We start from the raw sequence: 288,358 nt of genomic DNA on the forward strand, positions 1-288,358 counted from the left end.
AACTTCGAAATGAATAGAAGATAATGTGCTTGAGTGCACGGAGAGGAGAGATACCTACAGCTTGGGATTCTGTGTCAAGAAAATTTCACAGCATCTACTTGTGCATAACTCGGTGCTATTTTTAATTCCTGAAGTGGTCGATTCTTGTTTCAGAAATATTTTTCACGTTCACTGCTTCCCATCTGAAATGCAAGTGCTTCCTCTGACCCAAAGTGCAAGAACCTAAATTACAGAAACGGCTGGAAACTAATTAGGGATCAGAGGTGCACAGCGCTGGGAGCTTTGCAATTGCACGCTGCTTTCTTTTCAAGCGCTCTGCAATGGGCAGAGACAGCACAGAGATTGCAGCTCATTGCAGGGGAGTTTTGATGAAGCAAGGGCTGATGAAGGGGCTGGAGGAAGGAGGGATGGGAGCTCTGCATTGCGAACAGCACCAGCTCCTTCCTATATTCAGCCAACCAAAGTGTCTGCTCCTGGAACATGCTGTAGGGTAAAGCACACTGGCTTCACATTGACATGCTATCAGTTTCTGTATCCACCTCTGCTTTTCTCCAAGATGCTGTTTTAAATGGAAAGATGGTGTATTTTTCTTCATAAAACATTCCTGTCCTTTTAAAAATGAGATTCAACCAAAATCTACTGGGGAAACAAATAGGCATGAGCAGTTGCTTGCAAATGAATCAGTCTTAAGGACTGGGGAGAAGAACATTATTTTGGTTATTAATAAGTGAAGGGTTTGACTTTCAGCTCCTTAAGCTCATATTTCCTGTAGGTAGATGAGCACAGAATCATGAAAGTTGAGAAAGATTTCTAACATCACCAAGTCCTACCATCCACCTCCCACCAACACTGGCCACCAAACCACATCCCATCCCGTGATGCTGCAGAAGCGTTTGGGGATGCTGCATCCCAGGAGATTCTTGGTTCTTCCTTATTTCCTTGGTGACCAGAAGGTAATCGCTTCAGCAGTGGGTCCTCGTCCCTTTCCTTCACCTCTTGGCTCATGGGATGTGATTTGTAGACCTCTTATACAGGGTGATCAGAGGGATGTGGATGATAAGAGTTAATGTAGGCTTTTTGTGTTGTGATAAATGTTTAATAATGGGTTGAATCCCAGTTTGATAAGGTGTTTAGTGAATTTAAATTACACGTTTGAAATTAATCCTCAGAGGAGGATTTAACTGCAGTGAGCAGAAGATGCTTCAGTTTTGAATGAGAGTGTTCACATGGGTGTTTCTTTGGTATTCATTAACTTAACTTGCAGTTAGTGCATCTGAAGTGTCCTGAGCGTCCATCTGCAGATGGTTGCAAGATGCAAGCAAAGGGGTGTCTAGGTATTCTTTAAATTAGGCCTTTGCTATTGGGTGCCATTCTTAAGTGAATGCAGAGATACTTCACAACAGGAACGCAGGCTCTTGTAAGTACAAAATGAACATGAAAAAGATGCTTCTGATTCTCGTTCCCTAAGTTTGATCCAGGAAATGAATAGATTATTAAGACTCAATATCCTTATATCATCTCCTGCCATCGGTGAGGACAGGAAATAAGTATACAAATCACTAAATTGCTTCAAAGCTGCTTGGTTACTGCAAATTACAAAATTGATCATCCAACTCATGTATATTTCTCTCAAAGAAGAGAAGAAGTAAGAAAACCAGTTTGGGATTATCTCAGGGAATAAATCCTGTTTCAGGCTGTATTGTAATAGCATCAGGGCTTAGTCAGAAAAAAAGGACAAAATTCAAAGCATACAATGGGAGTATTAATAATAAGAAAAAAGCAGCTCTTCTTCCCTTCTGCTTTGTCCTTTTTACTTCTTTATCCCCAGAGAAGACCTAAATGTGAATATAACTTCAGCTTGGTTACTTTTAACCATAAGTATTTCATATCCAAACAGAACAGATAGGTTGTAGTTATTATTATTTCCTCCCTTTTTTCTTCCAAGTGGTTTTAGTAACCTGGAACAGCTCTAGAGGAAAATGTCACATGTATGGAGAGTCTGTGGGTCATGCATATAAAGTGCCATTTCTAAAGGACTGCAGGGAGAGAACTTTATGTGGATAATTAAAAGCAGCTAAAAAACCCTAAAAATCTCTTGTTTCTGTATCTATTAGCAAACTCATTGTGGGCAGAGATAATCTGCTAAATGCCAACAACTTTGTCTTTTTTTCCCCTGACTGTTTGCTGAGTTGTATTAAGTTAACAAGCAGCTGAGGCTGCTGTTGTGCAGCTTTGCTTTGCCTGCACACCTCATTGCTGCTCTGAGCATGAATAAGTTCTCCCAGGAAGGACTGACGTCGGTGACTACAGCATGCAATATCCTTGACCTGCATGCCAGGAATTGGATTAAAAGCAGGTAGACAATGCAATTTCTGCTCTTTCACAATCATTTGTTTCTTAGAAATCATGGCAGTGCTGTGGCACTCTGCAGCTCCTTGAAGAAGAATCCCTCTCTATGGGTCTTTGCTAAATCATACTTTATTTACACAAAAGCTTTTTTCTTTTTTATTTATTCTATTTTTTTATTATTATTATTTTTCCTCTGGATTCTTACAGAACAAGAAAAGGGAACTTCTCTCACTCTGCAGTGTTTGGATTTGGAGGCTCTGGGCAGCTGCCCATGCTGGTTTATGATGTCCCCAGGCCGGCAAGGCTCCCTGGCTGCATTTACCTTTCAAGGTGCAGCCTTCTTCACCATGGAAAAGACAGGTCTGAGGTCTGAATGTGTCCTGTGTTTGGAGCTGAGCCTGGGACTACAGCCTGCATAGAAAACAGTAGGAGCAGCAATCTTTTGGCTACAGCTGCCAGCAGGCTGCATGCCACCGTTCCAAAGAGAGTAATATATTTGCCTTTCTTCCCCTCAGAAAACAAAACAGTTTTCTATTTTCTGACCAACTTCTGTTGCTGTTCGGCTGGGTTTTGTTTTGAATTCTGTCACCACATATTATTTCTGAATGTATTTGGATTGCTGATCACTTTTATATGTACCACAGCTGCCTCAGTTCAGCTACCTTCCCATCTTGGTATCTTTCACTTCTTGGGATGTGAAAATGTTTGATGGGACTGGATGAAGTTGGTGTTTTTTTCCATTCTATGCCTTTCATTACATATTGTTTTCATCTTAGTATTAGCTCTACTTTCTTTTTACTTTGGTTTCTATCCACCTTCTGCTCTACTCTTAAAATGAAGGCAGTGATCCCGTGGGTTGCCCATTGCTGAAGGTCCATGTGCTGCAGAAGCAGAAGGGTTTTTAGGTCCCATGAGGATGGATTTAAGGCTCTTGGAAATACAGTTGTATTTTGCATGCCAGCCTGTGTCTGTGAGGGGGTCAGGAGATGTGTGAATGGCACTCCTGGTTTTCCACTGGGAGTGAAGCGAGATGGATGTGCCATAGATGGGAGAGGAACTTCTGTTCCAACGAAGCAATGAAGTCAAAGTTAAATAGTTTATGGTTATAGAAATATCTTCTGATGCAGCAGGTAGGCACCATCTACAGGCTATTACTGGTTTTTCATACTATTTATCCAGCCCTCTCTTAGATCTTGTTTCTGTTTGTTTGCTTGTTTTCCCTTGTTTCTTTCCCACTTTTTTCTCTTTTACTGGAAAACTTTATTTTCTTGCTTAGCCATGAACAAGGAATAATGGAACAACCCGTATTTTCTGCAATCAGTAAATAATGCAGAGCTCGGAGGGGGTAAATAGGAAAGATATTGAGAGAAGCAAATGGAAATGAAAATGGAATTACGTTGCTTTACAAGATGCAGATATACCAGGAACAGTCTTAGACATATGAGGCAATAGTTTCTGTCATTTATACTTAGGTTCTAGGACGGGTTGATGCTTCTTGCTTTGCTCCAGTATTAACTCCTTATTAAGATTTCTGTCTGTCATGGATTTCACAGTTCTGTATGTTTGCTAAACAAATCCGTGCAGTGCAAAAAGCTTTTTATTAGAGTTTTTAAAACAAACCGTCCTTCACAGGCAAAAATATGGAGCGGTTGAGAAACACAATTAAAATGCACAGATTGTGCATCCTTGAAGCTGCATTAAGCTGATGTATCACACCCATGCAATCTGCTTTAGGTGAGGAGTAAAGTGCAAAGATTTTCCGCAGCTGTTCTTTGGCTGGTTATCCTGAATCCATCACTGACAGTGAATGATGCCTCCTTATGGGCTTTGTTGTCGACAAACCACTTAGGGAAAGTTGTATTATCTTCCATTTTGAGGAGGTGTTAAACCAAAGCACAAGGTAACCATGTGGCTTGCCTGGAAATGAATGACAGGGATGGTGTCCTGAGCTGTCAAATAATGATGTCTGTGCAGCACACAGGTTAAATGATTGCTTGACACGTAGCGTGAAAGTGTGAACAGCCACTTGAGGGACCTGTTCCTTTATCTCACACTTGCATGTTCTTGCTAAAGACCCAAAGTTCATCTTGCATCCTGGGGAAGAGATTTGGCTTTCGGAGATGTGTCAGCTAAGGAAAGCTGCTGTAACCTTGGCTGTGCTTATGCTCTACTATTGCTTCCGTAAGGAGCACAACGAAGGGTCAGAATTTGCCACTTATTGAGAAGGGTTTAAATAGTCAACTCCCATTTATGTTCTTTCAGAAATAGCTCAGAACAGAAACACTACCAGCGAAATGGAATTTGCTCTGGGCTTATCTTTTTATTGTGAGTTATAGGGATTCTGCCAGGTAAATGTTTGTGGACTCACACAGATCTGAAGATTGCTGCTATCATCTTGATGACAAAAATACGGGACTTTTATTCCTGCCTTCTGGGAGCCACGAGGTTAGAAAAATGGCTTAAATTTTTTCTCCATTTCCCAGACTGTCTTTTAAAGTGAGAAATACACACATCAGTCCTAGGAACGCTGATCAGAACGTGGCCCTATCTCACCTCTTCAAGTGGAACAACTGGAAGAATGGACTGCAGAGAAGAGAGGGGAGGGTTGAATATCTGATGGAGTGAGCTGAAAACATTTCTAGCTCTTCAGAATTGAACCTGTGCTACAGGAATGAGGGACTCATTAAACTTGTGCTTTTACCCAGTTGTGTTCCTAAACCTCTTGGATGTTTTTGACAATCATTTCCATTAATCTTCAGTTCAGAGCTGTTGTATGTGAATCTCAGATTGGGTCTAGCTTGGGAAATTAAAGGCTGTATAATAACTTTAGAGTAACTATGAATTAGTTGCAGTCTAGCAACATTTCAGAAAATCATAACATCTTATATTTCTGTTGGCTGGGTTTTCATCTCTTAATCTTGCTCGAGAATTACTGACAAAATCAGTCAGCATAATTCTCCACATACTATTCATATCTGTCACTAGTTGGCAGTGGCAATTCACTGTGAGCACCCAGGGAGCAAGTGTAAGGATGGAAAGACACCGTTCTGATGCAAAACAGTCATTTTGGGGGGAAAAAAACACTCAACCAACCAAAAAACACCAAACCTGCCTTTCATTCAACTCCACATTTAAAACTAGATCAACTGTCAACAACAGGAACTAAGGGCCAGAGAGTGGAGGTACATTGGTGCTGGGGGAATAGGGGTTTTGTTTAGCAGGCAGTTGCTGAAGCTAATCAGAAGAAAGGAGGCAGGCTGAAAGTGAACCAATAGAACCTATCCCATGTGGATCAACGTGTGCAGAACCTGGATCCTATGAGCTGTGAATGTGACATGGGGTCAGAAACAGAATTCTCAGGCTAAAGAGGCAGCAGTGCTCTGTTTTCCAGGGGAAGGTTTTCTGTTGAATCCTGGAGAAACAGTTCCATGGGTTTTTGTTGCTGTTATTGTTTTCAGTGTTACTTCCAATACGTACAGTTCGCTGCTGCAGCTTTCCCAAATCTCATTTAATTACCTGGCCCACGTGATCTCTCACATTCTACACACCAGGGATTTTTCCTGGAATAAGGAAATGTTAAAAAATTATTTGTAGTCATTCAGTGTTTCCTCCCCTAATGGATTCTGTGGCACTTAGCATGCACTTACTCAGTTGTTATCTCGCTGCCCATCTCCATAGTATCTCAGTTCTTCCCATCAGACATAAAATCTCTTTCCCTGAAATACTGATGATGAGAATGGACAGGTTGTTTGCTTTAGAAAAGCAATAAAAAGAAATCCAACGAGGCAAAGCTAAATGAGGAGAAGGCGGTTGCATTTAGGGGAATTATTGCTCACAAACCAAGTGGAAGAGATGGGATTTCTGTCTTAGTTTTGAAAGAGATGAGGGTAATGGAGGAACACTAGCACCAGAAGCATCCATGTGCAGACCTTGATTGTGAGCCTTCAAGGACCTCAATGCCCATTGCCTTTGGATCGCATTCTCTTATACCTGAGAGACTCCCATGGAATTTATGGACTACTTCAAGTGCACAGTCGAGAAAAGAATTTCCAGGTTTTGTATTTGAAGAGAACTATCAATCTTTCTGTTTTCGAGCCTGATGCTTTCAGTATCTTTTTTATTTCTCCTGATAATTTGTCATCTCGTCCTTCCTACAGATCCCATAAGCAAGACCTGTCCCATAATCCATCCTGTTCAATTGGAAGACTGAGGCATGGAGTCATTTCTCAGAGGAGAGTGTCAGTGATAAAAGGGACTCTTGAACTCTTGTTACTCAGTTGGTTGAATTTAACCAAGGCTTCTACTTTCAGCCAAGCCCTCTCTGACCTTTTCAAGAGATCTCAAAAGTGTACTTACCCCTATGGGTGTTATGAAGCTTAATTAATGTTTGTAAAGTGCCTCAAGTTCTTTGCTTGAAAGTGCTTCGGTCTATTAATATTAATAATAACAGATGAGCCCCTGAAACATTCTAGTACAGTAGAATGAATTAACATGAAGCAAGCAATCAACAACAACAAATCAAACCAGTAATGCCGTCGTAGCCTCGGGCCATGCATACAGCTGGTGGTCTGATAGATGTGACAGATGAATCCTCTGATATTCTCTTCAGTCATTTCCATTGTGTATTAAACTGTCTCCCATGTCCTCCTAACAGCAGCATTTTTAGCCAAAAGACACCTACAACATTAACTTGATTTTTTCTGTTGAGACTTCTTTTTTTGTCATTGTCTACAGGCCATGTTTAGACAGGATCTAAGTTGATGCATGACTTTTTGGGTACTTTTCAGGGACATACATAGGCCGTGGCCAATCAGGCTCCATTCTTACAGGCACATTAGCTCACATACCCCTCCTTTCACCACTGTTACCTGGTGCATTGATTCATGAGGGGAATTTGTTCCTTCTCCAGAAATCTCAACAAGGAGAACGGACAAGAGCAATAACAAAGGAAATGAAGGTGCAGGCACTGGATGACTGAGCCAATGCCTTTCAGTATATCAGAAGCACAGGGGAATTGAGAGGCCGTGATCCATGTCCTAGGGTACTAAATGATGGCATTTCAGCACTTGTGACCTTCTTCCATTGCACAGGAGCGTAAAGGAGCCCAAATGTAACTGGGAGTGAAATCCACACCGCCCTTTTCACAGGAGTGGCTCTCATATTGGTAGGAAACATCTAAGAACTATTTTATTATTTCATCTTAGCAACTTTTGCTTCCTTACATGCAGATCATTTTCAGTTTAGCATGCCTGGCATTTTGCAGGGGCTGACCCTGAATTGTGCTGCTTAATTAAAATAACATGTATATATCTGAAGCGATAAAGTGAAGATCTAACAGTGGATGAAGAGTTATTTTTAATATTCATGCCTCGTTCCCAGCCTTGTTTATAATGATTCTGAATATGAACATTACTTGTTCTCTTCTAAAGAGTTGTTACAAGCTAGTGATATTCTTTATGCCTTTTAATGCCTAAAAATAATTAGCTGAATAAGGAAATTAAAAATCAATGATGATTGATTTGGATAATCAGCAACTCATATTACTCAGTATCATATTATCAGTAACTCATATTACAGGCTCCTTTGCTACTTAGTTGACTTTGGCATGCGTGAATTATAATTTAGTCAAACATCTGCCTGTCAATTACATTGCAGATGTGTTGCACCTCTTATTTGAAGATAGCTGTGTCCCTTTTTGCTTGGTTTTGCAACATACTTTTATGTCTGTGTTGCTTTAAGTGTAAAGAGTGCAGCATGGGAGAGGCCAACTGGAAGGCCCTAAGCCAGGTATGTCTACAGAGGAAAAGGATGTGATTGAAGAAGCTTTCTTCCAAAGGAATCTTACTTCACATATATCAGTGGTTAACTTCTGTCTCTTCTGCTGCAACAGTTGCTGGATTAAAGTGACTGAGATTCCCTGTATTTTGATTTTATTCTTCCACGTTATGCAAAGTGGTTCTTTTTCCCTTGAGATCCTGGCAATCTGTCCTTTCTGGATGGGTTTTTTTTCTTCTTTTTTAATATAAAGCAGTAAACAAATTGAACACATGCTAACACAAATGTTGGAAGCCACTTCAGTTATAGTGGTCTTATAAACAAACTATAGCAACTTGCTCTACCCAAAGATGCTTAATACACAGGTTTATTTTCTACTGATTTGTGAGATTCATTTCATATGTATTCAATAAGATTCCAGCTGGGGAGTTAAAAAGAAAAGCTGGTTCCTGAAGCATGAGTTCAGCATCCTCTAAATATCAAGTTCAGCCATTTTCTGGTAGTTGAAATGGTTCCTTCTGCCCCTTAAAATGAGACAAATTTTAAATCCCCTTCTGGCAGCAATTCTGACTTCAGGTATTCAAATGATTACTAATGTAAAAAATATATTTATGCGTTTGAAAGACGTTATTTTAAATGATTCTGGACAGCACAGATTAGCTTTTAGTAGTGTCATATTCACGATAATCAGACTGATTACATGAATATCCAATGTTTTCTACTTGAATACTAATAGCCTCAAACTCAGCAAAGGATCTTTCAATATATTATTGGTAAATGGTTTTCTTTATTTCTTACTATTTGAAGTTCAGAATTAAAAACAAAGTGGGCTGGGAAGTGTCTAAAGCCAGAAATGCATCCCAGCCCTTCGGTTTTGTGGCAAATAATTGGGCCCTGAAGGAATTGGCTGTTCAGTTGTTCTCCCAGCTGTAGTGTGTGTGTGTTGGCTCTGTTTCTCATGGATGCCTCTGAGCAATACGTTTTGGCAGGAGCCCTAAGGACTTACACCTCAAAGGAGGGGAAGAAGAATGCTCTACATTGAGGGCTTAAGCTAATATGAACCAGAGCCCCATTCGATGAAGATATTCACAAGGGGAGAAGCTCCAAACATTTTACTGAATGCCATTTTCCTCTTAGGAAGGTAAATTCACTGGCAAATTTTGATCATTTTTTTTAAGCCTTTAAACCTTTCAGACAAACTGCTCTTTCACCTTAGTGTGGGTATGACCCCATATCCACAAAAGCAGTACATATTTGTTGGTGTTCTGGGTTTTTTTAAGACTTGTTTGTTTCCACTGGCGTGTTTGTACATTCATTCCAGTGTCTCAGCTTTAAAGGACATGAAGAAGAATTTTGTCTAAAACTCTGTCCTGCAGCACCAGTGGAAATGTGAGCTTTGCTAAGGCTTTGCTGATTAAAATCTAGCTGGAGTGCAGGGAAATCTTTCACTTGTACTTTACTAATTTAGGAGTATATGTCTCATTTATAGAAGTGACATTGATGCTCGGGAAGCTGGAGGGGCTGGATAGTCTGTATGATAGTCCCAGTGATAGTGAACAACTGAGGAGACAACTCATTGCTTTTGGGGGCTGTGTGGAATACTTGAGTACATTGAGCTAATTGATTTGGGCATGGTAATATTTGTATCCTTTTCCTTGTGCTTAACCTCTGCTAACTCTGGGGCTCAATTCCCCCATTTGGGAGATGGCCAGAATCACGTTCCCCATTGGCATAGTAGGTTTTGACCCAGATGGAGAGGTGTGTAGATGCTTATAAAAATGGGCTGCAGTTCCTTGGACACTCAAGAGATTACAGTTTTCATACTGCTCAAACTGTGATGGAAATTGGGGAAGTCACTCAAGGTAAACAACCATATGTTGTCAAAAGCACAAGCATCCTCACTCCTGTCCTGTCATCCATTTTCTTCAGTCTTTGCACAGCATAGGATCCAGTAGATAAACTCAAAATGTCGGCCTTTTTTAGTTGCAGAGCATTATAATATGTGGTGGTGAATGCTGTAATGTGTTCAGGTACTTTTACAAAGCCCTTTTCATGCAATCCTTCCATACTTTCAAATAACACCCAATTAAGCACTTGAATCAGTGCTGCCCTCAGCAGAGATGTAATTAAGCAAGTGTTTAAATCCCTTGTTAAATTAGTCTCTTCTTTCCTAATCTACCATTACTATTCCTGTCCAGAAAAATAATGGGAAAACAAATGAATCCTGAAGCCCAAGCTTTATGCTTATAAGGGTCAAATTATATCAGCTGTGCAAAGCAGATCTATGGAATCCAACTGAATCGACGTGAAACAAACAGAATTAAGCAGAGGCAAAGCACCACCTCTCCAGGAAGGAAAAAAAAAGTTGAATGGAATAAAGATCCACTTCCAAAAGTGCTTCATGTGGCACTTTTCCCCACTAATGACTTGAGCACCATAATTTGGAATGTGCACAAAATGCATACAGGGCCCAGTCATAAAAAGAATAGGGAAACAAAGAGGTTGCTAATTCAATTACAGATGTTATAGATGTTATAGATCAAGCTCTTTGCCATTCATCCAAATGGAAATTTACACTAAATAACTTTATCATGAATTGGCTCAGGAACTTAATGGACTATAGCCTCAAGAAGGGAAAGCATGGGCTGTATTATCAACATGGTTCCTGATGGGATGGAGTAAAAATGATGGAGACAGACTCTTCTGAGTGGTGTCCATTCATAGGATGGGAGTCATCGGGCAAATGTTGAAATACTGGCAATTCTGTTTAAACATAAGAAAGAGCTTTTTATTGTGAAAGATCTCCTAGAGAGGCCGTGGAGCCTTCATTGCTGGAGATATTTAAATCCTGGACATGACCGTGGGCAGCCAGCTTTAACTCATCCTGCTTTGAGGAGGACTTTGGACTGGATGACTTCCAGAGGTCACTTCCAAACCACATCTGTTCTGTGGTTCTGTGATTTAAGAATCTAATCCATATTGAAAGGCAATGAAGGTAACTGTCCTAGGCTTTGAAATGGCTTTGGAAAGTGAGACTCAGGCTCTTCCATCACTTACAGTGATGAGGAAGAGTGGAGGAATAATGTAATCCCTTGAAAAAAGCTCTCCAAGTTGAGAACACCTTTCTCAAGCTTGCACATAAATGTTTAGTTCCAGTGCTTGATATGAAGCCCTTCAGAACTTTTTAGCATGTTTTTAAACCCTTTCAGTGCTTCCACCCACACAAGTAATTATGTAACGCTTAAAAATAGCCTTCATTTGTTTTAAACTTTGGAATTTTGCAATAGCAAAGATGTAAGTCACAAGGTAACGTCCGTGGTCATTAAATCCAGAACCGGTGAAGAGTTTATTGCTTAAAAGGTTAGTTTCCTAAAAACAAAAAGGAACCAAGTCATGTTTGCTGTGCCAAGGCTCATTTCTTCTGCCTACAAGGGACGATAAGCGCCATTTGAAAGGTCATTGGTTCTTTTGTATGCTAATAAACAATTAGTGTGGCTGGGGGGGGGACAGGACGTGTGGCATTCCACTTCTTAAAACCTAATTCTGAGCAAATTAACAACTTGTGACAAGTTAAGAATGCTGCAGCTAATATCTCCTGGATGAGTTCTCAGCCGTCATTTCGGTCTGTGTGAAAATAGTGCTATTTAATCAGCTCTGCCTAACAATTATTTTTCTCCTCCACGAGCACCTTCTGTGACTTCAGTTCACCCCTGGGATTATTATTATTTTTTTTGTATTGTAACATTTTATGGGCGATAAGGAAAAAGAAGATTTAGGAAAAGAAAATAAGTGACTTTTCCTCCCAGGCAGTTATGATGGTGTTTGCATATGAGAAACATGTGCATAGAATCTCAATTTGATGCTATTCCAGTTATTCCATTGCAGAGGTAGCAGTGAGATTTCACGCATTCTGATGATTACCATCCCTCCCTTCTTCCCTCCCCTTCTTTCCTTGCTCCTCTACTCCCCACACTCTGGTCAACTGTCAGCAAAGGGCAATAACTGTGATTGTGGATGGAAGCACCCAATCTGCTGAATGCCAAGTACTGCAGATTAAACAGTAAACACAAAAGACTTGCTCTTCCTCTTTCAGAATTGCTCAGGAACATCTGCAGGCTTGTAATCAATTTTTTATTATTATTATTATTTTTAACAAATCATTGAAAAACACAATTTAGTTTTCTTGGAATGACTTTCACTTGTCCTCTTTTTTTTTCTGACTTTGCTTTCCTATTAGCTTTCCTTGCCATTTTTTTTGCATGCCAAAGGCTTTTCTCTTGCAAAGTTTCCAGAATGCAGTAACACTGAGACAGGATTTTTTTTCATACAGCATAAAAGCTGCTGCTGCATGAAAACGTGTTGTGAAGTTGGGTGGTTGGGAACAGGGAGGGGTAGAAGCAGGTAGGGTCCAAGCATGCTCTGCCTGGTGTATATTGGTGTTGGAGGCAGACTGGAAACTCATGTTGATCTGCAGTTGTTGATATGGTCCTTGCTGTGTCCCCAGGCTGTCTCCAGCGTGCTGCAGAGCCCATTCTTTTCAGTTTGCAAGTCTCAAGAGCATTATCCAGTGCAGCCTTTCCCTCAGCCTTAGGAAACATGCGGCTCTGAATGTGGGGGAAAATGATATGTATGCCCTGCATACTGGATGTGGAGTCAGCTTTGTGTATTCTAATGCTAAATGGAGGAACAAGCTGTGCATATAACAGAGCTGGACAGAGTGGAAGGAATTCTGCTGTAATTGAGAAAGCTGAGACAAATGATGAAATGTTAGTGAGCCCACCTGGTGAAGTGATGGAGCAGAAAACTTGTAGATACTCAGATGAACGTGTTCATTTTATCAGAGCAGAAACAGAACGCCAGGACCGAGTGCTCAACAGTAGCTTTGTTGGGAGTGCAGCGGTTAACTGAGGTCAAGGAGATGACTATTGCCAGTCAAGCATGTTATCTCCTGCAATTACTACCACTGCAAATAATGCTTGAGATGAACATTGGAAATAATGGTCATTATCTTTTCAATAGTCTCGTATCTCCTTCCTTGTGGGGCTCCTTCAGTATACAGAAATATCCAGGTATGTGAGTTATTAAATAACCTGTGCCTCCTTTTTTATAAGAAGTCTATTCATAGTGCCAAAACAGCAGCTAAAATGTTTTCATCTGCTTCTGTTATATCGAAGCCTTCAGTTTGCAGGTTCATGTCAGTAGTGCCGGGTATAACTTCTCTTGCTTTTCTTTGTTTATTTTAAATTACCTTTTTCAGCACACAAAGCAATTCAGGTTATTCTAGAGCACATTAGTGAGCAGAGATACATTCCTCCATAAACAGTAAACAGTGGCATATTTCTTTGGCAAAGTTTGCAACACTTACACTTGCATATGATGTGAAAGCGTTACATTGTACTTTGGACATGATTGATGCCTTATGAGCCACCAAGAGTTAACTGGTTAGGAGAAGAGTGGAAGAGTCTGTTATTAAATTGTGTTGTGTAGATCAATTAAGTTGATAGATATGATAGGCAAGTAGTGCAAGGACATTATTCCAAGTGCTGCAATAACTTTCCTAAACCTTTGTGATGAAATTTGAATTTAAGTTTCATTCATAAATAGTCTGTAAAGGATTAATATTAGGTTGGACTTAATTTAATTTATGGTCTTTTCCAACCTGAGCAATTCAATGAATATAAAAGTGAAATGACAATTGATTTTCCTTACTTTGAACTTCTTAGAGGCTCGCTAAAAGTTTTCACACAAAGATACAGAGCTTTCAAACTATTAAAGCTGGGGGGGATTTGGGGCTGAGAGGTGAACATACAGATGTCCACTTTCCATCCCTTGAGCATCGTGTTGATTCAGGGGCTGCAAATCTTTGTTCGACTCGACTCAGATGGCTTGGCTTCTGTGCTCAATCTAGTTAATACATGCTTATTAGCTATCTTAATACATTGTTATTTATAGGTTTGAAGAGTAGAAGAGACCATTCAATCATTTTGTCTGACCTCTTTACAAAAGTAGGTCATGGAATTGCCGTATTAGTGTCAATTGATTGCTGTAACGAAGGGATCGAATCAGTGAAGGCAGCGCTTAGAGCAGCGGGTTATACTCACATCTAATAACTTTTCTAGATGGACTGCTACTGATGCTGCCCGTGTGCTAACATAATCTGTTTATCATTGATAAGTTCATCCTAAAGCCTCTTTCTTATGAATAATCATTCTTAAAGTGAATTTGGGCATGGTCAGAGGCGGCCTTTAATTTTGAACACTGTAGATGCATTCTAGATAGACTAGGACTTATTTCTTTTGTTATCCTGAAATCCACCTGAAACAAGCAAATCCATTACCTACAGAGTCTCCATGGACTGGCAAGAGATACTTAGTGCTGTAAAACCACTGCAAAGTGAACTGAAAATCTAGAAATAGAGCTGGAAAATGGAGGGAATTTTCATCCTGAGATGATGAAGTTTAATTTCTCCCTCAAATAAAGATGACCAAGGAACATTTTAGGTTGTTTTTTTATGTCAAAAGCATTTTACTGTGTGTTGTAATTGGTAATTTTCTGTTTTAGGTCTTAAAACATTGGTTGGATGCGACTTTGGAATTAACTGGAAACAAATGGATTAATTCTTACTAGGTAGGTTCAAAATCTTTCCTTTGGCTACAGTCAGCACATGAAAGTGTGTCCATGCTGCTCTCTTATGTTTTCTTAGCATTTTTAGCAGCAGTGAAGTCAAGAGAACATGTGAAGGTGGTGCAGGATAGCGTATCTCAGCTTGACATCCAAGGGAGCGAGCGCTTTCAGTATTGAGAAGTCAGTTCCAAGTCAGTGCTTGCTTTAATTCTGTGGTTCTTTGCTGAGAAGGACAAGAGTTTCCTAAATTGGTGAGATATTTAGACAGTTTTCTATATATATCAGTATGTCAGGTGGGAAATTGTCCAGAACTGTGGCATCTGACGTAGGATATCCAAAGAGCTCTTCCAGACATCCTGTCTGACCCACATCTGAACTGATGAGCTGGTCTGTGATGTGCTCTGTAGTAATGACCAACATCCACATTATCCAGAAATTAAAAGTGAAATCAGAGAACTACTCTGGGTGCTTCCTCAAAAGTCTTTTTGTAATGGGGTTTTGCCTCCTGTACAATGCAGTTGGAAACAAAATGCTGTGAAAAATATACAGTACCCCCCTGAGCTCCATTGACCAGAGAATGCTTCTCAATTCCAGAGTGAGCTGCAAAGCTGAAACCGGGCAAAGAATTCATTACTTTAATGATAATAATTTACACTTGCATGGGAGCTTTCATCCAAGAAAATACCATGTTAGAATTTTCCCTTCATGGTCTCTTGAAGACAGGGTAATTTCACCTTGATAAGTATTGATATTATATTTACCTTTGCTGTTTTGGAAGGAAAAAAAAATAAATGAGGATGATTGTAGTTCATACAGCTCAATGTTTATTTTAACAATATTTTGCATTTATATCATATTTTTCATCTTAAAATCTGAATGTGGTTTTGAAATGGTAGTTTGAATACCTGTCAATACCCTTGTTATGTAAAATGACTCCAATGCTGCATACACAAGGAAACTAAGACTGAGGTAGTAATGTCCTGGGTGCATTGCATTGGATCTAACACACCTTAAAATTAGCAGAGATTCCGCCCCCCACTCCAATTTCAGTCTAATTCTTAATATCTTCTGCCATATGCAAGCTGTGGTATCTTGCTTTTCTTCCCATACGTGGTAAATATAGCTGATGTTGCTTCATTTGATGTGCAATATATTCCGCATACAAAAGCCCTGTTTTCTTTCAGCTATTGTCTTTTTTGGAGGCTCTGCATAAATATACAAAAGCCTATGTCTAATTTTATCCTTTTATTTTTCCCTTTTCTTCTGCAATTCTCTATGCACTATTTGCTTTTTTAAGAGATGAAATTGCATTTTTTCTCCCCCAGAAGCTGTAGGGAACCTTTCGTTTAAGCATGTGCAAGCAGCATAAGGCAGACCAATAACACAAAGTCAAAGCCATTTCATAGAAAGTGTTTCATAAATGCTAATTGAGCTAAATGAGCTTAGAAAGCGTTTTACAGAGAAAATACCCCAAATATAGGATGGATTGCAAGATACGTTCCTTTTATAATATATTACTGCAGTGTTATGCTGCTGGATTTATATATCAGTTTTAACTACTAGTTTTGATTATGTCATAAAGATTTCATAGATTATTCTTGGGTTTTTTTCTTGTGTTTTTTCTCTCTGCCAGTAATCCGCCTTATTAATATTAACTGCTGGTGGAAAGTGACACGTTTTGATCAAGCTTAAACTTCTAATGAGTTCCAATTAATGGATGCAGACATTACGACGTCTCAGTCATTCTCACAAGTATTTTACTGCTTTACAAAGACACTTTGGCTCTGCAATTATTAGAAAACACCCAAAGTCATTTCTAAAGATAAAGCTGTGAGAATGGTCATTTCAATGGTCATTTCAGTGGTCATTTTTGTGGTCATTTCAGTGGTCATTTCATCAGCTAGCAAAGGAAGGAATAATATTTTTTGTTACCATTCTTGTCAATGCCTGTATAGTTACCACCAATGCATAGTTCAAGCATTGTGTTGTGTATCTTTGTCAGCAAGCAGCATCTGTCAGAGAAGGCAGTCTGTTGAATTCTATCAAGTATCCCTAGTAATCTTAATCCAGAGACTGAGGTTCAAGAGGGGCTTAAAATAAATATGTGGACATAATGTTAACTAAAGCTTTTTGTTACTTTTAAGATAAGTTTATTTCTCCCAATCCTCACTTCTTTCCTTGCTTCCTTTCCACCAGTGCCCTTATTAATGGACTGTGAAAGCTGACATTTCCAATAAGGAACAATTAAATCTGAAACTAAATTAAATGAAGTCATTCATTTACAAAATAATAGCTAACTAGCATGAGGATGGTGAAAAATGATTGCAAGTCATGGGGAAGAAAAAAAGGAGTAAATTAAGTCTGACTACATTAATGTTCTTTAAATACTTCTGCTGTTCAGAAAATTAAATGGAAAACATCTTATTAGCTATCTTACATGTAAGGTAATAATGTGTGTATTCAGCATGACAAGTGCTACAGGATAGAAGTTCTGTGGGAAGTCACTGTAAGTAAAGTACTCGAATTCTTAACTTTTGGCACTCTTATTTATTGCAAAGGTGCAACAGCAGGTCTGGAGCAAGGAGCTTGCTTTGTAAGTGCTGTTGCATTGAGCTTTATCACACAGGTGAAAAGCAGCATCCATGGCCTCTATACTTCAGTAAGGCCCACTGAGTTTTCAATCTGGGTAATAGGCACAGTCTTGAATATAGCAGCATGGCTGCATTTCTTGGTCCCTGTCTAAGGAATTGGCTGAATACTCCATCTCCATAGGATGGAAAATGCTTGTAGGACAGGGATGGTATCAAGAACTAAGAGGCTGATTGAAGAAATAGGTCAACAATACTCCAATCACTGTGCATTTTCAGCTTCTCTTATATTACATACGTGCTCCAAAACTCACATGGATGGTTATGGTTGATTTTGGTTGGCTAAGCCTGAGGATTATTTAAACAGGAGCTTTGGACCCAGGTTTAAAAAAATATGGATTTATACTTGAAGCTCTTTCGTTTTGTAGAACAAACAACCTGAATAAACATGTCAGAGAAGATTAAAACCTCATTAAAAAGTGTAAACAGAGTGCAAAGGGAAAAAAAAAAAAAGGGAAAGCAAAAAAAAAAAAGCGTGGCTGAATTGAATAATGGTAATAATAAAATCATGAAACAATATTGCTAGTTAAAAGTCCTGTTAAAGCGAATGTACCGTTGAGATGGGAAGCAGAGCTGCTGTTATCTAACGCTCAGGTTGGAGATTTCTTTTCAATAATTTGATAACATTTTAATGAATAAATTAATAACATTATCCAGGAAATGGAGTCTATAGATAAAGTCAATTCCTCACCAGTTCCCAAATCTAATCAGAGAAGTTCTGTTTGGGGATGGTCAGCAGTGATGCATGTGTTCAGCAATATTTTTCCCTTCCCACCAAGTAGGAGACACAACTGCTGAGGCTACCACTATGGCACTGCATGCATAAGAGGTTTACTCTACAATATTAATGCAAATTACAGCTTTAAGGCTGGCAATTACGCATTTTTATTTTACTGAGGTGAGCAAAATTGTTGCGTATTTACCTTTAAAACGGTAAAGAAAACACTCTGTCTTCTTTTTAAGTGACGAGCTTTTAAAGACAAATGCTCAGAGAAGGAGAAATATTACTCTTAGTAGAAGCAACACATGGATTTCGAGGAAGAGGATGGAGTTGTGTTAATGTATTGCACGTGCATGAGATCTGTTTTCAGTGCATACAGTTAGCATTGATTACATTATTCTAGCTAGTCTAAGCATGAACATTGGTGTTAATTTGCTTTCCTTTGTCTACATAGCAAGCTGTAAATCTTGATTTCTCTGAGGATTTTTAAAGAACTATTCTCTGAAAGCAACCTATGGGGGCTTAATGAAGGTTAAGATTTAATAGCATTTGCAGTGACTTATTTGATTTGGACTGAAGCGTGGTCAGCCTTGGGCTGGCAGAGAGGAGCAGTTCTGTATGATCAGTCATGTGGATGAGAAAGGGATTTTTTTCTTCTTTCCCAGCCGTACCTGATGAAAGCTCAAGGGTTTTAATGCTGATTCTAAACAGCTCTTCCCTTATATAAATATAGAGGGAAGGAAGCTGTTGCTGTTATACGAAGAGTAACTTTAGTTTTGAGGTAAATAAGTAACATTGGCATAGCATGCAGCTCAGTGACTCAGTTCTTCAACAAATAAATGTCTACTCTTAATTGTATGCCTGTAAGCTATGAGGCATTCTGGCTGCAAAAACATCTACTTGCATCTTACACTCAACAGGTCATGGCACTAAACCAACCTTTCAGAAGCAATTAGAGATCTCTTCCTTTCAATGCGTGTGATAACATGGAGCTGTTTCACTCCATTTGTCCCTGCCTGCTTTCAAAGCAGTGGACTGCTTTAAGTCCTATTGCGTGTTTTGTAAACACAAATAACCATTGTGTAACATTTAGCTTTTATTCTTATATTGGATTATATTGAATACTCAATGGTGGGGACTCCCCTTGTTTGGTGGTGGTTGTTTGGGAGAACAGAATCAGGAAGGAGTTTCACATCAGCAGTATATCATATCTTGAATATCTTGAAGATTTGGGTTCCCTCTTCCTGCTGTGTTCATTTTGGAGTTCTATGTATGAACTTTATTCTTGTGTCTACAAGCCTGAAGTAGAATTGTGGTCCTGTTCAAGTTGATGAGAATTTTGTCATTGGCTGAATAAAAACTAGGATGTAATGCCTTGTGATTATCAGAGCACCATTCCTATTGGGAAGAGTGTGTATTTATCCCTCCTGGCTCCAGTATCAGTGAACTTCCTTCCTGCCCTCACAGTCCCATCATCCACCAAAAATAAGTACATAAATACATTAGTTGAGGGAAGTTGGGAAATAAGTGCATCCTCTAGTGGATCTCAAAGTGTTTGTCTTTCCTTATCAGACCTGTAATGATAGTGCAGCAATGGCAGCTTAATGATAGCAGCCCCAGTGATGCCATTCAATACCAAAGAGGTGAAGATTGCACATTTTATTTTGGAAAATAATTATGCAGCTAATTACAGCACTTGACTTTCGTCCTTCCCTTCCCCGTGTTCTTGGGGAAGCTGGTTTGCTCAGCTTGCAAAAGACTGCATCAGTTATTCTAAAGGTCAAAAGACTCTTGTATTATGATTTGCGATTGCTGATAGTAGTGAATAAAGTAAATGCAGCATAATTTTGGATAATTTAATACATTGCTTAACTTCTGTTTTACTGTTTCTTTTCCATTGTGTGACTGTTAGTACACACTTAACTGAGTAGTTGAACGAGGAGGAATAAGCCAGGAATTGAGATCTGAGTTCTTGTGGAAATTCTTATGAGAAATCTCGAATGCAGTTTCTGAATGTAGTGATCAGACCTAATAGTACAGAACAGTCTGTTTTAGGAGACTTTCAGAAAAGTATCCAACTGTCTGCTGAAGGCAGAAGTGTATTTATTTCAGCTGAGAGCAACTGCAGTGCCATTTCAGAAGTACTGTAGTGGAAAAATCTCAGTAGATTTTGACCCCGTATGGCTTTGAGACCTCAGCTGGCTTGCAGTGAGTGTATGCTTGTATTTACATATGCAAGCCCTAATACATGTTTTATAAAGCTTTCTTCTTGTTCTCACCCTCCTCTATTATTTGCCTCCAAAGACAGCGATAGAGCTGGATCTCCCCACCCCCTTCCACCATTATTCTTGGAGAACTCTGGGTACCACATACAATTTCCATCCTTTATCCTTTGGTCAACTATTCAGTCCCAGGTTGTATAATTGCTCTGCCTTCAGACTGCAGCATGTTCCCTCACAGTTTAGGTCAGCTGTAAGTCTTGATTCAGCCTGATTCATTTCAATTTGCATAATCTCTTCAGCTCTCTGTATTTCATTTAGACACCAAAGATTTAGTTTAGTTACAGCCGTGTGTCATTTATCATTTACTTGTCTTCTTTCAGAGTTTGATTTAATCCCCTTGGTTTACTTTAAGAGACAGATCTCTTATCCGCATGGTGCTCTATTCCACTGTGATTTTGAAGCTCTTGTATATTCTATCTGGATCTTCCTTATTGTGATATTTATTCTATACTGAGAGATAAAGCACCTCATCTACAATTTAAAAGAAAAAGAAAGAAATTGAACAAGTGGCCAGAAATACACGTGGGGACATTTGTGTTCTGAGGACATTTCTTTTTCCAGTGCTATTTCTTACAATTGCCAAGCCACCATTTCCTTATAGGCAGTCAATATGAACTTGTTGATTGGAACCCAGGATTACATCGAACCTTGTTACTGCATAACTGTGTGAGTGGAGGTTTGTCAGTTTGTCAGTTTCCTCTTCTCTCTTCTTATATTTCTCATTTTTTCACTTGTTGAAGATCCCTTCGAGTCTGGCATCAGCAGTTGTGTGCTTAATCACAGCGTACAGCAGAGTTGTACCCAGCTATGTGATAATGCCAAAGTCCTTCAACAGAAGGTAAATTTTAACATTCACACACAGTATTTTTCTCTAAGCAAATCCTTCTGATTATTCTTGTTTTCTCTGTTCTGACCTGGCAAACAAATCCTTACTCTGAATTCTCCCATTTGTGTTACTGCCTGATGCTCAACGTGAAGGAAAAGCAAAGAGAGGGGAGAGCATTTACAGAACAGTGTAAGATCTGACTGCATCTTTTGATACAGTGGTTCAAAGACTTCAGCAGGCAGAGGTGGCATCTCAGCAACTGGGGGGTTATTTTATCACACAGTCAGTGCAGTGAATTAATCTGCCCTTTAGGAGTTTCTCCTATTGGAAGTGGACCGTGCTCCTTGTCTGTAAGACATTATACCAAGCAGTATTGTGTCTAAACTGCTCCAAGGGAGTGTTGGTTCAGAGTCTGGGAGCAGCTCTAATGCTGGCTGGAGCATACGGTGATTGCACACAGTCACGATGGACATAACAATAATCATTATTTTCTGCAATGTTTTTAAGCAGAAGAGAATCAGCAGCCTATAAAGGGAATCTCTTTAAGATCAGTAGTCAAGGAGACAAGTTTATAACACTTTGTTGCTAATAATTTAGCATTTCCTAGTCTACAGCCAACCTGGATTTTGAGCTGCCAAAGCAACTTGTTCTTGCAGGGTGTCATAGGCTGGTGAGCATTTAGAGGTGTGAACGTCTCTAAAGCAGACTCTTGCTTTGTCACTGTCAGAGTACACATGTCCTCTGTACAAAGCTGACTGTGTAGTTACAATTTCTTCAGGGTAATTGGTACAGCGTGCTTAGTCTGCCAGGTACTAGCCTGATTTATCTTTGACAGTATTTTTCTGTTTCTGCTGCAAACTGATGAGTTTTACTCCTTGATATGGGTGGCTGGAGCAATTTTGTAGACAAGGGAGTGCTGCTATCTCTAGTGTTGTTTGATAGGTGGTTTTTTTTTCAAGCTATCTCATGTCATTGGGTTGGGATACAGGTGGAAGGCTGTTGGTAACAGTTCACCCATCTCATAGTGCCATAATGGCAATTGTGTGAGTGTTACTGGATGTAGCTGGGTGGGGAATGGTTCTGTTCAGGTACTGACACCTGAAGGTGGTTTATTTCTGTATGAAGAGTCACAGCATAGGCAAGGTGCTACTTGTAGGCCTGAAGCTGGTGATGTGTGGTACAGCCAAGGTAAAACTCCCATATAGTGCAGTGGGGGGATGCTGGTGGCATTGCGGTGCTTACTGTGAGCATGTGCACCTGACCCACATAACGAGGTAAACGCTGCTGACAATGACAAAGCTCAAGTCCTTCCCTTTGCAGAGAAATAGCATGAAGTCCATTTGTTTCTTAATACTATTTGACTTTTCAGAATCTGGTTCTGTTATGACCAGAGTGGTGTGTAGCTGCTGTGCTGGTCCTTTGCTGAGGCTGAATTTCAGAACAAGTGACTACAAAGAAAATGTGTGTGTCAGAATGCTCTGAAAACCTTTTTCCTGATTGTTTTGTGCAGCCACATTGGGAGATTTTTTGAAGCTTTTTTTAAGTTTTATCTGGTTCCAGCAGGAGGAAGATGAATACAGGGTAGTGTTGAAAAGATCATTTCATTCTTCCGTATGAACTTATGTTAAAGCATCTCGCTTAGGAGAATAAATGATGTGTCATAACCTGAACCCATACAGAATGTGGACAGAATGCTAACGATCTTCTTGACTTGTTTTTACGTTGCGTTGTATGAACCCAAAGCACTGATGAGCTCTCTGACTCTGTGATAAAAATGAAATGTAATGCTGCAGAGCCTCGCTCTCAGAGATAACCTTCTTAACTGGCCCACTGCTCTGCCTGTCACTGAGCCATAGATGTGGATGAAGTGGTTAAACTCATCCATTTCATGTTTGTCACCGAGTGTCTGTGCTCACAACTGCCCTGGAAGCAATGCATTTCTTCAAGCTGTGCCTGTAGGAATTGACCTTGGAAATAATTTGTGACATGTGATCATGTTTTTTGGCAGTTCCCTGTGCTTCTCAAGGCAATCAGAAACACATCTTGGTAATAAAAAGAGTTAAAGCGACAGAAATCCTGAAATACGCGTATAAAACAAAAGCTTCCCATTTCAATCTCAAGCGCAGCACTTCATGTGTTAAAACAACTACTGACAACTTCATTCAAACTCTTGGGCCTGGCAGTTTGTCCAGGTCAAACTATATTTTTTTAATTCAACTCCCCATCATCTGCTGGTAGTCTGCTCTGGTATTCTATCTCGACTCTGTTTAATATGCACCAGAATTATTGTATTTGATATATATCAATTTTAAATCTGTTTCAACACAACCTTGAATGCCTTTCTGGCTGTATATCACTTCATCAGTCTAGCTTAACTAGAGCTGCTTTTTCATATTTTATTACCCCCATAAAATCTAGGAATGGAACACTTCGATTTTTCTAGCAGTAATTTTTATTACTTTTAGCCTTTTTTTAAAGTACTTGTCAGTGAGATACAGTGCTTTGTACAGAGTATATTTTTCAGCTATGCATTATATTTTTATTTCAATTTACTTTAGACGGAATGTATAGCATACATCTAAATAACACCTACAGTAGTTCAAACAAGTGCATTATGAACGTAATTAGAATGGATATAAACTTGGTTCATCCACCAAGATTCAGATGCCTGCCTCTGCTCGTAGCCCCTCACAAGTAAGGCTTGAAAAGATAACTCATGTTGTAGTTTTAATGTTGTGCATAAAATCATATTGCAAAACAGGAGGGGGAAAATTAATTTATGGCTATTTTATGTTTTTATTTTAATTGTTAAGTTTTGCTGGATTGTTCCCCAGAGTGTTAGTGCTCTACTTTCTATTTTTTCCTCTAAGACCATAGAAATTGCCATGTTAGATCAGACAAGTGATCCATCTAGCCAGACCGTCTTCCTTAACGCAAGTGTGTGCCAAGCTCTTGAAGGGGAAACCAACAGTAGGCCTCGTAGAAACAACTTCCATCAAAAGATCTTGGGGATGGAAAGGTCAGTTTTAATTCCCATTAAATGCCTTTAGTCTGTTGAAATATGTTCAGAAGTCAGTGCTCGCTTTGCAACGTCCGCCTTTGTGCCTCGCTTGTGAATAACACTAAGCAAGAACCTGTGAAGCAAGAGGTGAAAGTGTCTGTAAGGAAACAAAGCCATGATCAGATATGTCTAAACAGCCAATACCCTCCAGGTATTTTGTTCTTAATGGACGTGAATGCTACGTTTTAAATACTACCTGTAATAATACAAAGTGATGGGAGAACGGGAATGTTTCTCTAATTAGAGCTTTTGAATGACATTGGAAAAGGGCTCTGGGTTAAATAATTTTTTCTTTCTTTGGGCTGAATTAGCATAGATTTAATGGCAGTGATTTTATGCAGCTGTGAGATCAGTAGCTTAATGCATCTGGCAGTGAGAGAGGGATTTTCTTTCACTGACAGCACCGAATAACCCCCTGTAATCCCTTTCTTTAGCTTTCATGCCCATCCAGACTTCAACTTAATAAAAGACCAAAGAAATCAGGTGTCTGTGGAGCACCTGTGACTTGAGCACAGGCAGGAAGAGATGCTGTCCTAGCATATGTGTGATTCAGAATCATTAAAAAGACTAATATCTGGACTGGAAGGCTATGTTTACATTTCCACTGATAGGGATAATTATGAAGGTCCGCATGCAAATTGAGTTATTTATTTTCTGCGTACTCCATGGAAAATGTGCCGTGGTGCATGTCAGGAATAAACAGCTGTTCCTGAAACTTCACATAGCCGAAGTGGAATGCCCAGCAGCTGTTAAGACAGGTGAAGATCAGACAGCATATAACTGAATTCATCAGATCAGAGTATCAAAATCCTAATTGGCAGATGATGAAGGCTCAGTTTCTTGGTGACACGTAGTGAAGAGAAAGTCAACCTCAGCGGACTGATCCAAGCACTTCTAATCTGAGTGAACAGTGAGCGGGGCAAGTGGAGGTCTCCAAAACTCACAGGGATGTTGTGAATGTGTTATTGTAGGAGTGGAGGTTGGCAGAGATTTCAGATATACACAATAAAGCTCCAACTCCCCGGAAGTTTAAATAAAATGCGGTGTTTTATTACAGCACTGGAGAAGAAAGGCTGCTCAGGAGGTGCAATGAAGCTGTTGTTAGCTGCCAGCTCAGAGGACGCACAGAAGACATGCTTTGATTATCACATCAGACTTCAGATGTTTCTCGCTGCTTGTTTAGCCTTATTCTTAAGGATCAAAAGAGCCTGTTCACACAAGGGTTTGTTTATTTACAAGGATTATACTTGTTAAGTGACAGTTTAAAAGGCATTAAGTAGGCCTCCAACATTGATAGTCTTGCATTAAAGGGAGTATTAAATGCTGACCTTGGATTCAGTTAAAGGCCTTCTTTTCCATTCCCTCCTATCCACTTAGCCTGGAAAAGGGATAGAACTTTAAATGTGCCAGAGCTGATGCTCATTATGCAATTACAGGGATGACTGAAACAGAGTCCTCAGTGAAAATGAGTATGGATGTTTTAAGGGATGATTGTAGACTACTGTGATCCCTGGGAGACGTGCTCATGGCAGCAGGATGAAAGCTCTTGTGCATGAGGGATTTGCATGAATCTCTTCTGGACTTTGCATTCAGCTCCTGAAAACATTGACAGCTCTTCCATCCACCTGAAAAGAAGTGAAATGGGGAATGACTTTATCAGGAAGCACCTTTAAAATAGTTCCGATGGGGGGGAAAAAGTCTCCTGTGGAAACAAGGAAAAAAAAGAGTATAATGAGGCAAATGATTGAGGTTGCAGTATGACATAAAATACCACACTGAGCAGGAAGAGCTGGGGGAGGAACGTTGAACCAGGGGCTTGCTAAGGGGAATAAAGACAGCTGCTGTCAGCTGAGCATCTCTGAAAATGTCCTTTTGACAAGGGCAGCGCAGGTCATTGACAAGCAGCTAAGATGGAAAGCAACTTGTTTAACATAAGCTAAGACTTAATGTACTGTGGGTATGTTGGCTAATCTTATTCTGGTGTGGCTTTTTTGTGGTGAGAGCAGTTTGGCAGGGCAGAAGGTTTTGATGAAATTGGAGCATCTCAGGATGTGGTAGTGTTGTTATTTTTGAATGGAGAAGTTACATAAACTCCAAATCTGTCTGAATTCAATTACATTATGTTACACCGTGCCCTATCTTTATACAGTAGTATGTATCAGTATAAACAAACCAAAAGGATTCCACAGGATTTTTTGATGTCAGTTGAAATACTTCATTTCTCTCTTCATCCAGAATTCCTTTTTTCCATTTTCAACATTTCATCCTGATTAGGATGAAAATACACTTTGACATGACTGTAAAAGAAAATCTTATTTGGCCATTACTTCTGACTGGCTTGGTGTAGTACCTGCTTACTGCAATAGAGCTGTGTGAAAAGGTCACATTGGAAACGTCTCGTGTGATGAAACAGTATGTGAAGGAGAACTCCTCAGGGGAGCAGATGACATTAATGGGAAATGTAGAATGTTGCATTAATACGTTGGGTTTCTTGTGTTTGGGGGTGGGCTGGAGTGATGTTATTTATTTTTTAGGTATGCATGACTGCAAAATACCCCTTAAAGCAAATTCTTGATTGTTTGTGGTTTCAGCCTATGAAATAAAGGGGAGATGAAATGTTAGCTGGAGGTTAATAGGAAATAAGAGATGTGGTTTACTGAGGAAATACTGGTGGTAGGTTGATGGTTGGACAGGATGATCTTGGAGGCTTTTTCCAGCATTGGTGATTCTTTGATTCTATATCATGCAGAGCAGCCATGAGAGTCTGTCTGCAGCGTATGTACTTTCTGAAGCCCTCAGATCTTTGTTCTGGGTAACATTGCTAATAATCTCATGGAAGGTTCTCAGGTCTCAGGCTATTCTTCTTCCAACAGGAGAAGTGACTCTCCTATCTCTGCACTCAAAAAGCTGTAGGTCAGCATCTTGATTTGCAGAGCAAAATTTAATCTGAAAATACCACTTGTGTGAATAAAACAAGGTGAAGTGCTCAGGGCCACGTACTAACAAAACCAGCTATTTTCATTTCTAGTCTAAACTGTCAAGGACTTCAGCCTTTCTATTGAACAGAGGCGAACAACCTTTCATGTGATGTTGGTCTCTGAGAAATGTCCCAATTTCTCTTTGGGACTTCAGCAGCCATAGTGCTGTCTCAATCAATTGCTTTATCTCAGCACTTCTGATGATGCAGGTGCAGCATTGTGGGATTAGAAGTGGCAGAACTGAGTCTGTAACTCAGACAATTTCTACTTTTCTTTATGACATGGGGAGTGTTGGTGAGTTTTGTCAGTGTCAGGTGTGCTGCTCTTTCTCAGCTTTCTGGTTGCACATTATTTAACCTCTGTTTATCAGCATGTTCCTTTTAGCTGTAATGAAGGATGTTGTTTGAGACGATAATACCTCTGTATGTCAGAAACTTGAATTTATGTTGAATTTGATGAAGAGCTGCATCTTCAGTTTGTCTGCCACTCTATTTTTCATGTGCTGAATTCATATTCCCACTTTCACCTTATTGGCCTATTGCCTTCATTTGTATTTTTGACAGTTTCTTGCAGTTTCAGGTTAAGCTCTTTTGCTTGGGGACTGTCCTTTGTGTGTGTGTGTGTCCTAATAGTTCCATAAGCAGACAAAGCTTACCTTCAGTTCTGTTGTTTTTAAGTTGGCCATAGGGATACAGGTAACAAGTTTATATGTTATACTCTTGTTGTCCTTACCTCTGATCATTCAAGATACATTAAACTCAAGTTATACTGTGGTTATTTTTCAGGTGTATCATGCATCCATTCCTGATAAGCTGGTATTGGCCCTGGCTCAAAACGTTCCTAATGAACTTCTCTGGGACTCTGTCATTCTTGCCTAATGTTAGGCTAAGCAGAGATGTTATTTTCTAAGCCTTGCTATTATACCAAGGGTCGATCACTTCTGCAGTGCTGTTTCTGTATGAAAATCTCATTACGTATTTCAAAAAGAATGTGAGCAGGATGATTTCCAGGAAGTGTAATTAGGTTTGGAGCTGAATGGTAGCTGTCTTACAACATTTGACCTTTATAACAGGCTGGGCAGGACACGTAATGGATACTTAGGCTTTAATGGTCTTGGAGGACCAAGGAAAGGTGAGCTTTAAATAGGGATCTTGCTCAATGATTGCACAAGGGCTGTTTTTACAGAGGCAAGTTTATAATGGGGAATCACCATCTTCTCACCCATCCCTGCAGTCATAAAGATTTGTAATAAAGACTATTGGGATCTGCAGTGTGACAGAGGCTGGGTTTTGACTGAATGGCTGTATAGGGAAATCCAGGTCCTTGAGAACAAGCTGATGAGTTTTCTGGTTAAAATCTCTGTTGACATAGAAGAGTTTCTGACCACTCAAGATCTTGGTAGGGAGTAATTACCAGCCCAAACCTATGTCACTTTGTCCATATCTGCACAGAACTGTCAGGTGAAGAATCTGTTGTTGTTCAGAGCACATTTATGTATTTAGTTGTTCAGTCTTGTCCTTTCTGATACCGGTGACTGATACTTTAATGACTGTGTGACTGGTCTTGGCTCCCTCCATAGGCAGTGAGGATGCATTTAACTGCACTGAGCACTCTGATTGTAAAGGGAAACTGAGAAGATGAGCTTGACAAGGCTAATGTTAGTGTTTGCAATTACCCACCCATATCAGCATGGGTTTCATGTGCAGAAAGGTGATTATAGGGCTATTCTGCTTTGTACAGAGCTATTACGTGTAGCTTCTCTGTAGTATGAAACTGAATGCCAAGGGTATGGCATGCAAAAGCTGTTTGCCAAGTAGTACTCCGTAGGTACTTGTAAACTAAATGGGTTGGTATTCCTTTCTGTTGCCTTCCCTGCTGGAGCAAGTGTCCAATATCACTTATTGAAAACCTCTCTGGAATATTAATAGGCAGCAGCAATGGGAGGCTTTCAGCGCACCTCTTGCACAGGGGAAGCACACACGCTTGGAGGCGTATCGTATTCCGTGTGACAGAGAGACTACCTGACATGTATTTTATTCTAAAAATGTCACCAGCTGAAAATTAATCAGACCTGTAATGCGTGTTTGAATTCATTTATAGTGCTGTTGGAAGTAATATCTCAAGAGCCATAGACAGATGTGTGAGTGCTGTAAGCAGGCAGTGCTCTCAGTGGATTAGAAAATGCTTCCAACCCCCTCCTCCCCTTCCCCCCAGAGTCCCTTCTGCCTTTGCCTGCCTGACATTTTAGTACAAACTGAAGGTTTTAATATAGGGGAAGGAAAAAACAACATGGCCAAACTCATGCCTTCTGTTACCCTTGGGACCTTCTCTAGCTTAGCTGCCGTTGGAGTTTTCTAGTACATTCTGCTCATGACCTCTGCCTATTTGTGTAGCCTGTGCGACCTCCTGTTGCAGCTCTCCCTTAAGTAGATACAGAGTGTAATTGAGTTTTCCGCCTAGTGAAATTGTGAGACGATTCCATCTGTTAATGGTGCATAATACTAGAAATTACCATTTGTTGAAGCCCTAGAGTTCATACGTGTCTGAACTGTAAGTACAGCAGCTGAATTGGGCATGATCACGTATAGTGCAGAATTGAAGCAAGCTGCTCATTTGGATACCGGCCAGTGTCATGGGTCAGTCTGTGCATGAATTCCCCTATGCTTCTGGAAAGTGAGGGTGGGGAAACAGCTCCCCTCTTGGGACCGTGTTTCTAAACCATTGAGAAGTCTGGTGTGTGTGTGTGCTTTAATTTGTAGCCTTGCTTAAATTATCTGGAGTCCTTCAAAAGGGGAAAAAAAAAAATCAATTTGACTTTGGCAGTTGTCTCTACAATGCCTGCCAATCACCATAGTATCTTGGCTATTTTTAAGTCTCCTGAAATCAGTTTGCATTAAGGCAATAGCTGTGCTTGGATTTAAGCCCGGGATTCTATCAATATAAAATGATTTGTTGCAAGTTTGAAGATGCTTCATCCCTATTCTCTCTCTTTTCATTTACATTTTAAGCTTTCATCAAAACGTGGATCAACAATACTAATAGAGACTTTTTTTCTCTATCCTACTTCATGCTTTCTACAAAGAATACCTAAGGCTCTATGTTCTTAACCTCTCTCATGTAAAGGCCTTTTTCCTTCTGTTCAAAGGAGAAGGATTGGGTTATTCACTTAAAGGATCTCGCCAGCCGTGAGCCACTGGAATCTGCCTTCAGGTCCAGTTGTGAGGGATGTGAAATAAGCCTGTAGGAGAGTGATCAGTGAGATTCCCCCCAGGGGAAAAGTGCACCCACTCTCACTGTCCATGTTGTGGAGGATTTCAGTCCATTAAGTGCTCTAAATCACTTCATTGTGAGCATAACAATGTTGTTAGTCAGGCTTGTTTTAATTTAAAAGCAAACAATCAAAAGAACAACAAGAGAATGTTCATTTCTTCAGCTTCTCTTTAGAAGCATAATTTGCCTGGATGTTTTTCTTCCTTGATTTCAAGGGGTTTCTGTGGCACAGACCATCATATGGAAGAAAAAAGGCAGTTGTGTTCTGTGACAGAAAGCCAATGGTTCTGTCAATCTCGCTGGTGTAATCTTTCTGTGCTATTAGAAAGCATTAGCTCTTGCTCATCCTTCTTGCTTGCCTGGGCTGCACTGAGTGAAGAGGAATTGTCTTGGAACTCCTACATGTAGGCTGCACCAAAAGTAATGCCTTCTATTTATTTCCATGTAAACTACATCTGATACAAAGGACACAACACTATTTGCTGTTCCCTATTGCTATTTTTGAGTAATACTGTTCTTCAACATAATCACCATTAGCTGCATGTTTTTGCCAGCCACGAACAAGGCAACCTTCTCCAATTAAAGCCTGTGTTATCTTTTCCCCCTCATATTTTTCAAGGCACGCTCATCAGATGCCTTATGAACAAAATGGAAGCTGAACTTTAAAACAAATAAAGCCTGTTACTTTGTTAGTGACAAAAAAAGCTTCAGCTTAAGCTTCAGCTTTGCACATCACTCCGTCGTCGCCAAGTTTGATTTCTTTTAAGTATACGCAATTTACAGAGCTGTTTGATGTGCTCTGTGGGTGGAGGAGATGTTTTTTAAATGCCTTAAAAAACAGTGTTGGGGGAAAAAAAAGCGGTGTTCTGGTCTGTCCTGATGAAATAATATGTGCTAGGCATTACGTATGTTGAAATTGTTGTTTATTTTCAAGCTTTATTTATGTAGTGTTCTCTTTTTTTTGCCTTCAAGCATGCTGCTGTAGAGTTAATACCTCTGGGGAGGAAAAGGTAGCTATTATTCATTATTGATGGTTCATTTGCATCATATCATTATGTGTTGGGTGCAGATTGGCCCTGCCAGGCAGGGGGGTTGGAGCTTCATGATCCTTGAGGTCCCTTCCAACCCAGGTCATTCTGTGATTCATTCTGTAATAAGGGGAGGAAAAGCAGGTACCCACCAATTGTTGCTGTAAAAATAACCATAAGAATCAGCGCGATCATAAAAACGTCCAATTAAAGTGTTGTAGAACTAATAAAGAAAGATATAAACAGAATATAACCTTGAAATGAAATAAATACACCCAAATGTCAGGCCTTTGCATAAGAGTCGCTTGGGCTTTGCTCCAGACAATTAACTGGTGGGTTCTAATTGCTGGGAGTGTATGCAAAGACCACATCTCCAAATCCAGCTGTTCCTCTTGCTGTGCAGTGCTGCTGCTGACAAGCAGTGGGTGTACCTTCACTTATCATTAGCTTATTTACTAACAGTACAGGTTTATATAAGTCTTGGGCTATCTTTGATGTCAGGTGGTCCCTGTTTAGGCATGACGGCCATGACAAGTTGTTTCCACAAAAGAATTTAGCAAGTGTTTGGTAGCTTCATGCCAAAGTTTTAAGTCCATTGGGAAGCTAAATGTGATCTCTTCTATTTGATATGTGGCTAATATCCTCCATTTTGTAAGGAGGATAAGAGATCCTCCAGCCACTCATAGCATCCTCACAGCACTTTCCATTAGCACTGGTGAGGTGACAGCCTTGAGAATTCACCGAAGCAAGAAAATTAGAGTGGAACAAGTTAAAAATTACAGGTCTTGATTTTTATCTGCCTAAAAGATCTCATTTAATTCGCATCCAATTACATGTCATTTCCAGAGCATGAGTCTATATTTGTGCAAGGAGCAAGCTGAAAGCTTCAGGTATGGACGTGTGGAGGTCTGGTGTTTGTCTCTTTCTTAGAGGTGTTGGTAGTCAAACAGTAGTAAAGATTTGGTTCTCTTGTAGTGTTCTCTTGCAGCAAATTCACTGCTATTTTCTGCTCTCATTCTGCCGCTGAGTAACTGTCAGCCTTATTAGTATTTAAATCAGTTTGTAACTATTTTGGCTTAAATAAGCTTTATTTCTGATCAATGTAATGCCACAATTTTATGGTTTCTTTATAGTCATTAGCTTAAAGTAAACGAGCTTATGACAAATACTGCAGATGTGCTAGAAGTTGATTAAATTAGTAATAGAAATGGACGGTGGGCAAACAGGAGGAAAAATGCACAGATGAGCAAATCTGGGATTTCTCAGCCGTGTTCTCAATCTTTGTTAATGGATTCAGTCTGCTGTCAAAAAGATAGAAATATTAAAAAGATTTTTTCAAACAGGATTAGCAGAGGGGAAAAGAAGTGATTTTCCCCTCTACTGTAAGAAGTGAGTGAGTGCTCAGTGAGCAATTTCCCGTGTCTTCAGATATAAAATGTTTTTCACATTGATTAGGAGAAAAATGGAACTCAGAACTCCTTCCCACAACACAAAACCTCACCCTGAACAAAAACAGCTTAAAAAGACCCTTTTGTAACAGGAGTGCTTACAAATTCACGTGGCCTATCTTATCTATCAGTGAGATTAAATGATGATTTAGAAACGTATTAATTAGTTTGCATCGCATACTCCATGTCTCTAAGTGTCCCACTTACTGCAATGGGATGGGTTATAGAGTTATGTGTTCACTAAAAGAGTAAAGATGTCGGAATCTCTTCTGAAATGATTTACGTGCACCTTCTCTTAATGAAAACGAGTTACTCGTGTTTTGTGTAGACGTGCAGAAAACTCTTCATACATCAAACACCACATTGGAGAGCTTTATAAAGTAAGAAAACGTAAGTTATTACCTAAACAATAGGCTATATATTACAGATTCTGGAACAGTAATAGAAGAGCATCAATCATTGGGCAGGCTCAGCCCTAAGACTTTCTTTTCTTTTTTGATATATGCCAAACAAAGCAGTCCCAGGAAAGTGTCTCTAAGTCAAATAGTTGCTTAGCTAAATCTTTACCTTTGTCAGCAGTAGTTGGTTGTAAATGGATTTATTCCACTGTGATTTTAAGATTCATATATACTGAAGGTCCCTGCATGTAATCTGGTTCCAGTTGTTACTCAAGACTGCACGCTGTGATCATAATTTGAGTTTCATTAACAGTGAAGCTCTGTCACAGACAGCTTTTAGACCCAGGAACTTCATAGAAATATCCACCCAGAGGCTCTTGGAGTTGGCTGAAATCATGTTGAAGGACAAGCTGCTATATCATTGTGCTTGCACTTAATCAATACTAATGATGTGCTTGGAGTCACTGAGTAAAATAGAATTTCAGCAACAGAATTAGTTTAGAACCAATTCTTTAAGTACTCCCCTGACCCCACCAGTGGGAATCCCAAGGCCAGTTGGAGTTCTCAGCCCCATGGATTATTTACTGTTGCTGTCAGTACAGCTTTAGGAAGATGAGACCATTTCTAAACAGACAGTTTTGAAAGTCTCTTGAGTCCAGGGACTCCCATACCAATAACACTTGGTTGAAAATGGACTATAAACAGGTATAAACAACCCAAATTTATAACAGGGAAGCATAAAAGTCTGTTCTTTTGTAGTCTTTGTTATGGTGGAAGAACAATGGGGAAGAAGAGCTTCAACCTGAGATATTTCTTCATCATTTAGTGGTGGTTGATGGTTTTTGCTTCAGTACCTGTTTATAATAAAATTGCAATAGGAGAAATAGGCTCTTAAATATATGTTGCTATGGAATTTTTGTTAAGAATAAAGCAGGTTGAAATGACGAAGAGTGCAGAAAATACATGCTAGACATAGGGCCAAACATAAAACAAAGTGATTGCAGTGTGTTCCTGCATTGAAAATAAAAATATAGACAGGAATAAAGATAGCACGTTTTGTGTATGGAGCAGATAAAGCGAAGTACTAAATTCTGATAACTTTGTTTGGTTTTGTGGCTTTGTTCGAGCAAAGCTGAATGCAAAATATTGCTCATTATTCACCTGTTAATTATTTTGAGTGCCTCCATAGGATTTTTTATCGTGCAGTATGTAAACATTACCCAAAAAGATAACCAGAAAGACTGGATTGTAACTGTGAAGAAAGAAACAGCGGGTTAGACTTAAGGGAGGTAGAGCAGAGGGAAAGACAGCAGTTCTTGTCATCTTTTGCAACTCAGTTTCAGTTGGATTAGAAACAGTAGAAAAATTGGTGTGTGTGTACAGTAATAGAGGAAGGAAAGTAATAAAGGTGTATCAATGAGTCCAAGCTTTCTTTATTCAAAAAATCAAATAATAACCAAGGGAGGTGTTTGCAGAGCTGTTTACACGTGGGTTGTTCTGTGTCAGACAGAAAGTAATTTTGGCCTAATTCTGAAACATGTTCCTACTGAATAAGTTTTTTATCTGTTGGAATAACTCAGCTGGTTGATACGGGACTCTTCAGCCATAAGCAGTGCTTATGAGATTGTTACACTTAATTAGTTTATAAATCTGTCTCCAGTAGCTGCATATGAAAATTTAATATGCAGCCTTAGGATGGCGCGGGGCTTTTTTATTTCACCAGGAGACAGCCTACCAGAATCAACCAAAGATGGGAGCAGTAAAGATTAAAAACCTTTAAAAATAGTACGGGTGTGTGGATGAGCACCACGTGGCCCTTAGTTTGATGGAGGTAGTTGTTGCTCTGTGTCTTTGTATGTGTGAGAATTAGATCTATTTTCACAAGATAGAAGCTTGGACTACCTATGGACGGATCTGAAGCTCAGTACTGTTGGGTTTTTTTTGGGTTTGGGTTTATTTTAATTATTATTTATTGAACTGAATGCACAAGTAACACGCCTGGTGCTATTCCTGGGAAGGAAAGCTCACTGAGTGCAAGGGAGGCCATCACCAGAATATAAATAGAATAATATCCTGTTCATGCAGCTCTGAGTAATACATGCTCCACATCTCACAGGTGATAACAGCTTAAATATTAATTCACCTGAGAGCATTATGCCTTAGAAAAGGTACACAGTTAATTAAGCCTTAGAGGCATGCAGGATTGATCCTTAGTTGCCATAAATTGTCTTAGCTTCATTGACTTCAAAGGAATTATCCTTATTTACACCATGGGAGGATTAAGCCTTTCTATTTTGAGATGGTTTAGATTTGAATATCCTAAGTTAATATGTACAAATTCTTTATTAAAGGAATGATATTAATCAGCCAGTGCATAATACAGTGTGTTTCAAAGAATAGAGATCAAATAGTTCTAAAGTGATAGAAGAGCGACTCAGTTACAAATCACAAAGATTTGTGATGCTTAATTTTTTTTGTCTTCATCTCCATCCATTCTTCATACCCAGTCCAAGTCCGTAGTCCAACACAAAACGTAAAATCCTAGGTTGCATTTCTCTTCTACATCCCTAAAACATATCTTTTTGTGGAGGTGCTTTGTGTGAAACAAGTTTCTCATGTCCAAACAATTCCTTTTTGTTTCAAGAAAATGTTATTTTTTATGAGCAGGATGCACGGAGGGATTCGGACTATTGATTCCTCCCAAATAACCTGAGATGCTCGCAGCTTCATCCTTTTTGTGTTCATTTCTTTTTATGGGTAATGAAAAACAGCTTAATATCGTTACGCTCATCAGATAAGGCTTAAAAACCTCACTAAGATTCAAAAGAAAGTCCTAAATAGATTGTGAGGATTAGCGGTATGGATAACTGTCTCAGGAGAGCTCTGTGTTTTCCAGACCTCTAAATCCAAGCATCCCTCCCACCCCTCATTGCTCATTTAATACTCTTAGTAAATACTTCTAGGCCACGTTTCACTGTGTCAAAGGAAGGGATGGGTTGGTGGAAGTAGGTTTAGGTGTGTTGTGTTGTTTTTCACTCCTGTGGATGCTCCCCATGCACCCTCCTGAATAATGGAGGAGTAATTTAGTTCCTCTTGTTTGCCTTGCTTGCTTCCAGAGCATTTGTTACACCATGCAGCAGAAAACATAAACAGCTTTTTAAGTGCACATGCAGCAAGCTGGCTGCTAGAATATGGTGGAGAACTCATTGTTTGAACTGAGATCTGAGCCAAACATGGTGATGGGCTGGGAGGAAAAACACATCCTCTATGTATGTCCATGTATGTAGGATTTAAAATTCATTGATGCCATGCCCAGGTCCAAAGCAGGTTCCAAAGCAGTAGGAGTCACCTGTGCTATACATGTGCAAATGTCAGCACTTTAATTGCCCAACATTTAGGGAATGAAAACTCACCGAGACACCTCAAACTTTTTTCTATTGTCATTTGGTAGTTGTTTCTTTAAATGTCACATATGTCATTGTATGTAGTAGCATCATTACACAGCCAATGGGGTATGTACTATGATAAAGGAACGTGGAGAGTAGGCACTTAAAGAGTTAATGTGCCGCTTTTTGGGGCATTTTGGGTTCTGGGAGGGGAGGGGCGGCATCCCCTGCGGACTTGGCACGAGGAGGAACCGGGCCGGGATTCGGACCGGACTCCGGACCGGACTCCAGCCGCTCTCTGCTTCTGGCCGTCTCAGCTGCGGAGCAAAGCACGTGCTGCCCTCGTGGCTCGTCTCGTGCTTCGGTTCGGTTCCATTGGGTCCATTCCAGTTCCTCCTCATGTCTCTGCCGTTGCATTTGCTCTTTGTTCTAACGATCCGCTCGCGCTCTGCCCTTCCCCCTGTCCCGGGTCTCGAACCGAACCGTTGGTACCGCCTCAGTTTTCCCCCTTATTCCATCGCTCCTTTGTCTCCTTCTTTCCTTTTCCCGGGGCTGTGCCGGACTGATCTCCAGGGCTGAGCCCGGGACATGCTCTTTGCATTGGTTTTATTTATTATTATTATAAATAGGAGGCATTTCTTTTAGAGGGACTTAGATGAAAGCACAGAGGTGTGATCTGCATAGAAACACTGAGGAGCAAAGCAAGATGAATTCAAGGCAGGCAGAGAGCAACGAGCATCCAGCTTATCCCAAACTCCAGCAGGTTGAGGAGCTCAGCTGAAGACTTCTCACTTCTAAGACTGAGGTAGGAAATAATACTTATTTATTTAAAGTATTTACGTGTTAAAATAACACTTGTGCCTCTGACCGGTGGGTCTGTGTGATGCACAGCTCTTGTGCTGTATGTTCCCAGGTTGTAGAGTCAGAACAGATCACCTGGATCCTCTGGTTTATGGAATCGTGGTAAGCTGGTGATGGGATTCTCTGGTTTTCTGTATGTTTCCTTCATTTCTGATGAGTTTGAAAGGCCTCAGACCTGAACCTCAGCTCCATGGTCATAATGAACGGTCAGCTCGACTTCATCAGTAGCAGCAAACAGGCTGTAAGTGAAGTTAGTTCTCTTTGGAGGCTGTTTTAGATGGATGTAGGGCTTTAGAAGCAACACGCAGCCAACAAAAATGATCTGAAAGAAGCATTAAATAGAGGAAAAAAAGAATCCAGAACAGCTATTATTGTCACGGAATGCCGTGAATCATCCAACAGTACTAATTAAAACAAAGAGAGCTTTAATACTGCAGATAAATCTAAGAAGCAAAGGAGCTCTGTGATGATAAAGCGAGAAGCAGTTTTTCTGTTCCTGATGGTGCTGTGTAGCTGAAGATTTATCAACTTCTGTTCAGTAGTTTGGTAGGAATCAGGATAGGAAATATCTAGAAGCAAAGCACGCCAAAACAAGGTCCAGCTCACGGCAAGTTAAAGGAGCTGTGTTATTTCCCCTTAGTTCAGTATAGGTTCCAAGGTTGTGGATGTTCACAGTATTTGGACCATTTTTGGACAATGTTTGAGCTGTTTCTGTAAGCTTCCTATGGGATGTGCTTGGTTTCTGAGGTTTTATTCTATTTTATTATTTCATTTATCTATTTATTTTGACTTTGAGCTTAAAGATCTTTCCCTTGAAGATCTTTTTGCCTCAAGAATGAATAAGAGATTTTAGTGACTCACTATGAGGAGGGAGGAGCTTTGCACTGGGTGCTCATTGCACATATACAGGTATATATGGAATCAGTGAATCCTTAGTATTGGAAGGGATCTTTAAAGGTCATCTGAATATTCAAATTAATTAATAATTATCTAAAAGATGGGATATTCTCAGATTCCCTTTCGCAGTGCATTCAGGGTATGGTGCTGGTGCTAAAAAACCTCTTTTACAGTGGTTAACACTCAGGGAGGCGGAATTTCTGCTTCTGTATTATCCTTTTTGGCAATCAACGTTGCTCTCGGGAGGAACATTTGTGTGTGTGTGTGCATCTGTGTGTACTTGATAGTCCTTCAGCCAGTCCTAATATGAAAATCAATGGATCCCAAAGCAGGTTTGTCTTTAACAATAGAAACATTCCATCTGTAACCTCTGCACAAAAATGTCTTGACATGTGAGCAATCTTGCGGCATATGGAGCAGCAGTTACTTGTTATACAGCATTTATAGCAGCACTGTAATCTTCTCTTTTTTTTTCTTCACTCTGGTTGTTTTTACCTTTATGTTTTTAGTCTATTCGACGCAAATTGAAATTCTCAGCAGCAAATTTAAAGCAAAATATGAACAAAGGGACCTTTCTTGTGGTTCATCGGTGCGTTCTGGAGGCATTGAGGGGACAGCAAATGATCCGAGATGTTTTCACATCACAAATAGGAGGCTGGAAATGTGTGTATTTCATAGGAGAAAACCCCAGGATAACTGAGGGGCTTCTTGGTAGATTTTAATAGACAGATAGAGCTCTCCCATGTGTGAAGAAGAAACGCAGTGTGAGATGCTTTATTCTGTGCTCAGTTGTTGTTTGTTGCACTGTGACTTACCCTGGATCTTGATTATGCTGGTATTTTCAGAAGTTCAGTGGTATCTTAGATAACGAAGTGAAATTGAAGCATAATGGAAGCCGAGTGCCCAGGTCCCCTGGGCGCCATTACAACTGCCAGTTTGTGTTGCTAATGATTTGTAATGATTGAACCCTACGGACTTGGAGAACAAATGCACTCAAGGACTCCACTGAGCTTTGGAAAGGGCCTTGTATATACAATATCTTAAATTTTTATAGCAACATGCATTTCTTAGTTATATCTGAGACCGAAATTTGATAGTTGTATTGAGTACACATAGGGCGATATGAAAGCTATTACAGAATACTAACACTAAATGTAATTTAGCATAGTCCATAACACAGAAATGGATGAGGTACGTGCAGGGCTTCCTACTTTGGGAGGGGAGCTGTGGAGGAGCCCTTCTGCTAAGTAGCACAGCTAAAACCCAGTGCTTGAATCTGGAGGGATGAGGCTTTGCTTTTGGTGTTCCTTAGGGGCAGAGGAAAGTTGCAGAAGAGATATATCAGTATCTATAAAGTTAGTCTCATGAGCGAATGCATGTGGGAGCTGAGGCAGTATTTTCTATCACGGCGATGCCAAGATAAATCTTAGGAGCCATCTGGGGATTTTTTTGTATTAAACATTACTTAAGCAGAAAAGGTTGATTGATGAAAATCAAGAGGGGTGTGAATCGAAATCCATTCTCCATTTTTTTTTTTTTACATGGAGATTGAAATTCATTTTGTATAGTTCAATGGAGATTAATATGCAAGTTAAATAGGCCAAAAAAAATTAACTTTTCCAGAAACGAGCACACATTTGTACAGGGAAATGAAAAGAGTTGCCTAAAGCTCAACAGACAGATCCAGGTCTTTGCTATCCTTTGCTACTGAAGTGCTGCATTGGTGGAGGTATGACAGGGATGTGATGGGGAACATATGCAAACTTGAGCAAGCAAACAAAAACCTCAGGAACATTTTGTAGTTAAGAGAAATGACGTGGAATGGGGTGTAGGTGCTGTAGCTTTGCTTTGGCTGTTTCAGCTTCTTGAGGTTTGTTTCCTTTATGAAATTGATATTTGCTCTCTTTGGGGGTATGGATCTTTCCTTCTCTGTCATCAACATTTATTCTGATCCTTCACCCTCTGATGCCTGCAAATCCCTGACATGATCTGAAAGCGACCAAAAATAAATCAAACTAGAAAGATGGAAAAGGTCACATGCAATATGGGTTTAGATTGAGCTAATTTTACCTGAGGTGTACTCGCATGGCTAATGCTTTTCATAGCAGTTCCAACACAGAAGGGCTTTGTTGAGTAAAATGACATTGAGGTGGATCTTTGAATAGTTAAAAATGAGGCAAAAGTAGAGGAATCTATGCATGCATTCAATGTGATATGAAACAGCTCATGGTTTGTTAGGGAAATAATAAAACCTCTTCAATATAGCCTCAAAAAAGAAAGATATTTGTTATTGTTCACAGGAACACTTGAATTATGTAACTGCATCATGGTTATTTGAACAGGAGTTGAAGGAAGTTTTTACTAAAACTTGTCAAGTCCAATTTATCATGTTCATGTACAGAGACATGCAGCGTCTTCCCTGTATTTCAGTCAAGTGCGTTTTTACACTGGCTGAAACCTGTGCTTAATCTGCTGGGTGTCCAGTGGAGCATGTAGCATATGGATGTGTCAAAGTGTGACTTTCAGTGTATTTATAACACAGTACTAAAATCTGAGTCTTCCATTTAGGTGAGAAAACAGTAAATTCTGGGTTTTGAATTGGAGAATAAATAGAAAATTCTTTTATTTTCTTTCTGTAATATTTAAGCACTAAAACAATAATCTAAAAGCAGTATATAGTTGTAATGAAGTTCATACAAGTTATGATGAGAGGGCTTTAGTTACAGCACCTTGATGAGGTGAGAGAGAGTTTGAGGGGATTAACTTGGTGACAGGAAACCACATACCTAATTTCTAGCACTTGAGATCACTGATGCTGGAATGCTTTACTGTTCTGATGTGGTTTTGGTTACGTAGCATAGTTGTTCTCTGCATGGGATCTCTAGTCTGTGTTGAGAGCCCTGTGAAAGGTAATGAAGAAAAACAAGCTTATTAGCAGCAAGCAGAACTTTGCAGCTAGCAGTCCCCAGCAAGAGGCTGAAAATCAGTGCTTCAAAATCAAAGGCTCGGTGCAGGCAGTTTCATCTTCCTGCCAGAGACAAAGGGGAAGAACTTGTTTGCAACAGAGGGTTTATGAGACACAGTGAAAAAAATACAGACTTAAGGTTCAGGCACAGCAGCCAATTCCTTTCTGTACTTTTGGGAGGGAAGGTTTATTTCTTGTTCATTCTCATGGCAGAGGAAGAAGAAATCTTATTTTTAGCATTACTGTTTCTGGCTTAAGATTTTTGAGGTTTCATTAATGTGTCCTGATATCATTTGAATACAACGTGGAGTGCAGGAGCCTTAGCATGGAGCTCAGACAGTTGCACCGCTGCTCTTTGAGTCTTAGATTTGCAAGACAGCAGATGAATAACTGATGAATGCAGATCAATTCGCATTCCTGAAAAGAGGAAGAAAAAAATGCCTAGGACTGGTCACATCTGAAGCAGGAGGTATGTAAAAATCAAGTTAGAGTCAAGTATCTTTTTATTGCAGTCTCCTCCCTATCAATTTCATTCGTTCCTACAGCAGGGATTGTCAGTAACCTTGGCAACTCTGCATTTGTTTTCTCTTCTCCTTTGCTCTGCTTACAACTGAAAGTGCCTTTGGTGGCAACATAGAGCTAAGGTCCCATCCATAGTGCATTAGAAGGAGGATGGAGAGGGGAAGGATGCATTTCTAACTTAGATTTTATACACCTATAAAAGGAAGCTTAGGAGTATCTGAGACATCTTAGGTTGAAGGCTCTGATAAAAGGTTAAGTTTGTTGATGAGGAAAAAGCCGTCGAAATTTGTTTGTGGAAGGAAAGGAAAATGATTTCTATGTGTCTGATAATGGAAAACACTCCGGTCATTCATTTTAGCTTCTGTAATTGAATTTCAAAGCATTCGAGTTTGTGTGTGTACATACATCCAATTCAGAATCTTTCTGTAATTCTCTCATCCACTCGTGATCAATGTTAGTGATTACATAGATTTGTCTTTACAAAAGTTGATTCCTAGACTGTAGTTGAAGGGTTATCTCTGAGCTAGTTACAGTATTGATAAAAAACTAAGATAGATCATGCTGCTAATTGCTGCCAATGGCGCCTGCTGGACAGAACTGTTCTGGAATACATGAATACTGTTTCCGAATACATGTTATACATGTTCTGAATACATGGAATTCTGGCTTTGGCAATTTGGCAGTCCCATAGCTGACAAACAGGTGATTGCAGTGTTTGCATGGAAACTGGGAGCCTGCTGGAAACATCCTTTAGTTTGGTGGAATGCTTTTTCATTGATGATCTTAAAGTCGTCAGCCAGACGTTGCCAGTCTCAACATTTCTAGGTGTTTTTTTTTCTCTCTCTTAAAACAAACCAATTATCCATCCATGACAAGAATAGAAACAGAAGGTGGTAATTTCTTGCACTCTTTAATTGCCTCCCAAAGAGGATAAAAACAGTTAGTTAAAAAGACTGTGTCTTCATCTGCAGTCTTGAAATAGCCTTTTGAGGATAACTTGAAAGGACAGATGAAGATTCTTGGTTTGCTAAGAAGAGCCAGGTCTAAATTAGCTACTGGCTTCAGCAAACTTGCCTGTCATTAGGTATTCTCTCTGTCATCTGATATAGTGTAAATGGCATGGGAATTAACGAATGAGTTCCAAAAAATGTAGGTAGCTAGTATCTATAAGTGTTTGCCGTGTAAAGGGATGGTTCAATGGCTAGGCAGCAAGCCTGGGAAGTTAACTATTACATAGGTGCCCTCTAACCTTACAGTGTGATCTCAGGCCATGAATTTAGGATGTCCAGGAATTCAGACCTCAGTGTTCCATTGGCAGTGATTTGATCTGGGAATTGAGTTCTTTCGGTTAGTGCTGTGGTCATGAATTATCTCTATGTGTTTTTCCCATGGGAAGTATAACACAGGGTGTGCAATTGGGATAAACCTTTGCCATGGTTGTTGTCTTGAAGGAACTGTCTGACAGCAGAAAGTAGTTGCTGGGTGTTGTTTCCCACTGGATGCTTAATAATGCCTCCTTTCTAATATTCTCTTGCATACAATGAGAAACAATAGTGTTGTAAACCCTCTCCTGCAGATGGAATGTGCACTGGCCAGGGAGTTCAGGGAAACAGCACAGAGTAGACCAGTGAAAACATATTTTGCTGGAATAATTGCATTTCTGCAAGGAAATATTCCAGTATAGAAATATCTTTAAAGAAGAACCTACTCATCCAGCCAACATTGTTAAGGCAACGTCCTGCAGCTGCCAGTCACACTGATTGGATTTTGAACATGAATAGGATGTCCACTTAAGAACTGCGTTGTAGGCCCTGCAGCCGCGCTCACGTGTGTCAGTCAGCAGAGGTAATTTGCTCTCCTCATTAAGAAAAGTCCTGTGCCGTTTCATTACTGTTATTTATCACGTTTATCACCTGCTGTGGTTGGATTTATTCCATTTTCCATCTTTTTTCTGTGCAAGGTGCATGCAGTTTCCTTAAGAAAAAGGACCAGCAGAGACCATACAATCAGGATCTGCTGACTGGCAAACTGGGCTGTTGGGTGAATTTATTGCACTAAATGCTGCGTTTCCTAAGGAACCCGGTTATATTTTCTTGCTGCTAAGGAGCATTCAGTAGAACCTTTGTGCTTTCATTTTTTTCTCCCCTGATGTACCTGACTGACACACGAATGGCAAAGCAGCCAAATTTGGAGAGTTAGACTGAAATGCAAAAATGCAGTGAACGTTTCCTGCTCTCAGCCTTCACACAGCAACGTTTTGGTGTAATTACTGTGTCAAATTGTACGGATAAGTAGTATTTAGGCAGTGTACAAAATGGAGCATATGCCTTCTTGTGAATATTTGGGTGTTTCTCTTTTCTTGATTTAGTGCTTTTTTGGTTAACCTATATGTTATAGAAAACACTACTGAATGTTTTGAAGCATGGCAAGCTTGACTCAAGACTTGTCAAAACAAAGCGATTTCCATTTTATTATGCGTGCTGTAACAACGAGCAGAAAGCACGTTTTGAGAATGAAATTGGATAAAATGTGAGTTATTTGTTCCTTGTCAAGCAAGGCATTGAAGAACAACCTGTGCTTTGCTGGGTGCCCTGCTAATGGCTCCTGAGGGGGAAGCTCAGTGCAGCTGCACAGAAATCACAGCCCCTTCAAATACACAGTGATGGCGTTCTGAGGATCAGCTGGATGCGTTCCCTTGTATATGAATTCTTTATGGGTGACCTCGTGGCTGTTTTCTCCCTGCAGAAGGTGCTTTCTGTTGAATTCAGATCATTGCGAGGTTGGGTTATTCCTTTTCCTCCAAAAGTGGCTTCAGTGAATTTCCTTTTCTAAGGAAGATCCAGAAAACCTGTGTGTATGAGTTCTCTTTTCATCAACCTTGAAATTCAACTTAATTTTGCTCATCTACCATAGTCTGTACTTGCATTTCTGCTGATAAAATAGACTGTGTAAATGTCAGCTTTAGGATGGCTTAATTTCCAGAGCTACAACTGAAAAGGCTATCGTGGCATCTCAATTTTACTTCAAATATGCCTGATTTTGGGAAGATTGCAGATTAAATCTGCAGTTCATCAAATCATGTAAGGCTTGTACATTACTTTCCAAGCTGAATGCATGCCAGGCTGCTCACAAGCTGGCAGCAAGAAACTCAAGTGGAGCATGGCAATCAAGGCACTGTGCTGATTTCTCTTATTTCATATGGTTGCCATTGGGCTAGTAGGGCTTCTATAGAAGTAATAGAAGCAGGAAGATGCTTGTGCTCAGTGAGCAGTGCCAGTGTGTACTGCCTGCAAGCCCTGGTTTCCTGTGCTGTGTCCCTGGTGGTGAGAGCAGGACAGAAGAGGGAGCTCGCAGTGCGCAGGCAGTGGGGCTTGCACTGCAGCTGGCTGCAGCAGAACTCTGCTTCGCTTTTAGATTAGGACAGAAAATCTGTTTCCAGTCTGTCCCTGTTATTGCTTAAAGCCACTCGTGACCTGGGTTTGAACTGGTGTCCTAGAGGGTAAAAGGCTCTGTATCTCGTTGCCAATCCCCAGACGCATGCAGTTACTCCCGACACAGATTTGAAACAGATCCTGACCTGAAGTCATCAGCCTTAGGTTTTGGTTACTCTGATGAGAGACGGCTATTGAAAGATTTTGCTTTCCTCCCTGCTCTTCCAGTGCCCAATGTGCACCCTCTTCTTCCTTCAGCCATCCAAATCCAGCTAAATCTTCTGAAAGGAGATTATGAACCGGTAGATTTTAAGCAGTGTAGAGCCACAGGAGAAGAAAACAAGGTGGATTTTTGCATTCTGAACCTTTCTTTCTCACCTTGCACAACAGACAGAAACATCCTGAACTTGCTCTGCCTCCTCCAAGGGAGATTCAAAGTGCAGTTGATCACAAGCATTAGAGAAGATGCTCAAATTCACACAGTCTCTGTATTCCTAGGGTGAACAGCTGTAGGGTAAGTGAGCAGCAAGCCCTGGTCTCGCTTGGAAATTGCTGCTGGAGTTGTTGGATTTTGTAGCAGACTTTTTCTGTTTGTTTGGTGTTACTGGTGTTACTGTTAAGTTTGGCTCCTTGTGCCTGTGGACTGGTTGCCAGTAGCATGGGACACCTTCAACCACCCAAATCTCAAATGGATGCATGGAAGGTCTGCTGTGTTAGGTTAATTGCTCTGGTAAGACCAGAGGGGAATCACTGCAGTACCCGACATGAATTTAGTATGGGGAAAATTACTGGGCACAACAAAATCTTTTCCTGTAGGTTAAAAAATAAAAGAGAAAAATCCTCTCTTGGTACCAACAGAATTCAGCACTGTGTTGCTCATGGGCTTTTTCTTTCCTTTCCCCTCAAATCCTTGGCTAGGCACTTAGACTGCCTCAGGAATCAGAGGATGGGGAAGCTCTGCTTGTATTCTCACCTGTTTCAAATCAATATAATGACCTTCACTGAAGCTATAATTACATTGCTATAAGTCGGGGATGCATCAAGCCTCGGAATATTTGATTTGTCCTCAAGCAGAGGTGAGGAGTCTGAATGTATATATATTTTTTCTCTTACTGACCCTTTGCAGCTCTAATTCAGTTTAAATCTACAGGGATCACTTTAAGATTACACTAATAAAGGAGGTAGGTTAATATCCCTTCTGTCCTTGGCTTTACTGCAGACAGTAGCAACAAGGGGCCTAATTAGTGTTTGGCTTTGCAGGTTATGGAGGTTGCTCCAAGAGAAACTGGACTGATACCACCAAACTCATTAGACTTAGGTCCTTGAACACCGTTTTTGTATTAAAGAGAAAAGAAACCGAGCAAGGGGGAAGTCCAGGGAGTGCAGAGTACAATCCTCATTAGAGTAATTAGTGCAAGTCATTATTTCCTAGAAACCTCAGATGGCCACACTTATTCTAAAGAGATGCCAGGGCTACAACTGAACGAGCTGCAACATCTGCCCGTGGGAGGGAGGCAGGGAGGGTGGTATTTGCTGCCCATGTTTGCTTATATTTTCTGGCTTAGGTGATATGTGATCCCATTAAGCTCAGTATAGCTAATCCTCTTTCATGGTACTAATTTCTTACCATTATCTTTATTTGGCTGCTAATTTCCCTTATGGTATTCCTCTGCTGTCCTGATGTTAGCGAGTAGCTTCAAGCATCTCTGGAGTATCCTGCAGGAAAACTCCTGGCTGGTCTGTGTCAGTGTCCTTGGAAGGAAAAGGAATCACTGGTAGAGCGGAGGAAGTGTCTCCTAATAAAGCCTTTTGCTGTTAAAGGCTTCTCTTATGAGCTACAGTATCTTCTGTGTTTGCTTATGAAATTCATTTTGTACTTTTGTGCCGAAGCAGAGTTCTGTACCCTCAGTGAATGTTAACGAGCAGCTTTACTGGCAAACCTCTTACCTTGAATGGCTAAAGGAGAAAAGGAGGTGCTGGAATAGAGAAGGAAGGAGATCTGCCAGCATGGATGGGATGTGTTCCTAATCTTCAGACTGTGATTCAGGGTGTGTTTCAGGTCACCCTTTGCAGCACCTCTGCTCTGCAGCACTATGGGCTGCTGTGTAACCTTGTCTGAGGGCAACCCTCCACATGGACAGACCCTCCTTGTGTCCTCAGCACCATCAATAAGTACTAATTGACTTATTTATTATAAAGGATCCTTACTGTATTTTCACTAGAGATACAGCAGCCCCTTTTTGGCCAGCAGTTGCCATTCTGTCAATCTAAAGATGATTTATGGCCAAGGAGCTTGGCCAGGCACAGCTGCTATGCTATGAGCTGCTCCATAAAGCCTTGCAGATTGTATTTCTTTCCTCAAGACTTTGAAGCATCCCTTGGGAAGGGTATGAGATGGATTAAATTTCTGTAGTATAAATGTAGGAGTAAGTAGTGCTTCCTTATGGTAGAAAGTTGGCACATCCTTCACATCCTGGTCTACGCATAGAGCTCCTCAATGCAAAAACCTTATAAAATTTCTTCCTTAAAATATTAATATTTAATTAAAGACAAATGTTATTTTTTTCCCCCTTAAATTAATAGAAAAGGGTAGTTTTTCTTATGGAATTCTTTTAATCTTGTTACAGTTGTTCCATATTGTTACTCTTTATCAATGCAAAAGATTTCTTGTTTTGTTTATTTGGAGACTATGTAGCACCCAGCACGAAGGTAACGATACTCACTGCAAGTAATGGATGATGCCATCAGCAGAGGGAGAAACAAACGACCGAAGCAATGTTTGGGATAATTACTGTTTTTAAACCTAATTTGTCAAACAGGACTTTCCTATGTGATACCCTCTTAAAATCTTCCTTTGTTACGGATTAAAAACAGATGCTGTAGATGTGATATGATTGCATTCGGAAAAGATCTAAGTGCTCTATTTTGACCTGGAGATAAAATGTGTCAAATGAGGCCTTTCAACATCGAGATGCCATGTGGTTTTAATGAAATCTGACAGGTACATGTGAACAGTTAACCTGCTTTTCATTTTTCAGAGCCTATTAAAATCATTAAAATACGGTGATAATTATGATCCTTTCTGACTGATGTATTTATATCAAGCCCGAGGATGTCAGTATACCTAAAGAAGGATTGTGTTGTGCTGCTGTTACAGAAGGTTAGTGGTGCTTATTTATAAGACCTAAATTGGGAATTGGAGGTTTGTGATTTTGGTTGGCTCCTTGTTGTGTAGGGTCTGACTTGCAGCTTTCAGCAAGTTTAGCCTTTTGTCAAATGGTTTTTTCTTTCTTTCCAATTTGAATTAGAAATATGAGGTGGTCTCTTTGTATTCAGAACTGTGGGGAGCTGTAGAATGGGTTGGGTTGGAAGGGACCTCAAAGATCACCTCATTCCTCTGTCGTGTGTGCCTAACTGAAGAGTGTAGATGTCCCTCAATCTTCAGAGCTCTGAAAGAAAGGTGATGGGCTCAAATAGATCCCTAGCAAAGAGCTGGTCTTTAAGACTGATGCCTATGCTCCTCGAGGTGATATTGGTGTTCTTATTCAGCCAGCAAGGAACTTGGAGTTGTTTTCTTTGCAGAGCTCTTAACAAAAGAAGTGAGATTCCCAATGAGGAGAGCTCCAGCTTCAAATTCAGTTTGTTTGTATTTGTGTTGGTTCAGAAATGCGGCTATCAGCTTTGGTGGTGAATTGGGGTGTGCTGCAGGTAGTTGGTGCTGGCTGAAACCAATCCAGAATGAAGCAACATTTCTACAGTAATAAAATGACCTCAGGCTTAGTCCTTAAGGCTTTTGTCTACTCAGCTCATATAGATCATAGAAATGAGCAGTACTGAGCTAATTTCTGTAGGCTGAAAATACACAGATTTCTGTGCAAAATTGGTAGAAAGATTTTAGATATCTTCATATTCAACCCCAAAAGAAGGCTTTTGTACCTGAATTCTATTTGATCCTGTGCTTGTCAGTCAGGGAGTCTGGTGTCAGGGAATTTAACTTGCGAATCCATGTCTTAAAGGCATTCCTTTACATGAAGAGCCCTGAAGGGCTGTATTTCATGATTTTTAGACATTGGCAAAATAATCAGTATAATTCTTCCTCAGCACTGATTATGCTGTAAAAGCAAGAAAACAAGCATCATTGATTTGCCTTTGTAAAAAGATGACAACTTTGTAATGATCACTATTTTTAGAGGTGAAAGAAATGCACTTCTCCCTTCTTTGACATTATGTCAATATCTTTCTCTGGCTGTTCCGAACACCTTGATAGCTTTGTTTCATAAAATCTCTTCTGGAGAAAGATAAGGGAAAAGCGAGTCCTGCTGTTAAAGCAATGCCACATCCCTGGTCTAAATTTTTCTGTTTGATTGAGGGGGAGGAAAAAAAAATAGCAGTATAATGTAATCCTCTGAAACCCAACCAGGTCAAGAGTGTGCTTCACTGTGGATAGCCTGGCTGCTCCTTTGTGGTAAATATATTAGCTTCTCTGAGGTTGGGCAGTAGGCAATGTAATTTGTTTGAGGTTGCGAGGTGGGTCACTTGAGTATCATTGCCTCACCAGAATTGTTGTAATCTTCTTGGAAAGTAGAAATGACTTTCTTTTTTAATAAGCACTGAGATAGAAGGGGTTGGTGTGACTTGGCTGCAGCCAAGTCCATGCCATATAAGTGAACTAGAAACAGTCTGAGAAGAAATAACAGGTTCATGAAAGACACGGACTGATTTCCATACTGGTGGTGCTTAACAGTAATGAGAACTGTGTCTGAGAAATAGATGGCTTGCAGGATATGACAAAGACCTGTAACTCATGAGTGTTGTAGGGAAACTGAATGGAGAACTGGTGTATAGTCCCCTTTATCATATAAGAAATAGGAGTGTCCAAATGAGAGTTGTTTGGAACAATTGAAAGGGCATTTTTTTCCACTTTGCATGATGTAACTGTGGATTTCTCTGCTGCAGGATATTGGGAATACCAGACTTCTATGTATTTTGATGTCTAAGGTCATCACATACCTCAGTTTTTAGGTATGGGAAAAGCTTTTATATATTGGAGATAGGATTGAATTTTCATAGAAATCTTAGAGTTGGAAGGGACCTTTAAAGGTCATCTGGTTCAACTCCCCTGCAATGAACAGGGGCCATGTGCAGTTAAATCATGTTGCCCAAGGCCTGGTCCAGCTTCACCTTAAAAGTCCCCAGGGATGGCTCATCATTTCCTTTTATCCAACTTAAATCGACCTTCTTTAAGCTTGAAACCACGCTGGTTCTCCCATATCCCCTCCTTGTCTTCCATGTGCCTTATGGATCTGCTCTATGATCTTTATTGGCACGGAGGTGAGACTTAACAGGTTTCATTTTGCATGCTGGAAAACGGCCATGCTAAAAAATGATTTCCAGCAAGTACACAGGACAGTAAGAATGGGAGAGACTTAATAGGCGCCTCACATAAAGGAGCCAAACACAATGTCCTGCTGAATCCAGTACTGAAACTTCTTTCATTAACAGTGCACGCACTGAAATGGTTATTTATCTTCTGAAGAATTTAACAGTAAGAAACGTGAAACTGTCGAAGAGCATTTTATTTTTACCAGAATGAAATCAGGTCCCACTGAGCACTTGTTTACCCTCAGGCTTAATGGACAGGAGTGTGAAAAAGCAGCTCTTCAGAAATAACCACTCAGATGCATTAAGAACAGTATAAAGCCAAAACGATGTTTCATACATCAGCTGTTCTACAAGATTTTGTTTGCTGCAGGGATGCTGAGATGAAAACGGTTAGGGACTAATGCAAACGGAACAAGAAAAGCACTACAAGGAGAATAACCTCGTTACACTGAAGGTGTTCAAACTATTAAGGAATTTGTAGCAGTGTGATAGAGTGCATAAATTAGAAATCTGCTGTAAGCTTCATTCCTGACTCAGTCACTGAGTCACTGGGTGATCATGAGACTGCTCATACCTTCTATTTTGATGTCTGTTTCTGCAAATTGAGGTCATTCCTTCCATTAGGAGAGTAACAGGTGTTGCCTAACCCTCGTTAGCAGTTGGTTAGAACCGACCATGGACAGGAACAGCCATGGTTAAAAGTGTTGGCTGCTTGGAAATAACTGTCCTTTCTAGGCATACAGAGTTAGAATTATCAGCAAGCATTGTTAGCTGTCCTGTCTCAGGAATGCAAGGTACTAGGCTCAAATAGTATAACCACAAATGAATGAAAGAGCAGTGGATTGGTGGATGGAGTTGTGGCCAATGAATCCATCACCCAGAACCAGCCAAGAGTGCTCCATCCTTACCCAAGCCCAAGCAAATAAGATGATGACCTTCATTAGAAAGACCAGCAAGAGATACATGTGCATAAAAGAGCTGAGACTTGGGGTGGGTGGGGAATAGCAGTCATCTTTGGACTTGTAATAACCCAGCCTTTTATTGGTCATCTCATGCATATGGAAGCAGCTTGCTCTTTTTTTGGTAATAAGATAACAGTCTGTGCCAAAACAATTTGTGCGAGGCTGGTTGGAATTTTCCTATGTATCAGGCACATAAATGCTGGTGCCAGTGTTAGGATTAGATTACCCATAGCCTTTTATATTAGGTACAGCAATGGTTCCCATGATGTGCTCCTGTTTCTCAGTGTTATGTGCTGGCTCACCAATGCAGACTTGCCTGTTTGTTTCAGTAGGTCTGTTTCTGGTCTGCCACTCACAATTGCCCTGTCAGTGGATTTACTCTGCATACACATTTGTGGAAGCAAATTCTGGACTGGATTCACTGCAGTAATTGCTGCTGAGGATGCTGGAGGTGATCTATTGGTTCCTTTTATCCCAACTGCAGAGGACACAAACCCTTCTTTGCTTGTTTTCTTTCTGCATTCTGCAGAGAAGTTGTGTGAATTTGGGGAATGGAGTTGAAATTCAGGCATTTGTTTTGTGTTCATGTCACACGTTGTTTCTGCCACAGTCGCTCTCCTCCCCCCCCACCCCCTCCTCAGTGAGTAGCCAACTAAATAAAAGGGGTTTGTGTGAGATTTGGCTCAGCAGCCCCTGCTCTGTCCGAGTGCCAAACATCTTAAAGCTGCAGAAACTTGCGGGTGAGCCAGGAGCGATAGCTGCTCCACTTCTGCAACTTCATCATCTCTTTTTGCTTCCTTGCATTTAATTCCTAGTGAATCCACTGCTGGGAGTGAAGGGGATCCTACCAGCACGGGGCTCTGTGCATCCAGCAGTGGATTAGGCGGTGTCGCCCTGGTTGGCTGTGGTGCTGCAGTGCGTAGGCAGGATGGTGGAAAAGCAGCTGTTCACTGGGATTCAGCTGCAAACCGAAGGCTGTTCTGATTAAGTTTAAATGCGGGAGTAATTTGTGTGCTTGCACCTTCCACCAACCTCTGTTCCTCTTATATACATTGACAACACCTATAACAGACGGGTTTTGTTTTGCACGGTACAAGAAAGTGTTGTTAGAATGTAATGATAATCATGATGTTGTCTGAGTCGGGACCTTCAAAGGCCATTAAGTCCAGCTCCCCTGCAATGAACAGGGACACCTACAGCTCGATCAGATTGCTTAGAGCCTGGTCCAGCCTGGCCTTGAATGTCTCCAAGGATGGGGTATCCACCATCTCTCTGTGCAGCCAGTGCCACTAGCCATGTGAAGGAGAACCTAAACTGACATTCAGATCTCTTGCTGCTGAAAGGAACTGCCCTTTGCTGTTCAGGAATGTCAATAGAAATGGCCTCAAACTGAAGTTTTTCAAGGTGCCAAAAATGCACTGCTGTCTCCTTATGGGAAGCCAACCCGCTTCAGCAAGCGGTCGTGAGGAGTTCTTTCCGTAAAACATAATTCATCCTGCAGTTCTTTTTAAAGGACAGACTCCTCTCTTCTTCTGTTCTTTAATAACTACATTTGGCTTTGCAAGGAGAGGGGCCTTGTGGCAATGGAAAAAGATACAGGGAAGCTGGCAGCGGTTTCTGGCTTCCCTACAGAGATTGTTGCCTTGGGTAAGTCAGTTGGTGCTTGTGTTGTTTTGTATATACGTATATATCTAAAGCACAAACACTGCCTTCATGATGCCCAGTACTGGCTCAGGATTTTTCATAACTGCTTGATGAGTTACGTGCCAGAACCCTCCTCCACCAAAAGGGAGGGGAGGAAAACTTGTAAACTCTGTTGGAACGTGAACCTGTGATATTCAGAGCACTTTGCCTTATCTCGAGCTTAGTGTAAGTAATGACTGTGATGTTATCATCTGGGGTTGGAGATTAAATGTTTTCATTATGTCTGGATTCTTTTCCACTCCTAAGAGCATTTCTGTAGTACTGTTTACTAAGCATAATCATTTGGTTGTTGATGTTTATAAACAACAAAATCTTCCTTTTTTAATGTTAACTCCCATTACCGTTTCCCTCCTGTAATGTCAAAAGAGAGAATTGTATTTAATTGCAGTAATACAAAGCAGGGGAAAAAAAACCACCTGGTTTTTGCTCAGTGAAGAAAGAGATGGGGAAGAGAATAGATGGTTGCAGAGCAGAAGGATAAATAGTAGGAGAAGAAAAAGGCCCACCTTCTTGCATTTGCTCTTATACTCTGTAATGAAATATTTGGTAATAGGTATGTTGACAGCAGCCCTACTCCTTAGTAAGGCTATAAGGGGAACAACACTTCAGATTGATCCTCCTTGTATATGAGCTGCATTAGTATTCTATAGCCACACCAACCCGGTCATCGTCAGCTTGGCATGCTAATTATCCTGTCCCTCTTTTTCTCCCTGCCCCCATCTCCTTCCAATCCGGCCATCCACTTCTATCAGTGATATATGGTTTATATCTTCCTAGCCATTATGCTGATGACCCAGGGCAGTGCCTGCCACTTTTGATAAACTGTCAGATTATTTTTGGAACGTCCACATATGCTTTTCTGGAGGTACAATTTAGCGCTATGATAATCTACTAAATTGCTTTCTGTGCTATGCCAACTCTCACTTCTGCTGCTCTTTTTAAGGTTTACGTTGCCAGAAGAAAAACGTGCCTGGGAAATTTTAGGTAGTGCTGCACCCCAAAGATGGGACCGTTGTATTCTCTACTGGTCTGTTATGAAGTACAGGGTTAGATAGGATTTGTCTTAAATGTTCTTTTCCATAATGTGTGCAGAGAGTAAAATTAGTGGGAAAATGCCTGCCTGATTTTGCCTTAAAGGGATGTAATATAGAAACCCCCCTTTCATTTTATGACATAATAATTTGACAGTATAACAGTGTTAGAAAGGCACAACACTTAGGTGATGAATTAGTTTATTTACTGCTCCCCCCAAAATAAAGAAAACCATGGTTAAAAGTAGAGGATGCTCCATCCCTGGAGGTGTTCAAGACCAGGTTGGATGGAGCCCTGGGCAGCCTGGGCTGGTAGCAGATCTGGAGGTTGGTGGTCCTGCTTGTGGCAGGGGGTTGGAACTTGATGTTCCTTGAGGTCCTTTCTAACCCAATTGATTCTATGATTTTTTTTGTGTGAAGTAGTTGGAATTAAGGCAAACCCCAATCCCCGCATTTATAGACAAACCAGTTCTAGAGGGCTGGCTTTGCTGTTTTTGTTGTGAAGTCAGGACAGCTCTCACTGCTGGATAATGTTGTTGGTATTAAATAAAATTGGAGCTGTGATATTGCCTGAGACATTCATTGTGCAGTGTAATTTTGGGGACTTTTGGGGAAGAATATTCAGGAAGTTCTATGAGTAAAGGTGTGAAGCTGACCTTAGGCAGGGATTATCACATGGTGTTCGCTTCTTGATAAGAAGACGAGTCGAGGCTGACGTTAGATTGTATGAGCAGAGCATAAGAGATTCAAGATAAAACCTGTGAACCTGTGTACATTTAGCTTTTGGGTTTTCCTTATTTGGATGAGTCTTACTGGAACAAATGTATGAATGTTATAATACAGATCTTTCAACTCGTTTTTCTTGCTGTGCATGCAAATGTATTGAAAGGCTTTTTTTCTTTAATATCACTGTGCATAAACTTTCATTTGGTTCATTTTGGGAAGAAAATATGGCTGACCTAAATAGAAAAGCTATCTTTGATCTCACAGAGATTGAACTGTTAGCAAAAATTAATAACTGAAAAATGAACACGTGTGGCATCCCTCCAGAGAATAAAATAGATCTCTGAATCAAAGAATCTCAGTGCAGAATAAGCCAACTTCTCCCAAAGCTTATGGTTTTAAGCGGAATGCTCAGAATTTTAAGAAGGGGTATATGCCAAGAATATGTCATAAAAATGGAGCTGAACGGCCAGGTATCACTAATAGTTTTATTAATGCCAACTCTCTGTAGTGCGTTGCTCTGTTCCTCGTGGTAAGTGAAGTTGAAGTGGGTCATTCCTTCTTTGCAGGTGCTACCTGCGAACAGTTTCACACTACTGAAAGGCCTGAAACTAAGAGACATTTGTCTCTGAATCTGGTCTGGAATGGAAAGTGATGTTGATAAGTCATTATCTATCACTGTTGGTTCTGTCCTGGCTTCTGGCATAGCACGTTGGGTACAGGAGATGGAAAAACAGCAGCTTACCCACAAAGCCTGAAATACGTGGTGTGATTGTGCAGAACTGGTGGTGGTTATGACATCTTTTCCCACATCTTGCCCTCTATCTCTGCAGATCCATCCTTCAGCTGAAAATAGGGACAGTGTATTATTTTATTTCCTCTTCTCTCTACTTTTTGCATTTAAATTTCAGGTCCTTCCAACTTCGGGTCCTTTACTACCTTATATACTGTCCTTACAGGCACGGACTTGGACTTCAGATAGGTTCTCTCTGAGGTTCTCTAATGTAATTAGCAATGGTCAATCTGTTTTAAGTCATAAAGTATTTGTAATTCTCTGCCTATGGAAGGCTTAATTAATTAAAATGCATTTAATGTGTCACAGAGCTTGTTCAGTGTATGCTGGAAATACAAAGTGTTATTTATTAGTTCTTTGGCAAAAAATGTTGATAATAACTTGATATTGTAATTCCAGTCTATGGGATTTGTATATGAACTCAGATTCCCTAAAGAGATCACTTGACCTCATTTTCCATTTATTGATGGTCTGCCTGGCTGGCTCACCCTACTAAGGCATCGTGGTGTGAAATGAGAGATTAAATTAAAGAACCAAAGTGATGGGTTTTTTTCTGTACATCATACCTAGTTTACAACAAAACTGAAAGGATGTTTTATATTACTCTGTGGCTTATCCTCAACCAAAACCTCTTCCAGCTCAAGCTCTCTCCTTTTATTGTTTTTGCTGGTGAACATGTTGCATGTTAAAATCAAATGTTAATGTTCTGAAATTTAATACCTTGATTTTCCTTTGAAATAACGTGATTTAAGTCTTCTGGTCAACAGTTTCTCAAAGAACAGTACAGGAGGAATTTCAGAGAGCAGATTGCAAGCGAGTCTGATGTATAGGTATTATAGTTGTATGTCCCCATACAGGCATTCAGTCTCGTGTGCTCATGTACTGAGCCTAGAATGCACCCTGGAAGGATGCATGATTTCCTTTTCCTTGAGATAACAGTAGGCATTAATTTGTCTTTTGGGTTGCTGTTAAAGTAACTGTTGTGCACAGTTTTGTATCTGGATAAAGCGCACGATGAATTACTCTGCATCTGTTCTTGATGCTAATCCTATTACTAGCAACAGGATTAGTTCATAAAGAAAAGGGCTGTACTGGTCTACTGTGCAGGCAGTGCTATGAAAATTTCACAGGGCTTGTATGCAACAAACCACTTCTTCACTCTTAAATGTTGCACCACACAGGGAAAGTAGCAGGGATAATATCTGTGAGCTGCAACGTTCAGGGTTTGAAGGGAGCAGGGAGACATCAATGCTTATGCAATTATTTCTGCAAACCTGTATCTGCAGATTCTCGCTGTAGAACAACAGCAAATACCAACAAAACTCCTTCCATTGGCTTTGTTGCGTGCATTCCCCAGATGATGGGAACTAAGTTGACAAAGCAGCATTTTGTCAGTGGTGCTACATCTCTTGGATTCAATATGTCAGGAGCAGACAGTGTATATTTTTCTCTCTCTCCCTTCCTTCCTTCCTCTTCTCTTTGTTTTCACCCAGCGTCCTTCCCCATCTTTTTCTTATCCAAATAGAGTGAATACACAAAGCCAAGCCAAACCGTTCCTATTGCAGCAGTGCTGGCAGCATGCTTATTGCAGATATTTAATCCCATCTATGAATAAAGGGACCTCTTATCATTTCATGCAGCCCATAATGTTTCCACATCTGATCCAGATTTTTTAAGAGTGGTGATCTTTGCTTTCCAAACAGGAACGAGATGCACCTCACCAAAAGAGAGCAAATGCTGCCAGTTGACCTTTTCAGCCTTTGGATTCTCAGTGCATCTGACTCAACCAGACAGGTCTGGGGAAGAGAAAAATTAACAGCAGATGGATTTATGAAAAGAGCTCGGTGGCAGATGGTGCCTACAGATATTTACTGACATGTCCTCGGTCTTACAGGGTGGGTTTTTTCAGTTAGTACACGAGTATTTGTGTGTGTTACAACATGATGCTGGCAGGCAGGGGCTGCAGTGTTTGCAAGAGAAGAAACTTGAGGACTTCTTGTATTGAGTTTGAGTAGTTCAGAGTTCATCTTTGCTCATGGTTTGGTCCAGCAGCAAACAGCAGCAGGGCAGAGGGAATCCTGGTCTTTGGCTCCTTCATCTGCTTGACATTGGTGGGAAGTGACCGTCTTTCTGAACTGGATTCATCTTTGATATACAGGGTTTTCTTATAATCACTGTCCACTTACACACATAAGAAGCTCTGAACTGCCTTTCCACTGATGCTTCAGCTCTGTACTTCAGTAATGAAGATAATGATGCTGGACTTGATTATCAAATGAGCTGAGCTTCACAGCTTAGAATGCTTTCTATATATGGACTAGGGGGGTATAATTAATTTCTTTCTGTTATTACATGCAAAATCCTGTAAACAGATGGACTAGTATAATTTTGGCAGATAATTTTATCTGACGTTTCCCTCATCAATCATAAACAAATGTATTATATTCTCATTTGGTCAGTTTAGGCTTTAAAATTCCTGTTTTAGATGATTCACAGCATACTGATAGGATTGGTCTAGATCCATCGAAATCAATGAGGAGATTGACTTGAACGGGCTGTGAATCAGACCTCATTTCTATACCAGTTGATCTCAAGGCGGCATAATTAGCGAGTGAGGAAAATCCAATTCATTTTCAGTTGGGTGTCTTGCTTTGTGACGGGTTGTGGGTTTTTTTTTTGGAGATGGTTCATATAACACAGAATACAATGAAGCAAATGTATTTCATCTCCATCTGCAGACCTTTGTTGGTGGGATGTCACTGTGGCAGTGATATCAGTAGGTGATTTGTGAAGGAGTGCAGAGTCATGGTCTTACTACTGAAGTCCACTGAAGCATCCCATTCCCTTTACTTCTTCAGTAGCAAACACCTCCTCATGTCGTGGAACAGAGCCACGATTCGTGGTATCTTTCTTAGTGTGCAAACTACTTGATTGTTGTTAAAACTTCCTCCTCCCAAGACAGTGATTTTTTTCCTATGTAATTTTAGGAGAATGCTTGAAAAAGGTGACCTAAATGAACCCTCCAGGCTCATTAAACAGTAGCAACAGAAATCTTTTCTTTGATATTCTCTTGAATTTTTAAGTCTTGGAGTCGGTAATGCCCATGATATGGATGTATGGAAATGAATATTTTAGAAGTGGGCCATACCTTTTAAGTGGGGTGATTTGAATAAATGATTTCACTTTTCTTCTGCCTTTTAATTAAAACTGCTGTGGCACAGACCGTGTACTTCAACAGATTTTAGTTTTAATGAATTGCATTAGGTGCTGTTAGCTTTCAGAGTATGACTTCAGATTAACTCTCTCCTTTCAAGGATTTCCTCCACGCGTTGCTCTATCTTACAAAACCATTTGTAATGAAAATAGCCAGATCTCTTTTCCTCCTTCCCCTCTCTATTACATCAGTATGCTCTGCAAAACCGATGGCTTGTACATCCTAAGCTAAGATAATGAGACCAATATTAATTCCACTACAGCTGCTACAGGCATGTAAATGAAGCTTTCATCTGTCCAGCAAAGCAGCACTGAGATCTGCAAAGAACACCCAGGCTAAGCAACACAAACAGGGAGATAGCAGAGGTGAGGGTGAGAGAAGAGGGTGTGCTAAAAATGGCCGAAATTCGAATGGCCTGAATTAATATTTCCTGCCAGAATCAATGCTGTTATTATCTTCTGTATTCCTCAACGCAAAGACATTTTGTTCCTGTTAGTCCTTACAGATTGGGATGTAGTAAGATCGTTGTCCTGTTAGCACTGCAAAGGTCGCTACGTGAACCCCTCATACAGTCTTCTTAACATGCCAGCTTCTAACTCTGCTGGGTGAGCACATATTCTGGTTGTGCCTGCAGGGTGGAGAGCAGGTTTGGAGCAGCCTGGTTCATCTAAAAGGAGCGTGTAGCAGGGCAGTGCACAGGCTCGTTAGCTCAGCCTCTGAGAAAAGCTAATTAATCCAGACAGTGTGTGGCTGAGCATGACTCCGTTGCCTTAAGTTCTGTAAGGAATTGGTTTGTGGCTGATGGGGCTCAAATCTCTCTGCTCTGTTTTTCTTCATGTGGGGCAACTGTGCACTGAGGAAACTTATACCTGGATAAAACAGGAGGGTAATGTGGCCACATGTGGTGTCTTATAATGCATTTATATTTTACCAATGAGCAGAGGCTTCCCAGAGCTCTAGAAAATAGTTGTGTGGTTGTTGGACTGTTTGGGGTTGGTTGTTTTCTTTCTTCCTTTCTTTCTTTTTCTTGAAAATCAAATTTCTTCTATGTAACAGTGCAGTTATAACAGCAGACTGAATAATTCTGCTTTGTAAAGCTGGCCCGTTCAACACGTAACTCATATTTCTGCTTTTGAATGTGCTTACTTCCAGTCCTCTTCAGTAAAGCACTTAAGCATATATGAATGGCTTCAATGGGGTTTAACCATATGTTAAAGGTAAGCTTGCTTTCAGTGCTTTGCTGAATTGAGGTCTAAATGAAAGCAGTATGCAGAACCTTTTGACAAACATCCCATTTCTCTGCACACAAGTGGTCCATTATTATAGGTTTGAAACCTACAGGGAGGCAGGCGATGTGTGTCGAGTAAATTACAGCACAATCTGATTATTATAACGTGCTCAGTGCCCTGAGAGGTGGCTCAAAGTTGCCCATGCAGGATGTCCCTTTTCACAAAGTTTTGTGTCAGTGGCAGCAATTTGGAGATGAACTCAGGTATGTTTTTACAGGATCTTTTCAACTAAAAAAGCATATTTCAAATGCATACATCTCTCTTTAATACGACTAAGCCAGGAATAAGCAGGGACTCTGTTTGGCAAGTACCCCTCATCTTTGATGAAGTTGGAATCCTGATATCCTTTTTCTCAGGTTTTCGCTGTCCTGGTATACATTAGGATGATATAGCTGTTAGATGAGCTCTATGTGTTATTAATCCTTTAGGTAACTGCATTTTAATGGGGTTGTATCTGAAGGGATGCAAGTCATAGCCTTGGTGTTCTGAGGGATTGATCTGAGATTGGGAAGTTGAAAGTCTGGAAGGAACTTTTCATCATTGCTGTCAGGAAAATGAAAGAGCAGAAGCAAATTCCACAGAAACACGTGATTTGGAGGTGACAGAGAACAGTACAGAGGATATTTCAGTTCCCCAAAGCTCTGTTGCTGTTTTTTAATGGGATACTTGGAGCAAGGAAAGCCTGGAAATGCCTGTTCCTTTGATGCTCACCCTTGTCATCACACTTGCCTTTTGCAAACCGGGCAGAGGAGGGATTCCAATGGACTCCATTTGAGGTCCTATGTTTGGAATCAGCTTTTTATTAGTCTAGAAAGGGGAGGAGAAAAAGCCTTGCTGTTTCTTATACACTTTCACCCTGTTTTGTTTGTCTTTGATACAGTATCTGATTTTGACAACTGGCTTGTTTTGGTTGCCATGCTGGCATGTATTTTGGCCACCTGTGTGAATAGCCCAGAGCTCTCACAGTCACTAAAATGGGAGAATAAAAGGGAATTCCTGGAGCAGTTTCTGCTGAGTGTACAGTATGATGCATAAAACAGACCTGGCAGTCCCCAAGGAGCTATTTAAGTGCTTTGACTAGATGATGAGCATGAAAACAAGGTTTTACATCCATAGGATTTTAATACAAGCCTATAAGATCCAACACAGTCTTGAGGGAACTTTTCCAATCTCTCACATAAATAAACTCATTAACAAAAGATGTTTCCTTAACAGAGGCCAGAAAACATCGCAGGTGACTTGTGCCGTTCTTCTCAATAGGGACTTTCTCTTGAGGTGTACTTTGGACGCAGATTGTGCCTTATTTTAGATGCACAGCATATGTAACTAGTTGCAAGAGCAAAGCTTTGCCCCAGTGGAAAGACAGGTGAGAACAGGTAGGGGAGGTAACTTGTCAGAGCGCAGACAGAAATAGAGGCTGCATTTCTGGGTTCATCCCACTCTACCTGCTCAATGATGTTTTTGCTATCTATTTAGCCATGCTTTATTTGCTGCTTTTGGCTGGTAATGGTGCTTTGTTTTGTTGGTGTTCTTTTTCCCATTCATATTAGGGTCGGCATCTTTAAGGCATTCATAATCACAATTGAGTGTTGACTCAGAGAGTTATGGATCACAGTTTCTTGTAGCAGAGTCTTGCTTTTTTTCCCCCTCAAGGCATTTCTTGCTGAGTGTAATCTTGAGTTACGTGAGAATTTAACTCTAATTGATGGGCTTCTTTAGATTGACAAGCAATTGCAAGAATGGGCACTAGCACTGAAAGCAATGAGTGAGGTTTTCATGGGTACCAGTGGTGGGTGAAGCATTCCAACTAAATACACGCACCTCCTCCTTGTATTGGAGCTTTGGACAGAGATGGGAAGAATTGGACTAATTTTTTTCCCTTGACTTAGAAGAGTTGCCTTAAAAATGGGTACTTCTAACAATGCCTTTACAACAGATTGACAGTTTTGTCTACGTGTTAAAATACTCTGTGCAAAGGAACTTGATAGAGATAACCCCTCACAGCTTATATAAAACAGAGACTAAGATTAAAAAAAATGAATTAAGAAAGAATAATTGGCCTCTTGAGCATGAAGATACTGTCTGTTTTTAAAGGACATTTGTGTGTGCCAAAATTGACCTTTTCCTGAGCAAAAAGTACATATCTCTCTGTCTCTAAAGAAGAAATAATTGCCAAAGTTATTTGTGTCACAATAACTTATTAATCTGAAAGGATGAAGACACTGCCCAGAGGTCATGGATGACCCAGTAATGAGACCATCAAGCATCACTGTAAATAATTAAACCAAGACACATTACTTGGGAACCCTTTTTTTTTTTTCCCCCTCAGGCACATTGAAGTTCCTTCATTTTATAAATAATTTCTATTGAGTGTAGATCACCTTCAGTGTGTCTGATCCTTCTGGAGTCACAGTCTTTGCAGTGTGCACCCAGTCAATGGAGGATGTTAGGAATGCATATAAAGAATTTCGGCTTTTTGGATTGCAAACAAGAGTTTGTCTTGTCTGACTGTGAAGTGTTTGATTGAAAACCTCATGGTTCAGTTCCTGAAGATGACAGTTGCCCTGTTTACCTGGGAGGCACGTTATGACTCTGAAGTTACTCCTTGTGTTACCGATGTGGACAGAGTACACACAGTATTTCTGAAGCATTTCCTGAGGGTTTTTGTCAGTCTATCCCTTATCACTGCTGGGATTTAAAAAAACAACATGTTGAAAGAGTCCAGCAAATATCTTTTCACAACCATTTAATGTGCTTGGTTCCTAAACAATTGCAATTGATTTTGTTTGGTCTTGCAAACACGAATTATCCTATAATCATCTTAGCCTTCCAGCCATGCTTACATTGACTTGTTTGTGCTTTAGAGAGAGAAAATGCAGACATTGTCATGAAAATAAGAAAGAGGTGAGAAGCAAGTAAAAGGTGGTGGAATCGTTTCCATTTCCCTAATTGGCAGGATGGGTGCTCACTTCAATTAATTTTCATCCTTATAGAATATTTAGTACAACGTGAGGAGCGAGGTAAAATTCGGAATTAAATACATGACCTTTATTTTTGCTTTTGCTTGTAGTTTCTGCTAAATGGTTATTTCAGGGTTCATCAGTGACAATCTCAGACTGTGTGATTGCTGCTTCTACTCCAAACAAGTACACACAGCAGAATACTAAAGGGACAGTAGTTTTCAACCACAATATGTTTCTCTACAAGCAAAGCTTTGTGATTCAGTGCAATCAGAGTCCTGTGGGATGGAAACGTACAGACAATTACCCCCCATTTTTGAATACCAGCATTTCCTTTGACAGACATCTAGATAAAGGGGGGATGTGCGTTACTGGTACTTTTAAGACTCTTTTTTTGCTAATACGCTTTACTTTTCAAATGGCCTCATCTCAATTTCTCTGTGCTCGTTAGCTTTGTAAATGATTTGGATTTCTTCTAACAGAATAGCAAATGTAGTAAAACCTATCACATAGTGAAAGCCTGCCGGCAGACACTGATGTTTTAAATGGACCTGTATCCAAGCAGCTGTCCAAAGCCCAGAACATGGCCTGAGCTGTCTCCAAATGCATTCTGTGTGTGATAGGGACATTCAGAACTTCAAAATAGTGGTTATGTGAATCAGCCATCAATTTTATGTTAAGTTCTGTTCTGTAAACATCAAACAGACAACTGTAGGACTTCCAACTGTATATGAGTTCAAGACCAAGGTGGACTTTTACCTTTGGTCAGATTCCAAGGGCTTAGAAGAAGCAGGTTTCATACTATGGCTGGTACTCAGGAGCGCAGCTGTGGGAGGAAGTTAATGGATGCCTTCACTGGGGTGGAAATTGGTCTTTTGCAAATCTGCCTTAGTAACGTGCCTCTTTCTTGTGTTCTAAGGACCTTTCCATAAACTGTCTGCAGTGTGGACTGTACAGAATTTCAGGGTACATTTCGGTGGAGGCCAGTCTTTCTCTTCATCCTGTTGAGAAAACAACCTGGTGCTAACACCAATGGGGCTTATAATCGGTCCGAGTTCCTATAGTGGGCATCTAAGTCATGAATCTGCTCACTAGGTTGAAATCTCCCCATGTAGAACATAAAAAGAGTGGTGAGGGAGGGAGTTTGAGAAAGCTTTCTGAATTTGAATGTATACTTTTCCATCAATAATTCACAGGACATTAGAGTCTCAATGTCAGAAGTTGAACCTCTGCACAGGATGGCAGTATATTAATGAACTTGCTCCAGCCATTACACTCTAATTGCTAATTTATTCATAGTTTACTAGCAGTGGGGAGAGAAGGGGAAAGGAAAACCCAAGGTCTGAATTCAGTAGCCCTTGAAACGGAGATAGATGCTAGCTTTAATTGCAGAATTTGATTTTTGATCATATTGATATATCTATTTCAGCTATTGTAAAATGAGACCAGATTAAAAGAAGTGAAGTGAATACAGCAAAGATAAATTGACTTGAAGTAAAGCTTATCACCAATTAGTTCCTCTAGAACCGAATGCTAACAAAAGTAAGGAGACTGTGTCCAAGATGATGCGGTGAAACATGCTCTTGTTTCCTTAAAAACCTGCCCTGAGTTCATAGCATTTAATCCCGTGATTTGATGGGTATAATTGGCTGGTTCACACATCTCTCTGTACAGAAGATTGACTCTCAAAAACTCCCACTATGAGTTGAAATGCATTAATGAGGCAATGATATGATGCTGGCCCATTATACTAACTGCTGTATAAGCAGGGAAACAAAGTGTGGTGGTTTCCTATGTGCCTTTATTGGTCTGTTGTGAGATGGTTTAACTAGTTATAAAGCTGTGACAAAGGACAAATGGTTTTTTTTTGCTTGTTTAGATCAGTTTAACTGTGCTAGCATAGCTCTGTCCTCAGAGAGACCAGGTGTTACCCTACTGCATAGTGCCAACTCTTCATAGCATCAAGAAGATTCAGGTCTTTGTGGGTCAGAAACTGCAGCAATATGGGTTGGACTTAATGTATCATGTAACTCAAGTATCAAAGAGTGGATTACTTAAAAGAACTGAACTGCATGCATATCTCCTCTCCTTCTCTGTCCTCCTGCACTGGGGACTCTTTCCTAACGTAATTAAGGAAGGCATGGTCCAGGTTCCATAGTGTCCTTAAATAGCACTTATTTTCAGATACATTTCAAAACTCAATATCAGTGTCTTAGAAATAATTAAACCGTGCCCCCATAATTACTGTTTTTGCTTGGAAAGCATCTTAAAAGAAGTCATGTTTTGAAAGACTTGCTAATTAACTTTATACAGACGTCTGCAGTCATCCTTATTTCAGTGGCATTGTACAAAGCATGTTAAACAAAATCTGATGCACGGTCTAGTTTGTGAAATACATACACCCATTTACATCCACAGACTGCTTTTCATCTATGCACCTAGTGCACTTCAAATGTGAACACATCTGTCTCATTCAAAATGTGCCAGAACAATTTAGAGAATTTGTACACATTTTTAGCCTCTAGAATCTGCAAACTCATTTTAAGAGAAGATATTTGAAGGTATTTACATGAAATCCAGACAGGCAAACTAAAAGTGTCACTAATTTCCATTGGGGATAATGTGAAGTAGTTTGAATGAGTGTCTGGTGGGGTAGTGGTGTAGTTGGGACAGAAGAGGGTAAAGCTTGTGGCACTACAGGAAGACAACAAGATCCTAAATGTCTGTTCAAGGTCTTGTATAATCAGGCTTTGTGCAGTGATATTCCATACTGAAAGCATGAACAGGACTTTCCATTCATCCTCTGTGCTGGGAAATGTAAATGTTTTATAGCATCTTAAATGCTCTGGAAGCATGTGATGCATCCATGACAAGATCCTCCATCCAGTTATTTTCTTGGATTCAAAATGTGGGATGGGGTTCCTTTCATCCAGTAAATAGTTCCAGAAGTGTCTGATGGATAAAGGCACTTCTTCATTTAGAAGCAGCAAATAGCTGGGAAGAAATTTGCTTAAAGGTGCAATTCCCAATAACGTGGACCTGACTTGTCCTGATAACAATCTCTTAATGAAGTGCACAGTCATTCCTGTGTCAAATAACTGTCCAGCTGGAATAGTCTCTTTTTCGTGTTATTTTAATTAAATTTCTCTCTGCCTCAGTAGCGCTTGGGAATTGCATTGACACAGCCTTTCATAGGAGGTCACTGGTTTGAGTCCAGGCTGCTCCAATTCCAGCTGGGGTTGGCTAGTGGCAGTGTGATACTCAGTATAGAAATTAGTTGGCCATCTTCCTTTAGAGTCTGTGGGACAAATGCATGTATTGCACAAGTGCCATCACAAACTGGAACTACTACAAGTGGTTTCATTGACCTCCTCACTGGCTCTTGGAGATGAAATAGTCTTCCAAGCTCTCATTTTCTGAAATAAAGGCAATATGGAAGTTTATTTTGTGGCTAGCTAATTGTGATGCTGCTGGGTCGAGAATAATAGATAGATAGATAGATAGATAGATAGATAGATAGATAGATAGATAGATAGACAGACAGACAGATAGATAGATACTCTGCTAATTTAGCACCTTTTAGGTATGAAAAGAGGACAAAAAATAAGCAAGTGGTATTTCCTTGGTTTCTTCTTAGCATTAGGAAAACCACAAAGAGATTACCAAGAAGCCTCTTCCTTTATCTCCAGCTTTCCCAACCCCCTCTGTTCTCATCTTTGAGTTGTTTCTTGGAATTTGCACTTCTTCAGATTGATAGTGTTGTAAGTTTTCTCCTTGCTACACAAAAGCACTTTGCAGTGCTTAAGCACTTTCCATGTGCTGTGTATAGAAGAGGAATGTAGAGTGAAAATTACACCTTTAGAGGCAAACTGATCGTATTTCATATTAAGACTATAGTTGAATGTAATTTATGCAGGGCTAACAAATGCTTAATAGCAATTGCATGCATGGTTTGTAGGTGTTAGAGATGGTTAAAGCATCATTATAAATCATATGTAAGACTGCAGCTGCCAATTATGAGAGTATTAACACATGTAGCAATATTGTATTAACCCTTCATAAACTTCAAAGAAGTGTTCCTGTAAAGGAAACTCATTTTTAGACTGAGCTTGGAAGTAAAACATGTAGAACTTGACAAAGAAAGGAAGGTTATTGAGATTGCAATCTGTTTTTTCTCTGGTGGGCTGTGTTAATCAAGTTCTTGTATTGATAAAGTTCTTGCCATCCTCTCCAGTTCTCCTATTCTACTCCATTGAAACAAAGAAGAAGGAAGACCCCTCTCGAAAAGTCCATTGGAATATGAAAGCAAACACTCTGGGACCTAAAATGGGTTCTGTTAGAATGGTATGGGCATGTTTAGTAAATCTTGTCTTCGTTTAAAAATTGTCACTGCTTCTGTTCCCAAATGCCAGCCCTGAAATGTTTTCCCACTTTTGGAACATGAAAATGACCATACATTCATGCAGCAACCTAATATCGCAAAGCTTAGGTGTGTCAATCTTTAATAACATCAGAGATAAAGGCAAGTGACTTCTTAGCCTCTTGATGATTCCAAAGATTAACCAAATTGTAGGACTTCAAATTTATTAACAATTGCCGGATCTGAATTACTTCTATTCAATTAACTGACTCGAGGATCATTTTCAATGGAAGTGATGACCTTAAACGCAGTCAGTGTGGGAAGGAGGAATGAGATGTGGGTAAATGAGGTATTATTACATGCTTTAGCCTCATCTTGAATTTAATAAGTGGCATCTAATGGGGGAAATGCTTTACTAACAAAGATTATGAGGTTTTAGATACTTCCAGACAGTTCTTTGATATACATTACGTGTGTGTGTGTATGTTTATAGTATTATATAACATGATTTGATGCTTCCCTGGCCAGTAAATCAGGCTGGGAGAAGTGGATGGCTTCTGCAGTAGGTGTTTCAACCTCAATCCGAGTCACCTCTCAGGGATTTGGTCACATTTAAAAAACTTTGGGATTTTCTGACACTTTTAGGGGCTTTAGAAGGTTAGATGCCTCCAGGGATTTGGGCCATTGCTCTCTTTCACAGTCTTGTCTGTGTAGATAGTCAGGGTTCTTTCCGGAACATATAGACAAGATTGGCAGGTGCCAAATGAAGGGGAAATGGGAACGGTGAGTGAATATAAATGCTGAAGATTATCCATCTGATAGATAAAGCCTCAGGATTTAGCTAAACAGAAATTTACTTTGGTACTAACAGATGTCCAGATGTCCTTTGGGATGAATTCATTTATTTAAATCCTATCTCTTTTAATGAAACCCTTTTTAAAAGCTGGAATGAAACTCCAACTTCAGTGCCCGCTCATATGTCTGCTAAACCCCAGCAGCTTGACAAAGGTGGTCCAACAAACGTGCTTCAGAGGGTTACCCAGTCATTGACCAACGCTCTGGTGTTGTCTTTAGTAGACAAGATCTTCGCAACTGCGTGTTCCTCCCTTCCACTGACGCTGCTGTTTTCTTTACCCACTGAATATCTTATCTGGATAATCCTCAGAGCAGTTTAATTTTGCTCAATTGGCTGCACTTATGAGAAACTGTAGGGGAAATCTTAGTGTGCCTAACAGTGTTGCAATATATTATGAGGAAATAGAGAAATGTGATTAAAAGTTAATTTTTGCAGGTAGGATTATTCTTGGCTTCTTATACCTAAATTATAGTGGTATCGCAATTATAACAGTGGTACTTTTGCTGTCAATCACAGGTAGTTAATGGGAAATACTGTTTAAAAAAAGTCTTTTATTTTTTTCCTCTTTTAGTCATTAAAACTTAAAATGAAGACTGTTTTCTATTGATCGTTTGCAAGAAATATTATGGCTGAAAAATCAAAACCTGGCTGGTTTTAACAGCAGTGTACAACAAAGTGTTTAAATGGAAGAGAGCTTTGGATCTGGTGGGACATGGACAGGCCAAAACACCTCTTGGGTCTGTTTATTCTTCTTGTCTCTTTGTATTGTGCAGGAATGGGGCAAACCTTCCAGGTCTTTGTATACAAAGAAGAAGAAACTGCTCAAAGAGCATTAGCTCCCTTCCTTCTTATAGTCATTGTACAACTCATACTACCAGGAGAACTTATTCAGGGCTGTAAAGTCCCATAAACTGGACAGTTGGTTCTATAGGACAGTGTAGCTGGGAGCTCCGCTTCCTTATAGGCAGATGCTTATAAGGTTGTTGGTGTTGGTGCACTTGGGAATGTTGGTTCACCATGTAGAGATAATAGATTATTAATTATTAAGTGTTCGTGTATGGCAACAAAATGGAAAGCTGAACGGCTCAAAGCCAACATTCTAAGCATACCTGACAAATATGTGTATAAAATCACAGCTGTTAGAATCGATCAGAAACGTAACCAGACAAATGGAGGTTCATTATCATGGAAGGGATGGTATAGATCCCGTAGCACACAAATGTATTAGTATGGGTAATTTATCTAGGTGAGTGGTGGTCAGGTGGCAGAAAACCGTGCCAGCTGGATGAGGATCAACCAAGCACTTAAAACATTTCAGGTTTCTCTGAGCTGTGTGTATCTCATCCCACTCAATGCTCTAAAGAAATGGAACGAAACCACAAACAGGCCGTATTCATCCACCCAGCATCCCTTGCTGGGTTATATACAAAAGGTTTCTGTGTTAGAATGCATGATATTTTTCATTTATGGCCTCAGAAGGTTGTCATGAAAGTAAAATCTGTTCAAACTTCTTGTAGGAATGGGGTTTTTTGGAGTCTCGATGAGTGCGTAGCAGCAGGACAGCTTATGGCAATGCTGGTTCAGCTCATGTAGGATCAAAGGATCCCGGAATCCAGGAAAAGACATCCCCTGCAAATCTGTGTGGTGTCTGCAGACATCACTGCGAGCAGTTCACTCTGAGATCTGGCATGGTTTCAAATGGACTCTTCCTGGAGAACCATCAGCACAAGGTATAACAGCACACTTCAGCTTTTACCTTTATTAGGAAATTGTATCATGAATAAATATGAATGCTGGCGAAAACGGTACCGGCTGTAATGCAGACGTAGCTAATACAGGCATGGAAGAAGTACTTTCAACATCATTTATGATAATTAAGCACTGAATCTTGTTTGAGGAAGGTGTGAGTATTGCTAGCCAATTCAGAGTAAAAATAGTGATTAATTCTATTTTCCTTATGCAAATCTGTCTCAGGTTGCAGTCTGGATAGAGGTATAGGAGAGGGGGAAGTTGGCTTCTAGGGGTGTTTTTATGCATTTATTTGTCTTTAAATGGAATTGAAGCAGCCTGGAGTTTTCTGCAGTTTCCATGTTGGTCATATTGGTGTTGAGCCACTGCTGGATGCAGGCAGAAAACTCAAAAGAAATGGGCTGTTAAATCATAAGGGGGTGGTACTTAAAATAAACTTAAGTGATCTTACGTTACTCCTTTTTTTCTTAATGAAAATCAACAGCAAACACTTTGAACGTATTTATCATCTAAATAAAAGATTTGAGGTGGGAATGGCTTTTAAAATACCTGATGTCTGCACAGCAAAGGGAGAGGAGAGCAGCTGGGCAGGCAACACAAATAAATGTGCTTTAGGAATCCGTGGATCCATTCTATGATAAATTACAGTTTTCTTTCTTTATTACCCAGGTTAAAAGCATTAGGGGACGGTACAGTGCTGCCCTCTGAGATGGCTTTGAAACCCCAGAAGTCATGTCTGTGTTTGCATAGGCATCCATTGGCAGGTCTGTTTGCAGCTTGTTGTTAATGGGGCCAAGCAGCAGCAGGTGAAAGTGCTCTGCGTGGTTTTGCACTGCCTCCAGATCCCTTTGGCTGAGGGAGAATTGATTCCAGCCTAGGTGAACCTGCCAGACAAATAGCAGAAGGTGAAGTGCAGCAAAAGCATCACGTCCTGGATCCCAGCACAGGGCTGGAGCCTGCTGACATCCTGAGCAGTGTGAGAAGTCACTCCCTGGGAGCTGGGGGAGGCCAAGGGGGATGAATTCAGGAGAGAAAATAGGTGAATTCTGCACCGTCAGCTTTGTGTTCTCAAAGTTGTTGCTTTGTTCATCATTGCTGGTGGAAAAGAATTGACAAGTCAGTGCTTGAAAAAAGGGACACCGTGCTGTTATCAGCGTGTTTACACTTGGGTTCGGTGCGTGTAATTGAATTCTTTATATGTGGATGATGAGTTTGTGCTTTCCCTGTTTTCCCCCTGCCCTTAACATGACTTCCACTTGGAACCTGCAGGCGTCCCTTTCCCTGTGCTCACCCAGGGGATGCAGGAGAATAAAATGAGTGTGGAGTGCGCTGAAGAAAAATATCCAGGTCAGGTGGATTAGAAAGAGATCCGGTACCAAACACACGGGGACCGGGTGGTGCTTTTGCAGTGCTATGCTCTCACTGTGAGAAAATCCACCCCATAAACACTGAACAATTGAGGGAAGGCAGAGGGGTCCAGGGAGGGATGGTGGTAAGCAAGGCAATGCTGTGTCTTTAATTTTCTTTTCCGAAGGAAGAAAGTCTGCATAGCAATGACAGGAGCACTTGTTCGTGCCTTTAATGTGTGATCTGTTTTCTCCAGTGGAGGGCACTCAGTGTATCACAAACTAGAACATTAGCACCAACAAGCTCCAAAGCATCATCACTCTCTGGAAAGCCTTCTGAATTAGACAGGAGCTGCCTCTCAGCACAGCTACAAAACACTTTAAACCTGACCAGCTAAATGGATAAAGCTATCCTGCACAGCCTTTAACTGGGGGGTTACACGGCACAGGAGGCCTGCCTGCTTTGGGAGCTGGGAGCTGGAGATGGATTGCTGTGTCTGGGAATGGCAAAAAGCAGCAGAATGAGAGATGCTAGGTACCGGCAAAGCTCTTTTTTTTTTTCCTCTTTGCTTTTTTCCTCCTTTCTCCCAGAGAAGTTGCTTTACCTTGGCTGTGTGCTGTAGCTTTCCCTTGCAGATTGCCACTTAATGCTGATGGCTCTCTGATGACTTACACAATGGCTCTCAGAGCTTAGAGTCCCTCCCTACCCCCCTCACAGACTCCCCCCCATCCTTCGTCCTGTCTTCCCCACCCCCAGCCCCTTCCCTCTCCTTTCCCTTCCTCATCCCCAAAATTCTTGCTTGTCCTCTCTAGGGAACTTTGTGTGGGGCTCTGGATTGCACGCTGGATGGCGGTGATGCGAGCGGCAGCCGCGCTGTGACATGAAGATTCTGATGGTTTTAAGGAAAAGAGAAGCAGTTTGAGAAAGAAGAGAGAGGCAAAGGGGGAAAAAGCAGAAAGAAAGGGGCAGAGAAAACAGCTGGTGAGAGGAAGAAGAGGACGTTTGTTGGTGACAAAAGGATGGGTAAGTGAACTTTTCATGCTTGTTTGTTAGCACAGCTGCGGCTCTATGGCAGATTTTTATTCAGTTGGATTATTTGCTGTTCGGGAGGGGAAAACAGCTTAACCGGCAGCGCGTTCCCCTGCCAGGTGACTCATTGTACTTGCTATTGTATTTTTAGCTCATGCATTCACCCCCACCCCCCCCTCCATCCCCCCAAACACACACACCTTTCCTCCTGCAGTGGTTTCCTATGTAATTAATATGTGCGTGCATGCACGGGTTGAAGGGCTGTACGTTCCTGTCTGTCCAACCACCCACACACCTGCACACATGATGCACAGAGGTACATGCATGCGTGAGGCAGCCCGCACCACATCTCTTCTGGGTTTCTATTCCTATTCCGAGAGCCTGTAGTGGCATTATTCGGGCTGTCAGAACAGGCTGTTAACACTTTGCGGTTAGGTGGGAAGCCAAAGGGAAGGGGGTAATTTGGTTCTATGGGTGGTTCTGAAAAGATGCCCCCCTAATACTGCTGCTGGATTTCCAGCAGTCATTTGCCAGTCTTATTTTTTCAAGTGTGACAGGTTTATTTCCCTCCCTCCTTTTCCCCCCCCCATCCCAGCCCCCAAGTCTGTAACAGCAAGAACATATTTCTAGCTGGCTGCTGCTGACACATAGGCAGTAGCAAAAAAATTGAGGATTTAAATTAGAAATCTAACCTTAAAGTGAAAGGCAGAGATGCATTCTCAGGGGTATTTGAGATGAGGAATTGTTTTGTAGATTGCCCCCCTTGGTTGGAATAACTGCAGCACAAGGGTGGTTTTGTGTATGTGACAAATAATGAGGTGATTATTTATCAAGGAGATACCGGCCCTTAGAATGTTTCCTATTGAATGACTGCATCTGAATTCCTAGCAAGATTGCAACTCTGGACACAGAGGCATCACTCCTAAAATGGGCTGAGGGGAACGTGTGTGTGTGCTGGGGGTTCTGACAGCCCCCTGCAGCCCCTTCCATAATTATTGAGAGAGGAAATAGCACTGTGGCCATGCAGTGATATTGGTTGTATACGAGAATACTGACATCTGAAATGCAGAATCTTAAAATCAGTAGGGCTGAGGAAAAGGGGGGGTAGCTACAGTGTAGAAAATCCCCTTTAAACTTTGGGTGTATTGCTGCTCTAAAGGCAGTGTTTATATGTAAGTATTTCTGTGTATGTTTTCATGGAGGATATGCAATAAATGTCTACCAAAAATAGCAAGTGCTTAGGTATTCACCCCTCCATGTAGAGAACTTCAAGGCAATAAGTGTTAAGGCTGTGACTCATTTTAAGTAAACGTCTCCTAACATTAGCTTGTTACTCAGTTCCCATGCTTGCATTTTATAGTATACCTCCCCATATGGTTGAACTTTGTTTCTGTGCATCTCTGTGTGTTTAAGGTACATGGAAAATAATAAGCAATTGAAACCTACTCTCCAATATAATTGGTGCAAAAAGTAAAGCCTGTAATTTTTAGTTTTACAACAAATTTGTGCATTAAAGATGGATCAAACTTCATAATAAATAAATCCCTCACTTTTTACAGTAATTTTGGGAGGAACTGAACTTGCAATTGCTTTTATCAGGGAACGTATTTAGCACCATGTAAATACCAGAAGCTTTGCCTCATTTCCTTCTCAGCACTGTGAAGCATTCAGCACAGTGACTTGACAAATATGTTTATTGTTAAAACCCCAGCATCTAGCGATAAGGATATACCAGCAGCCCTCAGAGATGATGTGCAGGAGAACAGTGAATAGAGAACGGGCTCCTGGTCCTTCTAAAGGCTCATAAATCACACACAAGTAACTGAATAAGGAGAGCAGTGCCGGTGATGGTGCAGGTAGGAGAGATGTCAAGCCAGCAACTCAAAGAGCAGGCATTTATACAACCAAAAGTGCAAGCCAGGACACAAACAGGTTGTCTTCAAAACCCACCGCTTCACTGAGGGCTTTATCACAAACCCCATTGCTGTTAGTAACCTGTTGGTGAATTATTTTGGTAGCTTTACAATGCACGTTTGTTTTCTTTTTAATATTGTAGGTTTCCATTTAATTAAGCAGCTGAGGGGCATGAGTGTGGTGTTAGTGCTACTTCCTGTGGTGCTGTTTGTTGTGCTTGCGGGGGCTCAGCGAGCTTGCCCCAAGAACTGCAGATGCGATGGCAAGATTGTGTACTGTGAATCTCACGCGTTCAGAGACATCCCTCAGAATATTTCTGGAGGGTCTCAAGGCTTATCGTTGCGGTACAACAGCATTCAGAAGCTTAAATCGAATCAGTTTGCGGGCCTGAATCAGCTCATATGGCTTTATCTTGACCATAATTACATCAACTCTGTGGACGAGGACGCGTTTCAGGGGATCCGGAGGCTGAAGGAATTAATTCTGAGCTCCAACAAAATTACCCATCTGCACAACAAAACGTTTCACCCGGTCCCCAACCTCCGCAACCTGGACCTCTCATACAACAAGTTGCAGGTGCTGCAGTCTGAACAGTTCAAGGGCCTCCGTAAACTCCTCATCTTGCATTTGAGGTCCAACTCGCTGAAGACGGTTCCCATCCGAGTTTTCCAAGACTGCCGCAACCTCGACTTTCTGGATTTGGGCTACAACCGGCTGCGGAGCTTATCCCGTAATGCTTTCGCTGGCCTTTTGAAGTTGACGGAGCTCCATTTGGAGCACAACCAGTTTTCTAAGATCAATTTTGCCCACTTCCCACGCCTCTTCAACCTTCGCTCAATTTACTTGCAGTGGAATAGGATCCGGTCTATCAGCCAAGGGTTAACGTGGACTTGGAGTTCCTTGCACAACTTGGATTTATCAGGAAATGACATAACGGGGGTAGAGCCCGGGACGTTTCAGTGCCTCCCCAACCTGCAAAAGCTGAACCTGGATTCCAACAAACTCACCAACATCTCTCAGGAGACCATCAATACGTGGATCTCGCTCATCTCCATCACTCTATCTGGAAATATGTGGGAATGTACTCGAAGCATTTGTCCTCTGTTTACTTGGCTTAAGAATTTCAAGGGAAATAAAGAAAGCACTATGATATGTGCAGGCCCTAAGCAAATCCAGGGTGAAAAAGTGAGCGATGCTGTGGAGACATACAATATCTGTGCTGAAATCCAGGTGGTGGTTACTGAAAGGTCTTATCAGGCTCCCAAAACCCCCCAGAGACCCGTCTTTATTCCTAAGCCTACTGTTTCCAAACTTGAAAGCAATCAGCCAACATCAGTTGTGCCAAGCCCTCCCACTGACCTCCCAACACCTGCAGTGGAACCCGAATACGAGCACGTTTCCTTTCACAAAATCATTGCTGGGAGCGTGGCCCTCTTTCTTTCCGTGGCCATGATTTTGTTGGTTATCTACGTGTCGTGGAAGCGCTACCCAGCCAGCATGAAGCAGCTCCAGCAGCACTCGCTCATGAAGAGGCGCAGGAAAAAGGCCAGGGAGTCTGAAAGGCAAATGAACTCCCCTTTACAGGAGTATTACGTGGACTACAAGCCAACAAACTCTGAGACCATGGATGTATCCGTTAATGGAGCAGGACCCTGCACGTATAACAAATCAGGCTCCAGGGAATGCGAGGTATGAACCATGATCCTCCTAAAACCATTTCAGCTGCTGGGAAGGAGAGGTAAATGTTTGAAGCTCTTGAGGTGTCTCTAAATGCTAGAAAGATTAATGAGGTTTCTTTTGCTTTGGGGTTTGCTCAGCATACGAGGTTATCTCATTAAATGGCAGCAATCAGGGAAGTGACGGTGATTATTTTTGAGCAGTTCAGTCTTAAGAAAGAATTAGTTTAAGGTGAAGTAAACACCTGTGATAAAGGTGCATTATCCCCCTGTCCTCTGCACCTATTTAATTACTGGTGGTAGCATGAGGCCCATCCTTCCCATATTGCTAGAGGCAGAGAAGTTTAAGAACCTTTTCTGCTTCAAAAAGAAGCATGGAGTCCTCTCTGCTGCAGACCCCATGTCACATCTTGGGGCTTTTCTGATGTGTTTAGTGATAACACCAGAGCTTTTCTGCATTTCCTATCTGATTCAGGGGGTAAACCTGGGAGCAGCAAGACTGCAGCACAGCTTTGGGTTGGGCATTTACTTGTTTTATTGGATAAGCAGAAACCTCCATGCTTCTTTACTAGCTTATTCTAGATTTTAACCTTACAAAGGCCCCAAATGAAACATCTGTAAATATCTGGGCTTGAGAGAGGGATTTTCTCTTGGTTTTTTCCATTGTAGTGAAAACTTTCAGCTGATTGTGAAGGCTTAGCTTGAGACACAGCTCTACTGGAGGCAGCAGTTGCATGCATTTAAGGATGCAGTATTATTTTGGTTTAGTAAGTACGTGAGAAGTAAAACCAAGAAAAGCTCTGGGTGTTTCTTTTCTCTGTTGTTAAGCTTTGGCAAGAAAATACCGTATTTTTTCATTGCTGCGTTGTCATTGACACTGTTTAATATGTATGTAAGAAACGTTTTTACTTGTGAATATAATTGCTTATTTATTCCTGATGAGGAGGATTTCCATGGTTACATTCTGGTACTGGTTGCTTAACTCTGCACGTGATCAGGGGGTCATGGTGGATTTTGGTTCCCTGATTGTGGGTGTCCTACCTGAATTCACTGTCAGTCTGCCTGCTGATATTTCTTCATATCTTTTTATGCACGTTGAATAGGCTGCGGTAGGTTCTGAGCAGCGAGGTGGTCTGAAAGGTGTGTTAAAGTTGTGCGGTTCTCAGCAGGCCGCGGTTTTTGGATCCCCATTTTGGAAAATTGGATGTTTTGCACTTTCAGAAAATAGGGCTGCTGTAAGATGTCTGGTATTTGGCGCCTGAAATCACCATCTGAGGTTGGACCGCAGAACTAAAGGGGAAGCAAAAATAGAGATGATTTGGGGTTACTGTATCTGGAGCAGCGTTGTCTTCAGAAAGGGAAAAGCACCTGTCGTGCCCTTGTCATTTCTACCAGCATTATGTGAATGAATTGTGTGCTTTGGCTTTTTCTTTCCTGTTAGCAGCACAAAAGGAATAAAAAGATGCTAACAAAGTTACTGTGAATTTGCACCAGCTGTCACAAGGGGCATTAATTTCACCTGAAAGGCTGTCGTGTCTTCCTGCTCAAGTTTAACACCACTAAAACGTCATTAGCTTCAGTACGGAGCTGTTTGATCTAAAGATGGTTTGGAGGACAGAAGTGCATGTAATGAAACAACCATAAGGAAATTTGGATCAGAATTATAATGAGCAAAAGTTAAGGGGACATCTGCTGCTGTTTGGGAGGCTGAAATCCAAATAATTTGGATTATAGGAGATAAATAAATTGGTAACGAGACCTACCGGGTCTGATAACTGGAGGTCAGCATGGCATAATTTCTTCCTGCTGCTGCTGAGTGTTAGACACAGCTTTAAACACAAGGGGACCCCAGCTCACCTGGTTTCCAGGTGCTCTCGCAGTGCCATAGCAGCTCAGTTCATCTGCTGCTCAGGTTAAGTTGCACTGGCTCACAATTTTGCAGAGGTCGGGCTGTTTATCCCCATTATCTTTGGGATTGCTCGTTGTGGTGTGAATTCAGGAAGCCTGTACTGAATGCAGCAGTGCTGGAACTGGGAGAACATATGCTCTGTATCTGTGTGGTATTAATTATGCGTTGGCTATTAGCACAGAGGGCTGGAGGAGACAGAAAGCAGCAGATCACTGAAGACACATGTAGCAGCCATAAGCCCCCACTGAAATACTATCTTCAGCTTGAATTTAACATCCTTCGTCTCCATAGCTACAAGGTTCCACTTGTGAAAGGACAGATATGCACTGTGCAGTACTTAGGAATGGTAAGGGAAAAATCCCTGTAGTATCTTCAGCAGTGGAGAGGCTTAACATTGGGGTGAGGGGAGAAAGAAAATGGAATGTTTCGTTATCAATAGTTAATTCACCCAGATGCACCTGCTTGTGGGAAAACAATTAACTAAAACTATTGCTTTGGACAAGTGAGACAGTTCAGGCTCATCCTCCCATGGGTCTTATTTGCTAATTCATTGGGATCAGGCCAAGGTTTCCCCCAAAACAGGAATGTGTCGAGGGAGAAGAGAACCTGGTTATCAAAGTGAAAGCAGAGCAGTTGTCAGCATCAATTGCTCAAGGTTCTATCGATTTTACTTTGTTAATATTTTTCATACCAACGTCTGCTCTCACACATCAACCTTCACACACCTTTAAGCACTGTGGGTGTCCAAAACCCGTGTGTCTTTGTGTGAAGTGTTAATGAGTTAATTAGTTATGGGTTAATTTCCGTGGGAAAGAATATGCCTGAGTGTATTGCTGTGTTTGAAGCTGGTGATAATGGATGTTCCTATGCATGGCCTAGGCTTGTGCTGGTCACAGCCTTCACTGTCACAGCTCTCAGTTTGTTTTTGAAGTGTCCAGCTATTCTCATGTGTAACCACCATCTTTCTATGGCAGAACTGGCCTTGGAGCATCATGTTTAGTCAGTCACACAAGTTTATTTTTTAATAGCAGCTGCACATCTGACCTGGTGGTGGTGGTGGTTGTTCTGAGTTCAATGAGATGCCTTGGCTGCACCAAAGCAATGTGGGTGTATGGGAGCTGCCCCGTGTTGGGTTGTTATCTGCAAGCATTCAGTGCCGGGGGCACTTTGTAAGGCTGCTTTTAACTCTGTGCTTTATGAATTATTTCTTGTACTACAGAGGCACAGCCAAAGTCAGGCTTGCTGTAAACGGGAGCGACTCTCTTGGCATCAGTGGGATTATAATCACTGACACCTGGCCCATGGTATTCTATTTAGTCTATTGGCAAAGCTTTCTAAAATAACTGGATGCTTATGATTTTGGCTCTCACCATCCAGTTAGCAGACTGCTGCTATCTCATTTTGCTATTTGCTTTGTGCTTGTGCATCTTATTCCCTCTCTCTGTCATGTTTATTTGTACATTTGCTGAAGATCATGGAGCATGAAAAGCAGTTTTATAAACCAAGCTGTAATGATGTATTCCTTAAATAGCAAACACAATATCCACATATAGCACATATATCCCCACTGTGTGGGGAGGAGGAACATGGCTCCAGAAAAGCTTCCTCCTTTCTGTTAGGTTCTTCCTTTCCTGTTTCTCAGCCTGGCTGCTACTGAACAACCAACCACCAACGAACCAACCAAGTGAACATCTTTTCCACGTTAGCTGAGCACAGTTGATGTGAAACCCTTTGAGAGACAATTGACACAGACCCTGCAGTGTTGCTCTTTACACTTTCTTGCCTCCATGTCTAACCATACCCCAGAGTTTGACAAACAAGCCCACCTGTTCGCATACAAGAATGTCTCTGCTGTGATGCTTCTATGCTTTTCATCAGAGTGAAAACCAGGGCAGTTGTCACTTGTATTCATACTTGCTAAATCAGTCGCAGAAGATTATGTTTGCTTTGAATTCTGCTTGCTCCCCTCTTGCCGGTGGGAAGAAATAGATTGGTAGAGGAATATAACATATGCAAACATATCGGGCTTGTGTTGGCCTCTTCTTTTTGAGCCTAATTTAAAAGGAAATGTTGACATGCCACTGTTGATTATCATGTATTTATTAAGCACCATACTGTGCTGTTTGCAGCAAGATGTAAAAAAGGGAAAAAGCAAAATAGCCTTCTCTTTCCAGATGCTGGTTAGCCCAATATTCCAGCTCTGGAAAGGCTTTCGTGGCTCTTGTTTTGGGAAGGATGTCCAGGATCTAAGCAAGATCTTATGGGACGTGGCCTCAGGAGGGAGAAGTCACTCAGTGATTGTTGGTTCCATTGCCTACTGCCCTCATTTGAAGGGCAAAGAGGTTGTAGTTGTTTTTCTCTCTCGTATCCTTTGGTGCTTTGGCTTCTTCTCCACTTCTCTGTGATTGTAAATGGACCTTAAGTTCCTGCTTGAGATGCAATGAAACTTTGTCACAAGCTCTGTTGTAGAAATGAGGCAAAGACTGAGGTAATAGTGGATTTCCTCCATGCAATGTCTGAAATATGTCAGAAGTGGATCAGAGGAGAAACCTCTCATGCATGTGGTCAATGAGTGGTTTGAGCAGGAGGTGAATTTTGGTAGTACCTTCAGGATTAGGGCCAAAGGTAGAAATGTATGTTTGTTAACATCAGTCTTTGTTAACTCCCACAGCTTTCCATACGCTGCTGTTATTTATGGTTGCAAGCGTAGTGTCAGTATGCAGGAGGATGTACTACAGAAGCATTAAGTAATGTAGTCATAAATGCATAGGGGCAAATTTTCCAGGGCTCAGCACTTGCAATGCACGAGACTTCCAAAGATATTACCAAAATGCCTGGCTGTATTTCCGGGAGAGCTCAGCCAGCTGCACATCAGTAGCAATTGAGATGCTGGTTGTGAATTTGAAAAGGGAGCTGCAGGAGGATGCTGAGCACTTCTGAAAGTCTTACTCAATCCTTATTCAGGTGTCTGGTTGGGAGATGAGCTGATCTGAGATCAGGTCTTACAATGTGTGGTTCTGCTGAGAGCTTGCTCTGAGATAAAGCAAGAAATTAGTGGCAGAGGAAGAAGCTGAGCCCGTATCTCCCAGTTTTCACTTAGGCCTGGAACTCTCCTGTGTTCCAGCATTACGTTTGTTCTGCTGCCTCTCATCCAGAGGCTGGCAGCTAATTGGCAGAACTCTGAAGTTGCACCAAGGATGTGCGCTCTTCAAACACGTATCCAACAGAATGGCATCCTCCCCGCCCCCCATCACCTCTTCTTCTTCCCTTTATTTTGCCATATGCTGAAAACCAGTTTGTGTTGTGTTATGCACAGTGAGGAATGACAGGACTGCACTGTAAAAGCTTTGTACGAGGGAAGAAAATAATTGTATTTCTTTTATAATTATTACTCAGGCCTTGTGAAGGATTCCTGCATGGCTGGAATTGTGACAGATGCAATTTACCCTCTCCATCTCTCCTTTTCTCTCACCCCTTCTTTTGCTTCTGCTTGAGCTCTGTGATGTGCTGCCAGTATTTTAAGGAGGGGGAAAAAAAATCAATTTTAGTCCATTATGTAGCTCATGCCAGGAGGGAGAATGCTAACAGAGACAGGGAGAAATCTGCCGAACCCATTCATTTGTTGCTTCTTTTAAATACAAACGGATGCACACAAAAATCTCACTTGAAAGGAGGCGAATGGTCTTGTTAGTATCTTGCTGCTGGAAATGTTCCTTGAACTCCCCTCCAGAATAACAGTGCTGACTTGGTTCTTGACATTGCAACCTTATGCCATCCAACACAGAGCCAATGGGGCAAGGCTGGGTGCCGGATGAGAGCTGTGCTCTTGGCTCTGCCTCTTGTTCCTGGACGCATCCACATTTGGAGGCAGTCTGATGCTGCTAGAAGCAACCCACTGTGCAGGTGTGTTATTGCCACTGAGACAGATCTACAGGTTATTTTCAGGAGATTATATGTGTTTCAAGCAAGAGCTGCTTGGCATAGAGAAGAGGACAGCTCTCTATCATGTTCTCCTTGTTGTAAACATTTTGACGTGTAAAATTCCTGTGTGATTTGTGTTCATAGCACTAACATCCTGGTATTTGGCCATTGCAAGCCAAGTATACAGGGCTGAATGCAGATGGGCTGCAGCAGTAAACATTTTTGACACTAATCAGATTTTATCACATCTGCCTGTTGCAGAGCCAAATAAGCTTGAATTGCTTATACATCTCTGTCTTACATAAAAGAAGATGGCTGAGTCAACTGTTAGGACTACTACAACCTACTTTGTTAGAAGCCAGGAGATGCTGTCGTTTGAGGCACTGGTGTCTCTGGAGACACTCAGGGTCAGACTGGACCAGGCTTTGAGCATCCTGAGAGCTGCAGGTGTTTCTGTTCATTGCAGATGAGTTGGACCAGATGGCCTTTAAGGGTTCCTTCCAGCTCAAAAAGTTCTATGATTCTATATCACTGTGTATGGAATGGTGCAGGAGGATGTGACTTTGGGAATATTGGCTTCTGAGCCTATAAATCTGTTTTCTCATTGCCTTTTCAAGCCATGCAGGAGTACACAAGAAGTAGAAGGTTGTTGCCTGTAGATGTAGCAGCCATCCAGCTGCCATGGGTGGTTGGGTGGGAGTCTTTCTACCTGCAAGAGCAGGAAACCCCATAAAGGGGAGGAAATGCTGAAATCTTTCACCTTCACGGTGTATTGCTACAGCAACATCTCCATCCTTATATCATAGTTCAAGCATTTCAATTCAAGCTTGTTATTTTAGTGGTTCATTAGATACATTTAAATGCTCTTGGTGAGGACACGAGAAGTTTATGGATATAAGGAAGCCAGAAAGGCTTTCCTTGAATTAGAAGCAAAAACAGGCTTTCTGCTATTAGCCTATGGGGAAAAGTAGCCTGATCTGTTTGTTGATGATCAGAGGTGGAGTGTTGCTTGTTGTGCTCTTGCACGGCTATGAGTTCTGTGTAGGCCTAAATAGGAAAAGCCTGACTTTAGTAAATGAGTCTTGATTTTGATACTGAAATTTCTAAATTCTTTTGTTGTGTAACAGTATTTGCTATTTTGTGTCTGCAGCTGCACTGCAAAAGTGTTATATCAGGAGAAAAATTATAAGTTGCTTTTAAAACTCAGTGCCTGTTAAATCTATTGTGGGAATGAGGCATGTCCTTCATTGCAACAGGCAGAGCTTAGAAATGATGTTGTGTGCAAAGATCTTTTGGTGCATTCAGCATCGGGTCTGTGTACAGTGCTTCCTATTGCATACAGATATAAATACATGTTGCAGTAAAAGAAATATGTATGTCCCATTCTTAGCAGTCAATGAAAGAACCAGCTTTAAAGCAGGAGGTTCATTATTGTTGTTCTTAGCAAACAAAATACATTGGCATATTTCCTTTCTTGTATGGAAGAAGTCGGCTTTTCCTGTATGTTTCTCGTATTTTAATCCAATTTAGAAGCAATCAATATCAGAAAGTGAAAGAAGGTAAACTCACTGTAATGGTAGTACTATTACTGCAGCTATTTGTGTTTGAGCAGCAGCTGTGACAACTCCCAGGTTCAATCAGCATATGGAAACATTGAAGGAAGTAGAATAGGACCCAGTGTGTCATCCATAGTAGCATAGAAAGAGTTAACAGAGACCTGAGTAGCAATTTATTTTCAGTTGAGTTTATAGGATAATAGAATGACTTGGGTTGGAGGGGACATTAAAGCTTGTCCAGTTCCATCCCGTGCCATGAGCTGGTTCCTCCCTACCAGCTTAGGCTGCCCAGGTGCCTCATCACCCACAGAGGACTGAAATCCAGGTTGTAAGAAACCTCTGGCTATATCCTGTCTATTGAATGACTCCAGATGCCAGTCTCGTGTAGGGAAAAGCTGTAAAAGCTGTCCTGTGATTGTGCTGTGCCCAGAATAAAGCTCCCTCCTGTGCATTGGGCCAGTGTAGTACCCATTTATCTCTGAGAACAAGCTCCCTATGAGGAGGTCAGGCTCACTCTTGGTGACTTGCATTTCTATGCATCCCAGCTCTACTTTTTGTCAAACTTTTCTAATGCGTACCGTGGCTTTGATGAATAGACTCAACTTGTGTGTTTTTGCTCATTTTCAAACTCCGTTCTCATTAAAAACCAGCTTCTCCTTCTGCATGATGGCCTCTGAAACCCCAGATGATTCTTCACTGCTCTCATCTTTCACTAACACATCCATTTGGATTATCTTTCTGCCGTGATGGATGCTTTAAAGGGACCCAACAAGGCCATCAAATTCTTGCCCTGGTTCAACTAGCATTTGTTAATGTTCTAAATCATCTTGGGCCTGAAATGTGCTACTCCTTCAATTTAGAGCGATGTGATTGCCTGAAACTTCTCTGTGTGTTAATTAAATCATCGTAATTGTGGTTTCTTGAGACTGACAGGTTATAAATAGTTTTTCTTCTCCCCCCCCAACTTCTTGCAGTAATTTGGTATGAATGACAGGCAAAACCCACTATTGTTCAGACTGTACCTCTGACTCTCTCTTTCCCATTCAGACTCCATTTCTCTACTATTATTTGATTGTCCTGAAATAATCGACAGCGTCATTCTTAAAGGTTAGTTAATTACCTTGTACTTTTCACATTATAAGAAGATTTTTCTGGGTCATCATTATCCATTTAATTTAACAGAATTTATCAAGGAGGACTGATGGTCAGGACCATCTGTATGTAGACACAAGCATATGTGTAAAGAGAGGTCCTAAGAGTAGTGTGTTTTAATCCTAGTTCTTTTTGCATGTATAATGTCCCACAGATTTAGGGGTCTTTGTGTTCATAACATACAGTCTTCTATTGCTCCCACATGGAGGGTCTTTACTTGAGAAGGAGCTGTGCTGGATAAGTGGCAAAAAACAGAACAATGCAATGAAATCAACAGTTATTTGGTGACAACTTCAACTTAAAGTCCTTCTCATACTTAGTAGAAAAAAAAGGAAGGAAAGCTACAAATGCTGTAGTTGACCAAGAATTTGTGCAAAGCTATCTGGTTGGCTTTTGATCTTCCTCTGCTTGAGAGCAGCTCTCTCCCTGTGTGCAAGAATGAGGTAGGAGCAATGTAAGTGGGAACATCCTGAATTCTGCATAATGCATAACCCCATTATGCAATTATGCATTGCTCCCTTTTAATGCAGCTCTGCGTGCTGAAATTTTCTCTGTTTATAGCTCTAATTCATGGAAGAACCTCAGGCTAGATCTTTGTCTACCACTCTGGATCCTTCCCATGCTTCCAATCAGACAAATAAACCTTACCACTTCATTACTGTTGAGTTTAGACATGTGTTACGCTGACTGATGTGATTCACAGCTAAATAAGATTCAAGAATATTTAAGGGAGAGCATCCGTGCTCAGCTTTGCTTTGCGAGACTGGATGGTGTCCATGCTCATGGATTTGGCATTTGATGTCTGACCAACCAGCAAAGGCTGGAGGCCACGAGAACTGGGGACAACTCTAAACTCTGCCCTTAATCTGTAGTGTGAGCATTACAAACTGTCAGACTGTCAGAAGAAAATAAAATCAAGCAAGGTCGCAATGGCTTTCATTAGAATCTGAGCAACTAAATCAGTCTGCATGTCTTTGAAGATTTCTCCCATCCTCCTGTAGGCTTTGCCCTCCCAGCTACTTAGACAGAGGTCAGCTGGAGAGGATTGCCTTTCACTCTCTCCACGCAAGATGCTAACAACAGGGCTGGGGCTTGAGCTACTGCTTTAACAGGAAAGGAAAAAAAGCATTGTCGGGAGCCTTGAGGGACTCCCACTGCGTCTGTTTTGTTCCTGCTATAAAAGGCCGTCTGAAGTGGTCTGCTTTGTGTTGGTGTGGTATTAGCACATGCCTATTTAGTTCTTTTAAAAGGTCTATACTATATTCAGATGCAATGGAGATTTACTCCTAGGTACTCAGGTTCTCCCTGGTCCCGGTAGTTTTCTGCAGCGTAGTGCAATTGCATGATTTTAATGTAAATTTTTGATCCATTTCTTTTCCCTTTCTAAATCATAGGTTAGGCTTCTGGCTTCAAAAGCCACATCCGTGTCATGCGCAGAGGAATGAAGGCAGTTTGTGTGGCTTTGCATACGGTACATGCACAAATCAGAAAGGAAGGAACCTACTGGCAATTTGGAACTTCTGTTTAAAAACAAAGTCAATGGGTGTTCTCTTTGCCTCCCTTTATTTGTTGAATATGTTAAGAGTCCCAGTGTGCAAAAAGCTTTGTCAGTCTGAGGCACTGATTACGCTTTTGCTGTTCATGATTAGGTTCCATACAGGTGGGCCACCTGCTTTACCTTCTTGTGTATCAAGGACCAATATAACCATATAGGAAATTACAGTGCTTATAAAACCCTTGTTTTGACTAAAAAGCAGCTCCACAAAAGTCACTTGAAAACTTAAGGAAAGCTCTGCTTCTCTAGTACTTTGTTCCAAAGGTTAATAACCTTCACAGTGAAAAATAGCTGCTCAGCTGTTAAAATGGTTCTTTTCTCCACAAAGAGATTAAACTCATCTGAGAGGAAGAAGTATCTGATATTTAAAATGTCACTCAGGATGGCCAAATACGATACCTGGGTACAAAAAACCCCGCATGAAAATCCCTCCTTAGTGTTGTTATTGAGGATCTTTCCATGTGATGTGCACAAGTGTTTTATTTGTATTGGGGAACAGAATGGATAAGAGAACTGAAGACTGGTTGTAAAGCGTAATACATATAAGAAACTGATGGAGTTCATGCCTGGTTTTCCAGCCTTCAACCCATCTTTCTTACTAGCATAATAGCAATCATGTTTAAGTTTTATTGTGTGCTTAGTTTCCAGGATGTGAAATTAAATCAGCCCATGAATATGCTCTTTCACCGACATGCCTTAAATTACCCTGCTAAATTCTTGCTCAGTTACATCAAGGATTCTTTGCCAGCAAAGGCTCCAAGCCCTGCAGACAACGTGATGCAGCATGTAACATGGAGGGCTTGGTTCTCAGCAATCTGCCAAGATCCTTGAAAGGTCGGCGATAACAAAGGAGAATTTGATTGTGACTTCTCTGAAGTAATTAATTTAAGGGTTCTCTTCTTCCTCCATTGAGTTCTGCAGGAGTGGGGTTATTTTTACTCCTATCCAATTAAATGTTCAAGCCTTTGCTTTACCATATGCTGCTGTCTGATAAGCTTTGTCAGGACTACAGCTCTGCTACTGGCTTTAATTCTTTTGTTTACATGGAGAGTATCACTTAGGTAAGGCCTTGTTGCTTCCCATTACCATCACCTGAAGGGAGTTTCCAGCAGCTCAGGCCAGAATTATGAAGTTTACATTAAATAAATGTAAATGTTTGAGACATGCGTGCAAAACACTGACATACGGGAGAGTAATAAGAACAAAGGAAATACGTTTCAGTGGAAAATACCTTTTCCCTTTAGTTTAATTCTGGTTTTCTTATTGTTTTTACCATTCAGCTCAGTCTGTTGGTTGGCTGGTTGGATCTCTGCTGGGTGGGCAGGGAGGCACGGTGTGGTTTAGCTGTATTTCAAGCATAATGGAGTAATTAATTAGTCACAGTGTGGATTAAAGATACATTTTGTAAGAGGTTTTAAAAAGAAAGTGCCAGTTTAACCATGGATGAATTTTAAAACAGGATAAGCACATAAATAAGAGGTCACATGCGATTTCTGATCAGTTCTTAAAGCGTGTGTTAATTATTTATTAACTCCTGATAAACTATTTCAAATGCTTGCCGGATCTGAAACACAGCAGATGATTTGCAGTCAGAAGGCAAATGAGAGACTCTTAGAGTTAGCATCTACCTCATGTGAACAGTAGAGAAACTGTATCGAACCATTGATTGAACAACACATAAACACTCATTGCTAACATGTGTTTCTGTGGTGTGAAGTGGAGCCTTTGGGACCAGTCATGAAGCCAGTTCCCAGTGTGGAAGAGGGCATTTTGGAATGGCAGTGCCATGCTAGGGGTCTCGTTTTGGTTAGGCTTCATCATTCAGGTCTTTTTATGAGCCAGAGTTGTATTGCAGTCAAGAGACTCGCTACGTTACCCCTTAGCATGGAAAAGACTGAACATTTATTTTCAAGTGTTGGCTTGATGATTGGTTGAGTTTGTGTCTAAGTGTTTGATTTAATTAGTAGGAGATGAGCTTAGGGTCAGATTTTCAAGAACACTTTGCTGCTTGGATTTCTCACTGGAGGATTCATGCTCTGAATACCCCTATGGCAGCTGTAGTCTTCCCTTCTGGAAGAGACAGAACACAAAACCAGTGCAAGACGTATAAACTCTGGTGTTTTCACTGTTGACAGGATTGATTCAGCCGAGGCAGTTACTGCCAAAATTGCCCCACTTGTGTGTGTTGACAGAAGAGTGAAGTACCCAGCAATGTGTGCATGGATTCCCTGGTCCTTACAGATATCACATCTAATTTCTTCTTCCAACTCCAGAGCCTTTTCAAAAAGGGGAAAGGAAAATCAGCTTTTCTCTCTGTTTGTGTTTACTGAATCAATATTTATACTATGCAAGCTCACTGAAAGCCAGTGTTTATGGCTACTTGTCCCTGCACATCAGGCTGTGCCTTTGTTTCAGAGCCCTGCAATATTTGTTTCCCTTCAGGTAGGCACTCGAGTGTTTTCCTCCTCTCCCTGTGTTGATTGCTAATTACGAGGATGCAAGGTTTGCTTTGTTTCCTTTTGAGGGCATTTGCTTAGGACTATTTCATCACCATCTTTGAATCAGACAACAGCATGAATATCAAACAGAGCTGTTAAAGGCTTTGCTTGCCACCTGTCTCTTTTCCAGTGAGTCAGTTCTGATTTATTTCTTTTATTTCCACTTCTTTTATCCATTTGATGTCTTATCATCTGATGCATTTCTTTCCTCCCTTCCCTTCCCTTTTATTTGGCGTGTCTTTTTACCTATCTATGAGCCTCGGCTGATTTCTTCAAGGAAGATCCTTGAACTTGCCAGTTTTCTTTACAGTAAGGATGCTTAGAAAAAAACTACTGCTGTATTGCTGTCCATTTTTCTCTTTTTTAAAGGCAGTTTGAGGCGATATTTCTCTCCTCATTTTTTACAAGGCTACATTAAATTTTCCAGCACAGAACTCGCTTTATTCTTGAAAAGTTTGATCATGATTTTCCTCTCATTTTTGCTTTTCATGGCAATAATTTATATTTATTTTAGCGGAGCATTTTAGAGGCTATATTGACAGTGACCTCCCCCTCATTCCGGATGCTGTATATACTTCTTGACTGTCTCCTGTGCAGTGAATAGACTAAAAAACACCCTGTAAACATGCTGATAAATGGTAATCAGGTTGTCCCTCCATTTTATTAAGTGGCAGGTCTATACAGACAAGCAGAGACAAAGCGCTGCTCGTTTTGTATGCTACAAGCCAGCATGACATGGGGCTATTCTAGAACAATAACAGATATTGCTGTGTTAGGGTGACCTTGCATCTGTGCTCAGGAACAGCATGCTCTGGACTTGAGTGCTTTCCTACATTGCCATGATACAATGGGAGGAATTGCTCATTCCTACTGCTATTTTCTCTCTCCTCCTTTCACTTACAGATCCTTTCTCGCTTTTTATGTGCTTCTATGGTGCATGGCCCTGGCGTAGCAGTGTGGTGGCTCCATCCCCCTGTTCTCAACTAGAGACCTGCTGAGCAATGAGATGCTGTGTTTGTCTCAACCTCAGCCAAAGTCCAGTCCCTGCCTGCAGTCTGTTTCTCTGCCTTCACATCATGGTCTGGTGGCTTGGCTACAAGCTTTCTCTTTCTTTCCACAACATATTCCTCTCTTGTGCTATTAACCAGACCTCCGGCCTATAAATTGGTTTTCCTAATCTCCTTACACATGCTCAGAATCCTATGGAAGCCAAAATGTAGTTTAATGGTTTTAAGCATGTGCATAATCGGCAGGATCAGAATGTGCTGAGTCTAAGCCTCCTATATCAGTCATCCGGGTTCCCATTATCTCTTGTCTGATTTCCATTCTAGAACCCACACCATACCAAACTGACCAGAAAGTACCATCACTCAGTGGACTTAGTGTACAATTCTGGATACAATCCCTTCCCAGAGTATTGCAGGGACACACAGAGAAGTGCTGCTCTCCTCCTCCTGAAGCATTTGAGAAATTCACATGCACTGCCACTCTGTTTAGCACACCATGTGTGGTCATTATCTAAGCAGTGCTGGTCCTGCCTTTGCTGTGAGGGATGCACGCAGGGGACAGCTGAGATAACATCAGGAGTGTTTGGAGCACCCAGGGTAGGTGTGAAGTGCCTATCCAGCCTTCTCTGGATATTCCATGAACCACAGGGATGAATGAAGGCTTCCAAATGTTCCTGATTTCCCTTTAATTAACAGACATGATGTGCCTGAGGCTTTGCTGACCGCTGCCTTTGGTGTGAAGCCAGGTCCCCTGGCACTGCCTGCACAGCCGGTCCTTCAGGTGCCCCATGCAGCAGGGTGAGCAGGAGGATCCTCTTAATGAGCACACTGTGGTAGTGAGAGAAATGTGCCAATTAAGAGATTATCTGCATACCCACAAGATCTGAGGCATGAGCTATTCAAAAGAGGGATGCTCTTCCCCTTCATTTGAACTGCTTTAGAACGGGCTTATTAGGAAATGGAATTTTACGTATGTGTGCAATAGAAGAAATAGAATGCGAGGAGTGATTACGGAAACAAAGCTTAGAAATGAAATCTGAGGTGTTCCACCCCTCTGCTTTATAACTACAGAAGGACCTTACAAACCTCTTTATTATGCTGGTAGGGAATCCTGGTGTGTGCTGACTCATTCTGCCCGCACTGTGGTGAGCACTGTATGATCAACTGATGGAACAGTCATTGCAGAACAGAAAAATAGCTTAATGGGAGTGAAGTGTGAGGTAGAGAGAAAGGTTGCACCTTTTAATTAACAATGACCTTCGCAGTACATTGAGTCATCGATGGCGAACATTGTAGGATTGAGAGAACTCAGGGCTTTGCTTCTTTCATATTTGGGGTGTGTGTCAGAGGAATCCACTCCCTGAGAAGGTTGGTTTGCAGGTACAATTGAATGTGCCCATCCAGTGCAATGCACAAGATCTGGTGTGCTTTGAGAAAACCATTTGTCATCAGAACTATGTAGACCAGCTGGAAATGCAGCTGGGAGGAATAGGTGCTGATTGCATCTCTGTGAGTGTAATCCTGAAAGACAGGAGACTCTGCCACTAGGGCAGTCAGTATCAGATCATACCTCTGATTTGTCAGCTTAAATCCAGCTACATTAACTACAGATGAAAAAGACTCAGTGCTCTGTAGTGTTCTGGTGTCCCTATAAAGCACCTGCTGATTCTCAGACAGATGAACAGACGTCCTGTGTTTGTGTTGCACCCAATGTTCTGGGTGCCCTTTTCACGTCTTTCTTCAGCTTTGGTTGCCATTTGGAAAAGCAGGAAGCACATAACTGCATGAAAACGTCATTTGCAAGCATTTACCTCTCCAGTGCTCACTGTGGTTTTATGTGACACTGTTTAGAAGCACAGCTAAGGAATAGGAGTCATTCAGCTCTGTGTGCTGGGACTGGCTGAACAGCACTAGGAAAAGGCACAAGGGAAACTGAACAAACATTCACCAGCTCTTGTACGAGGAGCCTATCAAAGGTGTTTGAAGGAAAATTAAGGAGATGACACTTCACAAGATTGATATTCTCCTCTTTATTCTGTTCTCCTATGACTTGTATGTGCCTCTGGTCTCGTGCCTCGCAGTGCATAGCACAGTGATGCTGTGAAGTCTCTAATTTGCCACTACCTTGTTGGGCCTTTGTTGCTATTGGTTTTCTTTCTGCTGTGGGTAGGTAGTACAAGAGGAATTAAGGAAAGGGTAGTTTTTATCTCTCTGAAGCATTCATTCTGTTTATTCTTCTTATTATTTTTGTAAAACAGTAAACTCAATTGCAGATAAAATAAGCCATCTGGTTCCTGTCACAGCTACTGTATATTACATACATATGGGGAAATTGCTTATTGATTTAACCAAGTGTGAACAAGTGCTACTAGGAAACCACAGTAGTATTCATACTACTAATAGATACCATCAGTAGTGACATGCTGCACTTGATTCTTGGCTAGAGGGCATCAACTTTTAACCAAGGATTTAAAAAAAAAATAGAATAAAAATCAGTTATCCCTATATGGGAGGCCATGCTATTAAAGTCTTCAATGAAAAATGCATTGTAGAAGGAAAGGTGATATACTTGGAGACAACTATGAGTGTGCTTTATTAACCTTACGGTATGTTGTGTGCTGGAGATAGGCCTGGCTCCTGCAAAGTCTCTTAAGCCTTTTACATCAGCGCTGGCCCCAAGAGGATATCAGTGCTGACTGTATACTGCTGTGACAGCGTCTGCGTGCAGATGTTTAGCCAGCTATTGGCATGACCCGCGCCTTAACTTTGAAGCAGTCTGACAGATGAAACCACTGCCAGAAAGTGTTTCAGTGCTGTCTCTGACTGCAGCATCTCAATTTCCAAATGAACCGGTCCTGTAGGGCTGAAAGTCAAAGAATTACTTGTAAGGGGGAGGAAGGCTGGAACAGAGAGTAAATGCAAAGAGGCCGTGGTTTGCTGTGAGTCCATTTCAATCAGAGAATGAAAGGAAAGTGCAGAGTCAGCAAAAAATGGACACTGAGGAAAAGTCCCTTGGTTTTGTTGCATGGAATCCTTTTGAAACTCACAGTTGTGACTGTAACATTGTGAAGGAGTCATTTCTTTGGGCTTACACGGTTGGGATGTGTTACCTCACTTTTATGTATAGCTGTGCTCATCTCACAGATGTCCTTATGCATTTGTATTTTACAACTAGCTGTGGTGCTGTGCAGTTACTAGGAGCTGCACCTATGGCTTAACAAATGGATGAAAAACTGGGGGGGAAGAGTGAATGCATTTGCCACAAACAAATGCAGACACGGATCTTGAAAGCCTTCATTTGTCCTTGTAAAGGTGCCAGCTCATCCCTTTCCTAAAGCAAAAGCTCCCAGGCCATTACTCATTCCTTGCATAGCTTGAGCGGAACTGTTCCGTACTGTCACTTAGACCACATGGACACGTGCTGGCACATCAGTAACTATAATTGGGTGCACAAAGGGAGATGTGAAAGAGCTGAATTTGCCACCCAGTTGTGTTAGTTTCACATGCAATTAAAACAAACATAGGGATGAGACCGTGGTGTCAGCCTCCCGGAAGGATCCAGAGCCAGGACATTAAGAGCAGTGACTCAGCTAAAGAGAAAGTATTTGATTTTCATTTTCACACTGCACTTGGTTTAGGAGACATTCAGTTTAGCATCTGTCAAGAGCAATGTGTGTATGTACACAAATAGACTGTCAGAAACTGAATGTGATTGCACGTTGTGGAATGAATCTCTCTGAGTTCATAAACAGAGGCCAAAACCCTTTGTGAATCAGCTCTAGGTGGCTTTAATGAGCTCGGTGTGCAGTTGCCTTCGTTATCTGTTTATTTGAGCCACCAGTGGTCGCTCACCTGTGAGATCCTGGCTCTTCAAGGCTGGGGATTTTTTATGTGTGCTCTACTGGAGAAGTTCCAGAGGCAGAAACCAAGTGCTTGGCCTTTGTCAGTGCCAAGTGATGTGCATTTCCAGTGGATCCTGCACAAAATGGATGTGTGCTATATTGCCTTTCATGGATCATTTACCCAGGGTCCAGAACTATTAAAAAATGCAAATGTTTAAAGTTTTGGAAGAGAGTTGGATGGTTCTCGATGAAACAGCTCATGAAAAACAACCCTCCTTGCTTTCAGCATAAAAATGCAAGCACGTTGCCTTGCATTAGTGTCCTTTGCTCTGAGTCTGACAGCTATAAATACCGATACACTCCTTTCCCAGTGACAGTGGGCTACTCTGACATTGAAAAGTTCCACTAGCTTTACTTCTTGTCTGTGTAGCTGGGAGAAGAAGAAAAGCAATGCTCTATCTGGCAGGATTTTGCTTTGGAACACGTTAAGCTGTGATGTTTATGGGCAGGTTACATTGGTCCCACGTACAGTGGATATTTTATTAAGTTAGAAACCTTTCTTAATGGTAATGCTGCCCTTCCTCAGAGTTCTTTCTGCCTGAGAAGCAGATGTTAAAGCTTTTAATATCAAATAGGGTGAGTTTTTTTCTTTGTCCTCCATTGGCTTTTGACTGTTCTAATCTCACAGCGGTGTGAGGCACCTACACGGCTTCATTGCTTTGGAGGAATGGTTATCAGAGATACGGAGCAACACAGCCCCACACTGAGGCACGTGGAAGCTTCTGGTATTCCATCAAATCAAGGCTCCATCTGATCTCACCTGATAAGCTTCAGCTGGTGTGATCCGGTGTGTGTCAGATAAAGCATAAAGCTTCTATTTCAAGGAAGGGTCTTTTGAAAAGGCAGTAAATTATCTCACTTTTAATCTGCTCAGCAACAGGAGAGCTGTTAATACTTCTTCCTGGTTACCTAATTTGTGCTGTGAATTTTACTTCCTGACAGAGGATGAGCAGATACCGCGTTCAACTGATCACCGCTCTTGGAAAGAGTGTAGGTGATATTGCTCTGAGTTAAGGTAAAAATAGGTTAGGATTGAATGCTCCAGTTGGTTAATAATAATGCTTAAGCACATTACATCTTCAAAAAGCTGTACAAACATTAACTAATTAATACCCCAACTAACACATAATACCCCATCGTGGTGTGTAATTATGTATTACTATCAGAGCTGGAGGAATTATTCGTTGTGAATAAATTATCCAGCAAAGATTGCTTTTTTTTCCCCCCCTTCTTGTTGTTTGTTTGCAAAATGCGCCTTAGGTGTTGTGGATGTATTTGATTGCACATTTGCCATCATGATGGTAACCTCTGTATTCTTCAGAGTCGATTCCTTTAATCATTCGATGCTGTTCTGTTATTGTTACTTACATTACAATGTAAACAGCATCTCCAGGCCCAGCAGTATGCGAGACTCCCTGTGCTCCCATGTTCCTGTTAACTGTATCACATAGTGGTATTCCCATCCTGTTTTCAAGTGCAGAACTGCTACCCAAGGTGTGTGTGATGACACAGAGTCTGTTGGGACTTGTGGGGCTCAGTGGGGTGAGCATAGTTAGGAATCCTGTTGTCCACCTCTGGAACAGGACCATCAGAAATACTGCAGAGCTTCTGCAACAGCTTTGCAGACAGCCATAATTACAGTAGATTTTCATTTTAACTGGTTCTTCAGGGAGTACAGTTTCAAGTTTTCCTTATATAAGCTGAATTCTCTGATGGGGAGAGACAAGAGGCAAAGCAGGAACATCACCCTATTTAAGACCGTAGTGGATTAACACTTATACCCAGTGAGCTGAATGCCCCTTGAATTTCAGAACCTGAAACCTGTATTTTACATGAAGTCTTTCCCTTCTATAAATGTCATTAGAGGACATTGAGTTATGATGGAAATAAGTGCTCCTTTTCATTACTAAAAAGCAATTTCCTTGGATAGGAGAGTTTGACGCAGGTAAATTCAGCTTGGTGGAGACATGACTGTTCTCTATAAGGATTTGACCAGGAAGTTCTGTCTGTGTACTCATTCCTTTATCACCTCTGTTCTTCTCCCTGCAGCTCTGTTCCCCAGTATTTCACTTGGTGAAGACAACACGTAGACCTGCCACTTGTGTGACATATGATAATGGTGCCATACAGCATTAGTATTCTATGATCAGAAATGGTTGCTTTATTTGCAGTTAAACTTCAGGTGTTGGTTTTGACCTCTAAAGTCTTGACAGACTTGAAATCTTCCTCTCTCCCACAGTTGCAATCAATAGAGGAACTCGAGCTTGAACCCTCTTGATGCAAATAGGTGGAAGCTACTGGCAAGAGCCTCTTTTTTATCCAGAGGGACAATTATTGTTAGAATCCATTCTGTCTTGATCTAAGGCAGGCAGAGTTTATTAAGTATCAGAATATACTATAAGATCTGTTTATTTTACTTGTGGAAGCAGAGGTGGGCACGAGCCTAAATGCTTTTATGTATGTGTATGGATGTGTATGTGAAATGATAGTTTGTATTTTATTAGCATTTCTGGGTTCTACCTCAGTTTGAATCAAAGGACATAAAAACAACCCATGTTCCAGTACTGCTTACAAACAGTAAAAATGGGGGGAACTGAGCATCCAGAGAGAGCACTGGCAAGACTCTTAAAAGCTGTTTTTGCAAGGATTAGGGGAACTGGTAATTGGTCCTTAAAAGAGTGTAATGCTTTGCTTCTGGGCACCAGTTATAGCCTGGTAGTCAATGAGGGATGAGAGTTCCTCCTTCACAGTTGATCCATTATTTATGTCCCTGTTTCCTTTTAATTATAATTAAGACAAGCTCTTGACTCAAATTTCGCTTTAATCCTCATTGGAAACTGATCACAGTTCCAAACTTGAAGTGATTTATTTATGTTTAACAAGGAGATGGGGTTACATACACAAAACATTGAGAATTCCTGCCTTTTCCCTTCGGTTGTCTTTTATTTTCCTTGTTGCTTTTCAATTTGTCAGCCCTCCTACAACTCTTTGAGGTGCAGGATTTGACTCAAGAGCTACATGGGCTCTGTCCATAATGGCCACTTCTTAGTCAAAGCCACCTGATGTAGAGAAGGACCTGCTTCAGTTTCCCCTTTCTTTGTGTGGAGTTCTTTATGCAAGACACACAAAAAAAAACGAAGAAAAAGTGTGAAATCTGTGCTCTGCCAGAAAGATAATGATTAACATCTTGTCTTCACAGCTTTAAAACAGAGCTGGAAGTCCAGGGGCAATGAATAACATGAATGAAATAAATAAATAAGATATTATCTCTGCTGATGTTGTTCCATGGCAGAAGTAACTACAGCCAACACATTACCTTGCAGTGAATTGCAGAGACTGAAATCCTCGGGTGTTTGGTGAGAGACTGTGGGATTTAGGTAGAATTTCAGAGATATCTTAATTCTTTTAGGTGCTCATTAAAAGTAAGTCTTGAGCACATATTTGGTGGTGATTGAAAGCTCGTATGTGTGAATTCAGACTCTGGATTTAGTTACTTTCCCCAGGATGGGAAGGTAGCTGGTAAAGGCATATGAGTTATAAATTCCCTTAAAGAACATGTAGAACTATTTAGGAACAGAAAGGAACTCTGTACAAATCTGATACATATCTCAAGATTCAATCCAGCAAATGCAGATGTGCTGGTTCATGCCTCGGGATGGCATTGGAAACGCTATTATCATTACCAGCGTCTTATTTGTTTTTTTCTATTTACCCTTCTGTTGCAGTAGTGACAGGAAAAGTGACAGCCCTCAGACAGGTTTTGGGGAGGATCTGTTCCATTCAGTTCCGTTCAGTTAGCTAAGATAGGAGTTCCATATGTTTCTGACTCAGGCATGCTTTGGAGATGGGAAGAGAACGATAGAATTTATCACAGCTAAGGAGGAATATCAAGCAAAACACTGGAAATGCTGAATATTGCTCCTGGATCTCCTTTGGGTTCAGTATAACTTGTTTTCTTTTTTAAATAGACAGCTTCCTTTGTTTCAGTGAACACTCTGAAGGGAAATCATCACTGTTTCAAGAATGATCTATATAATGATACTTAACCCTGCTGGGATTGCATAGAAATTATTTCTTTGCTATGAAGTCTTTAGGTACTTTTGAAATATTACGTGTATTAAGTGAGATTTTAGAAATACCTTTTCCTCTTCATTCTCAGTGAAACTCATCTGAATAGCAGAAAAGCAGTTTCCTATTCCAACACGTATCTGACTTCTGTCTCGTAGGAAGGAGAAGGAGTCTGATGTTCAGACTTGTTCACTAGTAAGGTCTGTAAAATTGGTATCGCACAGTGCTGGAGTAATGGAGGATCAAAGAAATTACCAACATGTCTCTAAGTGGAAGGAAGTTTTGACTGTACAGGATAGATTTAGATTTTAAGCCATCCTTAATTAATGATTGAAATAAAACATGGGATGGGAGATCCAGTTAAGCAAGAACTAGTAATTATGTCAAAGCTACAGACAGGAACGTGTTCCCACAGCTAAAGTTCTGGTTTACAGAGGCTCTTCCAAAGCAGCTGAAAAACAAACTAGTAAAGAGGGTTTGGAATTTTTGATGAAGTTTTACTCCACCTGTATTTCATCCTTGAAAGTAATTGTTCAGAATGTGTGTATGGCAGTCACCAGATTCCTTCCCATATGATGTTAATAGTTGAGAAATAAGAGCAGATAGTGCAGAAGGTAAAGCTGCCACTTTGTGTAGCTTTGGTTCTGCAACATATGCGATGTCTTACGAAAGACAAGTAATCGCAACTGTTCGGTTTAATTTGTTCTGTTTCATAACTGCATTCAAGTTCCCCATTTCAATACAAACTCTTTGGTAGCAGCACAGAGAACTGAGAGGAGAAGAGAGGAAGCAAAGTGACTTCATAGAGTTAGAATTAGCATAATCAGGCAAAGCATAATAAAATGCTTTGCAGCGACAGCTCTTTTGCATAATGCTATCTCATTGAGGTGTTTCTGAAGATGTATTGTGGGGGAAGAAAAGGAGGGGACCCACTGAAATGGGGGAAATTGATGCTGTAAGTAGATGAGCTTAGTGTAAGCTGCAGTAAGCCTATTGGTGTTCTGTTCTCAACACTGTTTTCAAGAATATAAGGTGGCAGGAAACCATCAGTGAGATGAATTTTGGTGTAAAATACCCTGGTATTATATCCCTGATATGATGCTGTCAGGTGTGCTGCCGTTTTTCTATAGGAATGTCTTGATCTTAAAACTCTGCCTGGCTCTCATTAGATTTTTACGTCATTACATTTCACAGTTGGTATTCCAATATTGGAATAGTAGCAAATAATGATGAAAAATCAAATCCCATAATGAAGAAAATGATTCCCAAGGTAATTCTACTTTGAATTGAGGAATTTAGGCTCAATTTTGTATCTAGACTCGTTTGCTTGTGGTTTGTTTTCTTTAATCCTAATAACCAACTGCATGTTCATCACAATATCCAGTGTTTTCTGTGATTTGTTTGCTAGTTAATGGTGTTTGGAGCTATTAAAGGCCCTATTTAAAAAATGGGCCATTATCTCAGTACCTTGTTCTAATGACTGCTTCTAAAGATGTTGAGAGGAAAAAATACTCCAATGCATCTAAACAGTCTTTGGGGAATAACAGCATCTCTTAGCATAGAATTAACAGGTAAAATTTCCATTTCTTAGACATGGGAGGGTGACAGGTGTCCAGTTTCCATAGGAATTCAGTATTTGTTCGATTCTTTGCTACCACTGCATATAGGGTTGCGTTGCATTCTACATCCCATGTGACCAAAAGCAAACACGCATTAAGCCAACACTGTTGGAACGTTTATGAGTGATCAGAGGCGAGGTCAAATGTTTTGATTAAAGACCCATAAGTGAGTGGTGATGTGTGGTAGGAGCACAGATATTTCATTTCTACCAGGTGGCCCAGAGCCAGAACATGTTCATCTCTTTATTCACACTACTGTACATGATTAACAGTGCCATGGTTTGTGGCGCTTGAATCAAATCTATTCCATGCACATTACCGTAATTAGGTCAGATACAATGCATGGGCAGAACACAGCTGTTTTACAAATTAATCATGGTTGAAAAGAGTCTTTCTTGTGTGAAACAATATATACTGCGTTTTTAATAGCGGAGATTAATATATATAATCTCAGAGGTTCTCCAGTATTCTTTCATGTTCTATCATGCGTAGCCCGTGTCTGCTTCCAGATCCATCCCAACAAATCCAGCTTGGTGGAGTGGAGTTCAGGGAATTCATTCCAGATTAGAAATGTTGTTTAATAAAATCATGGTACTCAGGTATTACATAAGTTATCCATTAATTTACTACAGGGAGTATTTTAACTTGTGGTTTTACAAACACTGATGTCATCTCCAGAGGACATCATGTTTTAGATGAATGTTTAAAGTTACAGCTGATACATCAGAATGAAATTAATGGGAAATGTAAGAGCAGACCTGCAATTGTCCCTAATCAGGAGACTTTGAACATGGAATTGAAGTATGACAGCCAGTCTGGGCTGCATGCCTGATCATGGCGTGGTAGTCATGGAAAAGGGTGAAGGTAAACATCCAACCCCCAGTCCACCAGTTCAGAATCAATGGGTTTAAATGAGTTTAAACTACCCCAAAGGTAGTTTGAATCTACAGAACTTGGAAGCATGCAAGGAGAGCCCCCCAGCTCTGATGGTGGGTTTGCAAGTTGTTCTGTATTTAACTTCTTCCACTGCATAAGTTTGCTGCCTAATGTTTCCATACATTGAACATGCCATTTCCAGACTGAGCAGGAAAGAAGTCTGCGTTTTTCTTTGAATGTAATATTGCTGCCATTAAATTGGTTAGGCGTAAATGAGATGAGTTTCAGTACGTAGCAGGTGTAAACTTGATTTATGTTATTCTCATAATGAATTTAAAAGCTCTGTTACAAACACTGTGGTTCCACAGATGTTGGAGCTGAAAGCTTAGATTTATCAATCTCATACTAATTAAAACCAAATTAATACAATTTACTTTTTATACGGAAAAGGAAAAGAGAATTAAAATAAAAGATGGGGCTGATGTAGGTGGAACAGGACAGTTCCTATAGCATCAGACCGTATCCAGAAGCAAAATGGATCCCAAGCTGCTGCGTGCTCACAAGTCAGGCACTGGCACTGTGTTAAGGCATCTTCTGTTGACTTCAGCAGTCAAACAGACCATTTTTATGAGTCTCTGCATTGTTTTCATTATGAATTGGTTCAGATTAATAAATTCCAAGATACAGCAAAGCTGAATGCACTGCCAGAGTTACTGCAGGGTAAGTGCCAGCATCACATTGGTCAGGACTCTGGGTAAAAGCATGAAACCTTAAAATGTTCAGCTGCAGCAATGCTGTGAGGATTGAACTCGAGTTAATGAAGTAGGCTGTGTGCAGGGAAAAAAAAGGAAAGAAAAATCTCCTGTCTTCCTCCTATTTAAATGTGATTTTACCCATGTGTGAAATACAGTTTCTACAAATAGAATTGTAGAATTATAGGATCATGAAGGTTGGAATGAGCTCTGAGATCTCCAAGTCCAACCATAACCCATCCTATCATGCTCACTGACCACAACCCTCAGTGCCACATCCCCACGGCTCCTGAACACCTCCAGGGATGGTGACTCCTCCACCTCCTTGGGTAGATATTGTGTAATTTGCATTTTTGGAACTACATTCTTATTCAAATGAGGATGCTGCTGTTTGGGCCATACTTGAATATGGAGCGATCTGGCTGGTAACTGATTTATCTGGGTGACACAGTGAGGGAGCTTGTTGCATAGGCAGTGTTTGGGCTAGTGGTTTGCAGTGTCAGCTCTTACATCTATTTAAGGGCAAAGAAGTTGCTTTTGTTTTAAAGGAAAGTAATTTTTAGAAACAATGATTTCATTCCACTTTCGGAGATTCGAGATGAGCCCATGATTTCCTATTGGATCACAATGGCGGTTATTTCTGAAAAATAAGGAGAAAATTGTTGAGCTGGACCAGTTCCCTGATTCGGTTCACTGTGCAGCTGCAGCACCATCTGTGCCAGCAGCAGCAGGGGCAGCACAGAGGTGGGAATGGTGGCTGGGATGCTGATTGTGAAGAATCATGGGGGTTGGAAGGGACCTTTGGAGATCCCTCCAGTCCAACCTACTGATAAAGCAGGTTTCCTACAGTATGTTGAGCAGGAAGGTGTCCAGATGGGTCTTGAATATCTCCAGAGGAGGAGACATTCATATCAGCATTGCAAGGGTTTGTGAATTCCTTTATCTGACACGCTCCGTTACCTTGACTTTAAAAAGCTAGTAGTCCCACAGTGCATTATTTCTGTCTTTACTTGCTTCAGTTCTCCTTCCCAAGTGCAGCATGACTGGCTATGAAATAGCTTCCAGATGCAGGAATGCAGATGTGACTCTCAAGGCAGCTCTTGCTAGTCTTTTTCCATCAGGTTCATGCAAGACATTGGGAGCTGAACTTCAGAACTTTGGAATTTAGCAGCTGTTCAACTCAAGGCTGAAAAACTTCAGAGTAAGTTTTCTGGCAGGATTTCTGCTCTCCCTTGCTTTTGAGAACAAACAGAAATATCCTAAGAGCCCTTCATGAGATATTTTCATCTTTTTAGTTCCAAATTCCAGCTGGAAAGATGTAACGTTTGCTAAAACCATATTTTTATTTCTTAAAGGAAACTCCGTATAAACATTTCAGTGTTTGAAGGGAGGGACAGGGAACAAAACCCAACCAAGACAGTTCTTACATTTGATAATGGTTATGTGGGCTGTGTGTGACAGAAGGGTGAAATCTGAAGGGTCTCTGCTCATTCTGGGGGTGCACAAGGAAACTGAGCTCTCAAGGAACTGCTTGCAATGGCACTGTTATTTTTTTCAGAGCCTGCTTAAGAAGGGAAGGATGTAATTTCCCTTGAATGAGAGTAGAATAGGAGCATGTAAATCATCTTGGCTTCTTAAAATTCCTTCATCAAAGGCATAATTTTTCTTTCATTAAATGACAAACCACCTGTGTCCTTCTGCTCATTGTCTTGGATGCATTGTGGACAAGGCTCAGTAGGGTTGAAGAGGGAGGTAGGCTCTCTGTTATGCCTGGGGTCAAATAATCTGATTATAGAACTCCATTCTTTCTACTCCATTGATCCAGTTTATTTTCAGTTCTCTCTGTGCTGAATGGCTTGAATCCATTAGTCACTTCAGGGAAGGCTGCAAATGATCCGTTATCATCTGCGTGGAACTGCTGCCTTGCATATTGTACACAAAAATCAGAAAGCGAGGAGCAGGAAATGTCTGTAGGTGAAGATCAGCCATTGCTTCTGAAAGACTGGGAGCAAATGGAGTCCAGAGGTGTGTTTGAAATTACCTCGTTGGATCATTTACAGTTCAGTGCACAAATTGTCTCATTCAAGGCAAACTATGAGGTTGTCCCTTGCTTGGGCTTCCTGCTCATGAAAAGATCCTGCATGATATTAACCAATACCAGGGTCTAATTATGATAACTTGTTTATAAAGTAGCACCAAGAGTAGGTAAAGTGCAGATAGCCGCTGTGTTGCGTGATTCCAGATCTTTCTGACAAGAGCAAGCATCAGCTCATGATATGGCACATAATTCCTGATGCTCTGAATTAAGGGTAAGTCTCTGCTCATCAAGGAGGGTTGTTAAAGCATTGTGTAGTACTTGAATTTCAGCTAAAAGCCTGAAGAATAATGGAACATTTTGAGAAGCTGACAAGAAGCATTTAAAACAAAAGCTTTTCAGTGTATTTTTTTCATGTTATGTAACATGAAGTCATTTCTTTGGAACTCATGACTGTGAGATGGCTTTGAAATCAAGGAAGCAACAAGGTGTAGAAATAATGTATTTTCAGCAGATATGTATGTGATTAGTCAGAGCACTCAGAACTGCAGTTATTACTTAAAGAAGTCATGATTGTTGGAAGGGATGTTGAATTTAATGTAAAATAAATAGTAAGGGATGAAGTCTGAAAGGTCACCCACATTTTTTAATTGGTGTTGGATGAAAAAATGATGGTCGGTCAGTTTGAACCTGGTTTCCAATATAGTTCACAGAAGACAACACTACATACATACATACATACATATATATGCTAGATACTATACCAGAAAATTGCCAACACCATCAACAACCACAAAGTATTTTGGCTGGAACTGAGCACAGTCCTCCTCACGTCTGCCACTAAATCAAATAGCTTTTGACAGTAATTGCGCAGTATTGTGTGCAAAGTAAAGTAAGTACATTTTTGCAGTTGTATTTGCTTATGACAGTCTTGTCATAAAGAAAAGGACTAACTTGGATATCACAGTGGATAAAAATGTTAGTGAAGAGAGGACATTGTCTTTGCTTTGGGTTGCAGAACAAGGCTGAGCAGTAACATGCATGTATTAGCTAATGCACGTATTAAAAGAGCATCCAACTGAGAATGTGTGCATAGGATTCAGGGGTAAAAGATAGATCCACTTCCACAGAGCTAAAAGCCAATAGGAGCAAGACAGGCAAAGTCCAACATTACCCCTATCTTACAGATTGAAAAGCGAGATGCAGAAATGCAGAGGGTCGCTCCATCCTTTTCCTTTCCTGCGTGTAACAGCATTGTCTGTACACACAAGCACAGGATATGGCATGTAAGAGAGCAGAGAATGAGTTTACAAGTGTTCTGTCAATACCAGTGCCAAGAAACTCCCTTTGCTAGATATTCCGGTCTCTGTCACAGTACAAAAAACCACCTTGGCATGGACGTGGAGCTGCATCCAGACTCAGGTTCTGTTTATCATATTTGTTAGCTTTCATGGGTTCTGGGTCAACTGTTTTGTGTATGCCTAGTAATGCAATACCAATTTGTACTTATCATAATTCCGGTAATAAGAAATGTAGCAATTAAGATACGTGAAACACAACCGAATAGTCAGCGTTAGCTTGTCAGCTGCAGTGCTGGTTGCATAAAATCCACTAAGAAAAATAACAACCAAATATATGATGGAACTAACTGAAAGCTGCTCACTTATTATAGAACCATTAGTCATTTCATCACACCTCCAACCTTTCTTTTTTGTTCTTTTAATTTCTTCTGCACAGGCTTATTTTTAGAGGAACTTGCTGCACTTGGATTCATGCACAGCAACGCAGCCTAAAATACCATCCTTTGAATTAATTCTATTTTTTCCCTTCTACATCAAAACAACTGAAATCGTATTGCATGGCATATCCCAAACATTGCTTCTACCCACCCTCTGCTTTTTATGTATGCGAAATATATGCAGTCAATGTGCAATGGCTTGACTGGGCTAATTCTAGTTAATGGTGTTGAAAAATGCTTTGTAGCTCGCAGTTATACCATGTTTTCATGTTTTGGAAGAATTCCTCTGGATGAGCTGTTGGAAGACATGAGGAGGATGTGAAGAGGCTTAGTTCTCTTGTAGGACAGAACCACAAGTTGGTGATGGACATGGATGTCCTGATGCTACTGCAGTCAGGCAGGTGGACTCTGCATGGACTAACCTTCCCATACCCACATCTTTGGGGTTTGGGAGACTTGAGAGCGTTCTTTGCTTGTGCAGTTCTTTGGAAACTATCTCAAGTCCCTTAAACTTCAGGTGTGATGCTAAAGCAGTTCTTAATCACGCCAATTAGGGTTAAATTTTAACCTCTGAAACTAAGAACGCAAGAAGGCAGCTAAGATGAACAACATACGGTTTTCAGCAGCTGAAATGCTGTTACAGCTCTTAATTTATTTTGCAGTAGTGTTCAGCTTCCAGCTGATACGACTGCAGTCTCTTGAGCACTGTGTAAATATGAAAGGACAGTCTCATTTTTTTTATTTGCTGAATTGATTTGTATGCTGGAAAACACTCTGTGCTCCCAACCTGGCAACAGCAAAACAAAGTACTTAACCTCAGAACGTTTCCGAAGGAACATCTTTAGGAGAGACACCGCGTGTCCTGGGAGCATTTTTCTTAGCTATATCATCTCACTTGTTCACTTACATATAAAACTATATCACATCTTTTGTCCGGTGCTTTTCAAGCAGTGGCTGCAACATAAACCATACTGTGTTCCTTGGCTATTCAGTTTGCAATTCTGATGAGCCTGCTCCTGTCTCCCCTTCTCTTTATGTACTGTCTCCATGTATTTAAATTGAGCATTTGTATCCCTGTATGTATCCACTTTCAAGTAATTAATTCTTACAGAAGAAGTTACTTAGATATCCATTTAGCTGCTAATGGCTGCTCTTTTCAAGAGCACATCCTTGACGAGTGTGTTGGGTATTCTTTATGGGTTTCTCCCTGTAGATCACTCTGAATGGCTGGTCACTGAGAACTTTGTGAATACTGGGATGGTTCAGGCTGGAGAAGAGGAGGCACAGGGAGACCTTATGGCTCTCCATAACTCCCTGAAAGGAGGTGTTGGCCAGGGGGGGGTTTGGCCTCTGCTCCCTTTGCTTCTGCAGGCACTGGGGTGAGGCTCTGAAAGGTGCATCTGAAGCAAGATGCGACAAAGTGATAAAACCTGAGACTTCAAGTAAAACCTGTTTGCTGGTGTTTGGTATCAAAATAAGTCAAGCCCAATTTGCTGCAGGTGGTAGCTGAATCTCGCAAACAGGACTTACTTAGTGATTTACATGACTGCTAGTTAGTAGAGCATGACCAGGCTTTTCTCACTGATCAGTTCTCCAAAGACAAACCCTGCTATCAGAAACAGAGAGGAAAGACCCATTAATCACAAAGTGTTCTAACAACCTCTTTGTGCCCACTGCTAAATGGAGGCAGGAGCCCTCCGTTCCACTACATGCTTTACTTGTCAACAGGAAATGCACACAGCAAATCACAGCTCTCTCTTCTAGTCTGCAGGGAGAGACAGCCGTGCTAAACTACATTATTTTTTCTCAGGCTCATCTCTAGGTTTCGCTCACGGATGGACTTTTCATTCCTCCAATGTCCTATATGTTTCCTGTGCGCTTATTACTCCAGTAAGGAAGTATCTTTGAACCGCTCTTAAATGGAGTGCAATTTTGTGGAACCTTTAAAAAGCTGTTTTTTTGTTGTTTTTTTTTTCCCCAATAGGAATCTGTGGGTTGGAAAGTAGAATTGCACCCAGCACAGACTGCTGGTTGTTGCTGAACTACCTCAGGTTGTTTAGCTCACACCAGGTTGTGAACCCATTTAACCCCATGTGTAGAAGGGTGCGTGTGAACACCAGTTCTCTGTGCTAATGTTTAATGGGATGAATTGGGTCGGGCCATCTGCACGTGCTCTTTCTCCAGCACAACTGAGGCAGGAACCAGGCAGATCCTGGGCTCCACTTCTATTCTTGTTTGCTAGAATCAGGCTGGAGAGCAGTTTACTGCTGGTATAAGCTAACAGAGAAGAGTTACACTAACAGAGTGCTTCCGAATTCCCATTATCTCGGGCACAGTGCATCCTGCACACATTACCTTTTTCCCCTTTAACTCCCAGAGGCAAAGCCAAGCTCTGCAGGAAGCAGGGAGCAGCATTATTGACAGCTGTGACAGACGCGATATCTCCTGGGATCAGCGGTAAATGCAATCAGAGTGACTTGCAGATTCGCACTGCATATCATCTTTTTTGATGTTTGCGTCGTCAGGAAGTCGTGATGAACGTTTAACTGGAGTTCAAGCGTCCTGGGCTCCATGCAGCTGCTCTGCTGACCTTGAGCAAGTAACTCTATTTCTGCAGAGCTCCTTTTCCCCCACTGATGAAGTGGGGGTGATAATAATCATATCCACCACAAGTCTGCTCATGCAGACCGTCCAAAAACGATGCGCCGTCCTTAAGGAGGGTGGAAAAAGGAATTGCAGTCCATCTCATCAAGGGCAGCCGTGGGGGTTACTTTGCAGCAGGCAGAACCCACGCACAGCAACAAGCTGAACTTTAAAGAGCCGTTTCGTCGCCCCATGTGTCAGATGATGGCAGGTGCAGGTGGTCAATTAGCAGGATGTGCAAGTGATGGGGAAACCAGACAAGTGTGAGGACACGGCGAGATGCAATTGAGGTGCAGAGGCAAAAAAGAGCACACAATTAGGAGCAGATTCTAGAATTAAGGCGCAGTATGTGATGTGAAATCCTGTTCATAGCCTGAAAGAATATCATATGCCAGTGGGCTATTGCATGTGTTCCTTTTTTTCCTCCTTCCTAAACCCCGCTGCTTGGTAACGGCAGTATTTTTGGGACTGATTCTTTTGCTAATTGCTAACCAGAAATAGCACCTAAGTTTGGCAGAGCTTTCAGGAGAAGAAGAATGAAGGCGCTTTTTTTTTGGGGTGGGGGGGAATTCAGATATGCATAAAACTTGCATAAAAACCTGTTTTATTCCTCTCTCTGAAAATTCATCACTCAGGCGTATGTGGAATGAATACGATTATGACAAGTGGGAGAAGGTCCAAAGAAGCTGGGCTGCTTTAAGGAGGTTAAAGTTCCATCCACTCTCTTTTCAGCCTGAAATCAAGGCATAGCCAGTGCCAGAGGCTCTGCATGAGCTTATTCAGGCTGTACTGTGGCCCGTGTGTCTCATACCTATGGAAACAGGCCTTAGCTTGCTCTCCTGCCAGCAGAACATGATGCTGTTATGTTAAGTGGTAAAGAATGAAATGAAGGAGTAAAAGAGGATAGAAGTCTTGGAACTTCTCCTCACTTTAAAGTGTTATCCGGTAGGGCTGTGTGGTAAATGAGACTGAAGAGTGCTTGGCCCATACAGCCGCGTTCATTTCTTCTAGCAGACAGCTCAAAAGTGGGAAATCTGATGTTTGCATGGCTGGGTGTTGCAGGTCCATCAGCTTTTACTGGAAAAGGGGATGTTCCTGGCCTCAAAGACTAGGCTTGTTAACATGCTCTGTTTCGTGGTAGGATAATGAAATGTGGTGAATGGAGGCCCCAGTAAAAATGTTGGCCTATGTCTGTTTCTTTCTGTTTTTATATGAAAAACAAAAGCAATAACTATTTGGAGGCCAGATTACAGACCTTTTACTGGTACTGGTGAGCATTTACTCATGTGAGTAGCCTCATTGACTTCAGTAGTTAAATGAGCTGCATCGTTAAGCTTTTAATGCTTATATCTCTCTCCGATGAACCAAATTAGCAGCATCCTTCCAGGCCATGAGGAGGCATGGTGCTGTGGGTACAGAGTGTTGATATTGGACGTGGTGCCTGTTTGAAAGCTGATAGAAATGTATGTGATTAAATGTACAGACTCAAGCTCTTACCTGAGCCCATCACTCTTTTGAGAACGCAGTAATTATTTTGTATGGCGGGGTGATCCGTATCCATCTTTGCCATTTTTGAGTCTATTTTATTTAATGGAAACAGCAGAAGAAGAAAGGGGATAAGATACACAAAGGTGAAGCTGGAAATGAACCAGCTTTCAGCTGTTGCATCTGAAGATGTGCATTTAAAATAAAAGAGAAAGGAGGGAAGTAAAAGATAACTCTTCATTATCTCTGTGTACCATTTTGCCTGAGAACAAATCAAAATACCAGGTACATTTCTTGTCTCAGAATCTCCCAATTAACGTCAAATCAGGTGGCACAATTGACTCCTGCAGTCTCTTTTCATGCATTTAACTAATTTCTGGCCTGGTTTTTGTAAGGAGACTGGCATCGTACTGAGCATCTCTTAGTTTTACTTACCTATTGGCAGCTGTTTTAGTGGTGCTAATCTGCTTCGACAGATGTGCAGTTATTACAGGCTGCTTGAATCTCAGTTTCTCATTTATCTGTTGTTTGCCAAACACTCTTACATCCCAACTCTCTGCCCATAGACATGTATGTGAAAGGATATTTATGTGTGCATTCATGCATAGCTGGCATATACCTTTCATCACAAGTCGCCCAAGAGTATTACAAGTTGGTCAAGATGGGAAAGTTTTCAACACTCTGTGCTTTTTGGTGTAAGAAACATTCAGCTTTCTGTTGCCTGTTTTGCTAATGTTGGACAATCCCACACTGTCAGTTTCAAAGCTTACAGGGAGCAGAAATGGCACATTGAGGCCCTGTTCACCTGAGAGCTACTGCAAGACCTTCCATTACCTGTATCACCACAAGATGCTGTTAAAGCATTGCAAGGAATAGGACATAACTGAGTGTCAGTAAGGCTATAGCTAAATGAAATCTGAGTGTCTTCAGGAGGTGATGACTACAGAGTATATATATTGAAAGATGAGAGCTTAGAGTTGGAAGGGAATTAAGTCATCAGGTCTTGTCTCCAGTGGGCCAACAATTGGGTTGTTTGCACAGCCATGCAAATAAATGCTGCACGTTAATTCTACAGTTGATAATTATAAGATCGTTTTCTCTACAGATTCTTTGAGCAGAGCTGACTGACTGCTATTAGACTGATTTAAAACATTATGCTGTAGATTAGCCTTTGAAACTTCAGTGGCTTTTCAGCAGATGAAGGTTCTCTCCAATCATCTGGTTTGTAATGTTCTCATTATATGTCCATTGTCCAACAAATGTGTTGTTTGCAGATATGTGTATAACCGAGATGAAAATCGCTGGACATAATTCTTGTTTATAGAAAAGCTTCTTTATAGGAACTTTTAGGAACTTTATAGGACTGTGGATTGTGAAAAAAGCCATTATGTGGCCAGAGAGTTTATTTAAGAGAAAATAATTCTTAGTTTGAGGGGGTATTGGAGCTAGGTTGGTTTCTTGTCCATCTTCTAATAATTTGCCTAAGCTTGACTCTTAAATGCAAGTTTTTGCTAGAGATTGAGTATAATTGAAGGCCTTGTTATAGTCATAAGCAATAAATCAATCGCTCCCAAAAGGCAGCTGCATCTCTAAGTCAAATTAGTATTCTGTTAGTCTCAATTCAGCATATTTACATTGACTTCTGTGTCAGAGTCCTTTCATAGGCCATGCAGAGAGTTCATACAGAACATCAAAGGACTTTTTGGTGATTTCAGGCTCTCAATTCAGGAGACTTAAGTGCCTAAGATTTATCCTCATAAATATATTTGGAGGCTTGGTTGCTCAGAGGCATTGAAAGTGCTACAATATTTGTTTGCCTGATGGGATTTCTGAATGTACATGAATGCCTCGACCTTAGAATGTGTAGGAGTTGATGATGTCTGTCGGCTGAGATGTACGGAATGATACACTGCATATACCAAACGAAGGTGAAACTGGAATGTCTTAAAGCCTGTTGTATTTGATTTGCTTTCCCTAGAGCTTTGGCTGTCCTGGGGAGGAGTGTTGTCCACTTGATATGTTTTGTTATATTCAGGGCCGCTGTCTACTGGATAGCAGGGGGTAAATGTTGGATGTTATTGTCAGCTGCTGCTGAGGTCTGTGCATAAGGGATGCAATTGTTTATGGTAAATTTGCCCCTTTTAATGAGGACACAGTGTTAATGAGACAGTGTTTTGGAGAAGGGTTCATTAGTCATTTACTATTCTTGTCACAGCTCAGAGTTAAACAGGAATCGCTGGCTTGACGTTAATGCACACTGTTGTGCCTCACTGTCGTGGGATGCTCTGTAACATGGGGCAGATAGATGCAGTGGCTGAGGAGAGAACATGAAAGCTAATTTCATGTTTCTGTAGGCATTTCTGCACAGCAAAGTAGCACATGATTGGAATGCAGGTAGTCATGTGCATTCGTCTTTCATCTAGGTAGTTACAGATAGCTTGTTAAAAGAGGATGCTACTGCATGGGCACTGGTCTTGATTGGATGAGCTTGCTGGGGTCTTCAGGTATGGTACCCATTAACTGACATCAGAGCAAATGGGAACAGTCTATTTACAGGAGCCATATTGTATGCTGGTCTTAATCTAGTTAGCATGGAGGGCTGTAGTGGTGAATACATAGTGACAGGAACTGAAGCTTAAGCCAGTAATCTGAGTAGCTACACTCAGAATTGCTCAGCTCCTGTGCCTTGCAAGGGTGTTCTGAGGGTAAGTGCACTGAAGAAGGTTTCCATGGTAATTGAGGCTGTATAAGTAAATTAGAGTAGTCCATTGGAGATTGAAAACATGGAAGAAATATGCCGTTGCTGATCAAAACTGCTGTCTTCATACAGCAACTCCTACCTTATTGCTTGGGAGGCAGTGGTATATTGTTCATTTTTTGTTATTATGGCTGCACTTAAAGGTAGCATCTGATAATGAACCTGCTGTGGTAGAAGCTATACAAGCAGAGATTAAACTGGCCCCCGAAGCTCACATGTTGTGTGCCTTTGCACGAAATGCCTATCTGACTCAGTCTGTTCTATCTGGTTACCGTATCCATCCAAGATGAGTAGGAGCAAACACATTTACAGAGAAACAAACTAAGGATAAACCTTAGGAAGAGGAGGTGTTACGGTGAGGGGAACCTACTGTATTCTCACTGTCCCTGCGTTCTGAGTCAGGTAGCACAGAAGATAATTATGGTGACATTGGGCACAGCGTAGGGTGACAAACTTAACAGATTTTTACCCAAATAGAGAATGACAGACTTGGTGGAAGAAGAATCATCCAGCTGCTGATATGACTCATTAACGCATTGTTTAGCCAATATAAGGTGTCACAGTGAGTAATGAGCTGAGCCCCCCGACTTGCTTTGGTAGGGGAGGTACAACAAATCTTAGTGTAGTTCCCACTAAGATAAATAAATTACTACGGACTGATCTTTCCTATGTACGTAGTACCTGCTGGACAGGACTGTAACTTCACTGAGGCTTTATGGGTTTTGAAAATGGTGTCTTCATTCATTTGTTTTGGGAGCTGTCAGGGCAGGGGGAGCTTCCCAGCAAAACTTGCCCTTTGCTTCACTGAATTGTATTAAAACCAAAGCTCAATACCCTCTAGATTCTTGTCAGCTGACAAAATAGTGTTGTAAATCAGCCAACTCCCATTGAAAGTACCCCAGAATACCTTCAGAAAGCCAAAGAAATTCTGTATTCATTCTGCAGTGTTCATCGTTTTCATAACTGCTTAATAATTTTAATAGTCGTTAATTTGACTCTCCTTAAGTTCAGCTTCCAGTCTTCTCAGTTCTTTAAAAGATAACTTGATACCCAATAATGAAAATACTTTCTCATCTTGAAAGTATTTTAATGAAAGAACCTGTGACTTACCGTTCTGCTAAAAGCAATACCGTGTTCACTGATGTTGCAACCTCCACAGCCATGAAATAGGTTTCTATTAGGATATTTGCATTGTGTGGATTGGTGAAATGAGAAAACTCAAGTAGCAAAGAGCTGATGGGAGATGCAAAATTAGAAGCCATTTTCTGGTTCACAGTTTGTGATTGTATCACTACAGCTAATGTTCTTCCTTATGGGGCAGCTTGAAGATTACTGTGTGAATTGGGTTGTGCTTCTGTTCACGCACATGTAAGAGGAAGTGTTTTCTCTACCTCTAATATAAAGATGTTTATGTGGAGACCCCGTGTTCCTCTCGATTTCCTTTTTCTGTGTCTCAAAGAAGTAGAAATTGCTCGAGAAGAGAAAAAAATGCAGAGTAACACTGACAATTCTGATTGAGTTCCACTGAGTCAGCAGCCAGAGTGGATGGAGGAGTCATTAGGAATCTGTTTTCTTAATGAATGACCTTTGAATGTTTAATTAATAGCTTATACGTTGTTTCTATTGCTTTGAGGTGTTTTATTTTTAAACCGATTGTATAAAGCAAACATTTGTGGACGGAAATGAGGATACTGACATAGCAGCTGAAATGCTCTTCCACGCCATTATCAGCTCAAACACAAGCAACATCCATGGGCTGTGATTTGTATTGCAGCACTTCCAAGGCTGCTTATTGGTAGTGACTCTACAAGCATGTAGTAGATGTCACTCCAGGTGCCTATTAGTTGACACATCTTAGCAGTGAAAACAAACTTCAAATAGGATGAGAATCAAGGAGAGATGGGTTTTCCAATAACAAAGGTGATGGGTGCTTAAGGGATGAGACCTATAAAAGCGCCATCAAGTGACCTGTGGACTAGGCAAGCTGCCTCAGAAGTGCAGAGTATTTTTCCAAACCTAGTGCTAAGGTAGCCTTGAAGTCTTTGTCACTGCACAAATTGCCTTGACCTCACCCATCCAAGCTACTTTGCTTCCTTCATTATGACCTCTGCTCTGTACCAAATCTTGTCATAAACAGGTTAAATGCAAACACCTGGAGCTGCCATGGCTTTGGGAATCGCTGTGCTGTGCAAAATAGTTTACAGCAGTGTATGTTGTAAAATAAAGTGGGACATGCAGAAAATTAATGGCATTTCCAGTGGCTTTACGAAATGTCGCAGGGGTGACAGAGGTCATACAGTAATTGCCACAGTAATCTCTCTCCTCTGTGTCAGATCATCTGAAATTTACTCTTCATTGCAGACAAATACTGGAATCTGGCATCCTGCAGCCATCTGGCATGCTATAAATCCAACCAATAACATGGCTCTCCATCATGAAACTCTTTAATTCTTATCCAGACCTCTACAAGGAGGCCTGAACAAGCAGGTACAAATCCCAAGAGAAGATGAGGTGCAGTATCAAAAGGGTACCGTGTCCAATCCTTTGAAATACAAATAGAAGACAGGTATTTTACCCAGCAATGATTTAATCTTCCTTGATTGCTGATTGATTCGGTGGACGTCTCTAAAAATATGACACATTCACAGCACCTCAGCCTCTCATCAGTCATTTTAATTTGCACTCTCATATATTTCAAATATGTTCTCAAGGTGACTCTTTAGGTGTTTTCTTCCCCCCTCTTCGCAGATTAAAATAAGAAGGATCATGGGAGGCCTGAAATTCAAGAAGTGCTAAACAGGCTGGCATTTTATTTTTAAATCATAGTAGGGAGATGTTATTAGCATGAAATAAAATGCCCTTTTTCTCCTTTTTTTTTTTAAGGTTCTGCTAGCAGAAGGAGGAAGAAACCTTTTTATTTCTTTATTTCTTTTGAGGTGTATGAAGATTCTTTGCAAGGTATTAATGTCATATCATCAGCTTCTCCAAGGTGACATGAATATAATAATACCCATAGGAACTTTCTTGCAGGGAGTTCAGAGTGCTTTACGCACAAAAAGTCTTTTGAAGTCTTATGAAGTAGGTATGTTTCTGTTGGGATTTTTGGGCTTGTAGGTGTCAACTAGGGGTTGTCTTCCTCTCTAAACGATACTTAAGATCATGTTAAACTTCAGGCTTGTGCTGAAGGCAAATGGAGTTCAATGGGCTTTTTGCTGAAGCATAGAACTGAATACTTCCCTGTGGCTGGATCTTAACAGAATATCATCCAGGGAATCCTATTGAGGGTGGACATCCAGAGAAGTGAGTGTACGGAATGTTTTGGATCTGAGGAGTGTTGCAGTGACTCGTGTGATCTGCAGTTTGACAGGGATTTGAGTTTAATGCTTCAACAAGGAGAGATGTCCATATTGAAATACAGAGAAGTGCTCAGCTCAACCAAATAAACATCCATAAAACTAAATAAAGGTGTTAATCTGTCTATCACGGTTAGATCTGTGTTTTAGGTGAGGATGAAGGCACTGAAATAAGCAGTCTTTTAATCAACTGTGCTTTCGTGGAGCAAGTGAATCAGACCTAAAGACTGCAGCATAATGCACGAAGGAAAACAGCTTTCTGAAGCCGTTCTTTTGATTTCTATCCTTATAATGTTGTTATATTAGATATGTGAGTGTAGCACATAAGGTATCAGCAGATAGTGTTCAAAACGTGGCATGGCTTTTGCATTTTGCATCTCATAACTTGTGGGAAACGGCTCCTGCCTGCAATATTGTCACTCAGGGAGGCTGGCAAGTCATTTTCATTGCTTTCTGATTGATTGTTCTGTATGAGATAGATACATTTCTTGCACCGGTGATACAGTTGTAGGAAACAGCAGCTGAACAGAATTGGTGTGAAATGCAGATATCTATATAACATTCAGATCTGTCGGGTGAGAGCACCTTGAAAATAATAGGAAAATGATAATATGTTCTACAGGGAAAGGAGTTGGATTTGCTGATCAGGCTGCCCAGGGGCTCCATCCAACCTGGCCTTGAATGCCTCCAGGGATGGGGCACCTACAGCTCTCTGGGCAACCAGTTCCAGTTAGATTTTCTGCTGGTCAAACATTGATATATAGACATTCAAAGCTTTCAGAAACAAACAAACAAACTCACTAAGGAAATTGAGTGCTATAAGAAAATGAGGTTGAACTCAGCTCTGCTGCCAGTCTGTCACACATGCCTGGAAAAATCCCTTCAGAATCACATTAATCTGATTTTTTTTAGGTTACAAACTGTCTGGGGAACATTCTTCCTTACCAAGTATTTGTACAGTAGCTCTCATGGTAGATGGGCTTTGGCTCTTGAGGTATTTCATTTTCATTTATTATTTATAAATGATACTGATATTCTGCAGTTTGCTGTGTTAGTTTCAGTGAATATTGTTTTCTCTCTGTGTATTACAGCAATGAGTAAACAGTATTACGTGATTTATGCAACATCTGTGTAATGATGGATCCCACGATTCGCTCCAGCATTCCTACGCCTTGATTTCCCAGCCCTGCAAATAAATAACATCATTCTTTATTAATTATTCCTTAAAATGCAGGTGCTTCTCAAGATGCTTCATTGACTTTCTGTATTACCTTCCTCTGACTGCTGACTTCCCATTGAAATCTTAACAGACTGTTGATCATTTGGGGGATGTGCGACAGCCTTGTGAAAGTAACTGGGAAGCAGAAAAAAAGCAGTAAAGAGTTGTGATAATGGAGCTCTGAAAGCCAACATGAAGTGTTCTAAGAGCAAGAGCGTTGACTTATGAGAAGCGTGTGGATGGATCAGGCAGGGATTTTAGTTTGGGACTTGGTTGCTGGTTCCCTTTGTGACCCTATGGTCCAGGATTAGATATAGAGGTTGGCAGCCCTGCCATCAGCAGGTTGAAGCTTGATGATCATTTAGGTCTCTTCCAACCCAAGCCATTCTATGACTCTGTGATTCTATGGGTTGGGAGAAACAGGAGAGCCAATGGCTGAATCCTGTGCTTGCTTTGACCCATTTTTTGACCCATTTTTCTGCATGTTTTCACAAAATGTGTGTGTATGTGAAATTTGCAACTCTAGTTTTCCCTTGATGATTTACCAACTAACATACAAGACATTTTACCACTGAGAGTAGCTTGCAGGGAGCCTGGGGACACACTCAAGGAAATCTAAAGTAAAAGAACAGGAGTTAAATCGTGTTCTGACAGAGTTTATGGACTGCTGGCAAGTTGGATGTCCATGTCTCTGAGTTTAGTACTCTCTCATAACCAGTAGATGGAGCTTTTAGTAATAGAGTTTCTAGGTGTTTCTGAGCTAGGAAGGCTTGATGATGCACTTTCTGAATAGACAGATGCATAGTAAGTGTATAGAACAGCAGAAAAGACAATTTGACAAATGGACAACAAATTCTGCTGCTCATAATGCTTTACAGATAGGAATGATGTGTTACAATGCATGTATTTTTCCTATATTAACTCATTTCAGCTATTTTTCTTGACAAACCTGGTTACTGGGACTAGTTAAGTACTGGAGGATACCACCATTTCTACCATGCATCCTTGAAGGGTCTTAATTTATTACAAGTGAATGAAAATGATGTACCTCTTGATTTTATGCTATAAAAGATTTCAGTGTTGATCATTCCATTCAAGTAATGGCAGAAGTTCCCAGTGGGAACTGCTGTGTCTTGGTTCTCTTTAAGGTGACAATCTTGGTACTGAGAAGGTTGGTTTTTGGCTCCTGTGGCTTTGATCTGTGCTGTAGAGATCAAAGAGCTCTTGCCTTCATAACTAACACTCAGTGCTAGAGGAACTAAAAATGTTTTAAGGAGTAATGAGTGGATCTGGGGAATACTGAATCTTTTTTATGAATACAGAAGTCCACATATGATCCAGTGGAAGAAAGTTAGAGTGAGAGGATAATAGCATAAAACAGATGTAGTCTTGTGGAGTGTTAAAAGGGTGAGGGTAGAAGGATAGAAAGACTTGAGTATTAAAGAGCCAAAGAAAGAGTGTTTGCTCTTCGTGTTTTAAAAATGCCAAAATATGTAACACCTGAAATCTCTGGGTCTGGTGTGTTTCACATACTGCCTGGCAGCTGTGTTTTACTTTTTGTTCAGGAGTCAGTATTGACAATGTTAGAGCCAACATCTAAAAGAATACGTATAGATTCTCTCATGTCTGTGTCATCACAGCCTGTCTGCCGGCAGCCGATTACCAGGGATGGGCACGTCTGGGTTCTGGCACTGAAACTTCATAGGCTGTACAGAATAAAGATCCACAGAGATTTATAGTACTGCTGGCTCACATCCTCTCCTGGGGGAATATTTTCCATAGCGAGGTAATTGCGGAAGTCCTGAAAGCAACGTGCCATCGTCAAATGCACTGAACAGCTCCATAGCCAAATGGTCGCCTTCCCTTTATTCTTTTTATTGTAGATACCCCCAGTTTGAAAGGCAGTTTCTTTTATGAGCCTAGAATAGCTTCCCTGCGATGTTTTGGGTTGCATATGAATTCCAAATGCCAGCAAAGAGCACCGCTAACAAGAATTTACCTCCATGTTTCAATGAACAGAACCATGCCTCAATCGCGGGATCATGTAATGACTGCTGTCACATGAAACGGAATACAGGCACGAAAACCAAATTGTTCCTTTCTGATCAGAATTTCTTGATCCGTACAAACATCTGCAATCAGTGGAGTTGTGGCTTGCAGTCTAGCAGAGCAGCTGCATACTTGGCAGGTAGAAAAGCCAATCACAATCAGCTTGTTTTGGTGAACTTCTTTCATTCTTTGTGAAACGTTCACATTGTGACTCGAGTGTTGTGAAGTGCAGTCTGGAAGTTTATCAGAGCAGTCTTTATAATCAAGGACTTCCCTCAGGTCTTTGAGTCTTTGTCTCATTTTGCTGCCTAGAAAAATGACCGCATGCCGTGGGGCAAAACAGTGTTTGGCACAGCTTGTATCAAAGCCGTGCATGTACTCTGTAAGCTAAAAAAGCAGGTCCAGTTATTAGAAACTTCTATAAGCAAACAGGCAAAGAAGGGACATAATGCACGTTTTATGTCAATGGCTTTTGCTGTATATGCGTACCAGTCACAAATTTGTTCCTGGAGTGTCCAGCAAGGAGTACAGCAGTGCTTTGTCATAGTCCTTTCCATTCTCTCATGCTTCTGAAGTGAACATTAGGCAGATTAGAAAGATCGTTTTATCAAAGTCCACCCCAATAGCTTCCCTGTGTGTTCACAGAGACGTGTCGGTACAAATGAAATACGGAAAATGAAGTTTGAAGCACGAGTTCTGTTTTCCAAAAGGACTTACACAGAAAAGACTCAAATTCACCAGCTTTTATGCTCATAACTTACAAATGAAATCAGTGGGGAACTCAAATGGGAAATCAGGAGCCTCTTTTGAAGTTCTCTGTTCAGTGCTGCCCAGAGGAGCCAGACCAGAAGTCTGAATGCACAGCCACCAGAACAAGAGAATATTATTCTGTGTTGGTGCAAGAATCTCCCAAGTGAGGAAATATCCCCGTCATCCATTTACATCCTTTCTGAGCCATCCAGTCACCTTGGATGTGCTAGTCTGGCCCCGTGGTCTTTGCTCCTGTCTTTATTTTCATTGCAGCCATTAAGCAAGCTAATAGAAATAAAACTTGTCCTTTTTGCCCTCTGTTTAGCATCCTGCCTCGAGCACAAGAGTCATTGAGCATAATGTTCATCCAGTAAATACAAGTGAAAAGGATACTATTCATTTGCAGTTCTATTAGTGGAAGCTACGGTTAACAATTCAAATCTAGGGAGAAAGATAATTGCAGGAGCTGATTGCCAACCATCCTCCCGTGTTGACTCACAGGGCAAAATGAGTGAGAGTGAGAAAGAGAAGCTAAAATTATAGTATAACTCTCTTAGGAATATTAATGTAATAGTTTTAACATGATCCTGCTCACATTTTATCAAGTAATATTAATAAAAAGGATGGCTCTGGTAATTTTTGCAATATTACATTTTCCTTGGAATAATTGTGGCTCAACATTCGCTTTGCAAACTAATGAAACTTGCACATTTCTGAAGGTTTTTTGTTATTTAGGTGAATATTATACCTCTGGGCTGAGCATTCTGGAATTTTAATCTTGTTTGCTGAAATATTTATGTGCAATACTCTGAAGATACGGTACCAGTGAAGGGTCTTTGCGGGAATGTGTTACGAAATCTCTGGGATTCCTTTGAGGAGCTCATTAGCTCTACAAAGTAGGTTCATTTGGGGTTAACACAAATGTTGTGTTATTTGCATTCTAGCCTTAGTCAAGAATGTGGGCCCCAGCGTGCCTGGCATTGCCCTTGCTTTGGAACAAACAGATAGTGGCTTCCCTGGAGACCTACCCGTCTGCTCACCAGACAGATTGCTGCGAGCAGCGGAAGCACTTGAGGTAACAGCAGAACCAGCTCTGCTAAAGAGCAGAATAATTCACAGTTCGTTGCCTACATGGCTAATTGTTGAATGGTTTGTAGAGGCTAAAGTGAAGGTGAGGCTTAGATTGTTCTTGGACACAACCTGCATGCCCTGGGCAGTGTTAATGTTCAACATATGCTGTGACAGGCACAAAGTGAAGGTGTAGTTCACTTGAGCTTCAGCAGAAAAGAGGCTAATTTAGGGACTTGAGCCACTTTCTCAGCTGCCTTAGAGGTAGGTCCCTTAGTAACTGTGTGAGCATACAAGAGTTCAAAAGAAAATGAACTGTCTGTAAGTCTGATCTGAGGATGAGCAGCTGAATATCAAAGTACAACGTCCCGGCTCCATCCAGCTCGACTGAGAGCTTGTTGCTTGCGTCAGCTCAGATCACACCCTGTAGCCTCTTTAACTCATCTGTTCTGGTATATGACGTGTGCTTATTTCTTTATCTGGAGGGCCTGCCCTATAAGTATGAAGGTGTTGGCCAGGCATTTGCCACTTGAGCTTAGGAAGGGCCACCATCCAGTGAGCAGTTGGTAATAAGCTCCTGTTCTCTCAGCTAACAGCTACACACCGTGCACCCCATGTGCCCAAAATGGACATTCACTTCTTCCCATAGTGGAACAAAATGGGCTTTTCTGTGCTGTCATTATTAAATCAGACTATATTTTTCTCCATTCCTGGTGCGTTTCTATGTAAGCTCATTTTTAGCTCTCTCTTTGTCACTTATCTTAAACCCAGCTTATTATTTGCTCCTATTTGTTAATGCTTCCCCCCTCCACAGCCAATACATTTTGTACACAAAACAGAGCTAAAAATTTCTATTAGGTTTACTTTTCCCTATTATGTGAGGCCGTTTAATGAGGCCAGCCTGGGATAAAAAAATATTAGCATCTGCTGTATGGAGCAGCACAGAAAGCTAATGCAATGCATTCAGGTAGGTCTTATGTATTCTGTCAAAAGAAAATACCTCCTGGGTGTTCATTCCTGCAAATGAGATATAAAATAGTTTCACATTTCCCTCAGGTATCAGCACCGTTCACTCCATCAGACTGCAGTGGACAGAGATCCATTAAAAGTTTTAAAACTAATCATCTGCTCGGTTATGATAGCCTCACTCTGCCTGGCAACGTATTGTCAGCCTTCCATCACTCTGTCAACACTGCTGGTTTGCAGTGGTTGGAAGTGGAGCTATTTTTTGCAGCTATTAACAATCTAATTCTTCCAGCCTTGGTTCCTACCTGCCACCTTCTGAGCACGTGTTAGATTCAGTTTTGTAACATACAAGGAACCCAGAAGAAAAAGGTCAAGAAATGGTTATTTTTTTTTCCCCTTTCTAACATGTATCTTCAATAGAGGTGTATGCAGACATAGCAAACTGGATGGATAAAATTGTTTCCATTATCCAGTGTAACTGCAACGGTACTTTCTGAAAAGCTGATGCAGCAGTCCGTTCTATGTTGTATATTATACACAGCTCATTAGACCCTCCACCTCCCATCCCAAGAGATCTTTCCTTGCAGTGCTACCACGTAGGATCTGTGTCACTGGGATTTACTGGGTCTGCTGCAGAGCCTCGTGCAAAATGTTGAGTGATACAGGGCATATCCAAGTGGAGAAAAAGCAGATAGGGGCAGAAGAAAGGATCTCTAAGACGTGAAGGCAGTGGTATCTTGAATGCAATAAGTTCTGGCTTTGGTTTTCTACTTAGCTATATGATCTAGATTTGTTTATTTTTAATGTAAAGGATTAAATCTCATTTACTAGTATGACTGATGCTGAATTGAGCTGTGAGCCACGTGGCAGAGCTGTAGGTGTCTCTGTTCATTGCAGGGAGTTGGACTCCATGACCCTCAAAGGGTCCTTTCCAACTCAAAAGCTTCTTTGGTTCTATGATTCTATGACTTTCAGCTTAGACCTTTGTTTACCCATTTGGATTTCTCCTCCTAAACGTGCCTGACTTTGAAACCTGTTGATAAATTGAAATATACCATATTTTACCACGTAATAGAATACAGGCAGGTGGATGCCCCTGGCCTCCTTTCAGATGTGTGATATACTCTTCTTTTTACCTTCACTAAGACATAGATTTCTCCTCTCGTGTACTCAGTTCAACTGAGTCTCAGCTTTGAAAGTCTGCACATTATCCACTAAAAACTCTACAGAACACAAGAGACAAAGCTGTCCCTGGAAGTCTGCAGCTCCTGGTGAGATTATTTTTTTTTTGGTAGAAATGAAAGAGATTCTCATTTAAAACAAAGGAGAGCTGCCTAGATACGGCATGTATTTTCCGTGTTGCTTTCCTTATTAACAGGCTTTGAAGTAAAGGCAGTGATTCTGATCAAGACAGCAGAACATTTTTAAGAGGGCTTTGCATGCTGTAGGAAAGGATATTTTTGGCTTTTAAGGAATGTTTTCTCAGTATGTGAACACACATGCACCAGGAAAGGAGGGCAGGAAGCCTTGATACATTGAAAACAGTCTTTTTGATTGGGATCCATGTGATAACCCAAGGTTCTGTTTAGATATTATCTGTAGAGAATGCAGGATTTTGGGGCTGTGTGGGGGAATTTACTCTGACAATTAGTGAATCAAGCTGTTAAAGTCATTGCTCGCAGTAGTCCTTACCCTACAACAGAGAGATCCTTAGTGACGTAACCCTGAATTTCATCAGTGTTATCATAATTGGGCCTTCTTAAAATTGAAAGCTGTATTCAAAGGGGTAGCTAATCTAAATTTGGAATTGGTCATTAAAACGCACAAAAGGACAGGAAAGCACAATATGTTGTTAAGGTGCTCGATGCTGTGCACTTAATTAATGCATTTTGGGTCCAGAAGGGACCCTTGGAACATCCAGTCCAACTTGCTGACTATGCAGGCTGCCAGTTTCACCTGGGGTAACTGAACCCAATAACTTACATTCAAATAATGCCTGCTGCCCAGCCAGTCATTCAGTCTTGATTTGAACACTTCAGAAGACTGAGATGCCTCCATTTCCCTTGGCAGTTTGTTCTGGTGGTTACTCACCTTCACTGTATAAATAACTGAATAAATCCTCACTTGTATTTTGTATGAGTCTGGCATTTCATGTCCAGCTACTGTTTCTTTTGATATCTTCCTACATGAGCTTTTATAAATCTCTTTGGTACTTCCTATTTGCTTTTTCAAAAGGTATGTATACATGATAAGCTGGTTGCTCTTCTTTTTTAATGGGATAAATAGATTGAGGTCTTAAGGTCTTTTGCTGAAGGCCATTTGAGGAAGCCTACCAATCATTTTTGCCTTTCTGGCTGTACTTTTCCAATTTCTCACAATCCTCTGAAAATTACGGTACCAGGCTGGACATCATTGCCATGTAATTCCAGGTTCATTATATGCATTTCCTACATATTCTAGGAGCCTACCAATCCCGGTTGTGTTTGCCAAGCTTTCAAGACTAGGGTAGAAAGCAATAAATAAAGGAAAGGATGTACAGCTTCATGCGCTGCAGAGGAATCTGCTCTCCAGGCAGTGAGGGCTGAGTTAAAGCAGCTATTTAATTGGCTGGAACAGAGGATGAGCTGCTGGAGGTGTGGGTATGTGCTTCTTGGGGCATCCCCTGGCAGGTGGAGAACAAGAGAAGGGAAATTCAACACATATATTTCAGATAGACATCTGTATTTCAGATATGCCATGCACAAACTTATCAGAGGATTATTAATGCAGGGGAAGGTATCTAGGATCATCCTGTGCAACCGTCCACCTACCACCTATATATACATATATATATATATATATATATATATATACCACCTAAGAACCCTTCAAGTTCTTAGGGATCTGTACTGTGTAGCTAATTCATCTCTATTGAGAGTTTTGCTTTTCAGTTTAGAGAAGACCCCAAATAAGCCCGAAGGACTGGGTGTTTACAGCAGTGAGTCAAGAAAAACATTGGTTTAAATAAGCTTTAAGCAAGAATGTTTATTTTTGTGGGAGGATGAGTCAATTCAGCCATCTGATGCGTAGTAGCATTAAGAAGTCATGAGGCTAAAAAAAAAAAGAGAAAGGAGGGGGCAAGGGGGACAGGCTGAATGTCTGAATGGATAATGGCCTTTCTGCTTGAGTGATAAGGATTTTAAGCCATCCCTGCCCCACGTGGCTTGAATTTAATCTCAGCAGCAGCCAGCAAAAGGGCTGTTTTCTTAAGAGACTAAACAATGTTCATACCCAACTCCAGCAGTTTTATGTCAGCACTGCAAGAGTCCGGATCTGGTTTCTGATCCAGACCTTTCCCAGGATGACCTGAAAAAAGCTCATAACCTTCTCCTTCCTCTTTTCCTTTCTCTATTCTGTGGTGAAGCTCAGCCCTGCAGATGAAGCTTTGAGCACGGCAAGAGGTGATGGCCTCAGGTTGTGCCAAGGGAGGTTTGGGTAGAATATTCAGAACCATTTCTTCCCCAGAAGAGTGGTCAGGCACTGGCACAGGCTGCCTAGGGAAGGTTGTGGAGTTGCCATCCTTGGAGGTATTCAAGAACCATGGAGATGTGGTAGTGAGAACGTGGTCAGTTGGCACAGTGGGGATGGGGTGAGGTTTGTCTTGGTGACCTATTCCAACCGTAATGTGACTTCTTGATAGACTTAATTTCTTTGGGATGGAGAATGACATGCTGTGCTAAGAGCGATGGTCATTGAGGCAGTTCCTTGGCTACACAGAAAATTGTTGTTTGCTTAAAGTATGTGTATGCTGGAGTATCTTGAACGAGGGAGACAGGTCAGGCACTTGCTGCAAACAGGCACCTTTTTCATTCTCCATATTCCTGCTAAAAGAAGCATTTTACACTGCAAAAAGCTGTATTGTAACAGCAAAATACCGAGGATCCTTTCAAGATTCAGAAAGTTTACGTGTCTCTGTTTTCTTAATTAAAAAGGGTTCCTTTTTAGCTTAGATTGCTCTAATCTACAGGTATTCATCTAGAGGACCGAGGTGAGAGAACAGGGGGAGAAATGTGACAGAGTAAATCTCAATGAAATGAAGGTTGGATGGTTGCTAGACATGGGCAGAGGTGATTCACTCCTCCTAGGGACAGACATCAGAGAAGATGACAAAGGCCCTAATGAGTGTGCTGGGATGTCAGAGTATAGCATCAGTTTCTCAGTGTTCCATATTTGCCAACCTTCTCTATTAGCTATTGACAGTTAAGCAAAGGACTTGTTCTTGGCTGGTCCCTGATGACTTCTCTTTTCATCACATCATGGAAATGGTGAAATCTAGGACATGCAGTAACAGTCCTGTATGTTGCTGAATTTTTATCCTTATGAGCTGAGAGCCTTTTAAAACACAATGTCCCTATGGCAATAAGAATGTCATTTTTGCTGAGCACTTGGCAGAAACCACAGATGAAAAAATTCACAGGTGATCTCTAAGTCTTGGAATCATTTTCATGGCTCAGACTGCTTTTGTCCTGACATCCTGATGGAATGAAAACTTGGCAGTGCTAAGGATGAGCTGGCATTTGGGGTGCTTTGCCTTTAATGTACCGAACTAGCACCCCAGAATTTCAGAGGAGCAATAACTATGCAGTGAACTTCAATAATTACAGTAATTTGGTTGAAGTAATACAAATTCCTAACTGAAGTTTCAAAAGCAGGTGTGTAGGGGATGAGCACCTCCTCATTTTGATCCACTTCCAACTCCAAAGGCTCTGTGGCTAGGAAAAGAAACCTATGGGATAAGCACCTACCTCCGCTCATGAAGGCTGAGTATAAGGAAAGAGGTTTATTGGAAGAGGGCTTGCAGAAGACACTTTGAGAATAACAAATTCAGCTGCAAAACAAAACGAAGAGAAAGGGGGAGGGGGTGGAAGTGCTACAAAGCAAGCTCTGCTTTGTGCATTCAGAAGCAAGGAGTCGTCTTGCTCAAGAGCTTAGGCTAAAAAGAGCTTAATCAAAGTCAATGCGCAATTATAATGTTGGAACAAATGATGATAAAATAGTGGATCTTGAATTTGATCCAAGGGAAGACAGAGGGGCCTAATGTTTTCCATAATTGATTTCAAGGCTCAGATGGGGAATACTGTGTATTATGGAAACATCAATTGTTCCTTTTTCTTAATAATTTCGACTGGCTGTTTCTTTGATAATGATGTTCTCGGCAGCTGTGGAAATAACATTCTGGGTAAACACGGGGTAAAGGCGAATATGAGTACTTGACATCAGAAGCAGTTAAGAAAGGTTGCACTTTTTGTGGCAGTGCTAGGAGTAAATAAAGGAAAATACAAGCATTTGGAGCCCGTTATTTAGTAATTTGTATGCGGATGGTTTCTCAATTACTTTATGACTGCCTGGGACTGCAGGAGCCACACTTAGGGATTTCATGTTCAAACTGGATGCTGCCAGCAATGCATAACCTTTTCTGATAGATCTCAAGGCATTTTACGAAGGAGACCAATATTGTTATACTCATTTTACAAAGCGGGAAATTGAGATACAAAGGCGTGTATTGATTTGTTCTCTAAAAACTCCTGGACGAAGCTAGGAAAATAATTCATGGCTGTGGAGTCACTGTTGCATTTAAAGCCAACTCATATATGTTCATTGTTGAGGTTTAACCTGGCAAGTGGCTGAGCACCACATGGTTGTTCTTTCACTCTCCCCATTTCTAGTAGGATGGGGATGAGAGAAAGTGAAGAGTAAAAACTCGTGGGTTGAGATAAAACTATTAAGTTAGAGAAAAGGAAAATAGTTATGACTGTATATATAAATGTATATAATGAGTGATGCACAAGCAGTGGCTTACCACCTCCTTTTATTTTTGTTAGAACCAACCGTGTGCTGAAGTTGCCCCACAATCTAAGCAGTGTAATGGCAATACACTAGATATGGTTTCAGAATATCTACGTTGCCTGTCTAAATTGGAAAAACAGACAGTGATCTAATTGCCCCCAGATTTTCCAATCAATTATTTCAGAAGTTAAGAAAAAAAAACCCCTTTGTATAGCACACTGTGCCACCCAGTTCAATACTGGGTTGCTTGTTGCCATAGCTGCAGCTCAGGAAAATGCATTTTTCTCAAAGATTTATAAACAGAGATTGCAATGTTTTAGCTCTGTGTAGCAACACACAATATCCAGCATCCCCAAGTTGGGTATAAATTCCAGCACTGGGGAGTCGTTCATATCACATTTGAGCCGTGCTACGTGTAGCACAAGAATAGCATCTCACTGGTTGTCCATTAATGTGTCTCAGGCTGTCCACTCCAAAGATACATTTCACCAAGGTAGGTTCTGGGAACAGTTTAATCCCTAAGGTTTCCAATGATGGAACTATTTGGCCAGTGTGTAGACATGCACACTGTAGGAAGTAGTTTGTGACTTCTGTCTGAGCTGCGATATCCGGAAGGTGCTGTCTTGTTATTTGCATTCTAATGGAAGGGAGCAGGAGAAATAGAGATTAATTTGTGAATAATGGACATTCTAAATCTCTGCAAAATCCTTCCAACGTTCTTTGTTCTGTGGTTATCTCAGAAGCAAGAAAGGACCTCAGTGAAAGCACAAAGAAGTTGGGAGCACACTGTTCTCACTTGGGCAAACACTAATTTCCTTTTTATTCCCATTTTTAACTAATTTTGGTCCTTCCTTTCAACACAAAGTTCTATTAGAGAGTTGTTTCATTTTAAAAAGGAGTTCAGTGAGGTCAGCTTACAGTTCTCATCTTGTCCTATGAGTCCCAAACTCAGAGATGCTGGAGTATGAAGGACAAACCAGAGACACCAAACAGTAGGAGCCATCATTTTCTGCCTGTAATACACATCAGACCCCACTGAGGTGTCTGAAGTGATTTCTCCATCTTATTCCCCCTCCTTACAAAAGTTAACGAGGCATATAGAAAAGGCCAGTAATGAGATATTCCCCATCAAGATGGTGGTTTGGAGGTGTAGCCGCCCTATGTGTTGTTGGAATGGTTTATATTCTGCAGTGTCATGGAGTGTTGTTTCTGAACAACGCCTTCTGCATGGTCAGGGTGAATTTATTTACTGGCTGTGCATTTAGACCTTGTATGTATCTTGTTAACAGCAGGTTGATTTATGTAGGCTTAGACTCAGTGCGTTTTCAGTGTTGCCTTTTGCTTTAGATCTGGGAAAGCTCAGGGGGAAAAGGAAAATAAAAGGGATGTATCTTTTCCCAGGAGCCAAGGAGTTTTGATTTAACTCTTTGCTGGGTCGTGGTTTTATGTGCTCAGAATTAGTTTCTGTTTATAATAAATAAGTCATCAGACTGGATGGGTGAAATAGTTCTTTCTGGCATTAAGCTCCAGGAGTCTTTGGGGAATAAAAGTGATCTTAATCAAGCACACGTAACAAATTAAGAACTGGTATTAGCAAGTGTAACTATTAATGTATTTATGGCAGCAATTATTTAAATTTTGATGTGGATCTGATGTTAGAAGCCAGTGTCACTTCGTTCCTATAAAGAAACAAGAGAACAGTGGAAGTATGTTTAACCTGTTAATGACGGAAATCATGGTGTAAATATTAACTGATTCTCATGCTTTCAAGAGAGTCCATCTGCTTTTAAGCAGATGTTGTGGAAACAGTAAAGCAACCAGGTGAACAGACCAAGGCTGGTAATGCAAACCTTGTTTCCTTAGGCGAGTTTTCAACAAGGCAGCACTTGTTTGCTTGGCCAGTTTTATACCAGTGAAGTTGTGTTGATGGAGCCCCAGCTCCTTCCAGCTGTCCACTTCTCACATGGATGTCCTTGACGTCATGAGATTTATGCTGCCATTATCTGCCACCCCTGAATTTCCCCTGATGATATCACAGAATGGGAATTTTTTTTCCCTATGTGAACATGAAATATTGCAGCATTTAAATAATAGACCGTTTCAGGCAGGGAGGACAGTGTGACAGATGTCCATACGAGGCTGTAGGGCAGCTATTACTTTTGTCCGGAGAGTGATTTTTTTCTTGAGCCATTTCCTCAGAGTTCAATAACTATTTTCTGAAAGCACATTTGAACAAAATAATACTGTGCCTTTCAGTGCATTAATGTAATGCCAGGCCTTGTCGTTTCTACTCCTTTGCCTGTAAAGTGAAAGCTGTTTGTATTATCTGCTGGATAATGTATAATGGTTACAGAGATGAAGGGCAGAACAGCAATATTTAACATAAACTTCAGCATCTAAATGTTAACCACAAAGCTGCATTAAGCAGGAATTACACAGAAAGGAGCTCCTTGCTTTAGTTTATCGTATTTTGCAAAATGAAGTGTTGCTGATTAATAAGCTTATTCATATTGTTCTTCTGGTCTTTTGTATGTCAGGGAGAAGCCAGAGAGTGGTTCTGCTCTCAGGAAATGCCTGAAATAACCTCCACGGTAGCTTTGTGCTTCAAGGGCTGCTTAGGGGTTGCTCTAAATTTGTCTGCCTGTCCCCTGAAGACAAACTAGCACCTCCAGATATACATAGAGCACAGCATGTGCTGGCTGCCTACCATCTCACCCACAGGATATATATTCCTTCCCTGCAGCACGATTCTCTGCTCTGCTTCATTTCAGAAGGAGCAAAGCATGGCCTGGTTTGTAGCGGTAGCAGATTGTCTGCTCTTCCAAGTCAGCATAGACAAGGTCACTCAACACCAGAGAACCAAGGCCCAGCAAGTGTGAATCCTGCATATGCTTCTCATGATGCCATTTTCACTGTCAGACTGCAAATACAGTCTATGTCTGTATTTACCTTTCTTGTAGTACCAGCAGCTGAGTGGAAGAAACAAAATAAGGTTTTTCTTAGGAAATAATTTCTATTTCTGTATAGTTAGACTTGGCTGACAAAATTCTTTTAAGTTCTGTGAAAAAACTCATCCAGGAGAACATTTTATACAATGGTCCGTATATTCCAATGCTTGTTTCTAAGAGGAGATGGCTGAAAATGCGTGCAATCCTCTCTCCTGTCACGCACATATGCACATACATCAATTCATCATATAAGTCACTGAGCTTCACTTTGAGTTGGAAGATGTAGATTTAATTAAGATGTAGATTAATGTATAGTGCAAGTCCTGACACATCGCTTTTTTCCCCGCTGTTTTTGTATATATGTCCTATGTTTTACTAATTGTTTTCTTAACAGTGGAATGAATTTCATCCCCACAACTTCCCATGATAGCTATTATTTTATCTTCTATCTTTAGCTCCTTGAGTTTAGTGGGACAGCCACAGTTCCTCCCCTTTCCCTGCCTTTTTTGTGTTAAGCTGCTAAAAGGTTTCGCGTTGGCTTGTCTGAAATTAATGTTCCCCTGAAAACAAATTGTCCTGTTCTCAGGTTGGGATGGAGCTTTAGTATAATCCAGGAGCAGATGTCATATCTGAGCAATATTTGCTGTTGTTGGATTAATGGATGAAAGAGGATCTCAGAACCAAGAGGGGGAAAGCTGCATGTTGCCATGAGGATGAGTAGGGATGAAGATGTTCTATAAGGAAAGTACTGAATCTTGTCCAGCAGTGATGCTTAAACAGATCAGTTAGACACTACATTAATCTCATTGATATATATGTGAAACAAAAAGATCCTGAGCTGGTATTGCAGTGGGCAACAGTACAGACTTGTAGGCTGGAGAAGACTATGCAAGGCACTTGGCAACATCTGGTAGAACATAATTGCATTGACAAGAACTAGACAATTATGACTAATGAAGCTCTCCTAAAATCCTGTTTTCTGAGGGGCTGTGCAAACTAATAACGCTGCAAAATGTGAAGTCCTGAAGGGCAATGCTGCTGGCTCGTCACTCTTTCTAGGCTGCTTTTACCAGACGTGGCCTGATAGTTTAACAAAATGTGCCATAATCTGCAGTAAAAACTGAGAGTGTGCCTTCTGCTTATTCAGGGCCAAATTGCCTGCTATGTGTGCTACAAAGCTCTATTAATTTCAAGAGGATTGCATGGGATATAAATACAGGCAGCCCATGGTTCTCAGTCCGTGGTGTACTAAATTTTAAGCATAGCTGAAATCTGGAATGAAGGTCACTGGCATTGCAGGCTTTCATTAGGAGTAAATGTGTGTGCCAAAGTCTGGGGCATAAGGCATTTATTTTAAATTCTGGAATGTAACATTAGCAATCACATAAATAATTCAAGTGTTGTGATGTCTAGACCTAAGTTTAATGTTTGAAACTACAGCTCAGCCCAGGGACCGAGTACATCTTTAACATGTAGGTCTTAATTTTTCTGTGTTCCTGTAGAATTTATCTGAAATAAGAGCATGTTTAGACCCATGTTGCATAGGCAATACTTGATCCAAGCTGAACACATCAGTCAGATGGGCATTCTTTCCAACTCATGCTTTGCCATTCCTGCTCTGCATGGGGTGCTGGAGTCTGGTGGCTGAAGGAGATGGGGATGTTGATCGAGTACACAAGAATGTGGCTGTATTAAGCAAAGCAGTGTGGTTCAATGGCTTACACCATACTGTGTTGTAGCATAACCCTTGTTATTGAATAACAATGGCATTGAATAACATGGTTTAGTGGGCATGGTGGTGATGGGCTGATGGTTGGACTTGGTTGATCTTAGTGGTCCTTTCCAACCTGAAGGAGTCTATGAGCATACAGTGGTTACTTGTCTGGATCTTACCTACCTGTTAAAATGGGTGATTCTGCATATGGAAGGGCTTATTCCCCATTACCTGTGTATGCCTTTGAGCTCTGAGAGAGAAAAAACAACAACTTGGTTGTTTGGAACCTGTTTTTCAAATAAACATCATAGTCTCAACATTCTACAAAAGCAAATTAGATTCATATGAAAGAGTTCAATGAACAGCCTTTTGAATGGGATCCATTATGGGCTTTTTAATTAAATGAATATAGTCATTTCATAAAGGCAGTTCTCATTAGCGTGGCAATATTGAGATGACCATTTCCTTCTAATTGTATTGTGTATTTATATAAGAGGCTCTGGTTTAGGTTTGATTTGAGTAGATTTATCTGTGATTGTGCTTTGACACCTTGCACACAAATAAGAAGTAAAATAGAGTTGCTTTTCAAATGAAGCTGTTAAATATTCAGTAAAACAAATGGCAGTTGTTTACAGTAGCTTGTCTTAGTTGGTGTATGTACACATTGCAGCATGCACCCACTGCAATATATAGAACTCCAGCTATTCAAAATTCCTCTGCTCAACTGCACTGAGTTCCCATTGCAAAAGAGATAATTCCAGAAGGATATATGTGATAATCAGAGGAAAATGTCCTTGCACCTGGTGAAATGCAAAGGTAACTCATCTATTGTGATGCTAGATCTTCTTGTGAGGTAGAATCTTTAAGGCAAACAGGTTGCTGACGTGCTAAGCAAAAGCAAAGTTGACATGAAGAGTTTTAGAACTCCTTTTGCTAAAGTAATATAGTGGTCCTTAAACTAGTATGCTGATTCCTATTGCTAAACAAACCCGCCTGTATCATGTTCAGGAAGTCGTGTCTGGTCTCAAAGTGTTTTCCTGTTGTCAGAGGCGTAGAAACAATCTGCCTCTGGCGGGTGAGTAGTTTGAACAGTTAAAGCTGTGGAACTTCTCTGTTTTAAGGACACAGCTGCACAAGCGCTTTTATAGGAAGAGCTAAAGATGTCAAAGCAGAGTTTAAAAATGTTAATTAAGCTTCAGTCTTTGTGGACAACATTGCTAATCAGAGTAACTGAGTAAAACAGCAACCCCTGGTGTTCTCTGTGTCACATCTTATTGAACAGCAATTCATTCCTGCTTCCAGGTGTCACTCCAGTGCATTCTATTCAACCTTCCTGTGGTAAAAAAAAAAGTCACTGGATATCAGTTCTTTGGTCAGAAACGTTGGTGAAACACATCCAGCACTACTTGGTCAGTTGCATCTTCTTCCTTTTGGAAGATGCTGGGCCTGGCCTTACTGACTTTCTTTCATCGTTACTCATGAATTGTGTGTACCTGTTTCTTTTTAAGGCCATCCAAGAAATGGAGCAAGAACAGAGATTGGAGGAAGCATGCACGTGCCTATGGGTATGCATGGAAATTAGTTGTGCCCTGCATCCCACCCTCCTTATTTAGCAATGACAACCGCAGCAGCCACAGGTTTTCTGCAGCTTCAGGAGTTGATCTCATGTCTGTCGTTCTTATCTTAGTGTCTTCATAAATATTTATTTACTTTCTATAGCACTTATCACTGTGACACTCAGACCATGAGAGTGCTTCAGCAGATAGTTTGCAAAACCTCGTGCACCTGCACAAATACAGTCAGTGCTGCAAATTAACTGTGTTATAACAGCGTGACACAGAGTATGAACTGGGATATTTTTTTTCTTGCTGGTAAACTCCACTTAGACAGTAGACGAGTCATTTCTATTCCATTTCCATACATGAAATACAAAAGGGGAGGTATTTACCAAACCATTCAAACAAGTCCTTTGTAAATGTCCTTGCAGTGCCCCAAAGCAGAAGTAGTTCTGCTTCCAGTGTTAGTCATGATAATGCGTGTTGCTCTTTCAGACAAACTGAAGTGTTTAAAGTGTGAGACCTCAAAAAGAACCATCTGAAATCAATAGATGGCTTTGAAGTTTTCCTTATGGTACCTGTGTCTGTGTACAGCCTTTTTAGGCATGCATGGAAGACTCCTCATTTCCCAAGGGATACACAGATACGATGCGTTGCAGTGAATCTGTCCACTGTCATCAAACTCAGATCATGGTAGCTGCTATTTGAAATAAATGTGTTGGCAATTTATCTCTTCTTAAACCATTTTAAAGTTGTTCCTTTGTTGTTGGTTCCTTTCTTTGACTGTTAAAAGGGTTTATCTGCGTTAATATAAAGAGTCAATAGTTGGGTATGTCTTAGAAAACCAACCAAACAAAAACCTGCTAAGGAACTTTCTAGTAGTTAACTGATAAAGTTTGGTTTTTAAAGCCATTTTTTGCAACTTTTTGTTTGTTGTCCTCCAGTTTTTGAAAGCTATCTGAATAGAAGGCCTTTAATTAACAAATTCTTGCATCAATCTGCTTTCACAACTGGGACCTCGATGGTGTATCAGCTTTAATTAAATGTTCTCAGCACCTCCATAAGATGGCAAGGCACGATTGTGAATATATTGAATGTGGGATTTCCAAAATCCCACTCTGTTGATCTGGTTCTCCTCTGACTGGAGTCGGCAATGAGCATTTCAGTGACTTGAATTAGAGTTGATGAAAGTCAAAACTGAATGGTTTTGCAAATCTTACTCTATCTGAAATGATCAGCTCACCTGATGGTCAGTAATTGAGCTAAGGAATCCAAATCTTATCCTTCTGTCATCTATTTCGTGGCATTTTTCAGTAGTTTTACTTTGAATTCCAAACTTAAATGGTATTTCTGCAGCATATGCTTATTAGAGATGTGGTTATTGCACTATACATAACCTGTGGCAACAATAGATTGAGAACAAAGAGAATTAAGAATTGTAATGGTTTATCAGTCTCATAGTCTGTTTCAACTATTCCCAGGAGGAGATGTGCCCTCGATGAGTTAGAGGCTGTCATTACAATAGGGCTCGGATTTATTTGTTAGCTGATTATAAGTCTACATGAATTTGTTCATTGTTTGCAGTACAAGAAGCTTGAATGCTGAAATGATGTACCTGTAGCATCAGCTGTCATTTCTTTGCCAGCTGAAATTAAGCAGTCCTGTAAACACTCAGTGGTCAATGCTCAGCACTCAGCATCAATGATTTCCAGTTAAGTGCTGAAATTGACTTAGGTGCTAATAAAATAATCTTGGACAGCTGGGAAATGCAGGGGGAAAAAACCACAGGATTTGCCTAAGCCTATTTTTGTGCTCTGTCAGATTTTAAGTGTGATTCACTGCATTTTGGTCCTGTGATCCAGCTGGGAGAGCTGGAAACTTCTATGAAGGAGCTGCCTATCCTTGCTTTGGAGCTTTTAATGTTGGACGTTTCTCTGTGTAAGCTGCTGGGCGTCACATGAAAACAGGACTGCTTATTTTATGCTTCCAATTGGGTAGAAATGGGGCTAAAATTGTGCTGAAGACACCTTCAAAGTTGCATTGAAATGAAGTTATTTGCTGTGAAATGCTGAAATGATGGGTATTGCCGGTTGGATACTGAGACGATAGGTGTTATTGCGGTGTTTAAAAGCATTAAAGGAAACAATAGCAAAAATAAGAGATAAAGCATCAGTTCTACATTGGAGTAACTAATGTGCTGTAGCCCGGTTTGTAGAGCTGCTCCAGGAAGCTATATCTAAAACCCGATGATCTCAATGACCTCATTATAGAGAGAATATTGCAAAAACACAAAAAGCAGCACCAAGGGCAAGCTGATCACACGTAGATACACACAGAGATAGAGTGGAGGAGCCAAATCTCTGCATGGGGGAAATTAAAAGAAGACCTTGTGAATGGAGAGGTGTGATGCGTATCGCCGGTCCTGAATGCCTACCGCAGTGTTTCTTCTCCATTTATGGCGTGTATCCTTGTAATAGGTTTTTGTTTTCCTCTTAATGGAGCACCAGAAGGGAGGTGGATGCTCTGAGGAGATGAGATTTACTCGTGTTCAGAAAATAGCAGATTAAAAGCACTGGAGAAGGGCAGTGACTTCTTGAAACCTGCTGTAAAATCCAGCTGGTGGTTTGTGTGGGAAGAAGGGGATTGTTTTGGCAAAACCAGCTCCTGCTTCCTTCTGGTTTTCTCAGTGGGGACGTTTTCAGCTCCCATCAATTTTTCAATCATCTGAAGCAGCAGCATGTGCATGGGGTGCTTTTTTGTGTGTGGTTTTCTCTACCCAGAATTACTTGTTGTCATATATAATGATACTGTGAAATGATTAACAGTAATAATGCTTTCTTGAAAGATCCTTTAACCTTTGCTTTGTTCAATATGCATCCATCATGGATGATGATGGCAGTTTCCAGCTGTCTGCAATACAGACGACCACCACTGGTGCCGTGGTCCCTATGTAACGTTATCTATATGGATGAAATGCAAATATCACCCTCTTTGTACTCAGTATAACACAGAGCTTCCTAAGTTGTGATTTGTAGGTGGCTCGTGGAGAACTGTTCCTGTGAGATCAGCTCCTCCTCCTTATCCCCAGCAGCCAGACTGCATACATAGAACCCTACTCATCTTAAACACTTTCCCGGCGTTACTACACAAGCTGCTGCTATAGTAGCACTGTCATCTGAACATCCATAAGGAGTGTCTGGAGGATTGTGAAAGAAGAAAAGGAACAGGATTGTTCCTGATGATCCAACAGCGGGGTCCAGACAGGGAAGCTTTCTACTAAGAACGTGCACTGCGCTTAGATAAAATACTAAAAGCCTTATTCTAATCCTAGTCAGAGATCAATCTCATAAGCTTTTTGACGGTAGAAACTGACTAATCATCTGAATAAAACTCAAAGCCACTGAATTGCAAGAGTAAGAAGCATCATCTGGTTCTTTCTGTTTGGTTTGGCTCTTTGTGATCATCCTTTTCTCTCCCCATTTTTTCTTTATCCATGAGATGCCACTGGGTCCCAATAACCACGTATAGGCTTTCCCTTCCCGACACTGTTACCTTAGTTCAGGTACAGTGAACACAGCTCTTGTTTGCATTAGGGATGCTGCCTAAGGGCTGCTCTAAGACAGATGGTTAATGATGGTAACTTCATTTTCTGCTTTGGCATTCGGGGGCTGTTTGATCGGCCTTGTGCATCCTGTAGCATATGCCCATTTATATACATGTTTGTGGTAAGTTTAAATATATCCATCAAGTGACCACTAAGAAGGCACATTATCAAGAGATAAAGAGGAAACATGATTGACTTGCTAAAAATTAAGCTGTGGGTGAAGGGCTGCTTTATTTATAGCATCAGTCTTAAAGTGAACATGGGAACAATGTGAAACAGAATCAGAACCACCAAGGTTGTCATAAGGGAATGGTCTTTTTTACCCTTTTTTGGGTAATTTAGAACTGGTTATCTGCTGTCATCTTCCCCTACAGCTGGTAAAACCAACCATCCAGTGTATAAGTTCAGCCTCACCAGCATCATTAGTTCTTGAATACCAGTGGCACTCTGAGGTACTGAGGGAAGCTGTTGTTAGTATTTGGTAAGAATGTGGGGGAGGTGATGGAACATTCCAGGTTTTAGACTGTGCTGGGCTGTGTGATGTTGTTGGTGAATTATGATCTGTTCAATGGTAGCTATAGGGAGAAACAAGACTTAAATTCAGGCCAGCTCTGAAAGTTTTCTGAACTCGGAATCATTTTTTTGAAGATTTATGAGAGTTCTAGTTGCAGAAAGGGAATGTGCTGGAGATATCTTAAGGGAATAGCTAATAGCTTGTAACAAATCTCTCCACAGAGTGAGTGCTCATTTGACCTGGGCGATAGAAAAAGGCTGCAGACAACTTTAGGGTATTCGCCAACCATTTTGCCTTTATGGATTGGGTGATGCATTTCTTCTGGAGTTGACTCCACATAACTCTGAGTCTATCAACAGTTGCAGCATCAGACTTTAAAATATGGTTGATGGGAGGGAGAGATGAGAACCTACCAAAGTCTGTGAATACTCAGCTCTTCCTTAGCCATGAGTGCTGAAGCATTGATTGGCCTCTTATACCTCCCTTGGCAAATAAGGAATGAGCATCTACTTCAGCAAGTTATGCGCAGAGCATAGAATTTATATTCTTTTAAAGGCTGAAATCCTCTTTCCAAGTAGGCAGCTGTGTCTGCTGAGGTATGGATAACGGAGCAAGGAATTAGCAGGAAAGCAGGTGAGCAGGGATGCTCTGAACCCTGGAGCAATTACAGCCAGTAACACTTGTTTCTTTAGAGTGTGGAAAGATGATGACTACGATTGCTGAGGGAGATTGTATCACTTCATAGTTAATTTAATATTTGTGATAGCTCATGTGCAACTACCACAGTGTCTGGTGTAATTGAGAATAGATGGTGCAAGTTGTAATGGATTTAGATAGTAGATAGTCATGATATTTTGTCTCATTCCACAGTGATTTAATGCATTTTGGTTTAAACAAACCCCAGTTTTTCAAAGAACCAAATCCCTCTTGGTTCATGTGCTTTTGTTTTCACTGCTTGGAACCACAGAGATATTAACAGCGTATGGGAAATACAGTGTATGTGGTACAAAAAAACACTTCCTGTGTGAAATGTACTTGCAAAATTCAGGCTTGGAGCATTGCAGTGTCTCCTAATACAGTTGATGGTTGAATTAAATGATATTAGAGGACTTTTTCCAACCCTAATGATTCCATGATTCTGCAGTAGTTAAAACCCTCTTCTGTGTTCACCTATTCCAGAAGGAAGCTTCAGATGCAGTATTAGGTGGCAAAGAGCCAAGTCCTCCAATGGCTTCAGATCTCCCATATGTAGGAGCTGGAGCACTTACGTTGCACTGTGTCCTTGTGAATAGTCTAAAGGAGCATAGCAGCAGGCACTTTGTAACCTTAGGTAGGTCCCCTAAGCTTTATTACAGATGTGGTTTAATTTGATGTCATTATCATCTTGCCAAAGTGAAGAGCTTTGCAGGTTATTGAAGAGAGGATGGAAATGAGCTGGAGTTGAGCATTCCTAAGGTGACTTGGTGAGTTTACTACATCTTTCCTTAGATACCTGGAACCTTTTTCTCCATTGCTAAGGCCCTTTTTACAGTTACTGTCAGCATTCCCAGTTGAACTGAATAATTTACCCTTTTAAACTGACAGCAGCTGTCATTATGAAAATTGCAGGGCCGAGTTTGACAGTATTCACACAATAGGGGAACTTAAACTTTTAACAGTCTTCGAGAAAGCCCAGACTTTTCAGCACATCTTGTCAGTCAGTACATGAGCTCATCTCTTCCTTGTGAAAAGTTGGCAGATTAGAAGATTATATCTGACAGATCTGAAACAGCACTGATGACATCCTCCAACAATAATATCTCTGCGAGGCGCGGGGGGAAGAGGGGAAAATGGTATAATGAAAAAAATCATCGTTAAGATTTTGGTGAGCATTTAGCAAGTTGAAGGATGCACAGCGCTTGTGGCCAGCTCTGGGTAATTAATTCCTTGTGTGTGGGCTAAATATCCGCAGCTCTTAATCATGCAGAGATTACTGCTGGCTTTCTGCAAAGGAATGTTTCTCAACTTTTAAGGCTTCTTAAAGTGGAGGAAGTTGTGTCCTTTTGTATTCATTAGCGCTCGGTGTTCTGACACCAAGGATAAATAGTGGCCCGTGTCTAAGGCGAGCAGTGGGAACGTCTGGCACTGGAAATGGGCACATAGAGAGAATGTTTAAGGATGTTTCTTGTTAGATAAAATAACAGAGTCTTGAGGTTCTAAGTGATGTAAACCACATTTAAAATATAAAACACTTAACATACCTAAAACCTACCAGCATGTTTTCTGATTTGAGGTAAAGCAGTCACAGGAAGCAGTGGGTTCATCTCCAGAGAACCTGAAATGCCATTGAATCTCAGCTGCCCCCGCAGGCTGACAGCAGGCTAAAATACTCTCCATGCTGTTTTGTTGGCAGTAATTGATGTTTTAGCAGGTGAAGCCAAGGCACTCTCTACTGCTAGGAAGGAAAGATGTTGACTCTGCTTTGTACAAGACTCCATGTTGTGTTTGGTTCTGAACCTAGCACACCACACACCAAATGATAACACTCCTGTTATCTCCAAGACCATCTCCAAGGCTGAGAGTTGGGCAGAGAGGAACCTGATGAGGTTCAGTAAGAGCAAATGTGGAGTCATACACATGGGGAGGAATAACTGCGTTCATCAGTTAGAATCAGATGTTTTGTTTGCTCTGCTGGTGAAATAAATTCATCACTTCAAACAGATAAGGGGGAAAAATGAAAACAGATGTCTTTTTTTTCCCCAACGACCCAGATCAATGGTCTCATAAGTACTGAAATGAATGGATCATAAATGCTAAAACTATTTCATCCGGCGCAACCAAATGTCCAAACAGTCTCGGAACGAGATGAGAAATCTCAAACAAAACATTTGGACTTTCTAAAGTAACTCTGTCAATATAGGCACAATACTGTGAAATGCTTCCAGTTTTAATGAAATCATATGTTCTGACAGAAAGCTGCTCCCTGAAATGTGTCTGCTTGTCCTCTCTTGGTAGTGAAAGCTCTCAAGGGCCGGGATGGGGAGATCTTTAATGTTTTTCTTTCAAGTAGATAGCATAAAACCCAAACTGCCTCCTTCAACTTAGCTGCTCCAGATAAAAGCAGGGTCCTTTCAATAATTAAGAGAAGGAAAAAGGTTGATGAATCTGCCCATGGTCTGCGTGCTCTGTATTAGGCACTAATGAAACCAGTTATGCTGATGATTTTGCTGACTATCTCCATAGTTACCTTCTTCCCAAGAGACAGAAGAATCTTCCTGATCATGTCGTGGCTGCTTCCTGTAACCAGCAGCGTTCATCTTATTGAGGTGAATGGAAGAGGAGAGTTTCTCATCCTCTAAAACGTTGTTCATGGATCAGTTCAAATTCTCACTTCTTTTCAAAAACGGAATCCATACTGAGTGCAAAATGGTTACATCAGGTAGAAAAGCCATTAATTTCTCAGGCCAGTTGCAAGAGCTGTAAAGTAAGAGGCACCACTTGGCTTCCTTTCCTTTAAAAGAAGCAGAGAAGAGAATTAGGCTTTATAGAACATCCTGCTGAGCTTGCCAAGGCTGCTGGGTCTGTTGTGTTATGTCTCCCACCTTATAGGTGTCAATGATTCATCGGGAGCAGGCATGACTGTTAAGTTATGGCTATGGCTTTTGGACAGCCCAAAGAGTGGGACAGCAAGAGTCTGCAGGCTGAGCCAGTGTGTTTGCAGTAAATCAATTAGAAGGGATAAAATCAGGAGCAGGTAACTCATATTTAGAGTCAGCATTGTAAATTGGCAGCTGTTTGCAGCAATTCATGTTGCCATCGAGAAGCGATGAGGGTGCCCAGCACATTGCAGGAGGTGTTCATTATCTCCCTGCACTGGACTCGAAGTGATCAAGATCATGTTATGTATTTTAGAAGTACCGTAGCAATTTGAATGGCTCTATCTTGGATAATTGTGTTTGTTTCTTTATGTTAAATTTACGAGCAGTTTTATGCCTTCTCCCCATGTGCCCGCAAATTTTTCCCTGGTAATTTGCAAAATAACCCTGATTGCTCTTTCAAAAGTCCTTTCAACACGTTGTCTGCAACAAAATCTCAAATGGCATTGAAGCAGTGCTTGGAGCTCATATGGACAGCTGCTGCTTCTCCAATATCTCTTGTCTGAAGTCTTAACGATTAGCTTGGAAAATCATTGTTAAGAGCATCCCTGTTTTGGTACCAAGAGGTGCCTTGATGAACTGGGATATAGGTGGTCACCTGCTGAATGCTGCAGATTGTTCACATTTATTTGTAAATAATCCCCCAAACTTCTGTCTGACCTGGTTCTGCAGTTGAAGTCGAGTGACATTTTGTTGCTGCGTTACAATTTCCACATTCATACTTGATCACAAAGAGAGAATGTTCCTTTCAGAATGCAGCCAGAGTCTTACACACTATGACAGTCCCTTTGGCCCTCTGAGTGATGAATGGCTCTACTTGGACTGTGCTGCGTTTGGTTTAATTTCAGTGGACACACATGATTCATTCTATTTTGTGCTGCGGAGTCCCTGCAGCACATAAGGTATCTGTGAATTTCATTTTGGCAAGCTGGTAATTGCTTGCTCTCAGTATGTGCATTGTAGTATTGCTCTATGACAGTTTGGAGGGAGTGGGGGAGACTGGGGAGGAAATGGTGAGCGTGACAAGAATGAAAACATAGGATGCAAAAATAATTGGGTCCAGAGCTTCAAATAATTTATGCTCTTGATGAGGTCAGAAAGTGGCTTTGGAAACCAGTAGTAATCCAGCATTGCTGGCTCCAGTGCTGGGTGCTGAATTCTCTTAAATTCTAACCTCAGATGTTTTGCTGTAGGTGGCACATTGAGATGTTTGGGCTAATTTTATTACTTAATGTTTTGCATAACTGAAGACTGTCTCATCTGCATTAGGGCAGCTTAATGGCTTAGTATTTTAATGGCTGGGACTATTGACTACTGGGAGTCAGCCTTGTGCAGATAAGGTGGAAGAACAGTGGTGGCCTACTGAAAAGGGAAGGGGTTGTAATGGGCTACTTTCCACTGATGGTAATGGCAGCCCTGCCTTTACATGCATGCGAGTTGGATGCGTGGTTTGTGGGATGCAGTGAGTTGTGTGATGGCTTCACTTCCCCCACTGACTTGTCTGCTGACATTGAGTAATTCCTTTGCTCAGTTAAAACATAAGTGATAATCATTACCTACTTCATCAGTAATCCAAGGACTTATTTCTGGACAGTGCTGAAGTGGCTTCATGTGCAGAAGAAGGTGGAAAAAAGATATTCTCTGCTTTTGTTCTTGCTGCCCAACATTGTTGCCTGTTGAAGATCAGGGTTCTTTCTTTACTTTCTGCCTTGTATGAATTTAAAGGTTGTGTGTCTGCGTGTGGCTCCTGTTTGTCTCCCCTGAGTACACGTGGCTCCAGGTTTGTTTTGGCTCCGTCTTTTCTCTGGAGGGAAAATAAAATAGAAAGACATTCCAAAACAGACTCAGAGCTGCTTTTGTCATTAAGAAGAGTGTTATGTTCAGAGAGTGTTTCATTGCACGCTTGCAGAGTCTCAGTTTGTCTGTTCAGTGTCTTGTGTTAGAGCTTGCTGTTACTCTTCAGGCTCCCTTTGCATGGTGAACTTAAATAGGGAATGGCTTGGAAGGAGGTGAGCCTGGAGTTTTGTCTTTGTAATTTAGTCACCAGGATGGGTAACATACTCCTTAGCCAAGGCATGGAGCTGATGCATTCTGGGGCCAATTAAGCTTTTTCTGTAAAATGCAGAGATTGCTGTTAATTTTTGAAGTGTCTTTGCAGGAACTGAAGTTAAAAAATCACTTCTCCAAGGAAATAAGATGATGAATTGAAGAACAACTTGACAAATCTTTCTGCGTGCGTATAGGGTCAGCTCTTAGGGAAGTTTCTACAAAGCAATGCACAGGAGGGTTGAAGAAGTAGGTGCCTGGGGAATCTCTATTTTGAATAAGCTACGTGTTGCCTTTGGCTATGTTATGAATTGGTTGTCATTTGCCGACCAATATAAGCTTATAATGGTTAAATGCTGCCTTTGTCTGTTGGGACAATAATGAACTCCTTCAATCGAGAGGGTAATTAATTTTCCTGACAAGCTTTCAAAATGCTCGATTGAGATTTTAGCCCTCATATATAGGACTTGACAGTTTGCATTTGCCTTCTTCCACCCCTATGTGTAAAGTGCTTGGCTTGCTGAGTTGCATTGTTAACATCCACAAATCCCTAATGCCAAAAGTGAGATTGTGGCTCAATGTGTAATATAAACTTGGGGAACTACTCCTTCAAGTGTTTGCAGAGCTTCGTTTTGCATCCAGATGTGTCTGCTTCATGGTTAATATTGCTAAATGTTCCCAGGACAGAACCTGCAGTGTTGGGTTGTGCTCTTCCTATTCACCTGTGAGATGATCTTATAACCAAATGTCTCTGGTATTAACTTTACAGGGATAACACTGCTTTATAGTTGACTCTATGGGAGCATTCATCAGTCAGGATGCCAGTCTGTAAGCAAAAGGTCTCAATGTTCCTTCTATGGGTGTTAAACTGCAAAGCCAGGAAAACCACACTATAGTGTCTCAGCAGGAAATCCAGCCCTGGGGTTGTGTGGCTGAGTGCTTCTGTTGTGTCATCTGTTGAGCCAAATATATGGCTCACTTGAGCCTAATAAATTAGTGAAAATCGAGGCTGAAAGATGTAAAAGTTTGGTTTCTAGTTCTGCTGAGGAAACGACTTAACCTTCTGTGTGCTAAATATGTCCATTTAGAAAAGGTCAGAAGTACGTGGTTGGCAGACCACCCTCTGGCTCAGTTTACCCATTACTCTGTTAAAGGTCAGGGGCTGCTTAGCCAGTCCTACTGGGTGAAAACCCACTTTGATTTCCACTGTTACAACCTATCTCATTATAAGGCTGTTCTCAGGAGGCAGGAGTTTAAATGGCATAATAGGAGATGAATGTCGTGAAGAAGGTACTGGTTTTTGTAATTGGGTTCAGGATAGTTGGGAGCTGAGTTACCTTCAGTATACTGTAAAATAGCCTAACAAAAGTGACTTATTCAATGGGTGAACAGAGCAATTAGGTTGTTTAATTTAGGATGGTTGTTAATTGGATGGAAGTCATAATTGCAGTCACGAGATGTGACGTGGTAGCATTGGCTTTAGGAAGGGCATGTGCTGTGCAGTCATGTGTAACGTGGTGCTCGGCACTGATAAAGAGACATCCATGCCCAGTTTTGAAATGGAGAATTGAAACTTAGAATTGCCAGGCAGAATTTCTAAGACTAAACAAAGCCAAAAGTCACCAGAACATAACTGCTGCCGCCTCCTGCACATTACAAATGCAATTGAGTGTTGCGAGGAGCAGCTATTGTGATTTATCTGCAGTCTCAAATGAAGACCTCATATCCAAAGAGCACTTAGCATAGCAGTGGTTTGAATCCTAAAATTAAGCTGTCTTGTGCAGTAAACCTTGAGCTCCTGGCTCAGCACACGCTGTCCTGGTGTCACTGCAGAGCACTCAAATTGTGCAGCTTCTAACTGGTGGGCATCGTTTATTTCCCTTCTCCAGAGGGCTTTTTTTCAGCATTCCTTGAAGAGGCTTTTGATGGTATGTTCCAAAAGCTGAGTTTGGTAAGAAGAACTCAGGATTTGGTGGGTTCTGAGGCTGCTGTTTGGTTTCATTTCTTCCTTGTCTTGACAGGCTGGCATGAGGCAAATGAGATTGAAATTAATGACCACCAAGGGGTGGGGGTGGTCTTTTATGTTATACCTCTGCACTCCTGCACAAGGGGCATGTGAGGGTCACTCATGGAATGGCTCCCCGTAATTTACCAGGTGAGTTTTAATGGCTTTTACTGCACAGTAAATGTCAGACATAGATCAAAACCATGGTAATTCTAAAGTAAATATGGAAGAGGAATGTATGATTTCTCCCCCTTCCTTTCCATTAGCTACTACCTCAGTATTACCTATGTCTTTATTGTCAATTTACATTACCTCCCTCTCCCATGCGTTGATAACTACAGTCATCATAACACAGTGAATCAGGTGAATTTCATACTAGTTTTGCTGCTCTACTACCTAGGACACTTCACAGATGTAGGTTGCACTCCCTGCTTTTATTTATTCCCTTCTGTTTTCATTCTGAGGCTGTTTGACCATATCTGAAGGTATGAATTGCATGGGATAGCTCACACATGCTGCACTTAGAGGCAAGAGGCTGCATTTTCAGTGAGGGACTCTACAGTGATATAGAAAAGACACTGAAAGAAGTCTTGATGCTCCCATTGCATGTTGCTAAGAACATCCTCAGAGTGGGCAGAGTGACTCAGTATCTGCACTGAAATTGATTGCCTGGGGGGGTCATGTGCTTTGTTCACTTAGTAAAGAGTGAGTTGTCCCAGAAGAGCTGATTTGGATCTTGGTGTTAAGCAAACAGCATGTACATTTTGTATGAATTCCACACTTTTCCTTACCTGTGCCATAGTTCTGATGCTGCCATTTTGCAGGGAGGGGAGAAATGATTTATAATTGGCCAAGCAGCGTTGGTACCTGCTGGGATATTAAGGCCAATAGGAGAAACATAGCTTTGTTCATAGCACACACTGGTGCTGGCTGTAAATGAATCAATAGAAACTGCTTAGGTTTGTATGTGATTTGTGTATAGCAGGGTATTATATAAAACTGGAAATGCACAGTGTTGTTTCTGTATTACTGGCTTTGAGGAGCATTTGGAAACCTTTTGGCTGCAAGGGCTGAAATAAGTTGAGACTTTTTGTAGTAAGAAGCAGGTGTTCTCTTGCTCCTGTGTTAGAGGAAAATTAAATCTGAAGTAGCAGAATTTCTCTGGGAGGGAAATTTCATCTTCAGGGGGCAGCTCTAATACTGGCTGGTGTGTTTTTCTGTATATTCTCCAGTCTGGTTTTTTTAGTCTTCTGGTCTCCAGGCTCGCTCTTTGTATCTTGAATATAACTGTTTTGGGTCAAGGAGTCAGCTTTCTGATGTGTCCATATGATGTCTATAGATGCTGATGTGCAGATGGAGGCTGAGGTACTGACAGAATGTCAGTGCTAAATAAGCAGTGGAGGTGTATGATGGATGTGTCGAGCAAGGCTCGCATGAAGTGAGTGATGGAAACACATTTGGCTGGGCTTTAGCTGAAGAAAGACTTAACTCCTAACATTTTGATTAAACAAGGAGCCCCGTTGCATGGTGAGAAAGAAGAGCAAGCATCTTATAAGTATTACATGTCTGTAGATGTAAATTAGCTATCTTCCTCACACAGGGTGGACTTGAAATTCTTTGCAGTGCTGAGGTATCAGGTTTGACACAAAGGTCATCTGTTGGGATTTAATATTCCTAATTGAGCTGTTACCACTTCTGTTTTCTGTGTGCTCATCGTTTGTGTTAATGTCATAGGGAAAATGGGGGAGGTCTGACCTCACAAAGAAACAGCTGGTGGGCTGGGGAGAAGCAGTAATTAAAAAACAGAATGAAAAGAATTAGAACCATAGAATCATTAATGCCAGGGAGAAGATCGTTAACATCATCTTGCCCAACCATCAACCAGATGGGAAAGAGAAGAAGACAGTGGTGAAAGCTGAGGAAGTCAGGTCAGCTCTATTAGATCTGGAATTACACCCATTTCATTATGTCGGCTTATGCTGTTGTGATCAGGAGACTTAAGGAAATTCCCCAAACGTGCCTTGTTGGTTTGTCCCTTGTGTTACACTCCGCTGTGTTCCCTTGTGCTGCAGTGCCAGATGTGGAGCTTTCACTCTTGTCTTGCCTTTCTGTTTTTGTGTCCAAAGATCCCAGCTTTCTTGGTGCTCCCTGCAAGCCGACTTTAAGGGGCAGCATTGCCAAAGAGATTGTTGGTTTGGTGTCCCTTGCAAAGAAATGCATTATTTCCACATGTAAAGTCACACCTGGATCACAGTGTGCAAATCTTTCCTAACCAGTTTTCTCAAGTGTGTGTTTAGCAAATCAAGGCAAGTCTGAGCCCTGCTGTTCTCATATATCCTATTCCCCAGCCACCTCTGATGTTTTCCTCAGCACACAATAGCAGCAGTGCCATCTTTACTGCAGATATCTCCATTTCTTCCTGATAAGTGTCCTCCAAAAATATTCCCACTTCTGTGGTTTGCTACTATTCCCCTGTGGCAGATTCCGTCTGCACAGTTTTTAATGTAAAGAATCAGATGATTAAATATTTGACAAGTGCATTCAGCGCTGAAATACTAATAAATTGCTTTATCTCCTGGGGCAGGGGGGTTATTTTTTTTGCCCTTAGAACAGAAGGGAAGAAATGGGAAGGGGAGCTGCAGCAGAAGTTACTGCTTTGCTGCATGTAAATTGAAGCAAGTTCTGCTTCCTTTTCACTGAGACTTGTGTGCAATTTGTGACAGCTGTAAACTTGTCATACACCCCCCCTCCAATAAAAAATGGCTTAAGAATTCATTGTGTGTATTCATATATATATACATATGCTTCAGAGATTAAAAAACTATATATTTATCCCTTAACAAACTGGAATTCCAGGTTTATTATGGCCTTGAAAACAAACCCTTGAAGCAGTCTTAAAGCAGTCGCTGCTCCTCATCTATAGTTTTCAACAGGAATTCTCTTAAATTGAAATTCAGGGTACAAACCTGCTTTGTCTGCTTCCTTTCTTTCAATGTGACGTCTGGTTTTATTGTCCCAGTCTGGTTTTCTCCTCCCACACAGAGGTTATTGAACACCTGATGTGTGGTCCCAGAGAAGATTCAGCTGACACAGCCCAGCGGAACTGAGATAGCTTTGCATGTGTGTATGATTTATAGAGGGCACACAAGCATTCTGACAATGAAATGCATGGACTTCCATGTAGCAAGCTGCTCTTTAGAAACTGGATTAGCTGTTGTCACATACCGCTGTCCCTGTATCTACTCGCACAGAGCAAAATTAAAATGTAATGATTTGACTTGGAAACCTCACTGTGCCTTCCTGCTGCTGTGGGTGAGTCAAAGTGCAAATTAATGGTCAATCTGTCATTAAGGTGTCAGTCCGCCGGGTTCTGTTTGCAATTGCTATCGACTCCTTCTGCGACCTTGAGAAATTCATTGAGTTTATTGGGTTCTCACATTTGCAAAGCAGAGCGGCCCTTCATTAGGATGCTCCGTATGGATCTCAGGGCGCTTCCTCTCTCGCTGCATCACACCAAGGATTTTTGTTGCTTCCTGGAGAGCTTAATGATCTGAGAGCACCCAGATCAGGCTGTGCAGAGTTAAGATATGGAAGCAGAACCTAAAAGTAAGAGCCCGTTGCTTTCCACCCCCCCTTTCTTTTTTTGGGGGGATAGCCATGAATGAGAGATCTGATCTGTAAATTGCTTAGGTAAAATCACTCATGCACCCTGTGCTTAAAGTGAGATATAGACCATATTCTCTAATAGGAAAACACCTACTCATTGCTCAGGTAGGCCATTGTAAAAAGAGAAAGTGACAACCCTGTTTTATGAGCTTTATCTATCAGATTTTGCTCACATTTTAAGATACTGATTTATGTCCACGCATCAGCTTTGCTGTTTATCTTGTGCATTACAGCGGACTGGAAGTGTTTGTTTGGAAGAGACTGAGAGCACTTTGAGCAGATGAAGAGGTGTTCTTCTTTTCAACCTCTGAAGATTTAATCTGAAAATTCCAACTTCAAAGTGAAATTTCTTTCTCCTTTTGTAGCATATTGTTGGGTTTGTAACGGACCAGAAACATCACAGGCAAGAAATTGACCCTACTGGTTGTGCGTTATCTCAATTTGTTCCATAGGGCAAGGAAGATTCACGGTAGCAGGAAATCTTTGGGTGATTTAGGAACTCTGTGCCTGCTGGAAGCACCTCTGTCATGAATATTTCACGTTAGCTAATCAGTTTGGTATGGGGAGATGGTATTTAAACCAGCAGAAAATCATTAAATGATTTACAGAACGGTGCAAACGCGCCGTGAGACCACGAGGCTTCGTTTGGGCTGGAAAATGATTTGATTATTCTTTGCTGTTCTAAACATTCGTCTTGGTAGAAATTAAAGTGGTTGTGTCAGGCAGAGAATTGCGCTTCGTGTTAATATTTGCTGTAAATGAACAACTTGCAGGGTGTCACTTGGTTTGTTTTCTGAACTAAAAGGATGAAATGCATTCTGGCTCTTCTCAATACACAGCAGTTTTCCAAGGCTAAGAATGGAATTGTGTAAACCTGCTTGTGCCTTGTGTTTTCATAGTAGAAAATCTCTATCTTTGCTTGCTGGAGTTCCTCTCTCTCAGCACTTGAATTCTTGTTGATGTCTATTTTAATCAGTGTGCAGATGCGGTCCCCACGTCCTCTCTTACTGCAACAGATGGAACTGCATGTTGTCACCTTTGGGTCTTGAGTGGGTGTTCCTGCCTCTTGCCCAGGGCTTTTCCTGTGCTTTGTGGGGCTGCTTACTCCAGTGCAGCAGGGATGAAGGATCTGATCCTTGGTTATCTATCAACATAGCATCACTGAATCATTTAGACTGGAATAGAAGATCCCCAAGTCCAACCCCAACCCATCCCACTGTGCCTACTGACCACATCCCTCAGTGCCACGTCTCCACAGCTCTTGAACACCTCCAGGAAAGACTTTTCTATCACGCTGCATACATGATGGGTATGCATGGGACTTAATTTTGCTGAGATGTGATTGCCCAAAAATAGAGAGCAAGAGGGAACGTCTAGTGTGCCTGAGGCCAGAATTTGTGTCAGTGGTAAAAATAATTAGGAACTTTTCACATACTGTTCTATTTCCGTTTTTGCCTTTATAAGCTGGTCTGTGAAATCTTCCTCAGTAGCCGGGTTTGGGCTTGGGATGCTGAGGCAGACAATCAGCTGTCTCTCCTGGATTTCTCTGTGTGTTTTAAAGCCAGAAGGAACGTGTAGTTAATCCAGTTTCACCTCCTCTCTAACAGAGATAGTTCACTTGGTTAACCCTAGATGGAGCCCAGGGATCTCTATCAAACCAGTTCTGACTTTCAGCACCTGAGGAACCACTCAGTTCGTTCTTGTCGCTCCAAAAGGAGCTGAGGTTGGGGGCATGAGTTTAAACACAGCTAAATTAACCCATCCTTCCCCCTACCCCTGAGTTCAAAACCTTGCTGACGTGTACAAGTGGTTTTGTGTGTAGCTTCTATCCTCACAAACAGTGGATGGAGAATGGGGGGAGTAGGGGGGTGGGGTTCCAGCTGCCCAACTCTGCTGTAATCTCACCATTTGGGATAATCCGGGGGAATGGTGAGTGAAACAGTTCCATCCTGTATGCTGCTTGACCTCATCTCGGAGTCAGCTCTGCGCACAGCCAACACTGTGTGCCTGGGGGGGGAGGAAACGCAGAGAGCAGGGATGTTAACTAGATTACCATTCGTGCTGTCCCATATGGCTTTGTTTTGAATCCCTTTAAGGTGATCAAACTACTCCAGTATAAAAGGGATGAAGATTAAAATGGTTTCTGCTTACGTTGGCCTCGTTCCTTTTAAAAAATAATGCAAGTAAAAGCATTATGTGCTGCAGTTCAGGCTGCTAAACTCTGGGTTTGGGGCTAAATCTGATGGTGCCTGGAGGATGGATGTAACCCATGTTAACAGGAGTGGAATTCTAGGTTTTCTTGGTGCTTGTGCACAAAGACAGTGCAGACTACAGACTTCATTTCCCCCCCGCCCCCATCATGTTGTCCCCTGTCAGGCTCAGTGCTAATGTTGGAGGTGCTTCAGTGTAACCATAGGGCGTTCCTGAAGGGAACCCTTTGACCCAGCAGGTCCTTGGGATGCAGCTATCAAAATGTTGAGTCCTCTTGGGTTGAAGTATTCCAATGGGGAATATGAGCAATTACATAATTGCTGCTCTCCTCTTTGATTAGATTTTCAGTGTATCATACATACACATACAGAAGGGGTTATAAAAGGAGTATATGGTGTGTGTGTGTGAAGTCACGAGTTTCACAGTAAGTGGGTAGATGCTTAATTACATCCAGCCCTCCGAAATCAGTGAGGCCAGCCCTGTTTTCAAGCATTAAGCCTTTAGCCCATGTTCAGCCACGAAAACAGATATTCCTGATGATGGTGTAATCTAAATCCATTACTGTTATGCAGAGACAATATCCCCCCAGCAGATTTGTTTAAGACTGGTAATACATTAAAAGCTTTTATATAATGAGAAGTAGTTTAGCACAAAGCTTTTCTGTATGCTCTTTACAAAGTGTTTTATTTGTCACAGAACTTCTATCAACGGTGCTGTGTTTGCAGTGGAAGATCAGCATCTCGTTGGAGCTTCTATTGCCAGTCCCATAAAATTACAGCTACTGTTCTCCTATGATAGAGCTAATTTATGAATCACTGCCGTGATCAATATAAAGAACTGTTGATTGCGAAGATAATAAAATATTTGTTACAGAAAACAGCTTTTATAATAGATAAAGATTAAATAGGGCCTCTTGGCAGACTGGCAGTGTGTTGTTACATCCTTTTCTAGGGCTAATTTTCTGATGGTTTCCTAACCAAAGAAATGGTGTGTTATGAGAAAATGAGTCAGTGGTAACAGGGAACTGCTGTGATGCTGCCACTCCAGACCTGGGTAGGTAGCCTGTAATGGATGAAGATGTACGTAATAAATAGGATGCTGGTTTCCCTTCTGCCTTTAAAAACAAAGAATTGGGTGCCATGTCCATGCTGGGGCTTAAGTGGTATTGAACACATGGGCCAAGTGTGGGATCAGAGACCTCCTATGGTTCTCCCTCCATTGACTTATCCCTGGGAGCGTAAACTGGAACTGCAGAAAGATTTTTAGATGCCCTTGAGAAGCAGCATCTCAGTTATAATGGGGGAAAAGTTCCCAATTTACTCATTTTGACTTATGGTCTTAACCAACAACAGCAACATCTCTTTGCTCTTATAGCTCCCATCTTGGAGAGCATCTCCTTGTTTACAAATATACAATGCTGTATAACTGGAGATAGAACTTGTCTTCTTTCTTTGTCTTGTTCCTGATAGTCATAATCATTTCTGTCCTGCCTCGTTTGTGCTGCCTGCAGATTGTTCCGTAGTGTAGATCCTTTTAATGATTTTCTTCTAAACTCATGGGAGCAAATAGGGGTTGGCTTTTTGCGTAGCTCTGGAAGGCATTTTCTCCTGGTTCTTGCCCTATTGATTTTTAGCTCAGTAAGTAAATGGGTTTTGCGTTAGCACCAGGAAGTCTGAATGCACACGGGTGCTTTCCCAGGACCGTTCCCACTGCATTTAACCCAAACTGTTGTGTTATTTTTGGGGTGTTGTTGTTTTTTTTTCACAGCTAGGCATATTAAACTCATAACATGGGAGTTTGTAATGAAACAATTCCACGTTAGCTATAGCAACGCTGCTTATGCACGTTACAAATGTGTAATGTTTGCCACTGCTCTGATTAATTCCATGGGTACAGCTCAGTGAGTTGCCTGTGAAATTTACTAAAGGCAGCATATGGGTTTGGCTCCTATCTCCCATCTGTCTGCATATCCTGTGTTCTAAAGGAAGGGTTTACAAGAGCGAGGAAGCGAATTTGGGTTATCCTGCTTGTTTTCTCAGCATTCCTTCAGTCTACCAGGTTCTGTTTCTTCCAGCTGTAAACAACAGAGCAACAAAATCATCTCCTTGCTGGCGTCGTGAAGTCAAATCTACGGGTGTATTCGTACGCTTGTATAGAATCCATCAAAGCTGGTATTTCAGGAACTCCTTTTGTGTTAGAAGTTAAATGGCATTAACAGCATCCTACCTTCTGTGTTTAGAAATGACTGCCTTGCGTCTCCCCGTTGTTATTTTGGTTCTGATTTCCAGCAGCGAGGATCCCCCTCCCATCTCCCAGAGAAAGCGTGCTGAATTGTTTCTGCAGTTGTTTGCCCATCGGAATGCACGAGCCTGCAGAGACAACATCACATTATCGAGACGTGCTAAGTGGTAGAGAGATAATGGGAGTCTATGGAGAGTTTGCTGCGCTGTCAAAACAAGTTGTAGCAGTGGCGGGTTCTGTCGCTGCTGCAGAAATGAACCAAACTGAGCGTGTACTGTATGCAGAGACCTGGAGAAGCGGAGTTTTAGACAGAGATTTGGGATCTCTCTTCTCCTCTAGTATTAACAGCATCCCTGCTGTCACTGGGGATGGGTGAAAGGATGAGGGGAAATGGCCTCAAGTTGTGCCAGGGGAGGTTCAGGCTGGATATCAGGCTTTACAGGAAGGGTGGTTAAGCACTGGGATGGGATCCTCAGGGAGGTGGTTGAGTCACCATCCCTGGGTGTGTTTTAAAACCATTTGGATGTGGTGCTCGGGGACATGAATTAAGGGAGGTAGAATTAGGGTACGGTTGGACATGATGATCTTGAAGGTCTTTTCCAACCTGAGTGATTCTGTGATTGCGGTCACTTGAGCCTTAAGCCCAATTGTAAAGACTCAAGGGAATAAATAACTGCCAGAGGAACAGATATTTGGCGAGCTGTGTATTGGCATCACTGCTGATGTGCTGCAGTCTTAACATCTGCTCAAAAAACGGTATTCAATAGTCCAAAGACTTCAGTTCTAAGTCGTGGGCTTTGAAGTGCAAGCTGGTACACTGTTTCTTGAGTTGGAAAATCATGATCCTGAGCTCAATCAGAGGTGATGTTTTTTGCAACTGAAGATGGGAATGACACTGTAGAATGATGAAGACTGTGTTTAACTCAAACAGGGTGCAGCTGGTTTGTAGTTGGCCTACTTTGTGCTTTTAATCTGTGCTTTCAAGCTTCCTGTAGGGATCGTTGTAGGTTCTAAGCCCACAATTTGGCTGCTTTGAATATTGACCTGTATACTCAAATCACAGTAATTCCACCCACCCTCACTTCTGCAGCTTGGCTGTTGTGAATTCAAACCTATCATTTAAGCATCCAAGAACTTGGGAAAACAGAAAAACCAGAGCTGAATCAGAGCTGAGTGACCGTGATCCATCCCCAGTTCATAGCAATGCTGGCATTTGGGCCACCAGTTTGGAGATGCTGGTTTCACCTTTCTCTGTTAGAGATAGGAGCTTTAGAGCCATCACGTGTGTATGTATGCAGCGTGTATATGTCCTTTTCGAAGTTGCCGGGTTGTTTATTTTGTTTCCTTGTCAGAATGATCACAGATAGTGCATCTGTTTGAGTTATAACAGCGAGGGTCAGCGCTGATAATAGACTATTTTAAGCTGCTCTTAACAACAGCCTGTGAAACTGCAAGGTTGTGTGAAAGATAGCAGTGGAGGTTCATGGAACTGTGGAGTGAATTATTAACTGATGCTTCCAGCCCAACTTGACAAATAAAATTCTGTTGCAAAAAGATACTCAGTTGTGTCAAGCATCGGGTTTTGAGGATGTCTAACAAATGACTTCTGGGTAAGCACCTTATCCTTTTGAATTTGTCTTTCTGATCAGTGAAGTTGAATGGAGAGAGAGCCACGAAATTAAAATCAGCATTTCTTGCAGTATTATCCCTGATTTCCTAATAAAAGACTTGGAAGCCCCACTGATTTAAATGAGTTGTTTAAAATCACTGCTAAATATCAGTTTAGCTGCTGGTTTGCTTTGTCTTCTCAGAGCAATTAGCTGGATTTCCCCTGGAAAAGGGGAAAGGAGAGTAATTGGAAACTATAGAAGCCGAATTTCTCTTCTGTAAGGCTCAGTCCTTGGCTGTAGATCAGAACCAAGAAAGGAGATCCCAAGTCACTTACACTGTTTATAATAAGCAAAGATAACTTCTTCAGTAGGCAGAGATGTATTGGATGGCACCTTGGTGCTTGATCCTAGTGGCTGGCAGCCATGCTCATGGCCTGGTGGTTGGAACTGGATCATCTTTGAGGTCACTTCCAACCCAGCCCTATTCTATGATACATATGGGACCAGGCAGCCTTGCTGCTGTTGGATGTTTTTAATGCTCCCTTGTGTGGCTACAAGAGCACAGAGCAGAATGGTGTAACCTCACTTTTCTAAGTCATCTCTGCTGATCACGATGATACAGATGCAGTCTGTCAGGGATGGAGGAGAGCTTTTATTAGATGCACTGATTTATTTCACCAAGGAAATCATCAGAATCTTTCAACCTGGAGACGTGTCATCCTGCAGAGGTGGAGGAATCTCATCATGATGCAGATGGCTCAGTAGAATCTTACTGCAGAAAGAGGATGCATGAGGATTTTTCATAATAGTTTGGAGGATGAGGGATTGGAAGAAGAAGATTAATTGCTTTGTAGATAGCATTGTAGTACTTGCAGTTTGCCACAGTCTTAGTGAGGGAGGGCACACAGAAAGACTTCTCAATTAAAATTCATATGGAAAGGCTGGCTTTCCATCATCACTGCATCTCATTGCTCATTCTTATTGCAGCACTCACAGTGTGAGAGAGAACGTAATTCGCTGTTCTGAAACATCTGTATTGTTTCTAACTAATGAAATGAATTAAAAACAGAGCGTGGCCTACTTTGGCTTTTCACATTCCAACAGGGCACTGTCACCACGTTCTTAATTGTGGTGACTTGAAATCTCTTTTCAACTTAGGCATTAGTTTCCTGTATGCTCGAGGGTCAGAATAATAGTTCACAGGCTTTGGGTATTGGGTCGGCATTGACCCATTTCAGTGTTATTTTTTGATACTCAATGTTCTGAATTTCATATTAGATCTAATGAGCAGAAAGGGATTTTTGGAGGGGGAAAATACATATATTTGAATGAGTGATTTACAGCCAGATTTATCTAGTGATTTGTCTAGTTCCAAACAAGGTATGGAATTCATTTCTAATAGGCAGATCTGCCAGTGGTTGTTCATGATCATAGTCACGAGATGTGCCTGGTTGTGCAGCATAATGCACGAGATGTATTTTGCAATGACTTTAGGGAGCTAAAACCGGGTACATCCTGCTTGTGAGTTAACAAAGTTCTGAGCTAAGGGCATCATTCAAGAGAGTACATTTGCACATCCAGCTCAAGGAAGCTCTTAACTGTGTTTTGTTAAATCAACGGCGCTGCTTTACTCCTGTTCTGCTTTATACCTTGCTCTGTAATGGCCAAGAGCTGAGATCTTTTGTCACAGCAGCGTGACCTCGGTGTGCTAAGAAATAATATGGAGCCTACAGAGGAGTTCACATACTCTGAAACACAAGGTTTAGGGTAAAAGCACAGCAAGCAATTTCGTTTCAATTTTCATCATAATGTATTGTAGGAATGCATTCGTGTGCCCTGTTGACATGATCTAGTGCTAACACTAATTGTTCATTGCCCTTCAACTGTTGGTCAGCTATAGAATTATTCCCTGCTTGTTTCTCATAGTTCTGGAGGGTGATGAAAGGGTCCTTCCATTGTGGCATCCTTTGTATGTAGCTTTTCTTACAGAGAAGCTGGAAAACATTGCATTAATGTGCAGGAACGTGGCCAGTTTCAAAGAAAATTTACCTTTTCATTCTTCTAGAATAGCCCAGAATGATGAAGTGAAATGTGCGAGCTCATTGTGGAGCTTAGCAACCCAAAATACCTGACTGCTTTCGCTTATGTTTTCTTTGCAAGCTATTAATCATGTGCAACAGGAATCACAAAGATGTAAATTAAACCTCTGGGAACTGGAACAAAAGAGAATCGGCAGCTGTGGGCACCTCACATTGAGGCAGTGGCGATAATTGGAGTAAGTTTGGTTCTCCTGCGTGTAAACATGTCCCACTGTTTAACCTGCTTGGTTAGAACTAGAAGCTGATGTTAATTTCTGCTAAGCAGTCGGGTGTGAGTGGGATCAGGATGATGGTCGTCTTACTGTCTGCTTCAGGTTGTTGTGGGAGTTCTTTCCATGGAAAATGTGAGATGATGATAAAGGGGAGGAAGAGAATTGAAAGAAAGAAAAGCCTGAAAACTGGTAAGACCTGCAACTCACTTAATGTAACTATTTCCACTCCCTCCCCACACACACACACACAGACAGATGGAAGGATGAGGTCTGAGTTTGTCTGCTGTGGGGCCGAGAGTGAGAGATTCAGGTCTGTGCAGTGATGGTGAGCACTGATTGTGGCACTGCTGACGATGCTGCTGCTGCAGCAGCTGCTCCTGGAAACCTGAGAGTCTGTCAGGGTAAATCAGTGCAAGATATTGTCATTTCTTGTGCAAATGAATGGGAGCCTGCTGAAGACATCTGAGCGTTTGCTTCACGGAGATTACATCTCGTCTCAAACACTAACAGCCCATATATTACTTCGTTTTTATATTAATTTCTATTCTTGGTTGCCTTTACATAATCTCATGAAGCCTTTTCGTTTGCCTGTAAAAGGAGATTACTGTGGTTAGCAACTGACGCCACCAGATAAAAAGGCTTAAAATGGTTTAAAATAGCCAAGAAAAAGGACAAGAAAAAGCCAGTAGCTTGTAAAAGCACATAGAAGTTCCTCTGCATTTGCAGGTTTTTTTTAACACTGGGCAATCTTTCCTTTTTTATCATTGTTTTTCTTTCTTTTGCTTTGGCTTTATTTTGGCTGAGAACCCAAATAAGTGGCGTTTGGTGGCTTTTCTTGTCAGAACTTCCCACTGCTTTCAAATTCCAAGCAAGAGTTACCAGAACTGTTTTGATGAGTTGTGAGATCGGTTTCTTTTCTTGTTCTATTGCACATTCACCTCGTGACGGCAGAACAGTCTGAGAGATCCTTTCAAGCTCTCAGTAATGATAAGTGATGAGAGCCAGGAGTTGGGCTCCATGATACTGATGGGTCCCATTTCTAGTTGGGATATTCAGTGATTCTATGAAGATGTGAAGAGGTTGGTGGGATTAAAGCATGCATCTATCCACCCAAAATGAATGCAGCTTTCTTGAAGTCTCCAATTAAGCACAGTGCCCACAGCATACCCTGGAATGGTTCCTGACTCATGCATCTCCAGGGTTGTTTGTGAGTAACCTGCCTGTAAGAGAGAAGGAGTGAAGTGCTGCTGGGTTTGCACTTGATTGCAGTCTTCATGAGTTTTATATGAGAGCTCCTATATGCTTTCCCTGCTCTCCCACTCGTATGAGTGACAGAGCAGAATGGAGCTAACAATGATTGTAATGTATGTTTGCAGGCCCTTTTTTTTGCTGTTGTTGTTGCAGCAGCACTGCTGGCTTAATGAATTGGAGCAGTGCCAGAAGGTGCTTCTGACATGACAGGGGTTTGTAGTCTTGAAGGAACTATTTATGTTGTAAATTGTAAAACATTTGTCATTTTGCAGTGGTTTTTTCTCTGTGCGTGCCTACCTGCCTGCTGCAATGAATTAAATTAATGTGCAGGCCCCATTGAAGCAGTTTACAGTACAGTAATTGTCACTGGCAACACAGTGGTGGTTTTACGTTGCTGTTTCACAGGCACGATCCCATAAGTCATACAGAATTGATAGGCTGCATTATGTGTACTACCTTCAAATTAACTTGGTGTAATATTTGTCTTGTTAAGAGTGAGCTGGGCTGTTTGTGCCGTACCCAAATGTGCCTCCTCAATTTTCCCTCTTGGAAGGAAACCACCTCCAACAAACAAACAAAGAAGTAAGAGATGAGATCAGATTGGACCCTGATGGAGAGACTGAATTAAAAAGGAATGGAATGAAATATAGGCTGACGTAGCAGGCTTCTTCCCATCCAGTTAATAAGAGATCTTTGAGTAATGTAAGGTAGAATAAATAGCATGGCCAGGTAAGCACGCTTGGTTTGCCAAGTCTGGGGGCAGTTTGCTGTGAGTATTGCATCCCCATTGCTTAAATAGGCCCAAGAGAGCTTAGTTAAATCAGTGATGCATTGTTGAGCCATGTACTGTTCTATTACACTCTTCTTTTTGCATCTTTTGGCTACTTAGTGAATATTCAGTTAGGAGAAAGAGTAGATCTCTCCAATGAACACAGGAGTCTAATTCCAAACCCGCTGATATCAGGCATCCTGCTGGTAAGGCTTTGTGTCAGCCTGGGCTGCTATTTGAATTGACCTCTGAAAGTTGAAATTTCAGGCACAAATTCCTCCTCTCCACGCCTTCCCTCTTTTCCATTGGAGATCATTTCAGCTAAGATGCTTTCTTCATCCTGGCTGTTCCCAATTACCTTTATTAGCCATTGATAATTTGCAGACCCGTTTACAGCAATTCAAGGCAAATGCTGAGCTGGAGCTGTAGGTTCCAGTGAGATCTGAGACACGGGGATGGTTTACAAGCCACACACAGCTCTTTTTCAGCAACAGCTCATTTACAGTGAGGCTTTTATGTGTTTTCTCTTGGTGCTAATACTGGAAATGATGGAGTAAAACAGCCCTGTGTTTAATCAGGAGAGCAGCTTATTCCAACTCGCTAAAAGATTTACAGTGAGGAAACGTGGCTGATGGAGGATTTTTGCTTTATCGCAGCTGAAGAAAGCAACAGCAAACTGAAAACAGTAAGAGTTGCTGCTCTGGGTATTGAAAGGTGTTCCACCCTGCTGGGCCACCAAGGCAAGATGTGGGAGGTACCAGTTTTTTATATCACACCATTAGAAAATCATTAACCGGCCTCTATGCATTTTGGAAATGTTTGCTTCTAATTAGTTTTGTTGCTGCAAGGCTCACATTATTTTATCTGTGAAATGAACTCCTGGTTTAGGGCTTTTTCCCTCAATTTCAGGTCTTCCATTTCCTTGCAAACAGAACAGATCCTGCGTTCTTCTGAGGCCAGTAAGGAATGGAAAAGTTCTTTCACTGGTCAGCTTGGCTTCTTTGGCACCTTTATATTCAATTTTAGTGGTAGTGTTTGCAGAAGAAAGCAGCTGGACCTTGCTATATTATTATCAATTCCCACTGAAAAAGGTAATTTCTTTGAGGTTGTTCCAGCGGTGCAAGGCAAAGCCTGGACGCCTATAGTGGGTGCAGCATGGGGGACTGCACACAGAAGGCTTTTGCTATCAAATGGATCCTATAGAAACATCTTGCACCAGAAATTAGGGATGGTTTCATTCTGCTGGCTGGCACAGCATGAACTGCTGAAATCATTGTTGTATATCATAGAATCGTTATGGTTGTGAAGACCTTTAAGATCTCCAAGTCCAACCCCATCATGCCCATCACATCTCCATGGCTCTTGAGCATCTCCATCAGTGCTGACTGGGCTGCCTGTGCCAGTTTATCACCTCTCTTTTGGAGGATTTTTTCCTAATACCCAACATTTCCAATAGAGCAACCAAACCAATGCCAAATATACTTTCTTCAAGCGATAATCTACCACAGTTATTAAGTTATTAATTAAATTAATCCTTGCTGTCCAGCAGCTCTTTGGTTAGTTGAATGCTTAGGAAGTACCTAACCATGTTAGTCACTACAGTAGTGAATTCAAGCAGAAATTCCAGACTGCAGACATAACATTGTTCCAAGAGAGCTACTTTAAGGAGTTCTTAAAACTTTTAAACTATGGTATTTTTTCATTATAACTACAAGACACTGTAATAACATATTCACTTTATCTTTTATGTTTCCATATAATTTTACACACCTGTGTGTTTTAGTCATAGCCATGCCTGATATTAAAATCACCCGTGACCTGGCAGCTCTTATAGCTCTAATAGAATCAGTTAAGAAACAAAGTAACAGCAACCTGTGCTGTCAGTGGGGTTGAGTTAACAAAGTGAGTTGGTTGGGGGCTTCTGAGTGTCCTTCCCTGGCATCTCCCAGCATCAGCAATCTGCTTGCCTTCAGCAAGTTTAAGTGTAGGCAGGATATATACATGTATATATAGATACTTACCTATAGGTTGTAATATAGTAGCACACTACTGCATTCTCTGAGTATTTTCTTCTGTTTCTTAGCAGAACACTAAATGTGTGGTTCTTTGTGACAGATGAATTCGATCTGCACAGTGTACAGGAAGGTTGTTGCTGTTGCCCGTGGCATTTGATGGGAGTTGCTGTTTGTTTTGATCTGGGGCAACTCTGGCAAATTGTTTTTAATCTCCATGTAAAAAGCAAAACAAAGAAAACCAAATAGAAGTGTAATCTTTGCACATAGCACCTTTCAGCTGCAGAACTGTGAGATGAGTATTATGCCTAATTAATGTATTGAGAAACAACATGAAGTGGCTTGTCTGTGATTGTTCATTAAATCACTGGCAAAAGCTTGGAATAAAATCAAGAGTTCTCAAGTTTACATCTGTTGCCCTTCCTTTTGTTTTTTTTCCTTTAATTTAAGAGGTACCGTAGTGTCTTCATATCCCTCTGCTTTGGGTTAGTTCTTTTGCTCCCAGTCCGCTTTATGACTCTGGGAAACAGGAGAACATTATCTCCTCTATTTGGGAACAGTTTAAAGAGTACCTTGGGATCTACAGAGCCGTATTAGATTTAAGGTGTTATCATCACCTCTCTTGGCTTATCAAGTAGCTAAAGGACTGCTGCTAATAGCTGTACTACTAATGCAGATCCCTGATCCTGTGGAGTACTGTGTGTACTTGGGGGTCTCTGCCTTGGCTTCTCTTGTATCATGTTAAAACCATTCTTCCTCAGTGTTACCTCCTGAGTCTGCTCATGTATCCATATGGTGTGTATAGAGATATACTGTAATTCTATCCGCTGTAACAGCTCAGAAAGGAGATTTGTCATCACTGGAAGCTACAGATCAATATACTCATTCAATAGCGATAATTATTGAGGTCATTAAGGATGGTGAACTCCTGTCAGCTGTAAGCAATTTTGAAGTGAGATCCTGGGAGGTTTATTCGGTTCTCAAGAAACAAGAAACCGGAATAGGATTAACATCATTATTAAGACCATCTCGCATGAATCATTTTCTTATACTCTCCAATGTTGGCTTTTGAAGTCGGCTATTGCAATCTAAGGTATTTTCTGTGTGGAAAGATGGGGTGGATATAATCATGTGAAATTATTTGGGGTGCAAATGCAGGTTGAGATCCATCCTTCTGCTCATGCATTGGAGCAGTGCAGCAGCCACCCGGAGCTACAAAGCAAAAAGAAGCCTTGTTGCCAAACATCAGTGGTTTGGGAAGCAGAACTTTGAGGGTTTCTTCCATAAGTGCAAGGAAAAGCACAAATTGCAGCTTTCTTCTCCCTTCCACAGCCTGTTTTTTGCTTCCTTAATTCGTGGCCATCATAGCTTCACACATTTGCTCTCTGAGTTCAATCTTGAAGATCTCAGAATATTGGGATATTTCCCTTTCTCTGTTTAAAATCAAGTCCAAAACCAGATCTGCCTATTTCAGAAACTGGAAAATGTTCCGAACTGGAAAGACAAGCTGAATGACCAAGAGCACTGCCAGAAAAAATCACTGCTGCAGCATTGTGCTGCTATACGTTGAGAGCTGCAGCTTGACAGGGAACATGGTGTTATTCATTGCTTTGTGCTGGGAAAATATGCTGAAAGCTGCACAGCCCTTTGACTGTGTTAGAGGGGAAAAAGTGAGGCACTGGAAGAGTACTGAGATAACTCAGTGTTTCCTGGAGCGCAGCTGGACTTCAGCCTGGGGTTAAAGTGGAAAGAAATGGGGACACTTGGAATCTTGTATGTTTGTTTCAGAACAGCCCTGAGCTGTAAGACCTGTTCTACACAAGCCAATGGTTCATGGGTTTGATTTTCCCTGTTGTTGAGCCGGGTCATGACAGCGTTTAGCAATCTAAAAGGAGCGGTTTGTGCAATGAATCACTGGGATTTATCCCAAGATCCACACTGTGAAACCTTTAGGTAAATGGAACTATGCGCTGGTTATTAATTAGTGGCTGTATGGTTTTGCCCTGCGTGGCCAGTCAGAAACCAGAACAAGCACTGAAGCTGGGCAAAGCTTCAGCAGTAGGATCAGACCTTATTTCTGTTGTCTGCTTCTCCTTCTTAGTAGTAATATCCTGCTGTTCTGTTAATTCATGCTTTGCAGTGTTGGATGCACTTAAGCTATGGGTTACTCTGTGGAATAAGTAAAAGGAGGCAGGAATGGAGGGGAATAAAATAGAATTTCCTCCTGTCCTTTTCTAGCTGAGTAGGAATGGTTGGGAAGCAGTCCAGAGGCGTGACATAGCATCTATTAGTTCCAGTTCTCCACATGGCTGGTGAACCACTGCACTGATTCATATCCTTTGGTTTCCACAGCTTAGTTCTCAGCATTACAGTGATGGATTTGTCTCAATCCCAAAAGGTTTCCATTTGAAAGTCAAACCTTCTCGCAGAATTATCCTTCACCTGGTGGGGCAGGCTGCCCACCACCCCAAAGGCAGTTCTGTTCAGTGCTATGAAATAACTTGATTCAGTGAAGCTGCTGTAGGAGCCCAGGCTGTAAATTAAATATTACATTAAGCTCGTGTTGTCTTTGTGAGCACCCAGTGTTCTGCTTGCTTGAAGTAAATATATTCAGTAGGTTCTTATTTTTTTCCTCTTCGTTTAATCCTTCAGTGATGCATGTATGCAGAGCTGACACTGGCAGTGGTTAAATATGAAGTACCTGCTACTTCTGCCCTACTAATTATGGGCTTGCATGCACCGTATCAAGCTTATTGAGTGTCCTGGCATATTTTATAGATTTGAGATGATTGTACTGGTTATCCATTGCATACAATCCAAGGGAAAAGCAGATTTATTAATTTAAAAGTGGAATTGAAGTTGAAAAGCACAAACTATTTAATACAAGGACTCTTGTATTAACTCTGCAGGTTCATTCTCAAAGTGACTATGTGGGAAAACCAGGTAGATGTTGTCTATGAGGTTTTAATGGGTAACTTTGTGTTTATTTCATCGTTTTTCTCATCCTAGTGACACTTCATGTAGTTTTTTGCCCTTTTTAAATAAGGGAGAACATGTTAAATAACATTGTCATAATCTAAAACCATGCTTGTTCATAATGGGACTGATCTATGCTGGAATATATATGCAAAAACTGGAATACTTAGAACAAGTCACTTAGTTTCAAGCTTGGTCTGCCCATGTCTCTCGTTGCCCTTCAGGTATTGAATAATGACTCCTTTTACCAATAGTAAATATATTTAGTTGAAAACTATGGACCACACAGTGCCCAATGGGAGAGCCCTCAGTGCCCTACAGCAGCAGAGGGTCTCAGGTGGGTCCATGCACAGAGGTGACCACATGCCTTGGTGTTCAAGCCTGGAAGTTCTACTGGGTACAAATAGAATCTTACTAGAGGGATCTCCGGCTCTTCAGCTTGCCATGAATATAAATTCTTTCATATAAGTGTTTCTAACCTGGTTCATGATGCCATGGCCTGCTGCTGTGTGAAGGACAGCTTTTGTTTGTTCTTTTTGCTGCCACGGTTTGTTTGTTTGTGGGGGTTTTTTTGTGTGTGTTATGTTTTCTTTCTTTAAAAAAAAATAATAAAAATAGGGGAAAAAAGCACACAACAAATGGAGGGAGTGAAGCAGCTGCTGTCTGGCTGGGAAGAAAATTGATAACTCCTCACTGTAGCCAACAGGGTGCTTGCATCACAGTCATTGATTTCCTTCCCTGCCAGGCAGTGGCTGCTCCAGTCTCTCCACAGAAGGCAGACTGCATCCTTTATGGACTTCATTATCGGGGCAGTCATGCGGAGACGCCACCAATAGAATGTAATGGTGTTAGTATAGAAAGGGAGCTGCTTGAGTTAGAGACCCTAAAGCCCCGCTTCTGTTCATCCCTTGGGTATATGGCAATGGGCTGAGGCTACAAGCTGCTCCCTCTAACTGGAAGGTGTCTGCAGCTTTCAGGTTGGGCTGTTTTGATTCTGAGCATCCTTAGGAGTAGAAAGTTTTCTTCTCATTTTTCTTGCTTACTCATGATGAAGTCAAGAAGCCTGTGGGGGTGATGGTGGTGAGAACTGCTAAGCTTAGATGAGCTCTACACCAGGCTCTCATAGAATAATAGAAATGACGAATAATTGTCCAGCTTTGAAAACCAGAATTCCGATTCCAGGTCATTGAGCTTGTTTGTTTTTAAAATACCTTCCTTGAGTCTGCTTAGACCAGAACTAACGTTGTCATCATTAACTTCTAGCTATTAGCAGCCCAAAGCCGATGGGAATTCTCTTTTTATGTTCCTCAAAGATACTTCAGGCACAGTTGCTGTCTAGACACTGTCATTTCCTATCCAGTCCCAAATGGTTCCCACTGTGGTTTCTGTACCTTACTTCTGTGGTTTCTCTACCTTACTTTCACCATCTTTAAACTCGCATCAGCGAGTCCCAGATTCAAGAAGGTAAAGAAGCTCGAAATCATGAGGTGTCAGGCTAAATTTAGCCTGCCTGAGACTGACAACTGTCAGACTCCTTTGAAAATCACAGGTTTAAATATAAAGTCCCCATTATTATCAATTCTGGGTACTAAGGAACTGGAGCATGACAAGCAAAGGCTTAACTTCCTATAATTTGATGTAGTGCCACTGCTGTTAAGAAGAACACGATTCAGATGCCTTTTATTCAAAATTAGTAGCAACTCGTAAACCCTTAATTTGTGCATTTTTATGGATTCTCAATTCTTTCTTTAATTCAGTTCCAAATATCTCAGCTGAAGTGGGAACTGTTTTCCACACGAGGCACAAACCCTGATGTCTGCCTTTGTTTAGGTTCAAATAATGACACCTCTAAATGAACATATTTTGTCAAGCTCAACATTTCCCATCTGGGCAACCTATGTTACCAATTTCCTCAGTTTTACTTATCCTTAAAGCAAAAAGGTAAAGCCCTGATTTCCTTTCCTTACCATTTTGTGCAATTTATCACCACTTCCAATAATTGAAGGTACAAGAGAGAAATCAATCTTTAGTTAACATCATTTGAAACCCCTTGTTCAGCAAGCTGAAGTTGCACTTGAGAAGTAAACAGATCACAGGGTTTAGATTTTGTTCAAATACCTTCTGTTTTCCTTTCCCTAAAAGTCATCTTCCCACCCTTTAAATGGCAGAAACAGAAAGCAGAAGTAAGATTTCAATGCAAGCAAGTCTGGATGTCAGGATTGCTCACAGCAACCTGTTTTCAGATACGAGCTGCATCGTTTAAGATCCCTCATTCTGTAAAACTCTCAGTGACTTTCTCTGCTGCCTGATAGAGTTTGCTTCAAAGTAGATTAAATACCTTAAACTTAATGCAATGCAGAATACTCTGGTGAAAAAATCCATTAATATCTGCAGAATTGGGCATTAGAGGAGACTCGAACTGACATCTTTTTCCTGACAGATGTTAGCAATAAGGGTATATGCCTTTCAAGAGTCAGCATGTGAAAAAGTGGTTTTGTGTTATGATGAGTAACTACAGCCAGTGATGCTGCAGGGTATCTCCTTAGGGATTAAGAGTCAAGCAGAATCACCCTCTTTCACAGAAATCAAGGTTTAATTGAAAGGAGGGAGAAAGAAAGGAAAGGAAAGGAAAGGAAAGGAAAGGAAAGGAAAGGAAAGGAAAGGAAAGGAAAGGAAAGGAAAGGAAAGGAAAGGAAAGGANAAAGGAAAGGAAAGGAAAGGAAAGGAAAGGAAAGGAAAGGAAAGGAAAGGAAAGGAAAGGAAAGGAAAGGAAAGGAAAGGAAGGGGAAGGAAGGAAAGGGAAGGGAAGGAGGGGGGAGGAAGGAAACGGAGGAAGGGGGAAGGAAGGAAGGAAAGGAGAAGATAGAATTTAGTTCTCTGAAGTGGTTTGAATATCCAACATCACTGGTAAACTTTGGCTTCAGTTTTTACCTTCTCTTCAGCTTACTGAAGTTACAAACAAGTCAAGGCTTCCCCAGCTGAAGGTGACATTGGAGCTATCACTTTGCAGCTATCCATATATTTCGCTTTTTTAGGTTAATTGAATTCACAGTGACAGTGAGTTGGCTGGAGTGATACCAGCACAGCCTTCCATTAAGCTGCTGGAACACAAGAATTGTGCCTGAGATGGATTTCTGTTCCTTCTGCTTATTCACCTGGCACAGTGACCCCCATGTGCAATGCTGTATGGGGGAATGTTGGGATATACTCAGAGAAGGGCTGAAATAAGAAGGCTGGCCTAGAGATGACTCACATATTAAAACACTTCCCCATCCAGCTGCCGTCCCTGCCCTGTAGATCACGAACCGGTTAACAGAAGGATTTGTCTTAAATTGGGAACTCAGTACAACATCCACGTCTTTGTCAACCAGTCTAGTTAAATTACTAATTTATCTTAAATTAAAACTAAATCGGCAACAGATTCACAGCAACATTTTGCTATTAGCTCAGTGAAGCAGTGCTTTATACAACATTACTACAGGTTTAATTCTGTTGATCTCTTTTGATCTCCTCTCCCAACAGAGTCCTGTTTAAAGCCAGGATTACTCTGGGCTAATGGGGAAATTAAACCCACACCTGAAAGGTGCAAAAGACAAAGTTACTTTATCTCTTCTATATAAGAAATAAGCTCACCTCTCACCACTGCTGAAAAAGAAATCCTCCTACAGCTCTGGTAGAGTTCCTGGTTAAGTATTCCCAGCCTTCCTATTGTGATTTATTAATTATGCAACGTGCACAAACAAAAAGCACTTTACACCCATGGCTGCTTTTTAAACACCTGCGTGTTATCTGGAAAAACAATCAAACGCAGATTGGAATTTATCTGCGTGACCTTGGGTGATAATTAATCAGATCTGCTGTGAATCACAACCCACTTATCTCAGGTGACCTTCCAAGACTGTGCTAAGTTTTACAGGGAAGGGATAACAGGCCCAAAGATGGAGGAATCTGATGTGCAGCTCGTGGCTGTGTCTGACTGCTGCCTCCATCCCAGTATATCCCAGCAGGAGGGAGCTCAGCTGTGTCTGAGCCACCAATGTGCCCCTACAGCAAAGAAAGCCTCCCAGGACTGGGTCTGCATGGAGCAGAGCCCAGCCAGCAAGCTGAGAATGGTCCCATCCATGAGGGCAGAGGCAAGGAAGAGGCAGAGATATCTGGAGCCAGACTCTTTGGTATTTAAACTGAAATAGAGAAAGTTTCATTTGTATATGACCCATCCTTGAGGTGACCAAGGCCAGTCTGGATGGAGCCCTGAACAGCCTGATCTGGTGGGGATCAACCAGCCCATGGCAGGGGTTGGAATTGGGTCAATCTATAAAGTCTCTTCCAACCCAAGCCATTCTATGGTTCTGCATTGTTACAGTGAAGGTGGTCAAGTATCAGGGCAGGCTGCCCAGAGGGCCTTCAGAGCCTCCATCCCCACAGGTACTCAAAGCCAAATGCTACCCTGGTTATCTGAACTGAAGCCTCTCCTTTGCCTTTACCCTTCACTACCTAAATGTAGAGCCATGCTATAGTCATAGCTTTGTTTCATGCTATCACTCTCGCTCAGTGCCGCAGAAAGATGTGTGTAGCTCTCGCAGGCAGTTTCTATACACTTCACAAAGCAATCCTCCTAATCATGATCTGAAGCAAAATCCAATTACAGGCCCTCTCTTCTGTCCATTAGATTACTATTAGCAAAGATAAAAGCTATTGCTTGCAGCACTGCCCTCCCTCTTTGCTCTCCTAAAGCCTCCCACTCAGGCGGCTCCAGAGATAATACCAACACATGCTGCTATGGAAGGGTCCAGCAGGAGGAATCTCTTCCTTTCCTGTTAGCAGAAAGGAAGGAACCAGCTGTTTTGGATGCCAGTGGTGCAAGTGAATCACGCTCATTACAAGCCAGATTTGAGACGAGCTCAAATGCCCAACCAGTTTCTCCTTTAGGCAGCGACAGGGTAGGCAGCACTGCAAAATGCTCTGAACTCCATGGTTCCCACACTGTCCTTTGGGGCTCGATGTTTGGCACTGAAGGCTTTTGAATACCAAAAAAGCCCTAAAATCCTGCCCACAGTCACAGCTTGTGCAATGGCTGAGCGCTAATGATGAGATGCAGGAAGACTCTTTCTTCTTTTGTCTGTGCACTGCAGTCCCTGACTGCTGGAAGAAGAGGCTGAAATGGCTTTGCTGTGCAAAGGGATCGCCTAAAAAGCAGCAAAATCCCCTGCCAGCAAGGTGAGCTGCCTGCAGATAGAAAGCAGATGTGTGCAGGAGAGCTGGAAAGCATGGGGACAGATTGATGGGTGCCCTGTGGTACCTGCTCTTGTCTCCTCTTTGTGATAAGCAGGCTCAGCTTTGTTCCCTTTTGGCCATGCTGCAAAATAGAGGAAGAGATAAGCTTGCTGAAGCAATGTAGGCAGAGGATAGTGCGTTACTGTAATTAATTAATTAATATAATTAAAATGCCCAACCTGGCTCTGTAACAGAGTCCTTGTGGGTTTCCTCACTGCTCTGTGCAGGGACTGTGCTCCCCTGAAGCACAGCACATCACTGAGCACAACAGGGCCCCAATCTCAGGCCACTCGAGCATCACTCTAATACAAACAATAATATGCTTAATTATATATGCTGATAGGGCAAGAAGATTAGATAAACACATGTTGCATAACCCTAGCAGTGAATCTGCTGCTCCAACAGCACTCCCCAAAGGATTGAACTGGATCCTTTGTGCACAGACTGCCTTTGAAGTACTATGGGATCCTTTCCCATTCTGAACACCAAGAGTCGTTCACAACTCTTGTTTCAGAGTTATATTCCAGGGCTAATGGGAGCAGCACAGCACAACTACACCTGTATGCCTTAGATGGATCCACAGAAAACCTGTTAGATCTCTTTTCTTTTGTGCTTGTAGAGTAATTATATCCATTAGAAAGGTCTAAATGGTCCTGTATGTGAAGGATCCAACTTCCTGAGACCCAATTAAACTTGTTCCGATGATCTTGGGTTAAGGATCTTAACCAGTTTTCCTTGATGAAGATCACATAGGTTGATATTCATCCCCAGTAATGATAAGAGATGAACTGGCTCATTGCATTTCTAATGATCATCCTTAGGCAAAAGTGCTTCCTGTTGAGGTGAAGGAAGAAAAAGAAATGAGGGAATAAGCAAAGGGAAAACCAAACCAAACCAAAAAAGGAATCATCACAAGGAAGCCAGAGACCTCATTGAACAGCCATTTTTCATGAGCTTAATCAAGCTTCAGGTCTCTGTGTTTATCTTCAGTGTCTCTCCAGCAAGTCCAAAATGCCAGAGGTACAAGGCCAATAAAATCACAAGCCTTTATTGGATTTCAAAGTTGCTCACAGATATGCCATGCGAACCCAGGCTCATTTGTTTTTAAGTATTTACTACCTTCAGCACAATGAAATGTGACATCGCTTCTCACTGCCAACTTGCACTTCTCTTTTTAAGGCTATGAAGCAAAGTGCTGGGTCCTGGGCTGCTGGTAATCTCAGCATTCCTCTCTATAGCTGTGCTAAATTGCACTTGTTTAGGAAATGCCTGGCTTCTTTATTTTTCCCATTTGCCTATAACACTTTTAATGTACAATCACTACAAATTTAAGTACCCAAGGAAATTTGTAGAGTGGTCGGGTTGGAGAAATGGTTCTTGTGCCAGCTGAGGGAAGGAACAGTGCTTCCAAATTGCTTCTTTTTATAGCACATCAGTGCTTTGCACTGCTACACTCGGGTATTTTCCTTGTTGTATTTCTATGTAAATGCTCATACGCTTTGACAGAACATGGATTGATGGTTTTTTTCCTTCCCCCCCAGCAAAACAAATCTTTAATGAACGTATCTGTATGCAGTATTAGCTGATACACGTGGAAACTTTGTAACAGGGAAGAAATTGCGCAGGGTTCTCAATGGGTTGTAGGAACTACTTGGGGTTTTAAAACATGAGAGTAACGCAGCTGAGCAGCTCACTCCATGCAGTGGGGCAATAGAGAATTCTGCCATTAAAAACTAAGGCAAGTTTGTCCAAACAAAATCTTTTTATGTAAGAACACGCTAAGAAAGACTGTGTGGAAAATTCAGGTTATTTTAAAGGTGGGGTTTGCTCAGTTTATTACATATATGTGCACATATATCAGCAATTAGACTTTGCAAATAGCCTCTGATTTGATTTTGGAAGAGCCAACAAGGGCTGTTGTGTCTTCAATGATGGGCAGTGGGCTTTGGTTGCCTTTTTCTTTCTCCTGTTGGCTAAATTCTGCCCCACCACCCCCGCTAAATAAGAACCATAGGGTAAGATTTCATGACAGTCTTCTGAAAGTCAGGAGACAAGTTGGGTTGTTGTTCTTTTTTCCAGTCCAAATGCATTCTGAGCAGTGGGTTGCTCTTTTATGCTAACTATGTCTGGGAGAGAATGGAACTACTTGCTGAGAGAGAGGCATAAATAGCTTTGATATCAAAGGCATTGAAAAGCTTTATTTACACTCACTCTGTGTGAATACCAGCTTCCATATGGCCAAACCCATGGATTACAGCTCTGTGGGGGGAAGGTGAATAGGTTATCATGAGCTTCTTGTACAAATTGCAGTCCTCCAGCAAATAACACAGTTCTCAGCTGCTTCTGTCTTAATAGGTCCATCCGAATCACTTTATCATTCAAATCTGTTGTGACCTGAAGTAATGCAGACCTGCTCTGAACCGAGGGAATAAAAGTAGAAAAAAAGGGAGCAGAGGAGATTGTGTTCCCTTCAAGATCATTATAACAAGTGCGTTTTCTCTCCAGTAGAGATTAATAGAGGGGACTATTAGATACAGAAAAAGCAAGCAGAGGAAAAACACTTCATAGCCCTTGTGTACAACTCTTCCCAATGCTGCTGCAATACTAAAGAGGGAGACAGGAATGCTGCAGGCTGCTTGTAGGGAACCAAGCAATGGCTTCTACTACTCTCTCAGCTGAAGAACCTTTGCGGAAGCAGAGTTGCACCATTGGATCCCATTATTGCAACCTGGGAGCAGAGACCAGCCCCACTCACCTTCTTTCAGGCAGATGTAGAGAGTGATAAGGTCTCCCCTGAACCTCCTCTTCTTCGGACTGGACCATCCCAGTTCCCTCTCCCATAACACTTGTGGTCTGCAGCTCCATTGCACTCCTCCTGACATACTTGAGGGTCTCAGTGTCTGCCAACAGGGATGAAGGCTGCAGAAGGGAGGCACATTCCTTGGGGATATTCAAGTCGAATAGATAGAGGTAGTAGTTCATGGGGAAGGAAACTCAGGATGCACCAAAACAAAACAAATCATTTACCAAGAGAATTGTTAAGGACTGCAGCACAGTGCAGAAAGGCTGCCCAGTGTTGCACATTTTCAGAGTGGCCAAGGCCTCATGCAACCTGATGTAGCTTTGAAGTCAGCCTTGCTGTGCAGGGAGGAGAGACTAAATGATTATCTACAGAGGTTGCTTCCTAAAGACATTTTTCTTCGATTCCGTGACTCTGAGTTCTTCCACCCTGCCAAATCCTATTGTTGCCATGAAAAAATGCCTGAAAAACACCATATCCTACAGCAACATAAACAAGTTAACATGGTACCAAGCTAGAAGAAGTAACAGGATTCCAAACAATGGCTGCCTGCAAACTGTGAGCGCCTCTGGAAAAAAGAGAAGCTGTCAATATACACAGGGAACATCTCAATAGCCTCCAGAAACCCACTGCCTCTGATGCAGCAATAACAAACATGAAAGCTTCTTTACTTTTCCTTAGCTTATTCACATACAATCCTCATAATTCACTGATCTTGCAGATATTAAAGCCAGCTAATGATAACCCTTCATGCTCTTCTTCCGTCGGAATCTTTAAAGGCTTATTTACAGACGGAGAGTGCCTTGCTTTGATTGCTGCCTATTTGAACCATTGGGTGAGCAGGAGAAAAATCAAAAAAACAATTATTTCAGTGCCTACATCTGATGCCTTTGAAAAGACAAGAAATACACCACACAGAATTTACCCTTTACTTCGCTCAGCCAAACAATTAGCTCCCTCAGCTCCTTAGGGATACACTCTGTACACTCCATTCTTTTAGGTGCATGAATAGCTGAAACCTATAGGAAGAAGGAACAAAGCCCAAGCAGTGAGGGCTGTTCTTGGATACTTTTGCTCCCCATAAAGCCTGCTGAAATTAAACTGAGCTCTCAATGGCCAAAGGGCCAGCAAGGACAATATTGAAGTTGCAGAGAAATTAATGGATAATGGAGGAAATGGCCGAGTCTGCCCAATGCTGGGGCTCTCAGTGAAGTTGTTCTCCTGTGATCCAGATGAGAAATCTGGACCATCACAGCAAAATCCAGCTGGAAAAAAAACCAAGCATAGCAGCATTCCAAACATTTGGACCCCAAAGGAGGAGCTGACAATTGCCCTGTGTTTTCTGGAGCATTAGAATGGAGCACACAAAATACTGCCTCTCTCCTGATGCCATGCAGGATACCCAGCTCCATTCATACCCACACTATCTGGGCTGCCTGCACCAACTTCCCACTTGTGTCAGCAGCTCCTCTTGCTGGAGGCACCTCTGCTTCCTAGAAATGCCAGTGCAACACGGTTCTTGGCAAAGGAGGCACCCATCTAAATGATGGATGTGCACCCTGGAGGGTTTATTCCTGCGCACTGCACACATGAGGAACACAGCTTGAATACTACGAGTATTTCCTGCATTCTGCACAGGCTATGCCAGGAAATTAGAAGCAATGCTAATTCGCGTTTGTATCAGCAAGGCAGCATAAAATAAAATGGAACAGACACCGAGCTCCCCCTAAAATGCTTTGAGATGTGTTCCAATTAAACCACTGCTGCTGCAGCCCTTGAAATCTCTCTTCAAGTTTGACTTCTATTAAAGATCCCAGTTCTCAGAGTCAGCTGTTCCAAACAGGCTACAGTAATGCAGAAATTCAGGATATTTCCCCTGCTATAGCATATCTTGGAGGCAATCTTTTATCACAGACTTATATTTACATAACAGGATTTCTTCCTGTTCTTCCCAAACTGGAGCACTGGAATCCCACCTGTTCGTGCTATTGAGAGAACAAGCACAAAGCAAGCTGGGCAGATCTACTACAGTGAATGCTGTTAAGCTTTTCTGCTTTAGCTGCAAGAGCAGCAAGCAGTGCAGTCACCTGTAAGGATCAGGTTCTGCCAGCCTGCAAATGTGAGTTTTGCTGGCATCAGCAGCCCATCACACGCTCATTCAGTAATGGTGGGTCTCCATTCTTACGTGTCTATTTGCATGAGCGATGATCAGTTGAACATCAAACCTAAATGACTGCCCAATCACTTCCTATCAGAGACAACAAAGTTAGAAGATCCTTTTCAAGCATATTTACTGCTCTCAAAAACAGTGATTTTCTCTTGCCTCTCATGTGCTGCATAAGACGCACATGGAGGTGCACACAGCTTTCTCTCCTGGAGAGGGAGAAATGTGGTCAGCTGCAATAATTGACTCTATATTGTTGTTAGGACTGTAAACTGTTCTTTAAAGCCACTGTGGCCCCTTTCAAGCAGTGCAGGAACACAGCACTTTCTGCACTAGAAGTGCATTAAAAATGCAACACTTGAAGCCTGACTAATAGATTGATATTTCCCATGAGCTGTCAAGTTGAAATTAGCTATTGAAAATTCACTTGTCCAGAGGCATGTTAAATCTACCTGAAACTGGGCTCTGCTTGTTTGCTGGCTTGTTTGTATGTTTAAAGAGATGCTTAGATTCTGAACTACTCACAAACTAAATAAATAATCTAAAACTGGAAGAGAAAGTTTTGGGCTCAGGTGTTTCTTCAAAACCTCAAAGAACAGAATGGTGTGTGTGTGTGTACGTGTAAGTAAGCTGATGTTAACATTAGGAGCTGGGAAAGCTCTTAATGGAGGTACTTGGTGGTGCCAAACACGTTGATAAATGTGTCTTGAATTCAGGCTTGTGCTTCTGTGTGGAAAAAGTGAGTATGGAAAATAAATCCTGGATTTCCACTTGGGTGCTGTTTAGATTAGCCTTAATCTCTCTAAAGAAGAAGTGGGTGGAGGAAGGAAATCCTTTTGTGTAGGTTAAGATGAATGCAACAGAGAAAGTCTGTTCTGCTCAGTTGCTCCCTGCACATCGCTGCAGCCATGGATGGGGTTGCAAAGGGAAGGAACCCCCATTGAGGTGCAAGTTGGAAATGCTGCCCAAGGAGGTCTCAGAATGCACCGGGCTCTTTCCCTTCTCAGCACTGCATTGCTCTGCAAAAGGTCTCTTCCACATTGCATGCGCGTTGATTAACTGCATTGCATAATTTATGCTCCAACTTATTTAATCACTCTGGGGTTTTGGTATTCATTGGCAGTTGCTAGATTGCTTTTTTAAATTTAGGCTGTGTTGAAGGAAATTTATTTTTGTGTATTCCCCCTTCATAATTTTTTTCCTTAAATGGGCTCCCATAAATTACTGCATTATCGATGAATCTGCATACAGAGCCTTACTGTTTAGCTCTTAGGCCGAACTCCTCTAAATCATGTGTGACATATGTATTATATCTCACTTCATGCCATCCTTCTCAGTGATGGATTTACCTTCGTTGCTTTCTTCTCTTTTAAATCAGACAAAGTCTTTTAAACTTGAAAACACTGGGGGAAAAGAATCTAGATTGTGTCTAGTTTTGTGTTGTTATATTGTTTAATGCACCTTTCTCAGTCCAGGCCTACACTCCTGTAAGCCTTGACTGAGAAAGGTGTGTTAAATAATAGAACAACATAAAATAGGAATGTTTCTTTTTTCCCTTCCCCAGAAAGAATGTGGTGTCAAGGGAGGGGAGGAAATGCAAGAGGAGTTCCAGCAGCTCCTGCTTCTCTTCTGCCTTTGCCTTCTTTGTTTTCAATGTGTTTTGTGGTGAGTTAGGCTGAATGTAAAAGTAACGGTGTATGATAATTGCCCACATTAATTACTCAACATGTAACCCACTCTGTAGGTGCATTGAGTTTGTTTGTTGTGAGGTCCCTGCCGATGTCGTTATTTGTTACATGCACTTTGCATGGTGTTTCAGTTAGTTAAAGCAGCAAGGTGTTGGCAAACCTGCACTGTGCAATTCAAATGTGATTAAACACCCCAACAGCAACGGTGTGCAAGCATATTGGAGCCAGTGAGAGGTTACCCACCTCTGGTTTCCAATGGACAAATAGCTCTTAACAAAATTGAGCCTTTGTTAGAAAAGAATGTTTTTCTTTGTATATTTCAAGGCAAACAGGGAAAATATTTTCATCCAAAGTTGCTCCAGGAAGCAAAATGTTTACTGAGCTGGTGTGTATTTATCAACGTATGCTGAGGAGTGCGTAATGTGCGTTTAGATTTAATTTCCTACTTGTTATTTGTCTGAATGTGGTTGATTTATGAATGTACGTGCACACATGCACAGCTATCTTTCAGTTGGTTGAAAACTATTCTATGAAACTGTTTTTAATGGAAAATCATTTTTTCATTTACTCACCTCATTGCCGGTATCTGTTTGCAGTGGTAAATGTTGAGTTTCCATCAGCGTTTTCCCAGACAGCTGCCAGCATCATCTCAGTTTTGCATTTCTGTGCCAAATTTACATTAAAATACTTCTCCCATGAGAATTCAATGTGTATATATATGTATATACATATGCATGCAATCTCTAAGCATATCCTTTGGTTATACATGAGCACATAGCTCATACGTTGCCATACATACATACATAGATAACTCAATCACTAAAAATCCTACCAAAGGGATTTTTTGATCATAAAGCTTTATAAGGAGAAAATTGACCTCACGGTGGTTGCTCTGAGTTTTGAAGGGTTCCTAACCACAAAGTTGATGTAGTTGTGTGAAAAAACAAATGGGTAAAAGAACAAACATTGCTTTCTTCCCACAGACCCCAGCTGGGAAGATGAAGGCCTTTAGTGCGTAGGAACTGTGCAAAATGAGAATGGAAAAAAGATCTCTGGAATTAATTAATATTAATTAATGATTTATTTAATATAAATCATGGAATAACCATGTGCAATTTCCGTTGTAAACTTGGCTAATTTGTCATTTTATGTCTTTGTGAAACGTAGCAGAATGCAGCATCTCAGTTTGATTTTGAATTGGCTTTTGTTAATTAATCTTTCTCTAAAATAACTTCGGACTTGTATTTTGTAGATGCCTTACATACAGACATTCTTTGAGATGTAGATGGTTGTACCAAAACGTAACATAAGGGCTTCTTAATCCGTGGATTATTGCTGATGCTGTGGCTCCTCCAAAGGCTCTGTGAGCATCCATTGGGTCAGTGCAGGTTTTGGTAGCTTTGATCCATGCATTAAGGACTAACACCATGAATTTGCAGAATGCAGACAGGGTGAAAATCAGCTGATTAAGAGGAAAAACAACCAACTCATTCTTGTAGCTACTTCTTTATAATGCAAAGCAGCAAATCCTGGCTGGAAGGAGGAGAGAGCTGAGAGGTGCTGGTGGGACTTACCCAACACAGTCAATCAGAGCTTCTCCTTGTCTTCATTGTCATTGGCATCACTGCAGACTCATGATGTCCCTGGGCTGCACATGCACCATGACCTCCAAAATTGCAATATGTCCCAATGTAAAATTTGGGTCACTTTTCCACGTTTACTCTTCCTTCAATGAGCCAAGCCCAGTAACCCGACAGTTCCCTGGCAGCCCTGTAATATCCTCTTTCAAACTTGCAATTCAATGTGATGCTGTTATGGTTGCTGAGGGGTTTCCTGAGCACCCCGTGGTTTTCTCAGCTTCTTCTTTGCCATTCGTTTTGCAATGAGGATCCATCCCCAGTAATTAAGGTGAGCTGGGTGTGTGGTACTCATCTTTTTGGGCTTGATTTCCATGAACATTCAGAGCAATGATAATTTATTTCATTCGCAGCTCACAGTCTCAATTAACTGTCTGCTAAGAGCAATATATTGTTATACCGTAATAGACAGAGCTATATTTTTAGTTCCCGTACTCTACTTTTCCCCCTAGATGCTCAATATTCTTTCTTCCTAATGTAAAAAAATGTTAATTAATGAGAGTCTGTCTTTCACACAGTGACACTGGCTGACAGTAACTAACGAATGTGATTTTAAGAACTAAATAACACAGTGGAGCCCATGGTGATGGCAGTATGATAAGGGAGATGAGAGAAGTTAATTGCTGGACTTTAAAATATCTGGGGAAGGAAGGTGCTGAAAGAAGTTTACAGGGAAAATTAATGGTGTATAACAAACTAATTAGAAAGGCTAGAGCTAGGAATGAATTTGTAGTTATAAAAGCAGCAAGGATGCAGACTGGAGTCCAAGAGAAAATGACCATTGTACACTGTCATTAATAAGGTGGAGGTCTGTTGGAAGATCTTGCTGGAGGTCATTTCATAGAATCATCATAGAATGGTCTGGGTTGAAAAGGACCATAATGATTAATCTAGTTTCAACCCTCCTGCTGTGGGCAGGGTTGCCAGCCACAAGACTAGGCTGCCAGGGCCACATCCAGCCTTGCTTTGAATGCCTCCAGGGATGTTCTGCATCTGCCTTAGGGTGAGGTAGCAGCAACTGAACATGCCATACATTCACTGTCACAGGGTTATCTCTGTCCTTGGAAAGAGATCTGAGGGGCACAATGTCATGCTGTCTCTGAGCCATGATAATGGTCTCTATCGGTCTTCAATTCAGCCCTCTTGGGACCAGTGAGAATAGAAAAACACCCCTTGGTATTTGTCAGTGAGCTCTGGATCAAGCACTTTCAAGTCTTTACTTCTTTTCCATCAGTATTTTGGGTGTGAGGAATGCAAAATGAGCTTGAGCAATAGGAATGACAGGCAGCTGAGGATCACTGTCGCATTGGAACCTCCAAGCTATTACCTTGTGTTGGTTTGTGACTCACGTTCTTTAAAGAGGTCACCTATTAGTAGACTTTATACAGTTGTTCAGCGGTCGTTCGATGTTTTCAGTAGATGACAAACCCATTGTTGAGGCAGATTTAGCATTCAACAGGTCAGTAATCAAAGTGGTGCTCGAAAGCTGCGTGTCCCTTAAAAATTTTAGTTGAGCTGATCCTTAGATTTATTTTTAAGTTGCCTGCTGCTCTCACCATGATGTGCATTTTAATGTATTTTAGTAGTCTTTCAAGCAGACACTTTTAGCATCACTTGTACCCGATTCTCTATGCCATTACACATCGGCTCATCCTTCCTTGTTCTGCACCCCCTATGGAAAGACTTTTGGAAGCTTATTTTAAATCTGACATTCTACATTTTCTATCTTGCACTGCATGGTAGGCTGCCTGCCTGCCTGCCTGCCTCTGTGCAACCTCTTTAAAACCATTTCAGAACTGAGCACACAGTTCTTGGAATGTCCAGGAATGTGGTTCCGTATGAACATGGATCACAGAATCGTTTGAGTTGGAAGGGATCGTAAAAGGTCATCTTGTCCAACTCCCCTGCAGTGAACAGGTCTGTCAGGTGCTCTGAGCTCCATCCAACCTCATCTGGAGTATCTCCATGGATGGGGCAACCATCACCTCTCTGGGCAATGAGTGCCAGTGCCTCACCACCTTCACTGTAGAAAACCTCCTCTTATATCCAATCTAAACCTCCCTTCTTTTAGTTTGAAGCCGTCTTTTGGTGTAGATGATTACAGTGTTCTCTCTTCAAAAAACGGATGGTAGGGGGCATCAATCATTCATTTTTAGTCATCTTATTTCATCGCAGTGGAGGAAAGTAGGAAATTGCTTGTGCTGCAGTATAATAAGCAGCATGTGTACGTGTGGGTTCACTTTTCAATATCACTTTCCAAACCCCAAGCAATCTTAGAGTGCTTTACCAAGTCAAATTACGTATTTATGGACTTCTGCAAAATAAGTCTGATGTACAGGGCCGCCTGTGTAGCTTTCATCACCGTAATTGTCTTAAGTGTGTCTGCTAAAGAGTTACAAATACAGTATCTCATTCATTGCTTTCAGCTTGTGTGGCATTTCATAGCTGCAAGCACACAGGGATTTAATTTCCTGGAATTGCTGCCATAGGATCGTCCCCTGAACAGTGCAAGCTCCGGCTCTGAGTGCAACGCCTTGCATGCTGCCTTAGTGGAAAGCACAGCACAGCCTCAGCATATGGCATTCCCATACTGTTAAGGGCACACCTCATCACACCTTCCCTAGAAACCTTTTTATTTTGCCCCCCCCTCCTTTGATATTGGCTTGGTTTGCATTCCTACCTTTTCTCCATGGTTTAAATTACAGTCTTTGAGCACATCTGTGGCTGGGGAATGGCAGAGGACTTGTGTCACAGTTCAAAATGTTTTCCTTTTATATACTGATGTCATAGATCACTGTTCCAGCTTAGGAGGCATCCGTGTCCCACTTACAAGTGAAGTTCTCTGTGTCTCTCTGGTCTGTTCCATACAGAATTTTCTCCCTGTTTCTATGAGATTATAGTTTACAAATCATGTTTCTGCACATAAATGTGAAGGATTTGTCCACTGGGGATCCCTCCTGGCTCCCGTATCTCCACACCAACTGGTTGCATGGATCTGTGTAAGCCTGGAGCACTAGCAAGGTGTTCTACAATGAATGGACCCAGAGAACTGCCAGCTGTGCTGCAAATCACCGCTTCCCAGGAGCACATCTGGGGCCAGATGTTGTAAGCTGGCACAGCTGTTTGCTTTGCTCTCAGTGGACATTGTTCATGTGTGCCAGCAAAGCAGCTGGCCTTGGGGCTTTATCTGGGAGCTGGCCCTCATTCGGGAGAACTGGAGCAAAATCCCAACGTGGATGGGGTCTAAAAGCAATTACTGTCTTGGCACATTACCAAAGTTGATCCTTGAAGGTGAAAATGAACTTCAGCATGTCAGCTCGGGCTGCCTTAGAGGAGCTGTTTTCCTCCTAAATGATGTTACAGATACTTTATTAAAACTCATGCCCCAGTGTTCTTCATCTTCAGAGCTGGTGTTACTGCAGTTTCATTATTTAACCCATCAGGCAGCAATGGTTTCATAAATGAATATGGTTGCATGTCGGGGTGGTAGCATTACTGAATAAACTGGATTTTCATCCAGCCATGACCGCTTGGATTATAACGTTTAGAAAGCAACGCTTCAGTAACTTCTCTTAAGCAAAGATCATAGCACAACTTGAGCTTTTAAAACCACAGGAGGGACAGAGGAAACATTTTAAAGGGTTTCGAGTTGCATGTACAGATTAAGGGAAATCCAAGTGGGAGAGGTTAATAGACTAGTGCCTTTGTTAGCAATAAATGTGAGAGTAGGAAAACAATCCTTCGTGTTCCTGAGATCTGGCGTTGATCCTCATACAAGGCTTCTTCCCAAAGTGCTGTTAACAGCTGAACCCAGCGAGTCTGAGAATTCAACACAGCATCCGGATGCTTCGTGGCGTAACAAAACCCTAAGGTCAGAACTTGGGCTGTTCAGAGGATTGAGGTCTTCGAGATAGACATAATAAACTCAAGTACTAAATGCTTCCAAAGTCATAATCTGAATTGTGGTCACATACTTTTACTTCCATGGCCTGTTGGTACCTTTTAATTATTGCTACAATGACTCAGAGAATAGATGAAGGATTCTTGGAAAATTATCCATCAAAATACTATTTCTTCCCTCTTCTCCTTCCCCTCCCTTGCCTTCATTTTTTCCCCTACCCCCTTTTTTCCTTTGCTAGATGCGGGAGTGCCCTTGTCCAACTTGATGGAGCTGGAAGGAAAAACTCAATTTCTTTCTTATTTTCTCCCTTTTTCATCTTGATTGTCTTTGGTTTCATTTTGGAGGGAGAGTTTTTAGTTACAATGCTCAGCTTGTTCTCTCTGGGTAATTTGGGGCAATTTATTGAAACGTTCTGTACACGACTTACCTATTTTCCTATTTTTAAGCAAAGATAATGAGAGCTCTGTTCTCCTTCCTGTCTGCGATGTCTCTGAATACCTGTTGCTGACCTTGCAAGGGGCATCTCTAAATATATAACATTTGCAATATGAACAGTTAGGATTATATTGTGTTTGTGTTTACCCATTGGAGCGATGGGGATTTTTTCAATCATAGCCCTTTTCCCTGTGTTTGTGCAGGTGGAAATGATGTGTACCTCAGCAGATAGGTGAGGGGTTTGTTCTGCTGTTGTTCTTTATTGCTCTGCAAGAAAAGGAAGACAGACAGAAGTGCTAAAGCGTCGCTACAGCTGCCTCTCACCTTGAAACCATAGGTGAAACCCATAAATTTTAAATATTGGTTCTAAGGTTTTGAAGATTCCTGATAGAAATACTACCAATGGAGAGGCACCATTGGGATTTACACCATGCTTTGCTTTAATTAGTCTTAGAGAAGCATTATGACCTGTCAAGGCATTTGTCCTTTGCTGTCAAGGCTGCAAGCACCGACTTCACTCTTCCAAAGAGGATGTGTAATAGTCTGAAAATAAGTAAGTATGAAAAACTGTGGATGTAATTATAATAATCTGGGGTACAATGGAATGATAATCCCTTCAAGCATGCTCCAACCGATGTATTTATTTCTAATTGCACATAGCCAGACCTTCCTACGCAGTGCTTTATTTCCTTTGTGGCAGTATCAGAAGAGGCATTTGCAATGGTCTTCTGTGAAAATGATACAGAATTGAGATGTATAAAGCTGGCAGTTGATTTCCTGCTGTCAGAAGGAGCGTTATTAGCTGTCTGAAGCACGCTGTGGTTTTGCATGTGCTTTTCAGTTCTGACAGGTGGTGAGTGGAGACTGGGTCAGTGTTTATTTGTGGAGCTGCTGGTCCATCTCCCAGGTAGAGCTGCATGAGATGGTGTATAAAAGCTCCTTCAGGTGCCCACTTCCCCTCCCCAGGTCTTCCTGAACTTTCCAATAGCTGGACTGCTTTAATTTCACAGCATCTGAGGCCAGAAGGGCCCGTCAGATCATCTGCACTGAACTTCAGTCTATCACAGGCCATTAAGTTTCACCCAGTTACCCCTGGGTATTCTTTACTGCCAGCCTTTAAACTTTTATGCATCATTCCTATGCCATGTTTCATCACAGAGGTAGCTACATTGCAGTGAAATGTGTTCCGTATAGAACCAGTAACGCTTGTAAAGTGCATTAGGAGCCTTCGAAATGAATAGAACTTGTTTATTTGAGATTTTCAAAGATGCTTTGGGAATTAGGAAGCGCGCTTCCCATTAATTTTTATGTGAATTTAACATCTAAATGTCCCGGGTAGCTTTGAAAAATGTTCTTTTTTAGTGTGAGGAATAAAAGCAACCGTTTAGAATTAGTTAAATTGTGTATGTAGCTCACTGGTGTAAGATAGTTTAAACTAAGAGGTTAAAAACTTCCTGTTTGAGACCATTTTATAGTGACCTGATCTGGAGGTGACATCATCTTCATGGCTCCAAGCTCTTCACTGTTGCCTGAAACTTGGGAGTTCATATTCCTTTTTAACTCGTTAGCCCAATGAACATTAACACAGGAAGTTCTTAGGAGCCATAAAAATGCCTAATTGTATTTTAGCCTCTACTGCTTTATCAATATTGGTATTTATGAAGTACTGCAGAGCTCCTAATTGTTTCAGTGCACGCTGACATGTGAACTACAGTCCTCATTAGCACCAGCTTTCATTGGAATGAATTTTCTTCAAAACGAGAGTAGAGAATGATGTGTTTTATTCTTAGTAATAACCAGTCTTTGTTGTTTTTCTAAGTGTTATCAGGAATGATACTCACTCCATTATCTCCCTCAGTCTCACATGGCATGGTTTTCCTCCTCCACTTGGAGCAGGTGATACGTGCTCATATTCCTTGCAGGGATGCTTTCCCTATTTACTCACTTCCAATTCCTTTTAGTCACTTGAAGTTGCTCACTGTCCTACCCACCGCAAACTCTACTTTGCATCCCCTGATTATCTGGAAGGAGCACCATTCTGTCTCCATGATGACTTAACCAAATATGGGCTAATAGAAGACAGCAGCTGGTAGAAACATTGTAGTAAGCATGGAGTACGCCTGCCTTCCTAATTATTACATGCCAGGTTTAATTGTATGACTGCAGATATCGGATCGCACTACGACTCGTGACATGTTGTGACTACAACAGCCCACAGTTTTTTCCTAAGGTACCTGTTGCCCAGAAATTGAAATATTTGTCTTAATTGACACAAATTATAATTATCCTAAAGAACTTGGAGGTTCTTCCTGTTCCCCTCCCCTCTCCTTTTTGTCTTCCTAATTATCACTGTGGATCCTAATGAAGATGGCTGATATCACTGCTCATTAGGCAAATAATTTCTTTAGCAGTTATCAGAAATTTAGGCAGCCAATGTGAAAGAAAATATTGCAGTGCACAGCAGAGCTTTTGCCTTTAGAAAACTCCCAGATGCGGGTCAAGTTCACCATTAGTGTCAATGCAAGAAAATGCATTGAAAATAACATAGATACACTCCCTTGAAGTAGGGACAAATGCAGCTCTCATATTTAAAACCAAGAAACCAGATTTTATTGATACTGGAACAATAAATTGAGGCAGACGCTGGCAGGCGTGAGTCTGTGCTGCACCAAGGGCTTCCATGGGGAGACAAGATTTATGCTGGCTGGGTGTCTTGATTGAAGTCTTGTGACCTTTCATTACTTTGTGAGGAAGTGATTTACGTGCAGCACCAGCAGCCCTGGACGTCCAAACATCAGCCTCCAACCTCAATCAAACTATCACAGCACGGTGATTTCTTTAGAGCTTCTGCAGTTCTTTGGGGTTTACTTTGCAGTCGTGTTTTAGGTGGAAGGTCTTGAAACCCTTTTTTTTCAGTGGCAGTTGGGGTTATCTCATAACTTCCTGACAGTAGAAACTGAAGAATTAAGAACATGAACAAGTATTGTAAGTCATAGCAAAGCCCTGAGAATCATCTGCAGGGAAGACAGAGAGAAACTAGGCACAGGTCGGGTGCTGTTGCTCCCAGGAGCATCCAACTATGGATATTTTGGTCAGTTTACTCAACCTTTTCTCTGTATTTCTCCTTCCAGTACTTAAAGAGAGCTTATGAGTAGGAGGGGGACTGACTTTTTACGTGGTATGATAGTGATAGGACAAGGGGGAATGGCTGGAGAACAGAGACAAACTCTTACAAACCAAAAAGAAGCTTGACTTAGGAATAAGCCATGCTCTGAGACATTGGCATAATTCCCATCTCTCTTGCAGGCTTTTCCATGGGACCTTGGGCAGGTTGTATCATCCTTCTTTGCCCAAGCAGTGGGTGTAGGAGCAATGAGATCTTGGATTTTGTTATTTCATTTTGATGCTCAAGTGTCTTGGATTGCAGGTGTTTCTCAAAATTCAGGATATTCCTGTATAGATTGTTCCCATAGGACACGTGTTCAGAGCACTCGATAGGCACACATCCATATAAATACAGATATAATCACACCACAGCGTGCTGCATTCCTTTATTCACACTGCAGCCCCGGCAGATGTGTTCTCAGCAAGATTCCACCATATTCCACAGTTGAGCAGAGACTGTATGCTGTTGAAACAAAAGAAGAAGATTAATTAGGCTGTCATTGTGTGAAATTGGGTTTGGAGATGGCAGGCACGCTCAGAGAAGCCTGCATGGAGGTTGTCCTTTTTTTTAACTATAGAAACTGGGAGGAGGAGAGGAAGAAACATGGCACAGTGCAGCCCAAGAGGCTGGAGCTGAGCAAATAAATGTGATCTCTTTGTGCTTCTGCAGATGGATTTGCTTCTTTCTGAAAGCTATTGGGCTGTTAAAGCCTAAAGTTTCTTGTGGATCAAGTCAAGCCAATACTGTGATACTGCTCCCAGTGCGGAGATGTGGCTTAACAAGTGAAGAGCAGCATTTGCTCAGCGTGAGCTCAAAGGTTGAACTACACTTGCAGGCAAATGTGAATTCTTGGTATCAATCAATTGAAATTAGGCAGCATCCAAGTAGCAGACTGGAAGGCTGTTCAAATAGCATCCACAGCCACCTGCAGCAGGGAAAATATCTGCCTGCGTGCTATTGGGGACCTGTTGTATACTTCTAGAGATGCAGGAGATGAACTTGGTATTCAAATTCCTTCTAATTTAGCTCTGCTCCATTGTATGCCGCTCAGAATTGAGCACTTGTTTTATCCTTCCTTTAAAGAGAAGTAGGGGGGCTGCATTTGGGCATATTTCAAACCAGGCAATAGTATTCCACCTCCCTCTCCTCTGCTTGCAGCTTCAATTGGAAAAGCAAATCCTATTGTGTGCTTTCTGCTGCTCGAGTGTGAGCTACAGCAGTATCTGTTGGAGAGGAGAGCTTTGTGATGGGCTGGATCTGCACACAGCATGTCCCCCTCCTCTGCAGAAATAAAAACGGCTTCCAGATGGAAAAAGAACAGCACCAAGCTAAAAGCAAGTCTGGTTCATCCTGGGAAGGGCTGGAAGGGCAGGAGCCCCTTGGATGGGAATGGGGAATGTTAGAAACATGATGGCCATCTCTCCCTGCAGAACACACTGTTGGTGATGCTGTACAGTGAATGCTGCTGTCTGCTTACTGCATTATGATAGGTCGTGATGCTTTTCCTTGCTCTCCCTGATGTTCCTAGCCAGCTTTCTTTGCTTATTTGTTCAGCTTCACAATCACTGTGGGGTTGTCCCAAGGACAGACCCAAGGGCAGGGCTGGGTTCCCAGGACCTGCAGGTATACGGGATCCCCCAGGGCAGTCCCTGTGGATCATATGATCCTGGATGTTGTAAGACTTGCCAGGATCCCACTGCTTTTGTTGGAATGCAAGTGAGTTAGCATCACATCAGGAAAACAGTTATGGTGTCATTGCAAGATGTGATGTGGTGTTGGCAAGTTCCTGGGAGCAAGTGGGAGAGCTTTGGCAGTCCTTGGAAAGGCAAATGTAGAGCTACTGAATCAGCACTCTGTTTGTTGTTTACTCTTCATTAAGTATCATCTGCAAAGAGTGGTCAGCTTGGCAGTTGGAAATGTGAATTGTGAGAGGCATTTCTTAGACGTACCAAATCCACAGGCAGGAGAACTGAATTCTCATTTAATTACACATTCAAGAGAAGAAGACACAAGGAATAAGATTCTCACATGAGGTGAGAATGAATTTCAGTATCAATATTACTCAGAACTGTTTGTTATTCTTAAGAAGAATATCATAATCCATGTAAGTGCCTTTTCAGTATGATGTGCTAACGCAGGTGCTGGGATTCTTCTCCCCTCCTGTAAGAGGGAGATACTGCTTTTATCAGTGAGGTTGTAACTCAGTGAATACCTTTGCTTGTCACTTGGAAGCAATATATTCTTTATTATCCCTACAAAGAGATTCTCATGAATACTTCAGGAGACATTCATAAGGAAAGCCTTAATTATTTAAAACCATTTTTTCCCATTACTTACTTAAGAATGTTGCCTTTCATCCACCCGAGCTGAATTTATTGCAATGAATAATCATTTTCATTTCAATTAAGTTTTGTATGTACACATCTCTGAATCTTGTATCCATCTGTTTGCCATCTGCCAATTGGTTTGCTATTTCCACAAAGCTTCTTATTTTTTAATTGTAGATGGTCGTGTACTCGTTACCAATATCATCATTCAACTCATCTTAGGGACAGCACATAACTGTATCATCCTCTGTGTGTAATTAGATTGCCAAGACAGCTGAAATCACAGGACCATTGAATTAAGGTTGGAAAAGGCCTCTGCAATCCACAGGTCCAACCTGTGCAACATCTGATAAGACAGATGAGGGACATGTGAACCCAGCCTCCATATTATTTCCATTCCATGGCTCAGCTTGTTGGCCTCAGAATAACTCCAAGGAGAAGACATTCAGCCGACATGTGCATAAATCACCCCTTTTCCCCATTGGTAGCTTTGCAAATAGGTTATGGGATATCTCTGGATAAACTTAAGCTTTATGAAGATGAGGTGGGATGGTCTGACCTGATTTAGTGCCTGATTCCGTGGTTGGCATCCCAGCCCATGGCAGGGGCCTGGAATGAGATTATCTTTGAGGTCCTTTCCAACCAAACCCACTCTGTGATGGAAGCTGAAGAGAGAGTGGTGCTTTCCAAAACACTCAAACAAAGCAGAGAGCTACAGGCTCTTTCAGTGTATATTAAACCAGTTTATCTTCTCCATAGAATAAACCCAGGCTTGGCATTTCCCTTCACACTGCCCAGACCTGACCCTGCCTGGAAGCTCTTCCATCTCAGCGGATGAGATTCAGCACTGACCTCGCCAATGCCGACCTGGCTTTGGTGCTCCCATCTCCTGCTCCACTGAACAAACTGCTAAAAAAGGAAAATAAAGACAGAACCCACACTGAAATGAACAGCTGCTGGGAGCCAGGAAGCACTAATTAACTTGTAGCAGGTGCTGCTCCTGGTTTCCATCGGGTTGCAGGCGGGCAATCTGCTGCAACAGAGCGGGGAAGGCCAGGAGGGAAAAGCCTTCCTTCGCAGCATTGTGAGCCCATAGTATTATTTGTGTTATTTCTGTAGCTGAAACCATGACTCAGTGTTTTCTGAGGGTTGCTTTCTCTCCGCTTCCTACACCCAAATGTCACTCAGCCAGAGGCAGCTGTCATGATGATGGGGGGATGGCAGGGCTCAAAGGAAGGAGCTGCAAGGACCTTGCCCCTGTGTTCCTACGGTGCCAAATGGGTCACAGCTGTCCAGTCCTCCCCGTTCAACCTCAAGATCCCAATTAGCATCAGGTCTCATTGTGCCGGGTGCTATAGAAACACCTAAAGAGAAAGCAGTTAACCCGAGGTGTAGCTCAGGCAGTTGCCAATGTCCTACATTCCTCCCCTGGAGTATTCCTGTGTGCCTGTTTTAGAGTCAATGCCTTTGTGATTAAAGCTCTTGAGGTTTTAGAGAAGTCAGATTTGTGTGGACTGCGCATCTATCGCCTCACATGCCTGAGAAGTTCTATTCCAATGTGTGTTTTCCAAACACAAAGTGCCCTTTTCAAACCAGATAATAAAAGCCCCTCACACTCCCCTAACCCTGCCAGTCTCGTACACTCAACATTTAAACTGAACTTTGAGTGCTGAACTCAAGGCTGACAATAGATCCCGGTTTTTAAGCTGCAGAGATGCTTCGTGAAACGTTATCCCAATTTTGGCTCCCAGTAAATAAGTTGCTTTTAAGATGAAATCTTTCAATCGCTCCAGCTTGCTGCCTCTGATTATTATTTCTTTTTTTCTCCTCAACTATAAAGCCAAATTATACCTGGATATATCCCATGTAATTCCCTTTCTGGCCTTATCTTATCTCTAGCTCTTAGCTGATGTGATTGAAAAACCCTGGCATTCCGTGACACAAATCCAAATGCCGAGCGCTGAAGGCTGACACTGCTCAGCCAGGGACAGGTCCGCTCACTTCACAGCTGTGTTCCCATTATATCAAAGTGAGAAAGGAGAGAAAAAATAGTAGGAAAATGTTAGCTTTCTGTAAAACCACGTTTATAAACCAGCTTTCTCTCTTAAGGCAACATAGGGAGGGTTCTTATGCTAAATTGCTCGAGCAGCTTCAACTCTGTTGCTGGAGTGTGTGCTGAGAGCATCACATGAACTTCTCCACCCTACAGTAGTGCTGTCAGTGTCTCAAACTCTGGATATAGACCTGTCTGCAGATTCACGTTGTTGTAACCGAGAGACCAACGTATTTAGCAGGAATGTTTCTGGGTTAGAATTTACTTGGACGGAACTCAGTATAATTTTTGCTGGCATGGCAACACAAGACAGAGATGGCATGCCACGGGCAGGATTTAGTGCTTCATCTCTTTGTATTCACCTCACTCAATAAGGCAGGAAATTTATTTACTATCCAGAGGCAGTTAACTGTCATCCTAGTGCATTGTTTCAGCAGTGGAAAATGGCAATACATCTATATATCTATTTTTAAATGAATGACTTTGAATACCCAAGGAGAAGGATGAGAAACCCTTTTTGCCGTGGTATTGACAGAGAAATGAATTTCTCCACCCAGCTGTACCTCAGACATAGTTCTGATGATTTTTCTTGGGCAAGTTTTCTGTTGTGCTTGTTCAGTTTCCACTGCTTATCCTAGAAGAAGCAATTTAAAAGAATTATATATTCTGCAACCCTTTCTTTAGCATGAGAATCTCACGGAGCCGATCTCTCTGTTGTTAATAGCCCAAATGTAACTGTCACTTAAGGGGAAGGATTGCTCCCACATGCAAGATCCAAAGCTGCTGAAAGGAAATCCATTTGGGGTAAGGAGAGGAGGGGCTGGGCTGTCAGCATTGCTCCATCCTCCTACCTTGGGTTGCTTGAGTTCTGCCCAGGCTGCACGATGCCTGCCATGCTAGGGCTTAAGTGAAGGACTTCAATCTTACACTTGTAAGTATGAATACATTAAAAATATATAGTTTAATACTGTACAGTTAGAATAATGCAAGAACAATAATGCATAGTTGGAATAATACAAGAATAATTGTAAATAGATAAAACATTCAGAAAAGCTGGAATACAGCTTGTGTCTACAGCATCAGCTTTAGTGGGCCACTCCCTGTAGCTAGTAGGGCTAAATAGCCCTGTTCCATAAAAACCTAATTAGCATTACATTTTATTTTATGAAGCATCTTTTCCGATCATTATCCTCAGATGTGAATGCAGTTAATTTTGTGTGGTTTGTTCCATCTGACTGTACTTTATATGTGATGTATCAGTACCCAGCTGGGTAATTTTCCAGTCCTGCTCTCCCAGCTTCAGTATAACTATAACCACCTTGCCTGGGATTTTATCTGCTCAGACACATTGTGTTGGATTTGCAGAGGTTTCTGTGTTTTCTTGCATTGCGGAGTCTGAGTTGAGCTGAGAATATAGGATTCCGCACACAGAGTGAAAAAGAATAGCAAGAGCTGTACAACTGGAAGGCAATGAGGCATCATCCCAGCTCCTGGGTGCACCCTGGAAATCCTGGTGGCTCAAGGGGGAAATAACAGGCAAACCACATCTGTTTTCCCAGTGCAAAGTCTGCATTGAACCTTTGGATCCATGTTGTTATCAGTGAGGTTATCCTCTGCTCTCTCATCAGAGTTTTCCTCTCATCACGGTGTTGTACATCCTACAGGGATCACTCTTCTTTCTATGGCAATCACAGATGTGTATTTATAAGTTGAATTCATACCAGGTTATAAGTTCTGTTATTGTGTGTGCTTTATATATAGTGCATTGCACAGATTCCTTTCTGTGAACCACAGCACTTCATTTGCGGCCATGCTATTCATTACAGCTGGATTATATGCCCTCAAGGGAGTAAGTAATCAGTCCTCTTCATGCCTGCATTGTATGCAGCGCAAAAGCATTCCTGGTCCAGATGGATAAGGAGCAAGAAGGAGAAAACGTGGCTCATTTACCTTGTAATAGTTTAATAGATGACTACACACAACAGGTTGGTAATTTGCTGCTAATGCAGACAGAGGGGAGGTGAGAGGATCTGGAGCTGTGCCTCGGACCCAGTGCTTCAGTAGCACTGTTCTGGGTCAGTCCTCATCTTCAGCCCCTCTGGGTGTTTGATGCAGAGTGCTGGGAGTGAGGAGCTGGACCCCCGTGTTTTGAGGAGCTGATGTCATCGGGTGAAAATGGGTTCCCTTCTGTGTTTTTGGCATTTTCCTGTCTGTTTGTTTGCAGTAGTGAAATTTCGAAGGGCGCAGTTTGAGGAGGTTTAATTAGCTGTGCTCTCAGTAGCACTGATGCATTTTGTCTCTGTTGGCTATTGATTGTTTTCCCTCAGTGAGGTCCAACACAACAGATCAGAGTGCACAACAAATCCCCTCTTTGTAAAAGCGTTATGAAACTCTTTCTGGGTTAAAAAAAAAGTTGGTTGAAATGATACTTTAATACACATTTGTTTGTGGTTTTTGTCCCCAAAACCTACAGCAGCCAAGATTTCCCTTCCCATATTGGGTGTTCACAGATCTTCTGTGCTTACCTAAAATCCCAGGACAAATTAGATCAAGTATCATTGTGATTGATGAAGCTGTAGAGTACATGCCCATGTTAACACCTGTTATACATGGGCAGGACTTCCAGATCTTTTGATCCAGAGTAGTCCCATGGACTTTAATGGAGTTGTGCAAGTTGCAGCCACGGAGCAATGCCTCCACAATTTCAGTTGTTAGTTATTATTTGAACATCACACATCAGTCTGTATCGATATTCAGATGTGATGCCAGATGAGTTTAGTTCTTGATGGCGCTAATTACCCCGTGCTGCTGTGTTTAATCCTGCACTGGTGAAGCCACACAGCTTCAGGGATTATTGGAGCCATAAGAGCGTGACTGGCCTTATGAGTTTTGCACTAACATACAAGATAAGCATTTCAGGTGCTCTACTTCTTTGGAGTCATGTTTGCATCGTTTTCTGTTAGCAAACTGTGGCTTGAAAGCAACTCCAGCCACTCTTTCTGCTCCACTGAAGCCCCGATTTCCCATGAAGTCTGAGAGACTTTTCCCTTTGTTTAAAAAAAAAATTAAATAATAATAAAGGCAAAATTAATGGGAAATGACAAGAGGGAAAACGATCCAGCTGAATGCTTTGATAAGCAATCAAGACTTAATAGATTAGAAAATATAATTAATTACTTAATTACACTCGGAGTGGTTGTTGTTGGTAGATTGTTTGTTGAAAAGCCATTTAATTTTATCTTTGTAGTTTGAGGGTATTAGGGATCAGGTTAGTGCAAGAGAGTTCACTTGACAGTGAGAGTCATGCTTTCATCCCTTTCAGTGTCATTGAGTTCAATACAGCAGCAATGGCCTGGCATGGAGCTGGGAAAAGCCCTGTTGCTCTCAGTGCTGCAGCACCCTCAACAGAAAGCTGCAGAGCCCATCACACAGAGCAGAGAACAGCAGCAGCCTCCACCAGCAAGAGGAACCTCATCCCAGTGAGCTCCGTTTGACTTCATTAGCTCCTGCAGAGCCGCGAGCAGAATGGATTTATCTCTCCCCAGAGCCAGGGTAGGAGCTGTACGAGCTCAGCATCGCTGTACCTTCCTGCGAGCAGAATGAAACGAGCTAGCTGACAGATTGGCCGCTGCCTCCCCGTGCTGCGTGCTGCTGTTTCACTTTGCAATGCTTTCCATAAGTTAAGGTCTCACGCTGGTTCCTCTAATTGTGCCCGGGTGTTGCTGGCCTCGTGCTGCAGCACTGGATGCATGTTGTTTGCTCACACTGGCGTAAACTTGAGCATGAAATGCTTTTCTCGGGAGCTGATGTGGAGAGGAACAGCATTTTTGTCTGTCCGTTGCCTTTTGTAACATGACCGATCCAACAGTTGGTAAGCAGGCATCCAAAACTGGATGACTCCTTCATGGGTATCTCATGTTTTGTTGCATGTAGCGATGTGGTGTTTTGGCTCAGCTACTAAAAGAATGGTGGTATCAACAAGGGGTTTTCTTGCAGTATACATGCATTCCTATCCCGTCGTTGTCAGAAACCAGTCTGCTTGCTCATTCTCTGCTGAGTGTTGTTCTTGACTTCAGGTCAGGGACTAGTTGTATAGAGAAGAAGAAGAAGCCTTACTCCTAAGTTCTAGCTTCAAGTCTTGTCAAAAGATGATTGTATGCCAAAGGACAGTGCTAATTTAGAGAGACAGATGTGGCAAGGGGATACAAGAGGGTCATGGGGATGTAAGTTAAAGATAATTAGGGACAGCTGGGTGCTTTGGGTCCAGCGTGTGCTTTGACAGCATCAAAAGAGCGCAAGTTAATGGGAAGCAGATTGTTGTAGGAAGCAAATTGTTGGTGGAAATGAGCTCAACTCGGTAGGGTCAAACTTGCTTTTGAAGATAATAGCTGGGTTACATGCAGCTGTGCTCCACACCCTCCCCAGACAGGGTGCTGCTTGCACCAGTGACGTACAGCAGTTAAAAATAGTGTAAGGTAGACAATCACAAGTTGTGTATTCAGTTGCATTGATCCCATTTACAAAAAGTTTGGTCTAATGGTAATGCTGTCAATGCACACAAATCCCTTATTATTCAGAACTCTTCCATTTTAGCACCCAAATTATAAAGGAACGTGCGTGGCACGTTTGACACAAAGTGCTGTTTTTTAGGATAAGCAACTTTTCAAAAGGTTCGTGCACTCAATAAACAATGTTGAAACCAGCATCAGGTTACCATGGCAAAGAAGAAGGAAATGAAATGAGGCTGACTGTAGTTAGCAAAGAGATGGTAGAACAGGGAGGGATTTGCTGGACTCCTTTTTCGCTGCTTAAGCTTTTTCTCATCATTAATTCAAGACTTTCTGAGGCATCACGTTTTTGTGATGGACGTGTGATGCAGCTCCTATCTTTACTTTTACATGTAGTAATATGCATCCAGGTTACACGTATATATGGAAACTGGCTTATTTGTTTGGGCTCTGTGCTACAGATGTGGAGAGCATCAAGGCTGAATCCCAGCCTCTGAGAAGCATATAAAAACCAATCTGAGCGCCTGCCCTCTTTGAAACGCATGTAAAATGGGAAGCAGACCTCCAAAGGCTCTTCAAGATATTAAGGAACTGTTCTGAGGGATTTAGGGAAGTGTTTCCAAAATTGGAATGCAGCTCGCCTGGTTTGCAATACAATTTTCATCTCTGAAAACAGTTTTGGAAGTCGTTCGAGGAATCTGTTTCCATCTGTTGACAGCTGAAGATCATGATTCTTTGTCTGTTATTTATGATGCTTAAAAGTGTGAGGAAAAAATAGCCAACCAACCAGGCTCTGGAAGCAGAACCTTCAGTAGTTCTGTTTCTATATAGTAATAATGTTTCTTGACAGGCTTGTTCCATTATAATCTACCAGCAACAAAGTCTGCTCCAGGCTTACTCTTCGTTTATCCTGTAGTTCCTACCTGTGTGCTATCAGTGCAGCATTCAAGCTGCAGGAATAGAGCCCTGGGAAGGCAATCCAGTGCTCTGCATGCAGGCCCTTTGGTTCCCTTCTCTGCTAAGGTTGTATCAAATGCTGTTGTTGATTATTCTGTTGTGCTGTAAACTTTTTCCCCCCCAAAATTCATGAAGTTCAAGCAACTGCATATAACACAAAGAGCACGTCAGCGATTAATGTTTTATTCTGCTTAAACAAATGGGCTTAGGTTGCAGCCTAGTTGGAGTGCATGCTTTTTCTGCCTGCTATTTTGGGATGCACGTTAGAAAGGGAAAAAAAATGATGGGGCATTAATGTACGTGGAGCAGGTTGAGTGTGTGGGGACAGAAGGCCGAGGGATTGACCTGGAAACCAAGCACTTTGCAGTGAAATGCCCACCAGAGGTGGAAGGATGAGGAGCGCCACCTGCAAGCAAATGCGGAAGGGCAGTAGGTTGGTTAAGGGCACTGAATCTGAATCTTTCAGCTTAAAGGACAAACGGGATGGTTAAGGGCACTGAATCTACGGCTTTGAGCAGTGTGAGTGCAGGAGCTGTCATCACAGCATTAGTGCACAGATTCACAGTGCTTCGAGAGCTGTCAGTTATGTCAGCAAGTGGCATCGGAGCCCTCAAAGGAAGGACATCTTGCAAGGAATGCTGTGCTTCATTATTATCCTTTTTTATTATTATTATTGCCATATGTAGGCCTCACTTGTGAGCAGGGGAGAAGGAAAAAGAGGATTTCAGATAGTCCCCTAATCTGTCAGACAAAAACCATATGGTTGAGGCTACAATTGAGCCACGGTTGATCACACTCCCCCCTAATCTACAGCTGTTTTCCTTCTGATAGATAAATATGTGTTTAAATAATGCACCCTGCCCAACTCGCCACGATCTTTTGGAATGTTCCCTTTGACAACAAAACGTTCCCATTATGCCCAATAAACATCTTGCAGACTGACCGCTGCTGCCCAAACGCACATCAAGGCTTCATTCCCTCCGCTTCACCTTCCAAAGGAAACACCGCAGCTGCTCTTTATTTGCAGCACTTACTACAAGAGACTCATTTTCAGGAGATAATTTTTTTCCCCTTAGAACTTCATACAAATGTTTTAGTCCCTGGCCACAAAGACACGGTGAATAACTATTGCAGAGGAGTGCTGTGAGCTTTGATGTCAGCGCTGTTCTGCTTTAAAAGGGCACTGAAGTCTGTCAATGGCACATTCTTTTCTTCCGTGGTAATAGGACGAGCCTGCCTTGCTTTGTGTTACATTTTGTAGGGAGGTTTTGAAGCTGAACTCACTACATACCCATAGCACAAAAAGGAAAAGGGTAACCATGTCAACCAGTGTCCAGCTGGCACCAGCATGATGCGCTGCCGTCATCTCCTTGCCTTGTCCTACCATAGTGATGTGGACAGCGATGGGATGAAGGCTCTGGGGCTCTTCCTCCAGCTCTCAGCATCATGTTGAGGTGCTGTATATGCCAGTCTTTCAGCTGGGTTTTGAGTTTTGATGTGAGTTTGTGTGCTTTGTCCTGAGGTAAAGAATAGGAAGCAGAACAGTGTAACTGCTAGAAGATTATTGGGTACTTCGATAAGCTTCCCATATTTTTGTTTATATGAGTGAGAGAGTACACAGACCTGAGGTGACATCCAGAGGAATCAGTTTTTACTCACTGTTTGAGTTCCTTTTGTTCAGTGTTATGGCTATTAGTGTGTTCTAGCTGATGCCACTGTGCTAGCAGCCCCACTCTACCAAGGAAGGACTCGTACAGTGCGTAATGGGAAAGTCCTGTTGAGTTCATAAGTGATAAAACCAGTTGAATTGGATGGAGAGAAAAAGACTACACATTATGGTGCAGTGATAATGCAGTACTTTCACTTACCTGAATTGCAGACAATCTCTAGTTGATTTGATGGCCTTAATCTGCAACACTGATGCCAGGTTTTATGACTCTAAACTTGTGAAGCCCCTCTTAATGCCCTTCTGAAAGTCTTTTGTCGTCGTGCTCCTTTTCATTGTCTGCATTGTGCCTGTACCGTACCATAGAGCTGTGTATCTTAGTATTCAATAAGCAAGCACGGGGTGCTCAAATTGAATTATATGGTTATGTTTGCTTCTACATAGAGCTCATACTGGCTGTAAAATTGGAAGCCAGCTCTCAGGTGAGGTTATCTCAGAGACCAAAGTTCCAAGCCCAGTTATCTGATGTTGGGCTCAGCTTCAACCCTTCTTGTTCCTTTGTCTTTTTGGTAGCAGTAGTGATATCAGTCTTTGTTAAACCCTTTGATGTAGGTATTCAACTCTCTGGATTGCCTTGGGGGATTTCCCTGACCTCTGTTTATTTATCTATAAAGTGAGAATAATGATATCTGCTCGTCTCAAAGCAACAACACAAGACTTATCAGAATAATGACTGCAGAGCCCTTGGATGAAAGGTGCAGCACAAGGGCAAACAAGTGTTGTTTATTCTTGTTGCTAACATGATCTGACTTACAAATGTGGCAGGCTGAAGATAGGCTCTTGATAAAATTTTGCCAAGTGTGAGAACTTAGGGACCTGCAGTATGTTTGCTGTGAGTCGAGGCTGCTGCTGTGATTGTCCTGGTTTTGTTTGGTGGAAAATAGAGATGTATTTGGTCTTGCAATGCACAGGACTGAATTATTTCCAGTTGCCAGAGGGAAAATATTGTCATTCCATCAGTGTGAAGAGGATGGGCTATCATTTGTCACCTAAAATCCCTGCTAATCCCATGAGCCCATTCTGCTAGTGATTGCAAAGCACTCATGTATAGTGTTAAAGGATATGGGGAAATGGACAGTGCTTTATGTTCTTCCAGAATTTGGATTCATCATTGAGATAAATCGCCTGTCTTGTATTCCATGGGGCTGGCCTTCATTTACTCTATACTTGTTTGGGGGGCGCAGGAGAAAGATAAGGAGCGTTATCTTTAAGCAGCATTAGCTTTAAAGCAGCGTGCTCTGCGTTGCAGGAAACCTGTCCCATCCCTGCTGAGCAGCAAAGTGTTCTCATAGAGACTTTGATTTACCTTGTTCCATCTGACCCCTCCTGCTTGTTGCAGGTCTTCAATGCTCACCGGTGGTGAAGCCCCTCAATGCAGTGCTCCCCAGAGAAGAGCCTCAGCGCAATAGAAACCCAATGCCTTTTCCACAGCATTTCACCCGTTTCATGCTGGTTACCATGGGATCGTTCCTCTCAGCCTTCCTCTCTCTGTCTCTTTGCCACAAAAGTGCACAAACCGTGGCCTGCGGTCGCATCGTCACCTTTGTTCTCCTCTTTGTTGGGAGAGAAGAGGCTGGAAAGGAGCAGAAGGGTCTGAGCAACCTGCAGGGCGATGGCAGTCACAAGGCTCATGTTTGCTGTTTGCTCAAGCCTTCAGCATAAAGCCCATTGTGTTGGGCTGCAACTGGGCTTCAGAGGGGCTCTGCTAAAGAGCTGCTCTTAGGCAGCTTTTCCCCACTGCTCTGGGGTGAACTGAGATCTGTGGGTTAGCTGAGATCTCTGTCCTTAGAAGGACAAAGCAGCCTGGCTTGCTTAAGCATCTGTGTTCAGTTCTGTCATGGCTTTGTTGATCCTGGATTAAGTGCAAGAAAGCAAAAAAAGAACTAGGTGTAGGCAAACTCCTGCAGCATGACTTTAGGCTATCATATCTTAGTCAAAACCTCCTTTAAATGGAAAGCTCTGAGTTGTGTTGTACTGGCTTGGGGCTCCAGAGAAATGTATCCCATCCCTGACTCCCAGAGGATGCTTTTAATTGATGCTTTAGTTCAGATCCAAGTGATGCTTCTGATGTGCAGATCTCAAGGCTTTCCTCACTTAATGTGCTGACTTCCCAGAACAAAGGCAGATCCCTTTGGGATGAAGTTAAACCTGCTCTGAGTGTTGGTGGGACCAGACCAGAGCAGGTTTGGTGGCAATCCTTTGCAATGCATGTGCTGTGGGCACTGTGTGCTCAGCACCAACTCCAGCGCTTGGCCTGTAGTGCTAATATCTACACAGGCACAGTGGCCACATGATAAGGGAAGTCATTTAGGGATAAAAGATCTGTATTCATGTACTTAGCTCGTGGAAAAATCTGTCCCTCAATCTGTGCATCAGTTTTGAGATCCTTTGCTTGCTTGCTGTTCTCTTCTCTCCCACCCTTCATCTGTCACGCCTGTCTGCAGCATGAGCTCTCCAGGGCAAGGGCTCTGCTGAACACACAAGCATTGGTTACCGCCGCGCAGTTCCAGTTCTGGTCGAGGCCTCTAGGCACTGCAAATAAACAACAGATTTCAGATTACAAGACGCTTATTTATCTCTTTCTATTGCTTCTCCCGGTCTGTTTCACCCTTGGGTAGTTAGGGATCAGGCTGTGATACTGCCTTGATCCTACAGATGAGCAAAACATCAAGTGTTTGTTCTGTGCAACCAGCACAGATCCCATGCAGGAGGTTGGGAATGGCCACAGCCCTGTGCTCCACCATCCCAGCGGTGCTCTGACTCAGTACCACAAAGGTGGGTTGCTCACCTCTGTTCTCATCCCATCTGACACGCTGCAGTTTCCCAAACAGAACAGAGCTGGGAAGCAACAAAAAAAAGCCACAGTAGCTGGAAACTGCTTCGCTCACGCTTGGCTGCTTGAGAGAGCGTTCAAGCATGCCGTCTCCTGTTGACGTGAGCTGCAGAGATTTCTCACAGCAGCTCCTTTGGTTTCCAAAATCTCGCTCGCAGCGCAGATTTTATTCTTTCCAGCGGGGTTCTTTGAACCTGCTTCTTTTCATTTACACTCCATCGCTGCTGCTGAGCTCGAGCACAGGAAGGGTCTGAGTAGGCAACAACTATTTTTTGCTTATTAATGTTCATTGCGTCAGAATAGGTATGAGGCTGCTTTGTTCGCTTCGTCCGGAACATCAGCGTGTGCATTGCGTTCTCTGCAGCCCTCTCCTGGCTGCATTCAGCTGTACAGGCAAAAGCTCTCAGTTTCCTCATCCCCAAATGCCTGTTTTTTCTAAGCTAGGCTCAGTCTCCAGCCGGATTTACACATCGTGATCTGTTGGCCAATAATTACAGCTTTGGCATCTGCCAGCTGGCAGCTCCGTGGAAGGGGAGAGCAGTGATCCTGCCATGGAGAGTCACAGCTTTCCTCTCCCACTACACAGTGGATGTTCTGAGGACTGATGATGCTTTTTGCTGTGCACGTCACCCAGGCCAGCCCTTCTGCCTTAAAAGTGTCACTAAGCCACCGGTGCCCAGTAATCCATGTATCCATTGGATATATCCATGGATATCCATTCATTTTGCATTCATAGGGTCATCAAATTGACCCGCTTGGTTCTGTGGAAGCCAAGATCACTAAACCAAGAATATTTTCTAACCTATCTTTATTGCAGTTTTTCCAGGGATTCTGAATATTCTGAAGGTTTCCCTTCAAAACTTGCCCAGAGGAAAGAAAAAGTCATTTGTTTTCCATGAAATTATAAAAAAAAATGCTATCATTGTGCATTGTCCTTGCCTGCAACGCTGGACAGTCTTGCATTAATTTTCTGCTTGCTCGATGTCACATACACAAAGATTCTATAGAACATGACTGAAGCATGAACCCAAGTTGGTTGGTAATTTCCTAATCCTATGCAGCCCTGACCCTGCTTTTATTTGGTTTGCTGTTTGCCATTTCAGGAGCCTGCTCAGAAAGCAGCAAGCAGTTCTGCTGTTACATCCCTCCATTGCAAGTCACATGCTCGTACAGCAGCAGTTACAGGATATGTTTGCAGTGCCTTAGGAACACAGTCAGGTGTTGTAGCAGTTCATATCCGAGCATTTTCTGAGCTTTAATTAAAGTCCTGATATTTCCTCTGTGATAGTTTTAATGCTGCTAAGAGAGGTGAACTAACATATATCAGTTAGTCATGTATTTGTAGCCAGGGTTTTGGGTGGATGGATTTCTCGTGTTGTTACTGGGCTGATAGCATTGCCCCTAAAATAGCCCTTTCCCTCCAGCTCTGCCCTCCTCTTCCTCCCCTTGTGATGCTGCAGCACACAGAGACTGTTTCTCAGCCTTGCAGTAAAGATGGGGGTTATATAAATCCTCACCCCAATATGAGTCACTTATCAGTACCTTTTGGGAACCATGGAGTTGGGTACATCTCCGCGTGGGAACACTGCTCCCATCAGTGCTAATGGAAGTGACATGCATCAGGAGGAGAAGCTGTCCCTGGATTAATGCTCTTTCCATTGTGTTTGTGCCATTGCACACACTGATTCCTCTGCTAGGAGACAGTGGAGGTAATTAAAATGTAATTTCTCATGAAGAGAACCCTGCTGAGACATTCACTTTAATAGGAGCTCCCTCCCGTGTCCAAGCAGGTCTGTAGTGCCAGCGCTTTCTTCTCTCCCACTGGAACAAATTTATCCCAGAGGAAATTGGTTCCTCACTGTTTCCTCAGGAGAAATAATAATTCCTTCAGCTCAGTCTCACTTTGCAGCCATGGTGCTTTGGTTGTTCCTTTGCTTTCGGTTAAAGTCCTTTCTGCTCAGCAGCTCTGGATGTTGATGGTCCAATGTAGACCATCTGATGCCCAGATCAGGGGAATACAACAGCAGCATGAGCTCCTGTAGTCTTCTTTCTTTATTTTTCTGCCACTTACTCTCTTTTGGCATTCATTTTCAGCAAAGAAAGCCCCTTCAGATTGTCTAGGGATGACTGAATAATAAACCAGATGATCTGGTTGCTTTAGGGTCAATACCACAACATTGAATGTGGAATTTTAAATGCTGGTAGAAGAGGACTCTGGCATTACAGCTTGTGGGGGATGCAGGGGTTGGATGCTATCTCTGTATTTAATACTACTGTATTAAATGGAATTTGGTGCTAATTATAAGTATGATGCTCTTTAAAAGTCAGAATGGGTTAAGACTGCCATCTAACTCCATTCAAAACCTATTGGTGTGATATAGCTAGATAATGCAGAGAAGGAAAAACTTTCAATTTCTATCAGACCAATAAGGAACCCAGCATCCCCATTCTTCTAGCACCAGTAGTTTTTAATCACAAGCAGTTGGGTTGCATTGCCTTAAGGGCAAAGTCCTGTGCAATTTGGGTCACGGATTTCCAGCTTTTCAGAGTATGTTTTTGGTGTCATCATGTACAGAATCTAATATTTAAAACTCCTAAAAAAGCCATCAATTCTTGGACAGCTCTTTGGCACATTGTAAATTTGAGGAAGATCAAATGGAAAGGCATTTTAATGCGAGACAGAGCCTTATTCCACTCATTCTCCAGCACTTTGTCATTGTGGCAAAGCGTTATCAGGTGTACCAAGCAATATTCAGTAGGGCACTTATTTATGGTGAGCAGTGGATGGAGCAAGTTGCCGTCTTTATGAACAATGCATAGAAAAGCAACTCTACCTTTTCTTCCATGTTGTCTTAGTTTGTTTTTTGAGGCATTATGCTCTGTTTCTCAAATTGCATGCTGGACCTTCCCCTCCCAGGGGATAATACAGGAAAAGCGGTGGTTCCAGTTCTCTCTCACATGGAAATCAGAGGGAAAGGCAATTATTGAGGTTAGGGCAGCTCCCAGTTAAGGCTGTCCTCCCAGTTCTGGAATCCTTCAGCTTGCAATTTGAACCCCAAACCATCTGCTGAAGGATGCAAGGCATCCCCTTACCTGCTAGCACCTGTGAGAGTGCCTCAGGCTCTTAGAGATGCTGGAAGATCCAGCCCGTAGCATTTCAGGCTGAAATGTCAGCAGTTGAGAAGGCTAACAGAAGTCGGGAGTGTTGGAGGTCAGGAGAATGCCCCGTGGACATTGTTACCATGCTGTTGACCTGTGCTCTGCTCTTTCTTCTTGATCCACTGGAGACTTGGCTCGATGGCCCTTTGACTCATCCTGGTAGACTAAGTACAAACGATCTGCGCTTAAGCAGCGTTTAATGTCGTACATAGGGAGCAGAAACTTCCCTTGAGAGTATTGCTTTTTAAAGTAGCTAAATGAAAACCAAGTTGCCTTCCGAGAAAATCAAGTTTTTGATGGCTTGTGTGCTTAGGCACCCAAAGACGTGTACCCAAAGGGACTCTCTTGCATCTGGGTAGGTCCCTGCCACGAGGCACTGCATTGCTTTTGGAAAGCTAATCTGTCCCTAAGCAATGCAAAAGCTTTTTGTTGAAATACCGCCCTTCCCTTCCTATTGAACTCTATAGAAAATTATCCTAATAGCACCAAAAGCAGTATTAATGGCTTTCCAATTAGAATATCTAGATAGTTTGTTTATTTTATCGGCGCTCCACGGCGGAAAATCGAAGGTTGCTTTGAATCTCACTTCACGCTCTTCATCAGCGAGCTCCTTTGTCATGAGCAGACACCCCGTGAAATACAGATAAAGCCATTGAAAAGAAATATTTTGCCCAAGAAGGCTGAGAGGACTGTCTCTCTTCTCAGAGTTCCCTTTAGGGAAAGGTTTTCATTTGCTGATTGATAGACAAAATTGGCCTATAGAAGGAGCAGGGTGGGGGGTGGGTGTTGTTTTTGTCCTGGTCCTTGACCTGGTGGTTTCTGGCTGGAACACAAATTTCAGGCCCAAAAGGTTTATTTAAAAAATAATAATTAAAAAAAAAATAAGGACAAACAATCTCATGTTTATTGCTGTTGCAAACAGAACAAAGCAACATTCATTTTTCAGACCTAACTTTGATGGAGGCATTTTGTTGCTTTTAGTGAGTTTAATAGGAAATGTGTGATTGTGCATTTTCCTGAACAGGAATGATTTTCTGAACTGACTTCAAAGGGATGTTCCAGGGGGGAAATTCAATGAAATTGATCATACCTGCCCTACCTGCCTAATGCACCTAATCCATCCATCTTTAAGGTGAAGCTGTGTGCTTCACTAATTGTAAACCTTGCTTATTTTTACTCTAAAAACTATTATAGGGTTTAAAATGAAATCTGATTTATCAACATCTACGTTGTTAATTCAGCGATGAAGTCATGGTGTTCTGAGACTAAATATTAGCACTAATGAGAAAGCATAGCTTCCGTATTTTGTCACTCAGAGTTTCTGCTATGTATGGACAACTTCTGAACTGGGATGTAATTTAATCGTGCAATCACTAAGTGGGCAAATGTGTGCTCATAATTCAGTTTACCTGAATCCAAATGACCTCCCTCCCACTACAGGCCTCTCCCAGAAGGCTGTGCTGGGATTATCAGCCCTTCCTTGCATTGCGTGCCTGCCCGCTGGTTGATAGGCCTGGTGCTATGAGTCATTTAGACATCCATGGCCATCCTTGTTTCCCAAGAAAGATATCCCTTCCCTTCAAGGTAACAAATGGTTGGAGATTCTTTCTTCAAAGCCCAGCTGAAAGAAAAAGCACATAATATTTCCAACCTGAAATAGATCTGTTCGGAAAAGTCGTGTTTTCAAAATGTGATTTAACAGTTTACCAGGGAATTACTTCAACCTGGGACCGCCGGTGATTAGATCTTGCTGAACTGCAAGTGATGCTGTGCGAGACAGAGCGTTAATCTTTGATCCTCTACTTGTCTTCACTGCAGTAAGGCTGCTACTGTGCACCAAGAAAATTCCTGAGCAGGACTTAAAGGCAGAGCCAAGAACTGGGTGTTCGTTTTGGGTGTTCTCCTAAGGGAAAAGTGCTTATCCACCACCCAGGGGTGCTGTTGGGATCCCAATTCTGTTTGACTCCCGTTTGGAGAAGGGAAGAAAACAAGCAAAGAGTGCTGCTCGCATGACTCGGGTGGTTAATGTACTGTGCATTATTGCTGTAAAGCCAGGACCTCAATCTCTCAGTTCTCCCGAACACAAACAGTCCTTGGCTTTTATAGAATCATAAAGAGCTGCCTTAAAGGCTGAGGACAAATTCGAGCCCTGATAGGAATTGGCACAGATACTGCTGTATCCAAAGGGAGTTGGAGTTTCTTGAGCTGTGGCTGAAAACGATCCACAAGTGAATACAACTGTCCCATCAAATTCTGCTGAGCAGCCTGTCTGCTGCATTCCTGCCTTTCAGCTGTCATGTAAAATGATGCTTTCAGCCCAGCTTCAGGTAGCAGAAGAGTTTGGGAAGCTCTCCAGCATTCTGCAGAGGGACCAGGGGAGGATTCCAGCTGCTTCTCAGGTCCAGATGCAACAGGAACTCTGACCCTGCAGGACTTAGAATTGCTCCTAATGTCTTGTGTTTTTCTTTATAGCGATTGGAGCAGTGTGCACCGTGCAATGGAAGGTTGTGATAAATTAGCTCTGTAGTGTTCACTTACAGTTCGGCATGGAAAATAAGGAGGTATTGCTTATGAGATTGAATTCTATGTAGGGTTTCTCTGGCTATAATGAGCCCAGGTTTGCTAGGTATGTTAGAATAGACTCTTGCCTCTGTCTCCTGCAGTGTGTGATTTTTTTCCTAAAAGCTTCTTTCTTCCTACTTGAAAAGCTCGTCTCTTGCAGCTGATAAAATTATCTGCAAAGATTTGTATCTGAGGTTGTGCCGTAAATCATATTTACCTGTGGGATTAACGTTTGCAAACATAGGACATCTAGCTACAAAAAGAAAAGGAGAGGTTGGGGGGGGGGGGAACTGGGGCATTTTTTGTGTTTATGTTTAAAAGAAGAGGATTCAGGATAGATCTCGCAGGCATTTTGAATATATTTTTGCATTCTTACAGGGTGTGGATCTGCTCAGCTCCAGCGAGCATCATTAAGGCTCATGGTGAGGCTGTAAGATACAGAACCCACGAAATCATCTCGAAGGCAGTTTAGTCCTAGGAGGAATAAACACGTGTCCAGCTGTGCTGAGAGCTGCATGAGCTGGCAGCTGAGATTTCCTGTCCTTTGACCTGCTCAATATGGGCTGCCTTGTATAGAACCGCTCAGCTGCTTTTGAGGCACTGGAAGAGGGCCTGTTTATTTGTTAAAGGTTTGTCTTACCAACAGCTTCCTTCACAGCCAGATTCTGCAAGCAAGGTGAGAATTCAGTATACGAGACAGGGCAGGTTGAGATCTGCTCCTAGATGTAGTAATCCCCATGGACCTCAGCTCCAAACCTCAGCACGGTGGGAAGAGATGGACCCACGTGCATTATACAGACTCTCAGCCCGAGTCAAGGCTCACTTGAATGATCCCATTGCAGGGGACTGGATGAATCAAGAGCAGTCTTCCTGCATGATCTGAATGCTGAGCATCCCGGCACATTGGGGCTGCGCTGGGATAATTGCTAAGCAAACACGATGAAGCACATTGTTCATATTTCTCTGTTTTTCGATCTGTTTGGTCTCCTGCAGGTCCCTCACCACATGAAGACTTTACCCTACTACAGCTACGACCAACCGGTGATCAGCTACTGCCAAGCCCACAAGCCCCTCCACGTCAACAAGGGCTACGACAGCATGGCCCGGGAGCAGCCAGAGCCCACCAACCTGGAACTCAGTCGGGACCACAGCTTCATAGCCACGATTGCACGCTCAGCAGCTCCGGCCATCTACATTGAGAGAATACCAAACTAGGGCCGGAGGCAGCGGGGAGCTCTTCCAAAGGACCTTTCAGCTCAGAAGAGAGCAGGGCCAGGAGCTAAAATCCACCATTCCACGTCAAGGTATTTCAGCACAGACCACGGGAAGGGGATAAAGCAGACCCCGCAGACTGGAAATGCTGTCTTGCAGTACACACTGAGAACTTCAGGATTTTCTTTGCTTTAAACTTTCAAACGAATCCCTCAATGTAAATATTAAAAAAGAGATTGTCGAGTTCTTATTAAAAAAAAAAGAAAAAAAAAGAATAGATTTCACTCTAGCTACATAAAGGGATGGATTAAGAGTTTTGTTTGTATATTTGATTTTTCTACATTGCACGGTTCTAGGGAAGGAGAACCACAGGTAAAAAAATACAGGGGTTGGGAGGGCAAGGGCTGGGGTGGGATGGGTCAGCCATGATTCCTTATGGAGTGTTTATTACTCTACAAAGATTCGTTTAATATTTTTGGTTCTTTTTTTTTTCAGCGATGCAAAAGATAGATCTATATTTTCTTCGATTTTGGTTGTTTTTCTTTTTTTTTTTTTTTTTTTCCCTTTTTCTTTTTTATTTCTCTTTTTTAAGGTGGTCGAGCACTAATATTTCAGGCTTCAGACATGGGCGTTACAGCTTATGCTGAACCAAAAGGACATTGGCAATTTATGCAGCAGAAACAAAGAAACTTGGGTGCATGTACATTTAAGAGACAGGCTGTACACTACGGAGGGTGCTTTTGATTTTTACTATCATCATTGTGCTTCATTGTTGACACTATAATTACTTCTGGGGCTCTAAAAACAGGGGGAAACACATGCAATGGTGTATCGACTCTCATATTTACAGTCCAGCTGTGCTGTAAGCAAAACTAATGGACACTGGGGGAGCAAAATGGAAGAGATGTGCTTGAAATGGATCAGAAGGAAAACCTTTTAAAAGCAAAAGTGTTTTGGTGAAACTCATTGGTTGACATGATTTCTAAAACACAGGAGAATGTGTAACATTGGGGGTTTGGTTGGGTTTTCTTTTGTTGTTTTGTTTTGGGTTTTTTTGTTTTGGTTTGTTTTGTTTTTTTAAATTAATGATCCTGACCAGTTAGTTTTTTGTGTAGTTTTTATCAATAAAATGGCAACAAGAAAAAGTGGTGGAAAAAAAAAAAAAAAAGAATAATAATGATAATAAACATATTATTTTGTGGTTGGGACACCACAGCCAAGCTACTGTTTGAATGATTTCTCTGGATGGGTGACACACAGCCTCAGTGGGCAAAGGGAACAAAACTTGGTCCCATTTCACCTGCTTGGAGATGAAGGAATTGGGTGAAGATTGGAAGAGTTGTGCCTGCATAAGGATAGGTTTAGGGGTGATGCTGGGGGAGGGAAGAATGGAAAAGGAGAAGTCTTCTGGCTTTCCTATATATTCTTTCTCTGTGATGAAGCCAGATGGGTTCAGATTAGAAGGTGAGGTATATGTTTGTTAATTGGCTGCTGATTAATACAACTTAATTAATACTTATAAGGGGTGTTTTCACTTGGCCACAAGGTCAGGATTCAATGTGTGAGACTCTGTGAGTGCTCATTCTTGTATCATGTCTACAATTTCGTATTGTTTTCTGCATTTCTCACCCAAAAAAACATGTTTTTCTCTGAAAGGAAAGGAAGAATGTGTGTGGATGTGTGCATTCTGTGCACTAGGCAGCTCATAGGGAAAAGTGGACCTGCAACGCCAACGGGATGCATCAGAGGTAATGTATTTAGAATTAAGTGCTAGGCAGGAAATGAAAAGAAAATGGAGTGGAAGACGAGGTGATGAGTTTACAGCCAGCTCTATTAGACATCTCAATATCTGTCAGCTTTAGCATTCCTACAGGCAGAGGGAAAAGGATGCCTGAAACTCCAGGCTGTTTCAAATTGAGTTTTAAGATCCACGGCCTATTAGGCTGAAAATGGAAGCTCCTTCTCTCTCCTATTGATTCCTGTGGGCTCTGGATCAGCAGTGGAAACCCATGAACATGGCAGTTCTGTGGCCAAGGTCTGGGGCCAATGGTGGAGTAGCAAAAGCAAAGAACCCCTCATTTTCTTGCAGAGCAGTTATTTCATTGTGACTTAATGCCCGTTATTTGCTTTGATGCTCTGGTGACTGGCATTTTGGTAATACATGGGCAGGTTAAAGTAAATTCATTTACAGAGGAGAGTGATATCGGTCATTACTGGAGTCAGGGGATGCGTTACACCTTTGTCATTGCTGTTCTAAGTCATATTGCATTGATACAGAAATAAAACTACACGTGAAGGAGGCATATCCCAGCTTCCTCTTGCACAGTGTCGGTGCCAAGCAGCTCCCAGTGCTAACTCAGCACATTCGAGGTCTTCAGCAATCTGCAAGCAACGTTCCTGTTTGTTTCTTGTTTGCTTGCATTGCATGATGGCGCTACAGGTAAGACAAGCTTTCCAAAGTAGGTACAAAAACAAAGCTATTAAATGCATTCTTGCTTTTCTAATTTTTGGTTTGTTTCCCTCTAGGAGGTACCCAAAGTTGGCAGAAGAGGAGGAGAAGTCACTCCAAGCTCCATAGTAGCTGAAACATTGCACATCTGCAAGGCAGCCTTGAGTAAGTGAGGAGCTGCTGACTCCCCTGGAGGCAAGAGGCAGATGATGCAGGTAATAGATCTTATTCCTGTTGCTTTGCTGTGGACACAACTGGCCTTGGGGAAGCAGTGGCTTTTCAGACAGCTCATTGCATCAGTGGCTGCAGAGCTCTGGCAGTCCTGCTGCCTCAGCTGTGCTTCTCACCCTCAATTGCTTTGCCATATGACCTTGGGAATACCAATTTACTCTTTTATTCTCTTCCTAGCTGCTGGCGTGTCTCATGCCTAGCATTCAGCGCCAGTCATGTCCTCTGTGACTTCTGGTGCAACAGAAATGGAAGTAGATGAAAAAGCCTGAAAATCCCCGTCTTGCCCCCATTTCCCTGCCACCCCCCAGAGTTATTTTGCGTATTTAAAAGGCAAGCAAAATCATTTTGATAATGCAGAAAACGATGGTAGCTCGTGACTTTCAATCAGCGCTTCGGACTCCCCAGTGATCTGAAGCACTCTTATTTGCTAAAAGTGTGTTCTCAGAACAGCAGGAATTAGAGGATCTTGATAGGCTGATGAAGCAGGGAAATAAAGCATTTTATTCCAAAGTCATCCCGGGAGTTGGGACTGAAAAAGAAGGCAGCTGTCGTATACAGTAGAGTTCGTGTTTTGCTGGGGAATTAAAAAGAAAGCTTACCCCAATAGTTGAAAGCAGAATATATTATGTATATTTCATTGATATACAAAATATATCATCATCTTGTGACTTGCGCTTGTTTATTCAGGATGGATTTTAAGGGTAAAAGAGAAGTTAACTGTATATGGATATTTTGTTGGTTGAAAGTAAGAGGGCCGGGCAAGTTAAATCGTAAAACAGGAGGAAAACATGAATTGAAAAGGTCTGCTGGGGGTGTAATGCTGATGGAGTGGGACAAGCTGAACACAGTAACCCTTTGGAGCCTTGGGGTCTGTGGTTTCCTTTAGGTAGGTGCATAAGGGACATTTTATGGGTATGTCAGCCATTGAGTTTTACTGATTTTGGTATTCTCCTAATGCTTTCTGTGAAACTGGACCAGACAAAATGGGGAGGTAGACTAGATGACCTTTAAAGGTCCCTTCCAGCTCCAAGGATTCTATGGTTCTATGAAATAGGAACATTTGGCAGTTGGTGGTGAGTTACAGAGAAGCATTGAGCAACACCAGATGGCTTTTTTTACCTCCTAGACTCAGGTGGAGTAACTCAAACAGCTGATGGTGATGAGGACCTCCTGCAAAGCTTCAAGAAAGGCATGGCAGGAAGAGCAGCCACACATCCTTATTGCAACATATTGCAAGTATGGGGCCAGATTTCTTTTTAAGTTTCTCACATTATGCAAAAGAATGCGAGTGTCTCAACACCATAGCTAATGATACGCAGCCTGTAATTTATTAATAGCATACACAGTATTTGCAGTTGTAAGGGAAACTGTTGATCTCAGCCTGAACCTCTGATTAACCATCTGAGGCAAGTAACGAGTCAGTTGTGGGTGGACAGGTGAAGGTAATTCAGCTGTGTTCATAGAGGAGTTGGAGCTTAACCCCCCCCCCCCCCCCCCCTCCACACTGGCAAACACACCTTTACGTATCCCCCTTTAAAAGACTAAGCCATACTCCCATTTTAAGGGCTGACCACCACTAAGGCAGCATTTGCCTGTGGAACCTTGACATCAGTGAGCACCCATCTTGTCCGAAGGCATCAGAATTGGTGAGTCCTTTTCCTTAGATACCCTCTGGCTATCTATTTCCAACTATACTTGTATTATTTTAACTGTACAACAGTGTATTTAGATCATATTGTGTAAGATAAATTGTTGGCAAATGTTCATAAAGTATTTATTGGACGTGCTGCTGTTTGTTCAGTGATTTATAAATCAATGCTGTAACATATGAAGTGGTGACAGAGTTTCAGATAAATTCTTTGCAAAATGTTTGCTGTGCATCAATAATTCTGATATTAATTAATTTACAATTTATCTGCAAGTGTTTTGGGAACGATATACCATTTCCTTTCTCTTTTGCCTTGCTAATAAGGGGCTTGGAGGTTGGTTCTGATCAATGCTAGAACTGCTTCTTGTTCACATGTGTGAGTGAATGAATATGTCCTTGTTGTGTGTGTTGTTGTTAGAAATCTGTTGTAGCAAGGTTTGGGAACAAGTAGCAAATGGAAGTTGCTAGAAGGGCTGGTACAGCATGAGTGTCTGTTAGCAATGAGCTGCAGGTTAGTGGTCTCCTTACATTAGTGTCTGCTCCTGTTTCTGATGGAATCCCTCATGTTCTCCACATTGGAGATGTCTTTTTGTCACTCTTTTGTTGTTTCAGTTTGCACAAAGGTTTGCTCCTTAGGAACTTTGTTTAAGTGAGGCAATTCTTTTGCTGATCTTTGAGACCTTAAAAAGTTGAAGTTTTCTGGCTTCTTTCACCCAGAAAAGAAATAATAGGAACTGTGGTAGGAACAGGGATCCCCACTTCACTACCATGGTCCCATTATAAAGTATTCAGGGATTCTGAAGGTCTGGAAATACTCAAAGTAAAAGCTCTGAGGTTACAATAAAAGAGGTGTTAAACCATATGAAAAGACAGGGTGCCTTTAAGCCTCTCCCATGTTAATTAGTGCACCTGTGAAGCCTTGCAACAGTTCTATAGCAGCAATTAATTATTAATAAGTTTGAAAGAGTGCAGCTACTCCCATTGGTTAATGTGTCTGCAGCAGCTGGAAGGGGAATCACAGGTGGGGAGGTGGGCTGGCTGTTAATGGTGGAATCCTTTCACCTGAAGGTAGTCTCTTGGGCTTTTTATTGGTTTCTCTTGGGGCTTTTTAACAGCATATCCCAGCAACAAACTCACTTCTACACACCTAAAAAATAATTACATAGAGTGCATAGCTCTGAAAATGCACCAAAATAAGGCAGGCTTAAGATCTGAAATCACACCTGTTGAAATGCAAACGCTCAGCAGTTTATCTGTGCAAGTAAGCTTTGAAGTAGTACTTGAATTTCGTTCTAGTCTAGTTAGACCAGCATGTAGCTGGGTTTTTTTTTTGCTTGAACTCAACATGTGGTTGGTTTTAGAACTGCAGACAATAAAGCAAGTTATGGATTGTGTGTAAATTAGTGTCCATCCCTGTCTGCATAGATCATTCAGCCTTCTTACAGTATGAGATGCTCATAGGAAACAAGCGTAGGATTTCAGATAGATGACCCCTTTGAGGTGGGAGAAGCATTTAGATAAGTGTTAATGCATTAGTGAAGATAGAACAGATAACAAAATGTATTGATCAGCTGCTGTCAATGGGAAGATAGTGAAGTATGTAGCTGCATATATTAGTATGCTGATAGCTTTTGGCCCCATTAATTTCTATGTTTTATCCATGTTTAGTAATTTTTGAGGAGGGCATCCTGATTTCTCCCTCTATGGGAATTTCAAGTGGGATTTGGGTAGACTTTTAGAGAGCTGTATTCACCTGGGTAAGGCCTGGCTTGTTTTGCATTTGCTTTTGCCATCAGTAATGTTACAAAGTTATTGATAGACTTTCTCAATTCACTAGTCGTTATCTTGCATAAGTTATTTATCTTCAGCAAATATTTGTGTTCAGTCGACCATGCTCAGCCTTGCAGTTTTGCTGAGCACAATGATGCATCTTCAACATTTGACCAGAGATTTGCAGGGGAAAATGTACGTAAAAGCAAAATATTTCACTTACTTTCCATTTACAGCAGAAAAAACTAATTGTTGACTGCATCTTCCTAAGACCTCTTTAGCTTTTAGTGCTCTCACAGGTTATTTTTGGCCCTTCTTAGTCCCTCTGCATCCTTCCAATAGTACCAGCTGGACTATAGACGTGCCTTGCTCTGCACATTTGCCTCTTCTTGACACTGTTTGGAACAGAAGAGCCTTGTGGTTGCAGGAGACATAAACAAGATCAAACACATCTATTTTCTTTGGCTTAAATCATAGGCAGTGTTATCTGGGCTCTGAACCTGGTTTGTATCCAGGTAATAACAGGAGGCAAGATGAAACATTTTTGTTTCCATTCCAGGCCTCTTAGCAGCAAATATTTCTTCTTAGTAGGAATGTTGTCGGTGCTGGTTGGTTTGATTTCCTCTTTCTCTAAGTGGCAGAGTGCTGTGTGGTGTCACATCAGCCCTGTCCCTAGAGGACCTTTCCCTTGGTTAAAATGTGCTTTCTGCCTCTGGATCTCCCTCTGTGTTCCCTTGTGTTAGCAGAGCGTACAGAGTTCTACTATCTCTTCAGCACTGAATTTTCTTAGGGATGTGGAAGCAGCAGATCAAGGTGATGTGCTTTAGTACCAACCAGGCTGAGCTCAACCCTCCCATTTATATAAGTATCACAAGACTCAGTCCGTACTGATATAAATTCTATGCTGCCCACCTGTATGTTCTTGGGTTGTCAGAGTGCTTCAAGAGCAGATGTGGGTGTTGCATGGAGGAAAGGGGCTGGCTGCTCTGGCAGAAGCTGAGCAAGACATCCCACTTGTCCTCCTGGACCCAAGGGGAAGCTGATGGCTGTTATGGCCCCACTAGTCATGGAACTGGACCAGATTAGCCCATAAACAGTTGACAATGGCTGATCTATAGAGACTGTTTGATCATTATTTATATGGGATTTTCTTGGTCTGTTCTGTGATGCAGTTGATTTCTTTGGCTGTAGGAGGAGGGATGCTGCTAAATTAAAAATGCTGCTGCTCTACTGTGAACATCTTTGAACTTGCTAGAAAGGAAGTTTTGGAGAAGAGAATGAGCTCTTTTTGAGCAAGGAAGGGAAATAGGAATCTGTTTTTAGGGGGTTGTGGAATACAGGTCAACATCAGCTTTTGGAAATCATAAAGAAAACCCATAGAATTAAGGAAAAAAACACTCAGTTTTTGCTTCTGTTCAGATTAAGGTGCACTATTCCAGACAGCATGCACGGAACTGAGATTTACTGCAGAGGTTTCAACCTTCTAAAAGGCATCAATATTTGAAAAGCACAAGAAAGTTGGTTTACAAACTGTTCAGTTGTATTAAATAATGTATATGTACTTTGAAGAAAACAAAAAAAATCAATAGCTATCGTAAGTTTAGCTCTGTATGAATATGAAGGAAATGTCAACAATTATTTTCTGTGCTATTTCTTTTGTGCCTATCATGGTTTGGGCTCAATGATTTTTCGGTATCTGCTTTTACGTTGCTTTAAGCTTTTTGCTGAATGTTCTTGGAGGAGCCTACGTTCATTCGTGTTATCCTCAGTAATGAGTTTACAGGGACCTTTAGATACTTATAGGGGAAAATGGCAGCAAAGTGCTGGGTAATGAAATATAATGCCCTCTTTATGCATCAGATATCTCAACTGTTAACTGTGTTGTCCTTACTTGGACTAGGGATGATGGTTTCCTATGACTGTGTGTCAAGGACCAGCTGTATGTAGTGCCCTCACCATATTGGGTGAGTGTCCTAATACAGTCTGTCTCCTTCCTGGCTTCTTTTGGTTGCAGAACAAGTGTTCATGTATTTGGTTTCTGAAATAGGTGAGCTCTGTGTTTCCATTTGTAACCTATATGCTTATCATGGGAATATCTGGTGTATGTCATAGCCACAGATGAGGCTGCTGAGCCTTGATATTGATAGCCTCCCTCCTGCCTTGTGAATATGAACAAACCAGGATGGGGAGTTTCAGCTGCCTCGCTACCCATTAATGCTTCATTTCACCCCATGAAAAATGAAGTTGACATAAACTGGTTTCCAAATGATTTGTAAGTATCGAGTTTAATGACTGAGTTAGAGCTTGGTAAATATTTGCAAATCGGCGTGTGGAATTAGCTTGTGTAATGCATGCAAGCAGTGTAATTTTCAATTTACTTATCAATGTAAACAGTAATTTAAACCTGATCCTAATGCTGGTTTACGTATCTTTACATATTCTGGGAAGTGGTAAGATTGATTTGCATGCATGTCTCTTCAAAATGAGGCCTGTTCACACATACCAGAGGTTGAGGCTTAAGGTCAACCCTGCTGACTGGTGGCATCTTGGGTGTGGGGATAATGCATCACTGTATTGCTTGGAAGCAGCAGGATTGAGGGGCTGCAGCCTTTGGGTTGTGCTGTGCATTAAATCTGGGTTCTCCTCCTGCTCCGCTTTGATCTACGTATGCTGACTGTTTGTACTCGATCCATGCAGGGAACAGTTTACAATTGAATACATAGGAAAGACAAGGAGCTCTTCTGGTTTGCATGCATAGTGCCTTACATAATTCACAGCGGTATTGCTTGGAGTCTTTAGGCATTACTGTCATACAAATAACATTAACCATTTTATTTTAATGCTTTGTTTTGCTATGCAGAGCCCTGTTCTTTCAGAAATACTCTATCAGATTTCTGCATCCCAGTGGAAAAAGACTTGACACGTTATTCCAAATATTTCTCCATTATATACCATGTGCTTTTTCTCAGAGAACAGAAAGAAATCTTTCACAGAGCAAATCTTTTTGTCGAAATCTTTTTGTCGCTTTCTGCTTTTCTCCGTTATTGTTTAGCAGATCACAATCTTATGCATAATGTATATATAACTGAAATATTCAAGGTAGTTAACATTTACCATTGTTGCCAAGGGAAGTATTTCTCCTCCAAAGATACAACTTTAATATAAAAGAGTAATAGCCGATATTACAGTGTTCAGATACAAAAACTGATAATGGAGCCCTGTTGATATTTAATATCAGCTGGATTCAGTGAATCTCGTGTTACGATGCAGTTTGAAGCTTGGATTTGTGGTTCTGTGATGAATAGCTAGAATAATTACAGCCTTATAAAATATGGTGCCTGTATGAATGACTGTATTTCATGGGATTACACTTTTGATAGACTGCTTTGCAATTTTAATGAGATGGAGGAAAGTTTGCACTTGGAGAAAATGGCTTAAATTTAACTTAACCTAGCAGAGAAGTTGAGTTTATCCAGAAGAACAGAAGGGCTTTTTGCATAGCTGCTTAAATCAACATTCATTCTCTGTGTCTTGGTTGAGCTTCTCATGGGGAAGTGAGAGCGTTACTTCCATCCAAATCTGTTATTGCTGGGTATTGCACTTTGAAGGTCGAGCATAACATGGAGATGTGTTACACAAAAAAAAGCCAGAGAATGGTGGAAAGAACCTTCCTTTTGTCTTGTGGTTAACATGAGAGCTGCTTTAGAACAACAAGGCAGGGGAGCATGGAGCCATCCTTCTGCCTTTAAAGAAAGGAGAGCTGGGGGATGACAGCCCATCTAAGGACCCACTGCTGTGGGAAGGTCTGCACTTGTAGGCAGACATCAGTGCAACATCTGTGAAGCACAGCAAGGTAGGAAAGGGAAAAGGAGCTGGCACCATGGGAACAAGCAGCTGTTCCTTTTTGTGCTCCCTTTGCACAAGTGAGCAGAGCATTGGTCGCTGGTGAAGGAAATGGATCTGAGAGCAGTGGGGCAGTGGCAGGAGGTGGCTTGCAGGTTGCCAGCCAGCACGGTATTGAAGGCTGAAGCTCTTGCCACAGGCTTTGCAGCAGTTTTCTGAGAGCACCCTGGAAATGTGCTCTGCCACGTGCTTTCCTGCTTGTCTCATCCAAGAAAATCTCTTTCTGTGAGCCGTGTTTTTTTTCCCCCTTTCAAAGCAGCCAAAGATGTTTCCCTTTCTGCTATTTCATCAAAGCTAGGAGAGGTCGTTTGTCCTCATCTTCAGACGTGCAACTGTTCCTTGATCTTCAAATTCTTCCCCTCCAGTTGCTGCATACAAAGGTGTACAAGGGAGATTCTCAGCACAGCGTTCAGAGCAGAGCAGCGGGTTGCTCCCTGTTGCTGTTTGATCATCAAGTCTCCATCTATTTCCCCATAGCACTGGGGCAACAAGTGGTTGAGTCTTTGTAGCTTGAACACCTTCTGCCCACGGACTCTGTGCTTACTTAGAGCTTTGAAATGCCTCTCTGCAAACCCACAGTCAGTTCCATGTCCAGCCTTGAAATCAAACTGCAAATGGTCCAGCATCCTCCAAAGCAGCCTCTGCTGAGACCTTGGGAGTGTGCGCTCATGCTGTCATTGTCACTGCTGAGATTCACATCCAGGATCAATTAAAACCATCACATTGCTTTGGAGCCAAGGCAGAAAGCTCAAGATTCTTAAGCAGTATGACTTAATTCTAAGTCTTATCTCAGAAGTCTTTGCAGATCTCCCTAGCTCTTAAATGAAGCTCCTGACGCTTAAATTTCTGCTGTGTTTTGCAAATCTGAAGTGGCTTCTAAGCTACATAGGTTGGCTTGAAAAGAGTTCTGCATTTTTTTTTCCTATGAGGATCTATACCAGTGTCTGCAGGTACAGATGGTTGTTTACCAGGAGGCATAGGGTCGTGTGCTGTGTCCAGCTGGTGCTGGCTGCAAGATGTGCTCTGAATTTATGTGATGGAGTAGCAGATACACAACATAAATCCATATATATGCGTGTGTGTGTATATATATATATATATATATATATATATATATATATACACATATATATATATATATGGAAAAAATTCAGTGATAACAGCAGAGGATGAGCTTGTACCTTGGAATCTCATCACTTTTCCTGTTGGGAAAGCCAGGCATCTGGTTTTGCTGAAGCACGTTTTGTCTGCGTGGTGCTGAAGGAGGCGACAGATCCTTTAATCAAAGGGGTGGCTGCTCATTTCTCCCTCCAGTAGAAGTTCTGAGGATTCTTCAGCTCTTATTAAGAGGGAAAACCTTGAAGTTTCTCCCACTGTTAATTGTATGGGCAAGAGGGGACTAAGAAATGAACTATCCAAGATTTGTCAATTTTAAAATGCTATTAAGCTGCTCCAGTTTAATTTTGGTTAAGAGCCGTTTCATCATTAATGCAGAGAGGAAGTCATCTCTAATGACCCTTGGGACATGCCAAAGTGCTTTAAGATCAGTTTGGGCAGTCAGAGATGTGTGAGTAATAACACGTCTGCTCTGTGAAGGGTCTTTGCCCATCCTTGGCAAGGGGAGCTGGCAGGGTGGGCTCTGCTGTGTTGCTTTCTGATCCCATCCAGTGCCTTCCAGAGCCCCTTCCATTTAATCCTTTCCTTCTAATTGCTTGTTGCTCCTCTGATTACATTTTGCACAGAAACCCCAAAAGTTAAAGCACCAGAAGATGCTGTATGACATAATCAATACAGTAACTTTTGAAGCTTGCCAAGACTTTGGATTTTATTTTATTTTTTAAAGTGTCTTGCTATCTGTCAGCATGTGCTAATTGAGCCTACATGCCCATATGGCATCTGCTCCCTGGAGTAAAATGTTTGAATAGTCCTATAGGCTACAGCAAATAGTGGTTGATCTATAGAGCAGCGTTTGCTTGTGGGTATTGTGTTCTAGTAGAAGAGCAACCTCAGATCAGTATCCACAAAGCACCTGAGTTCAACCAGAGTTGTGCTTTTGGTGTCAGTGCTGGAGTGTAGGGGAGCCCTGGGTGCTGATATTGGATGTGTGTGGTGCTGCACAAACCTGGATTCATAGAATCATTAAGGATTCCCAGGTCCAACCCATCCCATGGGTGCAGTGATGGAGGGGTTGTTGTTTGGAAGGCTTTGGTTCTAGGGGTGCAACATGACAGCAGGTAAAATGCAAATGGATGCCTCATGGAAATATGGCAGCTCTGTTAAATATAAGGAGTAATAGTGGGACCTCAACCTTTGTCCCTGAGTGATGGGAATGCTTCTCTAGCAGCATGGGACCAGATGCATCTGCTTCAGTTGACTTGAGAAGATTGGGATTTCACCTTCACGGCTGTCTGTGTGTATGCACACTGCTTGAGTTTCACTGCAACCCTTGGATTGGAGTGCAGGTGCTTTCTGGGTCCTGTGCTGGCTGTCTGCGGGGGGATGAGTTTCACCCTTGGAATTAATGAAGCATCTGTCACTGTGGGTAGGGTAGCTGCTCTCTCACATTCACAGATGGATAAACAGAAGGAGAATGGGCTGCCTCAAGCCACGCACTGAGAGGGAGCATTAAAAATAAAATAAAATAAGTCTTTTGCTTTCTTAAGGAAACAAGATGCACACGATGTGTGGAACTGGAGCACTTCTGAACCTGGGGACCAGATTGAGGTAGCACAAGAAGCCTGACAGGTTCTAAAATCCTACAAATTCATGGAAACAGGTGGTGCAGGGCAGAAGGGTGGCACAAGGCAGGTGCTCAGCCTGCCTTTAGGAATCAGTTGTGTGGACATGAAGCTGCTCAGCATGTCCAGGCTGTTGGTGCAGCGCACTTTGTGTTGCCCTACACAAGTTATTCACTCCCCCCCATGCCCATCTGAGTAACAGAGGGGTTTGCTAAAGCCCTTTGGCTCCTTCCCCAGCCTGCTTTCTTTTGCAGATATAAGGAGTCTCATCTCTGATTGCGTGCTTTTGATATGGTTTAATTCATACACATTCTCCCCAGAAGTCGATCTGATTTTGAGCATCTCCTGCCTCCCTACCCAGAACACCAGCTTGTTGTGCACCCAGCAAAGCATCACCCAGCCAGGACACCATTGTGGGGTTAATTGAATCAGCAAGGACCTGTGCTGTGTCTGCAGGGGGTAAAGCATGCAGCACGCTGCATGATTGTTTTCCAACCACATAATGAGTAGGATTGTTTAAGGCTGTCAATTAAAGCCTTCCACAGGGCAATCTGGAGCAGCCTTGGATGCACGGTTGCCCATCTCTGTGCAGGCAGGAGGTGCTGGTGCTGGCTGCAGGGAGTCTCCCAGCTGGCAGTGACTGTGAACCATGCGCTGCTGTTTGCAATGCTGTCTTGTCCCTGCTGGAAGCCAAGTTGAGTTTTGTTTCTGAAATCAGTCTTTTGCATTTCTGGACTGCTATGGCTTTCACTGGGGTAAATCACCAAGGCAGGGAGGCTCTGGTGTCAAAGTGAGATGTGAATGATGGGACCGAGGGGAAAACTGGACTGATGGATCCTTTGTGCAGGGAGAGCTGTGATCCTGCAGAGGCTGCAAGCGTGAGAGCTGCCACTGCAGTCAGAAAGTGATTCTCATTTGAGTTGACATTTACTGCCTTAGGCTTGTTGTGTGTATCCTTGAGTGCAAAACAGAGGGACTGAACGCTGCTTATCTCTTCTGTAGCATTTGCTGTACCTTGAGAGGGCATTTCCAGATGTGGCACAGCCGCACTTTGTGGCATCCAGGCAACTGAAGTTCAGAGATGATGGGAAAAGAAATAAGCCCAATCCCTGGAAACTTTGCTTTCCGTTCTGAAGTTTATTTAGGGAAAAGAAAACGAACAGGACCAGATGTGTGTGGGTGCAGGGAGGAGATGCTGTAGGACTACAGAACTGATGGCAAACAGAGAGTGGGCCTGATCAGATTAACTTGGATACCTCTGCGTGCACGTGGGTGTCTGCTTGCACATAGAGCTTCTCAGTACTGCTTTGGAAATATCCTGGGATCTCGGATAGGAGCATCCTCAACTGCCTTTAATGTGTTGCAGAAAGTTCAACAGGCTCCAATCAAATGCAGTGAGTTTCAGCTAGGGCATGTCTGGGTTACACAAGAGGCTGAAAGCCAGGAATTGCAGCAGAGGAGCTGCTCCATGTGGGTGTCACTTGGTAGACAGGTGGAGTGAGTGTGCTAAACTGGGTGCTAACGTGGAACCGAGGCCTCAGCCGGGCTATAAATTACCACCCTGCAAAGCGGTTTCAGATTGTACTGTGTTCTCACTTGCAGTGTGTTTGCTGGGACCTGGAGGTGTGATGCTTGGGATTCCTTGTGCTGTTCTCTGCTTCTTTTCCAGGGTTTGGAGAGGGGTATTTCTTTGTCTCCTGTGCACACGTAGGCTGCACATCTCACAAGGTAACACCCCAGAGAGACATTTCCTTAGGAAAAGCTGCTGGTTGCAGCACGTTTGTCTTTCAGGCACACAGCTTTTTGGGGAAGCACATTGTTTATGGCTTGGAAACTTTATTCTACATGGAATTTACAGCCCTGTGTGGGAGGCTGGCAAACAGAGCACTGCAGTTAGGGGATTCCCAGGACTGTAGAAGAGCTGGGTACCCTGTTCTGCTCTGCTGATTTCCCATATCCCATAGAAGCATTCTATGCATCAAACTATCTAATTAGACACTGAGTTCCTCTGTTTAATGTATTGCATTTAGTTGGCTTACAAAGGTGGGTCCTGCAGCTTTAGGAAAGGAACATTCTATTGGGTAGGAGTGATTTCAGCTCCATGCTTCTGTATCCCATCAGGTGGAGGAGAACTTGAATTCAGATCTCCTATCATTTCACATTGCTTCTCTGACCACCAAGAGGTGGCTTTGTTGTTTGTGTTTTCTGCTGAGCCTTTTATAAGGTCTTCTTTCTGTAGCACTGCAGAGGAAAACAAGTTCCAATCCACGACTTGATGCAGCTGTTGTTTTTTTCCCAGCCAGCCCATAGGGAAGTCATTCAGCACCCCAAAGATCTGACCTGATGTCCTCACTGCTGGAAAGGCAGACGATCAGTTTAAGTGACAGCTTTGTTTTGTATTTTAGCATCTCTCCAAGGATGACTGACTATCCTTGAGAGGAAAAACGTTGCCTTATTTGAAGCCTTCTTGTGTGTGGATGCAGGTAGGGGAAAGATGCCTTTGGAGTGAGCTCAGATATCATGCCCTTGGTAGGGAAAATAGTTGTTCCAGTCAGTAATCGTACATGCTGTTTTCTCTAGTTGGTGCATTAGGATACTTTAAATATTTTAAGCAGTAAGACAATTTGTTTTCAAGGAGTCTTGCTATTTGTTTTGGAATGCTCTACTGTGCTCGGGAGCAACCGCATTTGCAGTTGGACTGAAAGTCTCAGAATGGCAATAGTAACAATAAATGGTCGTGGACAGACCAGGAAAAGCAGCCACTTAATGCATCTTTTCTAACATAGCTTATTCTGGAACAATGAGTCTTGCCACAGCACTAGAGCAGTCCCATCTAGACCTTTTAGTCGTGTCCCATCTTTAATTATAGAGTATTAGAACAGCTTGTGTTGGATCTAAAGATCATCTAGTTCCCAGCTGCATTAAGACAAGCATTTTGAATGATAGGGGCACCGAAAATGTGAGGCTCAGTGATTTGTTGCTTTCTCTGCTGGCTGCTGAGTGTTATCAGTGCTGTGTGGGTCCCTTTCAATGCAAGCTGAAACTGTATAGCCTAGTACTGAGAGGTGCAGGCAGGATTTGGGTATCTGGTGTACACCATCTGCTTATGGGCACGTTCCCATCCGGTTTGTTTCTAGTTTTGACAAGATTTGTTTCTGGATGTGAGCAAGCAGATCTATTGGGACCGTTTTTCATTTCTTACAGTCTTTCTCCAAATGCTCCTTGTAGCCTTTAGGGGTAGAAGCTGCCAATGAACAAGCAGGAGAAATTTTATTTGAGGGCTTATAAAAATGAGTGAAGTTATGGAATCAGTAGAAGTGATGAACCTTGCCTTACCATGCCATACCTTTATGGTGTTTATTAAGAAAAATCATTAACAATTAACCTTTGTACCAGGAATCTGACTCAGTTACCACTGAAACCAGCAGATTTTCTTGCTGAGTTTAATAGAGGTTGGGTTAGGATCCAAATAGATAGGTTAAGCTTAGGAATTCAGTATATGTAGGTAGAACAGATGGAGCTGGGGAGCCAGAGGTTTTAAAGCATATCAGTACATAAATGCAAGCATTAATAACATTTATGTGTTGAATTCCTTTTCCTAAAGGTCAGCGAGTTTGAAAAAACCTTAAGAAATATGGCAAGATCTTTGTTTAGTAATGTGCTGTTAGCTTGTACCCCTGCTTGGAGTAACAGAGCATGTAGTCCTTGGGGCCAGAGAAGGAGAACACGTCCAACAGACCGTGGACAGAACCAACATCTGCATCCAACACAAAATCAGTAGCCAGTTTTAATGAACAGCAACAGAATGGAGTTTTTCACTTTGCTTGTGACATTCCTGGAGAGGTGAGGGTCCCCACTGTGATGGACCCTTCTGAAGGCAATAGGAAATACAGTGGCTCAGCTCTGGAGCTTGGACTGGATGGTGCAGATAGAAGCAGCAGAGGATTTTGTGCCTAATTGTGGCTCAAATTAATCACTCATCTAAGATTAGAATGGAGTTCAGAGTTGAGCTCTAAAAACTCACAGGGAAGAAACTGGGAACAAACAATTTCCCTTTCCTTCCGAGATTCACATTGTCACCTTCATCCACCGTGTGCTCTCCAGCTGCTGTGACAGGTTTATTTTACAGCAAGCATCCTTCAAATCCCAGTGCACAGAAAACCAACTTGTGAGGCAGCAGCAGATGCCTCGATGTTACGAGCATCTGCTGAAGGCAGAGTGGGGAAGAAGAGTTGGGTAGACCATGTGTGATGTGGGTGCTCCCAGGCTTAGCCAGCCCTGCTGAGCATATGGAGAACTCGAATAGCTTTTCTTTAGCACTCAGCAGAGTTCACGTTTGTCCAGATAAATGCAATGATTCTCCATTTAAAAACAGAATATATTCCCCCCCCATATTAACAGGTCTAGATGGAAGAACAGTGTGCAGATTTGAAGTCGATTTTCATTAGTGGGAAGAAAAATAAACCAGAAAGGCTTGGCATTGTGTGCTATGGGAATAGGATGGGAATCTGTTTTGGAAGCATGATAGGAAATCTCAAAGTAAAGGTGCCAGATTTCCGAAGTATCTTGATTTCTAGGTCTCATGTAAGGGCTAGAAGTTCATAAATCTGGGGGCTTGTGCCTGTTTCTCCTTTGAGTTTCCCCCTGGCTTCTCTCTTATCCTAAAATCCCTGCTTAGGGACTGGCAAATATTTGCTCAAGACATCTGGGAGGAGACTTGCCTCTAAACATATTACTTTTCTATGCTGCTCTGTGTTTTTTTTAAGCTATTTGACTGTATATTTGAGTTTGGAAAGTCTGCTGTATAACCCAAAGTGATGAAGACAAAAACATCCAAAGTAGAAAGTGGAAGCAAGTTGGTGAGATTGGTCTCTCAAATGATGCCTGAAGTCAGGAAGATATGAATCAGAGCAGAACAGCGTGAGTGCAGAGATGTAACATGCGCCTCTTTGTGTTCTGTGTGCAGCTTTGGAAGAGGCACGCAGCTGCCTTGGATCCAGTTTGATTTCTATTTTCATGTCAATCAGATTGTTTTGAGATTGCTTAACGCTCTCTTCTTACATTATGACAAAAAATGATTCAAATCATGGACATTGAGATGTATGATTTTGAAGCATCAAAACCAGTCATTTTTCATTTTGGTTTCATTCAGACCCCCAACCCATTGGGGGAAACCTGAAATCAACATCACCTTTATCAACTGAATTCAGTTCCTTGGTTTGGTTGTTGGTTCTCACTTCCCTACACCTGCTGCACCCAAAAGGAATGAAGGTAAGTTTTGCTCCATGAAAAGAAGAAAAACCCATCCTTCCCCTATGGAGGAGCATTGAGACCCTCACAGCATTCCCACCTAATTGGAGTTGTCACTTCAGCCTTGTGCTGTGCTTAGGGCAGAACTCACTTCTGTGCGTGCTGCAGACATCTGAGGGTTGACCCACGCTGGGCACCAAACCCCTATCTCAGTTACCTGCTAATTGGCAATGCCATTAGTATTCTGGGCAGAGAAGAAATGAAATGTCACAGGGAACGGCCCTGGGGATGAGTGCCTGCAGCACAGGCGTGTGGGGAGAAGCGGCTGCATCGCCTCCGTATCTCTGCTGTGAGTACAGGAGGCTGATTTCTTTGTGCTCTGCTCTACAGCTGTCAGTCTGGGATGCAGCAGCAACACCAGATTCACTAATTTGACAAGACAGCGCAGACTGAAAGCCAATGCTCTGGAATGGCACCAGCTCGAAGTCAATTTTTGTTTTCCAGTGGAACTAACAAATAGAGTCCTTGGCTTCCCCAAGACGCACAAAGCATTTTATTGGGAAACCTTCTCTGCTTTTTTCTCTGCTTCCCTGCTCTTATTTAAAAGACCAAAAGACCGAAAACATTCAAAAATATTTCTCTTTTTTTGTTTCAGGGGGGAAGGAGGAGGAGGTGTTGTATAGGGAGATCGACAGCAGTTGCTACGTAGGGATTTGTGCTGATACCTTGAGAACTGCAGTGTGTGGGGTCCAAAATGCAGCTGTGTCTGTGGCTGGCAGGCTGTTTGCTTGCTAGGTTGGTGTTGTGGGGGGCCATGCCTTTCCCCAGAGCCACAGGGGGGCTTTTCAAGTTCCACTGAAGCTCCCAGCAAGGGCTGGTGAGCTTCTGTTCATACTTTGTATGTCAATGTGGAGATCATGACTTCCATTGGTGTTCTGAATCCAGCATCCTTTGTTGTCCATCTCTATGGCCAAGCTGGGAGCTGCCTCAGAGTCTGCTTTTCTTTGGTTCATCTTGTTTTGTTTCAATCTTTTAGTTGTTGGTTTTTGGGCTTTTGGGGTCTTTTTAGAGGAAGACATTAAGGGTGTTTGTTCATTGTGTGGGAAGAAGACCTGGGGTTTGATGCATCTTCCTGAGTTAAAACTGCCAACGTTGATCATACATCCACTTCATGTGGCTTCTTCAAATCTCTGTTCCCTGTGTAGATCAGTAATGCATTTGTGTTGGATTAATTTTACCTTGACAGAGCAACAGCCTTCTGAAGCATTTCCTTCTTCGCTCAAACCCTTGGGACATCATTTTTGCCTTTTTGACTTTGTTACTGAAAGTTTATCTTTATGCTCCAGCCAGCGCACATCTGACTGCTTCACGCTGTGCTCTTCAGAGGTAAAACATGCCCAAAAAACATACCAGAGGGATTCCAGCAATGTTGGTAGTGCTGTCAGGTTCACTTCTGTCACCTACCTGCCTTCGCCCACGGGAACGCCGCGGTAAGCAGCAGAAACGATCGATTAATACACAGTATGGAAAATAGGCAGCTGTTAACGTGTCATCTAAATTTAACTCCAAGGGCCATGTTTACTTTTGATATGCTGGTGTCAGTAGCCTCGTGTAAATTTGGAATCAATTCTTCTGGTTCCAGACCTGTTTTAGATCTATCTGAATTCAGAGTGTTTTGAGCATCTGCACGTGTAACAAATTAAATGACAGGCAATGTGCTCCTTTGTTGGCCAGTGGGTGGCTGTTACTGCTCATAGTGAAGAGAGCTGAGCTGGAAACAGGCTTTGAGGTTCTATGGGAAATCTCATTTTCTGTTGGGCTGAACTGCTGTGGCTGTCTGCTCCTTTTACATGGCCGTGTCTTCTCCTTTTACAGTGTGTACATGCATGGATATGATGGAAAGCAGAGGTGAGAGATGCTTAAATCACAGCTGCAGAGCATCCCAGGCACTACAGGTATAGCTGAGATGGTTGTCTTTAGTTTTGAGCTCTGTGATATGAAAGCTTGCTGTGCTCTGGAACAGGAGCTCTCAATACTTCTTCAGTCTCACTGGGTCTTGGAAGAAGCGAGCATTAACATTCACAGAGCTGCTGCAGTGGCATGGGAAGAATAACATCACCTCTTGCCTTCTGCAGAGTCCCGAAACAAGAGGATTCTTTAAGGGTCAGCAAAACCAGTCCCAACATGGAAGAGCTCTGGAAATTAATTCATCCCTGCGTCTGAGCTGTCTGACAGCGATCCTTTCGCTGTGTAACCTGTTCTGTGCTTTCAGACTTTCTAGGTGCGACACCGCTGTGACCCGATTGCAAACGAGCAGCGTTTATGGCAGCGCTGCTGGAGTCTCAACAGGAGTGTGGGACAACCTCTGCCTTGAAGGCTGTGTTCAGGCAACCTGAATTCTTCCTCATCTTTTCCAAGTGCCAACTTGGAAGAGCCTTGAAAAATCAGGTGGGGCTCAAAGCAAGTACCAGGCAGAGCTGCCTAGCATTGGCTAATAGGAGATAACACCCTTGGCTTTTAGTTATCTTTACTTGCATGCATGTATGAGGGAGAGGGAAGGTGAAGGAAGATGTTTAAGACTCTTCTGGGAGAGTTTTCACTCAATTACAGCTGTGGATGTCAAACCTGATTGGACACTGGGCAGCTGACGTGCTTTCTGCCATGTCTTAGCACGCAGCATCTTTGGATTAGCTTATCTATTTGTTTTTTTTCTAATTTATATGGTTTTTTTTTGTGCCAAGCTCCATTGTTGGAGCTCATATTTATGGGTTGTGCTAACTTCCAGTCCTGACTTCCACTATTTGTATGATAAAGCTGTCTTTTTCAGTTGTGTGGTGCTACTTCAGTTACAATGGTAGTAGTAACTGGCCTTCTGCTGCAGCTCCTGGAATAAACGTAGCTCCTTTCATCCTCTGTTTCCCCTCTGAGCGACTTTCTGAGCACTAATTTCTTTCCAGGGAGGCAAGTTTTCTTTTTTTTTGCACCACCTTCTTAACCTCCTGACCTGCCTCACAAACGCGGGTGCTGTGCAGCTGTGATAATGAAATGGAGCAGAGGTCCAGAAGAACTGAGCTTTTACAACCATGTGCTCAAAGCTACCCAAGAAAGAAGACTGTGCGACTTGGATGAAAAGCCTTGGCAAGGGGCCTTGAAGAGGCCACTACAGAGAGAACCTGAAAGCTACCGTTCTGAAAGGTACTCAGAGCTCAGAAGAGAGCCAGCATGCAACACGCCCATCTTGGGCCTTTCTATGGCTTTTTGTGCTCATCCAGGTGAACTGGAGAACCTGGCTGACCTCAGGAGCTGTGGAGGGCAGGAGCTGCAGGTAGAGGTGCAATAATGAGCCTTGCCCTATTGTCACATCCTTCTCATCAGCAGCAGGTGGCTTGTGCTCATGGGGCCGTTGACTGAGGATCAGGTGTTAACAGAGCAAAGGTGAAGATGTGGCTGTAAATGTGAAGGACTTTTTTTCCCTTCATCCAAAGCCGTGCCGTGAGCGTGAAGCGTTTTGATGCATATAGAGGCTGAAAGTTGGATCAGATGCAGAATTGTGCTGCAGAGTTAGCAAAGATGCTTTGACCACTTGCCTTCTGTGCAACAAAATGCAAGTTTTACTTGAACCTGTGTTAAGATGGTATTTCAGATCTGAACGAGACCAACAGTGCCCTCTATCCCAGTTAATACTGAATTAGTAAAGCTTAGTTATCTTGTAGTTATTGTCTGCTCCTGTTCACTACAACAGCATTGTCTCCAGAAAGCAGCCATTAATGAGGCGGAAAGAGCAAGATGAGATGTTTTTCATCATACCAGTTCACCTTGACTTGGTTTTGCTTTGTGAGTTTAGGTGGAAACAGCTGTTAACCATTAATTTTATACTTAGTGTTTGTGCACTCCATTTGTTTTGTGCAGCCAGTTGCAGTTTAGCCCAGGTTTTATTTTACTTCTTGCTGATGTGTTCATCGAAGCTCAAGTCTGACCTTTAGAAATTTTATTAGGTTGTCATGTCACTGCAGAAACAGCCATCGAAGGAGGAGGCCTTTGGAGGAAATGCTGAGATCAGTCCCAAGCACTTGACCAAGCCACTGACCAAGGACAGTGTCAGCAGAAGGTAATATTTTATGAAAATACTTCTTATGACCTCTGAAATGGCCATTATATTTCGTGGCAGAATTGCCACTAAAATGACTTTTTAAGTCTGAGAGCCAACATACCTCCCCAGTGATGTGATGTATTTTGGATATAAATAGACTCAATGAGCTCTTAAATGAATAAGGCTGATGATTCTTATAGGTGCTTTGCAGTTCCCCTGGATGTGAGGGGCTCGAGGGCATCGATTCACATTTGGTTCCTTTTTGATTTACAGGGGCAAGAGGTTTCTGTTCTAGTTTCATTCTTGTTATAACAGTTGATATTACGCCCTTTACAAGACTGCAGGATGACTGGCAGTAGACATAACTGCAGGGAAGCATCTGTGTCTTAGAGTTTGTCATGGGTTTTAAAGATGTTCCGAGTGCCACAAACTTGAGTCCAGCAACTCAATTCATTGAGGTAAGGTTCTTTTCTTGGGTGTCTTCAGGAAGAAGCGGGTTAGGAGCCAATAAAAGGTATCAAAGATGTGTGGATACTGCTCAGTGTCCTTAAAATCCCCCTGTAACTGATGTGTTAGTACCACCAGCAGTCAACTTGTAAGGGGTATTTCAAAGACTAGTTCTAGTTTGCCATAGGTCATAGACATAGGTCTTACCCTATGTTTCATTATATTAAACTGCTGGATTATAATCTGGTCTATCTACAAAGCAGCAGGTGCACTTGGTATGTTGTTATATAGAACACTGAGGGTTTTCTGGGAGGAAGAGCTAGAGGATTGCTAGGTAAAAAAGCTGCATTTAGTAAAGCCAGTACTTGGTTAAATGTATGACTCAACAAAATGAAATTGCTCTGGATTTACATTGTGGAAATAGTGCAGATTGGACCATTATCAGCTCTTCCTTATGGACGTGCTGCTTGGGGAAAATTACATAGGTGCATTTACGTGATAGAGCTGGCGGACATTAAGTTGGAACTGAAGCAACTCAAATTCAGCCTACAGGTAGAAATGATTATTTACTGCTTATTGCTCTTTCAAATGGAAAAGCATCCGCAGGGTTTTTTTTTTTTTTTTGCAGTGGTCTTTTTAAATTCATCAGCAGGTTTAAGAAAATAAGAAGTTTTGTGTTTGTTTTTTTTACCTGCTCCTCAGCATGTTACTGTGTGGTGGAACTCATTGCCACAGGGCGTGTTGGAGGACAAAGTTACCTGTGAGTTCAGAGGGAAAAATAAGAGATATTCACAAAGCACACTAGAAGGTCAAAGCGAGTTCTTCTGACTTGGAAAATCAGCAAGTCGATGGTTCTTTAGAAAGTGGGAAGGAGAAAGGAAGGATCATTAGCTTTCAATTGGACAGTTGGTCATTGGACAAGGCCAGTCCAGCATTTAATGATAAGTAGAAGGTTTGGAATGAGCAAAACTCAGGTTTGCACAATGTTACTTTTTTTTTTTTTCAGGTAAGGGGAAAGTTAAAAGGAAATAACTTCTTTTTTTCCTTCTCAGTAACATTATCTGAATGAGAATTTCTTGGCTTTGTGGAAGTCGGTGTTTAGTTTCAGCTGCATGAAATGTGGTGCTACCACGGAACTGAAATGGTCTCATTTGGGGAATAGAGGTGACTCATCTTCAATCTTCCTGCAAAAACTTTCAGTGTAAACTTCTTCCTTTTTTTTTTTAATATCCTTGAGTTTTGGGTGAGCTGGTTGGTGATAAAGGGGGTGGGTTTCTTTTTTTGTGCTTTTGAGGGTTTCTTGAGAAGGCACAGCGACTGATAACTCTCCAAATGATAGTCTTCCCTCAACCTGGGTATGAGAGCAGAGTCAGAAGATGAGCAGCGCTGTAAGACGCCCTCATAAAAATGTGAGCTGAAATGGAGATGGGATTCATTTATTCTGGTGCAAATCACAGGATGAATCCTTCAGGATTCAGAGTTCCAGCCATTATTCCTTCATAGAACCATCAGCTTTTCACTGTTGCTGACCAAATTATTTCTTTCTATGCTTAGCAATGTTGTTAGCAGAGAATCTGTGTCCTTGGAAGCCAACAGCAAAAAGGTTGTTTTGTAGAGTTTCTTGGTGATATCATTCTATACTTGCCTCTTTGCCTATGCAATTCAATTGTCTGTTAAGGAAACAAGCAGGTCCTGAAGTATGAAGTGGTTCCTTTCGTAATGATTTTAATGTTTCATAATTAGAAATGGAAGGGGTATGGAAGGCCTGTTTTAAAGCGACTTTCCTGCAAAAGGTTTACATTAAAAATTAAGGTGCTTCACTATGCCAATTTCTTGCTCTTTCTGTCCCTGACTAAATACAGTGTGAATGGTGAGATTAAAGCATTGGGATCATCAGAATTGCCTTCATTTATTCAGCTTCTATGAGGGCTGATTTAACTTAATAACTCTCATGCAGCCAACTTGGATAACACGATAAATATGTGCTTTACTGAACCACTGTTATTTCAGATCATTTATTTTCATTAACCCATCACTCACTTTTATATTTCACCTCCTACCAGTGTTGCCCTGGAAATGAATTCCCATTTTTCAGATTGCGTGCTGCTATTGGAACCATCAGCAAATCCTCTATACCAGGTAGGGCAGGGTGGGCTCCTCTCCTTTTGCTTTTCATTATTCCATCCCTCTTTTCATTCCTGCATCCCCACACCACTTTTTAGTTCTCTTATAAATAATGGAAATGGAAAAATCAGTGAGAATTGCAGAATACCTTTGCCTTTCCCAGGAAAGCTTCTCAGTGCTGTGTAGGATGGGACCGGTCTTATCTTAGATATAGATAGAATAGTCGAATAAATGTTTTAACCAAGATTTTTGCAGAAGTGATGGATATTCTGAAGCTATCTCTAAGTGCTCTTCGTATGTTGGCTGATAAGTTTTGTGTTCTGCTTCTTCCTCCAGATGCCATCATCTGTGACACAGAATCCCTGAAGATTAAGAGAAGCTCATCCTTGTAGTTTGTTCCATTCACTTGAGCCTATTTGTTTTGTTCTTTAATGAGCATTGGTCTTTTCTTTGTGCTTCTCTGCGTCTTTTCCTCTGATGTTTGTTGCAGGTGAATTTTGCAGATGATCTGGAGGCAGCAACGTACCTCGAACTGGGTTGTTTTAAAGCTCTTGGGCGCTTTTAAATTCTTCTATAATCATTGGAAGTGAAGGTACTTAACACTTCTGGAAGCCAGGGGACTGTGTTGCAACCTGGTTTAGGAACTTTCTTCTGTGTGGTGACTAATTAGATTTCTTTAAGACGACTTCAAGTGGCAGGTGACCTTCTGAAGGTCAAATCAATTGAGTGGTAAATAAAACAGGCTGGTAGATTCTTTGAGAGGTGCACCGCTCTTCATAGGATGGAACTTGTTATCCTGGAGGCAATTGAACAAATTGAAAATAAATTGAGGGTAGAGAAATTGACAGGGGCAAAATGAAGCTTTCTGTTGAATCTATGGAACAAGTTCTGTGGGCATGTCATCCAATCTCAGTCAGTGAAAGTCTGCATTATATTGAGCATTTATGAAATTAATTTGATGGAGGAAGGCTGAATGCTGTTTCTTGCACTGGGAGTTGTTTAATTCTTTCTAAAAAGGTAAATTTTAAAAATACTGATTTTTATTTTTTTTTTTTAGGATCAGATGTTCTTAATAATAAAAAGTTGTTCATATTGTTCATAAGGACACATTTAATCTATTATAACCTGAAACATTTTTATACCTTGATCCCCAGCTCTATAAGGAGCCGAAGCAGTACCGTGCGGTTCAGCTAACAGTACAGAGGAAGTCAAAAGTACTTGTTTCCTGTGGACTTCTGGTTGAGTTGAATTTACAGCCCCTTAAAAGAGATGCCTGTATTGAGGACAAGAATAGCGGGGTATTTTCAGAAGCCTTCGCATAATGAAAGCATTTCAGATTGGATGCTCAAGCACGCAAGCCCCTGAAGTCTTCTGTTTGTGGCATCTTCTGAAAGGAGTTCTCCTGAAATTGGAAGACTAGCCAAGCTTTTATAAGTGAGTACTGAATTAATGGGCTCATCCTGGTTGGTGGGTTGGTGTCCTGTTTTGGTATGTTGTGCTTTGGCTTATGTGGGTCTGTATAGTCAAAGAACTGGAGCACTGATTCTCAGCGAGTTCACTTCTTTAAGAAAAAGCAAAGGCTTCTTTTGGATGTGAGCTGGGATTCAGCAACTTTTCCAATCCTTAGGCGAAGAGGAGTCTTTCTTTGCATATTTTATGTCGTGTTCATTTGTTGCTTGTCAGAATTTTTAGAGGAGTTGGCTCTTAGACTGAAGTGTCGCTGGTTAGCTTGAATTGTGACTTTTCAACTCTATTATGCTTCAGGGGAGAAAAAAAGCAGAATCTGCATGCAGATGACATTTATTAAGTTCCTCATGCTGGGTATGATGGCCAGAATCACAGATTTGGATTAAATGTGATGGCTGGAAACATTTGACTTTGAGTTAACACATTGGCTTTGCCAATAGAAGTGATATGAATGCACTCCTTGAGCCTGCACATAAGTCCATTGCAAAGCTGCTGGGCTGGGGCAGTCCAGAGAAATTCCAGGTACATCATGCAGTGCTGGGGTCTCTTCAGGATGTGTCCTTTCTTCTGTTGAGATGGATGATGTTTGTCATAGTATTGTTTGAGTTGGAAGAGGTCCTTAAAAGTCACCTAGTCCAACTCTCCTGCAATGTAGAGTGTTTAATCTATGTTAAAAGCTTGAAATTCTCTGAGAATTTGGTGGTGTCACATCCCAGGTACAGGAGAACTGGGGAACAAGGAGAAGGTTTTCTTTTCCAGATGTCTGTCAGCCTTCTGGCACAGAGCTTTGTTTGGGTCAGTGATGTTCTCTGTGTTAGGTGAGCTGTCGGCTTTTATCAGGAAAACTCATTGGCATTGTCCAAATGATCCTCAACAATCAATAGTATCTTTTCTTCGGAGGGTGGGAAATAATAATAACATTTTGTGAACGTCTTGAGTCAAAGTGATTTTCAGTGCTTATCTATGCTTTGTTTTCACTCATCCTAAAGGAAATGCATTCACTCTTTACTAGTGTACCAAACAGATCCATAAACATTTCATTACCAGCAAACACGTTGCTACTTCCATCAAGTGTTTTATTTCTGCAGTGTTAATTGTATCCAAAGCCTGATACGGGGACGGCAGATAATGAAACCAAGGCTGCTATTAACAGATAAAAATTGGAACTTGTATTTTTTTTTTCCTGCTCTTTTTGAAGTAATTTTCCACATATCGTAGTGATCTGTTGTTGTGTCATGTCTCAGCCCAGCCAATTTTGTGTCTTTTTTTTTATGCTAAGCAGCACGGGACACCTGTATGAGCTGAGCTCTGGGGGTTTCCCTCTACAGACAATGAAAGGGAGCTTTGATGTCCCACTTTGTAGCCCATATTGCAAAGATTTAGTGAAGAGGAGCAATTGTAGTGACCAACACCTTTATCTTTAAAAGCAAGTTATGGCCACCATGACATTGCAAGGAGATAGTATGTGTCCGTAGGTGCATGGTGTTATTGTTATTAATTTATTTCTTTTAAGGATGAAATGAAGAGGGAGGTGGATGTTGCATTCAGCTTGAGTAAATTGTGATTAATTACCTGGAAGTGACTGCTGTTTTAGGCATGACAAAATTATTGAGCATGTGTTTGGCTCAGCAAATGCCTGGTTCTGTTTTGAGAGGTGAAGGACAATGCAGATCCCTTGTAGCTGCATTTTCTATGTGGTCATCATTAATGTTGTGCTGCCTTTGATTGTAGGTGCTTGGCACTGTCCACATAAGAAATAGTAATTTGCATTATAGAACAGCAATGTCTGTTTTGATTAAGAATAACACTTCCCCCTGCTATCCTGTTTCCATGAATATTTAAATTAATTAAGCCCAGCAAAGATTTTATTTCAGCTTAATGACTTATAAATGTGACTTCTTACGTCTGTGGAAATGAGTGAAATGCGACAGACGCAGCCCTTAATATGCCTAATTACTGATCTGATGTATTCAGAGAAGATGGGGCAGCAGCTTTTTTCCTTAGATATTTCATAGCTGAGCTTGCAGTGATTGCTTGCAGCTCCACGCATGCTTCTTCCACCCATTTCACTATTAGGTTTATCCTCTTGTTCTGTGCTCGGTTGTTTGGGTAACATTCACATTTGGTGAACAAACCTGCCACGCTCTGAGTTCTTGGATGGTCCCAAATTGTAGTAATGTTTGACTTTTGTTTGATTCTAATTATTTAAAGTGTTGTGGGGGGGCAGGTGCAGATTCTGTCTTCAGCAGATTGGTCTTGACTCAATTTAAATCCAGCTAAGAGTATTAAATTGACATCTAAGTAGGTGAGTCAAGTGCTAGCATTCTCTTTCAGAACAAGCTGTAGATGTGTTGTGATTCTAATTTATTTCTTTATAACTCTCCTAATGGAATAAAAAGTACAAGGGGGATATAAATACTTGGATGACTAACTTGGATATAGTTTTAAGTGAAGCCTGCATCCCTGGAGGTAAATGACAGTTGCAATAAGGCAGCTGATGAGCAGGATGCTCACACCTGATGGAAGGTCTCTAGGGATGGCTCTGAAAGTGATCCAAGCTGCTCTTGGATTTTAATTCTCTCTCCCCATTTCTACTCCCAGCTCTGCTTTTGGGGATGTCAATTATTCCCTCTATTCCACCACTTCCATCCTCCAACAGCATCAAACTCTGCTACCATAGACAACAAGGTTGTCATGGACAGTAAGGTGTGTCTCTTTTGACTTAAAGGTATGAGGAAGATGACTATTTGAAGTTTCATAAGCCTCTGCATGGAGAGCTGTCTAATGAGGCAGCTTTATCTGCAGCATTGTGAAGATTGGTCTGTGAGTATAGGTTGCAAAAGCCTAAAATGTGGCATTATTGTTAATCTAGCATATTTGATCTACTTGGAATCTTAATCTTCAAGTAGCTTACGAAGACTGAAATTGATTGCTGCATCAGTTTGTCTGGCTGTAACTCTTGTCTTTCATGCTACTATGGAGATGATCTCTGAGCTGATAAGTTCAATTAATTTATTGAAGCTGTACCCAAGAAATTCAGCTGATGGTTTAAAACTGGTGTAGATTCTTTGCTAATCCTAAAGGAGTGCCTTAGATTACGATGAAACAAATGAAGGCTTTAGGAGTCTTTCATATTTTAAATGCATTTTATTGCCAGTGGGGAGTACCGTATTTGAGACTTCGTGGACTTTCTCTTAAGATTATCTTGACATGTTTTTAATTGCATCTGGTAATATGTTTTCTGTATTAATAGGTTGGAAAAAGGGGAGCAAATGAGTTTTTGAGCTGCTGTGGGTGAGATTCATGCTGCAGGGGTGACTGATTTGGAATCCAGTTGTTTGTGTAAGGAATACACAACCTCTGTCCTGTAATAGCTCTGACAGAACCTACTCTCCAGTCCTTCTCTATTTGCTCCCCAAGTATGCAATCCTACCTCCAGATTGGAGAAACCACGTATTCCCTAGAGCAAGGCACTGTGCAAACTCATCAGCTTTGCTATTTAGATTATTGCCTCCTTACATGAATTCTTTACAAGAAGCTTGTGTATTATCAGAAGCTCTTGTTCTGTTAGTTAGCTCTGTCAAAGGAGAGTGGATGGGCGTAATTACCAAGTAGTTCTGGACTGCTGAAGTGGATAATGAAAAGTGCTACTGACATAGTCTTTGCATGCTATTAAAAAAAATTAAGATTGTGATTCAACAGCCAGAATTTTCACCTAGGCTGCTGGTAGCAGCTCTCTGTGCTGCCATCTCTTCCTGAATACATGGAGCGCTGCTGCCCTGAGTCATAGATGTTGTTGCAATATCCTCTTTCTGACAGCAGTCAGTGCCAGCAAAAATAACCCCTGTTATGCAGCCAGGATAACGTGCCCTCCAGGGACAATTTCTTCTTGGCATCAATTAATTAGAGGCTGGGTTATGCTGTGAAGTATGAAGGCGTTTTATGATTTCTGAAAGTCTTGTTAGGGTGGGTGTTTTTTTTTTTCTAATGATTATTTGAATGTGTGACAGTTCTGGGCAGTTTTGTTATCCCTATTTATGCCCACTTCTTTTGTGACTTTGGTTGAAGCCTTACAACAGAACCATATCCTAAAGCAGCGGTGTTTGCTGCAGCTTACTAAGTGTCATGTGGTGGTACCAAGGGTGTTTTAAAGCAAATCATATCTCATTGAAGGCTATTTCTGAGCCACTTCATGGAGTCCTTAACAGTCCGCACCCGCTGCTCTGGCTGGGAAAGGTGTTTGATACAAATTTGGTGTGTTAAATGAAAGAAAATGAAAGGGTTTATTTCAGCACATTGCTTTATGTAGGCAAACCATTTATTTTTTTAATGGTGCTAAAAAAAAATGCCTGGCTTCTGTAGTAACCAGCAGATGACTTCCATTCTTAACATTAAAAACTCAATAAGTATTTGGAAGTGATTTGGTCCAGAGTTAATGACACCTTTGCTGTTGACTTTGGTGGCAATGGATGCAGCCAGGTAGGCAATAAGAAAATCACAGTGTCCAGAAAGAAGTCTGGGGTTGCCTCAGAATTACCTTTAGATAGGACAGGATCTTCTCCCTTGTGTTAATCAACTTAATATGTATCAAGAACTTGATTTATAGACTAGGTGAGGCTTTTTTTCCCCCTACACGTTTTCAAAGCTCGACAGAATTCTTCATTAAATCCTATAAGGAGGTTCAAAACACTTAAAAATGCATGATTAATTTCTCTCCAGCTCTGCAGGGCTTTGACTGAGTTGTTCATCCTTGACTAGGATGTCCTGGGAGACCTGTGACAGAATTACTCCAGAAATTTCATATTCAGGGAGGTTTTGTGCACCGTATCTTCTCGCTACGAAACACTGCTCAGAGAATGATGATAAGGAGGGAAAATGGCACAGGGAAAATTGCACAGTGTACCACTGCAAACATCTAATGCAATAAAAAGCGTTTTGTAAGAGCAGATGAGGATCCATTGCAATCTATCAAACTCTCAGAATTCTCAGAAGTGTATGGATTAAGATGACCAAAAAATAATTAAAATCCAGAATAGTGCCTTGTTAAACATCCCTTGTTTCAACAGCCGTAAGCTTAGCTGTCACCATTGAACCTGCAAATAGGTGAGACTCAGGATTGATCGTTTTTCCCCTGAAATCAGTGCTGGTTTGTTGACTAATTGAATAGGTATTTGCCTAATAATTCCTTTAGTGCTTAGTGGTTTCCAGTGATGGAGTGTTAAGTAGGTGACTGCTGTGGTCCCTTGTGGATGGAATGTCGACTCAGATGGGGAAAGCAGCTTCATTTGCGCTGCCTTGCTTCCCTCAGCAATACTGGCAGCACAGTTAGCCAGGTGGGGAGGTTCCCCTATGGACAGGGGCTCTCACTGTGATATAACTACAAAACATGGACCCTTCTCATGTTCACCTATCAAAAACTGTGTTTAACAGAGATCAAAACACCAGACATAGCCCATGTGATAACCCCTAACACTGTGAGCTCTTTTGAGGACAAAACATCCTCACTCCCCAAACTAACTTTTGGAGTTGTCCATTTATGCAAGGTTGCCCTCATCCAATGCTCTGTTTATCTCCTGTAGGTTAGGAATGCTCCTTATTATATCTTAACCAATGCCCCTTATTATATCTTAACAATAGAATTTGCCTACAAGTCTTGAGGATGGGAGGAAGGGACATTCCAAGCAGGTTGACTCACTCAGATGGACACTGCCATGTTTTGGCAGCCTTGGGAATGGAGAGAACTTTTTCCCTCTCCAATAAGAAAGCAATTTGTAATATTATGCATAATGACAAGAGCCAACTAAGTATCTGCAGTCAAGTCTAATAAGATTAAAGACTGCAGCAGGAAAGAGCTGTTGTATATGGTGTTCACGTCCATAGCTGAGCATCTATAAGCACTTATGCTTTGTTCATGCTAAACAGTCTGGAGCTCTGTTAGTAAATTTTTATATGGGAAACATTTTGGTCAGGTCTGAATTCCGTCTGGGGCCTGCAGTGGTGTTATGATGGTGTAGCAGGAGCAGAAACCTGCAGGAGGGAAGGGAAGCAGCACTGCTGCCCTCTTTGCTTCTTCTGCTCCCACCATCCACAGTTCCTATCAGGAATCCTGGCTATAGCAAACAGCTCCAGGTCTCTGTCAGCACAGAGAGATTTGTTGGCCCCTTGTGTAATTCCTGCTGCGTATTCTCTTTCTTAACATCTGGAGCTGCTGTGCTGTACTCTGCTCCAAGCGTTTGATTTACTTCTTATCAGAGAATTATGTATGTATTGTGATCCCATATTCAGGCATAGCAAAAGCAACTCTTCTGCGGTGTGCAGATCAGAATGCGATAGCATTATCGGGGCTATGAATACAGCTTTAAATTCCTCTTAGAGCAAAGTTCTTGCATAAAGCCAAAATGGAAGTGTAGCCAAGAGCTCACATTGAATCTTCTGGAGTAGCTTGCATGAAATAGTTGTCCAGTTTGGATGCACTCATCCTGATTTGCATTGAGGAGAGCAGAAGTAGGAGCTGGTAAGGGAGTAAATCAGCAACACTGTGTAGATAGTAAGTTCCTTGATGTGTTTGCTGTGGATGCTTAAAGTATGTTCAGGGTGTAAAACACAGCAGCAGGAAGCTGAGAGCAAGGTGATGCTCTGACATCTGTATGAAACTGTGATGTCACAGCAGCTTTGCAATGGCTTAAAGCTTGCAAAGCATAATTTTCCTGCTGGGCTGCGGTGGATCCTAAACGATGCTTGCAGGGGAATGGGGTGATGCAAGACCTCAGGCTTCATCTAAGCGTGCATGCAATTACTGATCAACTTGTTCCTTGGCTTCTGTTTGTTGTTTGTTTTTTTTGACAGCTTCAACATCTGCAGTAATTTGCTGCTGTGGCTAAGATAAAATGTTTTGGAACAAGACAGATCTCTTAAATGGAAGATGTCTGCATACAGCAGCGTCAGCACTTCAAAGAGTCTTTTTATCCCTTCTGCCAAGAGTTTGCAACAGATTCTGACAAAGAAGGCAGGCTCGTGTGCTTAGTGCGAGGTTTGCACACTTTGAACTCTGAAAATGTTGTTAGTTGTTCTTTATTAGTGTCTTGAGCACACATGGCTTTATGAGAGGTTATCTGGGCTTCTGTATACTAAATTCTGGCTTGGACTGCAACCCTTGGGGCCAGTGAGATGGCTGCTGGCTTACAGATGTTTTCATCCCTTAGTGCAGATGCTCCCATAGACAGACCTGCATCTCATGGATCTCTTAGAAAGGTTTCGCATCTATGTGGAGCCATTGGAAGGACTCAGTATCACAGGAAGGCAGCCTGCCTCTATTGAGATTTCTTGCTGCAAATGAGTGCCAGATTTTGGGGGGTTTTTTTTAATGTCTCATCCTTTGCTCGCTGCTGCTCAGCTCTATCCCTAGATCATGTACCACTTCTGATAAGTCGTATTTGTCTGCTCTGCTCTACTGGAGCAAACAGAGCTGTGTGTGCATGCTGTTGGAGTGCTGCCCTGATGTGCTGTAGCTCAGAGGGATGTCACCTGAATGGCTCCTAAAATTAGATCTGTCCAAGAGAGAACCATTGAAATTCCACAGTTAAAACTCCCGGTGATTGAGAACAAATGAAACTGCTCTGAATGCTTCAGAAACTTGTTAATGGCTGGAAAGGAGAGGGTCGGGGTCTTGTTGGGAATCGTTTAAAATCCTTCCCCGCACATTACTCATTCTTTAAGTGACACCTTGATGGTTGCACTACGGTAGTTAAACATACATTGTTAATACCACAAGCTTTTACGGATAGGGCTTTTTTGCTCTGAAATGAAACCGAATGATTTTCATGCTGGTTACCACCAATTCTCCAGGCTGTTAAATATTCTTTATTGCATAGAAATGGATTCACGTCCTGGAATTGTGATAATTCACGGAAATCTCATAGATCTGTTATTGGTGTTCAGTCTAAAATGATGCACCCTGAACACGTCAGCAGTGGCTGTAACTGCAGCTGATGTCTGAGCTGGCTGCTTAAAGCTGATAGGTGTAACCCTTATGGGTGGGTAACCATTAAGTGTATTGCATTACTAACTAGAAGTCAAGTGAAAAGTGCTCAAATGTTACTTGTTATACAACAAATTTGGTTGTTGGGTTATTTTTTGTCTTTTTAAAATTACTCTGCTTATTGATAAGTTTTGGTGTATTTTGACTGTTGCTTTAGAGTCGGAATATATGTACATATGGACATATATTATAGGGTGAAATGAAAACGTTTGTCTTTAGGCTCATATATCTCATATTTCATTTCCTTCTTCTGCATTTCCTTGCTTTCAAATCTGTGCCAGGCCTGTTTCTCTAGAATAAAACCTCAGCTTTGACCACAATATCATTTTCTCTTGGGTCAGAGCACAGTGCTGGTGGCCTCCAATGATGCTGTTTGATGCGGCTGAGCTGGATCATAAGTGTGTGGAAATGGTCTGGGAGACCTCCAGGGTATTTTCAGACATATGGCAGTGGTTCAGCACACGCTCAACCTCCAAACTGTTGTTCATTGTTTTTTATTGCAGCCATCAGAAATAGGCGCCTGTTACGTTAGCTGCTGTACAAGGAATATGTGGCAGGGATGCTGGAACTTGATGATCCTCGGGGTCCCTTCCAACCCAAGCCATTTCTATGACTATGAATAAGCTGCAGGTGCACCAGTGGATTAGTATTCCTATAGAATATAGGCTCGGATGAGGATATGTTAAACTTTGCCATTCAATCCCAACCTCGGAACCATTTTTAGACAGTTTTAATCATAAACTACATTTTGTAATAGCAAAACCTATACTCATCCCATGGCTTGTCTCTCTCAGTGTTAAATACCTGATGGCAAGGTACATTTCCCTTTGTTTAGATTGCAATACACTGGTTGCAAAGTGTCGGGTGAACAAGAATATCTTGATTATGCTGCTTAACTTTTGTTCCTAATAGCTGATGTTCACTCTTGGTGGAGGTGATTGATTTGATTTCCATTGAAATATCAAAGTACAGGTGAGGAACCCAATCACAGAGAATAGACTGTGATCAGACCCAGAAACCCAACTGAAAAGCAAGATGAAAATTGAGGTATGTGGAGGATAATGTCAAAATTGTGAAGAATGTTGTCAAGAAAAGTCTGTTTAAAGTGATAACACTGCTCTAAGATGCCCTGATCTTAAAGCATCTTCCTTGTAGACTCAATGGCATGTGGGTTTTTTGGACTGGATTCTTGCAGTTTTGGAACAGGACACGCTTGAATACATTTCTGATTTATTTGTGATTCAAGGAACCAAGGGCGGAATTGAACTACAAACTCTATCATATTTATAGCATATTTTAACCTAATATATGTACATATAAGCTTGCAGGGCAGATACTGGGGTGCCAAATAGTTCGTTAACTTGGAATGGTTTAAGGGATTGTGCAGCGTGCATCTGTGGGATAATATTGGAAAATAATTGGAACAAGGTATACTCAACATCGTAAGTCTAAAAGAATTGAAAGGAATTTCAGTTAATGTGACATAGCAGTTCTAATGGGAGTAAGTTGAAGGGACCAGAACCCCAAGGCTCCCTAATGGTGCAGTAAGGGAGGGGTTCAGGTCATCAGGCAGGTGTTAGATGTGGCTTCCAGAAGTGCCACCACTCAGTGCTTTTATGGCTCCCGCTTTGCATCTGTGGTTTGCAGAACCACTTGAGATGAGCAGGAATGTGCCTGAACACCTGGGTTAAGTGCAAGCACTTGTGCATACGTTACAGAAGGCAGGAATGAATTTTCAATCAGTGCTTGAAGTGCTTGCTTCCTTGGGTTGGGCTCAGACACTGGATGCAGTGGAAGCACTCATGCTCAGCCAAAGCCCAGAGATCTGTCTCAATTAGTGCCTTCTCCAGTCTGCAGTTCAGGGTGCCTTTGGCTCCTGCGTCAGCTGTATTTTATCACTTTAAAATGCTGTGTAATGCTGCATCAATAAATTCTGTATTAGTGAAATCTGCAAAGAAGCAACAGCCTTATCTTAATTAGGCAAAATATATGACTCCTGCCACAGACCAAACCAGGAGCCAGTCAACCTTGTAACAGTCTTTTTTCTCTTTTTCTTGATACTCCTTTAGTTGGTTTTTTTCTTGTGTTACTGTAGAGATTGGTTTGGGGGGAGGAAAGGATGCATCACAGGAGCATGACAAGTGGCAGCGACAGAAGGGAAGCAAGCTACACTGCTTGATAAAGTGGTATCTCCTGTGGTCTGTGCTCTGTTAGCCCCTTGTGTGCCTCTGAAATATGGAGCACCTCTGAAGATGTGATGCTGGTACCTTCCATCTGCTGCCCTGACGCCAGGGCTGGCAGCTCAAAGCTGAGAGCTCTTCTGTGGGCTTTTGACTGTTGAGGTTCTCCAAACTGTTTAAAGGGGCTTTGATCACGTGAATCTGGTTTGTTTTATACATTTAGTTTTGTTCTCTTTCTAGTTTCTTGACCCAGAGAATTCGGACAGTTGCATGAAGCTGAGGTGCGTGCATTCCTGCTGACCGATGCTTTATCCCTTAGGCCATCTCAACTGCTCCTTAAAAGCAGCCATCATTAAACATTTGCCAAGTTGATTTTGCTCTACATCTCTGAACGTGAAGGTTCATATTTTCAGAGAATTTATTCTTTGTTTTCCCTTTGTGGAAAGCATTGGCTTGCCTTGCAGTGAGCTGCTGCCGTTTTCTGCTGTGTCAGTGGCTGTTTTTCCTTGGAGATGACTGACCTCTGTCTATATATAATCAGCAAAGCGCTCTGTTTTTGCAAAATGAAAGGCAGTGTATAAATGCAAGCTATTACTCAACGTACTGATCTGGGATCATAATTCCCCAGGGAGAGGCTGCATATGCAGTGCCTTTGTCCATGCTCTGCCTGGATTCCTTCACTCCATCACTTGATTTACAGCTGCTGCTTTGCCTGTGCCCATCCTTCTCTTAATTCTGATTTATATGGGGAGGTTAAATGACTCTGCTTTTAGGTAGGTAGGAGAACATGCTTCTAAATCAGCAGCGGTGCTGCATTTCAGCACTGACCACTTAAAGTCCAGTTAGCTCTGATTGCTTCCTTGCTTAAAGGCAATGTGGCAGCAGCCTCTCTTGTACCACTGGGTGAATTTAACTCTATTGCTTTTAGAATTCATTGCATCCTTCCCAGCTAGCTATTCCTGTGTTTACATTGTGAGACCCATAGATAGAATCACAGAACCATTAAGGTTGAAAAAGACTGCTAGGATCAAATAGTGCAACCCCAACCCAGCCCCGATCTGTTTCTAGCTTTCTTTTTCTTTTTGGTTCTTTTGCACTGATCTGAATAGTTTGCATGTGCTCCCAGAAGAATGGGATGCCTCATTATGTGGCTTGGTTGCTTTTCCATGCAGGCTGTGCTCCAGGTTCTCGCATAGGGACTGATAGTGCATCATGACAAAAGGAGGGAGGCAACAGAGAATAGGAATGCTCTGTTGACTGATAGAAAGAATTCTGGGGCTGGATTGTTATCTCAAGAGATAAGGTTCTTAAACTAAAAAATGGTATTAATGGAAACAATGCTGGCTGAATGCACAGAGGAGGGCTGGGGAGCTGGAGACCCTTGGAGCTCTGGAAAGAAATGGAATAAAAATGAGAGCTGCTTCACTTCCAGGTTTTTGTCAAGGTTTTTGAGGATAAATGACTAGCAAAACTGATCAGTAATGTATGTGATGGTTAATTGTAGAGGTTCTGCAAGACAGAGTGGGGGATGCCTGACATGAAGTAGTAGATCTCTCAGTTGTCAATGAAGATTTAGACCAATTCTTACCAATATCTGGAGCAGAGAATAGGAGCCATGAGCCCAAAACTGCTTACACCAGGTAGTTTATGCTGGTTGTGCAAGCAGGATCAGAGTGATTCTCCTTGATCTTCATAAAACAACAAGGTTGGGTTGGAGTAGTGTAGTGATCAACCCTCCTCCTAACACAACTCCTACAGACAATCAATTGCTATTACTCATTGCTGCTTTCTGAAATTAGAAGTGCAGATGGTATCGTATTGTTTGGAGGCTACCACCGATATGCTCTTATAAAAATTCCATGTGATTTCTTTCTAGTTCAGTTCTTCTACTTTTTAAATATGTTTATTCACTGAAGGAGAAAGAAACCACGGGGCTTTTTCATTTTAATTTAGAAACCTCTCTGGCTCTCTCCTGTTGCCATTTAAAACATAGTTATGGTCAGGAGAAAAAAAAATGATGCTATGAAAAATAAATGACTTGGAGAATGCCATAAATTTTGCTTGCTCTCTCCAAGACTCCCAGATCAAATTTGCTCTGCTTATAGATCCAAAAGATGTCTATGCGGGTTGCCGATGCTGCAGACTATGTGGAATTGCTCTGGATGCTGTTCTTTCATCCTTCCTTTGTGTTATGCCTGAATTTCCACGGATGGGACCAGCCGGGTTGCTATGGCACTCAGACCACAGCATTAACAAACCATGCTCTTGTATCTGATTTTTAATAGCAACAAGCATCACATGCATCCAACTTTTCTGACAAAGCTTTTGATCTAGAAATATCTTTCTGGCCTGGAACTGACTGGCTTTTCTACTTTCATTGGGCTTTGCAAGCAGCCACCTATGCTGTTAATTTTACCAAAACAATAAGAAAATAAAAGAACAGAAACTTCCTTATGATTTCCAGCCAAAGGTTTTGTGTTCCTAAGCACACAGAGCCATCTAGGAATGTGGTACCACTCACTTGCAAGTACTGCGAGTCCTGTTGGTGTAGGGATGGCAGATGGAGTGCTTTGTTGGAGCAGCTGTAAATACAGTTACTGCCCCTCTGGGGCTACTGTCTGTTTCCCCATTTGGGAATGGGGTTGCTGTGTGGCTTAAACTGACCTCAAGGTACCTCATTATGCTCTCCTGCCCTGACCTCCTACACCAGCTCAGCAGGGACTGTGTGTGTATAATTCCTTTTCTGATTGCTGGTTAAGTTTTATATTGGTGCAGACATCTCAGCAGGAAATCCTTCGGGCTCTACCCCATTGACCTTACAATAACAGCTGGGAAATGTCTCTCGTGTTCCATGTGCAGTGCTGTTCTTCACCTGTGCTTGGGTTATGTTATAAAGGAGCAGGCAATGTGTACAGTTAGTTTGCCCTCTTTGTGGAGTGGTTTCTCCTTTTTTCCCTGCTCAGACCTGACTTTATCAAGTACAAATTCCCTACTTATGCTCCTTGTTTAGAGGAGCCTTGTTTAGTCTTTCAGCTTGGACATAAGGAAATAACGTGCAAGAAAGCTGTTAGCAGTAGCCAGCTCCACAAGCCAAATGCAGCTGCCCAATGTGATGTTAAATGGGTATAATGGTAGTTGGGCACGATGGCTGCCTTTGGTCCTCCCCTTTATACAAAAAGGAATGCTGACAATGAGGTCAGAACACCTTAAGCATTTTGAGAAGTTTTGGTTCCTTTACTGAGCCTGTCTCCTTGTATTACACAGGAGAACATGGAAATTCTTGTTCTATTCGTGCGTTAAGAATGGATCGCTCTATTTTGTTACCAAATAACAGAGGGAAGTGAAGCAGCTGTGACAACTTAAGCATTGAAAAATCATAAATCATTTTCCCTTTCTTCCACCCCCCCCCAGAAATCATGAAAAATAAATGTGGAGCCCTTTAGGAAATATTTCTATGCTTTTCATTCCTTATGGCTGGGAGGCTTAGTAGAGCTTCTGACATCACCACGTGTCTTTAGAATTGGGGATTTTAGTAAATAATAAGTGCAATTAAAATGGCGAGAGATAAGACTAAAGAAGCTTGAAAACATAAAATAGGTTCCCAATCCTGTTGCTCCGCAGACAGATGCAAATGTTCATAAGCATCTACTCAATTTCTGATGGAAGCAGCAAGGATACAAAGGCTTCAGCTGATAAACATATCAGGCTTTGACAAGAGCTGTGCTTATTTAACAGTGAGGCAGGCAAAGATCTTTGTTTTGTTTGGGTTATTCTGGTTCTCAGTTGCTGGCGTTGTGGGTTAATTAGTATTAGAGCCGCATTACTCGAAAGCTCCAATCTACCAGTTTTATTCTTAAAGCAGACAAATAGTGTGTTTCTAATTTCTGTCTGGTTTCTTTCATCCCATAAACCGTGCTGCAACTGTAAAGAATATTCTTGGCCACAGCCATGTTCTTAATATTGATTTCACTGCTTGTAGATGTGAAGGCTCCTACATTACTGTCTCCTCAAAGCTCTGCTTTATTACTGAACACAGGACTGATGGCTTCTTGTGGGCTGTGCCATTTATTTTTGCTTGGCTATTTGTTTTCCTTTGGGGAAAAAACCTTTATGTCATGTACTAAGAGATGTACTGGAGTCTTTCAGACCCAGGATACTTGGCTCAGGAATTGCCTCCACTGACCTGCTGGAGTATTTCATCGTTTCCAAGGCCTAACTGATGTCTGCAATGCTGCCATCTGGTTGGCTCCAATTATGCACACAGATGAACTAACTGAGATGAAGGCATGGTCTGAATTAGATATGGGATTATGCAGATTTGTTAAATCCAGACTTAACTGGGAATAGTACACACAAACAACTGTTTTGGGATCGCTTCTGTTGCAGATACCTTGAGTTTCATGGGAAGGTGTTAACAAATGCCAGCTCTTGTTATTCCCTCTTTCTGCCTCATAGGGACTCTTATCCATAACCTTCCTCCATGAAGCCTTCAAAGTTAACTGTCCTATCATTTTCCATATCACTGCAGAATAGTAGAAAAATAGCTTTTGCTCATGTGTTTGAAGTGATGTTTAACCTTTTTCTTTAAGGTTAATCGGGCCTATTAGAAGTTAATTAGTGTAATTACATTGGAGAGCGTATTCTCCTTGGTCTTTACTAAAACTGGGAAATATAAATATACTGGGATTAATGAGATTATAATGCTATTGTTTGTTCCCTCATATTCTGGAGAAGTGATCAGAGTGCCATCAGTTGTCCTCTAAATGATTCTTTCTTAGCGGACTTCATCATTAATATTGTAAGTAGCGATAGACTCTTCTTTGCTGACTTATTCAATGCATTAATGTTTTATTCTTTTCATTACACTCTCTTTGAGAATTGGTGCCTTTAACAATGTGTCACTGGATAGGGAAGGACTATCCCCCGCTGGAGGGAATTACGTTGTGCTCAATCCAAGGAAGATGTTTAAATATCTTCTGTGCCATTACTTCTGTTTAGTCTTACAGCTTGTCTTTAGCTATTCTGACATCTGCTCTTGGAGCTGTAATGTTTTGGCTACCAGCTATTTTCTCATAGACTGTAGTCCTTCACAGTATCGGGCAGCCAGACTGGATCCCTTCAGCTTAGAGCTTGTCTTGAATCATGCTGGAAATGCCACATTTTCCTCTTTGCTCTTTTCTTCCAATGATTTGCCACTGCTGTTTCCAAATCTGATGTAGCATGAAAACAGCAAACATTCCCATACTTTATTGTGGGATTTTTCTTAAACCTTGGTTTGTTCAGATGGACCAGTCCTTTATCCCTTAAAAAACTCTGCTACTTTTAGAATCTGAGCACAAAATTGATTTGTTTTTGTTGGCCCTATCCAGAAAGGTGTCCATTTTAGGTCAAAGTTGTTTGTTTTTTTTAACATCTTAGAAAGAAACCTAAACCTCTGGCTAAATCTCAAGGGGAGATTCAGGATGTGGGAGGCTGAAGTTTCTTGAAGTGAATGGAACAAAGATGCAGCTGCACTTCTGTTCCTTCCATCTCTTTCCTATTTGAACTGTGCATCCTCGTCCCCAAAGTGCAGTGCCAGGAGATGGCACAGGGACAGTAAATGTGGTAGTGGTTGGACGTACAGACTGGGGGGTACAGTGAGACTTAACTTAATGCCTTGGGGTATCCTAGTTGGTCCCAGTCCTGTGCAAGAACTCAAGTACAGGGCTTTTGAGTCCTACAGACTCATTCTTCTGCTCATCTCCATGTTAAAGACAGAGAACCAGAGCCAAGTGAAGAGCAAAACTTGGACTCCAACCATTTTGTCCTATGTCAATGCCACACATAGCTCAACTTGGTGAAAGGAGCTGGAGAGCTGAGGTCAGCAGGCCAAGAGTGGTAGAACTTGCCCCATAAACTGCATAGTTTGGTGAGAGCAGGAGGAGTAAAATCTAGAAGAAATAATAATTGAGTCAAGGATAAAGGCACAAGGTTACTAAATCACATTTGTTATTCAGGGATAATATTTCTTACTGTCCAAAGAGAATATTAAAGTAGTGCCGACGAAGGGAAGAAAGAAAAAAAATCGCTAAGCAGAAAAGAAAGTTATTAAGAAAAGATAATGGAAGGAAGGGAATATTATGCTGATTCTCCAAACAGTTATGAATGAATATAGATACGCTGTCTGTGATAAAGGAAACACATTTCCCCAAAGAGAACTGGGAAAAAAAATAGTCATTGCTAAACACTGATCTGTCTTTCAAACACGGAGTACAAAATAACCCACCTTTTCAAGTTTTCTGTTGATAACTCCTAATGAGAATCTTTGAGTCATGAAAACATTCAGAGATTTCAATCTTGTCGTATGAGAGCAATAAATCAAAAAGATGGGACAGACAGGCACTTCACAAGAAGTCCCTGAATCAGTCATTTAGCATGCAAGAAAAAATAGCGTGGAAGAAAAACCTGTCTTCTGTATAGTATTTATAATAGATCAAATGTTTCTATTTCATAACAGTAATCAACAAAATTGTGGAAGCAGCTTCTTTGCAAGAAGCTCTGGAATTAGAAAATCAAATGGTATCTTAACACTGCAGTCTGTTTGCAGTAAATCAATTGACTGCATTACCAGAATGAATTAAAAAAAGAAAAGAAAGGGAAAAAAAACCCTCACGAAAATCAGAACCCCATTGAAACTTCCACATGTGGTTGCCTGACATGCTTATAACACAAGGAAGGGTTGGGCAAATGCTATGTGCCATTAGGAAACATGCAAATATACAGCTCTAAAGGGTAAATGGGGCGGTGTGCATGTAGAGCAACTGCATAAAATTCTTCTAAAATGGGCATTATATTGTAGATCGTATCTGTTTTAGTGCATGGTAGATCTGGCTGAGATCTACCATTTCTTAGTTTTGGTTTAGGATTAAATCTAGGCTTGTCTTATACCAGTGAGTGATAGTAATAATCACACCTTCCCTCTGGGGCAGTGCTGTAATGGCGTAGAGCTGAGCAGTAACAGCAGCTTGTTCATCTGTGATGTCCTGGAGTAATTTGGTGTCGCCAGGAAAAAAAGGCAAAAATGGGTCTAATCTCTTTTTCTGACCCGTTTGGACTTATTGGGCATCAAGTTAGATGGTTCATAGGGTATGGCCCTAAATGTGCTGTGGTAACTGAGCTGGAGCTCAGCCTCCCCTATGTTCTCTGCATAGATCTGAGCTATCACTTTCCTTCATCTTATTCAGTTCAGAGCACATAAAAACAAGTGGTGTCATCTAGATGAAAAATCCAATATAAAGGAATCACATTTTTCATTGATTAATATCATTCCAATTTTAAGCTCATGTTTTGTGTTTTATTAATGATTCTCTTTGAGGCCGTACTCTTTTTCTACTTAATTCTGCAGTAGAGCAGGGTATCGTTCCATGGTTCTAGCTCAAAGGACAGTATTCCCAGTGCTTCCCATTAATGGGGAAGATTGCTGCAAGACCACGTGCACATTTTAGGTTTCAGGGCTGTATGCAGACTCTTTGTTGGGTGTTGTCATGGTGCTTTTATGGAGCGTACTGGATTGCTCTAATAACATTTTGGAGCATATAGCAATAGACTGCTTGATTTCTCTGGCATTTAGAATTCTGATGTAGTTAGATTCTGTTACCTGAGCTAGATTTTCATCTGTTTTATAAGTTGCAAGTTGGTTTTGGATCAATACAGGATGTTTTCAATTGTCTTTATTGATGCAAATTAGAGCGTAGGGAAGGGTTAGTGATATCCTTAGCTCTTACTGTCTTGGAAGGATGGAAATGATTTCTAGAAAATGTGTATTTTCAAGCTGGCAAAAGTCTTAGCCTAGTGCTTCAGCTAATCTTCTACCTACCTGTGAAAGCAACCAATGTAGAGTCATGTTGAGCTGGCCTAAACATGAGAGGTAAACCAGGGATCTTGGCTCCATCAGCTGGGATCAGAGTGATGATAGCTGACATCGATGTACACTGGAAAGCAAGAACTGGACTGTGATGTTCTTGGGGCAGTGCACATCACAATAGCTTCAGTGGAGATTCTGTAATCCCCATCCCTGCAGCAACAAAGTCATGACTCCTTCATCCAGCCCAATTTTGGGGCACAGTTTGCCACCATCGTTTCTCTTACTTCTTGGATGTGTTGGTGAAGAAATTGGAGGCAGAGCGGTGTGTCAGCCAAACCTTAATACTACGTGTGTAAATTGAGATTTCATTCTATGGGCTATCTGGCAAATGCAGAAAGTTGTTATTGCTTTCAGGAATTAAGTAATCCTAAAGGTTATGCCCGCAGGGTGTTCTCAGCCCTGCGAGAATTAATATGATGACATTTTACTGCTATTAAACAAAAAAGTTTCCTTTCCCTGCCCCTCTTTTGCTTATTACTTGAAAAACTAAGTGAGAAATTAGCTTTTTATGCTGGTGCAGTAGTGGCTATTTAAAAGAAATCATCAGATCACACAACTGTCGCTGTCATTTTTTAGGCTAATGCAGAGACAGATTATAGTTATCTCTGCTACCACAGCATGGCAACAGTTGGCACATGCTGACTTTTTAATGGCCCCTATATTAACTCTTCTATGCAGAGGCCCTACCCCTCAAATACAAAGGGATGGGGTCCTCAGCAGATGCCAACTGGCAGATCTCCACTGGGGATGTTATAGTTCTGTATTTTGCATTAATTTGGGATTTTTCATGAACTTGAGTCACTGGGAAGACTCTTTTCAATCCCTTGGAAACCTAAAAAAATCCTAGATCCAGTTTTCAGCTTTGCATATAAAAAGTGATTGCAGCTTCATTCATTTTATTGTGGTTCCTAATGAACCGAGGGGGAGGGATGAATGGAATCTGGCCAGTGACTCCTTCAGGTTGGATGTTCACTCATAGGCAGGTATTTCTGTATTTATTTTTATTTAAAAAGGTTTTACCTGCTTTGTTTCCTCTTCAAAGTGTCTCCTTCGAGTGAGTTTTATTGGGTTTGGGCATGGTCCAAAGACCTCTGAAGTCTTTTCTCTGTGGTTCTTCTAGACTCTGTATCAGCATTTTCCTCCCAAACCATTAATTGCACGTCTGTTAATGTTACCTACATTTTCCATGAAAATAAGTAAATTCATTGAAATAATAAATAACCTTTCTCTGAAATTATGGCAATAACAACAACAACAAAAAAAAACCAGCTGAATTACCATAAATTTTCCTACAATGTAAGTGGATTACCATGGTAGGACATCATTAGAATAGATCAGGAGGTCTCATTTCCCATAATGTTCTCAAGAACTCCAAAAGATTAATAATTTTTCTTTAATTCAATGCAGGGAGCTCACAACTGTTTTGATCCAAAGATCTATTTGTGCAGTTTCAGTAGCTCGTTATTTTTGTGGGAGGATCATTCTTCCACTTCAATGAATCCAAAATAGTGCTGGTTGTACTGAGTCAGTTGCAAAACAAACAAGTTCTATATTTATTTAAAGTAGATGTTTGGTGACACTGTACAGCACGTTCCTAGTTGTCTTATTCTGTGTAACTGCACAGAAACAGTGCAGTTTACCTCTCTGAACAGTTCCAGTCCAACAAAACACCTCAACCGTAAGGCTGCACTCTAAAGCCACTAATAATCCCATTGATTTTGGTTGCCCCCCGCAGCTAGTCAAGGATAATTAAGACTTGAGATTGGATCTGTATTGACAGTGGGGTGCTAGAGGGGAAAGTATTTGCTGTGTCTTTGTCAACCCTTCTTTGGCAAATAGCTGTCTTGCTGTTGTACCCGTTTTTTTTTAAGTCGTCATAGCGTATTTCATCTTATTATCTAAATCAAGTCTCTGGAGGGTAGCTTATCCCAGCTTTGATCCATTATGTTGTTTACTCTTGTTTCACAAACCATTAGGGATGCTAAAGGATGTAAAATAAGATATCCATCAGGCTAAATCTTAGGAGCCATTTGCTGCAGATGTAGTCTTGTCCTCATTGCAATGACAGGGTTTTGGTGTCCTAATAGAGCCCTATTTGTGCCAATAGAGCTCTGCTTTCTTGCTGTAGGTGCTGGGAGGGACCAGTAGTTGTGCACATTACAGACCCTACTATTCTGCCTGGTGTTGGGCAAGTCTTATCAGAAATCCATGCCAACCCAACCTGCTCTTGGTACCTAAACCTGGAAACTTCTGTTAAGAAGAGAGATCCCTTAGGGCTTTGCAGAGCTCTGCTTCAGGCTTCGTGGCTTGGTTCATTGCTGGGATGAAAGCAGGCCATCCCACTGACAGAATACATAGCAGTTCTGGACATGCCTTCTTTCACACCAAGGTAATTCAGAATATGCTGAAAAGTGGCGACCATAACAAATACGCATTTATGCAAGGGGTGTGTGTGCGTTCGTGAGGCTTTTTAGTGTTCTTTCCTGAAGACAGAGCCTTATTTAAAGTATAAGCCCACAAAGCTCTAAGTAGCAATGTGTTTTGAGCAAGGGAAGGCCATTGGCTGGAGCTGTTGTGAGAATTTATGCCGCATTCTCAACTCCCAAAGTCCTACGCCAGCTCTTTCCCAAAACATTTGCAACCAAACGGCTCCCTACAGCACTCGTGAATTCAATGACATAAATTGTTAGAAGTGCTATAATATAATTTGTAAATGATGTTGATTTACTTATTCCAAAGCCTTTTGAAGTAAATAGATTGTGTTAATTTTCTCCAACTAGCTGTACATTCAGAATAACCGCTGAAACACCCCATTTGAATGTATATTCAATTAAACTAATGATGTTTTAGAACATCCTAAATAACAGCACATCACAGGGACAGCTGTCCATCCTTTATTGAGGTTTACACTCTGCGCTGCTGCACATTCTGTTGGTGTCTTTTTCTTGCAAATGGGAGTGTACATTATTGGCTTTTCTGCATCACAGGCAGCACAAGCTGCCCCCAGCTGAAGACTGGCAGTGAGGAGGAGAGCAGGGAAATAAAGGCCAGAGTTGAAATGAAAAGCAGATCAGGTGTAATGCTTTGGCATGAAGCTCAGCACTATCCAGATGATGTGAAGAGACCCTGGGGTACAGGAGAATTGGGCCCTGTAATATCCAATGTAATTACGCAAAGTGATATTACAAAAAGGCCTTTTAATTGGGAATGCTAAACAACATTTTAATAATGCCAGGTCATTAATCTGTGGGAGTCAGTTGTATCAAAAGACTTATTATGGGTGTAGAAATAGAGCACACCAAGACCTTTGCTGAAAAGTGTTTACAGATGTTAATGTTATTTCATATGATTTATTTACCAGAAGGGGATTTTCCCCACTTGAGTTTTCCTTCTCTGTGCTGAAATTGGTTTTTAACAAGTTTCATGCTCTCAGTAAGTAAAGTAAAATAACCTTCCAAGGTAAGAGCTTTTGTTGTGAACCCGCTGTGAAGTCCACGTGAACTCCAAACATCTTTGTCACCTTTTAATTTTACTAATTACTGCTTCAGGCCGCTACTGAGCCTTTGGAGGTTCTTCCATTGGGTGTCGAAATCAACTCATATTCAGCTTGTAAGGATATGAGACCCCTCATTAAATCAGAGTATTAAATGAAACAGTTGAGTTAGTAACCAAATCGACAAAGGAACAGCTGACTCTCTCTATGATTAGGAACTTTGTCATCTCATTCATGGATTAATTATATGGTCCATTATACTGAAATGTGGTTTTGGTATCAAGACTAGTTTTGTTCTTGATTTTATTTTTTTTTTGTACTTGCCAGCTGCTTTCGTGTTCTTTATCTTTCTCTGAACAAGTGCCAAATTATAGATTTCTTAACTCGAAGGACGAATTTAGAACGTCGCTCCCAATGTATATTATTTAACATAAATTCAAGGATAAAATGCACATGGAACGCTCCTTAGAATGGTGAGCGTGGTGCAGCTCTTCTTTGCTGTCAGATGTCTGCAAAAGCAAACAAACAAACAGGAACATACAGGAAAACTGATTCCAAAGCTGCCCACACTTCCTAGCAACAGATGTTCCGGGAAGGAGAACCATGGGTAGAAAGCAGTAATTAACTCTTCTGCAACCTGCAGCACTGGACGGTCCTCTGAGTTATTTATATTTGTATTCCGAGAATTAATCGGGTTGTAATTTTGAAGCCTTTGTTTGGAGTCAACGTCTCAGCGCGTTGGTGCTGTAGGTAGCGGGTGAGAAATGTCTGTTGGCGCAGGAACACGGTAATCAAAGTAGAGAAAAGAGGAGAAAGAACCACAGACAAATGGTGGTTGTTTTACAGAGCGGAGGGTGTGCTTTGACCATGAGATTAAATGTCTTGAGGTTGAAATCAGAAGTTAGTGGCGCATCCTGGCTTTGCACCAATAGATTCCAGAGAGGTGTTCCTCGATCCAAGTTCTGAAGAGCAGAATTAAGGTTGACAGTGAAGGGGGAGGGGGATAAATATTTTGACCCCAAAATAAAGGGGAGATAGCAGCAAAATGGGTGGTTTTTAAACCAAGTTTTTATTAATTGATCTTGACTACAGGAAATGGGCAACCCTGTACAGGATGAAGTTTGCTCTGAATGAGGAAAGTGTTTGGAGTCCCTTTGTGTTCATCTCATTAATTCTCTTTCTGCCTGTTAACTTCTAAGCAACACTTTCTGGAAAGGGTGGAAGAGTCAGCAGAGGCGAAAAAAAAGTAAAATTCAATAGACTCTGAAAGCCTGCGGGAAAAGAAATTAATTGTGTAGCAGCAAGAGGGATGTTTGAAGGCTTTGCTTCTAGCAGGTAGCAGCCAGCAGAGGTCTGGGCTGAAAGCCTCATCCAGCTTTTAATCCAGGAAATTAATGGCAAAACTCTTTGGCTTGAGATGAGAGAATGGAGTCATGTAAGGGAAATGTACAGGAGATGTATTGCATGATTAAATAGGCTGAGTAAACTGTGCAGCAACTTCTTGCCTTTGAGATAATTCTGGGTTACGAGCAGTGTTTTGCAGGTGCAAGTCCCCCATATTCATGTTAAGTCTTAAATAGGAACCCAAATAGTGCAGGTGCTCTGTGTTCCTTTTGAGTTAGTTAAGAGTGGGATGCTCCTGGCTTACTAAGGTTGCTCCTGGCCATAGGATTGCATTGGGGTCCCATGAGAGATTGCATTCCCCCTCTTAGGATTGTCACCATCAAGCAGCACAGGGCTCAGAATAAAGCCATTTCCTGCATAGGGTTAGGGAAGATGAATCTGGACCATGGTTTCTAATAAGGTTTAGGAGCAGCCCACTTCTAGGGAGTAAATTCCAGCAATCACCAGGCTATGAAGTGCCAAAGTAAAGGAAGAGCTGTGTAAGGACCTAGATAAACTCTGCTGTAGTTGGGCAGCGAATGAAAGAGCGCATTTGATAAGGGTTGTGACACTTCAAAGACAGTGATAAGGAACAAGCACTTGAAAATGAGGTATGTGTTTATCTGCAGCAGCTGCCTAACTAGAGGAATGGGAAAATTAAATTTGTCCCATAATTATCTTTTGTACAAACAGGCAGTGTCCCTCCAGCCAGGCAGCTTCTAAAAAGCCTATAATTATTGCATATAATAACTACCAACATTAATCTTAGCTGTTGCTCGTACAAAAATTATAAATTACTGCACCAAATCCTATTACAGCCAATATTTAAAGTTACTCGATGCTTATTTGAACCTTGGTTGGTTGTTTTTTTTTTTTTTCCCTTGTAACTTTGCGTTGATTTTCCCCATATTTCAGAATTACAGCAATCACCAGAATAGGGGGTGGATAGCTTAAAAAATTCATTGCTCTGAAATTAGACAAATGAAAAGGTCTTGAAGCCAGGGAGGACTGTGAGTGGTATTGAGATCTACCCAGCTCCAGAGCTCTTCATCCTCACGTATTGGGCGTTTCCCATAGTTGTTAGTCATGCTGCTATTAGCAGAAGGGTGGCCAAGCCCATAAAACATCCCATTCTCTTCTTCTCATAGAGCTCAATCCTGCAGGAGCTCTGACTGCTCCCTTGGGAAGCATTTAATCCTCAGGGTAAATGCACTTATGCACTTTTCAGCTTTCCTGGAGCACTGAATGCCTGTGGGACTGGGATGGAGGCAGAATTACGCCCACAGTTATTATTTGCTCTTGCAGATAGGGATGTAATTCTCGAGGTTTCCATTCAGATGCTGCTGGATCAAAGCTTAAATGAGCATTTATTACTTTTATTGCTCTCAAATCCTGATGTGCTTATGAAGGCTTGAACTTGCTGAGACTCTTAATGTACAAGGGGACTCAGCTGCTTCAAATTTCTTCTTGAGGACCTAACAAGGCCACCTTTTACATGCTGGCAAATTGAAGATGCCACTGAGGTGGGTCAGTCAGCAGCTTAGCCAAAAGCATTGGACCCCATCTTCAGCTTTTTGCCCAGAAGCCAATAGATGTGCTAAAAACAAGGAGAAAAGTTTAGTTTGAATTTAAATCATAAGACAGCATTTTTAGGCTGTGTTGATACAGATATTTTTGAAGCTTTTCTCTAGGGTATTTATAGTATTCTCTCTGTTCTCCCTAAACAATGTCTTATTACCTTCTTTTTCCCTCGAGTTCTCAATATCTGATGGCCTCTTAGGTTGTTTTATTGTTATTATTTTTAATTTAAGCTCAGTTTTTACCTATTCAGACATCTTCAATATGTTGCGCTCAATATAATGAGCCAACTACTTCTTGCACTCACCAGGGGGCATGGATGGAAAACACTTTAAAACACTGCTTGAACTTGAATGCTAGCAGATGCACAAGGCACTTCAATGAAAGAGAAGTTAAAACAAAATAATTGCCTATGACCGCTCACATGGAGCAGAAGTTGAGTCAACTGTGCAGCATCTCATTGTGAAATAGATTGCCTTTGGATGTGTACAGAGCGAGTGCAGCCCTGTGTGCATGTATATCTGAGTTCTATTTACTGCGGTGGTATAAAAACGGGAGAGAAAATGGATTCATATAAAATCGCTGCGAAAGGAATAGGAAATAGTATTGTCAGTTGTGCTCGTGCATGTGTTTTCCTCGGCCTCGAGGCTTTATGTTGCCTTATTTCCTAGCATCTCCTGTATATAAGCAATCACAGCAGCTAAAGGACTTTGGAAGAGCTTTGATGCGTTTCTTTTAGGATGGGGACTCCGCTTGGGTTGGTGCTCTGCCTAAGTCCCATCCACATGCCATAGCATATACAAAGTTGGAATGGGTCCATAAGGATCACTGACTCCGACTCTTGGCTCCATGTAGCAGCACCCAAAAATCAGACCATTGGATGGCACATATACCTAGTTTAGAAGTGAATTCAGGTCTCTGTGTCTGGGAACAGCCTCTGTAGTAGGTCATTTTTGCAGCAGCTTTTTATAGCACTCCATCCCCTTTTGCCAATAGGGAGAGGATCAGGAGGGGATGTGTGTATGTCAGGATGTATTGCTGGGCAAAGCAGTGTGTTTCCTTATGGAAGACAGGTTGTCTTGTCTGCTGCTCTGGCTTCAGGGAGATTATTTTTTCTCCCTGGAACCATGTTGTGAGAGTAAAGGATTCAGAAATCTTTCAGAGCCAGTGGAAAGCCTCCTTTGAAAGCAGCAAGTGCTGTTCTTCCAGATGTCCCTATTTACAACACAGCAATAGCAACTTTCTATTCTGTACAGCCACTGTTGTTTCCACGCTAGTTTTCCTTTTAGGAAGAGTGATAATGGTTCAGTTTAGAGATTTTCCCTGCACTGTCCGTCATGAATTTATCACTGTATCAATGCATGAGGAATGGCCTTTAGAAATGACCCCTGCTAACCATGTCACATCTGCTGAGCTGTTATGACTAATTCTTTCCTTAAATTAGAATCATTCAGAACGCTTCAAAAGCACCATAAATCTTCAGATACTTAATAATGATCATCTGCTTAAGGCAAACGTTTTTTGCCATTCTGGCTTTAAAGTAAACATATTCTCCACGAAACAGATGCACATCTGTACATGTGGTGGAACTGCTCATGTTGGTGTATTTAGTCCAGATTATCTGAAATTACACTGATCTGGCTGGTTACTTCTGTAGTGCAGCTCAGTGTGATCAGAGGCCAAATGTGGCTGAGTTCCAAAGTTCCTGAAGACCTACAGAAATCATTAAGGAAGGAGTCCCTGATGTCAGGAATGCATGTAACTGTGAAACAAGAGTCACTCCAACAGGACAAGGGGATATTTAATGACAAGCAGAACCCATAGAAAACATGTCCTGGACTTAACTTGCTATGCACCTTGCTATGTCACACCTTCCCGTTTTCTTCATTCTTCAGAGTCAAATTCTTTCCTGTTTATTCACATTATTTGCTTTAAAAGGGTGATATTAGTCCAGAGCACCTCAGAGACATGCCACTGTTGGATCTTTTGCTTCTCCAGGGTAACATTTATCCATTAGAACAAAAAGCCACCATGCTGACTTGGTAGCATTTAGCGCTCCTTTTGCTTTCACATAAATTACTTCATAAAGTGCAGCAAAGAATCAGGGTCATAAGTTGAAACTTTATTCAGAGCTGTAACTCTTTTCCTGCAGTCCTATATAACTTTACTGGGTAATATTCATCCCATCTCCATAAGGGGAACCTGTATGCACCTGCACACTCCTCGTTTGGTATTGCATTCACTCTCCAAAGTATATATGCACAGAATATCCAGGCTGGGATGAGCTCCTTTCATCTCTTTGCTTCTTATATATTCATTTCTGAGCAACAGTTAAGTGACAGAGAAGCCTTGACTTTTTCTTCAGCTTTGGGGCAGCAGTAGCCAAATGACTCAGACTGACTGGGATCTCATTGGTGTTTTATGGACTTGGGTTTGCCATACCACAGACAGTGGGAGTTACATTATGGGGGCTTGTTTTATTTTATCCTTGGGAGAGATGTGGGTCTTTCCTCATAAGATCTTAGTTGCCTCATAGAAATGATACATTTCAAATCCAGTGGGGAGAAGAAAGCAATTATTTGTCACCAAATGAAGATCTCCACCTGTTGCTAAGGAAACGTGCCTAATACTGATAAGGATTTATTCTTGGATAGTGTTTTGCCCATAGCTCCCTGCCTCCAAGCTTTTGAAGGGGGTGGATGGGAAGCTAGGAATAGTTCCACCATCTGAGCCAAGGAGACAGCAGCCTTATTCAGATCACACTTAATCCCGAGTCAGAAATAACCATATTGACTTCAGTGTGGTTGATTCTTTTTTTCCTTGCCTTGCACCCAGTGTAGTCATTTAAGCCTGTGCAGAGTTAGTGCTAAGTGAATGTAAAATGCCCCCAAATCACAGTAATAGCTTTTCAGCCACTTAGGTGTTACTTTTCACATGTCTTACCATGCGTGGCTATAAGAAGTGGAAAATAGGGCCCATTAGGGTTAGTGGGGTTTATTTCAAACTCTGGAAGGTTTTTAAAATGTTCAGCCCTAAGCAGTTTTGTGAGACTTGAGGACAGAGTCCATCTTGAGTAGACTATTGCTATAGGAAAGTTAAGATGTGCTTTGCTTTCAGGTGTGGTGCTGGGCTTCGAAAGCATTCAGCAAGTTCTAGGACTTAGGGGTCCTAGAGGTCTTTTCCAACCCTGATGATGTTGATTGGAAATAAGTTAACTCATGCCATCTTCAAAAATGCTATTTAATATTGAGGGGTGTTCATTTTGATCTTTGTGGAACCGTATCACATCCAAATCTTCGTTGTCCTTATTCTTAGAGGTCATATTGTTGCAGTATCTGTTTCTTTTCAGCACTGAGTGGATTTTCAAAGGAAAGAAGAAAGTGGATCTGATCGTTACCACCTTGTAGGTACAGCTCGCCTGGGCTTAACAAAATTGGAAGGGCACAGCTATGTTGAAATGATGATTGTTCGGGTCAGGCAGAGATCCAATACACAGCACTTGAGTGAATAAAGGATGGGTTTTTATTGGACAACCATGGTAGGAGCAGGGGAACCGTTCTGAATTACTGTAGTAATATCTGCACTTCAACAAAGTCTCAAGTACTGTTTTAAAAGGAACTGGGAAATGCATTGAGACTGCTTAAGAAAAGGACCATGTTATAAACTGAAGGCTGGCTACAACACCGTAAATAACCTTTTATATAACCTTTTATCCTACATTTTTAGGAATAACTTGGAAAAGAAACATGTTTCAGGTGAGTTTGAATGTATAACAGCCCTCCTTGCTGGGGGTGAGGGGTCAGTTCCCCTCCACTTTGCTTTCAGATGTCACTAAATGGCCACTAAAATGGTCCTAATAGTCCATATTTAGAAGAATCTGATTTTACCAATATTCATTTTTGGTCTTAATCCTGGCTTTCTTGTCCTGATTTATTCCTGGTTGCAGTTCATCATAAACAGTCTTTCTGCTCCATAAACTCAATTGCTTGTCTAAATTATCTTCCTGGAGTCCCAGTATCTCATTAAAGACATTAATGTATTTTAGAAGGCCTTCCAGTGGTTCCGTATGGAAACCACAAAGCAGTTGTTAGCATTTGACTTATTTAATCGTATCCGTCCTGCATTGACCTTCCACATCTATATGCTGTCAGGAGTTTTATTTGGTTTTGCTACTGTCCTGGCCACTGGAGCATCTGAGTGCATTAGGCAATGTGATTAACCTTTGTTATTCATGGCCTTTTCCTCCTCAGTTCCTCTCCCCAGAGACTGCATTGGCATTGTGTGCATTGTTTAATTACATTATATACGGAGAGCTGATGTTGCAGTTTCTACCTTTGGTTGCCTAATAAAACCGTCTGATGAACGTTTTCTCAATTAGCAAAGGTAAGGTCAAAATCAGTCTTCCCCTTTCATGTTATTTCAGCTCTAACATTAGTATTATTTAGGTGCAGGGGGGGGATCTTTTTAATGTCTGCTAAAGCAGTATTTGGTTCTGTCTTTTAATTACCTGATGAAATAGCAATGTCGTCTCCAAGGCCAAGTGGTACATTGTAAAGGATGCTGCATGATATATCCAAATGCTTGCTTCAGTGAGACCAAATCTGTTCCCATCTTAACTTCATTGACTTTGGTATAATTGTGCTTCTCCTTCCTGGATTTTGTGAGTGTGAATGAGGTCCTTGTTCTCCTCCATCAGCTTCCCTGTCGCTTTGGTGATGAGTGATGCTGATGGTACCTGAGGGCTGCTGAAGAGCATAGCTGTATCTCCTTAATGGTATGCTATAGATGTCCTATATCTTTTTGCCCTGTACTGTCAGCACAGCGGCCTCATTGGGCATTAAGTGGTTGGAGCGTGGTCTCTGAGGTGCTCTCATATCAGTTTGGGGCCATTCCCTGCCTATTTCTGATATATTCCTTTGAAGGTCCAGAGCCCAGCTCGTATTTTGCAGACCTGAGAGCAGGAGTCTTGTTCATTCCCAGGTCCTTTCACAATCCCCCCCACCCTCCTGCTCCCGTATTCCATTATGGGAGCACATTGCTGCCTGTTCCACAATTAATCTGAGCCTGCTGATCCAAACCTGCCGTCCTTCATCCCTCTAGCCACATAGAAACAGATTGAAGCAAAGCAGTTTTCCTAGCTGAACCTAGCAAAATTGTGACACCTGAAAGAAGAAATTAGTTATGTGCATGGCATGCTTCCAGGAAAGGGAGCAGGACTTGCAAGGGTTTGTACCCTTGGGGAGATTAGCTCCTCATTTTATTTAATATCAGCTTGTTCTACACTGCACAATGGCATACAGATTAATAGTTATAACAGGTATGTAGATACAGTTAATATCCTCTTGGCTTGTTAATCCGCTTAATGCTTGAAGTAAATAAGAGAGTGGCTTGGAGTATAGTGTGCTTTTAAGGTAGAACTGAGCTCAGGGCATTCTCTGTTACAAAGGAAAAGGGGAATATCCAAAACAAAGGGAGTTTTGACAGAGATCTGTCTTCCAGGGGTGACTCAGGACAGGAGGATCTCTGGAAGGCAGGGAATGAAGCAACACCATTTCTATGGGATTCCTTGCGATGGTTTGGTTTGGTTATTGCTGTTGCTGTTAGTTTTAGGGTTTTTGGTGGTTTTTGGGTTTGTTTTGTTGTTAATGTCTGTTGTAACAGGCTTAGCTCTGCTTTCAGAACAGAGCCAAACAGCATCCTGGTAACAGGTGCAAGTGATAACAGAGCACAACTGAACTGTGTGATAAATGCCAGCACCTTTCCATTGGTCTGACCTCACTCCATTTTAGTCTAAATGTGCAGCTGCATGTTGGTGTTTACAGATGACAGGGAAGATAACTGATGCCATTTCTCTCAGTAGCTGGATGTCATATTTTTTCTCTTGAATGTATCAGCTAATAAACAGACTCATCATTTTGTTGGGGCTGATGTTGCTGCAGGACCAGATAAACAAGGAAGCGTTGTGTTATTGGATTCTCTCGCTGTCATTTTTTGAGGTGCTTCCAGTTCTGACCTTGGGCTGCTCATTGAGCCAATAACTTTCATACAGCACCTGTTTTTGGGTTCTCATGTTGGTCAGGGGGTGAAGGGGAACATTGGGGTGCCATCAACTTGAGGTGGTTTTCCAGTATTTCCTGGTATGGGGGCATGAACGTCCTCAAACTGCTCTGAAAAAGGTTTCTGATGCTTTCAGGGTTTTACTTGATCAAAGCATGTTCAGAGCAATAACTTTGCACTGATAATGTTACGCTTAAACCAACAGAAGGAATCTGCTTTTAATGCCCAGTTGTCCAGATGCACCAGAGTCTACCAACAAATTAGCAGCACTTTGAGATGAGAAGGTTCATACGTTTGTTTGCACAATGATGCTCGGTGGTATTAAATCTATTGACAATGCACCACTTGAAACAAATTGCAGTTGAGAATTAGTCACATTTACTACTCAGGAACTCCAGCAATGACCTACCTGTGGTTTGCAGGTATTTTAGCACTAAGCATTGTGTGGCAGTGCTTTACAGAAGAGCAAGGACACGGGCAGGGCAGCCTCTCAGCTCTATATCATGCAGTCATTCTTTTGAGCTGAGCAATTCCATCTAGCCGCAAGGATCAGAGGAGTTTCCTCGAGCATGATTTAATGCCTTTCAAGCCCTCTCCAAACAATAGACACATTTTGTGCTGTTAGATTTAAGCCAGCATAACCAAATATAAAATGTTGCTTTCTGATTTGTTCACTTTCAGCGATGGCAACTGCAGCTGATTCTTGTTCCACTTGAGGCCCGTTGTCTTCAGTGGCATTGCTGCAGATTTACAGCTCTGAGGCAGGCCATCATCACCAGTTAATCTATATAAGGCTATACTGGGTAGTCAAAGCAGGTGGTTAAGATACTCATTTGGGATGCCTGGACTTAATTCTCTGTGCTGTTATGTTTTTCCTGCATGACTAGATGTACATAACTTGCCTCAGATTTGCTATCTCTCATTTTAAGCTCTGAAATTCCCCTGAGGTCCATCTGTGGTCATCAAAAAGACAGACAGATCCTCAGACCAACTCCTCCAGCTGGAGGTGATGGACCATCTGGGGATGCCATCTGCTTTCTGTCCATAGTTACGCAGTCCCACAGAGCCTTCCCCAGCCTCAACACAGGCCCTTTGGTTGAATCTCACGTTGATCTCTTTGCTCTTGAGTTTGCAGCCTTGATAGTCAGCATAATAGCTGTTCTTTCTGTTCCTGCAGCCACTTGTGAAGAAACCCATGGCAATTATTAATTCTGCTGCACATTTGGTTTACTGTAGGTGTTGTAGGAAAACAAGGACAGGACTTATTAAATAGCTGGAATGTAAGAAACTCACATTCAAAACCAACGTTTAAGTGTATTGTGTTACATGAGGACGTGATAGTTCATACAGTACCTGGATTTGAGGGATGATGGTATCAATTGATGAAAGCTGGCATTCCTTTTCTTCTCCTCTATTGTGCTGCTCTGTCTTCTCTAGTAAAGGTGTTCTCTAAGACTATTCGAGCCTTCACATAGGCTGAAATGTTTCCTCATCCCAAGGGAAAGAACGTAATTAAGCATTTTGGTTATGTTAGACTTCATATCGAGGCTGTGCTCTTGCAGGAAGACAATAAACAGATCGGCAACATTACCAAGAAGAGATTTAAAGCATCATCTGATTAAGCTTTTCAAAACCAGCCAAGCAACAATGGAAAGAGGTTAAAGCTGTCGAAAAGGCACAGTGGGGGAAAAAAAGAAATGACACATTTAGTTTGGTTCAGCTTATTCTCTCACAAAAGCAATTGTTAAAGGCAGTGTTACATAAGAGGCTATGGGCAGGGGGTTAGGACTTCTGGGGGTGTAATCATTGCCTCGCTGCTGCATTTTATAAGCGCTCTGGGAAATTTATTCCCCTTTTCTGCTGTCACCTATCTGATGTTTGGGGAATGCAGGTAATCTTTTCGATTGTTCTTTTTATAGCATCCCCTGTAAGAATCGTGGTCGTCCTCTCTAGGCAGTACCAGCCTAGTACAGCCAGCAGAGCTTATGGAATCCTGCAAAGCAATGCTCCAGCTTTGTGTGAGGCCCTTCAACATTCACATTATGTCCACATCATCCCAAAGCAGAGATCCTGTGCTGCAAGTGTAACTAGGGCTGCAGTGAGGCTTTCTCAGTTGCACAAAAGTACTGTAAAACAAAGCAAAGCAGATTGTGGTTTTTTTGTAGGTTTGTTCTTCCACTTCATCTAGTCTTCCTGTGATTTTTTTTTCCCCAACTGTGCAGCCTGTGTTACCTCCAGGCAATATTACTGCAATGCTCTCCCCTCCAGGCCTTCTTTGAAGAAGACTTGGATGCTTTATCTGGTGCAGTGCGTGTTTTCCTGGCCACCCCTGTGTTCACCTTGTTTGCTGGACTAAGGCTGTTTCCTTGCTTTCAGTCACTGGGAAAGACTATCTCATACCCAGGTACCAGTTTCTGTTGAATCATGGAATCGTTTGAGATGGAAGGGACCCTAAAAGGCCATCTAGCCCAATAAAAGGGTAATTGTTACACTGAGTGACACAGTCCAGAGCAGTCACAGGTACAGGTTGTTGTTTGGACTAGATGGTCTTACCAGCCTTAATGATTCTACAACTTGGCAATTTATCTCAGGAAGAAAATGGGGCCGTTTATGGAATGCTGTATAGATTTTATGTAATGGTGGGGGACCATCAGGAGTTCAAGGCTGCGTATGCACAGCTTTGACTCTACTTCTCTAGGCTTTAAAAACCTGTTGGAAATCACAGACTTATTCACACGGACCTACTGGTAGTTCTAAGCCATTGGCTTTTAAAGGTGACTCCTGTCAAGGGTGACAGCAGCGCCATGCATGTAAGCTTTATGAGTCCTTTCTTGCTGCCTTGAGCACGGGAAGCAGCTTTAGAGGTCACTAAGCTGTATTGGTGCATTGGTTGGGGAAGCAGAGCATAGAGAAAACAAACCTTCTTTCTCCCAGGCTGCCAGCTGAACAATCTGCCTCGCAAATTCCACAGTCCCTCCCACCCCCACAGTTAATGGTTTCAAACTCTCAGCTGATGAACTTGGTATAAACAGTTGTTTTTTTTTTATCAGCAGAACTGCTGAAAGAGGAAAGTGGTGGGAGCTGGGTAGGAGTGGTTTGGGGAGAAGAGAACAACGGCTGAGGGCTGAGAGAATGCAGAAGAAACAGCAGAATTAAGCTCTCATCCTCACTTTTGGTGAACTTGGCTGTATAAAGGCCCAGAGGTATCGGTCTCACCTGGGGCAGAGGGGAAGAATGGCAGGTGGAGGGGACAGGAAAAGCAATCAGAGCCATTTTCTTCCTTCCCCATCAAAGCACTTGAAAGAGCAGCCTGAATTACAGCTGCTTCTAAGGGTGAAGAAGTGCTTCAGCTTCTCTGTTACGCCACTGCTGTGCTGATTTTACAGCACACATGTGGGTCTGCATAAGATGAAAAAACAGGTGAGAAAACCTCATCTGCATGGGCTGTGAAATTCAGTAGCTGCTTAGCACGTGAGCTTGAGAGCAAGGTTTTGCTCTGAGGGATGATTGCAGTGCTCATTATGGAGGAGTCCAAACCTACCTGGTCTCCAAGCAGCTCTCAAATCTGTTATTCAAACCAACACGTGAACTCAGAGCTGTGAGCAATTGTGCAAATGAAGTGGAGGTAGGAGGCCATGCTAGCAAAGGGCTCACAGCTCAGTCTGTTGGGTTGCGAAGTGTGGCTGCTGAGGTTTCGATGCTGAGATACAAAATGTAATGGGATAGATCTGGGCCAGAAGAAACGAGCTTAAGATGTGATTTACTGTGACCTGTTCTGGTTTGCCTGTGCACAAATTACTTCCACCAGAGGGATATTACAAGGAGGAATGTGGCTCTTCTGTTTTGTCCTTTGGTGCTTTCTCAGCTGGCTGATCAGTTTTGGCAGGGAAAAGTGAGACAGGAGATGGGGAACACAGCATGGATGTGGAGATTCTCTCTGCTGTGATCGTGGTCTTGGAGGTCCAAGAGTTGGACCAGTGTTTTCTGCTCCTTGATGGTGGTTGTACCATAATAAAGTCCCATGTGCATCTGTACTTGATTTCCTCAACTGAAAGTTAGAGGGCTTGATACGAGGGTCTGAAACTTGACCTCAGCCACCTACGTTCTCCCCTGTAATTCAGGACAAATTATTCAGCCTTTTGACCCCTTTTCTGCAGAGCGGGGCCATATCTCTGCCTGGTTTCGTTCAGATAAGGAGCTTATACCTGCTTTGTGCTCACGTGTCACCGTGCACAACAGCCTCTGGATTTTTAGGGGCAGCTGCTGTGACTGAGTAGTGAGCGAATGCTGGGAACTGCCTTTCTGTTGTCTGGGTAGTCTTTGTGTCTTCATTCTGAAAAGCTGGATCTCTATGTGCAGTAATACCTTGAATAAGATAGGAAAGCAGAGGAGTGTTCCTTGCCAGATGCCTGGGAAACAGAAATAGTTGTTTTCTTATGCAGTCTCACTAATTGTGTAGGATTACCAAATAATTTGGCTACTGGCTGCTTGCTTTCTCCAGCCTCTCTTGATTTCAATAGTAACTGTTGGTGATCAGTTTTAGAGCTTTCCTTCCCTATTAGGTGCAGTGCTGCCTGTATACCTGCATTTACATACACGAGTTGGTCTCAGCTCATTATATTCACTGGGAGAACAAACAGTTCAGCAGGATATTGTTTAAATATGCACTCAAATTAGCAACAGTTTAAGAACGTTTATGTTTTGTATATAGAACAGGAAATGGAAAGATTGAATGGAAAATAGCATAATAGAGCACACAAATGAAACTGTCTTAAATGCCATCACGTGGGCTATGTACCATTTAAAACCTCAAAAATAAGATCTACTTTGCTTATAGGAGCAGAGCTAGTCTTATATCTCTTCATAGGGATAAGTTTTATCTCACAGCAGTGCCCATATTGGTTGTAATAAACTGCATTGGGGAGTTGATGCGCTTGTAAGCATACATACTGGCTGGGGGAGAACTTAGGTTACACAAGATTTCTCTCCTGGTGGATGCAGCTTCATTCATACATTACAACCATTACAGTAAAAATGATATTGGTTTGCATATTCCAGCAGAGAATTGCTGAGCAGTCAGAGCTGCTCTTGAAAACAGTGTAAAACCCTGATCTGAATGTGTGTAAGCTGCCTATATCGGACCACAGGTACTGCAAATTAAACACTTGAAGTTAGTGGTCTCCCTTGACCACAAAGGACCTCTTTCTCTCAGTTTGCTGCCAGTCATCTGGACATTATGCCTTTTATCTCTTAGAAATGGTGTGAAAAATAAATTGTTTCTGAAAAACTCAAAAAATAGAGCGGTGAGAGCAATAAAAATCCCTGTGAGGAGGTTAATTTTGTCTTCAGGGAAGGTTTAGAGTAATATGCTGTAAATAAGGTGTAGGACCTCTTACTGATCCTCAGGGGAGGTGAGAAAGTACTGAACAGCTGTTGGTCCAAGCTTACTTTGTTCATCACAGTCCCTACATATGGGGGGAGCACAGAAGAGGTGAAAGAAGGGTACAGTCATGAGAGATGGGACTGACTGGCATCAGTGCGATGGAGCAAACAACATCAGCAAGATGTTCTCCCTCAGTTTTGAGGTCTTTGCTTCTGAAATTGGCTTTTTGGTGACTGCGTAGTCAGCAGAGAACTTAACTGCACCTGAACTTTGGCAAGCATCTTCTTGAGTTATTTGCTACCACAAGTTCTGAATCGTGCTCCTTCCAAAGCATCAGGTGTAAAGGGGATCCATCACTTGGCAGCAGTGGCAGATCATAATCCAGTAAGTAGAGTAGGCACTAGAGGGAGATACAGAGCTTTTTAAGGCTTGAAACACAAAGTATTTATTTTAACATGGCCTCATGGACTGCAAGAAACTAGCACAAACTAGTTCGATTGTCCCCTTGTAAATAAATGGGAATGCTTTAATGGTAACATCTGCCATACTGAATTTCTTCTTTGTTCTCTGTCTTTCAGGAGCTGTACAGCAAGATCATCCAAGCAATTGTAATGTTTATGGCTTCTCAGTTCTCCAGGAGCGTATTGAGGTGTTGACACACAGTGCTATTACCTTGGGGAAGCTGTTAGAGGTTGCTTCATGCTATGGTATGGACTTCTATTCATCAAGAGTAGTTACCTCTATCTTGATAGGAAGAGAGAAGACAACAGTAAGAATTACTGCATCATATCAGGTGCATCTGAAGTAATGCTCATAGAGAGGTGACGATGGCAGGAACATCCCTACCTCATCTGGACTGAGAGCTTCAGAATTGTTGTGGCTGTATCCCAAGGTTTCAACTAACAAGAACTCTGGTGGTCCTACCTAACACTGCCTACTCCATTGAACTCCCAGAAGCTGCTCTGCTATTATCTGTCCATACCTTGAATATCATTGGCCTGTTGTAAGCACAAGTCAGAGCGGTAAGTGTACAACTTCATATTTGTGCTTCTTTTTCTTTTCCTGCATGAGGGTATGACAGCATAGATTTAAAGAGAGAAAACATTTTGTGTAGATACTGAAGCTGGTTGTGGGAGTTCTCCCAGGGTTTGCATGGTGGCTGGAAGCGTAAAAATTATAGCGGATCATCTCTGTGGCAGTTCATTGTAATGTTGTGCTGGTAAGAATGATGCTGTGAGATGGAGGATAAAGTAAAGTTAAACCATTTTATGGCTGGCTGAGTGAAATTCCATTGAATGACAGGCATTTACTCCGACTTGGTTGGAGTATTATGGCTGCAGTAGGTTTATTTTTCCTGTGGGCCTCTGGGTTTTACTGAACTCGAATAAGCCTGAGGTTTTGGAGGCAACTGGATTGAGCGTATCAGTCTCTTGTGATGTCCTGTTAAATCCTGCTGCTGTTGTTGCATGCGACCCATTCTTCCTGCATAGTGAAACATTGCTGCAATCTCTGATGCTGTAGTAACTCTTTTGGTAGTATTCTCCCTCTATTCAACTGAGGAGGGCAGATTTGGGATGTTTAATAAGAAGATGGTGTTTCAGTCTTATGGTAATGTAACACTGCATAGAGTTATCACTTATCAACTGAAAACAACCACACAGAATGTGGGAACTGCAAATGGAAAATTCTTTTTGCTTCAGCCCACTTCCTTTTATTGCACCAGGAAGGGAAATATTTGTATGGAAGATGCAGATCTTACGGTGAGTGACAGATTACCATCTTTGACAATGCACGTGATTCTTAATATATCTTCAGATATATTCAATTGAGCACGTGGGTGTCAAAATAAAGCAAAATAATCCATAGCTCTTCCAAACAGCTCTACTTTCAGGAGGCTCATTGGTGTTGTCAGTTGTTACATGATGAGATGCACAAACTGCGTAGTGTGTATATCCACTCTTCTTGGAAGTAAAAGAGAACCGGTATTCGATATTCAATGTGAGTTACAGTCATGATTGTCAGATCAAAGTAACATCCTGTCAGTTCTAATTTGCTGCTGTTTTCCTGAAATTTTAAAGGGCAGAATCCTTCAGTGTTCCTATTCAGGTGTCAGATTTGCATTATAACAAATTCAGCCTGTTACCTTCTGACATCCTGATAAGTACAGCCAAAAAAAAAAAAAAACATTATTAAAAATCATGGAACATGCCCAAAATTACCTTGGAAAGTGGCAAATAGGAATAATTGTAACTCCTAAAACTACTGAGCTGATTCTCTTCTTTCCTTGGCTTTATTTTTATGTTTCTGTCAGAATTTAAGATAAGTGAGAGGCTGAACCCGAGCTTGACATCTCAGTTACTTTTAACTAGGTTTATATTCTGAATGATTGAAATCAGGAGATGAAAATCACCCTTGTTCCTGTCTGAATTTGTTTACTCAATGATCAGTTTTCCAAATATACTGCTTGCTAAGACATTTGTTGCTATAAACTTGTGGGTCGATGGCCATGGAGTTGACATACAGGCATTGGGGATGGGTCTTCCATGTTAAGAACTGATGTGTGTGTATGTTTTGTTTTGCACACATTGGCGTTAGCAGTTTGGAAGCTGCAAGGCAGAGTAACTCACAGCTGAAAAGTGTGTGCAGAAGTTCTGAGCTGAAAAATGTATGAGCTAAGAAGCTGGAAGGATGCGGTCATGCTTATGGTAGTTAAGGCTGTTTGAGATGTCACTGCTCCAGTCTTGCAATGATACCATAATATGCAGAATTGCAAGCAGGAGCCATGTGTGGGTATGTTGTCTCCATCAGTGCATGGTTAGGGAATTTAAATTAAACAGGTTTTTCAGCAATAGGTTAAACAAAGAGAACTGGCTTCTCATTAAGCTGCGTAAGCAGCACTTTCAGGTTGGTTCTGCTATCGGTGTGAAAGCTTCTCACTGTTCAGTGGTAATAAGCAGCAGGGGATGGTAACGGCATAAGCTGCTCCAGGAGTGTTTTCAAGATGATGTCTAGAAGCAATCTTGATATAAGCACCAAAGTGCCATTGTGTTTCTGGGATTAATATGGGCATACATTCATCTGCTTACATTCCCTCCAATTTATTTCCTTGCAAGTTGCAAAACTACAGAACAAATGTTTCAAACAGAGAGAATTCTAAGATCCAAAAGGAATAACAACATAAGCAGAAGGCGCTCACTGATGCCAGTAAATTCTTTATGGCTGCGACTTATTCATAAACATGAGCAGATAAGTATTCAAGGGGAAGAAAGGACTAGTTTTTAAGTGATTGAGGCACGAAATACACACAAGGCTCCTAGGCAAATCTAGTGATAAGGGTAAAGTGTTGCTTGAGAGAGAAGCAGCTGACACAAATTTAATGGCAATGGAACAATCCATTGCACACAGCCAACACGTGCTGTATTTAAACAGAGGCGTTTAGGCTGATCTGCATGTTTCCTAGTGTTAATGAAGGTAAGTCCCGGTGGCTCACAGGCCTTCTTTATAGCTCTCAGCTAGGTTGGTGCTTGTACATAGGACATCAACACAGGGTTGTATCAGAAGGGTCCTTATTTTTATACCTCCTGTTCTGCAGACAGTGTCCAAAGGACAAGATGCAGTGCCTTTAAAATGCCCTGACAAAGGCAAAAGGAAGGATCTCTGTTTCCTATTGTTATGGAGGGGAAGTAGACATTCACACTGAGGAATAGACTTGTCTGTGGTTTCCTTTGGCAGAGCTTTGAGTTTGGGAAACTGGTTTCAAGTCCCACTTGCACACGTGTAAAACAAAACTATTCTACCTCACCCTTAATCAGCCAGCAATTACGGGGCTAGAGCAAGAAAAGACAGGTTGGAACAGGATGCCAAACCAATGCATAGATTTGTTAGCAATTTCCTTTCCTACTTAAGTGCATAAATAATCAAACGTGAACACTGGAAAAGCTCAGATATTTCCCTTGGGACATAGGCTTGCCTTGCATGCTTAAAATATTTATTTATTTGAGCTGTCAATGTTTCTAACTCTATCAAGGCTGAAACAGCCGTAGAACCTGCAGATGAAAGATGGGACTTGAAAAGGGAAAGAAAGCAGTGTGTTAGGCCCATTTAATTTAAATGTGCTGTATTAAATCTAAAGCTCTGTCTCCACAGTGTCTGTGCAGTTTGGCTCCTTATTAGTATTACTAAGAAAGAGAAGATATTTTAGAGCAGGCATGGTTTAGATTAAGCTAATTTAAGTTAGCGCAGTGGTTTAGAATACCAAGGCACTTTTGTACTGATCTCATTGTACTTCAGTTAAAGAAAAGCAGTTGGGTGTGTGACAGCAGTGCTTTGAAATGATAACTGAGCCGCTCTGCTTCCATATCTCCTGAGAATATGGGAAGAGGTGTTGCCTGGTGGTGCAGAGAATAAAGAACAACGAAGGGCAATGCAGTTTGCCCTGAGACAGCAGTAAGTAGGTCAGCGAGGCACGGTCCTGCTCCTGATGTTTGTTCTGTGTGTTTTGATGGAGCACCACTGAGCTACACAAGTGGGGGATCTTAGTTTTGTCCATGTGAAAAGCCAATGAGCCGCTGCGAGCCATCAAACCTGGCAGGTGCTTACACATTGCTAAAGAGCTTTGAAAAACTCATCAGGGAAGAGAACCTTTTATTTATCTGCCAGATTCTCTCAAATAACAGAAGGAAGTGCAATTGTGTGAAGGGTTTTTGAGTCACCACTTTTGGTACGAAACACCAGGGCTGCATTAACCCTGATGAGAGAGGGTCCTTGTTAGAGGAGCCTGCCCTTTGTTAAGGGCTGAGATTAAGAGTAAGCACTGAACTGGCCTTGGTTTTGTTTCTTTGAGTGATTTTTCTTTATTTTTTGTTAATGTTTGTGTGGGACCTTTCGTTTACGGGTCAGCAACCTGTGGCTGGAGTTTCTTGGTGGCACTTCAGTCAAAGCAGCATGACCTCATTTTGTGGATTAATAAAATCGTAGGGTTCAGTGGATTATTCACAATATCAAACCCCCATAGAAAAGCTCAGAGCTAAGCTGTTATTTATTTGCTGCTTCTCTTTTCCATAGCCTGAGTTGCAGCAAGGGAAGGAGACCACGTAGAAGATGAATTGTAATCAGTGGAACTTCCAGAGACAAGTATTAGTGACAGTATCATTCTTGCTAAGTTATTCTTTCAATGGTGAAAATATAGTTGATGTCAGATAATGAACTTTTGGTAATTGCCTATTACCGAGATGTTTTAAGTTAATGAACAATGAGTTGGGGGTTAGTTTTCAGAAGAGCTTGCTTTTCTTTCTCTGCTAGCGTTAGTGATGTCCATTAAAAGTATCTATGGAGCACTTAATGAAAGGAAAATCATTGGATGGAGCCATCCCATGTAATGAGATTATTTCAGCACTTTACTCCTTATTTTAGCATGGAAAATTAGAATTTTGGGCAGGTGTGGAAATCTGTTGACTTTCCCTGCAAATATAATCCAAGCACCAGGGGAAATTTTCTTTAAGGGCATGTTTTTGTGACTGTATGAAGTGAAATCGAAATGATGTACATTCATGAAAGGTCATCTAAGTGTAAGTTATTTGTCAAGATAAATTAAAACTTATATTTATTCTGCTTGACATGAGCTATTAACTGGAATTTCTGGTCTAATCAGTTATTTGCATTCAGAGAAGGAAGTGATTGTGAGGTCAGGTTTCCTTTGGAGTCAGATTTGTTATAGTTTATAGTTTCTTCAGCCAGTAATTTACCCCAAACACCTTCTCCTCTCCTTCTCCAGGAGACAGCCTTGCTAAGAGATGTCACTACATCCATGTTAGGGCACTTGTTTTTCTCCCACCAGCCTGAAATCGACTCTGCTGCTCTCATTGACCCTTCTGCTCTCTGGGATTGTGTTCCCTGTCATTTTATGTTCCTAAAACAAAAGATGGGTTGGTCTGAAAGGAAAACAGCTCTGACATCTCTCAAGCCAGTGGTGTTCCCTTTTCTCTCCAGCCCCATAAAGCTGTCCCCACTATTTACCCCATACACTCCCACTGTGTCCCATATGCTTCAATCATAACGCTTAACTCTGTGGGTTTTTTCTCATTTAAAGGAGTGTCTATTGACACCCTGTTGATCTGACACAAAAGCACTGTGCCTATTTTGTGGAAAAGGAGGACTGCTGAGGGTGTGCAGCTCTAAGGACATGACACTTTGCATTTCTTTATGCTCGTTAGACAAAAGAGGCCATAATTAGGCTTCAGGCGGGCTTCTGTCATAAAGAAACCAGAGGGGAATTTCTTTATATGTCAGGTTTGCAACAGTGTCTTCTATAGCTATAAAATGTACTCAAGTATTTCCAAGACCTGGTTGGCATTGAGCTTGATGTGAGCTTTGTGTACCCGCAGCTAGAGGCCTATCGTTTGAATGTTACATCCATTTGCTGTTTTTATTCCATTGTCGTGTAGGGCTTTTTTTTGTCCATTATCACTGCAGCCATGTTTTGAAATCAGCACTCCCCTCCCATGGATCTGTTGCTTTGCTGTGTGTGTTTTGAGACCGCTCGCGCTGCATATCAATGGGATTTAGGATGAAACAAGAGAAGTCCTGGGATTTTTGTAAGCCAATCCCATCATCTGTCTTTTGTGAGCTTGGAAAGCTGTCAGTCTGCACAGAAAACATACTGGCAGACCTGGCTGCTGCCTTGCTGCTGAGAGGGTTTCTGCAAGGACAGCCCAAGTCATGCAGTGAATCCTTAAACAAGCCAGGGAGGAAAACATTGGAGTCGAGGGAAGGTTCCTCCTGGATTTTTGTGGCACTTTTTGCTTTCTGAGAGCATCCAGTTGCAGAGGACAAAGCAGTGAAGGATGTCAAAGCTCGCTTTGCTGGAAATCTCAGTGGTGTTTTCTCTAGGTTAATACCCTCAGCACTCCTTTCAGATAGGCCACCGTCTCTACCATCTCACAGCCCTTGGCATTCTTAATTTATTCAGGTTTTAAATAGTTCAGGGAACCAATTTAAAGGTTAACCACTACAGGTGTGTTGTGAGGAAAAGAAAGATGTATTGCTGGCAGGAGATGGATGGCAAACACTTCTGGATTGGGCTGGTTGAAGGTTGTGAGCTTCTTCTGTGACCACTGATTGAGTTTCTGTGTGTAGTGTGTGAAGAATAACCTGCATCTGTTCTAACTGCTGGGGAACAGCTTTGTTACGAGGTGATGCTTCTGAATAGCAAGACAATGGTTGTGTTGGTAGTGCTGCCTGGGATCAGCATGAACCGGCTGCAAGAGGAAGAAAAATGCTGCTTTCTGCTATGCACTGTGTTAATTAACAGTCTTCAAGGTAGGCCTGGGATATGTTCCTCTTGACAGGAGTCCAGGGCTTCACAAAAGCAGGGCTGAGAGTTTGAGGCATCACTGGGAATCTGCAGGAGCTTTATTGTGTTAAGCTCACAAATCCACTTCCAAAAGGTTTAACGCGCTGAGAAACCAGACAGTTTGTAAGATGGTCTTTTTGAACTAATTGAAGTTAACTTGCCACAAATTCTAGCTGTAGACAGGTCTTAAAAGGCAGATGGAACGTGGAGCTTTGTTTCTAACCATACCTAATGGCTACGGTGCTAATGATGTCATGGGTCTTTGTCTATGGGAGACTTGTTTGGAGAAGTCTGATTCAACTCTACATTATGAACAAAGTGGATACAGAAGACAGGTGTCTTATCTTTGTTCTCTATCTGCTTGTTTTGATGAATTTTTCTTTGAGAGGGAATTTCTAGACAGAAAGAAATAAGACCCAAACCTACCAAACAAACAAGACGGAAGGCTTGTAAATTCCAGCTGGGCAAACAAACCATGTTACTGACAAAGTGTTATTGTTCAGAAGTCGGATGTGGCCACTCGTTTAAAGATTGAAATCTCAGCTGGTTACCAACAAAAGTGGGCTGGAAAAGCTCAGTCATTGAATGCAGAGGAGGTAGTGCAGAAGAGGGGAATATTTTGAGCTTTTGCTTCTTCTGTGTTGGAGGTCATAGAATTTTTCCTAATATCCAACCTGAACCAGCCCTGGCTCAGCCTTATCCCATCACCTCTCATCCTGACAGGGAGCCTTGCACAAGGATCCCTGCTTTTTACATATACTTCCATGTCCCACATTGTTTGTAAAGGGAAATATCCTTTAAAGATAAAAATATAAATACAAATAGGAGCCAGCATTCCCCCCTATGCATCCAAGTTCATACTTCTCATGTTATTGAGGTCTGCGTTGGTCAGAGGTTCAGCTGAGTTTTTCCCTTCTGAGTCTCGCATGCTGCTGTCTGTCAGCTTTCTGACTCTGCTGTGTGTTTGTTCTGCCACGCTGCAGTGTGGAAGCACTGTTAGCAAGCGAGAGCCCAGGGAGCAAATCTCCCCCACACCTCTTTGTCTTTTTGTCTTCGTACATCGTCTTTTCTGACAAGTCTATGACAGTCTTGCAAGAATTCAGAGTGCGGCTTGTGGATGGCCATGCTGCTACTTGGGCAAGTGCCATGCATTGTCAATGTTTAAACACTTGACCCTCATCCTAAAGGCAAGGGGAAAAGAGATTAGGTAATGCATGTTGGATTACTGGTAATATATGTTGCTCTGCTAATGTCAAAGAGGACCATTGGAAGGCATACACAAAGTACGTGCACAGAGACATTACATCAAATATTTTTTGAAATATACTTTTTCTTTAGTGTCTACGTTGGGTTATTTTCAGTTTCTTCTGCTAAAATACAGTGTGGGCCAAAACACTGATGTTAAATGGTGCAGGTCCAGTGAACACGCTGGAACAACTGGCCTGTCTGACTCAATCATTGCAGATGATAAAGCAGTGAAATGAATTTGCACAAGAAAAACAACAAAAGGGGAGAAGGAGAGGAGGACGGGGCTCTCATTACCACCTTTCAAGTCGGTTCATTTGCAGCAAGGACAATTCAGGCCACTCCTCTACACTGTTTCTGTCCTGCTTACTGGGAGGGGTGGTTAAATATCTTTTTAGGTATCAGAATTGCTGGTTCTTTCTGCCTTGTTGACATCGTTTGTTTGTCTTTGGTGTCTGGACGACGTTTTGGTGCAATCCGCTTGGAGATGTTTAAGGAAATGGTCAATATGATACTTAGGGAGGTGATTTATGAGCAATATTTGTGGTAGGTGGATGGTTGGACTGGGTGGTCTTTTCTAACCTTAATGATTCTATCTTGCTCTTGTGCCGTCTCTTGTAATATTTCTCTTCCAGGCATAGCAAGTTATTAAGTTATGAAAACTATTAATTTTCCATCTCAGATCTCCAAGTTTTCTGAGTAATTTGAATTCTAGGCTTGTATCCTTTTTGTTTATTAGGGGATCACAGATGATTGATGAATTGCAAACACTGAGTAATGTATGTTCTCTGGGACTCATTAAAGCTTAGGACCAAGGTCCTCCTTTTATTTACCTCTTTCCAAAATTGACATTACCTTAAATAAAATCTTCTGGCAGGATTTCCCTGCAACTTTGAGCATTCTGTCACCTCAAGCGAATAGAAATTAGAGTTGTTCTGCTATTTTCCATCTAGCAGAAATTAGGCCTATGTCTTAAACGTCTTCTTTTTCCTCCCTTTCCTCCATTTCTGATGCCGTGCCTATCACAGCTTAGCACTGCCAGGCTGTACTGAGTCCTTACAGCAGCTTGCAATCCATCCACGTTTTTCATAGTCCTGTCAGACTTTGAGCTCATCGGTATTCGTGTAGGTGTAATCGCACCTGCAAAATTTGAATTACCGTGTTGATAAGTCTGTGACAGAAATGGACTGAGACTGAATCTGGTACAAAATTGATAAGCCCTCGCGGGGAAGAATTGGATAAAAGAGAGACACCTGCTAATGCACACTTGTTTTGAACTGGGCAGATATAAAATGTATCTCCTTGATATCCCCATTCCCGGAGCATCATTCAGAGATCATTTGCATCAAGAAATGGAAGGAGCCCTTCAACCCCTGGGTGTCTGGCAATGAGATGAATTGCTGAGCCTCTACCTGCTGGCATCTGGCCTCTGCCATTAGGAGTTGGGATTCCTTCGGGGCTGCAGAGTACAGGCAGGGGCATTGCTGGTTATGTGTGAAGGTAGCATGGCTTTTCCCTTAGGAAACACAGACAGGTTGACCTTTTTGAATTTGAATTAACAAAATAAAGAGTGTCAGCCATCCTGAGCAACACTTGACCTCGCTGATGAACTGAATGTAGGATTTTTTTTCATGAGATCATTGAAACACGTGGAAATCCAGAGTCTTTCGGCTGCTTCACATGTGTGCTAAGAGCCTTATCGCTGTAACTTAACTTAGTTAAAAGCAAAGCAAATAAACCTTCTGACCCGAACTAAAATACCTAAAATACACATAGCTCAGACTTCCCTCTTTGCAACAGATATTCTCATTGCCATGTAAGCTTAAAACTGATAAAGTGAAGATCAGTACCCATTCTGTTTAAGGCACTGTTGTCTTCCAGCAATGAGGGCTGCAGGTTTCATGTGATGCAGAGATAAAGAACGATTCACAAAGAGCCCCCATGTATTATTGCTAATTCTGTTCTGTGTCTAGTGAAGGGGTCCTGTCTTCTGTCAGAAGGCTTAATGAAATGTTAATTTCCACTACTAATCAACTTGAAACGTAATGGCAGCAGCTCGCTAATAAATAAGTGAACTTTGTGTTTGCCCTGTGCTGCTCTGGAAGATGTCCAGGTTCTTCCTTGTGCAATTCATCTCTTTTGCAGAATAGAGGAAAGCAGCAGCTCAGCAGAACGGACGTAAATCCATCATGTTTCAAACACTGTGTAGCCAATTAAATACTTACCCAAGTCTCGTTTTAGCCTTAGAAATATGTTCTATCATTACAGGTTTTCTTCTAACTCGCTCTGCAAGGGTTGCCAGCCCCAAATCTTCCAGGACCTTTGATTAGGTGAATGCAAAGTCTGTGTTTGGAGGAAGCTGCAGGAACTCTAAGTTTGTATAAAGCTGTTGCCATGTAGTGAACAGAAAATGTTTGCTTGAAGGTTTCACGTTTCAATCTAACCCAGGCACCTTACCCTAATACTTGCCTTTGGGGTCTGTTAAAAACACTGATAACAGTCAGTGTTATCAGGGGAGGAAAAGATGGGAAAGGGAAAAGAATTGCTGGATCTCTTTGCTTTCTTTCCTCTGTAACTTCAGCTGCTGTGTTGCTTTGAGTTGCTGAAGCAGCTTAGGAATGTTTTCTTGCCTAAAGAATCTATAACAATTCCTGACCAAAGATTTCCTATAAGCTCGTGTATCAAACACAGGACATCAGCAAGCTGATTATTAATCCTTTACAAACTGTGGAGCTCAGGTTTTCCACAAGCACCGCAGTTGGGTGCTGCTGGCTGTCAGTACTGCATAGAGCTCTTGCTGCACACAGCATCTTGCAGCCCCCTGCTGCATGCCCGTGGGCAGGCTTCAATTATATGCTGGCTAACCTCCAAGAGAATGCAAAGTAACCCCGTATCAGATAAATGCTTATTGCTCAGCAGAGCTGCACGTTGGTTTTTTGCACGTGTTCCCTGCTCCTGGGAACTTGCAGAGGTGTGACACAGTGGTGCACTGGTGACAAATACTCAATAGGAAGCAGCTAGGCTGTTATTTATATGTGATGGCAGGCCAAAAACACTAGCATCAGGTGATGTACATCGCATAATATAGCAGTTGATTATAGGAGAAGGCCAGATATGTGTTGGAAGTACAATTACGCAAAAAGCCTATAAGTATTAATGATATATTAGTTAATTATCTCAGACATCACTAAATAGCAGTCTGCTGCCATTGGTCTTATCAGCCAATTACTCTCCGTTCTAATGATGCGTTCCTTTCAACACGTGTTTTATTGATTACTCTTAGTGCTGTTTAAAATCTGAATCTGTGAGTGGAATTTTCAGCAAGCACATCTGGATTGCTCCATTGAGGCTGATTTTGGAATCCCTAATGGAAGACTGAAATGCATGCCCTTGCAGCTCTTAAAATGCACTGCACGTGCAGCGTGGCCAACATTTCAAAGCAGATCTTTCTGAACAGCGTGCACGCTTCTGTGATTTTAAGTTGCAGACTTGCACAATGTTTTCCTTAGCCCCACTGATTTGGGGGCTGTGTGAAAGCATGAGAATCTCACCCGGGGTTTCTTTGTTGAGAAGCTTTTGAATACGGTCACTTGGATTAGATTGCACTTAAGGACTTCCTTGTAGTTGAGGACTTTGAATGTGTTTTCCAGAGGCTTTGAAAATACCTTCATGTAGTCTTGAGGAGTCTCTCTTTGAAGTACTTTGAAGCCTGCATGTCAGAGCTGGGTTTGGTTGAGTCCTGTTCTTGCAGGATGGTGGAACTGAAGGCAGTTTTCACAGTTGTGGCCTGTCCTCTTCACTCTTCCTCTACGCATCAAGTTTTGAACAAATGATTTCTGTTTGTTTCGAAAGCAGTAATTATTCTGAGTACTTTTTTTGTGTGTGGTCCTGTAATAAGTCATTAAACTGCAACAGAATGCCCAGAAGGGTAGGTGAGATTTATTGAGTCCTGACCTACGTGTATTTATCTCTGGCAACCGAGCATACAGAGATGAAATAAAATCAGGAAGGTGACAATTGAGGATATTGAGTAACTGAAGTAGGTGAATTGAAGGCAAGGAATAAGGAACAGGGAATGAAAACTTGAGTTTTTAAATAGAAAAGAGGCTTGAAAGGAAAATTTAAGCCCCTGAGATATAATGATTGATTGACAGCACATTATTTTAACAGACTGTACCAAAAATTACAAGTTGAGAAATTGAATTGATGACCTGTAAAATAAACTTGGATTAGGAATATTATGGTGATGTGACTCTGCTGTAGGCCTGAGGATGTGGGAAGCTGAGCTGATTCTTAATTTCTCTTTCTGTCTTTTCTCAGCCCACAACAGGGAGTGGAACTGGAAGGCTTTGATGTCCCTTCCAAGCCAACCATTCTACCATCCTATAGTTCTGTGACCTTTACGACCTATTCCAACCCAAATTTGCTGTGATTCCATGATTTTATGATTTTTAAGATCCCTTCCAAACTAACCATTCTACAGTTCTATGGTTCTGTGGTCTTCAAGGCCCTTTTCAACTCAACTCTTCTACTGGTCTGTGGTCTTTACGGTCTCTTCCAACTCAAAACATGCTGTGATCCTGTAATTCTATGATAACAAGCATATAAACGTAAGTCTGTTATCCATGGGAAAATATAACTGTGTTATAGAAACCAGTCCTGTTCTTCAGTGTTAGGAAAGCTTGTTTGTTCAAACAAAACAGAAACATATCTGCCAGAAATCTGCCTCACAGCGTATTCCCTGTCTGTTTCTTGGAGGCTGATGTTTCTGCTGGCATCATCTTTGGCCTGATCTTCAACTACTGTTCTAACTCTGATTTGGAAAGGGGGAATAGGAAGCAAACACAATTTCGAGACAGCTTTCTGCTTCCCATGGTTCAGGGCCATGGAGTTTTGTGATGAACTCAGAGTAATTTTGGCCTCTAAAGACCAAGGACGCGCGCTCCATCCTTTGCTGTTGGTTCCTCAAAGAGCCCTTGATTTGCTCCTCACTTCACCTCGGATGTGGGAGTGGAGCCAAGAGACAAGTCCTTACATTAGCTGCAGAAGCAAGAGTCACTGCAAAAAGTAATTATTAGGGCCTGTTTTTCTGCCATTTTAAGGCTGAGTGTCATAAGGAGACCTCGGTATAAATGAAAAACAACCTCATTATCTGTTATCATTCTCATCCTCTTCATACTAAGTCCCCATCTAATTTTCCCTGGGTTCAAATAATTGGACAAACAATAACTTGCCCTCTTGATGTGTGCTTTGAGCTTTTGTCTCGTCCTCGCTTTCCTCTCCCTGGCTGCTTCAGACTGTGTCAGTCATTTCATTTTAAGGCTTGGAGTGCAGTCAAGTGCTTGACGGGGGAAATCAAGTCTTTGTCTCTTTCAGCTCTTCATGGCTTCTTCTCACTCTCACCTTGACTCGCTGTAGGTCTTTGGGCATCTCACACAGTCTTTTTGCAGTAACGCTCCTGTGACCAGAAAAAGTAGACCAGTGATTCTGCCCCAGAAAGCAATTTAAGATTTAATTAATACTTGAGGGCCGCACTGTTTCAATGAAATTAACAGTAAAGCCTGTTGATTTTAGTAGGTGACTGTCCTATATTTGCTTCTGATTAAAGCACCAACTTTGTATGAAATGAAAGAAGGAATCCAGAGTTAAACTGATGTCTAAACAGCCTTCTGTGTTCCTCGGGTCCTTTTTATAGTTAGCATTAAATGCTGACTGATAGAAGCCCAGAAAAACGTAATGGAAATCAGAAGTATTTTCTTCCATCTCACCTCAAAATACCTCTGCTGGGGGGAGAGTTTTCTATGGAGTGATTACAGAACTTGTACCCTTACCTTCATGCCTCCAAAAGAACATGGGTAGCATGTGCTCATCCCAGTGACCAAGGGTGACCACAGCAGCACAGGTTTAACAGCTTTGGATTGCAAGCTTAGGTTGGCAGTAGGTTGTCAAAAATCAGACTGTGAAGCTTCCCACTGTGACATGCACGGCCACGTTTTCAGATTTCTCGGTGCTGGTTTGGTTGGATTCAATTTTTATTCATTTATTGGGTTTTTTTTTTCATTTGACCGTTGTAAAACCTGATGGAGAATTGACTTTTTTAGGCCGTTTTATTTTAACGGTACAAGAGAATCTATTTATGAGTGTCTTGTTTCTTCTGGGTAACCTCCTTGTCTTGTTCTGACCCAGTTCTGTTGCTCTAAGAAGTCGGTGTTGAAAAGTTGCCTTCTCTTCCCTTTGGCACTTACAGCCATTTCAGTGAAGTATTTTCTCACTGACCATAAATCAGGACGTGAACCTCCTATAAAGATTACTTTAAAAACAATCTGAGATATGACATATTTATGAGATCATGACCGTATTGCTCTGATATGAGAAGGACTTGGTTTCCTTCATTTTTTTCCCCTTGGTAAATGAGAGTAGGTGCTGCTTTCAGTAATGTATACTTCATGATGTACGGAATAAAGCAGGCCAGTAATTTAGTTAAGAAGATTTATACGAGCCATACTTATAACTATTTTCCCCCTTCGCCTTATGGTGTGGTGCCAAGAAGGCTGTAAACAAATCATTGACCTTTCCATGAGCGTGCAGCCACTGACCTGAGGGGCTGCTAGATTTGATTGATCCTGTATTTCCTGGCAGCTTTGAAAGGAGGGTGACAGCTGTGGTGCTCCCACTGTCTGTGTACATGGGGGCTGTTTACATTTTGTTCGCTCTGCTGTGTAGCTCTGCTCGCTGGATGAGACCTGCTGGTCCTCTGCAAATGAATGCTTGGTTTTTAATAAGGGCAAGTCAACTGCCAATTGAGAGAGAAAAGGGTTATTGCCTAAAAGAGACGGTGCTGTCTCATTAATAATATTTTTCATTTCACATGTGGCCTTGAAGCACTTTACAAAGGAACAAGAATATTATAATTGCCGGATTACATAAAGCAACTTGTCTGCAGCCACCCAGCATATCCCATCCTACAGCAAGCATGGTGTTCTGCCTGCAAAAGCAGGGACCTGCTCATTCATTATGGCAACAGGGCATCCACACGCAGTGCAAAGCGTGATGCCTGGACTGCAGCCACCAATATTAGCTTGAGTGACCCAACAATTACAAGACGAGAGGTGAAAAACACTTTGCTTTCAGAGGGAATGGAGGTTGGAGAAGACTCGTGAGATCCCAAGTCCAATTCCAACCCATCCCCACCATGCCTGCTGACCACGTCCCTCAGTGTCACATCTCTTTGGTCCTGGAGTACCTCCAGGGACACTGATTCCACCATTCCCTGGGCAGCCTGTGCTAATGCTGACCATTCATTCTTGCATTCAGGAGAATTTGACCTGTGGATTGCAAGCTAAGTTTTCACTTAACTTTTAATTGCAGTGCTTCCTGGTGGTGGCACTTGGTCTTGTTTGTTTGTCTGGTGTTTCCCCAGCGGGACCGGCCTTGGCTTTTGTCATGCATCAAGAAGCATGCACTAGTGAGAGCAATAAGGGCAAATGCAGTGTTGAAATCAGAAAGGCAAAGGTGCTGGGGAAGTTTCTGCATTGAAATCAGTGGAAGAAAATGTAGTCCTGTCAAGATAATTAGTATGATGAGTAAAAGTGACCTTTATAGCTGGAAACATAATTGCTTTGTCATGGCCCATTATTTGACCTTCTATAAAGCATCCTTCAATACTGCTAATGAGTACTTCTGTGCATGCATGTTGACAGCCGGGATGTTGTTGGGAAATAAGTGGCACCAAGAAATGAGGCAAAATATTAAGTACACAGTATGCTTATTACTTAGAAAAGAGCTCTATTGGTATACTTCCTCCATGGTGCGGTAATTGAGAGCCTTAGGTGACTTGTTCTCTCTGTCTCACTAGTAGAGCTTAAAGTAGCATCTCAAAGATGCTACCAAGATCCTTCTGAAAAGGAGAGGGAGAGAAACTAAAACCTGAACCTCCATGTTTTGTGAATTAAAAGAAATTCAGTGAGTCTTGGCTGCATCTGTCTGCCTGAAGGGTTGGCATTTTGTGATCTTATTTTTTTCTTGCTTGCAAGTTAATGGTTTCTTCTTGGAATTTGAGTGACGCTGTAATTTATTTCAAGACATGAATTTTGATGCCATCTGTCGCAAATTCATGAAAGAAAGCTCTCATCTGAATTTTTTCCTCAGCAGCTTCTTATTCAAAGATGCTCCTTTGTTAAGGCCAGAAATCATTTGATAATCAACTTTTATACCCTGTGAAGCATGGGCTGGAAAGCTGTCCTTCCCTAAGACCTGCATTACACATGCTTAATGCCTCTGAAAGCCTTTCAGTTCACTTTCAGAAAGAAAGAGAGCCTTGATTTAGGGTTTCCAAGTGACACAGAGTTTGCCATTTTCTTAACTACGTTTTTTTAGGAGCGGATTGCTTTCAGAAACCGTATCTTTTGGCTAAAGTTTGGTAGCACCATCTTGCAGTCATTGGCTGCATCTACTTCAGTGCCTTCTCATCTATAAGAACCTCATGAGGTTCCCCTGGGCTCATTGCTCGGCCTGTCTAGGTCTTTCTGTTGGCATTCTGTCCCTTGGGCATACTGACCACACCACACATCTCGGTGTCATCCACAAACTGCTGAGGGTGCCCTTGATTTGTTGGTGTCACTGATGAATGATAAGACCATTAAGAATGTTGCCGATGGTTAAAGACCATTTGTCCCAGCACTGACCCTTGGACTTATGGATGTAATGGTGTAATGGCTCAAACCTTGAGCTTCCCATATGCACAGCTTGCAGTGATGGAAATGTGATGTCAAAAATCTTTACTAATTCCAAATTTTGGTGCCACAAATGCGGCATCAGAAACAGCCCTTTCTGTCTCCCATTCTTGGGTACAACAATGTTAGGTGGCTTACATGCCACAAAGAGGAAGCTGATATTGTCAGTATAGGTAGTTGCCAAGTATTGCATGTCCTGTAGTGCATTCGTATTTAATGGATGTTGGGTCTGTCTTGCCAGTGTAGTTATGGCTGTTGTATGTTTCATCCTTCTGTTCTGAAAACCTGCTAAATCCACTTATTGCCAGCAGTCGTCTTCTGTCTTGAATATGTATCAGAAGCACCGCTGTTTCTGCATGGTCACTCGAAGGGCCAGTGAAAAGGAAATTAGAGCAGTAATTAGGATATGTCGAACAGAGGGTGCTGAAGTTCCTGCCCATCTGTTGCAAGGTTATCTTGGGTTTATCTGAGCAGTTTTTATTGCCGTGACTCTTTTGTTTCACTTAATGAGTTGATGACCACGCTGTTGTTGGAAAGATCCAAGGAGCCTTTGTTGAGTACCTTTGAAGCCTCTGTTCTCATTATAGAAGTTTACAGGACAAAAAAAAATTTAGTGTAAGACATGAAACAGAAATTCATCAGATGCAGCTTTGATTCCCAACTCTGCTTCAGGGTCAGTGATTATGTCAATGAGATCCTCTCTATTGATAAAGCCCCTGGGAGATGCAAAGCAATGGTTCTGTAACCCACCTTGCTGGGGATCACAAGCAGACTGCAATTGCTTTAGGTCATCTCACCTGCAGAAACTCTGAGCATCGTAACGGTGCTTGTAGTAATCCAGCTATTGATGACTTATTTCCTACATTGCATCTGTATCTTGCTTTACAAACTCCTCATTGATTCCTTTTTACAGACTTCACATACCAGACTCATTTATGACCTCCTTGTTGACTGCGTGCCCGAAGGGGAAGGCACTCCTTTTCCTTTCCACCAGTGTCTCCTGGCGCTCAATCCTAAATGACATGTCTGGATAGGATCACAATGTGAATGCTTAACGCAAATAATAGCCCTCAAGATGCGTTTTTCTATCCTTGTTCATTTACAGCAGGCCTGTTCTACCTGCAAAAGGCAAAGCTACGGGTGCTGAAAACCTCTCTCCATTCTTTTTAGCATCAGGTGGCCTGGAAAAATCATTAATGTTTTAGTGGTCCCTGGGATCATGTGGGCGGTGTGCTGGGAATTTCAGTTTTCTTGTGCTGCATTGGAAGTGAAGGCTGGCATTTAAAATGTATTCTAACAGATTCAACAGTTTTCCCTGTGCAACCAAAGATGCTAATTATCAAGTCTATTTTCAGAAAAGTGGTTTTTAATGGCAATTTATAGGGGTAGAAAATTATTTTGATTTCATATCTGTGGAGGATGCCCAAAGACAGGTTGCTGAAGGCTTGAATATTCAGTGCAATGAGGCCCTGGGGGATAAATTGCAGCAGTCTGAGCACCCCCGCTATAAACTGGAAAACACATAGGATGTGTCTGTCAAAAAAGAAGCCAGTTCTGATAGGTTTGGGGTGTTGTGGCTCCTCTGCTGACAGAGCAGCAGCAGCACAGGGTCTGCACTCATCACACAGAGAGAAGTTAGGAGAATACGAGGTGAACGCATTCCTCCTGCTCAGTGATCTCTGCCTGTCTTTGAATATTCTTTCTAGTATTCAGACTGTTGTCAGTCACAGCACTGATGCTGTTTTACTAAGAAAGTTCTGTTAAAAAGCGACAGATTGGGGTGAGAGGGACTGGATCCTCTACAGTCACCAAGGTATTTAATTATATCCAGCTCTTATGGTAGTGTTTCCATACTTAGCATTCCTGCTAGTTTCTATCCTAGCTTTTAATGTTGATGGTGGGTTTTATTGTTGGTTTTTGCTCATGTATCTGAATTTGCATCTGGGGGGATGATGACTTTTCAAGGCAAAGGAAGATTGCTTCATGTGTCTTTTGTGAGCCAGCGGGTGCATCTAGAGGGGAATAGCATGGGCCAACAGCGGTGCTTTGGTTGGCATCCTTGGACAGAAGGGCTTTCCTTGGGTTCAGTTCAGTCTGAAGACTGAGTTGAAAATCTCTGTTATAAGTGAACGTCACACACCCTTAGACCAAAAAGTGTGTTTGGAAATGAGGAGCCTCCCTTGTTCTTGGAACTCTCGGCCCCCAGCAGGTGTCAGATGAGACTCTACTACTGCAATAATAATGCTAATAATTGCTTGTGTTC

General features: G+C 41.7%; 1 protein-coding gene and 1 long non-coding RNA gene across 5 annotated transcripts in view; both read left to right on the forward strand.

The window, feature by feature from the left end:
* The first annotated feature begins 14,702 nt into the window (after positions 1–14,702).
* Positions 14,703–207,855, forward strand: LRRTM4 (leucine rich repeat transmembrane neuronal 4). Of its 4 annotated transcripts, XM_015883059.2 has the most exons (5): positions 37,490–37,599; positions 70,262–70,474; positions 72,653–72,863; positions 74,926–76,521; positions 206,417–207,855. In XM_015883059.2, the coding sequence occupies exons 3-4, from the start codon at positions 72,860–72,862 to the stop codon at positions 76,476–76,478; spliced, it is 1,557 nt and encodes a 518-aa protein (XP_015738545.1). In that variant the 5' UTR covers positions 37,490–37,599; positions 70,262–70,474; positions 72,653–72,859; the 3' UTR covers positions 76,479–76,521; positions 206,417–207,855. The 4 variants fall into 4 exon arrangements, with proteins under 4 accessions (XP_015738546.1, XP_015738545.1, XP_032304782.1 ...); XM_015883060.2 differs by lacking the exons at positions 37,490–37,599; positions 70,262–70,474 and adding an exon at positions 14,703–14,751; XM_032448891.1 differs by lacking the exon at positions 70,262–70,474.
* Positions 207,856–223,377: 15,522 nt separating this feature from the next.
* LOC107323706 overlaps positions 223,378–288,358 on the forward strand; it is a 141,945-nt gene continuing 76,964 nt past the window's right edge. The window contains exons 1-6 of the long non-coding RNA XR_004309503.1: positions 223,378–227,072; positions 228,620–228,732; positions 228,988–231,300; positions 231,622–231,877; positions 232,440–232,719; positions 269,346–269,789. This is a non-coding gene — a long non-coding RNA (uncharacterized LOC107323706). The remainder of the gene's footprint in view (positions 227,073–228,619; positions 228,733–228,987; positions 231,301–231,621; positions 231,878–232,439; positions 232,720–269,345; positions 269,790–288,358) is intronic.

The sequence above is a fragment of the Coturnix japonica genome, chromosome 22 (assembly GCF_001577835.2).
Source record: "Coturnix japonica isolate 7356 chromosome 22, Coturnix japonica 2.1, whole genome shotgun sequence".
In the NCBI taxonomy this organism is placed as follows: domain Eukaryota; kingdom Metazoa; phylum Chordata; class Aves; order Galliformes; family Phasianidae; genus Coturnix; species Coturnix japonica.